This window comes from Cryptomeria japonica, chromosome 3 (genome assembly GCF_030272615.1).
Source record: "Cryptomeria japonica chromosome 3, Sugi_1.0, whole genome shotgun sequence".
Lineage (NCBI taxonomy): Eukaryota > Viridiplantae > Streptophyta > Pinopsida > Cupressales > Cupressaceae > Cryptomeria > Cryptomeria japonica.
The window spans coordinates 499,790,122-500,078,479 of record NC_081407.1 but is presented as its reverse complement, the minus strand read 5'-3'; positions in this window follow the sequence as shown (position 1 = coordinate 500,078,479).

Genomic DNA, 288,358 nt, shown 5'->3' with positions numbered 1-288,358 from the left:
GTACTTCTTGGATCCATTATTGTGCCTATTTGAAGCTTATGAGTTCAGTGGTATCATTGTATTATTATGCCTTCTTGGTATGTTGTAAACTATGTAATTCATTATATGATCTTTATTAATTCATATGTTATCCTGTAATTTAAATGTAATGTGATTGAAATATTATAAGTTGTCAAATTTTGTAATGGTAATTATGAGGTTATTGAATGTTTTATTGTATGTTATTGAAGCATGTCTAATTTAGTCCTTTTAATGAATATCATTGCAATGTACTAGGAATAGTTGACATGCATCATAAGTGGTTAACTGAACCTTAAGCTTTCAATTTGTTTCTTAAGTAATCTTTGTTGGGGACCCTTTAGGATTTGGATAAGTCTTTCGCTTGTGTAATTAACATGTGCAATGTTATAACTTAATGCACCTTAATTATATGTTATGTTTAAAAAAAAAATATTTCCGCTTTTATTCCTTTGTTTTAGTGTGATCCTTTTGGGTTTCTTGGTGGAACATTACATGTTTTGTTGAAAAGAATATATATGCGTGTACAAAAACATGAGAGATGCAAGTAAGTTTGAGGATAATGAATATGTGAGATATGTGTATGTGGAAATTGATAGTAATCATATGTGACTTGATGTAAGGATGTCAATGTGATGATATTGCATTGCAAAAGGGATAGTGGATGTGAGTGTTATGATCTGGAAGGTATGGTGATCTAGATATTTTAGTAAGAGTAGAGTTTGAGCTTTAATAGTGACTGTAATCAACATATGGAGATGCTTCTATCTATATAGTTCTTTTCTCTGAAATCTATATTTCTATATCTTGCCCTGAGTGTAGTTAGCTTTAGGTTTGCAAGTCCTCTTTTGTATCTTTCCCCATGAGCAATTAGCCTTGGTGTGAAAGTCCAGAGAAGAATGCTCTACCTTTTGTAATTATTTTTATATAGTGGATCATTTTATGAGTTAACACTCACTGTGGTTTTTCTGAGTTTAGGTTTTCCATGTATAAAATATTTGGTGTTCCTATGTGATTGCTTATGCTACTGCTGTTAAATTATTCATAGTGTGGTTAAGTGGATTAAAAATATTAATTGTGTTGTGTTCTAGAATTTAATTTGTGTCGATTCACCCCCCTTAGCATCTAGTGTGTGTTCAACAATTGGTATCAGAGGAAGGCTCCTGTTGAGTAAACTTAATCGCTTGAGGTAGATCTGATGTCTTGAACACTATGTTTGAAGAAGAGTTGAATGATATCGATGTTTTAGATTAGGGTGATTGGGATGATGTTGAAGGAGTTGTTGGTATGGATGGAGAACTGAGGTTTGTGTTGGCTGATTTGGATGAATGTAGAGACAAGTATAAGAATGTTGTTGAGAAGATTAATTTCTTAAGGGGATTAGTGGATAGAGGATAGAGAGCTATTCATGGATATGAAACAAATCTTGATGAGAAGACTAAGGAATGCTCAGAACTTGAAGAGGAAGTGTCAAATCTTAAAAAGGATCTCAAAGATGCTAAAGATCAAATCAGTAGTGTCTTAAGGTTGAAATGTGGAAGAGAGACACGAGAATATGTCTTGCAATTTTAGAATACTGGATAGTTTGGTGAATGTTTGAAGAACAATGAAGAAAAGGACAAAGAAATGAAGAATTCTATTGAGGATTAGAAGACTTTTATGCCTAGCTAGAATTTTTGGAAGTCTACAATAGACCAAAGACCTCCTCCTGTTTCTTCCAGGTATTTATCTTTTAAAGGAAACTATTTTTCATGCAATCAAGTAGGGCACAAAGTAGGTGAATGCGAAAATCAAATAAGGAATTATTATTTCAATAAAAAAAATTCATTACTACAAAAAGTTTGGACACAAGGCTAGTGAATGTAGAAGTAGAATGAATGTGAATATAAATGCCAGATATTTCAATGGATATTGTTATGTTTGCAATGGAAATGGCCACAAAGATGTTAAAAGAACCTGAATAAGAATTTCGGGAGAAATATGAATGGAAATGTGAGGTAGAACGGTCTATTATGTTATAATTATAATGTTGTTGGGCATATTGTAAAATTTAGTAAAAGTAGTAAAGGAAGGAATGCTTGTCTGGAGAATGTGGTGGACTCTAAAGGAAAAGGAGTGACAGTGTGGGTAAATAAAACAAGAGAAGACCGAAGGAAATATTGAAGGTGGTTCGATGTCCATTGTGTATGCAGTTCCCTTTTCTGGTAAATGACTCAGACATCAGGGTTTGAGGGGGAGCTTCAATGAAAACATCTTTCAACCTTTTGGTTTGATGCTGAGATTCCTCTCAACATGGAAGATGTGTTTGATGTATTTTTGGAGGTTTTGAGATTATCTTGTGGTCCAGATGTAATTTTTAGAGGTTCAACAAACAATGTACTAGCTTTTCGAAGACCTAATTCATGAGTATTTATTTTGGCAATTACGATCATTTGTGCACTTGTGATTTGAGAAGAGAAGGAGTGAATTCAAGTGAAAGTGTGAGAAAAGGATTTATTAAGTAGTGACTTAGCGAAATGGTGAAAATTGCAAGTATCAATAATAAACCTAGGCCTATGTATGAGTTGAAACCCTTCATTCCATCGAAAATAGATCTTGTTGGAGATTTTTCTAGTGTGGATGGTTGAGTTATTCATAAGGAAGATATTTGTTAGTATATTCATGTTGCTTTAGAAGATTATGATAATGGGAAGATTAGGGTTTTAAAGTAGAGTAATTTAGTTGACAGTTCGTAAACATTAAAAAATGAATTTGGTGCCCTAAGGTACAAGGGTTTGGATACTTGGAATAGTTTTATGATGTTTGAAGATGAAGATATTATCAAAATTTTTGTTTGTAGGATTCCTGGTGAGCATATATAGCTTGACAAATCATACTTGATTTTGAAGGAAGTGTTGCAGGTTGTGACAGGGTTATGTGTGACTGGTGAAGTCCAAATGTTGAAATCTAGCAAGAATGTTGAAGAGAATCATTTGATCCATGTAATATCAGATGGAAGAGATTTGAGAATTGATTTTATCAGAGATGTAGACGTCAGGTATGCAACAATGGTATATCTTACAAACTTTATTACAATGATAGAAAAGGATCTTGTGCATTTACCAGAGTACATGTGGCTTATAGGATGGTTAGAGAAAATGTTGAATATGTTTTGTGTGAGATTTTATGGTGGTATTTGTTCAAGAATATCAAGATGACAAAGAGTGATATGTACCCATTCTAGTATGGTTCTCCGATTATCTATTTATTTTTTATTTTTTGCATGCTTTTCCTTATGTTGAGAATGTTTCATGGAGAGATGATATAACCATTGAGTCATAGATCAAAATTTACTTAGATGGTTTAGAATATAGTTATAATATGTGTAGAAATTTCTTTGAAAAGCTCATAAGTATTTTAGTTTTGAGGAATCAGATTCCTCCCAAGGTTTTGGACTAGTATGAGAATGACATTGTGTTAGTAGTTGATAAAGATAATTGCTTTTTAGAAGCTGTGGTTCTGAGAGTTTCTTGGGTAACTCTGTTACCTTATGAGGTTTCTGAAGATGAATGTATGAGATTATTAGAGAAACTTCTAATGATTCAAAAGGATCATAATGTAGAAAGACTTGGAACTAGGGAAGAGATTCTTGAAAGGTCTGGATTGAGGGAGCCTGAGAAGAAAGTGAAGAAATATAGAAGGCCATTTGGAGAGGCATTTGCCTCCTATTCTCAAGTTCAGAAGAAGGGAAAAAGTGTTTCAAAGAAGAAGGATATTGAACTTGTGAATATAGAAACTGATGATGAGGAAGAAGAGATAAAGGTGGAACGTGAATTAGTTTAGTGTGCTGTAGCATAAAAGGAGTAGAGTGTTTCTGAAGAAGTGTATGATGATGATGAGATTACAAAGGAAAAGGTGTTGGAAATGATTGAGAAGCCTAGCGGTGTAAAGTCTATTGGTGATTCATATCATAACTATGTATCCTATGGACATGATGTTATTCAGAAAGCGTTTGTGAAATATTTGGTGTTGAATAATCTGGTTGCTAGTGATGTTGTTGATCTTATTCTAGAGGAGCTTGTTGAGTTTCTAATAGAAAGAATGGATGAAGATGATGCCAAGGGAGAATTTACCGAAGCGAATTTGCATGAGATGATGATAGAGAAATGTAGGAGGGCACATCAAGTCTTAATTCTTAGTTTATTGAATTTTAGGAAATCTGTTGAAGAGGCTGAGAAATTATATAAATTATGTTTATGGTGGCCTGTTGCCACACATGTAATGCCTGCCAAAATACCCTATAGAAATAAACCAAAATCTACTAACAAAAAGATATAATTTTTTTTTCTTTCAAGATAACCATTACAACTACGCTATTACTAGTATTATTAATGCAACATTACTACCATTATTCATCAATGCATTGTTAAGTATATACATGAATACATAAATCAACAAGAACATAACCATAGAGTCATATTACGCAAACGAATTAACCATTTAATCATTAACATAACTCTATATAAAATCATACAATACAAACCCATTCCCTAGGGTATCTCAACGTCACTACTTGACAAAATCTTAACACATAACATGTTCATCTTAGAGCATCATATTCTATTATCCATATATTCATTCACTTTCCATACAACTATGATAAATCCTTAAAACATATGCATAACTTAGTCACATAACATACTCTTTAGATTCTTTTAGAAACCACCAAATCAAATACTCCTAATATCCATTCTTTCATTCATCATAAAAGCATCAAAGATTACATAGCCATTCTCTTCAATAAGACTACATTATCCTTTAAGTTTCATTACATATCTTTAAGATAACTAGCTCATTTACCTAAGCAACATAATCCATTTCATCTAGATAATTTCCATTCCTTAAATAAGATTCATATCAACAACCATTATTCTTTCATCTTAAATTTCCTTGAGGTCATACATACAATTCCATCTTACAATTTCATACAATACAAACATACAAATACTATCTCTTTCTTTCACATAAAACCATACTCTAACATTACATAAATGAGTATCCAATACATCAATGAATATACCATAAGAACTTCTCCTACTACTACATCATGTCTCTTTTTTAATTACATCAACAATTTTTTGAAGATACATAACATAAGGATACACAATATCTTTTACAAATATAAAGCATTATGATACAATGTCTTGTTGTCTTCAAAATCTAACTCACTTCAACATCCTTATAATAAGATGATCAAACTCTGTGCAAGAGGGATGTTAAGGGGAAGGAAACTCTTAGGACAACATATGACAATGTTTGATTTAACCTTCTACACTTCGGACTTATTCAGAGTCCAGGCGGGTATACCTTTGTGAACTAAATTCACACTTTTCAAAAGATAAATCCACAGCAAACTAGTCCAGAAAACTAGTGGATCTATTCACCTTGAAACTAACTCACCTTGAAACTAACTGAAACAAAGGAATGAAAATTATACTCGTATTCAGCACTTTGATCAACAAAACATGCAATAGACAACCTTGATCGATACCAGTGCCTTATCCAAGGTCTCAGAGTCACCAAAATTCAAACAATACTCCCCAAACAGAATATCTCCACACATCCCATTGGCTCGACCTCTTTTAATCCCTATATATGCCTAACATACATGAGAATTTATACATATAAAATCAAACTATGCTCATCAAGATTCAAGATGTTTCACAGGTAATTTACTGGTAGAAGTGATCCTTGCATATTTAATTTCTCTCCTAAAGAGAAAAGCTAGCAAACACATCTACTGAAAGTTGCCTTACAACCCCTATTCAAACAAAATAACCCTGGATTATTCAGTATGAAATAGTAAATAAATGCAAACATATTTGAAGATGACACAAAGCTTTACTCAAAACCAATGGTCTGTATATTGATATTATCTTCAGAAAAGTATTACAAGAAACTTTTGAATATTCCCCATTAAACTCGAAAAAAAGCTTAGATAAATTTCTGCAGCATTTTCTTACAATTCTTTGCAATGCTTTTTTACATAGTCCTGGTATCCATTTATAACAACATGAATGCACAAAGCTTCGGACTTTCCGAGGAGAATTAGTTACAATCATTTCTTTCCAAAAGAGGTTACAAAGCCTTTTACAAAATAGTTACAAGTCCTTTCTGACTTCTGCAGCTTCTTCAACTTGCTGTCCGGTTGTAACCTCTTCCAACTGTTCTGGAGCGCCCTCTAACTACTCTGCTTCCTGGATGGCATATTTCATTATCCATTCATTGTACACATCATCAGTTGGCCATGTGAAATTAATCACCTTTGTCTTAGCCTTGGTCAGCCTTTTCCAAGAATTCCTCATCTTGTTAACCTCTGAATTGAGGAAACCATAATGAGATTTAATTCTTTCTACCTCCTGAATTGTTACAACAAAAAAGGAAGCATCATCTAAATCAATAATTCCTTTTATCTTGGCTGACAATTTGGCTTCTAATTCTTTAAGCCACACTTGTTTGTCCTTTAATTGATTTGGGCTAGCAAAAACACCTGGAATCAATTCAAAAACCTGATCAGTATATTCCTTTTTATACAAGTTGATCTTCCTGTCAACATTGTCTACCTCTCCTGCCAGCTTTACTAGATCCTTGGCGGTGTCACAAGTGGATTTAATGGTAGGATCAGCCCCAGCTTCATCATAAGATGCACAAATAGCTTCCAAGTCCTTCTCTCTGGGCTTCCACTTGTCAAGAATGGGTGCCAAAATGGCCTTATCCCCATTTAGCTCATTCCTCATATCCAAAATATTGCCTATGTTATTTTATAGCAATGAGGCATTCATTGTATCTGCAAAACTAGAAATTGTAGCCCTTACTCTCTCCTCGTACTTCTTTGCATATAAGGCCTGAGCCTGTTTTAAATTTTCTAGTTCTTGAGGAGTAATCTCAACCATTTGAGAACTAGAGGGTGTTGGAGATGGTGGAAACTCAATGATAGGGCTAGTAGGTGGAGGTCTTGCAGGAGAAGAGGAGATCATTAGTGTTGAAGACTCACCTTGATGGTGTTGTGCAGTCAACTGGCTCTGCAGCTTAGCAATGATGCTATCCTTACCTCTTACCTCCTCCTTAACACTGTTATAGGCCTTCAAATTTGTCTCCAACTTGACTTGGAGGATCTCTTTTTCCTTGGCTTCCTTTTCTGCTACTGCAGCACTAAATTTTGCAGTCTCTAGCACAGTGCTAGCAGCTTCGACCACCCCTGTACTCTGCACTCTCTTCACCATCATTCCACCATGGTAACTTGACCCTGGGGTATCTTTGCTTTTCTTACCCTCATTTCTCTTGAGAGACTACATGACGAGTGCAGCATTATCCTTACTGAAAGTAATTCCCTCCATGGGTTTGGTCTCCTTTCGCACTGTGTCTAGTACCAAGGCATCTGCTATATCCCATTCAGGTAGAATAAGCACTCCAGTTTGTGCCACCATATCTCTCCCTTGCTCAGGGGTGATGGTCTTGAATTCTTCCATCATCTCTTGCTTTATTTCCTCCTCTACCAGGGCTAGATCTTTATTAGGCTGTTCACCTTTTCTCTTTTCACATCTAGCATTGTACCTATCTATGTTCTATTTCCATATAAATTGCATAAATGCTCCTGATGTGACAAAATTGTTGTCAGCCAAGAAGACATTACTTGCCTGCTTTATCTCAGGATCCCATTCCTGGCCTTTGAGTTAAGTGGTGGTAATGTCCATTTCAGCAGCAAGGGGTTCTTCTGGCATTCCTTCTTCCACTTCATCATAAGTGTAGGCAATTTCCCCTAGACTGCCTAACTGTAGGAGTTGCTCAGCTGCTGCTTGCTCATCTCCTATGTGGATATGGGATTGGGATGGAGAATACAAAGGTGCATCCAATTGTACTTCTTTCCCTACCCTCTACTTCTTTGGGCTCTCTTGGATGTGAATGACATCTTGTATCTTCCTCTTTCCTTTAGAGGTAGAGGGCTCCCCTGTTGTAGGCATCGACACACTGTAACTAGATTTCTTGTGCAATGTATAATCACTAGGAGGGATTGCTTTGCTGGAAGCTAACCTACTTAAGACCACTCTTTCCTTTTCAGGGTTGCCTTTAATCACAACTTCCTTCTTCTCCTTCAGGGTCTGCATCACATCCTCAAAGCAAATAATTAAAAACTTTATTTTCTCCTCTTGAGGGAAAAAGCTAGAAAAAGGGTCATAGTTGGCATCAAACTGATGCACAAAATCCAAGGATTTCTTATAAGCCACCCATTTCTCCTTCCTCAGCTCCTGCTCATCTAGATCAAACTCATTTCTGATGAGGTCTTCAGGAAACTAAAATTGATGGGGCCTACCTCTATACGTTGCTCTCTTTCTAAACATGCCGTTGAAGAAATCTTCTGGATCATCACACCTAGATATTGCAGTAGACAAATGATAAGGATTGAGAAAATCCTCAAAGAAATTCCAACCTCCCTTTGTAATAACAAATTGGTGGGCTATGGTAACTGTAGGGAAAATAGTCCCTTTACCCCTGCCTGTCAGTTCTGCCTCTTGTACACCACCAATTTGTCTAAGGATCTCTGCAATTCCCACTTTGAGAGGGACCTGATAGGGTAACAAGAATGGGGTGCCTCTAAAACCAAAAACTCTGAAAACTGTTGAGACTAGGTACAAATAAATGTCACCCCAATTGTGAACAATTTTTATGTTCTCTGCAAATTCTTTTGGTCTTATGAATTCCAAAAGAACCTTGGGGATTCTTGGGTTCTCCGAGCAGAGGAGAGTCCTGATCTTGGATGCAAAGTATTTGTCAAACTTCAAGAAACTGACATCCTCTCTATCCCATGACAACACAGTACTCCATAGTTGTACTGGCATCTTTTCTCCGTTCTCTTTGACGAGGTCTAATCCACTGGCAAAGTAATCACCACCTTTGAAAAGAAATAGATGCATCAGGAGTGAGTACCATTTGAAAGGCCTATCCACCTTTCCATTCTTTATTCCTGTTAACCCTCCATGGATAGCATCAACAGTGAAAGAAGCATAATCAAATGTTACTGCAAGAGAAAGATTCAAAATCTGAGCAATCATTAACAATTAGTGATTGGGCATATTCGCTTCAGCATCTTCTCCCAAAACTTGGCAAAGTGCCCAATACATTCCCTTAGCCCTAAGGGTGAACATACTAAATGAAAGGGGCTCTTTTGTGTTGGGTCCTACAATCGTCAACCCACCTATCTTCACAAAAAATTCCTTGAGAGGCCCATTCCTAAGATGATTCCTTTGTGCACTATAAATTTGAGCTAATGATTTGAAATTTATGGGTTCTAGAAAATTGGTAAACTCATTGAGCCCAAAAGCATTTCTGAATTCTTCAGTATTAATCTCAATAAGGGCTTTTCCATTTATGTCCCGAATGCTTCTTGTGACTAGATCATAGTTGAGTGCAATTTGGGTCAACAAATCCATATCGATAAATACCCTTGGGACTACCAACTTCCCAACATCTAATTCCCAAATACTGTTTTGTGGGGCTGGAGAATTTCTCATTCCAAATCCAACCTTAAATAACCCCAACCTAGACAATCCGACTTGTGGGTCTCTCAACTAGTTACCCTTGTCATACAGTCCTTCTCCTACTTTCAAACGGGGAGCTCTACGCACTAATTCTTTTGCTTTCGATGCCTGGTTAGTTGACAACGTCAGCTGTTCAAGAAAATCATCACAGATGGTTTTTTCTGGATAATTGACTTTCCCAGAAAAATCTCTCTTAGATGCCATTTTAAAAACGTAAGAAATGAATACTGCCCCTAAATAATTCTGTGACAAATCAATATCTTATCTAAAACACACCACACAAAAATTGCTACACAAGAATACGAGAAAACCTATTGTTAACTTGAAGGAATTTGCTCTACAACTGAATTGACTTGCTTTGTATCTGAAGAAAATAGCTGTGTATCTGCTCCTCTGCAATAATTCTTTAAAAAGATACCTTCATCCGGTTGATAGGAAATCATATATTGTACCCAAGGTCTTAACTGCAACATTGATTCTGCATGCTTCGGCCGTCCTTTCAAAATTGAATTCATGGGAGAATTCATATTTTTCGCTCCAACGGGCCACAATGTTCCTGCAATTCTTTCCTTTTGCTCTTTCGCAACTTCACGAAGCATAACCATCGGGCAGTTTGGTCCTGTGAAATAGCGCCAACCATCCGATCAAAAGAAACTTGATCGGCCGTTACACTAACTAACAGCCTTGGCTCCACATTGGGTCCCGCTTCTTTATTGGCTATGTGCTACCACGTGGCACTCAACCACTGGCTTTGAAAAACCTTTCGCATTCAACTCAACGTCGGCTGCATGTCTTTCTTTTATACCGCCGGTTCCACCTTGGCGGGCCCACGGCTTCTTTTAAAACCATGTGTCCATGGACACGTTACCATCTATCATGATAGATGGAAGGTCCTCTTCTACTTTCTCTATTTCACAGGGTATAAAGCACGAGCATCTTACCCTTGTGAAATCACGTTGGCCGTCAGATCATTTTCTAGTTGCTCGACGCTTAACCATCTGAATAGACCCCGGGAGGGGTGGGGCCTTTGACTCAACTTTAAACACCTGGCGTCTAGTCACCTTCAGAGCTGACATGTCAGTTTTTCATTTGCCGAGAGAAGGCACTGGGCTCCGATTAATTCTTGACACCTGTATCTGCCAGGTCATCTCCTATCCTGCGACCTGACTCATCTCTGGGACCTGCCTTTTAACCTTTAATCCCGACTTGCTGACTGTTGTAGCTTATGTCACGTGTCGCCATTCTACTCACCTTCTTGACTAGCTAGACCATCTACTTGGCACACCATGTCATTTTCACAACTTCGCTGGTTGTAAACCACGCGCAACTTCGCCTAGCGAAATAGCGAAAGCCATAGATCCATCCGCGAGATGCACACTACTTACTGGGCCTGACAACTTTAGGAGATATACACATAAGGCATAAATTTTTGCAATTAATTCACATGACCGCCTAGGCAAAAGACAAGGGGGGACACCTCCTACGATCCCAGGACCCATTACTTAAGTGGATAAAGTAACGAAAGAATAGAAACCAGAGGGTTTTTATCAAACATTAGGCGATTTAAAATTAAAAAACCCTAAACCCTTAAGACCTAACATAGAGCTGAAGTAATTGAAAATGCATCTTACTCAAGACTTCAAAATCATAGCCAATTATGGGAAAGGAAAATCCCATTTTTAATCAGTGATAACATGTCTTCTTTTCTATGTACATAAAAATCAACTCGAAAGAATAATCACATGAAGATCCCAAGAATATAATCCACACACGCTAATATTCAAGAGAATATCCCAATGGTAGAAGGCATAAAAGCACCCAACCATGTGGAACCAAATAGGAACCACTCCCCATGCTAGGAGATGATATAAGGTTCCAACTCATACTCAAGACCTAAGCAGACACCTAACAACTAGAGGCATAGTCAATAAATAAAGGCTTATGGATAATGGACACATGTGGGATAGAGTGTCATCACATGCTAACCTCATTTGGAATCCGTCTCCACCTTGGAGTCACTCAAGGGATATCGAGTATACCGCTCCAATGGTCTTCCCAATCTAGGATCCCAGAACCCTCTCCCTGGGTCTATCCAATTGGGGCATACACAATCATATTCTTTATCTTGATTAGGTGAATTCCTAGATACCCAACCCACTAATAAATTATTAATTATGTTATCACTTGCAATTAAACCATAAACTCTTCATGTGGGTCCATAGGTCTAGACTCCCTTCCTAGAGATCTAGTGCTCATAACCTAGATCCAACACATGCAAGAGCCCACTCTCCCAACATAGACCAAGACCATAGGGTAAAAAAATAACAAGATACATCTTACAACAACATGAAACTCAACATGGGAAGCATCCAAAATTCCATCCGAAAACTGATACAAACTGAATCATAATGATAACTTATGCACGTACATACAACACCATATAACAAGAATCATTCCATAAGCTCAAAACATCATAATACAACAATAAAGAGAGACTCAAAGAGATACAAACATATAGAAAGGGAAAGAATATGAATCCAATGATATCACAGTCCTCAATAACTAGGCACAACAAACCCTCTCGCTGGAGCTGCATAAACTCATCCTCAACAATAAGGAATACATACATCTTGCTGGAGTAACTTGGAAAACATCAACATACAAGTGATAAATACTTGGTGGAGCACAAAAAGGATTCAAACATACCACAAAAGCATATATCTGTTGGCCATTGACACTCATCCAGCTTAGTTGTGTTGTCATTGATGGCAACACACACCATTTTGGGTTGGTCACTTAACCGATACTCATCGCTATTAATTGTTTGGCAGCCAACATTCAATCATTCAGCACACAAGGAATCGACATCGACAGGAAAGGGAAACTGGCAAACTAGGAACCGGTATATGAGGCTGACACAAAAGATTGATCCGACAGGTCTACACGGTAACGATCAAAGGCATTAGTCTTGAAGTTTAATGAATTTATTTTTGCTTAGGCCGACATGTAAATACATTGAATATAATTGTAAGCTGACAAAAGGCATTTATGTTTGTGTTTGGGAAGGATATTTAAGTCAGCCCGACTAGGTTATTTTGATGATGCATAATAAGGTAATGGAATATATAGTAATGTGATGTTGTGTGAGAAATCTTGATCGACAGAATGCGAATGTAATATTTTATAGTTGGTCTTGGATTTTGGTTTAGAGGTCTGGGAAGCGCAACAAGATACCGGTAAGGAAAGACACAATGTAAACCGGTATAGATTGTGCTTTAATCAAAACTCATCTAGCATAGCAGATGCACTCTCAGAGTTCAAATTTTTTTTTGTAACTCCATATGTGGTGTTTGTAGTCAGTGAGGATCCTTTTGTGATGAGAAGTGTGCTCTAGGCTATTGGCCTTCCTCCATGTGCAAGCCCCTATTGTAATATTTATTCATTTGGCTAGTGGATAGATATTGTGGGTCTCCAATCCCACCGTGGTTTTTCCTCTTTGACGTTTTCCACGTATAAATATTTGTGTTATGGTGGATGCTCTTGTGGTTGCTTCATTTCTATTTGTTGTTATATTTTTTCATGTTTACCAGTTATTGAATTGCATTGTTAATAAGGTTAAAATTGATTATACCATCAGAACACTAATTCACCCCCCTCTCAGTGTTCCCTGATTCCAACAATCGGTATTAGAGCTTGGTGCCTTGGGAGTAAGTCTAACAGCTTGAAGAAGATCCTAAATCCGGAAACCATGGAGACGAGTCTATAGAAATAACTTGAAGTAGCACTTGAGGACTATGATGCTGAAAGGATGAAGAAATTGAAGTTGCAAGATTAATTGAACTCTGCAAAGAAATTAATTCTTACCCTGTAGGAAAGGCCGTCATTTGTTCAAGCTAAAAGGAAGGAACTTTTGCAAAATCCGGATGATGAAGATAAGGATGCCCTTAAGGAACAATGTCAAAAACTGAGTCAGGAGAATGGTGTGATGAAGAATGAAATGAAAGCCATGACTATGAGGATGTCCAAGGAGATTGAAGACCAGAAGAAGAATGAAGAAAAGCTTAGCAGATCTCTGAAAGACAGATCTGAGGAATGCATTAGGTTGGCACATGAGAATTATGTGTTGAGAACTGAGTTGGTACAATTACAGAACAAAGAGCAAGAGATGGAAAGAATCATGTCAATCCTAAGAAGTGATCTGGATGTTGCAAATAAATACAAATAAAATTTCAGGGTCTGTTCTCTAAGGCTTGATGAACTATTGAAGGATCAAAGAGACACTGGAGACACTAGAGGTCTTGGATTTGAGCAAGGAGAAAGCTCCGGTACTGAAAATTAGGAGAATCCACCAGATAATCAGAATTAGAAATCATTAGTAAGGCAACCCAATGTACACAAATTTAATGGTAGATGCTTTTTTTGTAATAAGTTTGGTCATAGAGCAAGTCAATGCAAAAATAGAGCAAATCAGAATAACAATGCAGTTCTCGGTTAATGTTCAAAATGTAATAAGTATGGTCATAGGACAAAAGATTATAGAATGAATATCAGATGTCATGCATGTGGAAAGTTTGGACATATGGATAATCAATATAGGTCAAAGAATGGTCAAGGACTCAACAAGGCAATTCAGAAAAATAATGTCACTTGCTATGCATGCAAAAAAATAGGACATATTGCCAAATATAGTAGAAGCAAGAACAATCCGGTAGGAAATGATGAGAAAGGAATATAGAAGGTTGAAGACATCCAGAAGGAGCATGAGAGGAAATGGGTTAGGAAATTTGAAGATCAACCGATAGTGACAATCAACCCGGTTACTCAACTGGCAGAGCAGAATGTTCCTGCACCGACAAAAAACTTATCTGGTAACTAAGGCATTAGCCTTAGAGGGAGGCAAATTAATGATGAATCTTGCATTGCCCCCGGTAGAGGTCTGAAACCTTGTTTCAGATCTTGGTGAAGATAGTCTGGAGATTCATCGGCACTGAGATAATGGATTTTGTATCTGGTATGATATGCCGACATGCATTAATGTTAATGAGAAATTAGGGTTTTCAAGGAATAAAAGGGAAATGTTGGTTCATTTTCCATCACACTGCATTCAGAGTGAAACATAGCGAGTTCAAGGAGATTCAAGGAGATCAAAATCATTTCAAGCAAATTCTAGTGCATTCACAACAGATTTTCAAGAGCTTTCACCGATGAAGGTTGTGAGGTATTTTATCAATTTTTTGAGCTATCCTTTATTTGCAATGGTTTCTGGATCATCTTCTTCTCTAGAAGGTGTGGCTACCCCTATTGTTGTCGACATCAAGGATCGTCCACACCCTATTTTTCAGGCATTGTCCTCAGATTGCAAAGGTCACTGATTCGGTTGGCGCATTTTCTAGGGTTCCTGAAGGAGTTTTGTATGTCTAAGATGTTTGTGCATACATTCACTATACTTTGGAGGATTTGGGTTCTTTTGAAATCAAGAACATGTATATTGGCACTTTGTTGAACTAGAATGGGTCAATGAAACCAAAATTTCAAATTCTGAAGGATCAGGGTTTTACCGACATTTTGGAGATGTCAGAATTTGAGGATGAATTGATCTGGTATGCACTAAGCCGAGTCCATGGTGAATTCATATGGCTAAACCGGCCCCATAAGATCACTAAGGAGGCTATTCATGCGATCATTGGGTTACCCCAGATCGGTCCAACCCCCGGAAGGAAGAAGATTTCTAACAATGAGGTGGAGAAGTTAACTGGTGCAACATGTAACAACTGGTCCATGAGAATCAGTACTATAAGAGACAGTGCAATTCAATTTGCAAGCATGATCATCGGTTAAAAGGTAACCCAATCAAATCAGTTGAACTCTGTTTCTAGTTCATGCATTTTCTATGCTCACAAAATGATTAAGGAGAATGAAAAGATAGATCTATGTCAATGGATGTGTGATGAGTTGATTATAAACCTAAGGAAGATTAAGGGTGAGAAAAAGGGTACTTTTCGGTATGGCAACCTTGTTGTCTGTTTAATGCTTTTCTTTCTAAATGAGTTACCCAGAACTAGTAAGACTCTATGGGAATTTGATATACTGGTAGCAAAACAAATCAAAAATGCTATAAGGAATATGGGACGGGAAAAGGATAGGGACTCCATTCTTTGGGGTTATTTCAAATAATTCCAGAAGGAAATGAAGAAGAGAGAAAGAGTTCCAAAACATATTGTAGATAAGTACTCAACCGAAATCTATTTTATGGTGAAAAAGGATGAAACAATGATGGAGGCAGTACAACCTAGGAAGATCTAGCTAACAGAGATGGGCTATGAGGTAGATGCTGAGATCTTGGACCTGTATTCCAAGACTCTTATTGATGCCCCACTAGATGAAGCAGAGAAAGCCTTTGGGTCTGCAAAGAAAAAAGAAACTGAAGGTGAAATTAGATTCAATAAGAAGAAAAGGGAAGGAAAGATCAAGAAGGTTGGGGAAGCTATGCAGAAGATGTCCATTGAGATAAAGTAGATTATTGGACTAGATGAAGGGTCATCTTTGACAGTAGTGCAGGCTCTGCTGACAGCAACAACCGGCAAGGGTGTAGTAAAGAGGAAGAAACCAGAGACTTATATTTCCCCTATTACATCCAGTTCTGACACTGATGTTGTGCCCTCACAGATTCCCAAAATTTTTATCAGGATACCAAGGAAGAAGGATAAGGAAGTAAAGAAGCAGAAAGTGAAGGTTACCTCTCCAACACCAAAGAAAATTTTGAAGGAGAGGAAGCCCATAGAGAAGAGGTAACCGGTTAAGGAGTCTACTTCTACTCTCGACAAGAAGAAGAAATTAGATGTAGATATTGCTTTTGAATCCAGTAAGAGTATTGAAGTCATTCCTCTTCTTTCAGTTGCTGAATTGATTGATCAAATCACTAAAGATGAAATTTTGAGAAATATACAACATTACTATGTACATATGGATGATAAGGAGCAAATGGAGATAGAGGAATCAGTTTTGCTGTACTGATATATATATATATATATATATATATATATATATATATATATAAGAAAGAACTTTTAGAGATTGAAAAACAGACACTAACAGATTTGTTTAGTAAACTAGATGCTAGAAGGTTATCTGCAGTTGAAGAGGATAGACATATTAAGGTACAAGAATTGTTAACTGTGTATGGTGCTATAACTGATGAAGAGATGCAGTAGTGTTTAGAGTTTTCTAGTAAATCAATTTTACGAAGTAAACACTGACATGTGAATCTCATGGTAGGTAGAGTGAATGAGATAGTTAAGGAGACACATGAGGCTTGGGTAAAATTCTTTGTAGATAAACCAGGATTCTTTACATCACCAAAACTATCTCAAATGTCTAACACTCCAGATATCCCGATAGATGATAAGGGAAAAATAAAATTGGTAATGGATACACTGGTTTTGGATAAAAAAATATCAGAGGATATTCCTCAGGTAGAACCACTTATACCTAATATAGATATACCGATAGATAACATTGAAACTATACAGGATAAGCAGAATACACCGGAATAGATCATTCCAGATATAGAGGTTATTGATGTGGAAACATAAAATAAGCAGGTTGAGGATACTGAACCTCCGACAACAAATGTACATACTGAAGAAGTTAAGGTTGAAAAGGTTACTACACCAAGTGGTGAAGCCACCAGTGCAAGTCTTGAGGCTAAATCTTCCCGAAAGATTTTGGATCGTCATTCATTGTTGGCACTTGACTCATCCGGTCAAGTTGATTTTGTACAGAAGAATATTGAGCAGCTGAGGAGTTTTGAATTGATGTATGTTGCAGCTCAAAAGTTAAGAAAGGAAGGGACTGAAGATAAGCAGGTTATTGAGTAGGCCATTCTAGTTTTGCAACATCTTGCACCAGAATATAAGGTAGATTAGATTGGAAGTCCATCTGGTAAACTAAAAGGTTTGACTGAGCATATTTCCAAAGAGTTTAAAACTCTTTAACAAGTATCAAACCGACAATTGATTGAGCAGTATAATGTAACCCAGAAGGTCACTTGTGACAACATGATTTTGTCTAACAAGGCTAAGCTGACAGATGAAATAAACAAATTTGATGTGGCTCTAAATGAGTGTAGCAATATTTATAGGTCCTATAATAACACCGACAAACTAACAACAGACCTTGAGGTGAAATTGAAGGCGACAAAGACCCGGTTAGATCTTTTGGCTAACAGTTTTGATGGTACTCAGACATTGACCAGTACCATTGATGGTCAAATTTTTATTACAGAGTCTGAGATTTCTGGATTAGAGAAGGACATGGATAGGCTAATCCGGCGTGCAAGGGAATGAAGAGATTTGGAAAGTCCCCAGTTGAACACTCTGTTACTTCACAAGAGGGAAATCATAGAGTTAATGAATAAACCTACTCCGATAGACGTATCAGAATAAGAGCTTCATGTATATAGTCTTAATGGTTTTGTATCCATTTTGAGCACATTGAAGACAAGATGGGATGCATATTTAGTAATTTTAAAGAATGCTTACCCAGATATTTTAAAGTTCATTTAGGTCCGGTAATGACAAGTTTTTCTCTCATTCTTTCATTCATTCGCCCCAGCTTTGACATTGTTGTCAAAGAGGGAGAGGTTGATGTGAAAAATAATTGGGACATAAGAAGTAATGTATAGCTCAGGGGGAGCAGTCTTCCAACAATTTTTGAGTTTTTGGCAGGGAATCAGAACAACACTTCAGCGATCCATTTTTCACATGAGTGTTGCCATCAATGCCAAAGGGGGAGATTGTTGGCAATTGACACTCATCCGGCTTAGTTGTGTTGTCATTGATAGAAACACACACCATTTTGGGCTGATCACTTAACCGGTACTCACTAGTATTGATTGTTTGGAAACCGACATTTAGTCATTTGACACACAAGGAACCGACACCGATAGGAAAGGGAAACTGACAAACTAGGAACCGGTATATGAGGTCGGTACAAAAGATTGATCCAACAGGTCTACAAGGCAACAATCAAAGGCATCGGTCTTGAAGTTTAATGAATTTATTTTTTGCTTAGGCCGACATGTAAATAAATTGTAATATCATTGTAAGCTGACATAAGGTGATTATGTTTGTGTTTGGGAAGGGTATTTAAGTCAGTCCAGTTAGGTTATTTTGATGATGCATAATAAGGTAATGTAATTTATAGTAATGTGATGTTGTGTGAGCAATCTTGATCGACATAATGTGAATATAATATTCTATAGTTGGTCTTGAATTTTGGTTTAGAGGTTTGGGAAGTGAAGCAAGATACCGGTAAGGAAAGACACAGTGTAAACTGGTACAAACTGTGCTTTAAGTGAAACTCATCCAGCATAGCAGATGCACTCCCAGAGTTCAAAATTTTGTTTGTAACTCCATATGTGGTGTTTGTAGTCAGTGAGGCTACTTTTGTGATGAGCAATATGCTCTAGGCTGTTGGCCTTCCTGCATGTGCAGGCCCCTATTGTAATATTTATTCATTTGGCCAATGGATAGATATTGTGGGTCTCCAATCCCACTGTGGTTTTTCCTCTTTGAGGTTTTCCATGTATAAATCTATGTGTTAATTTGTATGCTCTTGTGGTTGCTTCATTTCTATTTGCAGTTTAATTCTTTCATGTTTACTGGTTACTGAATTGCATTGTTAATAAGGTTATAATTGATTATACTGACAAAACACTGATTCACCTCCCTCTTAGTGTTCTTGGATTCCAATAATATCAGTGCCCAAAAACCATCAATACAAAAAACCCTAGCCTCTGGAGTCCAAAATCAACAAGAAAAGTGATAGGGAGGATACTAGATTGCTTGAGTCAGCTTGACTCACTCTAAGGCTTTCTTCCTAGCCTAACCCGGGAATGCTCCTCTCACTATTCCCCTAATTCACTCGAGGTCCTCACTACCAAGGTTTGATACTCTGCTCTGTGTGAATTCACTTTCGTAAATCCACCAACTCACTAATCCACTGTATCTCACCAGCCACCTTACAGGGTTTTCTCTACCATGGATTATACCTATAACTTCTGCTAAGTTGTTTTCCCCCTCATGCTTGGATCTTCTCTCCCTATTGATCCCATCTTCCCTTGGACTGAGGCTAATAGCCTAGACTCTGGCCTACCTTGCAAGTAATTCCTCTTGGTCACTGATACCTAGCCGGGCTATCATCGAGCTCACCTAGGGCCAGTCTATTGAAATGATCGATGCTATTCCATGGTCTGCTACACATAGAACTCTACTATACATGGCTATCTCTTCTTGACAACCTCCAATGATCGTGTGGATCCCATGATGGAGAATCAAGACAGAGCCATGTTATAACTACTTGTCACCAACATAAAATAAGAAACAAAATGACAACTTATTTACAGAGCCGAGCTTGGCACGACTTCAAAATTGGAACTCACAAAACACAGAAAAGTAACATCTACTCTATCACATTGGCATTTGAAGATTTAAGCCATTATGTACAACAGAAACTAAACTCTAAGAAAGGAAACCAGAAAACAATCTTTCAATTGTTATTCAAAATAAGTTTGTTCATGTAGAATCACACATCTGACAATTCCAATCCAACCTCCTTCTAACCTCGTTACAAACTGCCCATTTCATCTTTTATATCCTCCTAAACATGTCTTGAATCATCCCTAACAGACGAGATTCAACTCGACACCATTCAGTTTTTGACTGTAACTGATTTGGATTTCCATCGGGTCATCGGGATAGCATGAAAACAATTGCTCCGGTGACCGATGACAGATTACAACTCGCGCACCTTCTTATCGGGTTATCGGCGTAGCGGCAAAACACTCCCACCGATATCTGATGGTGCACTCCCAACAACATGATGTTCCATCAGGTTATCGGTGTAGCCCTAAAATTTTTAGGCTGATAGCCGATGGTGTGCTCCGAATTCACTCTGCTCGCTCCAAACCGTATGCTTTCCAATCGGGTTATCGGGGTAGCATCAAACATGTTATACCAATAGCCAATGGTGTGCTCCAAACTATATTCTTTCCCATCAGGTTATCAATGTATCCCCTAGCATGTTATGCCGATAGCCGATTGTGCTCCACTTCGACTTATGCAAACTCATCGGGGCATCAGGATAGGGTAAAACTGGTTTTTCCGATGGCTGATCATTGTGCTCCACATGCTGGCGGTGTCATTGGGGTAAGTCTCACCGAAAACATGCACTCCAAAAAGAAAAAAAAAATGCACTCCAAGCTCCCTATAAACAACATGATGGAATTGAACCAATCCTTATTCCCAAAATTGAAAAGGGTATTTGCTCATCCTTAGGTTCCCCTACACCATACTCTCCACATGAAAAAGCAAATCCACCTAGGGGCAGCAAGGCGACATCAATGCCCAGTCTTTTGAAATTGGATTCTGCAACCCAAGTGGCTTCAGCTTTAGGTAAGTTGCGCCACTTTATTAAGTGTTCCTTATACATGCCATGCCTCGTTTGCTTCTTCACCCTGGAATCTAAAATCTATTTCGCCTGTGGTTTAGAAATGGGTGGTACATGAATATCATTGAGAGTAGTTTCCCCTTCTGGATTCGGTCCATCTATCACTACTATGGGACCTTTAAAATGAATCAAGTCTTTGATATTAAACACAGGGGACAATGCCAAATTTTCTGGTAAGTCCACCTTATAGGCATTTGAGCAATATTTAGCCAAAATTTTGCAAGGAGCTATTCTCCGCATCTAATGCTTACTAGGGACTTCCTTCTGCAATCTTGCCTTGTTCAGATGTACCATAACCATGTCTCAAACTGCAAATTGAATGTCCTTTGTCCCCTCATCTGCTTTAGCCTTAATCCTCTGCGTAGCGTCGATCAATGTTTTTTGCACTTGTTCATGCACCTCTTTCATAGACTGAGTGAAATCCTCTGCATGTCCACTTCTTCCTTCCAGACTTCCTAAATCTCGAATTTCACAAACACCACGTGGGTGGAGTCCATAATCAATCTCAAAAGGACTCTTACCTGTAGTTCTGTTGACACTATCATTATATGCAAATTCTACCTTTGGTAGCACTTGATCCCACATTTGTCCATATTCTTTTATCAGACACCTCAGAAGACTACCCAATCCTTGGTTAATGACCTCAATTTGACCATCTGTCTGTGGATGATAAGCAGAACCAAAAGAAAGGTTAGTTCCTAGTCTTGTCCACAAAATTTTCCAAAAGTGTCCCATAAACTTCACATCCCTTTCTGAAACTATACAGAGAGGCAGTCCAATGATTCTTACCACCTCTTTGAAAAATAAAAGTCCAATGTAACTAGCATCATGCATAGTCTTGCATGGAACAAAATGACTCATTTAACTAAACCGGTCAAGAATGACAAAAATACTATCCAGGCTAGTCTTGGTTTTGGGAAAACCCACAATAAAATCCATGCTGATGCACTCCCATAGTCTTTTGGGAATTGGTAAAGGCTGGTATAGTCCAGCATTTGAACTAGTACCCTTGGCTCTCTAACACACAAAACACTGCTCAACATACTTCCTGATATCTTTATGCATTTTCGGCCAATAATAAAATCTTTGCACCAATTCAAGTGTTTCATTCAGACCAAAATGTCCACTAAGACTTCCATTATGTTTTTCCTGTATGAGATTTTCCCTCATAGATCCCCTTGGCACACATAACTGATATCCCTTAAACAAAAGACCGCTCTACAATGTGTAATCTGCATACTGGCTATTGAAATGATTATTAAACTCACTGCATACCTTATATACCTCAGAAAAGTCTTCATTTTCTCTGTAAAGCTCCTTGAAACTCTCCACACCTATGCTCTGCAAAGTCACTTCTTGGATAGTGAGAGGTTTTCTACTTAAGGCATCTGCTACCTTGTTCAGCTGTCCGTTTTTGTGCTTGATAGTGAAAGTGTATGCCTGCAGGTATTCTATCCATTTGATGTGTCTATTGCTTAACTTTTCTTGAGAATTAATAAAACTCAAGGCTTGGTTATCTGTAAACACTACAAATTCTTTGGGCAAAAGATAATGCCTCCACTTCCTAAGAGCTTTCACTAAGGCATAAAATTCTAAGTCATAGGCCGAGTATCTCTTCTTAGCTTCATTCAATTTCTCACTATAGAATGCTACTGGTCTTCCCTCTTGGTTCAAAACAACTCCTACTGCTATATGACTATCATCACATTCTAGGGTAAACAACTTATCAAAACTTGGTAAAACTAGGATGGGTTGGGTAGCTATCCTCTTTTTGAGTGACTCAAACCCCTGGTCGACGTCTTTAGTTCACCTAAACTTAGTTTTCAACCCACCCTTAATTGTATCAAGAGCAGGAGCACAAATTTCACTAAAACCTCGAATGAACTTCCTATAAAATTGGGCAAGTCTATGAAAACTTCTTACCTCAGTAGCAGTTTTTGGTGTAGGCCAACTCTGTATTGCTTCCACCTTGCTAGGATCCATTTCCAAAGTACCTTGGGATACAACAAAACCCAGATAAATGAGTTCTTGTTTCATGAATTCACATTTTTCAAGATTGATTGCCAACTGTACCTCATGCAGTTTCCTTAATACAATCTGCAAGTGTTCAAGATGCTCTTCCTCTATTTTGCTAAATACGAGGATATCATCAAGGTATATCACTACAAATCTACCTATGTAGTCCTTCAACACCTCATTCATCAACCTCATGAAGGTACTGGGGGTGTTAGTAAGCCCAAATGGCATAACTAACCACTCATATAACTCCTTCGTAGTCTTAAAAGTTGTTTTCCATTCATCCCCTTCTTTAATCTAGATCTGGTGATATCCACTCTTTAAATCTAGCTTAGTAAAATACTTTTCTTCTCCAAGACAATCCATTAAATCCTCAATTCTAGGGATAGGAAATCTATATCTTATGGTGATTCGGTTTATTACCTGAGAGTCAGTACATAGCCCCCATTTACCTCCTTTCTTGGTTTCTAACACCACTGGCACAACACATGGGCTTATAATTTTTTTGATTAGACCTTGATCAAGCAACTCTTGTACTTGTCTTGCCACTTCTTTGTTTTGTTCAAGAGTCATCTTATATGCAACCTTATTAGGCAGTGATGCTCCGGGTATAAAGTCTATCTGGTGACTTACTGTTCTAGGAGGAGGTAGAATTGCAGTTGTTCCATCACTCACAATGTCCTTAAACTATTCTAACAACTTCTGAACCTCTTTAGGTAAACTTTCTTGTTCAGTCTTCTTTTCTTGACTAGGTTTCCCTAAGAGAGCATAATGTTCTCCATCTCCTTTCTTGAGATCTCTCAAAAATTCTTTTCCTCTGGCCAACAACACATTAGGACCACTAGTCTTGGTTCCTTCATCCTCTACCAAAGATTGAATCCTGTATGTCACCCCTTCCTTTGTGAATGCACAAGAGTTCTTTTCTCCATCATAGATATCTTTTTTGTCAAACTGTCACGGTCTGCCTAGCAACAAATGACATGCATCCATGGGTAGAACATCACATAAAATTCTGTCCGAATATTTCCCAATTGCAAATTCAACCCATACTTGTTCATTTACTAACACATGTTGTCCTTTATTCAACCATGCGACCTTGTAAGGATGACTATGTGGCATGCTACTCAACCCAAGTTTACTTACTGCTTCTTCGGGGATGATATTGTCCGTTGATCCTGAGTCAATGATCACTTTATAGACTTTACCAAGTATCTTGCACTTTACTCTGAAAAGAGACCTCCTCTGTTTAGGCTCTTCCTTTACTGGATCCTTGATTAGTACCCTTCTAACCATCAGATTCTCACCATTCTCTGAGTCAAGGTTTACTTCAGGAGACTTCACTCTACTAGAATCCTCTTGCACATAATTGATTCATTTCTCTGAACATGATGAGGTTTCCTTCTCCGGAAACCTATAGGCAGGATGACCAAAACTATTGCAGTGGTAACACTTCATGGTTGCAAAGTATGAACCTCTGCCAGAAGTTTCGTATCTACCTCTATTGTTGCTGTTATGACCTCTTCCTCTACCATAATTTCCTCTTCCACTGGATTCATTAGTCTGCTCAGTCAATTTTGACTCTCCTTGTGATCTTACTTCACTTCCTCTGCCACTATAGCTTCCTCTATAACCTTTTGAATACTGGCCTCTACCTCTGCCTCTACTCGTACCTTCATGTTTCTTCTTATTCTTTTCTTCTACTTTCAGGGCCAACTAATAACATTTATGAATGGTATTTGGACTCAACAAAAAAAAATCCTCTTGTATGTTCCATCTCAGACCGTTAAGATACCTTGCTACTCTAATGCTTTCATCCTCCATCACTTTTGACCTTAGACACAACTTCTGGAGCTCTTCGATGTAGGTACTTACATCTAACTCCTTTTGCCTTAGGTTTTGTCTTTTCCTATGCAACTATACTTCATAATCCTCAGGAAGATAAGTCTCTCTAATTTTTCTTACCATCCCTTTCCAAGTAGAGATGGGGATCTTACCTTCTCTTTCTCTCTCATTTTGTATAAACTTCCACCAAGTAACAACAACACCTCTAATTCTTGACTTAGCCACTTTAACATTTTGGGCCTCAGTCACACCTTCACACTCAAAATGGTTTTCCATACCCTCTATCCATTCCATTACTGACTCTTCTTCCATGTTGCCACTAAACAATGGTACTCCTTCCAAAGACTTTCCACTCATTGCCTTCAAATCCTTCAAGAATGGTTCTTGATCAATACCAGGGTCTAGGGAAGGGACTTCATCCTCTATTGCCAACATTTTACCCTTCTCATCTATCTTCCCACTCACTTCTGCTATCTTGACTTCCACCACACCTAGTTTCTGCTCCAACTTCTCCAACCTTTCCTTGAGCAATCAATTTTCATCTTCTTGGTCAGCAACCTGCTTAGCCAATTCTGCATTGGTCACCATCTTTACTCCTTCTTCTGATACTAGATTAGTATTACACTCTTCACCCCAAATCTTTAACTAGCTTTGATACCAATCTGATAGGGAGGATCCTAAACTGCTTGAGTTAGATTGACTCACTCTAAGGATTTATTCCTAACCTAACTTGAGAATGCTCCTCTCACTATTCCCCTAATTCACTCTAGGTCCTCACTACCGAGGTTTTATACTCTGCTTTGTGTGAATTCACTTTTGTAAATCCACCAACTCACTAATCCACCAGATCTCACCAGCCACCTTGCAGGGTTTGCTCTACCATGGATTATACCTACAACTTTTGCTTAGTTGTTTTCCCCCTCATGCTTAGATCTTCTCTCCCTATTGATCCCATCTTCCCTTGGATTGAGGCTTACAGCCTAGACTTTGGTCTACCTTGCAAGTGATTCCATTTTGGTCACTAATACCTAGCCGGGCTATCATCGAGCTCACCTAGGGCTAGTCTATTGAAACAACCGACACCATTCCTTGGTCTGCTACACATAGAACTCTACTATACATGGCTAGCTCTTCTTGACAACCTCTAATGGTCGTCTGGATCCCACGATGGAGAATCAAGACAGAGCCATGTTATAACTACTTGTCACCAACATAAAACAAGAAACAAAATGACAACTTATTTATAGAGTTGAGCTTGGCACGACTTCAAAATTGGAACTCACAAAACACAGAAAAGTAACATCTACTCTATCACACTGGCATTTGAAGATTTAAGCCATTACGTACAACATAAACTAAACTCTGAGAAAGGAAACCAAAAAATGATATTTCAATTGTTATTCAAAAGAAGTTTGTTCATGTAGAATCGCACATCTGACAATTCCAATCCAACCTCCTTCTAACCTCGTTACAGACTGCCCATTTCATCTTTTATATCCTCCTAAACATGTCTTGAATCATCCCTAACAGACGAGATTCAACTTGACACCATTCGGTTTCTGACTGTAATTGATTTTTGGATTTCCATCGGGTCATTGAGATAGCATGAAAATAGTTGCTTTGATGACCGATGACAAATTACAACTCGTGCACCTTCTTATCGGGTTATTGGCGTAGCGGAAAAACACTCCCGCCAATATCCAATGGTACACTCCCAACAACATGATGTTCCATCGGGTTATCGATGTAGCCCTACACAAGTTAGGCCGATAGCTGATGGTGCGCTCCAAACTCACTCCGCTCGCTCCAAACCATATGCTTTCTAATCGGATTATCAGGGTAGCATCAAACATATTATACCGATAGCCAATGATGCACTCCAAACCATATGCTTTCCCATTGGGTTATCGGTGTAGCCCCTAGCATGTTATGCCGATAGCCGATTGTGCTCCACTTCGACTTATGCAAAGTCATCGGGGCATCGAGATAGGGTAAAACTGGTTGTTCCGATGGCCGATGGTTGCGATCCACATGCTGGCGATGCCATCGGGGTAAGTCTCACCAAAAAAATGCACTCCAGAAAGAAAACAGAAATGCACTCCAAGATCCCTATAAACAACCTAATGGACTTGAACCAGTCCTTATGCCCAAAATTGAAAAGGGTATTTGCTCACCCTTAGGTGGCCCTACACCAAAATGTCAAACCGGACATCAAAATATAACCTAGAAATGTACTAATTCTACCTTGGTGCTATTGTATTAGTTCCAATGCTATTGTTTCCTAAAATGGCACCTTTGTAACTCAGATTAGTACTTTTGTACTGGGTGCAACATTTGGGAAAAACGAGAAAAAAATGCAGTCAATCATGCCTAGATTCAGACAAAGGAATAAGCAGGGTCTGAGATTGACTCAAAACTCATACAAGACCAACACAAAAGTAGAATAGGGTTCACATAAGATCAACAAGACCATTTATCCATCAATAAACCTTCAACCGATGAATACATGAACAAAAATGTGTCGCAGAGACAACCATACAAATGTAGATCATAACATAAGGACTCCAAACACTATGAGAACCTAAAATAGGATATATAAGAGTCATTACAACCCTAATAAGACCAAACAACACAACATAACAACATACTGGAAATTAATTCAAACAAGAAGACATCTCCCATAACCATTTCCAACAATACCCAAAATTGCAATCACAATTTAAAACCTAAAAGAATTACCACTGTAATTTCTTTCAAGAACCAATAATAGATAACTGAAATCACTCCCTAAATTCCCCAAAACAATCTTTTAGCAGTCATGAAGAAAAAAACTCTTTTCAAAATCAAAATGTAAGAATGGAAAAAGATCTGCAACCTGGAAATAGAGTGATGATAATACAATCACAGAAGAGCAAAAATCCAATCCAACAAGCTTTCCAAAAACCAAACCCAACCAAGCAATTCTCACTCCAAGCAATTTGAAAATCCAAAAGTCGCAGAAAGATATCCAAAAGCACACCGACAAAAATGCTCACAAAGCCAATAAATAGAATCTCATTCAAAACTACAGAAGAATATCCACCAATCAAAATATTTCAATAAAATATATTCTATACCAACCTCCCCTTCTAAAAATCGAGGCAAGAATATAAAATAATATTATTTACTTACCCTCAAATCTCGACCAATAAAATAATAGGGTAGGTATAAACATAATATTTAATCACTCAATTAGTAATAAGAGAATATAATAATAATAATATAGTAAACAATAATAATGAATTAAAGCCCAATAAAATAAATCAAAGGCGATATAAATAAATACTCTCATTAAATATAAAACCATAAATAATATAAATAAATAAACAAATAATTAAATAATATTATCCTCTTAATCACAACTCCCAAGAGGGCCAATCATAACAAGGGGTAGGTACATGAATAATAACAAATAAATAAAACAACAATGCAAATAAATAAATAAATAATCAAAACAATAAATAACTAGATAAACAATAAATAATCCAACAATAAATAAATAATCAATAAAGAAGATAAATAAATAAATAATAATCCAATAAATCAAAAGCTCAAATAATAAATCAAAACCAATATAAATAAATAATAAATAACCAATAAATAAGATAGGACATATAGCTGTTAACTATCCTAACAATGACAATAAGGATAAACCGGAGAGGTTTATGAAGTATAAAGGAGTAGGTACAAGAAATTGACTTGTTGCAGTGGATGGAGGTGTTACTGATGAGGAATCTAAGGATGAAGAGAATGCGGACATAGTGTTTGTGGCTGTCAAGGAAGAGTTGTCTAACCGTAAAGCCCTTGTCTCACATATTGACAACTCTAACAAGTGGATCATTGATAGTGGATGTTCTCACCACATGACCAGTGTGTTGGAACCCTAAAATTTGCAATTTTTAGAATTCCAAATTCCAAGACAAGGAGCAAGAAAAATTCTAAATATATATATATACATATATATATATTGAATAGGTACAAGTAATATATTTTATATTTGTTGCACAATATGAAACCATAACATAAACACAATAATGGGCATAAAAAATGGAGTGTGAAGCACCAAAGGGGGTATTTACATCATTTAAAGACCATTTATCCATTATATACCCATAAAATAGCCTTAAAATACCTCTAATATGCCTAAACAACTTGTAAAGTGACAATTAATTACATAAACTAAGGCAATTTCGGGATTTGGAATTATTTTTATTTAAAAGGGGGGTGTCTTTTCACCCAAAGGGGTATGAAAACCATTCAAACACATATATATGTGTGATGTAAAATGTAAAGAGAGAAGAAGGAGAAGAGATAGAAGAGGTGGAGGCAATTTTGTACTTTAAAACTTTTTATCAAAAATAACCAGTTGCATTTTCTTTCTCATATGTGTTGAGAGTTAACATATTTTTAGAAGTCAATTGCTTATGATATTATCTAAAAGTGGATAAGGTTATTCATGTTCTTCTAGTAAAATTTTGTGTTTTATATTGTAGATTGGATCAAAAAGATTTACTCGCGAATTGTAATTGTTCCTTGTATTTCTTCCTTGGATGGTCTCTTAAAAGTTAGGGTTAAATTCATTCAAGTAGTTTACAATATAGACATTGAAGTAGAGCTCATAAGAAATAGTAACTGACAGACTCATTGAGAGGTGGTGCGATTAAAAACTGTCTCATAAGTTTACACAATAAGTCCTGAAGAAATATAAGACTCTGTAGCCCAAATAGGAGGAAAGGCACTGATCATTTGTAAACAAACCCTTTAACCATAACAGTTACCCTTTACCTTTAAGCATTAGGATTAGTAGAGTAGGTATAGTAGGTAATTTAGCCAAAGTGTAACATATATGCTTTTGTAAGATACGTAGATCAATACACACATCTGAAATTAGTCTGTTTAAGAAACTTATGCCATTCTGAGACTAGGAGATATCAGATTAAGACACTAAATCTGCTATAAAAAGCATTAGTTGAAGGAACAACTAGTGAGTAGGTATACCTGCCTAGGTCCTGCAGAGCCTAAAGTGAGAGAGTTAGTAACCAAATAGGTTCACTCTATAAGTTGGCCAAGTCAATTGGAAGGTTTGATCACAGGAGTTGGCATTTCCTTAGAACCTATCCAATCTGTTGATTTGAGACCCAACACAGTTGTAGTACCCCTACCCTAGTCTACTTCTAACCTTGGTTTAATCTGGATTAGTTTATCGTAATATTATGATTAGTGTCAGATGTTTGATTTAACGCATAGCTATTGATGTGGTTCTCACACTAGTTGTATGCAGGTTATTCAGTGTACCTATTTCATGATTTTAGTATCGGACTAATGCTTTCATTAGATTTTATAAATGTCTGCATGTATGATCTTTTGTTGCAGGAGATTTCAGGTACGAAGTCGCATGAGTGCGAGGTTCGTCGTCACCTGGTTTTGCAGGTTTGAGTGTACCCTTGTTAATCCCTAGAGTCGGATTAGGTGGTCGTGAGACCCTAGTTGACCTTCGTCGTGCTCTAGTGAGCATCGCCAGTCATCGTCGGTAATCCCTTCTTGTTTGGGTTTGCGAGTCGTCTGTTTGGTTGATCTTCTCGGTTTGCGTGCCTGGTGTGTTTGGTTAAATTGGCTAATTAGTCCTTAGTAATTATCTTGATTAAATATGCGTGTGTGCATTGATGATTAATGGATTAAATTGATTTAGAATTCGTTATGCGATTTTCGTTGTTAATGAATTGCCTGTTTTAAATTGGGAGTAGATTCGATTTAATGTCTGTTTTTTTTTTAATATTAATGCATTTATATATGCTGTTGAAAAGAACGTTTTAGATTTTATCGCCATAGAGTTAATTGTGTTCTGTTGGCTTATTTGAATTGAAAGGTTAAATTTGATTATATGAGAAATCGATTTTTGATTTGAAAAGCAAGTTATTTTGTTGTTATAAATAGAAAAGAATTAATTTGTGAGTATTTTTTTTAAATAAAAGTTTTTATTCCAAAAATAGAAATTCTGGGTCAACTCTTCCATATAACCCAATTTGGGGAAAAATTTGAGAGGATGGACATTTTGGAGAAAATTTTTGGTGGAAAAGATTTTGGAATGAAATTGGGAGTTTTGGGAAGAATGATTCTGGATCTGGCAGGATTGGGCTCTCCTTCAGCCACTCCGGGAATGCGTATGAAGGTAGGATTTACCGCATTTGTTCTTCCTCGTGCTTATGAAAATGGTTGCTTGTTGCCAAAATCCAATCTTTTGATTGTTTCAGATTTAATTTTGGATATGAATTGGCAAAATTGGCTGTTCTTGATGAAATTTTGGTGTAAATCTCCCTTGGGTGCTCTCAATTTGAACTCTTTGTTAGAAATTAGATGCTATTGAGAATAATGGTTGAGTTATTTAGTTATTATCCATTTTACCCAAGTATGGGTTTTGTAGAAGAAATGTTCATTGTTAATCTTCAGATTGTTGGGGTTTTATTATTCCTCAGTTATGTTATTACCCTGTTTGTGGGTGTTTGAAAACCCAGTGGTGTTTGGAAATATGGAAACGAAAACATTTATTTTATTATTGAGCTGGGCGTGTCTTTTTTTCATTGGCACCGAACTGTGTTTCAAAAAAAAAAGGATTATAAAGAAAATTTATCATTTGAAACTGTGTGTTTATTTGTTGAGGCGAACTGGGCGAGTTAAATAATAAAAACGAGCGGTGTTTTGGGGATCGGAGGTGGGGAGCGGAGCTCCACCCGCTCCGCCTCCCCTCTCCCCCGCTCCTCCCCTTGCTCCTCCCCCGTTCCGTGCCTTACGCTCGCAGACTGTAGCGCCTGCGGCTCACGGCGGTGGCCGCAGGGCGCCGCGGCACCTGCGGACACCACCGTGAGTGCCGCTCGCGGGTGCGTCCCCGGTGCTAGGGTTAGGGCACGGCCCTAACCCTCGCCTCATGTTTTTTCAATCTGTTTTTTTTTTTTTAAAAGAGTATAGTTAATAAAATGTCTTTTTTAATATGTTTTTTTTATTATTCAAAAAAAAAACACATGATATGTAATATCAGGTTAATATATGTTATTTTAATGCGGAGTTTTAATCAGTTTTTAATTATGATTAAGAGGCAATATCTTGATCAATGTAAATTTGGTTATTAAGTAATGCTATAATGGAATTTTATAAGTTAGTTATGCAATTTCATTTTGTGGCTTATGTACTTTTCTAGTTAAGTTCTAAGTTTGATAATTTCATCATCGTATATCAATTGGTTGTTCTTTGGATCAATCTGGGATTAATAAGTTTATATCTTACCTTCTAGCTGATTAAGGAAGATGGTTGTTTGATGTAGTATTGTTTAAAAATAATAGAGAATAATATTTTATTGGAAATCGTTGGAATACGATGTAAATTCCACTTGATGATGTTTTGTTGGAGATTAAATATCTTATTTAATAGATTAATGGTTGTCTGAGTTGTATTATTATAAATATGGTTTAAAAACTCATTATGGCTTAATTTGCCCGTTCGATGCTTTGAACCTTAGGAGTTAGAAAACCAAGAACAACCTATCCCTCGATGAGGTAGATAACTGTAAGTTGTTTTAGATCTTGTAGAAAACTTGATTGTCGTTTAATGATTAAATCAATTTGAGAAAATATTGTCTTTTCTGATTATTGCCTTGCGAGTTTAATTTCTGTATTCGCCTTTAATTATGAAATGGCAAGATTGCTTTGTTTAGTAGGACCCTGTCTTATGGATTGACTTGGTGTACCTGTTTCAGTCTTCGAATTTTGAGTTGACTACGGATTGTGATGTTGACTTAGTTGGTTATATCCTCTTTGTGTGAGTCGAATGATGATTCATGGTTGACCTTAGTTGTCAGGTCTCTAGATTGAGTACCGTCAGTAAGTGTTCATCTTTGAGTTGTGTTTGACCTGATGATTGTATCTCCTTGAACTCCGTTCGTCTTACCATGTGTATTCCGTGGTTTGAGTTTGTCTGAGTTAGTCTAGTGTCGTATGGGAAAGTGGCTTTCGATTGGGGGCCGCGCCCAAAGTGGCTGCTGGGTAACCCGTCGAAAGTGAGTCTAATAAGTGATAACCTAAGTAGATTAGAAAATAATTTATAAATAAGATAATGTGCCTCACACATGGGACGAGTGCTAGCATAGACTCGACATGCTATGAGAAGGCCTGAAATGGCAAACCACCTTCCTTGTCTTCACGAGAGGATGTGTGGGTCCACATGAGGCTTGGATGGGCCGGAAGTTTGGATTAGGTTGCCAGGGTTACCAGTGTATGGGCCGGGACCTATGAAGACTTGCCATGGTATCCATACCAGGTTGTGTGATGACACTTGTCCCTATGTTCGCTAGTGCGTTGTCGTTTTGTCCCTTGTGAGTCGTCCTTTTGTCTCTGCCCTTGTGAGTGTCGATTTCATGTTAGTCCTTGGGTGGTGATGGCTCAGTCTTATGGATGCTCTCTTGGACTCTTATTTTAGCTTTGATCATGTTCAGCTGGATCCTGTTCCTTGTAAGGATCGTTTATGTTTTATTGACCGATGTGGTCGCTTGTATAATGTTTATGTATCGCCTTGATGGCTGGATTGTATGGTGTAACCTCTTGTACTCTTAACCTTATTATTTATCAGAGGGGGTCTTGCAGTTGAGCAGACCCGGAGATGTAGCCCTTTAGGGGTGAACTCCGAGATCATTATGGTGTTATGTGATGCTTTCTCTTATGTTTTCCTTTATTCAGCTTTATCATGTATGATTAATTTATGTAAAATGGTTAAGTGGATAATGGAATTAACTTTAAATGCTTATATTCAGTTCTATCTTGAATGCCACGTGGATCGAATGCATAATTGGCTGAGATGCGATTTATCGTAATGCATGTGTGAGATTGTCCTTTTAATGCAATAAGTTGGAATATGGAATAATGTATCTTAGAGTAATGAATTATACTCAGTTGTTGTTAAGGAATTTAAATATGCTAGGAAAGATCTCTGGTGTTATGATGAAATCCTAATGTATTAGAATGTTAGATGTTTGGTTTGTAATTTTAAATGAAGAGCTTGAATGATGTTTAGGAGTGAATCTTAATGATGAACCTTCGCTTGTGATTTATATTTCCTTCTTTTGAAAGAAAATTATCCTGATTAAGAATTATCTCGTTGTTAAGATAATTAGCTTATTGGATTAATCGTGTGAGTTAAGTGAATTGTGAAACTTAAGTAATCTCATTGGGAAACTCTTTAGGTGTTAGTTGAAGTCTTCCGCTATGTAATCTGAATCTTTGGTATCTTGTTGCATCTTATGTGTTGTAACTTTAAAAAAAAAAAAAATTTGCACTCTATTCTTGTATTTTTGGCTTATCCCTTCGGGGTTTCCTGGCGGGGCATTACAACAGTGACTAGAGAAAGTTTCTGTCTCTTGAAGAATATGATGGTGGTGTTGTCCGGTTTGGCAATGATGCACCTTGCATGGTCAAAGGAAAAGGATCCATCTCACTAAATGGAAAGAGTAGTGTGGATGATGTCTACTGGGTGGAAGGTCTTAAGCATAATCTTTTGAGTGTTGCTCAACTGAACGACAAAGGACTCATACTCAAATTCAAAGGTGTTGTTCGTAGAATAATTGGAAAGAGTGGTGAACTTATTGCCACCGGTAAGCAGACCAGAGGAAACTTGTTTTAGCTGAATTCCAAGATTAGTCAGTGTCTGATGGCAAAATTTGATGACAGTTGGATATGGCATAGGAGACTTTGTCATATAAATTTTGATAATATTATAAAGGCTAGTAAGATCAAGGCGGTAAGAGGGTTGCCTTTGCTGAACAAATTGGAGAATGCCTTGTGCAAAGAATGCCAACTTGGGAAGATGTCTTCCTCAACATTCAAAGGTAAGTCTTTTTCCATGGAGAACTTACTTGATCTAGTGCACACCGATCTGTGTGGTCTGATGAAAGCTAGAAGCACTCAGGGAGATTGGTACTTCATGATTCTTACTGATGATTGCTCAAGAATGATGTGGGTCACATTCTTGAAAGACAAATCTGAGGCATTTGGAAAGTTCAAAGACTTTAGGGCATTGGTGGAGAAGGAGAGCGGTAGAAGGATAAAATGCCTAAGGACCGATTAGGGAGGTGAATTCACTTTTGATGAATTCAATAAGTACTATGAGGAGAATGAGATTAAGAGGCAATTGTCTACCCCAAGGACACCACAACAGAACGACATAGCAGAAAGAAACAACAAGATTGTGGTTGAAGCGACCAGAACTATGTTGATCCAAGGAAATGTCACTCACACATTTTGGAGAGAAGCAGTGAGCATTGCAGTCTATACCATGAATCAGGTACTCATTAAGAAAGGTAAAGACAAAACCCCCTATGAGTACTGGAATGGGAGAAATCCCAATGTGAGTTATTTCAAAGTGTTTGGGAGTAAATTCTATATCAGGAGAGGTGAGCACCTGAGTAAGTTTGATGCTAAGTGTGATGAAGGAATATTTTTGGGATATTCCACTAAAAGCAAAGCTCTCAAGTGCTACAACAGTAGGACTCAGAAGATTGTTGAGAGTATCAATGTCAGGGTTGATGAATCCCCTGAGAAGCCCAAGGAAACCAACAACAAGCAAATGGAAGATGAACTGGGTTTAGCCTTCTGGGAATTGGTTAAGAAAGAAACAAGTGACAAACACTGGAAAAACCTCAATGTTTGTGTACCAGTAGAAGATTCAGTGGGTGAAGAAGAAGAAGAAGCAGAAAAAGAAGAGGAAAAGCAAGAGGGACCTGCTACGGTCATTCCTAGGTATGTAAGACTGCATCATGATCTGAAGTAGATCATAGGAGACAAAGATGTAGGAATAGTTACAAGGAGAAAGGTGAAAGAAAATTCTTGCATGATTTTAGAATTTGAGCCTAAGACCGCTAGAGAGGCACTTATCAATGAAGACTGGATAAAGGCAATGGAAGAGGAGTTGGACCAGATAGAGAAGAATGACACATGGTCCTTGGTACCTAGACTGGAACACAAGAATGTCATAGGTACCAAATGGGTCTTTAGGAATAAGTTTAATGAAGAAGGCACAAGGTTAAGGAACAAGGCAAGAATTGTATGCAAGGGATATGCTCAGGAAGAAGGAGAAGACTATGTAGAAACCTTTGCCCCAGTGGCTAGACTGGAAGGTTTCCAAATGCTACTTGCATTTGCAACATTCAAGGGATTTAAGGTATACTAGATGGATGTGAAGCTTGTCTTCTTGAATGGAATCCTGGAGGAAGAAGTGTATATTGAGCAACCTCATGGGTTTGCTTTGTCAGAAGATAGTGACATGGTGTGCAAATTACAAAAGACCTTGTATGGATTGAAAGAGGCACCAAGGGCATGGTAGAAATGGTTACACTCTCATCTTGTGAATATAGGATTTCAGAGAACAAGTGAGGACAACAACATCTACTTGAAATCTGTAGGTGGTCAGATTTTGATATGTGACGTATTTGTAGATGATATAATCTTCGGTGGAGATGATGATATGAGTCATGCATTTGCAGATCAGATGAAAAAGGAGTTTGAGATGTCTCTGATTGGAGAGATAAAGTTATTCATTGGTCTACAGATTCAACAGATGAAAGAGGGTATCTTCATTACCCAGTCCAAGTATATCAAAGAGGTATTGAAGACCTTTGGCATGGAGGAGAGCAAATTGATTGGAACACCGATGGTGATCGGTTGCAAACTAACAAAGGAGGATGATACAGTGTTGGTGGATGAGAAGGAGTACCGGTCAATGATTGGTAAGTTGCATTATGTGGTGCACAACAGACCAAATATTGCTCATGCAGTGGGCATAGTGGACCATTTTTAGAAGAGTCCAAGAGAATCCCACTTGGTAGCAGTAAAGAGGATTCTTAGATACTTGAAAGGGATAGTTGATTATGGATTGTGGTATCCATAGAATGGCGACTTTGATCTCAAAGTTTTTACTGATGCAGATTGGGCAGGTAATGTGGACGACTGGAAGAGAACAATCGATGGAGCATTCTTCCTTGGTGGAAGACTAGTCTCGTGGACGAGCAAGAAGCAGAGTTGTATTTCCTAGTCTATAGCTGAAGCAGAGTATGTGGTAGCATTTATGAACTGCACTCAAGCAATCTGGATGAAGCATGTGTTGAATGGCTTCAAAGTGATTATATTTGAACGGATGAGTATATTTTGTGATGATACTAGTGCAATAAATATTTCCAAAAATCCAATATTGCATGCTAGGACCAAGCATATTGAGCTTAAGTATCATTTCTTGAGAGAAAAGGTTCAAAATAAAGAGGTTGTGTTAGAACATGTTTCTAGTAAGGAGCAACTAGCAGACATATTCACTAAGCCCTTACTGAAGACTACATTTACCTATTTGACAGGTGCATTAGGGGTTATGCCCCTTCATTAAGTAAATTAAAGATGTGTGCTCCACATCAGTCAAATACTACCTTGTCAGATCTTACAAGATTGATGTGTTGAAGGATGCTACTCCATAGGGGGAGCAACATAGTGGAGCCCAGAATCTTGTGCCTCCAGTTTGGCATTGCTGTCAAAGGGGGCGAAGATATATGTTTGAAGGTCAATATGCAAAGGGGAGATGAAATAAGTGGTGTGAGAAGTGATTGAGAAAAGTGCACACTAGCTAGTCTAGGTGGTGGTGGTGATCTTTTAAGTTGAACTGGTATATGTTATTGAGAATGGTGTAGATACTGAGCAATGATACACTGAGTATTGCCATCAATGCCAAAGGGGGAGATTGTTGGCATATGATGAAGCAGAGATAATATATGTTATCATTGATGTGAATAAGTGCTCAAGCAGGTGAACCGATATGAACCGATATGAAGATAAGAAGCGGTTATGGTCAACTAGGATGGAGTGGACTGGTGTCGGGGTTCACTAAGTGTGACTACCGATTGGTAGCCTCATTTTAGCTCTAGGGTTACCAGTTTCGCTTGTGCTATGCAATCGATGATGTTTTGTGACCAGTTAGTTAAGGAATAAGGATAAGGATCGAGATACCACATCAGCTGTGTGCACGTGAAGGATTTATTTGTGGTTCTTGCGTGTGAAGATTGATTGCATTAAATGCCTACCTCGGGAATGAGCATTTTTCTTAGCGGTGTGTGAAGAGCGCATGACGAGTTATTGATTTTCAGATGCGGTGAAGATTGGACGATGCAAAATGTATTGAGATCTATTTTAGATCATTTCATTCTATGTAATGTGTTTGGATAGTTAGGATTGGACCACTTGTAAGTGTAAACTTAAAATATTTAGGGTTTAGGGTTTATGCTACTGACCTAGTTGTTGTCTATAAGGTCGATGAGTTTTGTTATTACAGGCATTGGCAAAATTTGTATTTGTGTTCGTGTGTTGGAGATTTGATACTTATGTAACCAGAGTGAGGAATCTGCAGTGTGTGATTGTAGAAGAGAGGAACTGAAAAGGATCTGCCTTAGCAAGAAGTGTTGTTATCAGATCGGTGTTTTACCTATTGTCTTCTAACCATTTCAATAGAAGGTAAATCCCTTGACCGGGTAGCTTTAACAGGCTTTGTTGTAAATCCTCTAACCAGGTGGCTCAAGGTCATTGAGTTATTTAAATCCTCCAGTGAGGTAACTCCTAATAGGGTTTCAACCTTTAATAGGGTGTATAGCCATCCCTTAACCGGGTGATCCCTAACATGATCGGTTCCTAACATGACCTTTATTGTAAAGTCTTTAACCAGACTAGGCTCCTAATAGAGCAAACTTCAAAAGAGTTCACAAACAACTTGTGGGTATTCATTCCCACCATGGTTTTTCCCATTTGGGTTTCTATGTGATAAATCAGTGTGTTATGGGTTGTGAGATTTTCATGTGATGATTGTGTGGTTTTGATGAAGTTAGATATGCATGCATTGTTAAATGGTTGTGGTATTATTGGTACAACTCATGCATGATTATATCAGTGAAGTAGTTATCAAGGTTTGAGATCTATTGAATGCTATTTGAAGTATTTTTGTTTAACTGGTATAGCTATGGTTGAGTTCAGTGGTGAAGACAACCGGTCAGCTGTGTTTTGATATGACAAAGTGTTGAAGAAGTTTTTTTGTGTGTACTGATTCACCCCCCCTCTCAATACTGGTTAGGACCTTAGTAGTTCATCATTATTCATCAATATATAGATATATATGTGTACGTGTATATGTATGTGTATATTGGTGGGAAAGGTCATTGATGTCACAACTTACAACATTTAAATTCTTTTTATTATCGAACTGGGGTGTGTCTGAAAGCTATCTGTGATAAGGAGATATTCAGTTTTGGGGGTTTTTGCACTATAAAATAGTGACTTTGGTTGGATCACGCTCCTTTAGGAGCTATCAGGAGCTCTCTATTGTGACTGAGTTTTAAGACTAAAAGACACTTTATTAACATAAATTAACAAAACCAACTATCCTAGAAAGAATTTAGATTTGGTATCAAAAGTTCAAACTGAACAAAGTTGAGATTTAACCATGGAATTATCTAATAAAAAACTTGAATAACTTCTAATTTCCTATGAAATCAAATCGATAATTAAATGTTAAAAAATGAACTTGTTTTACGTTTGCAAGAAATGAAACCTATATTATGAGTGTAATAAATGAAATATAGTTTAATAAACATGAAAGCAACTAAATTCCATGATTTAATCTAACAATGTTTTTTCTCTTTTCTTAATTCCAAATTCATCATCTTGATAACTATTTGCAGAAACATAATGCATATACTGAAAATGAATTAAACAAAGATGAAAACTGAAACTTCTTAACATTCATCTACCAAAACATCATTTGCATGAGGAATGGACAACTAAAATTTCTGTAATCAAATTCCTAGTTACTTAGAATTCTTCGTCATGTAAACTGATCAAAATGAAATTCACTTTAAAGCACATAACTGAAAATGCAAAAGAAATAATGCAAGGATCGCCTTCCTTCGGTCGAGCGGACCCTGCTCTTCATCTGGTGGGATCCAAAACACAAGAATTCTTAGATCAACTTTTGATTTTCAATGAAATATACTTCTGGAAGGAAGCAAAACAAATTACAAAATATGAGACTCTACTGCTGGCTAACTTACTGAATTGTTGTCTAATTCTAGCTAACTTTATTGAAGAAGGAAAGGGGATATTTATGCACATCCTTTATTCAAATTCAAACTAAGGTTACCTGCTTAAAGTGGAATAAGGATTACAAAACTGAACTAAAGAAGACTTAACATGAAATTAAATAGCTCGAGAGAGGAGTTAAAGTTATTAGAAGCAATCAAGAAACTATGTGCAAAGAAGATCAAGAGGATCTTCTATTTGGAATGATCAAGCATTATCATCAACTTCGTGGCAACCGAACTGGACTATACTGCTTGTTAACTTAAAACACATTCAAGAATGCATTTATGAAGATAAACAAAACATAATGATACTATCTTGACTATTTAACCGTCCATTTGTGCATACAAGCAGAAAATAAAACATTTAATCAAAAGATACTTATTTATAATATTTTCCCTAATAAGTAACATATAATAGTAGAAAAGAGTAAACTTGCATGCATTTAAGTATGCCTCCAGGAATTTTAGTCCATAAAACATTAAAATTTTAAGTATAAAGTATGATTAACAGTTTCATGATGATGCACTCATCATTTCTCCCCCTCCTATCTTGAACCATGTCCTCACGGTTGATCTGGTATATTCCTATTTTTCCTTTCAATCCATAAGACTAGATCCAGACAATTGAAATTGTATTGCTGATATTTTTGAGGGGGTACATATCCATTCCACTGTTGTACATCCTCTTCCCATTCTCTTAAATCTGCCCCTGCAAAATTGTTTGGTACATCCAACTGTGGCACAAGCATGCGTATTAATGGAGGTCTGAACTTCATTCCAACCCATTTTATATCTTGCTCTTCCATAATCTTTATAACTGACCTTACTCTGTTAAGACTCCAAGTAATGTTTGTAGGGGAAATAGGTTCCCTCCTTCTTAATGGAACTAGAATTGTATTATCTGGTTTTGGATGCCTCCAATGCCTAGTAAGGTAGTTGGTTTTGAACATCTCATAATGCTCTTATACTGGCAGTCAAATTTCTACTGTAAGTGGGCAATACCTTCTTATGTTGTGCAATAAAAATGAACTTTGACCTGAAAGCTGAGGAGTTTTGTGTCTCATCTATAATTGGGAAGCCTAATCTATTTTGTTGATCTTTGTAATGGATCAACCTGTCCTGCCATTCTACCTGATTCTGCAACATAGACACAAATTCTCTAACTTGTACATCCCCAACATAAATTTTTAGAAAAGACTGGTAATAATGACCCAAAAAAAATCCATGCAGGAAGAATTCACACATTAGATTCTGATAAAGAGGGTGACTTTTGTAGAAATCCTCAAGAAAATCATCGTCATCCTCACAATCCAGCTTCTTGTCTAAAACCATCTGATTGATTTTCTATTGAAGGAATATTTCATGGAGAAATAGAGAGTACAACCCAGAAGGTTTTCTCATTGCTAGTAAAGCTGATGAAAGTTCTGGAAATTGTTCTACTCGTTAAATTGCCTTATTTTTACGGTCCTTCATTTCTTCAAGTTGTTTTAACAACTCTGCATTTTCTTGTTTAAGTTTCTCAATGAGCAGAGAAAGTTCCCAAGGAATTTCAAAAGAGGATGAAGTTCCTTGAGTAGGATCTGGTAGCTTTTGATTCCTTTCATAATTTTCTTGTTTAAGTTTTTCAATGAATAGAGAAAACTCCAAAGGAAGTGAGGTTCCTTGGGCATAAGTTGGTAGTGTTTGATTCCTTATTTAATATTCTTTGATTGCCAACTCTTCTTTCAACTTTCTTACCTCCTCATTACCTTGCAATACTTGAGCAATGGCCTGATTCAATGCTTCCTCTGTTTATTCTATTTTTTTTCTTCCAATTTTCTTCTTTTTCAACCACAACTTTCTGTGTTTCCTCCATTTTCAAAGTGACACTTCTTATTTCTACATCTTTTTGCTTCATAATTTCTTCCAGGAAATGCATTTTCTTATGAGTTTCAAAAAGATTTGTTTCAACACAGGACAACATCATTTCTTTGGCCAATTCTTCATCTTCTTCTGCTCTTCCCTTATCTGTACCATGGGGAATTTCTTCTTCAACTAGTATCTCTTTCCCCTCCCTTCTAACAAAATGCAGAGGAGAAGGAAGTAGTTGGGTTTCAAAATCATGGGAAGGAGATGAATGGGTTTTCAAGTAACCTCAAAATCTTTAGAGGCTTCCAATATTTCAGTATCAGCTCCTGAGAGTGTGGAAGAATGAGGAGATTGTTGAATTTCAACGTCATCTGAAGAATCATCATCAATATAAATTATTTTGGGCAAGGATAGTTCAGTGATTTTATCAATCTCTTGTTCTTTTAATGGCACATTATTAATATTCGGCTAATCAGGTTGACTTGACATAGGGGAAACATAATTAGCAAAAAGTATGGCAGGAGGGTTTTGAACGAGAATCTGTTGGACAGGCTCATTAGGTTTTGCAATGGAGGAGTCATCAATCCCTATGGGTATCAAAAGGAGTGTTAGATTCTTCTCTATTTTCTTCCCTACTGATTGTTTTGGTAGAGCTACGAGTTACTCTAGAGGGTTGGGACTCTTCACTTTCTACTTTTTTCTTTTTCTTTGATGGGCCCTCTTTCATGATTTCCATCCCCTTATTTTCTCTTTTTCTTTTCTTACCTAAGGGTTCCCCTTTTTTCTATTTTCAAGATTTTCAACATGAGCCCCTTCTTTACCTTTTTGACATGCGAGGACAATTTTTTTACCATTGTTCTTTCCCTGATTCCTTCTTTAAGAAATGATGTTTTACAATAAGAATAATTAAACTAGGGTATTTTATATGACCATGTTTTTCTTTTACCCTAGCTATCATAGAAGCAATCCGTGAAAATAGGAAAGAAGGAAGATTAACTTGAGCTTCCGGCTTGGTGTTTGCATACCTCAAATGGATTAGGAGTCGCATGCCTAGGCCTAACACCGCACCATACTTCCCTTTACAGGTGAAAAATTTCATAAGCCAGAGCACTGCTGTTTTCCATGGTTCCTCCAAGCTGCTTCTATTCACTCCTTTAGTGCTACCTTTGTGTATCTACAACTCAAGATGCTTCTCATTTCCTTCATGGAATAAACTAATCACTTCATCAAAATTAGTATGGCCTTTGTTTATCAATTCCCTTTTAGTAGGAATTTCTGAGAGTTCACTTATAACTTGGGACGTTACTTCAATTATCTCCCCTCCTACTCTGATAACATTAACATGAAAAAATTCCACAAATTTGTTAACAAATTTTTGACGCAAACCCTTCATACATTTTAACAAACCTTAGCCAACCCACTTGCTCTAATAATCTTTCAGTTTCTGGGTCTAAACTGATTTTTTTTGGCTTAGTAATTATTTTTTTTCCCATTTTTTCTTTACTGATTTTTTTTTCCTTCAACCTCTGCAACTTAGCTTTAGCTCACAAAACATAGAATAAAAAATATTTCATGAAAGATAAAAGATATAACAAATTGAGTATTAATTACACACACATTTTTTATTAACTTCATACTAATTCCACATGATCCGCTTGCCATTATGTTGTAGTTTACTTTAGGATTTGTTGAGTTGGTGGCGACTCTAATATGCGCCAAAATTGGTGAGCAAGGTCATTGATGTGACAACTTTCACCATTTAAATTATTTTTATTATCAAATCGGGGTGTGTCTAAAAGATGTCTGCGATAAGGAGATATTTAGTTTTGGAGGGTTTTTGCACTGTAAAACAATGACTTTGGTTGGATCATGCTCCCTCAAGAGCTCTTAGGAGCTCTCTCTTGTGACTGAGTTTTAAGACTAAAAGACACTTTATCAACATAAATTAATGAAACCATCTATCCTAGGAAGAATTCAGATTTGGTATCAAGAGTTCAAACTAAACAAAGTTGAGATTTAACCATGGAATTATCTAATAAAAAACTTGAATAACTTCTAATTTCCTATGAATTCAAATCTATAATTAAATGTTGAAAAATGAACCTGTTTTACGTTTGCAAGAAATGAAACCTATATTATGAGTGTGAGAAATGAAATCTAGTTTAATAAACATGAAAGCAACAAAATTCCATGATTTAATCTAACAATGTTTTTTCTCTTTTCTTAATTCCAAATTCATCATCTTGATAAGTATTTGTGGAAATAGAACGCATTTACCAAAAATGAATTAAACAAAGATGAAAGCTGAAAATTCTTAATATTCATCTACCAAAACATCATTTGCATGAGGAATGCACAACTAAAACCTTTTTAATCAAATTCCTAGTTACTCAGAATTCTTCATCATGTAAATAAACAGAATGAAATTAACTTTAATGCACAAAATGAAAATACATAATAAATAATGCAAGGATCACCTCCCTTCGATCGAGCAAGATTTTCTCTTCCTCTAGTGGGATCCAAAACACAAGAATTCTTAGATCAACTTTCAATTTTCATTGAAATATACTTCCGGAAGGAAGTAAAACATATTACAAAATATGAGACTCTACTACTGGCTAACTTTCTTGAAGAAGGCAAGTGGATATTTATACATATCCTTTATTCAAATTCAAACTAAGGTTACCCGCTTAAAGAAGAATAACGATTACAAAACCAAACTGAAGAAGACAACATGAAATTAAATAACTCTAGAGAGGAGTTAAAGTTCTTAGAGACATCCGAGAAGATACGTGCAGAGAAGATCAAGGGGATCTTCTATCTGGAATGATCAAGGGTTATCATCAACTTCATGGCAATCGAGCTGGATTGGCTTGCTTGTTAATTTAAAACACATTCAAGAATGCCTTTATGAAGATAAACATAACATATTGATACTATCCTGATTATTTAACCATCCATTCATGCATACAAGCAGAAAGTAAAACATTTAATCAAAAGATACTCATTTCTAATATTTTCCCTAATAAGCAGCATATAATAGCATAAAAGAGTAAACATGCATGCATTTAAGTATGCCGCTAGGTATATTAGTCCATAAAATATTAAAATTTTAAGTGTAAAGTATGATTAAAAGTTTCATGATGATGCACTCATCATATATGTATACGTATATGTATATGTATATGAATATGAATATGAATATGAATATGAATATGAATATGAATATGAATATGTATATGTATATGTATATGTATATGTATATGTATATGTATATGTATATGTATGTATATGTGTATATATATATGTGTGCAAATATCTATATGTGTATGTGTGTGTGTGTGTGTGTGTGTGTGTGTGTGTGTGTGTGTGTGTGTGAAAACGAATATATATATGTGTACAAAAACATCAGAGATGTCAATAAGTTTGATGATAATGAATATGCGAGATATGTGTGTGTGAAAATTGGCAGTAAGCATGTGTGACTTAATTTAAGGATGTCAATGTGATGATATTGCAGTGCAAAAGTGACAATGGATGTAAGTGTTGTGATCTGGAAAGTCTGGTGATCTAGATATTTTAGTAAGAGCAGAGTTTGAGCTTTAATAGTGACTGTAATTAGCATATGAAGATACTTCTATCTATACAGTTATTTTTATGAAATTTGTATTTTTGTATTTTGTTCTGAGTGTAGTTAGCTTCAGGGCTGCAAGTCCTCTTTTGTATCTTGCCCCATGAGCAGTTCGACTTGGTGTACAAGTCCATAGTAGTGTGTTCTACCTTTTGTAATAATTTATATATAGTGGATCATTTTGTGAGTTTATAATCATTGTGATTTTTCCCAGTTCGGGTTTTCTATTTACAAAAATCTTTGATGTTCCCATGTGATCGATTATGTTGTTGTTGTTTAATTCTTCATGGTGTGGTTAAGTGGATTAAAATTATTAATTGTGTTATTGTGTTCTGAAATTTAATTTTTGTTTATTCACTCCCCCCCCCTCTCAACATTCGGTGTGTGTTCAAAATAATTATACTATTGAATAAAGGTTTTTGAATTTTTTGATGATTTGGAATTTACGAGAATATGAATCTATACAAGTGCTTCAACATGTATAAGTAAAGATATATATACAAATTTTTATTCAATTGTTTGTCCAATTATTTATTTCTTGTATGTTTGGTGAGAGATATTTATTTGTAAGATGTTATGAAGTTCAAATTGTAAAGCTATTTGGTATTGTAGTTGAAATTAATTGTGTAATGCTAATTGGTGATGTTTGTCAAATACATTTGTTTTTATTAAAATTATAGAACTTCATACTATTGTATAGAGATTTTTGAAACTTTTGATGATTTGGAACTTATGAGAATATGAAATTGTATACGTTCTTGAACATATATAAGAAAAAATATACTTGCAAAAAAAGAATTATTTTATCAAATTATTTATTGTCTTGTGTTTGCTAAATTATTTATTTCAATTTAGCTAAATGCTCTTTTTTAATAATTAAACTCAATATGAGTAGGATTTCATACATTATTGCTTTGAAACAACATATGTGTGTTGAGCCTTCTAATTCCAATTGAGATTCATTGTTGGTTTAAAGAGATTTCACAACTTAGGGATATTTATTAAAACTAAGCAATCCTTCATGGTTAAGAAGCTACATTTACTTTTGAAACTAGGGGTCATAAAACTTGAAATGGGACAACACTATATGTGCATTATGATATCATCCTAGGTTGTTATTCTATATCAACTACAAACATTACTAAAGGAAAGTGTATCAAAACAATCACTAAAGATTACTATAATTCATAAAGAAATATTACAGAAAGAACAAAGTAGTCATAGAAAGAGCATCTATAATTGAAACTTACACGATCTAATGAAAAGAGTAATAAGTGCTACAAGATATCTATAATGACTAATGATTGTAATAATTTAGAACTGTTGTATAAAATATAATAGTAATTTGAACTAAAAATATCTAATTAAACCATATGTATAAATGAAACTAGGAGTAGCATCACCTTAGGTGGACCCCCTTGTGTAAGTACTCATTTATAAGACTATAGAATCAAATGTCTAATTAAAAGATTGCATTATTATTCATACACTACATACATACATTCCCAAGTGATATTAAAAAAGGAGATTACAATATTTACAACATTTTTAACCTTTTCAAGTTACAGTTGGACTCATTTATAACCTCTAATCCAATAACTCATTCTATAACTAACTATTGTTCGATCCTTAGATATAGGAAAAGATATATTAAAGAAGTAAATAAAGCATAAAATATCTAAGAGCCCTATTATGATTGAAACTCATAACTATTCCAAGATATAAATGTCCACTCAAAACATCATAATATACTATTGAATGAAAATCCTACAAGTATTTGGTCATGTCATTGAAGAAGTCCAGGCATGAGTGTACCTCTTTAATAGCTAAGAGTACTTGGGTTTGCCTATGACTAATTCAAAGTCAGTTCTACCTTCGGCTACAGTAACAACTTCCTCTAGTTTGAAAAGAATGAATAAACTTTATACTCATTGATAAAACATATTAAAGTGGTCATATACAGTCTTAATAACATAAGAAGTCAGGTTAGAACTAAAATTTGCAATATATATGCCATTAAAGTTCAACAAAAATTTGGTATGAAGCTATGCAAACTAGACAATATGCTAGCCTATCATCCCCTCAACTTTGTCTCCTTCTTGTCCCAAAGCAAGCCCAAGTATCTGGTTATGTGCCAATGTCATTTCCCTGAAGTTGGAGTGAGTTGTTGACTAGTCTCCACTATATAAATAGAGTTGGTGTAATATGTCATGCACTCAACCTTGTTGGAGTGTTCAATGGGGTATCTTAATATCCTAAGTGGAGACCAACTTAATTGTTGACTATGTAAGTATCTTCATAGATGGTGTTGACAGTATGTGTGTAGCAAAGGAGTTCTCATTTTTTGTATCATTTCATAAAGAAAATTCTAACTAATGAAAGCACAAACAATGTTGAAATCAAAAACTATATGATACAGTAGTTGATGCGGGTTACTCAAAGATTGGCCCATTAGTGGTTGCAAGTAGCAATTGATAATATAATAAATTCATAGTTTGGTTGCAACTGGGACTCTAACTACAAACAGTGCTAACAAATCATATGAAATACTTAACAATAATTAAGAAATTAACAATAATTTATCTACTACATCTATAAATAAACTAAGTAATAGAAAAGAAAAAGGGAGAATTACAATACCTCAAGTGGCCCTTGATTATGAGATAAAAGATGACAAATTGATTCCCTACAAGCAACTAGTAGAGTTTTTAAAAAAACGTTTACTGACATTCAGTTCAATCAAGTTCCAAGACTTCAGAACAAATCAGTGGATGCTATGGCCACCATTGCTTCTATGTTAGATATGCCACAAAACATGGACATATGTGAATTCTTAGTTGAGTAGCTATTGGTCCCATCTTTTGAGATCCCTTAATTAGATTTGGTGTGTGTCCTTGTTGGTCCAAATTCCCCATGGTATCATGACATTTATGAATATCTAAAATTCCAAACTTGTTCTCTAACCAACATTGATCCTTTATCTGACAATCTTCAAAATATGTCATTATCGGTGATACCCTTTACCGCCATTCTTTTGACCAAACCCTCCTTAGGTGTCTATATTCCAACAAAGCACAAATGACTTTACACGAAGTTCATGATGGTATATGCGGGGCCCATTTCAGTGGTCCTATCCTAGCTAAAAAGTTGGTCTGAGATGGATACTATTGGTCGACAATGGAAAAAGAGGCCCATGATTTTGCTAAGAAATATTATAAATGTCAGATGCATGGAGACTTAATTCATGTGCCAACACAAGAGATTCAACCTGTCATATCTCCATGACCTTTTTCTCAAAATGGGGATTGGATCTCATTGGCAAGATTCATCCAACATCAGCAAATTTACATAAATTCATTATAACTGCAACAAAACATTTTACAAAATGAATTCAGGCTATACTTATGACCTATATCACTGGCACACAGATTTCCAAATTTATTCTGGACTATATCAGATGTTGGTACAAGAACCCCTTGCTATAGTCACCGATAATGGTCATCCATTAAAAAATAAAGATTTCCAAGAACTCTATGATAAATTTCATATCTAGCACCATTTTTCAACTCCTTACTATCCACAAAGTAATGATCAAGTTGAGGCATCCCATAGGACTATCATCAAGATACTGAAGAAGGTTGTCAATGATGTTGGCTGAGATGGGCATGTGCAGTTAAATCTAACCTTATGGGCCTATTGCACTTCCATCTGCACCCCTACTGGTGCAACACCTTATTCCTTGGTGTATGATGCAAAGGATATTATTCCCTTGGAAGTGGAGATACCATCATTGAGAGTTTCTTTGCAGCACCTGATTGATGATGAAGCATATAGGGTATCCCAACTACATTAGTTAGAGATGTTGCATGAACGATGTCAACAAGCATTGACATATCTACAGGCTTACTAGAATCATCTCCATCACAACTTCAACAAGAAGGTCAAAGAGTGACATTTTGAAGTTGGAGACTTGGTCCTAAAGGCAAACCCCAAAAATTCACAATCTATCGAGATATCAAAGGAAAATTTGAGCCTAATTGGTAGGTCCTTTTGTTGTGACTACAACATATGGTTCAGGGGCATATAAACTACCAACCTCAGAGAGATAACCACTATCAGATCTTGTCAACACAATGTCTGAAAGTACTATACATGAGCCTTTTTCAACAGTTTTTTCTATATTATCCTAAAAAAAAATAAAAAAAAATTCAAAAAGTCTAAAAACATACAAAAATTGAAAAAGCAAAATAATCATCACCTTGGTGAAAACCTAGTAAACAAGTGCCTTGTATGACATAAAAAAAAAGCAAAAAGATAAAAAAAATGACAAAAAAAAGTAAAGAAAAATCATTCACCCTCTAGTGAAAACCTGTCAAACAGGCACTTTGGGCAATTATTGTGGTAAAAACCTAGCAAATAGGTGCCATGTGTAGAAAGGTCATTGCTTCACTATGTTTATCTTGATTCTATTTGTATATAACACAAAGTTTTATCAGGCCCATCCATTCTAATTTGACCCTATGTGCTTATTCAAGCTTGTGATTGGTCAACATAAAATGTCATTTTTCATTAGTTGCCAATCTGTATATATGTTTTGTCCTGGTCATTGTGCATACTTGGACCTTAATTGGGGGTAAATCCCTTGTCATGATCAATTGACAAAGTTATCACTATGAATAGCTCAGAAGCTACGACATGTACATAGCTTGAAAAGTCCTGAAAAAAATCCCTAAAAATCAAATAAAAACCTAAAAAAATCACTAAAAATCGAATATGATCTTGAAAAAAACATTAAAACGTTTATAAAACGTCCTAAAATAATTCTAAAAAATTCATAAAATGTCTTGAAATAATTCAAAAACATTCGTATAATGTCTTGAATAAAAAAACCACAAAAAAATAAAAAATTTCAAAAAACCCTAAAAATTCAAAAAACATCAAAATCCCAAAACAGTTGTTTTCCATTTCATTAATAAATTGTCCTTTTATATATAGATGGATGTTTGACCAGACATCAGATAGAAAATGCATTAAAAACACTGCGCTCCATGAATCATGCATAAACAGATGAACAAGTTCACACCAACAAGCATTCAAAACTGATCTAATTGTTGTATCAACCACTGTCACCACCAACATTATCATGGATCTTATACAAGGTGTGGTATACTTGAAACCAAACTATGTCCTATCTTAGATGAGATACTGCATTCCTTGAAACCAGATAGCATGATCATCCTTCCATCATAATATTACCCACCTTTGACAATAAAAATCAGAATGGTTGTTTGGCTTGGTTTAGTTTGTTAGATGTAATGACAGTCCCAAAGACACTGAGAGGGGGGGGGGTGAATTAGTGTCTAACCAGTGAGTGGAATATTTGAACTTATTTATAACTTTGCAACCCAAATCAATGTACCGGCAAACAAGAAATAATACAGTAAACACAATTAACAGAGACAATATAAATGCACACCATAACATAAGATATTTTAATGAGGAAACCCGGTGTGGGAAAAACCTCAGTGGGATTTGTGACCCACAATATTTAATCACTGGCCAATATGAATAAATAGTAATTACAATAGGGGCCTACACATGCAGGAAGGCCAACAACCTAGAGCTCACTACTCAATAGAAGAGTCTTGCTGACTACAATAAGGATAATTAAATCCAATACAATGTACTGCTCAAAATAGCATCTCTAATGCCTGGTTCAGTATCGGTTTAAGCTCAGTCAGATACCTTAACCAAAACCTTTCACTATCCACTATATCACCTCATACATAAAATATCCTACAGTACAAATTGACCTATGAGATCTCATACATAAATGAGTCTTTACAATATACCAAGTCGGCTTACAAAATATAATTATATTTATAATACAATTCACATAAACAATAATTATCTCATGTCGGCCTGAGTGCCAGTATACTTCTTTGCCGGTGTAATCTGGATGCCGGTGAATATCCTTGCCGGTGTCAATAGATGGTATCGGTGTTGACCTTGTTGCCGGTGTCGGTAGATGGTATCGGTGTTGACCTTGTTGCCGGTGTGTGTGTAGAGACCTAATACCGGTTGGTTGCCATCAATGACAACATCAACCATTCTCATATGAGTGTAGAATGCCAACAATCTCCCCCTTTGGTATTGATGGCAACACTCATGAGAAAAATCCAAACTGTTATCCCAAAACTGAAATCCAAAAAGAAGTGTGCTCCCCCTGAGCAAGTGATCTCCTCTGTGCATATATTTTTCTCTTCACTAGTCCCCCTTTGACATCAATGACAAAGGATGTCAAAAGGAATACAAATTTTCTACCTCAAAGTCTGTAATTGGTTGGTTACAATTTGAAAGATATCCGCCAAAACTAAGTTCAAACTCTACATAAACCTGTTACTGTCAGAAAGAATTTTCTTAGTCTGCTGGATCATACCGGTGAGATAGAGCATCTGCTGCTCCGATGATCTTTCTCTAGGGATTCTTGCCTTAGTTAATTCAACTTGCTGAGTAATAAGACTGTCCAATCTTGGACCAAGTTTTCTCTTTAGCTCCTGGGCCTTCAGCCTTATTCTTGCCTTTTTCTTTCTCCAAGTTCTCCAATTTTTCTTCAAACACTGCCATTTTCTGTTCAAAAACTGATGTAAGTTCCAAAGAACCTATCATATTGTCTGCTATTTCATCAATCTCTTTTTGTGTCTTTTAAATCTCCTCATCAATGTCCTTTGTCATATAGTGAGGCTTACAGGCTTCTCTATACAACTCCTTATACTCCAAAATTGTAGAATTGAGTACCAGTAACAGTGAATCTAAGTGCCCTGTATAGTTTTTAATAGTGCTCACAAAGAATTCACCCTATCAACTCTCTCCTTAACCGTTCCTTCATTCACTTTCTCTAGAGTTAGAATATTTTTAGCAATGAATTTGGACAAGGTGTCCAATTTACCTAAAGAATTGTCAATGTGATCTATCTTACATGTTGGTACAATCATCCTCAAGATAGGTAGTGTGTCATCAATAGCCTTAAATGCTAAGGCATTGCAATTTGTTATCTTTTTGATAGAATCCAAAAGAACATTTGTCACATTAGTAGGTCTAAATTCACCTATAGATGTGCTCGGTTCAGCAATAGTTTTCCTCTCAACAGATATTCTCCAATAACCTTAATTATTTCTTCCTTATTACCAACAATTGATTCCTCTTTATTCACATTCTCTGCCAGTTTCTCTATTTAAACATGAACCTCTGCCTTAGATTGTTTCTTAGTATTAGTCCCTTTATCTTCTGCCGGTGTCTCAGTATTCTGAGAGTCAGCAGTATTTTTCGGTGTCTCAAAGATCTTGATATTCACCATCGACTGCCTTAACTTCTGTAGTCTCTTTATCTACAACAATGTTAATATCCTGTTTATCAACGTTCATAGAAAAAAAAATCTTAGAATCCGGGTTAGTACTATCAAGAGTAACATCTTCAGTTCCCATATCAAGTGGACTGACTGTATGTACCGGTGGGATATCCTGAGCTGGAGGTGGAATATTATCTATAATATTTATTGCAGGAACACCACCAACTTTTCCTTTACCCTTATCCTTATCCTTCTGATATACCTTAAAGGTTTTGTCCATTTTTGGTCTGCTCCTTTCTTCTTGCTTTTCCTTTTCAAAAAAGAATATATCCCATTTGTCTGCAGACTCATCAACAATCTCCTTAACTCTCCCAACCATTAGGCTCACTTGCCGGTGTCCACTGACAAAAATTAACCGGTTTGCTTCATAAATTAATTTATCAATTTCCTCTTTTGATTTCACAAGATGTATCGGCAATAATGCTTCAACTTTCAACTTCTTATCAAGTTCCATTACTGATAATATTTTTGCTTCTAATCTCATATACAGATCATTTGGAAAATCATCTATTACTTCAATCAAAACCTTCTTATAGATATCTAAATGCAAAATAATGCTCTCTTCTATTGTTTCCCTATCAGAATCCTTAAAAGAATGATACAATTTTTTAGATTAATCAAATTTCCTTGTGTTATCTCATTCAATAGTTCTTCCAGAGTAGGGGTATCTGGTGTCTATTTCTTCTTCGATGTAAGCTTCTTCTTAGGGTCCCTAACTGCGTGCTACTTCTTCCTTAGTGTTATGGTTTTCTTGGGAGAAGGAGAAGGTATCGGTGGGGATTTTCTCTTCTTCCTCTCTACTCTCTTGAATTCAACTGCCTTTCCATTGTCGGTATCAGAAGAAGTGACAATCGGTGAAACATGTGCTTCCAGTTTTAGTCCTTCTAGTACACTAGCAGATATACCACTTAAATTCATTACATTTTCTTTAATCTCCTCAGCCATCTTGGATGCATCTTTGATAAAATTTTGTCTCCTTTTTCTCTGCTTCTGCATAGAATCAACACTCTCTATAGTTTCAGCATTTCCAAAAATTTCTTCAGATGGTTCTCTAGGTGCACCAAGTAGTATTTTTGCATATGTTTCAAGAATAGGTAAATCAACTTCATAACCCATTTCAGTAACCCAAATAGTTCTAGGAATAAGTGCTTCCATCCATGTCTCATCACGTTTAATAACAAAGAAGATTTGTTTGTCATACTTGTCAACTATACTCTGCGGTAACCTCTCTCTTGCCTTCATTTTCGTTGAAAAAGTTTTGAAATAATCTATGATGATCTTGTCATAGTAAATTCCCATACCGATGAAAGCTTCCAGAATTTGTTTTCCTACCGGGATGGCATATCCAAAATCCTTAAGACCAATGTCAGGTATCTCTTTGGTGAAGTACAACATCAAATAGACAAGTAGGTTGCCAAAGCGAAAAGTTCCTTTCTTATGACCTTTAATCTTCTTCAAGTTATCAATCAATTCATCCTTAAGCCATTCACAAACATCAATTTTAGTGTTGTTCTTTACCATCTCATATGTACTGTGAATACAAAGGCTAGAAACCAAGTTCAATCTGTTTGCATGTGTTACTCTATAGCCAAGTACCATACTCACATATCTCACATTTGCATCTCTAACATCATTGACTCTAAGGGATCTGCTGTCAGATGTAGCTCAGGTTAAGCTCATCACACCCTTGTTAGGTATTTTCTTGGTTTTGTTAGGCCTACTACCGATTGAGGGTAAACCAACAACTATGTTAATTGCTTCCTTGGTTATTTTGCAAACTCACTCTAACCACATAAATTCTCCATGGACTTTGCTCAACACAAGACGGACTACTTCCTTTGGAAATTCAAGAATGCTTAGAATTTCAACAAAACCTAAGTCTTCAACAATCTTATGTTCAGGTTTAATTAGACCTTTCTCACCAGTAATAACATCATTAAACATTTTCTTCAAGTCCTCAGTCCCTAGGTCTTCTATGTTGCAGTGGATATAGATTCTTGGGTCTTCGGCAAAAGAGACACCCTTCGAAATTTTCAAAAAAGCTCCAATAGAATCATCTTGTTTAGCAATTTCAGGGATAATCTTGAATACAGGTCTAGGGCGCTTGATGTTCTCTACGACGGTAGGGTTTGCAATAAACTTAGGTGCAGAATATGAAGATGCCATTTCCAAAGATAAATACCTCTTAATTTGAAATCCTTGAATGCCTGGAAATCACTTCGCTGCTTCGCCTTTAGATTGCCTTCGCTCAATTTCACACTCTCCAAATGTTTGAATGCTTGGTGAGTTGAAATGAGGGTTTCCCGGTGTTATATAGCCAAAATACTTTTTAAAAATTACATTAAATGCTTGTCGGTTAAGTGAAAACTTAACATATCTGCCGGTAAAGAAGAAATGTATCTTCTTACCATCAACCAAAGGTAGAATGCATGATTTTCAACTTGTTGCAATACCCCCTAAGGATTATTCCTTAGTCAGATGAAGAATCTCCTACCAGTGTAGAGATAGTTTCATCAACTTTATGATCTCCCTTCTTAATCCATTGTTTTGAAAATTCTTGCTTTATTTCGTTTACCTTTTCTTTTCCCTTCATACTAGATCCTTTATTGTTCGCCGATATAGTCTTGCTCTTACAAAATTTTGTAATATGTCCAATCTAGTTACAAGCATAACAAGTTACATTATTCCTCTGAATAGCCTTTCCATATCCTTGACCAGTTTGTGTTCTGCATTGATTAGATAAATGCCCAAATCTACCACAAACATAGCATTTCACATTCATTCTGCAATTTTCTGAATTATGACCAACTTTGTTGCATTTGGAACATTGGTTGGTGGGTAAGTTTGTATTCTGATTATTTCTAAATCTGCACTGATTTGATCTATGACCAAACTTGTTTCAATTAAAACATTTCCCATTAAATTTATAAGCATTAGGTTGTCTTACCGGTTTACTGTGATCTTGATTATTTGCAATCCCGAAACTTTCTCCATGTTCAAATCCAAGTCCAATTGTATCTCCATCAGGTTTTTGTCTTTTCAGCATGTCATCAAGTCTTTCTGAACTTTTCTTGAATTTGTCTTTGTGTTCATTTGCAGTGATCAACTCATTTTCCAGAATGCCAATTTGTCTTCTAAGCTCCTCTTTATTATGTTGCATGTGAATCAGATCTATCTTTAGTATATCATTCTCATGATAAAGTCTCAATTTTTTTTTATTTGCTCCATCATTAAGTCTCCTAGTCAAGTCTTCTTCACTCTTATTTATATCTTCAATATCCTTACACAACCTCATGGTTAAATCTTGAATTTCATTCCTCATGTTAGTGTTATCTTGTCTCAACTTATCTACAATATCACTAAGTGTTTCCTTTTCATCATCATGTTTCTGCATTTGCTCATGAAGTTCCTTTCTCTTGTTTTGTGCAATAACCAAGTTCTCCTGAAGTCCTTTAATGAATTTCTTAGCAGTCCTCAGATCATCTTCAAGTTTGATATTCTTCAATTTTTTTACATCAAAATATTCAAGAGCTCCTTCCAACTATTTTCTCAAACTCTCCATCTGTACCAGTTTCAGAATCTTCCTCAAGCTGTTAGGCTTTTGCAAATAGAGGACTAGGCTCTGATACCAAATGTCAGATGTAATGATAGTCCCAAATAAACTAAGAGGGGGGGGGGGGGGTGGGGGTTGAATCAGTGTCTAACCGATGAGTGGAATATTTGAACTTATTTGTAACTTTGCAACCCAAATCAATGTACAAGTAAACAAGAAATAATGTAGGAAGCATAAATAAAAGAGATGACATAAATGCACACCATAACACAAGATATTTTAATGAGGAAACCCGATGTGGGAAAAAACTTGGTGGGATTTGTGACCCACAATATTTACTCACTGGCCAATATGAATACATATTACTTACAATAGGGGCCTGCATATGTAGGAAGGCCAACAACCTAGAGCTCACTGCTCAATAGAAGAGTCTCACTGCCTACAATAAAGATAATTAAATCCAATACAATGTACTGTTCAAAATAGCATCTCTAATGCCTGGTTCAGTACCGGTTTAAGCTTAGTCAGATACCTTAACCAAAATCTTTCACTCTCCACTATATCACATCTCCTGCAATACAAAATGACCAATGAGATCTCATACATATATGAGTCTTTACAATATACCAAGTAGGCTTACAAAAGATAATTATATTTAAAATACAATTCACATAAACAAAAATTTTCTCATGTCGGCTTGAGTGTCAGTATACTCTTTTGCCGATGTAATCTGGATGTCGGTGAATATGCCTGCCGGTGTCGGCAGATGGTATCGGTGTTGACCCTGTTGCCGATGTGTGTGTATAGACCTAATACCAGTTGGTTGCCATTAATGAAAACATCAACCATTCTCATATGAGTGTAGAATGGGGCATTAGTTTGTGTCCTATCCTTTGTTTACTTCTTTTGATCATGTTTCTATGCTACTCAAGGATTTCATTGAGTGACTTAGGGTGGCCGAGATGGCTCATGATCATTTTTGTTTTGTTTTCTATTTACGAAGTGTTTTGTGGCCTTTTGGGGAATGTATGTGTTGGGTGTCTTTGATGGCATGTCCACATTTTGATTATCTTACATACGTTGACCTTTGACATACATAATGTTTTAGGATGGTCGAACCATTCCTTGTTTGCGTCATGTCAATTTTATGCAAAGGGATTGCATTATCACCCTGCCCTTCATTGCCATGGTGCATCACATCCATTGTTCCATATCAAATAAAGGTTCTCACCTACAATTAGCATTTGTGAAAGCAATTTTTATTCATCACTAATTCTTCTTCATCTAATTTCCTCTTACTAGCCTTTCTTTAGTTGGTCCTTGCGGTCATCTTGGTCTAGTCCTAGCATTATTTTCAACAAATTTGCCTATTTTCTAAAATTTCTTGCCCAATTCCTCAAGAGGGAATGCATATACCTTGTTATTGTCTATGGCATATTTATTGATTGTTCTTTGAAACAATGTTTAGAATCACATTGTCTCAAAGAGGGGGAAAATGTAGGCATCTAAAAATGGTCAACGCTTGCAGTGTCATATTCTAACATGTCTGTGTGACCTTATTTCAAATTTTTCACAACTTACTTCTCTTCTATGTCATACATATGATCTTTATCATTTGTCGATATTCTGTCATTCCTTTGCATTTATTTTCATATTTGATTCTAATCTCTCGCATTTTGAATTAGGTCTTGTCAATGTAACTTTTTATCTCTGAATCATTGGTTGTGATCAGTTTTTGATATCAATTGGGCATCGTCAACCCTAATCAGTGTCAAATTAGGGTTTTTGTCCTAAACCTTTGTCATTTTGCAATATCAATTGTCTCTTATCAATTTTCAATCATTTTGGATCACTTTCAATCTTCGATCATTGGATTTTTTATCAATTTTGATTGATTCTTCATTGGTCTTTGTCAATCTTCGATCGATTTGTCATCGATCTCAATTAGTCATTAATCTTTGTCAATTTTGTGTCAATTAGTCATTGATACTTCATCAATTATCCTCTATGAATTTGATCTTTTTGTCAATCAGTATCATATCAATATCAAATCCTTGTCATTTTTTCATTTATTTGTTACATTGATTGCATCATGACCTAATTGTTGTCTATTCCATTTCTAGTCTCTCCTAGGGTTTAATGATTAATTAATTTAATCCTTTATTAACATTTCTCTTTAGGTTAAATGAATTTATTCATTTATCCTAAGTCTCTCATGTCACAATTAAATTAATTATTTAATTGGCTAAATTATTTCCATTTTGTGAACTAATTAATAAATGAAAATTTATTAATAATTCCACCTAGTTTTCTCCTAACATTTTCCACTAATTTCTCCTCTAAATTCGTTGCTCTTTTTATGCTTAATTTTTCATATTTTGAAAGCTATTTTCTCTCCAATTTGTCGTCAATCAATTAAAAATTTTAAGGCCAATTTGTCATAATTTGGAAGCTTAAATCTCTCTCAGTTTGTCATAAAATTGACATAGAAATGTGTCATGATTTTGCATAGCCATTTGTCATAAATTGACATAGAATTTGTCATGCTTTGTCCCCTCAATCATGCCAATTTCAAATCAATTTTCTTCTTTCAAATTGCCCATGCTAATTTGAGTTTCTCGCCAATTTGCCTATAAATTGAGCTCATTCTTCATCATTGTCAACCACAATTCAAGTATCCTTATGCTGTTGCTTTTGAATCGCTCTTTGCAATCCAACTTTATTTCAATCACTTGCATTTGTAAGTGACACCCACATAATTTGAAGGTGAAAGAATTCCAATGAAGGAGCTATGAAGGAGATTCTAACACTTTGGTTTGCGTTTCTTTTGAATCTTGTCTTAATTTCCTTTATTGAGTGTATTAGGAATTGATTTCATTGCATTTTTAGGCTTTGTGGCTACCTAATGATATGCTTTGATGCTTGTACCTGATTTCCTAGTTACAACATGTGATTTATATAGGGTTTCATTGGTTTCAAAATAGTTACATCCTTTATTCCTAAGCATGTAAAATGGGTTAACAATACCAAACAAATTATTTGTATGCCTCTGTGAACAAGAGGAAATAATGCATGAGATAAATATTTAAATGAAAAGAAAGCAATATTTACTTTTTATCCTAATGCAACTTTGATTGTGAATAAGATGTAGCGTTCCAACTTGAGAGAACTTTTAAAAGATCCCTCAAAAGCTCTTCTTGTACATCAATGGTGTAGATGTTCTCAAGATGTGTATTTATGGGTATGTGGTTACTCTTCAAACCAATAGTATGAATTTGTATTCCCACACGAGCTCGAGAACAAATCTTGAGGACCCTTTGATTTATAGGTTGAGAAGATGATTGATCAAGGATTGATATTGATCCAAGAGATCAATAGTTGAGGATGTTTGAGAGATTTCAAGGTAGGATAAGCCTCTAAGTGTCACCTTGTGATTGGCACACTTGGAGAGAAAAGGATTGCGAAGATTTAGATGGTTTGTATTATCTTAATGAGGATCACATAGGGATGCTATATTTGACAAGTGAGAGATATCACACATGTGTGTTTTGACATTAATATCCCTCACTCATCTGAGGATTATGTGGGATTATCTTAGTGAGGATCACATAGGGATGTTATATTTGACAAGTGAGAGATCTCACACATGTGTGAGGATAACATGGGGATGTGTAGTTTGACATAATATCCGTCACATAGATAAATTATAAAAAACATTTAACCATTCAACAATAATACTGAAAACACATCAACCATCAACACAAGAACACCAAATTTATGTAGAAAACCCAAACATGGAAAAACCATAGTGAGAATCTAACTCACAATATGAATACAAATTTTTAATGGCATAAAATTGCGACCTTAGCAATTTTTGACTTCATTAGGGTCCTCATGCATGCGAGATCGAATGCTCTAGCCTTATCGGAGACCATAGATTGCTCAACCCTCAGAAACAACTTCTTCCTTGGCTTCTGTATCACCCTGCCCACACTCTGCCTTGGACAAAGGGGTGGGATAGGGGTGTGGCGCCATTGTCCCCCCTTGGAAAGGGGCATGGCGCCCTTGTCCTCCCAAGACAGGGGCGTGGCACCCCTGTTCCTACCCTATTTTGTGATAGGACCCTTCCTAGGGTTGCATTGTTGATTGTGCATTAGGCAGGAAAACTCCCTCGATGTCGGCCTATGACAAAAAATCAAATCCACTAACATGTATTTAAGGGGCATTCATCCTCTCATTTGCATAAGTTGGATAGATCAAAGTTGGCTAAATTCAAGCGATGAAGCATTCAAGAAAAATTCAAGCATTTAAGCATTCTTTTCCAGCATTGAGCATTCTCAAGTCTCCCTTCAAGGCTAGGTGTTGCATTAAAGTCAAGGATTCAACCATTGAAGAGGAGATTGATTCCAACATTCAATTTCACACAAGCATTTCTATCAACATTGCTATCACAACCTCCCTTGAGGTGATTTACAGTTCAGTCTTTCATTTACAGCTACTTGCAAGTACTTTCTTTCATTACTTGGTTAATTCCAAAACTGGGGTTTGACCTAAAGGCAAAGCCCCAATCCCAACCCATTTTCCTCTCTTTTTTGTGTGTAGGTTGTAGGTGCACAATTGTACTTTTAGATTCGAGCTCCATTTACAAAGGCGAAAATACCCTTTTCATTGCACGAAATTTTTAGAGGATCGTGTACATTCCCACCACGGTCTAGGCAACTTTTTCTCAAATTCATAGGGTGACTTTGTCTCGACATATTACTACCAGATCCAAGTGCACAACTTCATCCCATAGTCTGATCTCAAGTTATAATCAGTTCTTTGTCACTTTTGCAATACATAATTCAATCAATTCTTTTCCATTTCAAACAAGGAAGAGGGGATCAACTCATCATTCCCATTTCATTCAGAATTCAATCTACCATCTTCGTGTGGAGAGATTGAATCTAGTGAATTATCCTCTCCTCTTCCAAATGTAACTTGGTGAAAAGTGTTTGAAGGGTAATCAATAGTGAAACTCTCATCTCTCTTTGAGGGAAAGGGTAGTTTTCCTCTTGATCTATCATTCACTATTTTTACACATTACATTTTGGTGAACTCGATGTCTTGCATGCTTTTCTTTGAACAAAATTGCATATTTTTCATTTACAAGTTTCAACTTTCTGCAAACTTAGTGGTTAAATCATTAAATACCCTAGTTTTTAATTTTAAAATTGAACTTGTAATTTGTAAAAATTGCTTGTGGTAATATTTGATCTGAAAATTGCTTTGTTTGTCAAATTCAATTTCCTCATTGTCTCTTTCAATTTGCAAATAAAATTTACAAAATTAAGGGGTTACTTGTTTAAACCCTAATTTTCAAAAATCATATTGAACTTGTGCAAAAATTGGATTTCAATTTAATTTTCAGATTTTTGATTGTTCTCAGATTTGTCTTCAATCCTATAATTCAAATTTTCAATTTCCTCCCTTTTTCCCAAAATTCAAATTTTAAAATTAAGTGGTTAGGTCATAAAACCCTAATTTTTAAAATTAATTGGATTTTGTGCGAATTTCAAATCAATTTCATTTAAATTCAGATTTATAAACATTTTCCAAGGTGTCCCTATCCATTAGGTTCGACCTTTTTCAAAATTACAATTCAATTCCTCTTTTTCTTCAAAACCCTAATAGGGTCCTGTCTTTACATTTGCGCCTTCATTTCGCCCATCTAGAGATCATAAAATTCTCTAATTTTTTGGGGTTAGCATTAAAATCATCATAATATCCATCCGTGAAAATTTCAAAAAAACTTGGTCGGAACATGTGCATTCCCGCAACGGTCCTTGACTTTTTTCCCGAAATTTTGCGAGACTGTTATGACTGTATTTACTAGCCTAAATCCCGAAGTTTGGCTAATTTTATCAATTTTTGATCCCTCTAGAATTGAAAATACTTTCAAAATTCAACATTTCAAATTTCAAGAAATTTTTAAAAATTAGAAGGTTAAGTATAGTCTGCCCTGATTTTAAAAATTTTGATTTTAAAATTGAGTGGTATTCCCTTGGCCCTCATTTTAAAATTTCAATTTCCTTTCATTTTTGGAAATTGTGTCATCCCCTTCTTCCAACAAAGTTCAAATTGTGTAATCATTACTTTATTAAATTTTGCATTACTCAATTTTGTAAGCTTTGTTACAAAATTCAAAATTCAAATTTTCCCTCTAGTGCATGAGTTTTACCACTATTAGTCCTACTTATCCTATCCCCGTTAGAAGAAGCATTATAATTAAGGCTTCCCAAGGTTTAATTACTGAGGAGATGGAGCCTAATTTGGGTGACTTCTTTAATGAGGATAATGCCAATTCTTCCCATCCTAATCATGTGCCTATTTACCCCATTGATGAATCCCATGATGAAGCCAAAGCTTTAACTAGGGATTCTATAGATCAACTTTCCACATTGGACAATCAATTTGATAGCTTTGAACAATGGATGTCCCAAGAATACCCTAATAGTGAAGCTCTTCCATTAATCAATCCTTCAACACAAGTCAATCCTTCTATTCCTTTGACTTCTCTTATGACTAGTATTCCTACTTTTACCTCCAACATCATGGCTACTTCAACTCAAAATGTCATTCCTACAACCATTGGTCATGGGAGCAATCCCTCTTCTTTATTTAATCCTACATCATTACCTATGTCTTCCATGAATATTCCTTTTATTCTTAAAATAATCAATGTGACACAAGGGGGCAATTCCTTCAACAACTTTATTCCTCCTTCAAGTGTCCCTTTTCCTATCTAATCATCACCAATGCCTACTTACCATAATTTCCCACCACCTTATTCTCATTCCATGCCTTCTTTCAATAATATCACACCACCTTCCCAATCACCTATGTCTTCCTTACAACAACAAATAGTTTCCATGAGTCAATCAAAGTTTAGTGTGCCCACCTTTGATGTTGTGAGACCACTTTCTCTTGATATTGTTAAAGTCATGCCACCTAAACATGTTGAGATCCATCAGTTGGAACTCTATAATGGAAAAGGTGATCCTCTTACGCATGTCAAAACATTCGAAAACTTGTGTACTGATTTTGCTTATGATCAAAGATTGCTTGCAAAACTATTTATAAGAACACTAAGAGATAAGGCTTTACAATGGTATTGCTCTCTGCCTTCTTATTCTATCACTTCATTTTAACAATTGGCAAATGCTTTCATCCAATAATTTCAAAAAAACATTGGTCATAAAATCTCTTTGACTGATTTAATGCATTGTAAACAAGGTGTTAAAGAAAACGTGATTTATTTCATTGGTAGATATAAGCATTTGTGTGCTCAAATTTCTTTTCATGTACCTAATAATTATTTCAAAGAATTTTCATTTCTAATTTGCAAAAATATATCAGGTAAAAGCTTCTTTTGTCTGAGTTTACTTCCTTTCCACAGTTGTGCGCAACACTCCACAATTATCAACTGGCCGTGAGTCAAATGGAGCAATCCACTCCTATGGATCCGAGTGATAAGGGAGAGAGTGTTCAACAACCATTTGCGAAGTTCAAACAAAAAAAAAGCTTCATCAAGTTCAATGATCCAATAAGGGAGTTGAGATCTATTGACAAGACAAAGGTATCCCTTGACTCCATTATTGCTAAGTTGACCGCATATGAGCTAAACAGTTATGATGGCAGTGTTCAGAAGACTGAATCAACCTTTAGAGCATCTGCTGCACTATCTAGAAAGGGAAAAGAGGTTGGTACCAGCTGTGAACCCAAACAAAGTAGGGATATGGATGATGAGGAGATCCTGATGGAGTTTGAAGCTCTTCTTGCCAAGAGACTTCCTAAGGGAACTAGAAAATATAGAGGTAAGCTCCCTTTGAAATGTTTTTCTTGCAATAAGGAAGATGTGTCAGATAAGAAGGCTCTTGTCTCCCACTTTGATAATTCTAATGAGTGTATTATTGACAGTGGATGTTCTCACCACATGACTGGTGATCGAAAAAAGTTTCTGTCATTGGAAGAGTACGATGGAGGTGTAGTCCGATTTGGTAATGATGCACCATGTATGGTAAAAGTTAAAGGGTCCATCTCTCTAAATGGAAAAAACAGTGTTGATAATGTGTATTGGGTAGAAGGTCTTAAGCATAACCTTTTGAGTGTTGCCCAACTGAATGATAAAGGACTCACTCTGGAATTCAAAGATGGAGTGTGCAAAATAAAAGGAAAGAGTGGTGAACTGATGGCCACTGGTATGTAGACCAAAGGTAACTTATTTCAGTTAAATACAAATATCAGTCAATGTCTAATGGCTAAGTTTGATGATAGTTGGATATGGCATAGGAGACTCTGCCACGTAAATTTTGATAATATTGTGAAAGCCAGTAAGATCAAGGAAGTTAGAGGATTGCATGTGCTGAACAAATCGGAGAATCTTTTGTGCAGAGAATGTCAACTGGGGAAAATGTCTTCCTCAACTTTCAAAGGTAAATCTTTCATAGAAGATAATTTACTTGATCTCGTGCATACTGATTTGTGTGGTCCTATGAAAACTAGGAGTGTTCAGGGAGATAAGGTACTTTATGATTCTTATTGATGATTTCTCAAGAATGATGTGGGTCACATTCTTGAAAGACAAGTCTGAAGCTTTTGGAAAGTTTAAAGCCTTCAGAGCACTAGTTGAAAAGGAAAGCGGTAAGAGGATTAAATGCCTTAGAACCGACCAAGGAGGTGAGTTCACTTCAAGTGAATTCAATAAGTATTGTGAAGAGAAAAAGATCAAGAGGCAACTGTCTTCCCCCCAGACTCCACAATAGAATGGCCTAGAAGAAAGGAACAATCAGACTATAGTTGAAGATGCCAGAACGATGCTCATACAAGGGAAGGTTGCTCACACTTTTTGGACATAAGCGGTGAGAACTGCAGTCTACACTATGAACCGGGGTACTCATCAAGAAAGGTAAGGATAAAACTCCTTATGAGTATTGGACCGATAAGACTCTAGTAGTAAGCTACTTTAGAGTGTTTTGTAGAAAGTGTTATATCAAGAGAAGTGAATACCAGAGCAAGTTTGATGCAAAATGTGATGAGGGAATATTCCTAGGGTATTCCATGAAGAGAAAATCTCTCAAGTGTTTTAACAATAGGACTCAGAGAATTGTTGAAAGTATCAATGTTAGAGTTGATCAAACCTCTGAGAAACCTAAGGAAACTAGCAACGAGTGAGTGGTAGATGAACCGGATGTAACCTTTTGGGAACCGGTTGCGAAACAACCAAGTACAAGTAACAATGCTCCTACACCAGTAGATGCTGATGTAGATGAAGATGAAGATGAGGATGAAGAAGAAAATAAAGAGGAATCAGTTAAGATCATTCCTAGGTATGTAAAGTTGCATCATGATCTAAAGCAGATCATAGGGGATAAGGATGTAGGAATACTTACAAGAAGAAAGGTCAGAGAGAATTCTTGCATGATTTCTGAATTTGAGCCCAAAACATTTAAAGAGGCACACAAAGATGAAGACTGGATTAAGGCTATGGAAGATGAACTTGACCAGATAGAAAAGAATGGTACATGGTCTTTGGTACCCAGACCTGAGCACAAAAATGTTATTGGCACCAAATGGGTTTTTAGAAACAAGCTGAATGAAGATGGCATAGTGGTAAGAAACAAAGCAAGATTGGTATGTAAGGGATATGCTCAAGAAGAAGGAGAAGACTATGTAGAAACCTTTGCTCCAGTAGCTAGATTGGAAGGAGTTCAAATGCTACTTGCATATGCAACCTTCAAGGGATTCAAAGTGTATCAGATGGATGTGAAATCTGCATTCCTGAATGGAATACATGAAGAGGAAGTGTATATAGAGCAACCAAATGGGTTTTCCCTATCAGAAGATAGTGATATGGTGTGTAGGCTACATAAAGCCTTGTATGGATTTTAGCAAGCACCTAGAGCATGGTATGAATGTTTACACTCCCATCTTGTGAAGATTGGAATTGAAAGAACAAGTGAAGATAGCAATATCTATCTGAAGACAGAAGGAGATCATATTCTGATCTTGAAGTGTTTGTTGATGACATAATTTTTGGTGGAGATGACAAGATGAGCCATGCATTTGTAGATGAAATGAAGAAGGAATTTGAGATCTCACTAATCAGAGAGATTAAGTTCTTCATTGGACTACAGATTCAACAAATGAAAGATGGTATCTTTATCACTCAGTCCAAGTATGTCAAAGAGGTGTTGAAGACCTTTGGCATGGAAGACAACAAACCAGTTGGTACACCGATGATGACTGGTTGTAAATTGTCAAAAGAAGATGACTCGGTATTGGTGAATGAGAAGGAATACTGATAAATGATTGGTAAGTTGCACTATGTAGTACACAACAGACCAGACATTGCACATGCAGTGGGCATTGCTGTACGTTTCCAGAAAAGTCCAAGAGAATTCCAATTGGTAGTAGTCAAGAGGATTCTTAGATATCTAAAGGGAACTATAGATTATGGATTGTGGTATCCATACAATAATTATTTCAATCTCAAAGTGTTTACCGATGCCGATTGGGCTGGTAATGTGGACAACCAGAAGAGCACAACCTATGGTGCATTCTTTCTCAGTGGTAAACTAGTCTCATGGATGAGCAAGAAGCAGAGTTGTATCTCTTAGTCCACCTTAGAAGCAAAATATGTAGCAGCATTTATGAACTGCACTCAGACAATTTGGATGAAGCATGTATTAAGTGGTTTCAAAGTCCCTGTATCTGAACCCGTGAGTATATTTTGTGATAACACAAGTGCAATCAATATTTCCAAGAATCCGGTATTGCATGCTAGAACCAAGTACTTTGAGCTCAAGTATCATTTCTTGAGGGAGAAAGTTCAGAACAAAGAGGTTGTATTGAAACATGTTTCCAGTAAAGAGCAGTTAGCAGATATATTCACCAAGCCTCTACCGAAGGCTACATTTACCTATTTAAGAGGTGAATTAGGGGTGTTGCCCCTTCAAGTGGTGAACTAAAGGTATGTGCTCCACATTAGTCAGGTATTGCATTGTCAAATCTTTTTAGGATCGATGTATTGAAGGATGCTACTCCTCAGGGGGAGCAGCATAGCAGATCATGGATGCTTGTGCCTCCACTTTGGCATTGTTGTCAAAGGGGGAGAAGATGTGAAGCAGAGAAGATATCTGCAGTATTGAAGACATATAATATGGAAGAAGATGTAGAGATATCTTTGTGTATTGCCATAAATGCCAAAGGGGGAGATTGTTGGCATATGTGCAGAGTTTGATGACATGATGGGATTGTATGTTGTCATTGATGTCAATATGCTGAAGTATGAACCGGTATATTGAAGTTGATGTCAATATGCTGAAGTATGAATATGAGCCGGTATATTGAAGTAAGTGAACTGGCAAGTGAACCGGTATTATGGTATGAACCAGTATATGCAAAAAGTGAACTGGCATGTTGGAGTGTGAACCAGTATATAGAAATTTTGTATCGGGGTTTCATTTGATATGACTGCTGGTTGGTATTCTCATCTTTAGGGTTTCTGGTTGATGCATTCTAAGTCTGTGTGATTCGAAAGATGATATCCTATGATGAGTTAGCATTGAAATGAAGATGAGATTACGTTGCCATGTCAACCTTGTGCACATGAAGAATCTTCTTGAGAATATTGCATGAAGAAGATTGATTTTATCCACCTCGAGAATGAGGAAAATCTTAGTAAACGATAGAGAGTGTGTGATGGGTTATCAGCTTCCAGAAGCGGTGAAGAACGGACGATGGAGAATGTCTTGAGATTTGTTCAAGATTGTTTTACCCTATGTAATGTGTTTAAATGGCTAGGATTGGACTGACTGTATTGTTAACCTAGATGCTTAGGGTTTTAGGTTTTGGCTACTGACCTAATTGTTGTCTATAAGGTTGATGATGATTTTTATTTGAAGTTGTTGGCAAATGATTGTATGTGAGGTGATCCTTGCTAGACCAGAAAAGTGAGTAGATACCTGCAGAGTGTAATTGCATATATAAAGGAACTGAAGTGGATCTCCCTTGGCATTAAGTGTTGTTATCAGATCAGTGTATTACTGTTGACTTCTAACCATTTCAGCAAATGGAAAATCCCTTTACAGGTTAGATTTAATAGGCTTTTTGTAAATCCTTTAACAGGGTGACTCATTAAAATCCTCTCACAAGGTAACCTTTAACAGGGTTTTAACCTCTAACTGGGTATTTAGCCATCCCTTAATCGGGTGATCCCTAGCAGGATCGATTCCTAGCAGAACCTATTGTAAAGTCTTTAACCAGACTAGGCTCCTAACAAAGAGAACTTCAGAAGAGTTCAAGAACAACTTGTGGGTATTCATCCCCACTGTGGTTTTTCCCAGTTGGGTTTCCACGTGAAAAATCAATGTGTTATGTGTGATGCTTTTTCATGTGATTTTTTAGTGTTTTCTGTTAAGCAGTAATGCAAGGTGATCCAATGATCATTGTATTTATGATGTATTACTTGCTTAAGCATATGGGTGAAGTTGAGATGAGATATTAGGTTTGAGAAGATCTAGATGTTACCGGTTTATGTCTTTTATAGTCAAACTATGTTTTACTGGTAGTGCCTTGATTTATATTGGTGATATTGTTTACCGATTAGTGCAGTTTAAGTTGTTGAAGAAGTTTTTGTCCATACTGATTCACCCCCCCCTCTCAGTATTTGTTAGGTATTTATTGTTCATCATTATTCATCACATTGTATGAAGACAAGCTCAAATGTTTTGGTGCGTTGTTTGTCTAGGGAATCAACAAATGTATTTCATCTAATGCAAAGCGCATGATGAGTTACTGAGCTCGATGAAGCGGTAATCAAGGAGCGGTTGAGGTTTTCTTGATTGATGTGTAGAGATTGCTATGTAATCCAATGATCATACTTGAACCGACTTGTTTGTAATCTCTATGAGAGAATTAGGTTTTTGGTGTGTTACCGACTTGATTGATTTGTTTATAAGGTCAATGAAGTTGTCTAGTTGAAGTGGTTGGCAGAGATCAATTGAGTGTGTGGTTGCCAAACTAGATGATGAGTCTGCAATTTGAGTAAACACAGATAGGAGCTTAAAAGGATCTGATCAAGTAAGTGTAGTGCTATTCAGACATATCAGCAAACTCCTGTTGTTTTCTAACAATTATAGCAGAATTGAAATCCCCTAACTGGGTAAGCTCTAATAAGCTTGGTTACTTATTAAATCCTTTAACAAGGTAGTCCATTAGCTTGGATTTTAAAATCCTCTACTGAGGTTACTCCTTATAGGGTATTGCTTCTAACAAGGCATTTGTAGTCAATCCCTTAACCGGGTGATTCCTAACAGGATCAGTTATTAACAGGACTTTTGTAAAGCTTTAACAGGCTTGGCTCGTAATAGGGAAAACTTCAGAAGAGTTTAGATATTATCTTGTGAGTTTCATCTCACCGTGGTTTTTACCTATTTGGGTTTCTTCTGATAAGGCATGATAACCGGAAGCATTGAGAAATGAAGTATGTTGACATATGATAAAGCATTTGGATGTTTATAAGTTTAATGACGTTTACTGTTAAGTTGTTGTAACAGTCAACCGATTTTCTTATGAGTTTTCATCTTGACAATGGTATTTCATTGATAGGTTTACTTTGTGTGATTGAGATTGAGATTGGGAAAGTTTGTATCAGTTTTTCTATTTACTGATTCACCCCCCCTCTCTCAGTAATCTACCAGATACTTATTCTTTCATCATACTACCAAAGCCATGGATGTTGACTTTGTTATCACACCTTCTTTTGAGCAATTCTGTGTGAAGTTGAACTATTTTTGGCTATCTTCCATGAAGGCTATTGATTCTCTAATCCACAAGTGTCTGAAATTTCCTCACAATGGAGAAATCATAACTATGAACCATAGCTTATTTCGTCCATCTGAAAGAAGCCTCGATGTTCCTATTGATTTCTTTTTGCCTAAACAATTTCAATCTCTTCCATCAAGGAGCGATTCTCTTTTTCAATCTTATCAAAAATGAAAGAACGATATGATTTTATCCTTAAGCAACCTAGATCCCCAACACTTGACATTCCTATAATTCTTCAAGATGAGGTTCTTCCCCTCACGGAAAGAACTAATCTCCCTCCTAAGGAAGATCGCCCACCTATTCCTATGGATGTGACTTTACCTTCTCTTAAGAAGAACAACAATATTCCTCCTAAGGCTAGACCTATACCTCCTCCTCATGATGGACCTGGTCTCCTTCCTACACCTAATATTCCTCCTTTCTATGGTGTAGTTACACCTCGTTCCTCTTATCAAGAGAAGAGGCCTTCTTCTCCTATTGTTCAACCAAAAAGACCTCAATCTAAACCTTCCACTATCAAGGAGAGAAACATTCCTACTTTTGCAAGTGTTCCTCCTCCTTCTCAGCCTTCCACTAAGAATCGACAGAATCGTTCTACGAGAGAACGCAAATGAAGATGCCATGTTTGAGCTCGTGAAGCTGTCCCTCAAAATATTCAATCTCCCCAGACTCCAATAGTTGACATGATTCATTTTTCTCCTATGCAAGATGTTCAACCTACATCTCCAAATCATAAGTTGTATAAAACATGTGATGGTTTTACTCCTATTCATGTTCTTTCTTCTCTTTCTCTAAAAATTGATGAAGAAATGGGTGAAAATGTTATTTATAATGGCAATACAACTCCTAATGCTTTTGATAGTGAGTATGAGTATGTTGATGTGGACAAGCATTTATCAGATGAGTTTTTACAAACCCTAATCCTAGCTCCTAGAATCAAACAAAAGTGACTTACAATAGGAGCATAGTCCTTGTTTGGATCTTGTTATATCTCTATCTGTTGTGCTTGATGTCCCTCCTGTGGCATGTTGCTCGCCTTCCCGAAATAGTGATAATCAAGATCGGGAGGCGAATGCTGTGCTAGATTAGAAAGATTAGCACTGTAGATCTTTCTATCTTCCCTTTCTTTCTCTTTTTTGACCATTATTCTATATTTATCCTTGTTCTTCTATCATTCCCTTAATGTCTACTTGGGGATGATGCAAAGCATTGAGATCTTTTCTTGGTCTCTTTTATGTTGACTCAAAAGACATCCTCTCTTCCCTTTCTTCTAAGGTAGTGTCCATCTTTGGGGAATGACAATTATTATATGCATATACATACATGAGTTATCATACAACATACTGACCTCGAGGAAAGCGACACTACCTCATGTTTTGTGTTTATTATCCTTGGATTTATTCCTTGATTGGGGGCTAAATCCTTGCGATAACGTGCTCTCTTTCTTCTCTCTCTCTCTTGGGTTTATCCTATCTTAAAGCAATTTCTCCTGATAAGGTGCGCATGATCTCTTTAACATGGGGAGATACACTCCGCACATATTTTCCGTCTTTGATACTTAGAACTACTTAGTGAACATTGTTTTTCTTTGAAATCTTTGGTATCCTTGCTTTCATGACTCATAGTGAAGGGAAATTTGCTACTTGTAGTCATGGTTCTCCCCTTCTCGATCTTCACTTTTACTTTGTCAATCGAAGTCATAAGATCCTAAGTCCACTCAGGGATTGGCACATCTTGCCATCTTGACGTGATAAAGGTCTTCCAATCTTGTTTCCTTGTACTTTAGTGGTAGTATTGGCGTACACTTATACTCCCGCTAAAGTGGGGGCTAAATGTAGTGTTATAAAATTGTGACCCTAGAAATTTTTTAGTGCATTAGGGTCCTCATGCACGCGAGATTGAATCCTCTAGCTTGATCGGAGATCGAAGATTGCTCAGCCCTCAGAAACAACTTCTTCCTTGGACTTTGCATCACCCTGCCCACACTCTGCCATGGAGAAAGGGGTAGGACAGGGGCATGATGCCACTGTCACCCCTTGGATAGGGGAATGGTACCCTTGTACTCCCAGGATAGGGCGTGGCACCCCTGTTCTTGCCCTATTTTGGTGCAGGACCCTTCCTAGGGTTGCATTGTTGGTTGTGCATTAGGCGGGAAAACTCCCCCAATGTTGGCCTGTGATGAAAATCAAATCCACTAACATGTATTTAAGGGGAATTTGTCCTCTCATTTGCATAAGTTGGATAGGTCGAAGTTGGATAAATTCAAGCAATCAAGCATTCAAGAGCATTCAAGCATTCTTTTCCAGCATTGAGCATTCTCAAGACTCCCTTCAAGGCTAGGTGTTGCATTCAAGTCAAGGATTCAACCATTGAAAAGGAGATTGATTCCAACATTCAATTCCACACAAGCATTTTTATCAAAATTTCTATCACAACCTCCCTTGAGGTGATTTACAATTCAGTCTTTCATTTGCAGCTACTTGCAAGTACTTTCTTTCATTACTTGGTTAATTCCAAAACTGGGGTTTGAACTAAAGGCAGACCCCAATCCCAACCCATTTTCCTCTCTTTTCTGTGTGTAGATTGAAAGTGCACAACTCTACTTTTGGATTCGGGCTCCATTTGCAGAGGCGGAAAAACCCTTTTTGTTTCGCAGATTTTTTCGGAGGACCGTGTACACATTCCTGCCACGGTTCGGGCAACTTTTCCTCAAATTCATAGGGTGAATTCATCTTGACATATTACTGCTAGATCCAGGTGCACAACCTCATCCCATACTCTGATCTCAAGTTATAATCAGTTCTTTGTCACTTTTGCACTACATAATGCAATCAATTCCTTTCCATTTCAAACAAGGAAGAGTGGATCAACTCATCATTCCCATTTTATTCAGGATTCAATCTACCATCTTCGAGTGGAGAGATTGGATCTAGTGAATTATCCTCTCCTCTTCCAAATGTAACTTGGTGAAACATGTTTTAAGGGTAATCAATAGTGAAACTCTCATCTCTCTTTGAGGGAAAGGGTAGTTTTCCTCTTGATCTATCATTCACCATTTTTCCATATTACAAAATTATTACAATCTTTTGGGCTCACTACCAAGGAGAAACAACACCTGAAGGATACAGGCTAAGGAACACTACCTTAGGGAAAAATACATGGACTTTCACATTTGAGGTACACTGCTTCAAGGCAAGATACAAAATGTTTCTAAAGGACCGACTATCAATTAACAACAGAAGAAACAATAGAACTGATGTGAGAAGGATCTCGTGAACATGAAATTTCCCTTGAACATTAGGACCAAGTGACCATTATTATAGAAATCATCTTTGACCTCTATCACTATCTCTGCACACTATCTTTCTTAATATATCTTCTTTAAATCTCTTCACAAATTTAATTTTGCACATTCACAAACTCAAATCTTATTTCATATTTTTCACATACACTTCTCATCAATTCACACACATTCCACACAACTCATACAACCTTATTCCTTAAATATAATATGGATCATCAAAAACTTTAACTAAGGGTCTTCCCCAATTGGAATAAGCAATATTGCATAAAGTAAGCCACCCAGACCAAAAATACTCAAGGCGTTACACTCCAAGAGAAAGAGTGGACCCAGATACATCATAACACATCCTTCTAAGATGAATCAAATGATTCATGCATGTTAACTCATCCTCCAAAATTAACATCAAACATAACATGTATATAGGTAATAGAACACATCAAGAAGTCAACCAAAGGACATCTTTTGATGCATATTATTTCATGCAGATCTCCACATGCCATGGTGAGACCCATAACAATACTCTAACTCAATCTTCAATGCATATCCATACCAAAGAACATGATCCACTAAAGATATCCCAATTGCACACACTAAACTATAACACAACTAAATATCCCAAACACAAATCAAAATAGCTATATTTAGGAACAAATAATCCACTAGAGAAGCACACTAAGAATACTATACAAACCATAAGATCATATCCACTAAACTACAACACAAACTGCAACATATCTAGAGGCCATCAAAGACTTTTTGGACTATTTTGACAGACACTCTTCCTGCTAGAAAATAGAAACAAATAAACCATAATCAAAATACCATAAACAACACCAAAATATCCAACTCAATTTACAACCCAAAACACAACTGCAACAACCAAGAGCATATCTAGACCAAAATCCATCTAGACAACCAAGTTTGACATCAATGACAACCATACAAGCTCATATTTCCAACAATCTCGCCCTTTTTCATTAATGGAAACACTTGAATGCATCAAATCATCTCTCTCTCTCTCTCTCTATCAAGAAGTTTTATCCCCCTTTGAAATCAAATACAAAGGGTAAAACAAATAATATTGATCATCTTTAAGAGCAACAACAACAATAATTCAAGAGATAAAGGATAAGCTTTAAATCTCCTCCTTTCCAGATAAACCACTACAATACATGTAGTTTTAAAAAAGAGGGGCAATGGCCCCTAGTTTTTGCCTAAGATACTCAAAAGTATCCTTCACCAGTGCCTTAGTAAAAATATTTGCAACCTATACTTTTGTAGAAATATAATCCAATCTTACTTCCTTTTCTACAACCCTCTCCCTCAAGAAATGATAATGAATTGAGATATGTTTTATCCTTGAATGCATTACTAGATTCTTTGAGATTTTTATAACACCGACATTATCACACATGAGAGGAATAGCTTCATCATATACTACTCTGATATCCTTAAGATTCTATTTGATCCATATAACCTGACTACAACATGATGTAGCTACAATGTATTCTACTTCTGTAATAGATAGAGATACTAAATCCTGCTTCTTAATTAGCCAAGAAACCAATTGTAGACGTCTAAAATTAATTAATTCAAATACTTAATTAATTTGATCCTTTCTACATAATTAATTAATTAAATTATATTTATCCTAAAATTAATTAAATCAAATTTAATTAATTTTATCACTATAGTCCAATAATTAATTTGTCAATAAATTAATTATTTCCCTATTGCTATAAAGTCCTTCCAATCATTATTTCTCCTAAATTTTACTTAGTTAATTAATCAACCTAACCAAGGTGATTCCTACAAATCACTTTCTCCAATTCTCATCTGGCCTAATTAACTCTTCCTTAATCATGTTTATCATTATCCTCCAATTTTATATTCCTCCACTCATTCTCTCTCCCCATGTCACATCCTCCTAACTTTCCAACTTGCATTCTAATCCTCCATTAATCCACCTAATCACTCCTCTTAATCATTTGCACATTCCTAATCCCCAAGATTAAGAACAAGTCAACCATTTGTCATAAATGTCTTTCCCCTCTCACCTTCCAAACTTTAAATACAAATACTTTGGTGATGACAAAGGATTTCAAATCCTTTGCACATTCCCATGCCCTCTCTTCCCAAGGAATTTTTAATTCCTTTATCCTTTTATTCTTCCCATGCATCTCTTATTCTTGGAATTTTTAATTCCTCTCCTCATTCTCCAAGGAATTTTATATTCCCTTTTCCTTCCCAATGTACTTGGGGATCTCTTCCCCATTACCTTGTCGGATGTAGAGACAAGAAATGCCTTTATGGCAAATCTCTTGATCTTCACACCTTGTCCTCTCCATCCTCTCCCACCTTCTTTCAATCTCCACCCTCCATTTCAAATCAATCTTGGCCCTTCATTTGGACCTCCTCCAATCTATAAATTGGATTCTCTTCCCTTCATAATTTATATCATCTTGTATGCAAGTTTATGCTACCCATTGAGCCTTAGAAATCATCCATATCACCCTTATAATGCCAAATTCATCCCACACTTAGCAACAACCCAGCCATACCATCAATCCATCTATTGCATCCCCTTGTTGTTGTATAGTGAAGAGCAATCCACATCCTATCCAAAGAGCCAATCCAATCACGTGAGGAAGAGGCACATTCCTCACTTCATCAAAGGCTCAATCTGAGGAGCAAGAGAAGGTTTCAAAGGTATAATGGTTTGTTTTATGCAAATTTATGTGATTTTATATTTATTTGAATTGGAACTAACCATTAGAATTTCAAAAACTATTCCCTTGGTTCATTTTAGCACACCCAATGGGACCCACGTCCCGAGAATTTAACCATTTTTTGCTAGTTTTTAGCATTTTCTTGTAGGCTCTCGATTCAACGTCTTTGACTGCACTTTGGTGCCTCCACTACAATTCTGGTGTCTTTGCAGTCCTACATCAGCTTCTAAGTTTGAATTTGAATCTTCTCGCTCATTCTATTTTTGCAAGTTTTCTAGATCGATGTCTCTGTAGCGTAGATTAGTGTCTTTTCTCTTTTACACTATCTAATAATTTTCTGCAATTTTATTTTCTTTCCTAATCACAAAACACAAAAAACTCACAATATATAGTAAAAAATAACAAAAACAAAGTAGTTTAGTTTTCTATTTTCCATAACAATCAAGATTATTGTAGTGAAAAGTTATCTTTTTAGACTAATTAGCAATATATTTTTGAGAAATCGTGCTTTGGTGTCTGCATAGATGTCGACATCTACGCTGCAGAATAGCGTCTCTGCCTATCTATTTTTTGACTTGTTTTAAACAAATTGAATTTTTTAATCTTTCGACTAACAATTTTGTAGAGACCCCTACTTTAGCGTATGCATAGACATTAACATTTGCGTTCGGCCATTCGGCATTTCTGTAGGTATAGCATTCCCACCTAGATTTTTAATTTGAAATTCCAAATTTTCCCACATTTTGTTTTCTATTTTCTTTATTCAATCCTTAAATCGACATATAAGCATACACTAGCATCTGGAAAACGTTGGTGTCTGCACCTGTACTTCGGTGTCTACATGGAAGTAGTAAATTTTTGTGTTACTAATCAAATTTTGGGTTTGTAACCTATTTATTCATTTGTCCCAGAATCTTAGTAGACTACTAACACTATTTTTGTAGCACGTTTGTTGAAGACCATTGATTTTTCCACTAGATTAGTTTCTTTCTTGCATTTTAGATTAGATAACCTTTTATTTGGGCTTAAAAAGGACATGTGTATTTCATGTTTGGTGCACTTGCACATTGTGTAGGGTAGACCCACTGTTACACCAAGTATCCTCTCCCCTCACCTTTGTGGGCCTTGGGTGAAGAGAAAGGTGATTAACAACACCCGTCTTTTCTTTTAGTAGTTTAAGGGTATCTTTGATTGGGGATTCCATAACCCCACAAGGGTATCTTGAATTAGGATAGGTTGGGGATATTCTCTCCCAACGTGATCTTGAGCGGTGTCTTCTGAACTACTATACCAAAAACTTGGTCAAACAGATAGAGTGCTGAGTGAATTCGATGTATGTGGAGGTTTTCTTTGCACCAATAAGCTCAATTAGAGCCTTGAGTTTCTTTCTTCACGGATTCGTTGTTGGACTGGACCCATTGAAAAATTACTAGATACCTTGTTTTAGTGGCCCAAATCCTTACATTTGATGGTTTAGGGTATGTTGATTGTACCCCATACATACCCCTCATGTACCCATTCAAGATGAGACATGAATCCCTTGATTAAAATATTTTTGGATCTTCGAGGTAAGAGAATCTAGTATGCCCGAGAAGTGAGTGTTGTGTAGTGGAGCCAGTGCTACCCGATTCTCCATTTGTCCGCTTGTTTGAGGTATTTCTATGTCGCGGGGGCCCCATTGAATGGTTTCCACTTTCCATCCTAGGTTGTATGTTTTTCACGTGTGTTAATTGTTTAAACCAATGAATTTTTTTATATTGGGCTAACTTAGGCCCTCATCACTTCCATGCTTGTCATAAAGAGTTACCTTGGCCAATGTGCTTATCATTGTTTGATTTCTATTGCCAAGAGTAGAAACATTCCATCCTCACCAACATTTGACCAATCTCACTCATGTGCCATAAAAGTAAGTCCCTCAAGCATTCCAAAAATTCCATTTACCACCAAGCCAAGAAGAAGAAGCCTCGCTATAAGCAAATCCTCAAACATCACAAATTCTTGTACATGAACCACAAGCTCTTGTTGAAACATTGTACCATCATGCATTATTTCCACAATTATCTCCATGGTTATAATGATGAGTTTGATGAGGAACATTTGAGAACCCGTGCTTTCCATCAAAGATCAAGATTATCCCAAAGCATGAATGGGAATGGTCACATTACATTGTCCAACTTGCACATGCCCAAAATCACTTATTAAGTCATCTCCCATATAGGGTAGCCTTCATTTCCTTCCATTTATTTTCATCAATCTATCCATTTCTTCCATAATCATTGTCATCTTTCATCTCTGAGGACTTAGCACAATAAATCATCAATCTTAATCCAATCAGTCAATCTCTCAATCCTAGGTCAACACTTTACAAAAGTCTGACTTAGACCTTTTATCATTTATCAAATCCACAATTGGCCTTGTTCCTTAGAAATAATCTATCTCAATTATATTTCCCAATTGATCCTAATTATTTGGGCTGATCAAAACCATAATTCTTTGCCCTATCTTAGGAATGAAGTCTATCCTTAGTAGAAAAAGGCTTAATCAAATCTTAACCTAAGGTCCGAGTTTGTCCTAGCTTGGTTGTTACCTCGCTTTGTGGCTTTCATCCTATCTACGAACTAATACAAGTGCTAAGATATCATCCAATCTATTTCATCCTAATCTAAGGACCATCCAATCAATCTCAATCTTGAATCTTAATCAAATCAAATTCCATTTTTCTAAGTCCTTGTCGTCACTTTTCTCACTAAGTCAAATCTATCCCAAAATCCCTTCTTGTCATTTTTATCTTTGAGGTTACCCGTGTATGGTCTTGACTCTCTCTGAAAAAGCAAAGATGGCCATCAAAGGAAATGAGATGCCTGAAACTAGTCAGCTCTTTGACCAAGATCCTCAAAACAAGGAGCAACTCGTTGATCAACCCGAGATTTCTTCATGTTTACAATCCTTCATAGAGGATCCTTACAATCAAGAGATGGTGGAAAAATTCTTTAAATCTAATCCTAATGGGCTTGTAGCTCAACGCATCACTCAAGGGGCGTGTTTGCCCCTAGATTTTGACTGATTTCTTCTTGACAAGCCACCATAGGGTGACCTCATGAACCAATCCATTCTTGATGCTCTTCTTTATCCGCCACCTATGACTTCTATGACAACAGCTTCCATACCTCTAATTTTTTTCCCCTTAACACTTCTAATCCACCTATCTCTCAGCATCCTAGATCATCCACACCTCTCCACAATTCCTTCAATTACATCAACAATAGCCTACCACCTATCATATCATGACCTCAAAACAAATCTCAACCTCATGCTTCTTCTTATCAATACATTGGCAATGGTACCCCATCCATGTCCACCCAAATCCCAAGGTCTAACAGAGGTCACTACATTCCTTATGTCCAAAATCAGCAACCTGATCTCATGAAAGAAATTCAGGACATGAAGGACCTCATAAAGAATTTCAAATATGGGACTAATAAGAGACCTTACAGTTTCAAAGAATTATGTCCTTGTCCATATGATCCTTCCATTTTGGTCACCCCATACCCTCTTGGTTTCAAAATGCCTAAGTTTGAAAAGTACAAAGGAAAGGGTGACCCAAGAGACCACGTTCATGAATTTTATATCCTTTGTCAGGAGGTCTCTTATAGTGATGTTTACCTTAGAAGACTTTTCCCTAAAAAATTTAGTGGAGATTCCCTCGCTTGGCTCTCCGCCCTACCCCATGGCTCCATCAAATCATTTACAGACCTAAAGAGAAATTTGTGTCCCACTATCTGTATAACATTGAGAATAATGCTTCTATGACAAACCTATGCAACGCAAAGCAGAGGCCCGAAGAAACCTTTTCAAATTTCCTCCAAAGGTGGAAGAATCTCATCAAAAAATTCCCTTGGGATAACTAGAGTCATACCAAATTGAGTTTTTTCAATGTAACCCGGTACCTGAATGTCTTGTCCCTTGAATTGTCAATGCTTGGACACATTTGAGAAAATCACTAAAAAAGCTTTAGCCTTAGAGAAAGTCATCTTAGAGGAAGGAACATTGAAACCTTATCAAAAATCCAATCAAGGTTCTTCCACGTATAATGATAAACCCAAGTATTGGTCCAAAAACAAAAATATCATCAATGATGGAGTCACTGATGCCAAGTGTGTTTAGATTGTGACCATCCCTTCCAAATCCACCACCACAAATAATCTATTAAACACTCAACCTAACCCCCAAAATCAATCCCAACCTCGCAACAATGTCTGCATCCAAGGTCAACCTTCCTGCTCCAACAATCAAACCCAACATAGTACACTCCACGTGTCGAACCCATTGAGGTCATCTTCCAGAAGCTTGTCAAGGTTGGCATTGTTTTCTTCCCAATAACTCACCCTTTTGATGCAAATCAACCAAAACCCTGCTAGTATAATGAGAATGAGTATTGTGAATACCATCGTGTCAATGGTCATGATACACACAAGTTTATGAAACTCAAGAATTACATTCAAGACCTAATTAACAAGGGTGATATTGAGTTTGCAACTGCTAAGCTTGGTAATTCAAATGAAAAAATCAAGATGTACCAAGATCCCTTTCCCAAGCATGGTAAGGATAAAGCCTCATCATCTCATGAAGTCCACTATGACTACACCAACTACATTTCTGGCTTCAACTTCTTGGTAGGTCACATAGAGCCTACAGTTACACACATCAACAACATCACAATCCAAGGAGTTGATCTTCCTCCTACTTCTCACAGACCCAAGGTAACTATTCAAGGTTCCCCTCCAGTCAACTCCCCCAAGCTAAGATAGTCATTCAAGGCACCTCACCTTCCACATCACATTCTCATAATGGTTGAAATGTCACCACTCGCAGAGGGAGAGAAACCATTCACAAAGCTACTCCCCCTCCTCCACAAGCTTCCAAGTCATCTACTCACCACTATGATATCCTTGATCGTCTCGGTAAGATGCCTGCATAGATCTCCATCTTAGAACTCTTCATGACTTCACATGTTCATAAAGAGATCCTTGAGAAAGCCCTTTTGGAATCTCGTGCCTTGAATAACATAAAATGCAGCCCAATTCCAATCCGTCAATGGAAACCTTGCTACATAGCACCATCTCATTTTCACATCCAAGGACGCCCCATTTGTAGACCCATCCCATAACAATGCCATTCACATCGAGGCTATTGTTCAAAAGCATAAAATCAAGAGGGTTCTTATAGATGATGGATTTGACCTAAATATTTGTACATATACATTTATTAAACAATTGGGTATCTCTGAAGACTTGGTTGATACATCTAGTACTATCATAATAAAGGCCTATAAAGATGCTGAAATGGTCCCCAAAGGCACCATAACATTGACCCTTCAAATGGGCCTTGCAACAGTGGAAACTACATGTCAAGTCTTGGACCTTGATCTCCCATACAAGATTCTCCTCGGCCGCCCATGGATCCACTCCATTAAAATTGTTCCATCTACTTACCACCAATGCCTTAAGTTCCCCTACAATGATAGAGAGATCACCATCTCGGTTGATCCACAACCCCTCCAATATTGCAAGCTCCTTGAAGGGAAACATCCTTATCATTGTCCACTCAATACACCCACTCTACCACCCCCATCCTATCCATCAAATATCACATCTACCTCATCCCAACCCAAGCTCAAGGTCAAGATAATAGATAATGGCTATGGAGAGTACACACTTCAAAATTATCTCTATGTGGGTCAACTCCCCCTCTCCTAAGTCATATGGCAAACGTAAGGAAATCAAGACTCAAAAGAAGCCCACCATGAAATGCAAAAAGACCACCTTTCAATAGTGGGGCATTCTTTATGAAGAGATCTTGGAAATTGATGTCACTTCTTGGTTGTACGAAGAAGAAGATGAAGCACTAGAAAATATCCCCAAATAGATGTATCCTAAAGCATCTACTATTGTAGACAAGATGGGCTATAAAGGACATGGTCTTGGACCACAAGAGCAAGGAAGAAAAGCACCCATCTCGTCAATTTCCTACAAGAATAATAGGGGATTGGGTTACTCACTAGTGCCTAAGGTCACTATCAATGGTGCTCTGACAATACCTTCTTCTGAAATCGAAGACTCCAACGAAGAGGAATTCTGCAAAGTGCCTTTTAAATACCTTGATGATCTATTTGACGATGCCCACCTTAACACCATCACCCCAATCACCCCTTCCACCACATTAGAAATTCAACTCATCCACCCTGAACTTATTGATTAGGACTAACAAGGACCACCCATTCTTGACATTTGTGCTGATGAAAATGCCCTTTTGGCATTACTTACTATGCAAGACCTTGAAGTTCACACATCTGTGAATGGAATCCACCTCAATAGGGAGGCATACTTTGGTAGTCAAGTCAGCTCCCTTAGTCCCTTGGTGAAGATCTCCTTGAGGTACCTTCAGACTAGGAAAAAGTAAAAATAAAGGATGCATCTTCTAGTGAAAACCTAGATTAGGCACTAGAAGATGAGGGACTTGATTTCCCTACCATGGTTCCTCCACATCAAGAGAAATCACCTTTGCTAATCGAAGAAACAAACACTATCAACATGGGAACAAATGATAATCCAAAGAATGTGCTCATTTCCAAGTCTCTTACAGATTAGGAGAAACAAAATTTCATGACCTTCCTTAAAGAGACTCAAGTAAACTTCACCTGGTCTTACGCTGACATGTTAGGCCTTGATCCAGATTTGGTAGTACATAATCTTGTTGTCAGACCAAATGCTAAGCCAATCAAACAAAATCTGTGAAAGATGCATCCACAAGTTACCCTCTAGTTCAAAGTAGAAATATAGAAGATGTTAAATGTTGGATTCATCAAAGCCATTGATTATCCTGAGTGGGTTTCAAACATTGTACATGTTGGAAATCCTACTAGGGCATAAGGATTTACATAGACTTTAGAGACCTCAATAAAGCATGTCTGAAATATGACTTCCCATTGGCAAACATAGACATGATTGTGGACCTCACAACTAGAGATGAGGTGCTTTCTTTAATGGACGGTTTCTCCAAATACAATCAGATCAAGATTGTTGAAGAAGACCAACACAAGACAACATTTACTACTCCCTGGGGCACATTTTGCTATCAGGTCATGCCCTTTGGATTAAAGAATATAGGAGCAACTTATTAGAGAAAAATGACAACCATCTTTTATTACCTATTGAAAAACATTATGGAAGATTGTGTGGATGACCTCCTAGGCAACTCTAAAACATGAGAAGAGCATATTCATGTCTTAAGGAAAATCTTTGAAATATTGGAGAAATACAAATTACAACTCAACCTTAAGAAGCGTGTGTTTGGGGTCACATTGGGAAATTTGTTAGGATTCATAGTCTCTCACAAAGGAATGGAAGTGGAGACATCCAAATTTAAGGAAATAATGGAAATTTCCTCCTCCTAAGACACTCGGACAACTTATTAGTCTCCAAGGAAAGCTCCAGTCTATTCGTCGGTTCATTGCACAACTTGTAGATAAATGTCATCCATTCACACATCTCTTGCACAAGTATACTAAGTTTAAGTGGGATTTCTTATGTTAGAAGGCCTTTAATAAACTAAAAAAATATTTGGTTTCCCCTCCAGTTTTGATGCTGCCTAATCCAGGATAACCCCTCCTCTTATACATATCAACAACAATAGTGGCACTAGGGGCATTACTTGCACAAACTAGTGACAAAGGAAAATAACATACAATATATTACATCAGTCATACTCTTGTGGGATACAAAATCAATTATACTCCCAGAGAAAGAAATCGCCTTGTAGTGGTCTTCAACACTAAAAAACTCTATCACTACATGCTTAACAACAAGACTAAACTCATAGCAATGAGTGATCCTCTCAAATACTTGTTGTCTAAGGCTACCTTCACAGAACACAACAAAATGGGTCATGCTACTAAATGAGTTCAACATGGAGTACATGGACAAAAAATTAATAAAAGGATAGATTATAGCCAATCAATTGGATGATGCTCCACTTCAAGGTGATCACCCCCTCACCACATAATTTATCGATGATTCCATCATGATTGTCACCATATCAACACAATGGCAGTTAAGTTATACTTTGATGGTTCTTGTACACAACATGGATCTGGGGCAGGTATATCAATTTCTGATTACACCTCAAGGAGATTGCATTCCTAGGTCCTACAATATAACCTTTGCATGTACAAACAACATAGTGGAGTATGAAGCTCTAATCAGTGGACTCCATTTGGCTATTCAATGGAAGATCACAAAATTGCAAGTTTATTGAGATTCCCAACTTGTCAGAAAGCAAGTTAATGATGACTATCAAACAAAGGATGACAAGCTACTCCCTTATCACCACATGGTGGAAGACTTCAAGAAATATTTCACCTTCATTTAGTTTGAACAAGTTCCTAGGACAAACAATAGAGTTGTTGATGCAATGGATACAATTGGTTCCCTCCTATAGATGCTCGCAAACAGTCAGAAATGTGAGTTCCCGGTTGAGCATCTTTTAGTACTAGCATATGATGTCATCAAATCACAAATGGTATGCGCCCTTGTTGGTTATGATTCCCCATGGTACCAAGAAACCTTCACCTATCTTTGAGACAACATCATTCCCCCTCACCTCACTAAAACCCAACAACAAACATTCATCCATTTATCCACTCGCTACACTATCCCGAGTCATACCCTATTTCGAAGGCACTTCGATGGAAACCTCCTATTTTTTTCAAACAAAGAGGAGGACGAATGATAAACACGTGAAGTGAATGAAGGTATTTGTGGATAACACTCAAGTGACCTTACTTTGGCTAAGAAGCTCTTGCATACTGGATACTACTAGCCCACAATGGAAGAAGATGCTTTTCATTATTTGAAGAAATGTATCCCTTTTCAAAAGCTTGGTAACAAGATTCATGTGCCTTCTCAGGATCTACATTCATTTATCACACCTTGGCCCTTTTATCATTGGGGGCTCGATCTCATAGGAAAAATCCATCCCGCCTCATCCAATGGTTGTAAATTCATAATAACCACTACTAAATATTTCACCAAGTGGGTAGAAGCCGTACCACTCACCTTCACCACTGGCAAACAAATTTCCAAGTTTATCCTGAATCACCTAATCTACCACTATGGAATCCCTATAGTTATTGTTACAGACAATGGCAAACCTTTCAAAAAACAAGACTTCAAATATTTGTGCCAGAAGTTCACCATCCAACATTTATTTTCCACCCCATACTACCTGCAAGGTAATGGTCAAGTTGAGGCTTCAAATGAAACCCTTATCAAGATCCTTAAGAAAATAGTTAATGAAGTTGGTCATGATTTGCACTTGCAACTCCATCCCACCCTTTGGGCCTACCGCACAAGCATTCATACCCCATAGGAGATGGGGATACTCCCTAGTCTTTGGTTTTGAAGTCATCCTCCCTCTTGAGATTGAGATCCCATCACTTAGAGTATCATTGTAGAACATCCTTCCTGATGAAGAATACAGAGTGGCCAGATTGCAAGAACTAGAACTGTTAGATCAAAGGCATCTCGAGGCCTTAAATCACCTTCAAGTATATTAGAATCACCTACAGATAAGCTACAAAAAAAAAGTAAGGACTCGAGAATTCCACATTGGTGACCTTGTCCTTACGGAAAATCAAAGGAATCTTCGAGATCATGAGAAGAAAGGCAAGTTTGAGCCTAATTTTCTTGGACCCTATGTTATTACTTCAATGTACAGATTAGGAGCTTATCAGTTTTCTACACCTGAAGGAGACTCTCTGGAAGAGCCCATGAATATCATGCATCTGAAGAGATTTGACACCTAGTCTTCAGAGGTTACCAAATTTTCAAAAATCAGAAAAAGATCAAAACATTTAAAAAACATTAAAAATACAAAAAAAAAATGAAAAAGAAAAAAAAGAAAAAAAAATCAATCCGTCCATCAATGAAAACCACTTTATGGAATTATGGGCAAGTACCTTGGTGAAAAACTGATTCTAGGAATCAAGGTAAATAAGTCAAATCCACTGTCTCTTTGGACATTCACCCCCCTACTTGCATTACCTCCCGCCCTCTTTCTTGGCATCCATATTTTTGTAATGTAAGCCATTAATTAGCCTCCTCTTTCCCCTCACCCTACATCCATATTTCTTTAGTCATGTAAGCCATTAATTTGCCACTTAGCCCATCAATTCACTCCCCTCATTTGTGCAAGTTTCTTCCCTCTTGATCATTCCCATCCTTTTCCTCGCACTTCCCTTTTCCCTAATGAGATGATGAGCTTTCGTCCAAGTTGTGAATAAGGATCATCCCATCACACTGAGTTTTCCCCTACTTTTTGAGCTTATCTCATTAAGCTAAGCTTTTTCTTGAATTGTGTGACACCCAAGCATCCATCCATATTGTGCTAATAAAATCTCTGTAATCAGATTCTATATTTATATCCACATGCACCTCCATCTACTCTATTTCCTAAAACAATCCCATCAGTCCCTTTGCCCATCAAACTGTATCCTTCCCATATCTGGTACATTATCATAATCCCAGTCCTACTCTTGGCAAGAGACATCAGTTGGCCATTTGTATGTCATTTGCATCAATTGGTCTTTTGCTTTGATTTGCATCTTTGTGTCCTATGACTACTCCTATCTAGGGCTTCCATGATCATTCTATTACCTGGTATCTCTTGGGTTGGTGTATACTTGGGCAATTTTTTTTTTGTATGGCCCATTTGAGGGTTTCTCTTGCACAAACCTACAGTCCCACATTTATATCATCATGATGTTTACGATCCTATGTGCATTGAGATACCTATTGTTTGAGAGTCTAGTCCACACCTTGGATCTTCACAACATCTTGATTCCTATAATCAATGGTGTGGATCATCCTTGGCAATATCAAACTAGGTTTTCTCTCCACATCTACGCAACAACAAATCAATCATTCCCCATGCATTTCATTTCCATCATTCCCCATTTTGGAGACTTCAATTTTATCATCCTCTCTCCTCTTTCTTCTATCTAGTCTTGTATCATTCTATTATGGTTGACTCATTACAAAAATATTGTTCATTTGCATCCAATTGCATTTTAATATACATATAGGTTGTCATTGCATTCATCTTTTGCATTCTAATTGCATTAGGTCCTTTCATTTTCATTATCATTTAGTTACATTTTTCATTATCTTTATCAATTAGTTACATTTTTCATTATCTTTATCATTTAGTTGCATTTTTCATTATTATCACTTAGTTGCATTCTCATTTTCATTATCATTTAGTTGCATTCGTCATCATCTTTTATTACCGTTAATCTTGTAACTACATTATAATCATGTCCATTTAGATAATCATTGTCATTTAGTTTCATATTACATTTGCATTAGAAATCATGTGTGCGTTCATTATATTTCATTTTATATCATATAAAATCATTTTTGCATAACATTGTAAATCTTGCATACATTTTCATTCCACATCATAATAGATATAGACATTCCATTTCACAATTTCATTCATTAGGTATCTATCTCATAAATGCATACTCATATATATCATACATCAATTCATCCTATCATAGTCATTTAAATACCATCCTACATACATCATAGGTTAGACATAATCATGATATGTCATATAATCACATACATCACATAAATATCTTGCATCCATCTTGCATCCACATCACATTAAAAACATAGTATATAAACTTGTGCATACATATCATATAGGCATACATCCTGCATCATAAAACATGTTAGGTAATCATCATCATCATCATAATCATAAATCATAAAATCATGAATAAGAAATAAGTAGTCCATAATAAAGTCCATATATGCATCACCACCAAAATATCGACTCACATATATATCAAAAATAATGTGTCCAATCATAATACAATGATACATCCCTGAAGGGTCAAAATGTCACATACATGCATACATGCGAGCACAGACACACACACACACACATCCTTGGTTGCAACACCTCTTGGGGGATCTGCTAGTGGAGGTCTCAGGGTTCTCATCCCCACTAACTCCCTTGAGGTTTGAGTTTGTGTTTGTCTAGACTGGGTCTTCTCAAGAAAACTAGGAGCTTTGATCATCTAGAATTGCTCTCTCATATAAGCTCCTGTAATAATGAGCCTCCTTGAGAGACCTTTCTGATGTGTTGTGTGCATCCATGGACTATAAAAAGAGTCAATATCTAACCTAGATCAAGGGCTCACCTGGCCATGTCTCTCTCCCCCTGTAGTCTAACGACATCTTCCTCTACCCTAGCCATCTTGTCCCTCAATGCCTCCAACTCGTTCTCCTTCCTCTCCATCTCCTCCCCCATCTACCTCATCTAAGCAGTGGCTCCCCCACCCTTACCTACATCCAGTAACTTAGAGATCATATATGCCACTTTCCTGTATCTATCCTTCTCGGTTATAGTGGCCTCAAGGTCTCTCCTCAGTGCATCCCCCTTTGTCCTGACCCAGTCCAGATCTCCTTATAAACTATTAGCCCTAACCCTCTCCTACTAAACCCTCCTCCTCTCCTTTGCTAGCTGATTCTCCAGGCTCTGTGCCCAATCCCTCTAAGTGTCTCTCTCCAAAATGTCCTTGTTCAAAATAGCCCAAGAAACATGTCCCTTTATCTTATCTACCCTCTCTTGTCCTCTCCCCACCTTTGTATCTATAGGCTCCGCCCCTCCTCTTGGTGGTCCCTGCACCTGTGGATCTAGCCCTATATATCATGCTAGAGCTTGTACCTATGTTGATTCCCATGCCTAACTGGCACTGCCTCTGCTACCCATACTGGTCCTCTCCCTCCTCTCCCGGGCATATTTAGCCTACCCCTAACTCCTCTTGTTGCTCCTCTCTCCCTCTTCATTGACTACCTCATCCAACAAGGGTGCTATCTCATCCAACTCCAAAATCTATAGTACTATGAAATGAACTAGCCTATGGGCCCTCCAGCATGCAGCGTAGGCCCTCATACATCTTGGGTCATCTATCTCTAGCCTCTTCTTCCAAACCATTATCTCTGCACCTGTCCCACTGAGGCACACTGCAAAGGGACCAATGGTGTCTCCCAATATGGTTGTCTCCCTAGTAATTTGTGGGTGGGTTCCCTCCTCACCCACTATATCTTGCCTCCCAAAACTATCGTATGACCCTACGAGGGAGATACTAATCAATGATGTGCACGGTTCTCCTAAAAAAACCAACATTGGCTCTAAACCCATGCAAGAAAAATGTTGAGAGGCCATTGCTTGCAGTCTCTGTAAGGGCACCATGTAAACTCCATAAGCTCATCAAATATGCACCTCCAAAACCAAATGGCACTGATGCATGTATAATAGAGAATCCCCTTGTATCGGTCCACATAAGGGTACTTGATGTTGCGTTCCTGTTGTTACTACTTTTCAAATTGCCATTAGTTTCTATATTCAAAGTCATACTATATATTCTAGTCGGTAAACATTACCGAATCATGCAGTCGGTACACACAAAGAAGTTGGTATGAACAATCCAGTCGATTATAGAAGGAAAACAGTCACAGAGCCCAGTATACACCGATCTGTCTACCAAGTGTTATTTCATGTCTACTGAGTAGTAAAGATAATACACCGAGTGAAACGTGTTACCAGATTCATTGAACCTGGACACACATATGAAAATGTGTTACAAGATCGAGGCACATAGAACCGTTATCGCATTGGAAATTGCACATATAGATTTTGTATAATTTTGAGGTCATCTAACCAATGAAATATTTTGCATGGTTATTTATTCCAGAAATCATGTTTGTAAGATCAAAGCAATGAATCAGATCACCGACATAAGAATTCTATTTATACAGCATGAATTTAGGGTTAGATACATGTGTAAATGAGGAGAAATGTGTGTGCATATGTGTATGAAGCAAGACTTATGTGATACATGAGAAATCACAGAGTATTATGACTGTTACAGAGACACAAAGGTCACCGAGAAGGTTATTAGACAACAGTCAAAGAATAGAGTAAACAAAAGGGTTTACCAAGTTACTTTATGAGTTACCGAGGTATGCTATAGGCAAGGTAATCTTATTTTGAGCAAATAGAATCTGCTACAACATTTCAGATGTAAAGTTGCAGATATTTGTAAAGTCTTATTGTAATATTTTGAAGTTGTAAGAGAAACCTTTAACAGGGTAAAAGACTCTAATCAAGTCTATAAATTGTAAATCCTCTAACCAGGTGGAACATTTATATAAAGTGTTGTAAAATCCTTTAGCAAGGTAGATCTAATAGATCTTGTTACTCCTAACAAGGTAAGCTATCAGAAATAGCTAAATATGTAGCTCTAACCGAGCACTCTTTATTATTGCAGTAGTGAAGTTGTGGGTACCATCCCCACCGTAGTTTTTCTCTCTAACCAATAGTTTCTACGTAACCAAAATATATGTGTTATGGAGTGAATCATGTATGATTGTTACTTATTTGTTTTAGCTTTATGTTATGTTACAACCGTTTTTGGTTTATGCATAACAGTAAAGATATTGTTGATAAAAGGATTTGAAGTACTGATTCACCCCTCCCCTCTCAGTACATTAGCTTTCCATATTGGGCCTAACAATTGGTATCAGAGCTTGAATCTTGGAAAAGGGTTTAACTGCCTAAAGAGAAAGATCTTATCAATGGAAGGCTACAAACAATCTCGGAGGATTGTGTATCTGCAAGAAGAATTGGATCATGCTAATCAAGTGATTGCAGACATGCAAAAGCAAGTGCAAAAATCTTTGAAAGTGAGAAGAAGATTATCTGATGATTTGCAGGACTCTCAAGAGTTAGTGGAACAAATTGAGACATCATCTGAGAACAGTATGTCTGAAGAGACTGAAGAAATGATTGGACAATTGAAAGAAAAGAACAAAGCACTGGCTGATCAACTAAAAGCAATGAAAAGAGAAAATGAACATTTTAGTACACAGATGACTGAAAATCTTGATGCATTGAGGACAACTGAGGACAAAGTAAGAGATCTAGAAAGAGAGAAACAACAACTTGAAGCTTTATTATCTGATAAGGATGATGAAATCATAAGGTTGACTGGGATTCAACAAAATATGACAGATCAACTAGGTTATGCACATCATGAAGCAAATCTGAAAGATGATGAGAATCAAGCATTGAAACTTGAAGTATCAAAGTTGAGCAATGAACTTGAAATAGAGAAGAAATCCAAGGAAACACTGAAGAAGAGTTATGAAGCATCAAAGATGTTGGATGAGCAACTGAATACAAGATGACCCTACAAAGAAGGAGGACTCGGTTACAAAGGAAAAGACTCTACCGAGAAGGGAATCTGCACTACCAAGAAAGGAGAATCATCAAAACAAGCTGGAAAAAGGAATAACATGAAAAGGAAGAAGCCTATTTGCAACTATTGTGGAAATCAAGGTCATATTGCCAACATGTGTCAAATCAGAAAAGGTAAGCAACCAAATGCCACTAAGACCAATGGTTATTGTTACAATTGCAATAAATATGGTCACACGTCTAATCAATGTAGGACAAAGTCTGTTAACAATTATCAGAAGGCAAAATTCAAAGGGTTTTGTAAAAACTGCAATAGATATGGACATAGTACCGAGAAGTGTTGGTTTAAGCAAAAGAACCACATGTGGTTTGCACACCGAGCAAATACTAGAGGTTACCGAACTCACATAGATCCTTACCGACAATATTCTGCAGTACCATGGGATTACAATACAAGGATATGGTGTGAATGTTGTGGAAGATATGGACATATAAGTGCCAACTGCTTTATAAGGTTTGGAATGAACAACCGAAGATCATGGAGAAATCCTGGTATGGCATGTTTTCATTGTCACAAAGTTGGACACTTGGCTGGAGATTGCAGAGATCAACCTAGAGAAGACACTGAGGAAATAAAAGAGAAATTAAAGATGATTTGGAGAAAGAAGGAAATTGTGTCAAATAAAGAAAGCACCTTACCTACCGAGTTAGGTGCTCCCACTCCAAATTAATCGGTAAAGGTATGAAGGGACTGCATTCTCACAAGGTTAAATCTTAAACAACTCCTGTTTTAGTATGTACTGAATTCAAAATCTGCATAGTAAGATGTAGTAGTAAGTTTGAAATTCTATCAAAGTCTTTTGGAGCACTTTACAGGAAATCTGTCAAGTCGGTGAATTCAGGAAGCCTGTCAAGTCAGTATATGAAGGAAATTTGGTTACTCGGTTAAAGTGAAAAAAGGGAAAGAAATTTAAGTGAATCGAGTGCATTTAATGTCTTTGACCTAACTTGCACGGAGCCCAAATAAGGTATTTTTGAGTACTTAAAGTTTTTTTTTGCGGTCATTTTTCATTCACCAAGTTTTCGAGAAGCAGAGCAGAACGAATCAAGGCGATCAAACCATCTTCAAAGCAAAATCTAAGGTATTTACATCGAATCTCATCGCATTGCTAGGCTGGTTTACCGAACTCATTAAGTTGTTATTATCTGTTGAGTGTGAAGCGTCTGCCATTTGTTACGTTCTCAAACCCTAAGGTTCCTGTGTCAATATTTATCTGAAATCAAAATGGCAGCTAAGATCCAAGACCCCATTGTTGTCAAGAATGTAGAGAAGCCCTCACTTAAATACTCTTTGATTCCCAAAATTGCATCTGAACCGGATGACAAAACTACTTTTTCACTCATCCCAGATCAAGTCTTGTTAGTTGAGGAGTGAGATTCTTCACAAAATGTCGTGTTGAAGAACTCGGTCATGTCGAGATCAAAGATGCATATGATGAATTGTGCATAGATGGTAACATGGATAGCAAGTATGAGCACATCAAAATCAAGGGATTGACTGAAGCCCTAACCTATCACCATGTGCTCAAAGCCCAGTGGGTCAAGTTTGTACTAAGCCAAGTGCATGATGATTTCATGTGGCTACAAGAGCAACTGTTTAAGATCACAAAAGAAATCATTCATCTGATCACCGGTTATCCTATCTATGATCATGCTTGAGCACAGAAAATGATATCATAGAAGGAATTGATCAGTTTGACTGGAGTAGAATCTTATTACAGAGGTCTGAAGTTGAACAATGTCACTGATCCTGAACTCAAATTTGCCATTAGAGTAATTGGTTACTGTTTCTTCCAATCGGCAAGGGAAAACAGTGTACCCTGTGTAGCATTGGACTTAGCATACAAAATTATTAAGAAAGGCATGAAAATTGACTTGTCTGAAGTATTGTTGAAGAACTTGTTTGAAAATCTGAACACAATCAGGAAGCCGAAGAAGAACAACTCGGAAAATACTCTAAAATTTGGATCACTACTTGTATGTATGTTTTTCTACTTTGAGAAGTTTTTTCCAATAGTCGGTAAATTTGTTTGGGAACTACACCGACCAATCACCCATCAGATCAATGACTTCATCAAGAAGTTAGGTGATAACTTTAATGATATAATGGATGATTACTTCAACAAGTTCCAAGAGAAAATGCATAACAGGTACCGGATTATGTTTTGAGGTCGACACCGATTATTGTTATATGAATGCTATTGAATTGAGGACTCAATCTTTGCCACCAATGGGTTACGAGGTTGATTTTGATATCACACAACAACAAATTGATGCCTATCTATCATTGCCAAGGCATACTACCGAGCTGAGGTATGGAACCTATGAAGAGGTGAAGGAAAAAGTAAAAATGAGCATTGTAGTACCTAAGGCTACAAGAAAAGCCACAAAGATGATTAAGACATTAACTGAGAAATTCAGAGAAGAGTCTTCCTCCACACCTGTCAAAGGTGTTCTAGCCATCACCGAAGAGGAGACAGAAGCCTAAGAAGCATCCATAACACTTAGCACCGAATTGCCTAAGGGAAAAGTGTTGAAGAGAAAGAAATAGGACACTCCAATGGTCCTACCAGCAAAGAGACCTAACACAAGGGCATTTGCTGCATCACCGAGTAAGAAACAAAAGATTGTTACCGTTCCTAAGGTAACTAGGACTTACAAGAAATCTACTTGGAGACTCATTTTGCCAAAAGAGTTGAGTGATACCGAATCTGAAGATGCAAATAAATTTCAGATTGTGAAAAGCAAGAAGGTAGATGTACATAGTGTAGAAATTTTTTGTAAAAATCTGAAGGAATATGGTGGATTTGGTGGATTCAGATTTGTCAAATATGAATCCAGATCTACTGATGAAAAGAGGCAAATTGAAGAAGCTATCATTTGCACACTTCTAAAATTCCAAGTGGTCCCATTAGAAGTATGTAATTCTATTCCTAGGGAATTATATGCACATATTGAAACCAGATGGCAATATGCTCTAGACTCGGAGAAACAAATCAGAGAAAGAAGTCTGGTGCATCTCTTTCCTGATATGTTGGTTGATGAAATAAAAGAACATCTGACAAACAGCCAAACACAATTTAGAGTAAAACAAAAGGCCTTGAAATTGATGAATGGCATGTATATAGAAGTGGATAAGGAAACAAAAGAGTAATGGAAGGACATCTTTCGAAGAAAGAATGCTGGTGAACAATCTATAGTGGAAATAGTCGATGTCACCGAGCAAGACCCTGCTAACACCATTCAAATAGATGAAGATATCATGGATGCAGAGGCACCTGAACAAGAAATGATAGAAGGCAATGCTTATGCTAAACTTGTCTCCAGTGAATTTGTTTTGGAACAAGTTCAGCCTTACCCACCGATCAATCAACCTGCTACAACTGAAGCTCCTCAGGATACAGATGAAGGCACCGAAGGTCAAAAGTCTACAGTAGAAGGTACTCCACAAGAAAAAACCTCTCAAGCACCTTCTAGCACAGAAAATGTTACAGCTGAGACACCAAGCACCGAGACACCGAAGGACACTACCGAGGCTAAAGAAACCAACCAAAGTGTTGCCTCTACCAAGCAACCTACCGAGGGTCCTCAAGCCTCTCAAGCTATTGTAGTGGTTCACCCAGTGAAAGGTAAAGAAAAGAAGTTGAACAAGCATAGTTTCAAAATTGATTTATCAAAACCAATAGTGTTGCCCAATGTAGACATCTCCAAATTGAAAGGGCAAGCACTTACTAAATTCGGTGAACTATGTAAAGCTAAGGCCAAACAGGAGAAGCAACTGGCCATACAAAAGAATAATAAAGTACTTCAGAAGGTAAAGACCTTACTATCAGATATGCTACCTTCAGCTACAGTATCAACCGATGCAGCCATCAATATTCAATTGGATGAACTCCTAAATCAGATTGAGACATATGGAGTAGATGCATCCAAATACTTCAGCAAACTCAAAGACAAGGAGCTAACTGCTAAAATGATAGAGGAAGTACATAAATCCATTGCTATTGGCAAGGTAAAACTTGTCAAATTTATTGCTGAGTTGTCCCCTCAACTCAAGCACATTCTTTCATTATTTTAGAAACTCTACACATTTTCTTTATTTCTTAAGGACATTAAGATTAAAACAGAAGCAATTGAGAAAGAGATCACCGATCTCTCAAATAAATTGACCCCCAAGCCCAATTCAGTTCAAAATTTTTATACTAAGCTACAACAGCTCATGGCTCAACAATTAGAACTGAGGAATGAAGAACACAAGATCAGGATGGACATAATGACACTTCAAACATTATTCCTTCCTCATCTTTCATTCGTTCAAGAACAGCTAAACTGAGCCACTTACCTCTCTACTACACAAGAGGGAAGCACTTTAGATGGCTTAATTTCATTATTGGCTTATATTAATGCACATAATTCTTTAATGGATAGTGTAAAAGATGCACTCTCTGTCGCTCTCACCGAAGCCAAGACAAAGTACAAATCCATTTTTGATCAGTTGCCACCTCCAAATGGTAACTAAATTTTGATGTTTGTCAAAAAAGGGGGAATATATCTATCATCACAGAGTATATCATCAGTTTATATAGCATCAAAGTACACCGGGAGAGTGTATAGTATTCAAAGTATCAAACAACTGGAGTGTAGTATACAGGGGGAGTATACCGAGCAGAATGAGCAGAATAAGTAGAGTATCCAAGAGCAGTGAACAGAGGAAAGAATAGTGATTACAAAGTATTGATCACCGAGCACACATAATCAGAGTTTTGTACAACATATTGATAAGGGGAGTATATTTGATTATACTATTTCATTGACTAATGTATATACTGTATGTTTAGTCAAATTTTGTAAAGTATACAGATTTTTTTTTGAGTAATGACTTTGAAAGTAGTTTTTGTCAAACATCTCAACTAATGTCAAAAGGGGAGATTGTTACTAATCAAATTGCCATTAGTTTCTATATTCAAAGTCATTAGATATATTCTAGTCGGTAAACATTACCGAATCATGTAGTCGGTACACACAGAGAAGTCGGTATGAACAGTCCAGTCGGTTACAGAAGGAAAACAGTCACAGAGCCGAGTATACACTGATCTGTCTACCAAGTATTATTTCATGTCTACCGTGCAGTAAAGATAATACACTGAGTTGATATACACCGAGTGAAACATGTTACCAGATTCATTGAACCCGGACACACATATGAAAATGTGTTACAAGATCGAGGCACATAGAATCGTTATCGCATTAGAAATTGCACATATAGATTTTGTATAATTTTGAGGTCATCTAACCAATGAAATATTTTGCATGGTTATTTATTCTAGAAATCATGTTTGTAAGATCGAAGTAATGAATCAGATCACCGACATAAGCAGTCTATTTATACAGCATGAATTTAGGGTTAGATACATGTGTAAATGAGAAATGTGTGTGCATATGTGTATGAAGCAAGACTTATGTGATACATGAGAAATGACAGAGTATTATGATTGTTACAGAGACACAGAGGTCACCGAGAAGGTTATCAGAGAACAGTCAAAGAACAGAGTAAACATAAGGGTTTACCAAGTTACTTTATGAGTTACCGAGGTATGCTATAGGCAAGGTAATCTTATTTTGAGCACATAGAATCTGCTATAGCATTTCAGATGTAAAGTTGCAGATATTTGTAAAGTCTTATTGTAATATTTTGAAGTTGTAAGAGAAACCTTTAACAGGGTAAAAGACTCTAATCAAGTCTATAAATTGTAAATCCTCTAACCAGGTGCAACATTTATATAAAGTGTTGTAAAATCCTTTAGCAAGGTAGATCTAACAGATCTTGTTACTCCTAACAGGGTAAGCTATCAGAAATAGCTAAATATGTAGCTCTAATCGAGCACTCTTTATTATTGCAGTAGTGAAGTTGTGGGTGCCATCCCCACCACAGTTTTTATCTCTAACCAAGAGTTTCTGCGTAACCAAAATATATGTGTTATGGAGTGAATCATGTATGATTGTTACTTATTTGTTTTAGCTTTATGTTATGTTACAGCAGTTTTTGGTTTATACATAACAGTAAAGATATTGTTGATAAAAGGATTTGAAGTACTGATTCACCCCTCCCCTCTTAGTACATTAGCTTTCCATATTGGGCCTAACACCTGTACCCCCAATGGTTGTGTCACAGCTATCAGCTCCCATGCCCAAATATGCAAGAGTGTGACACTAGTCCCAAGGTTCTTATATCATCGGTAGACACACATGTACATATTGTTAATCTTAGAGGATCCAGTTAATACTTGAGAGGGGGGAGTGAATTAGTATAAATAAATACGGAAAATTTCAACACCAAAAAAGAATTATCTGAGATTTGAAAACATTCAACATTTAAACCAATTCTTCATAATAGATTTCCTTATCAAATCTAGATAATCATTTCCACTTATTAAAACTTATTAATTAGATTAGCCATAAACTCAATATCATATCAACACACACTATTACCAACTTATTAACTGGTTAGAATGTTTCATCAACCATTTAACCATCAATACTGGTAACCACTTTGAGATCTCTGATAAACAAACATAAACTGTCTTAACTGATAATCAGAAATAAAACTTGAACATCACAAGATAAGCATTCCACATATGAACACCATGTTTTTCACGTGGAAACCCAAATAGGGAAAAACCATGGTGGGAATTGGTACCCACAAATATTTTGCACTCTTTCAGAATGTGCTCTGTTAGGAGCCAAGCCCGGTTAGAAGCTTATAATGATGCCTTGTTAGGAGCAGACCCTGTTAGGAGTTACCCGGTTAAGGGATTTACCTCAGCCCTGTTAGGAGCTTTGATCTATTAGGATCAACCTCGCAAGAGGATTTAGAACTCAAAAATCGAGTCACCCTGTTAGGGGATTTTACAATGTGAGGCTTGTTAGGACCTACCTGGTTAAGGGATTTTAGCTGCTATAATTGTTAGAGAACAAGAGTGAATAATCTGTGTATAACACTCAACTGCTTGCCTGATCCAATTAAGTTCTAAGTCTGCATCACTTTGGTAGATCCTCTCACACACCCTAGTTCAGCTTCACACACTTCTCAAAATCACCCACACTCAAAAAACATCAACCTTACCGAAACAAATAACCTTTACAACTAGGTCAACATCAAAACTCTAAGACTTACTACATAGATCATCACAAATCTTTATAACTCATTATAGATCATCGTATGGACCATTAAAATCAATTATAAATCAATATCAACTGTTGAATGATCATAAATCATCACAACAAGTCGATCTGGTACAAAGTCAACTCCTTGGCTCATTCCGCTAAGCACTTTGCACATTCCCAAGAAATTCGCTCTCTTAATGCTCCAAAACATCTTTCAAACACATCATGTGGTTTGTGTCACGTTATCATCAATATGTGAACTTGTTTTAGATCATTGCCAAACAAAAAATCATTATCGGTCAAGAGAAATCTTTACCGGTCCTTAAACCCTTCTTAAACCTTGGCAAAAACTCAACAAAAATTATAAACATAACTTCTGGTTGTCACAACATAATGCGGTTCCGATCAGATACATGTTACAATGATAGAAACTTATATTCAAAACCACAGCCTCAAACATCACCAATCACCAGATACAATTAGAATATTTCCTCATTTACCGGTTAAGGTCCTAATTCTTAGTTTCTTGATTCTTTACCGGTAAGCCCTCTTTGGTAGAACAAAAGATTTAGATGACACAATACAAGATAAGTAAACATCAGTAGACATGAATAAACATTAGTTGCCATCAATGACAACATAAATAACTGATCAAAGTCATTCATCATGCAATCTCAATCTCTTCATCACAATGTCATCTCAAACAATCTGGTACCGGTTCAGTCACCATTCTCCATATGTATCAGTTATGCCAAACATGCCAACACATATCATGATATAACTGCCCCAATACCACAACTCCCCATGCATACAGTACACCATCCTCAAGCATGTAGTAGACACACCTGCTCTACCCTTTAGTGAATCTATACCCACTTAGGTTGGGCATCATCCTGCCATTGATAAGGCCACATGTTAACAAAATGAGTCATTGAATCTCTTTTTGTTGCTCCATCACCCTCTAGTATACCATGCATGTGTGATCCATGGGTAGATCATCTATGCAGAACACACTCTGAAGGTATAACTCCCCATTCTCCAATCAATACTCAAGGGTAACACCTCTAATGGGACCTTTGAGATCCACCAAACATTAAGGACAATGATGCTAGCTTCACCTGTCGGTAGGTGAAATGTGCATGTCTCACTGTGCCAACACTCCACCAAGGGAGTCATCATAGTTGTGTGACATTAGATCTGAGACCACTATGCGACAAACCCCAACCTGCACCAGGATAGTAGTGTCCACTTTGTTTTTCCCAACTCCCTAAACAACGCCATCATGGGAGGCCAGTGCTCCCATGACCCTAGGATCATAGGATCCTCCTACAATCATTTAAACCATTCCATTAGCCCTTCATTCTAGCCTATTCTAACCTAATTCTAGCCTTGGGGCATCTTGCTGACACCCCATAACCTTGCTTTAGCTTCCCATTTTCCACCTATCCCCTCTTAGGCAGAGATGATGTTTCCCTAGGCGAAGATGTTGAAACTACTTCCCTTGCACTGATCCACAGGGTGGAGATGTCATTCTTCACTCTCCCCCCTATGCTCCCCTTTCCCCGCATCAGAGACATTGATCTATAGATAGTGTCTGCTTAGACATTGCTTGTTTGTGTGGACAGGGATCATCTCTACAGATGATGATCCCTAATGCAAATGAAAAAATGGCAATCAATGTTTGAGCCCCTCTAAGATATCCCCCCTCATTAATGAGCATATTAAATGCTAATACTCTAAAAGACAAGGTCAGGCTCAAGGTACGTACCGATGAGCCATACTCGAGTGGTCTCTAGAAGCGACAGACCATCTGAGTGTAGTGCTCATGGTGCGGAATGCATGCCATCGCTTTTATTCACTCTTCTCTCTATGGTCTTCATGAACTATATGTGTGACAATGACCCCTCATTGCGCCCTGTGCGGATTATATAGGGCCTCCTTTCACTCTTTTCTCGCCTTTTCTCTATCCTTCCTCCTTTTTTCTTCAAAATTATTGTTCACCTTCTCCTTTTTTCTTTCTTTCTTTCCTTTCTTGCCATTTTCTTCATTTTTTGAGAATTTTCTCAAAAAAATTTAAAATTTTCTAGTTAAATTCTTGAGGGAGCATGCACCACCCATGTCTTCATGTTGGGGCATCTTTTTCTGTCTTTTACCCACAACCAATTTTGTCACTACATAAAAGAGGAGAAAAATGTAGACATCTAAAATTAATTAAATTAAATATTTAATTAATTTGAGCCTTTGTACATAATTAATTTATTTAATTTTGTTTATCCTTATTCCCTTATTCTTCTTAAAATTAATTAAACCAAATTTAATTAATTTCATTAGTATAGTCCAATAATTAATTTGTCAATAAATTAATTATTTCCCTATTTCTCTAAAGTCCTTCCAATCAATATTTCTCCTAAATTCCACTAAGATAATTAATTATAAATTAATCAACCTAACCAAGGTGATTCCTACAAATCACTTTCTCTAATTCTCATCTGGCCTAATTAACTCTTCCTATTCTCACATGGATTTGCACATGACGCAAAGATAAAAAATATGCAATCCCGTTCAACATGGGACTACTCTCAGGCTGTGGGTATCCTATAGTGAGAGTAGACCTCTAGATTATGGGCTAGCTCCCTTTAGATAACCTATAAACTACTGATTTTTTGATGGAGGAAAAGGGATAAAGAGATTTTATAAAAAATGAAATTAATTCTACTAATAGGTGATACATCAAAGATAAAATTTGTTAATGCTGCTGAAAATCACAAAACAAGTCAATTAAAGAAACCACACTATTGCACAACTTAGTTGCAGATGCCTGCAAAAATGATACTTATGAAAGGTTTAATCCTTGTGAAGTTCTTAAAAAAGAAAACAATTTTGTCTTCACAATTTTAATGCAGCAAAATACAAGACACATTCACAGACCTGCATTATAACATGTTGTTCCTAAATCAAGCATTGAAGGAATGAAATAAAAATAAAGGATTTCAAGATAAAATCACAATATCCTTAACAAATTACTCACATACAATGCTGAAATAGATATAATTGAGGAGAAAACAAGCTTCTCTTATTGAAAATCATGATCTTCTTGCATTTCAAGGTCAAAATGTTGTACAAAATTTGAAAATTACTCATAAAAAAATGAGTTACAAAGTGTGAATAATTTGCTACAGAAGCCACCAAACTCAGAACTAGAGGGCATAGTGCAGCCTCAAAAAGCCACCATTTACTATCAAATGAATAGTGATATAGTTGTGATCCTGTTAAACACCTACAATCATGTGGAAAATCTGAGTCAAAAAAGCAATCACAATTATATAAATTGTTCACACAGTTCAGAGCATCCTTGACCTATTGTGATAGTGGCAAACATAATGGTATCAATGATGATTATAGTATAAAGAAGTGATAGCATTCACTATGAGAAAAAATTATGTCAGCCATATTAGTCATAGAATAACATCAAAAGTAGTGATTGAAAGCCTAAAGAATATGTACATTCAAAATCACTGTCATAGTAAGCAACCAAAGCTTCTCAAAGACAAAGAAATGATATAGTAGCCCTCAAAGCAGTTATTCAATTCACGAGGTATATGTTCTAAAGATAGATACACAAGAGTACACTGTCAAAGGCCTTCAAGCAACACTATAGCAACAGTTCTTCACATAGCAGCCCCTGTTAAAATTAGTATAACTTCACAGTGAACACTTGTCATAGCTATCTAGAGGTTATGAAGACAAAATTGTTTTCCTTTTTATGAACATCAGATTGCTTAAACCTTTCATAAGAATCATTTTTGCAGGCATGTGCAGCTGAATTGTGTGATCGTGTGGTTTCTTTAATTGACTGGTTCTATTATTTTTAGTAGCATTAACAAGTTTTTTCTTTGGTGTATCATCTATTAGTAGCAGTAATTTCATTTTTTCCATAATCTCTTTATCCCTTTTCCTCCATCAAAAAATCAGTAGTTTATAGGTTATCTAAAGGGAGACAACCCATAATCTAGAGGTCTACTCTCACTATAGGATACCCACAACCTGAGAGCAGTCCCATGTTGCACAGGATTGTAGATTTTTCATCTTTGCATTAGGTGCAAATCCCTATGACAACAGTTTTTGGCATGCCTGGTGGGATTTTTAGACTATTTTAGTTCATATAAGGCCACCGTATGCCCGCCTTGGTGTGAGCAGCAGTATAACACTCTTTAAGAGGGGGATTTTTTCCACACCTAGTGACTCTCAGTCTTTGGTTTGCCAACTATATATGTTATCTGGGATAGATGGTCTAGCCTTTATCTCCACCTTTGAAATATTAGACATGGTAACATCATCCTACCTCAGAGCTATATTGGAAAGAAAGTTTGTCATCATATTTCTAGACTTGTCTACCCAATTTATAGAAAAAGCATCAAACGTTTCTAGACAGTCCAAAACTACATTTTTATATTGCCTTAGCCAATTATTCTTTGACAAGTATTTGGACCTTGCTTGTGAGATTATTAGCTCAGAATCTCTAAAAATAATTAACATTTTTATCCCATGTTTGATTGCCAAATTCAATCCTATCAAACGGGCTTCATATTCTGCAATATTATTTGTGCATTCAAAGGATAACAAGAAAGAATACCTGAGTGTCTTTCCTTTAGGGGAGACAAAAACCACTCTAGCTCCATTTCTATATTTTCTACATGCCCCATCAAAAAACATCTACAAAATACCTTCAACATGTTTTTGTGTGTGACTTATGATTAGGTCACTGTTTTGCAACTAGTTTTGTTATTTGCACAGTCAAATTTCTTATATCAGTGTCACAAAAGTTCACCATAGGATCAACATTTTTATACTCAATGATATGGGGTGATCCTAGCTCCCTCTTAATTTATACTTGTTTTCCATTCACAAGCACAATAGCATACGACAGGTCCAACTGGATGCTTCCTCCTACAAGCCGTGTCCATTGTCTTGAGAGCAACATCCCATAGCTGGGGGGTACATCAATGACTGTAATATCTCTTATAAACATCTTCTAGATATGATGCTATTTTTCTCTCTACATCCTTTAAAACTCCCACAACAGGGACTATAATACCCTAAAATTGGTCACCTAAACCATGGGCCCCTAATATCGACAACATCACCAAGGTCCTAACCAAAGACAATTAAATCAATCTTGAGCACATAATTGATTAATTCTTCAATCATCAAATATCACATGGCAAGTGAATTATTCTATATTAATTAAATCATTTTGATCAATTATCCTATTTAATTTATTAAATATCTTAGTATAATTAATTAATTAATTAATTTTCCATTTAATCATAAAAAAGGAATTAATTTATCACAAAAGAGGAATTAATCACAAAGCAAGAGTTAAATTGAAAATAAAATAAAAGAATTGAATTGAAAGAGAAATCAAAGTTGAGATATTATTTCTTTCTTCTAAATTGAGAACTTGAAATTAGAAAAGCAATTAAATGAATTTTAATCATTCTCTAAAATTGGAACTCAAAGCTTTTGAGAAAAGAAGTTCAGTTGCATTGAAAAGACTCTTTTCTTCAATAAATGAAAGAATTACTTATTTTCATCTCAAGTGCATGGAATTAATTGAACTATATCTCTAATGCAAACTCAAAATTACAATTTGAATGCATTTCAATTAAACTATAATTCGAATTTATCTCAAGGTTAACTGAATCTAATTTCTCAATTATTTCAATTATCCTAAATTGTGCTTTTTCTTGATCTCTCTTGTGATTCTCTATAGATTCAACCTTCATCTCTCATTCAAAACACCCTGGAGATTTATTGTTATTATACAGTTTTTGCTCTAGAGTCATTGAAGATATTGTGCTTGCTTTTTGAGATTATTGCACCTTAGTTTAATTTATTTTTTTGCATATTTCATGACTGCTTGAATTCATATAGCTTACTATTCATCCATCTAGCATAATATTGCATCCATTTAGCTTAATATCATGCTCATATAGATTAAATCCTTCGTCTTGGTGTAGTCTAGTCACTGGTATTGCTTGTACAAATCTGAGAGCAATCTTATACTCACATCTTTTAGAAGGAAATTAGTCGATTTGTTATGGTTTTATTATTCATGCTTATATCTATCTAACCATACATGTAATGACTTAATTGAAGTGTTGTGTCTTGCAACTTACATACTTATTCCACTTTTTCACACACATTTCTGGTGCCCACCGTGGGGCAGAAGACTACATCTTTTGGCCTCAGAGACTAACTTTTTTCTTATTTTTTCAAATTTTTATTTTTTTGGATTTTCATCCATACAGTTTCTGCGAATTATCGTACAAGTTTTCCCACAGTGCCAGATGACAAATTGCAGTTATTGTGTGATATCATATGAATTATCGTACGACTAGGTGAGAATTGTCGTACGGTACTCTGCGTTTCTGGGTTAAAAAACAAATTTCTTTCTTCTAGTTTTCTAAGTCAATTTTAATCATACTAACGCTAACCCTGGCTTGTTGTTCGTCTGTCTGAGAAATTTTCACAGCCTAATCAATTTTTATAGAATGCTTGTCGAAGAATATGCTTGTCAAACAAAGACAATATGACTACTGATTCATTGTCTTTGCAGGTTGCCTGAGGAGATTCGAGAAAACATTTTGTATTCATTAAATTCATTTTTTAGGCACCTAACTTGCTATCTGGTTAATGAAAAAATCTGTCTTTCATGTTTTAAGAAAATTCTGAGAGGTAGGAGAGTATGCTCTTGTCTATATAAACAATAAAAAATCCAGACCCTTGAGGCATTTTTTTTAAAGTTTGAGATTTGTATATCTTTAATGAGCCTGTCATCCCGAGGAGCTAATAACTCCAAGCCATTACGGTCGGTGAGAGGGGAACGAACCAAGTGGGAATGGCTAAATGCCAAGTACTCCAACCCACTATAAAATAAACGTGATTTTATGAAAATCAAGTCAATGGTAGTGCTTGGGAATAGCTCTCCTCTGTACCTTTGGGTATATTAAACCTTGGTTTTCAAGGCTGGGAGACCTCTTAATTGAGTTTATACCCCGACGAGCCGAACGAATCCCTTATTAGTTCCAATTAAGATTAGAAGCTACCTGATTCACCTTCGAAAGGGGGAATAATATTTATGCAAGAGAGGTAGTAACTCTCCCAAGATACTTGTCATTTTGTGCCCCCATTAGTGTTTGGAGGTGGCTAATACAGTGTTGAGAATCCATTATGTGAGACTCAGTAGCCATATTCTAATTAGCTATTGGGTGTGTACCTGAGTCTGTAAGCAAATGTTTTCTTCTCTCACCAATTTCCATAGGGTTAGCGTGCTGTGATTGGAGTCATTATACATATTGCATGTTTATTGTGTTTTCATCCCTGAAACTGAAACTGAAATATCAAAATTGGAGAAAACAATAAACAACTCAATAGTCAAAATTTTGTCTTGTCAAAACTAGTCTATCCTAGTCGAAACTCTATCCGTGTCAAAACTAGTCTATCCTAGTCAAAACTATGTTCGTGTCAAAACTAGTCTATCCTAGTCAAAACTTTGTCCGTGTCAAAACTAGTCTATCCTAGTCAAAACTTTGTCCGTGTCAAAACTAGTCTATCCTAGTCAAAACTTTGTCCGTGTCAAAACTAGTCTATCCTAGTCAAAACTTTGTCCGTGTCAAAACTAGTCTATCCTAGTCAAAACTTTGTCCATGTCAAAACTAGTCTATCCTAGTCAAAACTATGTCCATGTCGCAAACTAGTCTATCTCAATTGTCCAAAAACTCAGTCCATCTCAAAACTGGTCATTGTCAGTCATTAAAAACTCAGTCTGTCAAAAATTTTGTCTCTGTCCAGTAAAATGTCGTACGAGTCTTTTGATTTATCGTCCTACTACATACCTTCTGTCGTACAAAATTTCATCAAGTCTAACAGTTTGTCGTCCGAGCCACAGTTCTGTGTCATACGAAACCTGATAAATTTTCATCTTTCTTAGGGAATTATCGTCTAGTCTCTGATTCTATGTCATATGAAACATTATCACATTCATCAGTTTGTCGTCTGAGGTATACCAATTTGTCATACGAACCTAGGCAAAAACTCGTACGAAATACTATTTCTGTCATCCTAAAGCTATTAAACTATCGTTTGGTCCTATAAAACCTATCATACGAATCTTTGATTTTGTCAGTCCAGAATAGTCAAACTTGCCTAAAATAGCCTACAACGAGTATAAAACTGGTTATCATCATCCTGAGCATAAACAAATCTAAACAATGCACTTTTGCCATGGTGCTGCACGATTTTGTCGATCATCTTTCAGCTAGTTCAAATAAACCATTTATCAAACTTAAGTAACTTAGATAACGTCTTACACATGATAGATCCTTCCTGAAACCATACTTAGTCTTAGTCACTTCTCTTAAATCAAACTAGGTAATTTAGATCACGTCTTACACTGGATAGATATTTCTTGAAAGCAGACTAAATCTTAGTTGCTTCTCTCGATCAATACATTAAAAGAACAACTAGCTCCAAATTTGATCTTGACTTCTGCATCAAAAACAACTTTAGGTTGTTAGGATTCCCAAAGATACTGAGAGGGGGGGTAAATTAGTATCTGACCAGTATAATAATTTTCTTAACTTATAACATGAAAAGCATATCAAAACTATGTACTGGTAAACCAAAAATAATGCAGTAAATAAGAATAGCAACCACAACATAAGAGACACAACATAACACAATATTTTAACGAGGAAATCCGGTGTGGGAAAAACCTCAGTGGGATTTGTGACCCACAATATTCGCTTACTGGCCAATAAGAGAATATTACTGCTTACAATAGGGGTCTGCAAATGCAGGAAGGCCAAGTGCCTAGAGCTCACTGCTCAATTACAAAGAAGTCACACTGACTTAAAAAATGGATTATACTAATCCAATGTCTTGTACTGCTTCAGATCAACATCCACTATGCTAGATTCAGTACCGGTTTAAGCTCTGCTACATACATAAATCCTTATCCAATATCTGCCTAAGAATTCACATATTATGTCTGTATTTATCCTTTTATCTCTTTATCCATCTATCACTAAATGATCTACAATGATCTCATAGATATATGAGTCATATTACAATCCACCAAGTCGGCTTACAAAAGATTTTATAATTAAATACAAAATAAATTTAAACAAAATTCTTGTCGGCCATGGTGCCGGTAATCTTTCTTTTGGTGTCGGTGTAGAGTTTGTCGGTGTCGGTGCTTGTGTCTGCCTGTCAGTATCACATGATTGCAAGGTTGCCATCAATGACAATATCTTCAATCACCTACAATTTCTCATTGGAGTGTGCATTTTCCAACAATCTCCCCCTTTGGCATTGATGGCAACACTCATGAGAAAAATCAAAAAGTGTTCAAAAATGTTGTCCAAAAAGAATTTCTTACCAAAACTGTGTTGTCAAAAATCTATGTTCCCCCTAAGCTGATGATGTCCTGTTCTGATCATTTTTCTCATCTCACTACTCCCCCTTTGACATCAATGACAAAGGTTGTCATTTGCTGTCAGTGGAGTGTGTTTCCTGCCTAGATCCTTGTATCCTATGGGTTACAATCTGAAAGAGTTTTGCTAATACCAAATTTAGACTCTCAGTGAACTTTTCACTATCTTTCAGTGCAACCTCTGTCCTTTCAATAGTACTGGTGAGGTGATGCATTTTTTCCTCCAGTGTCTTCAGTCCTTGAACAAGTGCCTCAGAGATCTCTTTACTCAAAGAGATGAGGTACTCCAATTTGGGGCTGAGTTTGCATTTAAGGTCTTTTGCCTTCCGTTTTATTTTGTCTTTCTCATTTTCAAATTTCTCAAGTTTTTCTTCAAGACTTTGTATCTTCTGATCTGTAACTGATAATGATTCAGATGAACCAATGAGGTTATCAGCTATATTGTCAATCTCTTTTTGTACCTTACTTATTTCCTTGTATATATCTATTGTCAGAACATTTGTCTTGCATGTATCTCTATAGAGTTCCTTAAAATCCATTATTGTTTTGTTTAGTGCCGGTATAAGGGTGCCAATGTGTCCCATGCACTTCTTTATTTTTTCATCAAAGAATTTCTCTTTCTCTTTATTCATTTTCTCCTTAACTGTGTCCTCATTTATTTGATCAACTGTCAAAATGTTGTCGGTGATGTATTTAGACAATGTGTCTAGTTGACCTAAAGAATCTTTATTATCCACAATGCACTTGGGTTCTACCAATTTAAGAATGGGGATTGTATCATAAATAGCATTATAGGCTTGTGCATTACACTCTATGATTTTCTTTATTGAGTCCAATAAGACCTCTGTTACATTTGTAGGCCGGAATTCTGCTATAGAAATACTAGATGTCTGTCCAACTGTTTTTACAATTTCCATGCTACCGGTTGTAGTGATAACCTTGCTTTCCTCTTTCTCAGGAGGATCTTTTGGGTATGCATTTCTATTAGCAAAGGTTTTGGTTTTTCAGTTTTTGTTGGTGGCATTGTCTCTTGTTTCTATTCCAGTGCCTCAGATGGTTTCTCTGAGCTCTCAACTGCCGGTTTCTCAGATGTAGTCTCAAAATGTACTTCTGGTTTCTGTGTATTTGCCTCTGCACTATGCATTCCCGGTTTCTCTGATTGTTTCTCAGTAGAGTCCTCTATCGGTTTCTCTATCTCTGTGCTAACATTAATTTCCACATCTGCAGTCGGTGGCTCAGTAGCCACATCTTTCTTCTTATCTTCAGTGGTTTCTTTATCTACCACAATATTCACCTCTTATGTATCAATATTCATGGTATACAAAACTTTAGACTCAAGATTTGTATCCTCTAGAGGAGTCTCTATACTCTCAGTAGCCAGTTGTGTGTCAACTATTTCTACCGGTGGAGTATCAGAAGGAGGTGGGGGTAAGTTGTCAGTTATCTTAAGGTTCGGAGGTCCACCTTCCTTGCCTTTCCCCTTATCCCTATCTTTTTGATATACTCTGATAGTCTTGGGTCTTTTGAGTTCTTCTTGTTTCTCCTTTTCAACAAAGAATATGTCCCATTGGTCCATATTCTCTTCTAAAATTTCATTCATTCTCCCTGCCATCAGTGCTACATGTCGGTGACTAGTTGAGAATACAATCCAATTGGCCTCACTGATTAATTGATCAATTTCTTCTGGTGAGTTCACTGGGTGAACTGCAAGTAATTTTTCAATTTTTATTTTCTTTTCTGGCTCAACAATAGCTACCCTTCTAGCTTCAAGTCTTCTGTAAAGATCAGTGGGTATTTCATCAACAATTTCCATCAAAAATTTCTTGTAAATATCCAAGTGTAAAATTACACTATTTTCTATGCTCTCTCTATCATCAGCGGAAAGTGTATTGTGTAGTTTGCTAATGTTCTTCAACTTTCCATCCTCTATTATTTCACTAAGGAGCTTATCTAGTGGACCAATGTCTTGTTTTACCTTTTTCTTCTTCAGAGTCAACTTCCTTGCTGGAGGCCTCACTACCTGTTACTTTTGTCTGGTTCTCCTGGGTGTGGGTGAGGGTACCAGTGAGGGTTTTCTTTTCCTTTCCACCCTTTTGAATATTGTCGGTATATCACTCTCAGAAGAAGTTCCAACTGGTGAAAGATGAGCTTCCGGTTGAAGTCCTTCCAGCTCACTTTCCTCGATACCAGTTTGTTTCAAATCATCTTCCTTAATTGCCTTTGCCTGTCAGGTTCCCTTCTTCATAGTTTGTTCAACTTTCTTAACCCTTTTTGTTGACTGAATTCCACTTTCAATTGTTTATGCATTTCCAAAGACTTTTTCAGTGGGTTCCTTCGGTGCTTCAAGGAGGGATTTTGCATAAGTTTCTATGATGTTATCATCTATTTCATAGCCCATTTCAGTTACCCAGATAGTCCTAGGGACAACTGCCTCCATCCAGATTTCATCTTTCTTAATTACAAAACATATTTCCTTTTGATATTTATCCACAATTGCCTGTGACAGTCTTGTTCTAGTCTTCATTTGAGCTTTTAGTGCTTAGAAATCTTCATTTATGTTTTTCTCCCTGTTATCTCCCATGTTGTTTAGTGTATTTAGTTGCTTTCCTACCGGTATGTCAAAACCAAAATCTCTCCTACCAATACCGGGTACTTGCTTAGTAATATATAGCATTAAACATACAAGCAAATTTCCAAATCTAAAGGTTCCTTTTTTATCTCCCTTTATCTTCTTCAGATTGTCTATTAATTCATCTTTGAGCCATTCACACACATCTATTCTAGTATTGTTTTTAACCATATCATATGCACTTTTAATACATAGGCTAGATACTAAGTTTAACCTATTTGCATGCGTAGCCTTGTTGCCTAAAATCATACTGACAAATCTAACATTGATATCCTTTACATCATTTACCCTTAGAGACCTTTTGTCAAATGTTGCACCGGTTAGGTCTATTACTATGTCATTGGAGACCTTTTTAGTTTTGTCAAGCCTTTACCACTTCTCTGGTGATCTTATGAATTGAATCCAACCAAAATAATTCACCATGCACTCTGCTTAGCACAATCCTTATAATATCCTTGGGAAAATCCGGGACACTAAGGATTTCAATAAAACCTAGGGTTTCCACTATCTTATGTTCCAGTTTGATATTTCCAAATTCATCACAAATCACAGTCTGATACATGTTCTTGATTTCATCATCTCATAATTCCTCTATATGACAATGTATGTATATCCTAGGGTCTTCAGCATATACTACTCCTTTAGGAATTTGAGAAAATGCACCTAGGGTATCATCTTTCTTTGCTATTTTGGGAGCAAGCTTGAATACGGTTATAGGGTGCTTGATTACTTCAATCACAATAGGGTTTGCAATAAATTCAGGAGTGTATAAGGAAGCCATAGTTATAAATACCTCAATCTGCCTTTAGGATGAGTGCTTGGATGAACTGCTTCACTTCTTTGCTAAGGATGCCTTTGCTTGGGAATTTTCACGCTCTCAAAGATTTGAATGCTCAGTGAATGAAAAAGGAGCCAAAACACTTGCTTTATAATGTTATTTTCCCCAACTACCACATTTAATGCTTGTCGGTTAAGTCACAACTTAACTCATCTGCCGATAAAGAAGTAATTTCAACTTCTCAGCATCAACCGAGGGTATGTTAGCATGTTTTTTTAGTTAGTTGCTAAACCCCCAAAGGATTTTCCTTCAGTTAGATAAAGAGTCTCCTGCCGGTGGAATGATACTCTATTCTACCGGTGGAGGAGTATTCCCATCAACATTCTGATCTGACTTTCTGATCCATTGTTTTGAGAATTCTTGCTTTACCTCTTCAACTTTTTCTTTACCTTTCAAACTAGGACCTTTTTTATTTGTTCGTGAAGGCTTGCTTCTACAAAATTTTGCAATATGTCCAATTTTGTTAAAAGCATAACAAGTCACATTGTTTTTCTAAATAGCTTTCCCATATCCTATGTCGGTTTGTGTTCTGCATTGATTAGATAGATGTCCAAATCTTCCACAAACATAACATCTTACATTCATTCTACAGTTTTCTGAATTATGACCAGTTTTGTTGCATTTAGAACATTGACCGGTGGGTGTAGTAGTGTTCTGATAATTTCTAGATCTACACTGATTTTCTCTATGACCATACTTGTTACAGTTAAAGCATTTCCCATTGAATTTGTAAGCATTAGGTTTTCTTACCGGTTTACTATGATCATGATTGTTTGCAGTACCGGAGCTTTCACCAATTTCAAATCCAAGGCCATTTGTATCACTATTAGGTTTCTGATTCTTCAGCATGTCAACCAGTTCTTTTGAACTTTTCTTGAATTTCTCCTTGTGTTGTTTTGCAGCAGTCAGTTCATTTTCCAAGATTCCTTTTTGTCTCATGAGTTCAGTTCTGTCATTTTGTGTATGCATTAAATCTGTCTTCAACATATCATTTTCATGACTGAGTCTTCTGTTTTCATTTCCAGCATCATTTAGTCTTCTAACCAAATCATCTTCATTCTTCTTTCTATCTTCAATTTCTTTACAAAATCTCATAGTCATATCTTGCATCTCATTCTTCATTGTACTATTCTCAGTTTGTTTACCGGAACATTAAGAGTTTCTCTTTCATCTTCATCATTCTGCATCTTTTCACAAAGTTCTCTTATTTTATTCCTTGCTATAGTGAAATTTTCTTGAAGTCCTCGAATGATATCCCGTGCAGCCTTCAGATCATCCTCAAGTTTGATATTCTTTACTTTTTTTGCATCATAGTCTGAAAGAGTTGTTTCCAATTGCTTTCTCAAATTTTCCATCTCTACTGGTGTCAAGATCTTCCTCAAGCTATTAGGCTTTTGAAAATAGAGGACCAGACTCTGATACCAATTGTGAGGATTCCCAAAGATACTGAGAGGGGGGGGTGAATCAGTATTTGACCGATATAATAATTTTCTTAACTTATAACATGAAAATCATATCAAAACTGTGTACGGGTAAACCAAAAATAATGCAGTAAATAAGAATAGCAACCACAACATAAGAGACACACCATAACACAATATTTTAACGAGGAAACCCGGTGTGGGAAAAACATTGGTGGGATTTGTGACCCACAATATTCGCTTACTGGCCAATAAGAGAATATTACTGCTTACAATAGGGGTCTGCACATGCAAGAAGGCCAAGTGCCTAGAGCTCACTGCTCAATTACAAAGAAGTCACACTGACTTACAAAATGGATTATACTAATCCAATGTCTTGTATTGCTTCAGATCAGCATCTACTATGCTATATTCAGTACCGGTTTAAGCTCTATTACATACATAAACCCTTATCCAATATCTGCCTACCAATTCACATATTAGGTCTACATTTATCCTTTTATCTCTCTATCCATCTATCACTAAATGATCTACAATGATCTCATACATATATGAGTCATATTACAATCCACCAAGTCGGCTTACAAAATATTTTACAATTAAATACAAAATATATTTAAACAAAATTCATGTCAGCCATGGTGCCAGTAATCTTTCTTTTGGTGTCGGTGATTTGTATGCCAGTGTAGAGTCTATCAGTGTCGGTGCCTGTGTCTTCCTGCCGGTATCACATGATTGTAAGGTTTTCATCAATGACAATACCTTCAATCACCTACAATTTCTCATTAGAGTGTTCATTTGCCAACATAGGTCACATCAGTCAATAAAAAATGCCTGTTCAAACCATAAGCTCTTCTAAACGTTCTGACAAAAGTAAGAAGCCCATGACTACCTTGGCTCAACAAATTCAAGATCTCAAGAAAGAAATATATGACATTCAATCCCAACAAAAGGATTCAATGACCCCTCTTGAGATAAAAATTCATGATATTAAGAACACTAGACTTCAAGAAATGCTAAAACAATTACATAGGATGGAACAAAAAGTAATTGAAAATCAAAAGTCAAATCTCATACAAGATCACAAGACACCTTCACCAAGACAAAAGAAATCTATCCCCCAGATAAATAGTTTACACCTTTGGGGCAATCTATTGAGTCGGCTTTGGACGAGCTACTTAAGAACAATCTTATCATATTACCTAAAAATATCACATGGGGATGTGAAGTTTTGAGTAAATACTATGCATACCATAGGCATAACAAACATAATACTTCAATGTGTACAATATTAAAATATAAAATTCAATACCTCCTTGATGATGGTGTTATTGAAATCGAAGATCCTAATAATTCACCTAGAGAGAAACCATATGTCATTACCAAGCATGATCAAAATGATGAACCTGTGTCTAGCAATGGCCCACATATAGCCTCCATTTCTTCCATGATGCCACCATCTCCTAAGGCTTCTCAACAACAATTCATATCATATCCCTCAAACAATGAACCTAATGATGAAATTTCTTCCAAGATTATCCCCTTCCATCTCAATAGAAAATCATACTTCCTAAGAAAGACCATGATGCCTCTTCTACCTTTTCAAATGATCCTATTCAAAATGAAGAGTCAAATACTCTATCCAATGGTCCTCTTCTATGTCAAGATCAAAGTATACCTTCCTATCCTTGTCATAATCCTCCGTGTTCACCTCAAGGATCCATCATGCCTACAAAGCCCTCTCATGATCCTACAAGTCAAAATATTTATAAATGTAAAGGGGTAGACCTTCACAAGCAAGAGTTCGTCCATGTTAAAGAAACTATTAGGGGTCATGTCCTCAGTGACATTCCTCAAGATGGTGGTATCCCTACTAAACCAAAATCTAGGTACACGCCTTTCCCTTCACCTCTTCCATCCATTTTAGGACCCTATATCCCTCCATCCCTTGTATAGGATCAACAAAGGCGTACATATTCACGTACCTTCCATCCATCTAGAAAGACACAAAGGCTCACTGAGCAAAAGAAGGCAAAATCAAAATCTATATGGGTTCCTAAAGCACTAGTAGAAGCAATGCGTTCAAAGAAACTACAAAAGAATGGAAAATCAAAAACCATGTGGATCCCGTAGCGTCTCCTTGAAGCACAACTGTCTAAAGAAAAATCCAAATCCACAGCCAAGATTGTTGTTCCTCCATTCAAACCTTCCAAATCCATTTCTCCATCACCTCTTTTATCTATTTTGGATCCTCATGTCCCAAAATCCCTGGTTGTTCCTCCATCCAAATCTCACAATCTGAGATCCACTTTTCCTCCATCAATCCACCATCCCTCAATATGTGTGCCAATGGTGATCCCACAAACATTTCCATTTGCTCATGCACCAAAGTTTCAATAGCTGGTCCATTATCCAACACCTCTTTTTCATCCTTCCATTCCCCTTATCTGATCCTTTTCATAAGACTTTACCCTAGTTTCATCGCAAAATCCAAAAACAAAACTAAGGAAATCAACATTGGAGATGTTGGACATGTATAATTAGCTGAGTCCTTCTTGGAAAGACATCTTTATGCTGGACCAATGAACTATCAACACAAAAATCCCTGACCCTATGAACAACATGCACCTTAAATGATATCCTATCTAAGGGTTGGGTTAGTTTAGCATTTTCTTTCTGCACTGCATATCATTTTCTTAAAAGCACTGCATCGCATATAGTTTCTTTTTCAAATGCATCTCATTCATACAATTTCTGCATTTGCATATAGCAGCATTAATAAAACAAGGCAACTATCCACATTTATCATTTGTTTCCATTCAAGGCAAATAAGGGTTGTCTCCTTTCTTAGATATTTAGACATGAAGTCCTTGAGGTCATAAGGTCATTCATTTTCAACATTACCCTGTGATGACGCTTTACTTATGGTTGGGTAGTGATTTCACTATTTGAGACTTGTTAACCCAAAATCTATCAATTGCTATATCTCAAACACATTAAAAAATCTCCAATTCATTCTAGGCACCTAGTTGATCATATGACTAGTGAAAAATATAAAATTCTACTTCAGCACCATTGTAATTGTCACACCTAAGTAAGTTTCATTACTTACAAGTCAAGGCACAAAGAAAAAAAAAAGAAGAGAAAAGTGCTATGCCAAATATTCATCTCAAGGCAAAAGAGAAGTGATATATAACTGAAATATCATGCATACAAGTGTGACAAAAATCTTGACTATGGGACCATGCAAGTAACTCCATCGGGGCTATGAACGCCTACTAGCAATGGAGCAATATTTGAGAAATTACAGTCTATAACCTCGTCGAAGCTCTAAAAGCTTGCTAGCAGTGAGGCTTTATTCGAGATGCTTTTGAAGTTAGAATAATCCACATAGCTAGTCATATAGGATGCTAAGGATCTTTATTGAACAAAAGAGCAAGAATTAACTCATTTGTACTCACATGAGCAAAAGAAGGTCAAAGTTTCAAGAACCAATGGGGAATTTTTATTCGTCTCCACTTGTAAATCTTGGTCACTAATTGTGTTAATTTGGATTTTCCAAGGGACCTTAAGGATTGATTGAACGCTTATCTATGAAATGTTTTGTACCTCCAATTCAATTGGTGTATTACAAAGTGCTAAACAAACACGGTTATCCATGTTCGAATAGGAAATGCATCTTCATCATGCATATTGCATTAACATAGGTCATATCAAAAAATCATTGTCTCCACATGTATTCTGCAGATCATCATGTCATAGAGGTCTATATATTGGGGCATAGTTGAGAAAAATCATAAAAATCATAAAATGTCCTAAAAAAATCCTAAAAATCCTAAAATGTCTTGGAAAAAATCCTAAAAATAAAAAACTCGCAACATCAAAAACTAAAAATCCAAAGCAAGAAATCATAGACTATCCTTCAAACCAAATCAACCACAAACAATCTCTCAAAGTCTGCAATCAAGCTTATCCCATGTCTTGTTAATCAATCTATCAAACTCTATCAAACATCAACATGTCTTATACAAGGAAGGGTACACTCGAAACTAGACAGATCGGTCTTATACGGGGTACTTAATCTTTGAAACCAGACATTCCTATCAATGATCATCAAATCAAAACAATGACATAGATCAGTATGGCTACTGGATTTTGTCCAGGTTAGTCTTATCTCCTGTACTGAAGTGTTACATCTATTCTTTCGCTTATACATATATTTTAGTCACTTTTGTGACATTCTAGTTCTTTTAGAACCCTCATGGCTTAAAACTGATCAATGTCCTAGTCTTAGGGTAATCAACTGAGCATTTTACGTGTCCTAAGCAGTATCAACCAAGTCATCTATCTATTAGTGATACCCAGTCATCCATTCTGAGTTAGTCGCCTATCTCCTAACTACTGAAAAGTTTTATCACTGAGTACACAAGAAAAAAAACATTACTAAAAAAAATCACTAAATAGATTGAGATATGAATCAAATCTTTATTTGTGTGTTGTCTTTTATATTGGTTTTCAATTATTATTCCCTCTGAGTAACTCGAGGAAGTCTATATTGACTAAGAGGAGCAAGGATTGGGGGCGTAATATTTTTCTTTGTTTTCTACTTGTAGGAATGATTTCGATGATCTGGAAACATCTAATCAGTTGGGTGTCTATGATAAGAGCCTTCACATCAAGCTGAAATCACCACACATACCTCAACTCCGCTTATTTGTATGATATAGGGAGGTTGGCATCATTTCTTTATCTGTTTTGAGGGAATTTCTTTAAATGTGCAATCCGGGTCCATGCGTAATCTGTCCAAGGATATGAACGAAAAAAGGGTCATTGCAGACAAGATAATTAATATTGCACATGAAAAGGAAGGAACTCTATTCTGCTTGCTATGTTTGTAAACGCTCGGTGATGAATATTAAGCATTCCAAATCCAGTGACTAGTTTTAAGTTGCATTCATTCTATATTTTTTGCATTTCAAGTGATTTCTACATGATAACAATAATCTCTTTATCTTCTGAATGAGAGTTTGAAGTATCATCATTTCTAAGCTAAGTGGTCTCTCTTTTTCATCATTTCTCTGATCGAGTACTTGTGTATTGAGATGTTAGTTGCATACATACGCATCTTATATAGATTCATACATTCATTGCATTCACATTATTGCATAGAAAAAAAATTACATTACTAGTTACTCATTTTCATCATTTATTTGCATATGAAAAGAAACAAAAACAAACATTCATATTCATTTGCATTACATACATCCATACTGAATAGATATGCATACATATAGAATAAAGCATATAGAGAAAGCATCTCATAAATCAATCGACACAAGTACAATGAAATCAAATCAAGATCTCGTATATATAATCATCAATATCTCGGAGTACAAGTGATATAACTGTCATATACAATCTCCCATCGGAGAAAGAATCATATGGGCTACAAAAAAATGGGGTATCTAAAAAAATCTAAGAGCTATGAGAAATCTAGCTCTCTGCCTCTCCCTCATCGCCAAGTGGTGGAGGAGGTGGAGCCTGCTGACCAGCATCCTATCTCGATGCTTGAGCTCCCTCAGATCATTGCATGTACTAAGAGTAGGGGACAACATGTTGCGCTATAGGAACAACTACACAATAAGCCACAACATAATAAGCTGCCCGACTGGTCTAGTGCAAAACCTCTTGCTGAAGAGCATCTCGCTCTGCCCTCATCTTTGCGACCTGACGATCGTGCTTTGCCCTGAGCTCCACCAGCTAACAATCATGCTCAGCCTGACCTCAACTAACTGATGATCTCTCTCTTCTCTAAGGTCTGCTAGTTGTCGATCTCACTCTACAAGCTGTGTCTGAGCCACTGTCAACTGTGACTGCAGACTTGCTAATCATGCTCTCATCGACCATGCTACATCAGTTGCTCCTTGCTCCCTCACAGGCTCTTCGCCTCCATCTCCACCTTGCTCATCCCTCCTCTGTCATACCTATCTAGGAGCTGCTCACTCCTCCTCTCCTACACCCTCTACTATCCTAACACCACTCCTGCTCACACCAACAACTCCTAGAGATCTTCCCTCTCCTCTTTGTTGTTGTCTACCCTCAGCTTGTACCCTGTTGTTGCTCACACTAGGATCACCACCTGCCTGCCTTGGAGCCTCTTCTCTCTGTCCTTGTCCCTATCTCTCTCCCTTTGCCTTTCCTTGTGCCTGTGCAAGGGCATCATCATAAATCTCCTCTATGAGAGGTGTCTGCTTAGTCGGATTTGTAAATCTAGGGAACGGATGCTACTGGAACCAATCCCTGTAATGGGGCAATACCCCCACATCTGCAATATCCTCTAGATAATCCCACCAAAGTTGTTGTAACCCTATCAGTGCCTACATTCTCAAAGCGTAGGACAACCTAGGGGCCCATCCTCATCTCTCCTTGTCTGCATAATGAGCATAGGTGGTAAAATCTTACAAAATCTCCTGAGGCCTACCATACTGCCTCATGACCTGAGTAACAACAAAATGCTTGATGACTATCACAGATCTGCCAATGAGAGGATGAGTCATGAACATATCTCTTCGCACAGCTCTCCAATCATCCAAAAGCTTGATACCCCTGTATGATCTCCATACAATAATTATCAGGTCATCCAGTTGTTGCCTCCAGTACTCTATCTTGCCCAAATGGGGCTGAGTAATGTATCTATAATATCTATAAACAATCGGCTGATATGAATCTCTAGAATCATCCACTATAGGTTTGTAAACTGCGATATGCTCCAAGACCCATATCTGTAAAATCAATACCCCTGTAGCCTTTCTCTTCCCCTCTCTGTATACAATCTCATGCATCTCATGATACATGTGGGCTAAAACACACAAACCCCATCCTAATCTCTCAGGGTGATCCACAAGCCTCTGCAACATCATAGCCCAGCTGCATAAGAAACTCTGTTGTCCCCTGTCTGGCATAATGAAGCAACCAATAAATCCTGCCAAGACACAAGCCAATGGAAACTGATCACTGTACTTGTCATCATCTCATCCTAGCTGATAGCCCACGTAAGGATGTCCTCATCATGAAATACCTATCTCAAAGCTAGTAAGCCAGGACGCTATGCAGAATCGTAATCAACCTTATCCCCAGTGAATGGAATCCTCAATATCTTGTAAACATCCTTAGGACTGATGGTCATCTCCCCAACTGGTAAATGAAACATGTTATGCTCAGAGTGAAATCTCTCCACAAGTGTTGTGAGCATCCCATGATTCACACGGATATCTGGCATCTGTAGGTGGGTAAACCCACAAAAGTCAATATATGCTCTATCTATATCGGATAACTCACGAACTAGCCTCATAGTAGGAGGATAGACGCATCAGAAAAGAACATGTGGTAATCGAACCTACACGAATCAAACAATAGAGCATCATAAACTCATCCAAATTATGCTATAAGACAACTTAAACATCACGCAAATCCAAATACATTAATTGCCAAATCTAATTTTCATGCTTGCACCCTTAAAAATGCTCACTGTTTTTCATACGACATTTCATAGTGCAAGCAGAAACTCGTAGGATTCAGGAATAGGTATAGGATGACAAAAGACTCTGATATGATACAAAACAAGCATTTGCATGACACAATGGTCTCTTAATCAAACACTCGTACAATACAAGGGGAGGTATAAAATGACAAATCTAATGGAATTAAACAACAAAAAAATACAAATCAGTTTGTCGTACGACAAAAGATGTCATCTCACATGACAAAATGACAACGGTCGACTTGAACAAGACTAAAATTTCAAAAAATCAACAAAAAAATTCAAAATTGATGAAATGAAAGGGCTAAAAATTAGACTTACCGCTAGCTCATAGTTCTGAGGTCGATTATGATGTCTCTGGTGCTCAAATTGGTGCTCCTAGATCGAAATGACCATTTTTCTTCACAGAAGGCTTTTTGAATTTTCAAACTTGGAGAGGTTAAAATGAATTGAAAATGACACTTTGGCCTCTTATATAGCCCAGAATCTAATTTTTCAACTTGCTCCGATGGACATGAAAATTGTACCCTAAGCTAATTTGCCCATCCTAATTCCATTTTCGGGATCGATATCAAAATCCGAGGTCATTCTCCTAGTCAATTTCAATACAATTTGGACCACTTAGCACTTTTCATCAAATGCTCATTATTTCTCCAATTCGCGCTCATTTTCTAATGAATCAACATTGAATCTCAATTTATTCTACAAATCATTTTTTGCGCTCAATTTCACATCAATCAATGTTAAATCTTCACAAATGTTCCTCTGACTCAATTTTTGTGCTCAAATAATTATCATCGCTAAAAATTGCCTAAAATCATGTACCCTCGCTATCTTTCAATTTCGCTCCCAAGGGGGCATACTCATGACCTTATGACCTCCATCTTCAAAGTCGATAATTTTTTTTTCAAATCTTCATCAAAAGTCGAGAAAAAATATTTTCAACTAAAGAAAATCAAATCAATCGCTAAGGGCATATCAGTTTCATCGCTTCAAATCAAGCTGATATTTGCCTTCATCTGAATCACTCTTTTAATGTTAATTAGTTTCATCACTTTTCATCAAGCTGATTATTTGTTTAAGCTCAATCAAAAGTTTAAAGAGTATATTTGATCACACACTCAATCTAAGTAGGTGTTTAGTTTCATCGCATCAAATCAAGTTGGACAGTTTATCTTCGCTCATCATGTCTTGATCCATCAAGTTCAAGATCGATTTTATCTTCGCTCACTACATCTAGTTCAATCAAGTTCTAGATCAGTAGGATCCACTTCTTGATCAATCAATTTCAAGTTCGGTATCTTTTCTCTCTATCGTTCCTAGTTCAATCAAGTTCAGGATCGGTTTTACTTTATTCAACTATGTTCAGCTTCATCACTTCAAATTAAGCTAAACACCTCGCTTTTCATCTAGTTCATGATCAATCAAGTTCAGAACTAGTATCTCCTAGACATCAACTATTCTTTGAGCCAACGCGTTGCTTGCACATTAATTCAAAGAGGGGCAAATGTAATACCATAAAATTGGTCACCTAAACCATGGGCCCCTAATCTCGACAACATCACCAAGGTCCTAACCATAGGCAGTTAAATCAATCTTGAGGACACAATTAATTAATTCTTCAATCATCAAATATCACATGGCAAGTGAATTATTCTATATTAATTAAATCATTTTGATCAATTATCCTATTTAATTTATTAAATATCTTAGCATATTTAATTAATTAATTAATTTGCCATTTAATCATAAAAAAGGAATTAATTTATTACAAAAGAGGAATTAATCACAAAGCAAGAGTTAAATTGAAAATAAAATAAAAGAATTGAATTGAAAGAGAAATCAAACTTGAGATATTATTTATTTCTTCTAAATTGAGAACTTGAAATCAGAAAAGCAATTAAATGAATTTTAATCATTCTCTAAAATTGGAACTCAAAGCTTTTGAGAAAAGAAGTTCAATTGCATTGAAAAGACTCTTTTCTTCAATAAATCAAAGAACTACCTATTTTCATCTCAAGTGCATGGAATTAATTGAATTATATCTCTAATGCAATTTCAAACTTACAATCTAAATGCATTTCAATTAAACTATAATTGGAATTTATCTCAAGGTTAACTGAATCTGTTTTCTCAATTATTTCACTAATTTATCTTTCTTTTCATGCTTGATCTTATTCAAACCAGAAGGAACTTAAAAATTAGTGTCATGGTATTGTTCTTATATTCTGGGATCTTCATCTTTTCAAGCAGATTCACATATATCTTCAGTTGTGACAATGCATTTTTAATATCAAATGTAGCTATTTGTGGGGTAAAGGACTTAAGAGTTTCTATCTGCGGAGCATTACTCTTCTGATGCTCTTGATTTTTTGGTGTATTTAAGTTTTGTTTCATGACTGTTATCTTTGGCATCACCTTGTTTTTAAACTCCCTTGTATCAACATTATTTGGATTCTTTTCTTTTACAAACATACTAGTTGGCTTACCTTGATCTTGATTTCCAGTCCTATTCCTCAGGTTATGGTTTCTTTTGGCCTGCTCTACAGCAGCAATGGTGATGACTTTAATTTATTCCTCAAAGGGTCTCCTTAATGTACAACATCATTTCTTCCCCAATGTTTTTTGTCGTTGTTATCATCATTGTATGAAAATACTTCTTGTTGATGCCATTACCTATTTTGTCTTTGGCAAGTAACGTCATAGTCACAACCATCATCATCAAATGATTCATATTCTCCTATTGTTGACAACATGTTGATGGTTCGGCTATCATCATATTCCTCATTTTCACGGTACCCTTCATCATACTGCAAATTTTGAGCTACAATACATTAAAATGGGGAATGAGGTAGGTTGCATGCCATACACCATGGAGTTTCCTCCACAAAGTGATTATTTTGCTTCTTTAATGGGTCAGAAGTTTCTTTCTTTTCATCAACAGGTTTACCATCTTTCCAATTGGTTTTATATGGCATATCATGTAACCTTGGCCTACCATTTCTCTAGAATTGAGGTCTATCATTCCTAGAAACCTTTTGAGTAAGATCTTTCAAAGCATTGATGACTTTATCTATTTTATCCTCCTCCTTGGTTGGGTTTTTTTGCGCCCTAAAATTATACAACCTAGCATCATCCCTCTTGCCCACTTTGCTAGAGGATTTCCTATTACTTTTAATGGTGACTGCGGCTTTAAAAGCTTCATTCAGATTGGGGGGGTTCCTTGTCCTTAGTTCATACATTGTCTTAAGATCAAAAGCATCAATGTAAAATTGTTGGCAAATAGAATCATTTGGTTTTAGGTGAGGCAATTTATTAATTAACTTGGTGAATCTCATATTGAAGCTAGACATTGATTCATTGTGTCCCTTCTGAATATTTGCAATTTCATGTAGAAATTTTTTTGGGTCTACATGGCTGCCATACTACTCAATGAAAATTGTTTTGAATTCATTACAATTATGAATTGAGGAGTCGGGTAGGCTTTTATACCAATCCTTGGTATCCTCACTGAGAGATTGCATGAAATACCTCATAAAAACATCATCCTCCCATACATCAAAGTCTCCAACGTGTTTTGAAAACTTCTCACATGGTCCTTTCTTGATGCTTCTTTGTTCCCTCAAAATTTTGAAATAACTTTCCTAATTTCATCATTGATTGGATTTGGGTATCCAAGGATTCCTGTAAAGTCCATTTGTTTATATCTATCAATATTCTTTGGACCCCTTACAAACATATTATGTCGATGTTGATATTGGTTTCCATATTGGTACTGATGTCGATGTTTTAGGGAATTAAATCTTGTATGTTCTGAGTTTGTCTTTCAGCAGAGTCTGTAACAAGATTTTTTTGAATATTTTAACTCTTTCCTCCCAATGGAATTGTAAACTGTCCCCAACAGAGTCACCAATTTGTTGGAGCTCAGATTTGCAGATTACTAAACTCTAAGAGAATGCGAAACTCTATGATCAAGCTAAGTAATCAATTCCGGCCAACTGGTGGAATGAACCTTCAAGGTTGCTAACTTCCTACTTATTTTGGTTCTACTAAACCAAGGTAGGTATACCTTCTTACCAGGTATCTTTACTTGATGATACTAAAGCATATTATTGTACAAAATGGTCCTAAGGTCAATCTCAAATTGGCATTAAAGATCTGATATGACCTACTACCTCTATGCTTACTTTTTTCTTCAAAACTTAAAATGAAAACTTTTTAACTAAAATTTTGAGATTATAGATATATGATTAAGACTAGTGCCTTCTTTACCTATTGGTCTTAGAGTCTTATGAATTTCCTTTCCTATATTCTCCTTGTTAGATAGTAAAATTACCATCCACTACCAATTCTTCCACAATTAGTGCTTCAATTTCCATATGACAATTACCATATATCCAATTTTAATCTTTCCTAGAAAGAGGCTTATACAATAATTAATCCAAGAGTATATTTTATCTTGTTCCCAACACACAACAATTTAGCAGTCTGAGAATAATGAAATGACCACAATTGCAAAAAAAATTGAACAACCTTTGATTTCTTAGCACCAAAATAAAAAGCTCAAATTGAAAGCATCCACAATACTTCTTAACACAATATAGGATTTGAAAGCAAACTAGTCTGTATATTAGCAGAGTTTTTTTAAGTATATATTTTTCATCCTCCCTCTCTCCAATCTGTGATTTTCCTTTTATAGACACAAGGGATCCCCTCAGAGTGGTTACATCTCTCGGTGATCAAATAACATGACTGTTCATCTAATTATTTATTAAACAACTCTTCCCAGAAACTAACGTAACTAATGTTTTATAAATTACTTATTCAAATTAATTGTTTGATTTACTCAGTATGCGGATGAAACATGTCCTCTCAAGTGCTTAACATAATATGTGTTGGTGGTGATGTACTTTATGATGTATCCTACCTTGTCAATAATAGCACCCCGATAAGAGAGAGACAACACCTTAGTGGTACTTCAGAATATAGAATGAATTATCACTGACAATTGCAATGAAATCTCCACTTTCTCCCTTCTGCAACCTCTATGACATCCTTTTGGTTATGTCACTTAATCGGGAAAAGGACTTAATACTTCTACTGATATTGTATAGCTAGTTTTTCTCTTGTAATCTTTAGTATTTCAGAGAGAGTCTCCCAATATCACTTTATATCACTAAAAATAGGTTTTCCTTTCACCCTGAGAGTCATCAGCATGAAATGCTTCAATTCTTCCCATCGAAAAAATCAATCTTCATTGCTATCAACATTACATTCGTCTTTGATGAGAGAAGAAGATCTTTGTCTGGCCCCTACTGTCTCCCTGATGAGCTTACTTCATATCCTTCCCCATTGAGTATGTCAAGATGACATGATGAAATTTCTCTTGAAGAATGTCTCTGCATTGTTGTTATCAGGCTGACAACTAGTGATCTTGCCGATTCGCTTGGTGACCTTATATTTTGGTAGGTTTTGATCACCGGGGAAACTTTCTCTAATCCCTTCTATCTCTTGGATTTCCTTCCCTTATGGTTATCATTGAGAGTTACAGCAATAAAATATCATTAGTGGGACAATAGCCATCAGGATCACAAAAGAAACTTCTGGCCAAAGGCTATTATCTTGCTGATATGTATATTGTCTCAGACATAGGGCCTTTTATCGCTTTTCCCTTATCGGGATGACTCCTGAAATTGGGTGTCTTTAAACGTTTTATTCTGATTGAGTAAATCTAGCTGATGAAACCAATCTTTTGTTTTATATTTTATGGGTGACAAATGGATCTCCTATTGATACACTTCACATATTCCTTTGTTGGGGTTATATGACATATGAATTTGGTTTGACTACTCCATGCTCACTCTGACGAGGGTTATCGTGTCAATATAGTTTGTTTATTTGTTTATCGATATGTCTCTCTCGGATGACGCTGCAAATTTTAATTTTGCAATAGTCTCCTATCGGTATAATATGAAGGTGTCTGCCCGAAAAGTGCATGTGATGCTAGTGTGAAGGATGATAATATGATCAGTACTACTCGGTGAGATCTGTCGATTTACTTGTTTTGATGTGTTTTGCTAAAATTGAATGTTGGGATTTATTCATTAGGTGAATTGCTTGTATTTTAAAAACTTTAAATGTATCTAGGTAGTACTACTAAGGTTTGTGGGGACAAAAATGCATAATAGTGGGGAGGCTAAGCCTGTGTAACAACCTTGCATAGGAAGATCACTTCTTTTTTTTCTATGTGCTAACACATGATACGGTCTATGAGTGGGAATACTTTACCAACAACATTTGATGTAGGTGTTAGGACTGAGAATGGCTTAAATTAAGCAGGGAAGATAGTACCTAGACCTCCAATGCCATATTTTGTTGATATGCAGCCAACTACCCCTGTAATGCATTATACTGTAGTTTTTGTCCCTTCATTTCCAGCTTATAATACCCAAGTTGCAGCTCAATAGCATGTTGTCCCTAGCCAATTTCAAGAGCTAATAAGCATTAAGGAGCAAAATGACAACATACAGGGAACCTTGCAGAACTTTAGTAATGAGTTGGTTAATCTTAAAAAGCAGCAAAATCAGCCACCTTACCAAGCTCCTTATCAAGATTCGTACCAATCTAATCCTCAAGTTCAAAGGAGGATCTTTAACTAGAGGCCTTTCCAACCCTACAATCCTAATACACCCATCTCTTCAAGATATATTGTTCATGTTCAAAACAATTTGGCAGCTGATTATGAGGGGTGTTACCCTTGCAATCAGCCACATAACCAGTCTACATGCTCCAATGACATGTTGAACCAAGCTTTAATGGCTCAAACCAGTGCTGTTGTCACCAATAATTCTTCACAATTTCATGAACAATAGTCTTCACACATGGATCAAGGCAACCCAGATATAACCTTGATGAATTGTGTGACGCACCCGCCAACAACCACAGGGAACTCACACTAACAACCTAGAAATGGAGTAAATTTTTTTATTTTTTTTAACTAATAAGTTTCCATCTAACCATATCTAGGCACTGAGAGCTCAAATTAATACACTTAAATCATCTCATTTGAATCTTACATTAAATGTCTAATATGTTTTGACACAAGCGGAAACATGTTTACAAAGTCTCAAATAGTTCCCTAGGGTATATTGACGCCACCACTACTTACTTAATAACTTAATCCACACATTAGATTCACAATCAATAATCCCACAATCTACATGCTTATATGTTGCAGGAAAACCTGGTCCTTACATGCTAAGGATGAACTAATACTACCATGAATATAATGTTCCTATTTCTTCCCAAACACATAATGCATATTAGATCCATTTATATATTCTTTAATGATTATATTACCAACCATGCATCAATTGTTTGTTATAACCATGATAATAATGAGCTCTTAATCAAGTGTGGTCTATACATTTTAGAATTCTACAACTAACTACATTGCATTCACATATACATGAAAGTACACCATTACATCTTTCTACATTACAACATAGATCTAGCTACATGTACAAGTGTTATACCACATTAATAATTAACTTGTTGCACAAATCTATTCCCATAATGAATTCATATATATAACTTGTTGAATACAGTACAACATATGGCAACTTACAACATAAGAGTTGGTTCTTTACACATACTTAATTTGCTGATCTAATAATGAAACATCCAAAATTCTCTCCTCTTTCACAATTACAATGTTGCCCAAAAGATGGCATGACAATTTCCAGCTAATGATAAATATGAACCTACATGCTACCATTACATAATCATATATATACATGAGGCTTACTCAACCTTACAAATATTTCCTACACTATTACAAATTATTAGAACTCATATGACAAGAAATTTAGTACATAAATATGCTCCAAGAATTCATATCCATCATGAAGAATATCCAAATCCACGCACAAGAAGAATGGCAACAGGAAGGGAAAATCCCCAATGGCAAAAAGCTCCAACCACCCGACCAATGTGGAACCTATAAGGAACCACCCCCTCGAGCTAGGAGATGTCGCTAGGTCCCAACACACACTAATTCTATGCTGACGCTTCTACCAAAGGGACTAACACCAATAAAGACATCCAAACACATGAACCAACACTGATGCAATAACAAGAAGAAAAATCCCAGAGGCCAACCAAACATCAAGTCGTAAGTGCAAATGTAAAAACACAAGGGAACTCATGTACAAGGGAGTGTCATCACACGTTGTACCAAAAACAAGGCTCTAGCCTAAGGGCATGCAGAGCCATCTCAACCTATGAGAGACCAAAAGAGATTGGCTTACCATCTCCACGACCTTCTCATACTCAACCTAAAACATCCTTTCTAGGACTGAGTCATGAGGCACCATCATTTATTATCTTTTTACTTATCTAGCTACCCAAGCCCATTCATTAATTAGTTGCCAGTTAATTAGTCAAGGTAAACTCCCTTATGCCCAAGAGGTCTGAACTTCATGCGTCCTTACAAGGAACCTCATGATAGTCCATCTCTCGTGACCCCGGGTGTCGCAAAGGAGCCCACTCCCTTACATGGACCCAAAAATCAACATCAAAAGAGGCTCTAAGTTACACAATTAAATCTGAAATGCAATATCATATAACACCAAATCATGTATAAACACTTACTCGTGAAAAATGGACATCCATATACAAAAGAGTTGAGCCTCTTGACCAAAAGATACATAAACCAAGTCATAAAATCATTGCAACCAAATCAACAAAAATCTAGCTAGGTCTTCACACTTGTTGTCCTTAAAATTAGAAGCACAACAAAATAACTCCCATGGAAAATCATCATGAGACAAATTCAGATAATCAATCAAATCTTACATCCAAGAAATAGCATCAAAATATGAACATAAAAATCAATCTGAAACACCACATACACAAGACAACCTCTGTTATATAAAATACAACATGACACATTATGCAATATGACCCTCACAAAGGAAACAATACATAAAATGGGGCAGCATTTGCAATACGCTTAGCCCACACTATAAATCACAAGCTTCAATGAAAACACAACTGGACTTAACATTGACCATCAAGAACTCATGAACAACAAATGAGCAGCAAAATGCGTAAATTTGCACAACAAAATAAACCACCAAAAAGATACAAAACTCAAATCACAACACCTTCTATTGCCCAAGACAAATCTAAAAATATACTAAACCAAATAAAACACTAAACTGACAGCATAAGCTAAATGTACAAACTCATTACCAGACCCATCAATTGATATTTGGTTCAACAGTCCTAAAATCATATAAGATAAACAAAAAAACAATAACCAGCCTATCGAATGGCAAACCCATCTGGCAAAATGCAAATAAAAATAGAAATAAAAATAAAATAATGCTCACTAATGTCTGGGCATGCATTTCACCCAGCAACAAGCATACCACGACATCACACAACACATGATACTTGGTGCAGAGCACCCACCACATTGTGGTGGTACAGCTGCACCCACCACGACATGGTGGTGCAGCTGCACTCACCATGCCATGGAGTGGTGCTTGCACCCTCCATGACATCGAAGGTGCCACAACACTCACCCTGCCATGAGTGGTTCTAGGCACCACCACGACATGGTTGGTGTTGTTGCACCTTCCATGCCATGAGGGGGTGCAAAGCACCTACCAAGACATGGTGGTGGTGCACAACACACCACCATGTCGTGGGTGGTGCTAAGCACCAAACCCATGGGTGGGTTTAACCAAAACTCAGCAGCAACCAAACAAATGAAAAGAAAGAGGGGCGACATAACAAGTGGCTGCAGGAAGAACAGATAAAACTTGGGGGTAGCACACAACCAATAGCCCATCTAAAAAGGAGTGTTGTAAATAATTTTGCCCCAAAATAAAAGAGAATATTGTGATAAGAGCAAGCAATACACCCCACTGTAAATTTTATAATACATAAAGAGGGTTTTTAATAGAGAAAGAATGATAAATAAAACATGGATATCAAAAAACAAGCATTCTTTCTAATCATTCAGATTTCACAATAATAATACAAAATCTCAATCACAATGAAGACACTCAACACAAGATCATAAAATAATACAAAGGAAAAAGAAGCAACAAGAGGCCAACCTCTCTCCCGTGTTATGGAAGAGAGCCTTTGATGAAGAATCTTGACCACTGCTCCCACCTACAGTACAAACCCTTCAATCCACGAATTCCAAATCCTCCAAAAATGCTCCCAGAAAATAGTTTTAGAAGGGGAGAAAGAAAAAAACCAGAAGAACCAAAAGGAGAAGAAGCAAAACACCCAAAATGAATTCACAACAACATATCAAAATCCAAAAGACAAATTGAAAACCCTAGCCTTCTATTCGGCCAATAAAAATATTTCATTTTGAAATATTCTTCCCTCTTACAACTATAGAATATAATAACTATACTTCCCATTTCTTTTCATGGGATTTCAAAAATCCATTTTTATTTAAAAATCAGAAATAGAAACATATTTCTCTCATCTCATTCAAATCAAAATATTATTTAAACATTAAATAATCAATCTCATAAAAGATAAATCAAAATCAAAATCGACATTAAATAAATAAAGTAATTAAAGAGAAATAAATAAATAAATGCAATTATTTAAATCAACTCAAAACATTAAATATTAAATAAGATCTCAATAAAACATTAGTTTAAATTCAATAGCAAAAATAATTAAATAAACAAAAATTGCTAAATTATAATAAATTAAGATAACACTGCCACTAGTAAAAGTTATAATTCATTATTAAATAATCAATGAATTGCCATAAATCATTTATCATCGATATTTAAATAAATTAGATAATCAAAACATCACTAAATAAAAATCCCAATTAAATAGATTAAATAATTAATATATTACTATAGTCAATAAATCATAAATTTAAATAAATTAAACAATCAACTCACCATGCCACATACTCACAACTTACGACAACCAACTCGACATGGTGAAATTTGTCAAGACTGGCGACAAGGACTTATGACAACTTGGACCTACAGTGTGGGTAGGGAACCAACAACATCTTCGAACCACATATTTTTCATCGGGAAAGAGACACTCGCACCTATAAAGCAAAGGGAGCTCGCACTAGGTTGCCCAAGAGGAATGAATGTCTAGGTACCTGCAACCCTGCAACCACAACAAAGATACATGTGCATATATATATAAATACATATAGAACAAGCAAGTGGAAGGATATCGCAATGACACATCACGCTCACAATGAGTGATGTGGCGGTGATCCCCCATGAAGACAGTCAAATAGTATCCATACAGTGAGCATACAAATCATAAAAAGTCGCATCATAAGTAAATCAAAATAGGGTTAGTATATCCATTTAAAAATGAGGCATGATCCATGAAATCTATCAAAGCACATGATAACCAAGATACTATTATTAACCATTTAGAAATTATAACTAGTCATGAGCACAGTCATTAATATCAACAGTATAAGGTCATGTAATATCTAACATCAAAATCATCAGCTGAAAACGTAAGTAGTCATAAGCAATGTCCATGCATCATATAAGTCAAATCATATCCATCACACAAAATAAAGGTATGATCAAATCAATCCAAAATGAAACAAGAGTCTTCTCAAGAGTGGGCATTACAAATTGGAAAGGTGAGGAGTTTTGTGGGGTCAATCAACCACAAAGTCAGTCATACATCCTTGTAGCAACCAATACAAGATCAAAAAAGAGGGTTGTTGACATGGGGTAGCAGATTGATAATGGCAATAATCAGTCTTCTACAAGTGTACAAGGCCAAACAGGGCCTTCTTCTTCTCAGAATATTCAAATTCTCCCAAGAACACAACCCGTGGTGGCCAAGGATCAACCTAAAAGCCAACCACAGCCAACACAAGTACAAGGGGATATATCTGATCCTAAAGGGCAATAGAAGGTTAGTATCCATAATTTTTTAATATCCCAGACCAATTAAAGAAAAAACATGTTAGTGTTTCTATGTGGGATACTCTAGCTCTTCCTAGCCAAAAAGATTTACTTTGTGATGTTGTGTCTAACCTTTCCTTGTCAAATAAGTCTAATCAGAAAAACCACAAGGTTGTACTCACCAATAATCCTCAAGAGAAGAGAAAACAACAGTCCAAGGTAATCAAGCCACCCCCTTTTCACATAATAATCGTTGGCCAGCACCTAGTACACAATTGTATGATAGATTCAAGTGCAAGTAGCTCAGTTATGCCAAAGCAACTAGTGGATAAATTAGGACCGTCATTTGATCCAACAATTAAGGGTGTAGTTCAATTAGATGGGATTGTTGTTAACACTATGAGAGTAATTAGAAATCTGAGTCTTACCCTCCATGCTTGTCCTAATTTTTTAATTCCCTAAGACATCTTTATGATATACCTACCACCTTACTTTACCATATGTCTGCCAACAGATTTTACAGCTAAGTTGGGGGGTGGGTTACTTGTCATCTGATTGGTCACACATGCTCTTTAGAATGAGGTATGGGACCAAGGTTACCATTAAATCAGAATTTTTGGCTAAATATCACACAATGCCATATGTCCTAAGTGCTATCAATGCCAATTTCGCCATACATAAGAAAGAAGACCTGCCTATCCCAAGTGATCCAAACACTCCTATTAATGATATTCTTGATATAATTTTGGATGAATAGGCATCTGAAAATATTGATGAAGATCCTTTCAAACACATGGATGAGGTAATTCTTGGGTTATATATGTTTCATGAGCAAGGTCTTGTTGTCCCTAACTTGGTTAAGAATGAAGGAAAACAGGATAACCAACACTCTAATGAGCTTTGGAAGATCTATTTTGATGGATCGAGAAGTAAGAATGGTATTGTCATGGTTGTATGTTTTTTATTAAGTAAAAATAGGTTTTTAGGGACCCGAAAACCTGAAAACATTCGATAGATAGCCAAGAAGGAAACAAAACAAGACAGCTGCAAAAGACTAGCAAAAAAACCGGCATCAGAGAAAGGGATAGCAAGAGGCCAACAAGAAATTGGCCCCAAGCCCAACATTACAAGTTAATTAAAAACTCTTCATAGTTTCCTCATTATTCTGTACCAAGAGCATCATCGCCTTGGTCGCTTCCCTCAAGTCGTTGTTTTCCTATCCCAGCTGGTTCTCTTTCATTTTGGTGTCCTTCCCAATAGTGGTCTGCCTATTTCTGCATCTAGGGTTCTGGTGGGTGGGGCTGGAGGTTGGAGCATCTTTTATAATTACCAGGTTCTTATCCTGATTTTTCCTTTCCAAATGATCCACCAAGCGTTCATATTCTGGGAAGAAACTTTAAGGACCTAGAGGCTGTGGTTCATGAGGCTTTTCAGAGCCTTCTCATTACGGGCAATCTGGGTGTTGATGTTGTCTTTGTCCTCCTCCGCCTGCTCTTTCAGAGTTCTAATAACATCCTCCAAATGTTTCAGGTCCCCTTTGATCAGATCTTTCTCCAGCCAGTCCTCCATCTCCATTTCCTCCTCAGCTTCACTGTTTTCCGTATCCTCATTCTGTTTCCCAGAGTCAGAATTCTTAATCAACTTATTAATCTTATCTTCCAGCTCCCTTTGCTTACCTTGCATACTGGTGATGTTTTCGACAACCCATTTCTAGAAATTGAAGGATTCTAGAGTGCAGTTATGGGCGGTGTTCAAGATGGTGTTCGCAGAGTCCTTGCCCTGTTCAGTCTCCTCAAAGTTAGGGTTGTCATACTCCTTAGGATTCAAAGCAACATTCTCACTTTCTGAGCCCTTAGGGTTAGGGTGAGGGTTTTTAGAGTTACCCCCTTCCTCCCCTTCACCATAGTTCTCATCCTTATTTTGCTCCATTTTTATATCAGTTTCCTTATCATTTTCCTCTTCCTCATCACAATGCACCTCCTTTTCCTCATGCTCTATTTCAGCTTTCCTTTTTTTGTGGGTAGGGGAGTTGGGCTGATCCCCATTCGAGTCAGAGTCTTTGCAACTCTCAGAGATATGAGCATTAATGATCAGGGGGTCATCCTTGGTTGCCTTGGCCTTGTCCTTTAAATGTTCATATATTAGCAATATAAGCCCCTAGTGGGATAAAGGGTAAGAGTTAGGCTTTTTAGCATGGTCTGCAAGGCTCTCATTTAGAGAGGACGCTAAATAGAAGGGTAGGGATATTTTAGCCCCATGATGGAAATGGTTCAAAATAGCGAAATGATAGTTATAATTTTTTGTAAATCTGCCATCCACAGTCAAATACTCCATTAAAACCCTTAGAACTTTTTGCCAGAAGGGCTTTACCTTCCAGGGAGTGTAGTAGGAGATGTTGTCCTTCTTCACAAGCTTGCCCTTCTCATCCTTCGACTTCGGGAAGTTTTTGAAAGCTTCAACTGCATACTTCTGATCCCTGTAGAATTTAGTCCCCTCTGTTTGAAGACCTGTGACCTCTGCAACCATGTTTTCATCAATTTGCCAAATCTCCCCGAAAAGGGTGACTCTGTTGTTACTCCAGCTTTTAGCAAACCCATAAGACACAAAATTTCTGCTTCCGTGAAGCTTTTCCATATAGTCAGTAAAGCCGTATCTGTGGAGCCTTCTCCAGACCTTTCGTTCACTCTTCCAATTTTCACATCCTAGAGGCTCATTCTTGTTTAGGTTACCACCCATTCTAACCTCCAAGTAAAGATACCCACTGGTGCAGTTCACAGTCTGCAGATGAGACCCTGAAAACTTGTTATTTCTGGAATTCCTGTGTAGAGACTCTTTCGTTGTTTTGAAATTGCTGCTTATGGTTGCACAAACCCAAAGATTATTACTATAATATTTCTCACACATATGATCTTGGAAATGATGTCAAAAAACACTCATAATCTGACAGTTAATCTGCCCCCAAAATCTATCTTTGGAAATTGTTCCCCAAAAAGTAATCATGAGATTAACTTGACCCATTGATGCGATCAAAGTATAATTGCTCTTTAACCTCCCTTTTAATGTGAGTTTCTCCAATGTAATTGACATCCTTCTCCAAATTGACCCCTTCATTGGCTAGGATATCCCCAACCTTATTGCCTTCTCTAAAGGTATGATTTATACTAATGCTAACATAGTTATTTAATAGATATTTAGCATTTTTAATTAAATTGGTAATATTCTAGGAAATAGAACTTGTACCTTTGAGGGCTTGTATGATGTTTAAAGAGTCCCCTTCGAGCCAAATTTTTTTGAATTTGAATTCTTGAGCTAGCTGGAGGCTCTTTAGCATTGTCAGAGCTTCAGCCACATGGTTATTTTGGACCCCAAAAGGAGAAGCAAAAGCAGCAATGCAAATTCCTTGAGCATTTCTAATAACTCCTCCACCACCAGCCTTTACAGGGTTCCCTTTAGCCGCCCCATCAAAATTAATCTTTATCCAGTCATATTCAGGAAAATGCCAGACAATGTTATCTCTCCTATTCTTATTTTTTGATCTATAGACCTTATGTATTAGGTTCCATTCAGTGAGGATGTCTCTTTCCATATCATTCATATCAGTAACAGACCATTGTTGATTATTCTTGTGAGGAATATTGATGTTCTCCTTTATAGCCCTGCATATTTTTTCAAAGACCACCTGAGTATTACACTTAGCTTCCCTAAATATCCTATTATTTCTTTCTTTCCAAATGCCCCAGCAAATCATGGGGAGGGTCAAAGACCAAAGGTTCTTGATAAGTTGGCATTTGGTTGGAAAATTCCATTGCCAGATAATATCCTTGATACTCTTGTTCATAACCCAATTAACTTTCCATTTTTCCCACATTTTGCACCAAATATCCCAAGTAAAAGAGCAGTGAAAAAAGAGATAATCAACTGATTCCCCCTCCTTTTGGCATAGCTCACATCTATTAGGGAATTTGAAACCTCTTCGGATTAAATTGTCAAGAGTAAGGGTACTATTACGAGAAGCAAGCCAAAAGAAAACGTTGACTTTAGGGATCAAAATGTTGTTCCAAACTTTACTCCAAATGGGATTACTGGTTTGAGAAAAGGTGTTTTTATAGGCTGAGGCAACTGTAAATTCACCTTTAGGATCACTTTTCTAGAGGAATACATCATCATAGTCTTTGTTAGGGGAAAAGGACAACAGCTCCTTCTGGAGGGAGGAAAATCCAGAATGAATGTCATCAAGCCTAACCCACTTGTCCTCCTTCCAGTAGTCACACACCATAAGCCCAAACCTCCTTTTACAATCCTCAATAGTTTGACTGTTGTTTTGATCATAAAGAGCTTCATTCTTTATCCAGGGGTCTTCCCAAAACCTTATTCTATCACCTTTTCCAAGGACCCATCCAGCCCCAGCTTTTGCCACTTTTATGGATTTAGTAATGCTATTCCAGATGAAGGATCCAACAAGGATGTCTTCAGAATTAAGGACCCCTTGGATAGGCTAATTCTGAATGTATTTGTCAAACCAAATTTGATTCCAATCTTTCTTAGTATCATAGGCTCTCCATAATTGTTTAGCAAGAAGAGCTTTGTTAAAGGTTTTTAGAGCTTTAATCCCCAACCCCCCTTTGTTCTTTGGTCTACAAACTTTGTCCCAAGAAACCAAGGATATTCTCTTTTTTTCTTCCACTCCTGACCATAAAAATCTCTTCTAGATTCTTTCCATTGCTTCAACAAATTTAGTTGAGATACCAAATAGGCTGAGGGCATAAACAGGGAGATTTTGAAGAGTAGCTTGAAGGAGCTGCAGTTTCCCAACCTGAGATAAAATTGAGCCTTTCCATCCAGCAAGTATTTTATTGAATTTATCAATAAGCATATTCTAGAAAGAATTTGGGGGAGCTAAACCCAAGGGAAGACCAGATAGGTGGAAGGGAGCATTTCCACTTTGCACCCAATAATTTTAGCAATTTTTAGTTGTCTTATGACTGGAGTATTCAGGAAGTAAATAGCCGATTTGTCCCAATTGACTTGCTAACCAGTAGCCAAAGCATAGGAGTTAAGAGTAGTTTTGAAGGCATCAGCCTCCTTGACAGAAGAATATCCCATGAGGATAGTGTCATTAACAAACTGTTGATGAGAGCAAAAAACATTGGCGGAGGAAGGTTGAAGACCTTTGATAGTTTTGCTCTATTTCAAATTGTGAATCAATCTGCTCATACTTTCAGCCAAAATGGTAAAAAGGATAGGAGATATGGGATCTCCTTGTCTGAGCCCCCTTGAAGTTTTAAAAAAATTGGTAGGAGATCCATTAATCAGAATAGAGAACATAGGAGTGGTGATCAACTCTCTGATTATTTTGGTGACCTTTTCATCAAAACCAAAAGCCCCCATGATTTTGAAAAGAACATCCCACTCCACTCTATCATAAGCCTTTGCCAAATCCAACTTTATCAAGAAGCCTTCTTTTTTAGCAGCACTGAGGGAATGAATGTTCTCATGAACAAGAATAATTGAGTCCAGAATCTGCCTACTAGGAACAAAACCTTTCTGCTCCTCAGAGATGATGAAGGAAAGCACCGCCAAAATTCTAGTGGTCAGAACTTTGGATATGATTTTGTAGAAAGAATTACATAGGCTAATTGGCCTAAAATTTCCCATAGAGTCCGCCCCAACAACTTCGGGGATTAGGGCTATAAAAGTGGAGTTGAGTTCCTTAAGGATTCTTCTAGATCCAAAGAATTCTTTGACCACATTAACCATGTCTTCCCCCACAATATGCCAGAATTCTTGGAAGAAAAACATAGGGAAACCGTCAGGACCCAGAGCTTTATCCCCTTGAAATGAAAAGACAACTTTTTAAATTTCTCCAGTAGACGGGATAGCAGAAAGGGCCTTATTCTAAATAGGGTTAATGATCTTAGGAATAATATTAACCAAATTGAGTTGGTGGGTCTGATCAATGTCCTTGTTACTAGTGAGGAGTTGATTGAAGAACCTGACAGCTTCATCCCTGATTTCATCCTTATTAAGTAGAGTGTTGTTTTCAACAATTAGTCTTGTGATTCTATTCGCTGTCGTGTGTTTTAGAGAAGTCATATGGAAAAATTTAGTGTTTCTGGCCCCTGCCTTCAGCCATATAGCCCTAGATCTCTGCCTCCAATAGATTTCTTCCCTAGAAATAATGTTGTGGAGTTTGACTAGAACATCATCTTCCATGGCTTTGGAATACTTTTTGTAGCCTTCTTTCTATATTGAATTTTGGATCTGGTCTAGTTCCTCCTTTAGTTTTTTCTTTGAATCAAAGATATCACCAAAGACCTTCTTGTTCCAAGTCTTAATATTGGTTTTGTTGTTTTGAAGTTTTTTAGCAACTTTATACATGGCAGCTCCATTAACATCAAGATTCCACTAGTTAGCAATTGATTTTTCAAGATTAGGGTGGGAAGTCCACATCTTTTCGAATCGAAAAGGGAAACTCTGATTATTCTTAAAATTCTCAGCAATAAAAGAGATGGGATAATGATCTGACCCAATTCTATTAATAACAAAAAGGGAGCATCTATGAGAAAGAATCCAATCATTAGTAACAAGGGATCTATCAAGTCTTACCTAGATGAGATCTTCACCATCCCTTCGGTTAGACCAAGTGTAGGAAGCCCCATTGAGATCCATATCAATGAGAGCATTGACATTAATAAAGTCCATCAGGTCAGATCTATTGTCTGGTTGAGCTTGACTGCCTCCAAAATTTTTAGTGTCTTGCAGAGGAGTATTGAAATCTCCCATCACAACCCAGTTGTTCAGAGGGAAGGAATTTCTTTTATGCTGAATTTTGTTCCAGAATTTACTTCTAGCAGATTTGGAGTTAGGGGCATAGATATTAGTGATGACAGATTCCTTACCATCAATGATGCTTTTACCTTTTAGGGATAAAATATTTCCATCAACATCAATCATATCTCCAGAGGTTGTGTTTTTATTCTAGAAAATAGCAACCCCTCCAGAGGCTCCATTCAAGCTACTGCCACAAGCCCCTCCATTTTTAAAAAACTTTAATTTCTCCACATTCTCTTTACTCATTTTGGTTTCCTGAACCAAGATAATATCCAGATTTTGATCTCGAATGAGGTTCCTTAATATATCATGTTTATTGAGACCATTTAGGCCTCTGATATTCCATGATATTACCTTCATTTGGAAGCCTGAGGGCAGGATTCCTTGATAGTTCACTGCCTTCCATCAACTATGTTTTGCTTGCTCTCCTGGTCCCTATGCCATTTCATAGTTTTGCATCCCGGTGGGGATCTTGAAGCCCCAAAATCAACCTTGGACCTGGTTTTGGTTTTTACTCCATTAAGGCCTCCTACCTTCTTGGTTTTAATTTTCTTTCCATTTCCTATTGTGTTTTCTTCTTGTTCTGCTTTAGACTCATCTTGCATGTTGCTCCATAGGTCTTCTCTTTTCTGGGATGATGTAGTCATATCAACTCCTATGTTCTGGAATAAGGCATTTAAGTTTACCTGCAGTGATCCAAACTTGTTATTCCTTTCATGTTCTTGAAAGTCATCCTCTAAACAGTATTCATCTTTTTTTGATATAGGTTCCTGAAAAGCCTCAGGATGAGAATCAGTGATATTCTCAATCTCACCATCTTCAAGTGTATCTTCACTGATTTCATTCTCCTTCACTTGTGTCTATAGAGCCTCAAAGGTATTGACTGTTTTAATCTCAAACTCCCTAGTTTCATTCTTTTTATTCCCCTTCAAAGGGGGTTCTTAGGAGGGTCAGTGCTATCTGCTTCTAGAGGTTCAGATATATTAACCAAGTTTCCACTTTTTCCTTCTAACTTGTTACAGTCTTTGTTATTATTTTTTTCTTTCCATACCTGTTTATGGATATTTGTCATCACAGGTTTTTTAGGGTTGTTGGGGCAAGCCTTAGCCCAGTGACCTACTTTTTTGCAAGAAAAGCAAACAAAGGGGAGAGATTCAAATTCTATTGACTGTTCTCATAACCCAAGTTTGTAATTTATGTCAATAGTGCTTGGGAGGTCCATATTCTGTGATATGTTGACACAGATGCACGCATACACCAATCTCTTGTGAGTTGTTGTCATTGGGTCTATCGCAACAAGCTCCCCAAAGGAGTTAGTGATTCCTGAGAAAACATCCTCCACCCAGTATTCCAACGGTAGCCCAAGCAACCTAACCCACACCGGAGCAGATTCAAAGAAAGAATCATTGAGTTCCATGTTAGGAGACCATTTTCTAATAGAAAGAGAAGATTTGCCAAATATCCAAGGGCCACCACTTAAAGCAACTTCCATATCTTCCCCATAGGAGAAAGAAAAAACAAAAAAGCCTCTAGGCAAGGCGGAGACATCAACCTATCCTTTCATTCTCCATTTTCTCTTAACAAAGGAACTAACATCCTCAATATTAGGTCAAGGTCCAACAAACTTCCCCACCAAAGAAAAAGACATTAAAGAGATGCTATGATCAATAACTATATCAAGAATCTCAATCGCAAGTTTAGCCGTTCTATTATCTGATATATCCTTCACAAACGGGAAAGACGATTTACCAGTCAGTTTACCAGGTGCCTTTCTTGCAAAGAGACTATTCCAAGGTTTAGATATTCGCCCCTCCTTGATATTTTCTGAGTCAAATTTCACCGCCTCGGGCCTCGATTCTTGGGAATCTTTTAAGTTTTCATGATCGGGGGGAGGGTCTCGTATTCATGGGTCCCCATTCTACCTCCCATCCTCATCATCAGATGCTTGTCCTTGAGTTGAAATGGATTCAGAACCAGAGGATCCAGCATCGTTGTTCCCTCCATTCTCGATTTCAAATTTCCCACTGCAAATGTTGTTCCCTCCGCTATTCCCTCCATTTCTCTATCTGGATTTCAAATTTCCCACTGCAAACGTTGTTCCCTGCAATAGTGGTTGTATGTTGGTGTCTCCTAATGATGACAAATATTATGCAACTTTTAGATTTTCTTTCAACTGCACTAATAACACAGTTGAGTATGAGGCCTTGGTTCATGACTTGCAATGGCAAAGAAGAGAGAAATTAGTTGTTTACAAGTGTATGGTGATAGTGAATTGAATGTCAACCAGGTAAGAGGTCTCCATACCACTAAGAATGATCTTTTGAATTCTTATAAACATAAGGTATGGGATCTTATAGAAGATTTTCAAGATTTCAATCTATTGTCTATTTTTAGAAATCTCAATAAACATGTTGATAGACTAGCTGCAGTAGGAGCTCAGTATGATATTTTCAGTGATATTAGTAACACTAAGGAACAACAGTATGTAAAATTTATTGTAAGATCTTCTATTCCTAAGAATGTTGACCATTGGCAATTTTTTGATAGTGATCAACAAATCATTAAATTTTTGAGGGAAGAGGCAGAATTTTCAAATGATAACTAGGAAAGGCTCAAACAACAGTATGAAGATCAAATCATACAACTGAAAACTAAGAAGCTACCCAAGGGATTGGTCACAATAGAGTGAATCTTCAATGTTGATGATCAAAAGAAAAAAGAGAAATCTAGTTTACAGATTAAGGAAGAGCACTATGAGAATGTTGAGATCTTCAAGGACAAGTTGTTAAAGCTTGGCAAGGTATGCACACTATAAGAGAGGCATACTTTCATTTTACTTTGTTAAGAGTTTAGTGACATATTTTCTTGGTAATATTTAAATTTAAAAGGTTTTGATCCTAGCATTTCCCAACATACCATAGAGCTTGAGCCAAATGTCAAACCTATGAGGCAAAAATAGAGGCCTCTTAACCCCAAGCTTGAGCCCCTAATAGTCAAAGAGTTGAATAAACTCATTGAGGACAATATCATTTTCCCAATCAAACACACCTCTTGGGTGTCAAATATTGTCCCAGTAAAGAATAAAAATGGTGAAATCAGACTTTGTGTTGATTTCAGAGACCTCAATAGAGCCTCTCTCAAGGATAGATACTCATTACCTTCCATGGAATAGATCCTTCAAGTTGTTGCAGGTTCTGAGAGGTTTTCTTTGTTGGATGCATTCTCAAGATACAATCAAGTTTTGGTGAAGGAGGAGGATCAATTCAAGACATAATTCACAACCAAGTGGGGTACTATGGCTTACAAGAAGATTCCATTTGGTTTGTCCAATGCTGGAGCTACATTTCAGCATGCTATGGACATGGCATTTCAAGGTTTGATGTATATATTTGTGCTTGTTTATTTAAAGAATTCAAATGAACACTTATTTCATCTGAAGGAGATATTTTAAAGGTGTAGGGAGTTTGGTATATCCCTCAACCCAAATAAATGTGTGTTTGATGTCCATGAGGGTAAGTTGATGGGATATGTGGTTTCAAAAGAGGGTATTGTTACCTATTTTCACTACCAGCTCAATCAGGTAGAGATTTTGTGTGTTATAAACAAAGGTGAATTTTTATTTTGTTGTATTATATTTATGAATATTTAAAAGGATAAGATAAAATATTTCTATGCATTGAACATAATGTAGATGCATAAGAGAGAGTGCACAATTTTTTGAGAAAAATAATCTTTATTGATATGAATGTATAATGTCTCACACAAGCTGTGAGACTGGCTAATATGGTGCAAATGAGTAATAGACTATCTATTTGTAGATGTAAAACATAAAAGTAAATGCAGAGAGAGAAGGGTGACTCATCATTTCCTTAATGACAAGCCCTCTTTGAGTTACCCTGTAGCATCTGTAGTCTTTTTCCCATCCTGCATCTAGTTGTGCCTCCTTGCTTCCCTGTACATGCATTTGAGAAGATAATGTGTTAAAGAAATGAGATCCATCATTCATATCTGCATATGTACCTACAAATACATAATCTATCCCTCATGTGCATCACAACAACTTGTATCTCATTAGGTCTAGGAGACAAATATCAAATCAAACCATCAGCAAGAAATCAGATATGCATTGCTTTGTCTAACTTGTTTGCTTCATGTGCAGATTCAGGAAAGTGCCATGGTTGTTTATCATTTTTACATGAGTGGTGTAAAATGCGGCTCCCACAAGGGTTGATCCCATCTCATCAATTATAACAAAGGGAAAATAAAGATTCGGGGACAAATATATACCAATCATTAAAGAGAAATCACTACAATATACAAGTATAGTCAATATGGACCAGGATAACATGTTCTGTCAAAAGACTCAAATTAACAGAGAACTCCAAGGCATGAAAATTTTAACAAGAACCTCATCAAGAAATATCAAAATACTGATCCAAATGAGAAGTCCACATATAAAATAAAGGGCATTGATCTTGATCAAGTTGTAGACTAGTCAACAAAATTAATCATAGAAAGACACAATCATTAGCACTCATAGCCATTAGTGACAGAACAATCTTAAACATTCCAAACATATAGTAACTAAAGGCATCTAGATACTGGTGAATCACTGCAAATAACCCTTATCTTGGTGCTACAAGAACTCACATATGCTGTGAGAAATGTATTCTATGAATATCTTCCATCAAGTGACGTGACAATGAGCCATAAAGAAATACAGTCCTGGAAGCCTTAAAGACAATCACCTATACTCTATGCATAATCATCATGGGAATAGCATCATGATCACACAGAGTTTGCAGTGCATTCAAATTTAGAGTAGTCAAAACAAGTTTGATAGAAATGACTATCAAGATAGGCACGGTTGGAACAGTGACAATGGCAAGGCTACAAGATTAGGAGCATGATCAAGGAAAGATGTCACAACCACAAATAGAGTGATCATTCACAGGAAGGATATAATAGCTACTATCAAGTGCATTCATTCACAATGATAATGTTGTTATGACAATCACATCTTGTAAATTTATGATAAAAAGATAGAGTATCCATGAGATGATTCTTCTTCTCACAATCAATAATCAAGACAAATTTAAGAGTGTAGTAGTATCAATCTCCATGATAGAGATGAAGTCTAGCACCATATCACAAGGCATTATAGCAGACATTCAGAAGGCACAAATATATAAGAATGGTTGCTATTTTTGAAAAGAAAGGACAAGGGTATGATCATCAAAGGAGAAATCATTGTCAAAGAGAAAGCAGTGAATAAGGACAACTTGAAGGATGTTAAGGAGCATATCCACAAGGTCTACTAGCCACAAAAAGTTGTAATGATCATTTCCATGAGTATAATCAAAACAATCATCAGTATGACAACCCATACAATGAACTTTAATCATTGTGTTTTTAATAGACCAATGCTTTGTAGCAATGAGGATACCATTAGTATGGTATTGACTAGTAACATCAATTTGTTGCTAAATGGGGATTATTTCCTCATTGAATGGTATGTGCAAAATCAGTAATATGTTCACAGAGATGACTATCATGAATTAATGGAGGATTGTCATGAGATCAGTAGGGACTTCTCCAAGCCCACATGGAAGTAAAAGACACTTCATAAAAGTGTAGTGTTGATTAGTCACTTCATGAGCCAAACGCATATCAAAATCAAAGTAGTCACATCCATAGATAACAATGATGATCAATGCCCAAAGCATAGTAGCAATACTTCATGCTAGAGAAAAATTATATATTATCAATCCAATGCTTTGTATAGGTAAGGTGACCATATACCATGCACATAAACATACAGTAAAAGCATAAATCAAGGCCTTTCAGTCATCAAAGAATAGTGAGGATAGTGCCAAGAATCACTCACAAATGCAAAGACGGTCATAACTGTAGACACCTAAAATTTTCCAGTCTAATTAAATAAATATCTTTATTTATTTATTTACTTAAGCCTAATTCCTCTATTAATTAAATGAATCTTTATTTATTTAATTAATTCATTTATCCTCTTCTAGCCTTATTTCTCATTTAAATAAATACATTTATTTATTTAAATTATCCTTTTCCTAAATTAAATAAATACTTTTATTTATTTAATTGATCCCACTTCTTCTATTAATTAAATGAATCTTTATTTAATTAATTCATTCATTAACCTTTTCCACCTATGACACATGTCATTCATCTCTTAATTCATACACTACCTAACCTTTCATTATTTTCATATTTTCTCTGCCTACCCTCTAATCATAGCCGACCATTTATCTTTTACACCTCTCAATCTTACCCCTCCATTTCTTATAGTGTCTTCTATATAAGGAGATGCTACCTTCATTATCAACCCTAACTAACGGACTGATCAATTGACTACACTATGCTTTTGAACTTTCATATGTGATCCTACTTGCAACCACATTTCTGTTCTTTGTTGAGCTCTTGTGCACATATAAAATCTGAGAGCAAATATATCAAGAAAGATCAATGGAGATAGGAAGAATGGAGATCCAAACCCTATTGGACATGTGATGGTATAATCTTTGTGATTTCATTTGATTTGCATTGTCTTAGGTAATCTTCATATGTTATGGTGGATCTTTGTTGTTGTTAGGCTAGGGTTTTGTGGTTGAATTCATTTAGTCTTTCAATATTGTTGTTATCCATTTTCACCATATACATTTTGTCACGACCGATGGGACTCTTGTCCCTTTTGCATTTAACATCTTTTGTTGCAGATTTTGTGTTTTTAAGTTGCAGATCTGACATTTACGACAATATTTTGATATATTCGCATCTGCATGCTTTTGGATCATGTTTTTGATTTTCTGCCACGTTTGTGACATCTGGAATCGCGTATGTGCCTTCGATATTTTTTTTATTTTTTTTGTAGATTCCAGGAAATGCGTCTGTGTTCCCTAGTCGCGTCTGTGAAGTCTTCAAGCACGTCTGTGTTCGGGAACCGCATTTGTGTTCAGAAACCACATCTGTGTCAGATCTAATCGCATCTATGAATTTATAAGGCGTTTGTGTTTCTGGTAACCACGTCTGTGTGCAGTTGTTGCATTTTGATTTCTTTGATCTAGTTTTTCGTCATCTGGATTTCAAATCTGGTTTATATTGAGCTAACATCTTCAGATCTAGCTAACAAAATTAGTGCAGCTTGTCTTGAAAGCAAAAGGAGAAAAGAAATCGTGTTGTTGAAGGCCCATATTTTCACAAAGTCTTTTGGATCTAAAAATTTACCTAACTTGTGTGCTTGCAGGAAGGGGTGATCATTTGAAACTACTAATAGATCTTTGTTGCGGAGCCTTGGCAAGGGTTTTTATTGGTGCACTAAAATTGAACTAGTGTCTTTTGTGTCTTGAGCAATAGGCTTTTTTTGTTTAATCTTTAGAGGGCCTGTCTCCCTATGTGGTCATTAGGACTACTAGTGAGGAGAGAATGACCCAAGTGGTAGCGAGGAAAACCCACCTCTTCCGAACCACTATAAATAAATGTATTCATGGTGAAAACTATGGATAACATGTGTTGATTAGTTCATACCAACACTATGTCTCCCCATAAACCCATTTGATCAAATTTGTTTGATCAGTTGTAGGGCGTAACCCCTACCGGCTGGGAGCCTTCTGTATTTATAGAGCTGAAAATACCGCATGTATGGCCACACGAGCGGATGTCCTTACTAGAACCTCTTTGTTTTAGAAGCCAAAATCCTTCTAGTTGTTGGGGCAGGAGGTCGGACCTCTGGAGCGGCCCACACACATACGGTTCTTAGTAGAGATACAAAGTTCACCACGAGGAGTTTTCATGGGGACTGATGCTTGGCTGCCATGAGAAGTGAGTGCCGAGGGTGGAGTCAGTGAGGTCAAGCATCTAAGTATCTGCTCTAAATAGCATAGCCTCATGTGGGAATCAACAACTATTGTCCTGGCCAGCCATAAGAATTGTGCTTGACTTATTTTAAACATTCAAACATTCAAGACCAAACATCAAAACATTGTGTCTTTTGTGTCTTCAAGTATGCAAAACAATTTTACATCAAACAACACACTTTTCTTTGAGTCATTTTGAGTCTAAACACCTGCAAACATTGAGTCTTCATCAACACCGTTTCCTCTTGTCATGAAAAATAGTCAAAAATTCAGATTTGGTCACAACAAATCACTTCACAGATTGGAAAAATTGCAAAAAAATTTCAGAAACGTGTCTGTGTCTGACAGAACCGCATATGTGTCATATAACCGCGTTTGTGTTCTCTTGAGCAACATTGCACTTACAACATCTCAGAAATGCGTTTGTGTCTAATAGAACCACATCAGTGTCATTTAAGCGTGTTTGTGTCTAACAAAATAGCATCTGTGTCATTTGAGCGCATCTGCGAAGTATATAGGCACGTCCGTGTTCAGAATTGAAAACTTTCATAATCCAACAAACAGGGAAGAGTCAGGTTCAGACTTATTGAGCTTCCTAGGTATCTCTTTGGGTTTTCATCTAGCATTTAACCTGTCTTTCGGTCTCACAAAGTTCATCATTGCTTTACATCTTGCATTACATTCACATTTGTCTAAACTTGAATCAAAAGGTCACTTGCTTGTCCTCATCATACTTTGTCAACACACTACATACAACAACATTTTGCTAAGTGGTCCCTCATCAAGGTCTATCACCTTTGGGTCTCATTTGGTCTTACTTAGAGTCAAGGTCAACTTACCTCATCAAGAGAAACTATCATCTCTTTGGAAGCCACACCTACTCTACTACATACATACTTGGTCTTACACTTTGGACATTGCAAGTAAACTTCAGATTCATTTACATTCCATCCAACTCTTGGTCTTCCATACTCTTTCCATTTTCATCTAGTCTCACACACTAAAGACTAAACTACACATTTATTTGGACTATGACTAACATGATTGATTTGCTTGACTGCAGGAGTACCTACCTATGTTGGAGTCATGAGAGAGATTCCCATCGACTCAGAGGTTATGACCAGAGCTGACATTTGAGGACAGAGCCGTGATTGAGGTTATGGGTTTGTGATTCATTTTGTATGTGCCTGAGTTTTGGGCGAATATGGGATTGCTTACTGCACTTGCTGAGAGATGGCACTCTGAGACATGCATATTTCATTTGTCGATGGGTGAGATGACAGTCACCTTAGAGGATGTGTATAGGATACTGCGGATACCGATCGATGGGGAGTTGATACCCTACGATTGAGAGGGAGACAAGGATGCCCTAAGACGAGTGTTCCAAGATCCAGGATTGGAGATGAGGGTAGGACACGTGGCATGGGATACCAGGACACGTAGCATGGGATAGCATGACATGAATACGATTGGAACTACCATCAGTACTAGCAAGAGTGATTAGTGGGTTCTTGTGTCCAGATAGGGTGACACGAGGGTTGGTTGTGGGCTGGGGGAGTACATTGGAGACACTAGTGACACATCATACCAGATATGTCTGGGGACCATGCATGCTGGCACACTTGTATTATGAGCTTCATTAGTTTATATACCATGGATTCGTAGGATTGGGTTGTGGAGTGACATTATTATAGGTATGGGCTTATGAGCATCTGCCAGTGACCCAACCAATACATTTCAGAGGCAGGGGACATGGGCACAGTTTTGTTCACTTATATGACATGATTACCTCGCAGCCGCGGATCGGGAGACTGGAGCACTAGCACAGGGTCATTGATGAGATTGACACTATGGTATGGAGGCCATACCGAGAGTGCGAGGAGTGGGAGGATGATGCAATGGAGCTTCCATACACCTTCAGGAGAAGGTATCTGATTGGGCGAATGCCCTATGTACTGGAGAGGCAGTTGGTTGACAGGGTATGCAGGCAGTTCGATAGGATTCACCTGATGCCTCAGGGTTTCAGGATGTATGCTCGGACAGTGAGAGATCAGGCACACTTCAGGCCATTATTATCATATGATCAAGCAGTGATGTAGCTGGTAGAGATGGTGTGCATGCCTTGGGATATGTGGCCAGAGATAGAGGATGCAGGGATGGATGCAGAGTATACTGCATATTGGGCTGAGCATCCATTTCCTCGACTGACTAACCTAGGGGAGCAGATAGATGGTGATGGTGGGGGGGATGAGGATGATGATGGAGATGGAAGAGGTAGAGGCTGATGGAGGAGGCGAGGGATGATAGGAGAGAGGAGAGTGGCTTCGCGGAGAGAGGGTGGGGAGGAGAGACAGGCTCGAGTGGTGAGAGGCTGAGGTGGTTTACCATTACAGGTGCCAACAGCACAGGGTCCCAGACAAGTACAAGGACAGGGATAGGGACAAGGACAGCGGTAGGGGCAGCCATAGGAGCAGCCATAGGTATAGGCCTAGGTAGAGCCACAGGTACAGGGGGGAGAGGAGGAGGAGCAGGATGAGCTACTAGAGTTGAGGGAGATCTGCTAGGGATAGTCAGATGAGATCCAGGATCTAGAGAGGGAGACAGCTAGGCTCAGGAGATAGCTGAGGGACACAGAGTGGGAGTGGGATCAGGCCATTCAGCACTATACAGAGGCTGAGATAGCATTGAGGGCAGGGAGGTAGGCAGCAGAGGACACAAGAGCTGGTTATGCTTATGTTCTATGAGCCAGGGAGGAGATAGGCTACTGGAGAGACCTATACTATGGAGTTGTGCCACCAGAGTAGCGGGCTAGGAGCTTCTGTAGATCATCACGAACAACAACAACCACTGGAGGGAGGGACAGGAGATAGGCATCCAGCGGTGGGGTTATGGGTCCTCCACCACCACCAGATAGAGGGGACAAGAGAGATGATCCTGGGGTGGGTCCTTCTAGGGCTCAGACTTCATCGAGGCCAAGTGGCTCCGAGGGAGGGAGTTCATCATAGCCTTAGAGGGCTCCCTATGTATCAGTTTTCTACCATTTTTGTATGATGATGTAGACACCTTCGGGTGATTGTAGCCATATGATTTTGACATCATTGTATCATGACACTTATGATTATATATATATGAGATGATTCATCTTTGCGATAGCTATATGCATGTGTACCTATGTGATGTTGCTTCTATGTAATGCATGTTTCTTTCTGATGCTTATGATATGGATGCAAATATGTATATGATGCAATGCAATATTTTTGTTCTTTTATGTTTTATATGTTTATGCAAATGCAAATGTGAATGTATGAAATGCAAATGGATATGACAAGAAGTAAAATGTGCTAATATGTGTTGTGTGCAAAATGTGATGTAATTGTGATATTTATATGTATGTATGAAATGCTTAATATGTGGTAATGCAGGTGCAACTACATGAGATGCAAATGTTTTTGGTGTGTCATTATACTCAGTCATGTGATAGCAGGCTACACAGACTCAAGAAGGACGATGGAAGTCAATCAAGAATGGGGGATGGAAGATAGAAGATATGAAAGTGCAAGAGCTTCTTGTGCGTTATCATCATTGAGCTTTATTATGGCAAAATAGGTTATGACAATCGAGGCATATGTTTGACCCAGAAAGTCATTGTACCCGTTTGTATGGAGATAAGACAGACTCAAACAAGGAATGCCCCAGTTCACACTAGACTCACAGTGTCCTCATATCCTTGGACAAGTCATAGCATTACTAAGAGACAATCCACAGACAGCAAAAGAAGGAGATGATACCCCATCCTCACCTTTCTAGTCAAAGACATCCTGGAGATAGAATCTCTAGTCAGAGACATCCTGGAAAAGCTAAAAGACATGTCACCAAAAGATAAAATCAAAAGAAAACCAAGACTCGACACCAACATCCACTGTAGTCCTCAAGTTTAGTGTCTCTTGTCACTTGTATATCTTATTTGATTGTGGTCACAATGTTTACTTTCACAAAAAGTATAGATAGCACTGAACCATGATGTTGTCTAAGTCTGTTGAAAGATTTGATTTGTTGAAGCCCACTGTTGCTGTTGTGTCTCATTTGAAATTTACTGAATCCAGGAAACTGATACTTTATTGTGAAGAAGACAAAACTTTATTGTGGATTGGCGATGCAAGTGTTTCTTTATTGTGGATTGTGCGCGGATAGACTAAAGAAAATTTAGAAGAAACTGTGCTCCTCGAAACATGTGATGCTCTCAGTTCCACACCCATCACGAGACGTAGGATTTTCCTTAGCCAGAGATAGGAGCTGATTTATTATGGATGGAAAGGGATGAAAAGGAATGTTTATTATGAATGGCAAACCAATCTTGGGTAGATCAATAACAAGCCATGATGGGAATGGGTAAGTTTATTATGGATGTATATGTTGTGAGTGTGTGCAAAGTGAAAGATGAAATGGAATCCTGAAGGAGGGAGGAGCAATGTCTCTACACATGGCGTTGGTGACCCATTTTTCACCATGGTGCTTGCCCAGGGTGCCACCGAAGTGGTTTTCACCGTTGGACGAAAATATTTTTCTATTTTTTCAATTTTTTTGATTTTTTTGTATTTCTGAATTTTTTGATTTTTTTGTATTTTTGAATTAGAATACTCTGAAGAGCTATGTGTTAAACTTGCAAAGGTGCATGTTGTTGATAGGATCCTCCAAAGGTTCACCCTCTATGGTTGAGAGTTGATATGCACCAGATCCATATGTAGTTGTGATGATGTAAGGACCAAGCCAGTTTGGTTTGAATTTGCCCTTCTTCTCTCTGTCTTGCTGATTTTTTAGGATTTTCTCTAAGAACCAAGTCACCTACCTCAAATGTGCGAGGCTTGACTTTATGATTGTAGTTGTGACTCATTCATTATTGATAAGCCTTGAGGTGATTAAAAGTAGTTTGTCTTCGTTCATCCAATAGTTCAAGTTCTTATAAGCGAGAGACCCTGTAGTCTTCATCACTGATAATGTTTTGCAAAGATACTCATAAAGAGGGTAACTCGACCTCAGTAGGAAAGATAGCTTCAGTGTCGTAAACAAGTGAATAAGGTGTAGCTCTTGTAGGTGTGTGGATGCTTGTGCAGTAAGCCCAAAGTGCGGGATTAAGTTGGATATGCCAATTGCGGCCAATGTCATCGACTGTCTTTTTTAGGATTTTAAGGATTGTTTTATTAGATGCCTCAGCTTGACCGCTACCTTGGGGGTAATAAGGTGTGGAAAAATGATGGGTAATATGGAAGCGGTCATAGAGTTCACGAACATCCTAATTTTTGAAGGGACGCCTGTTGTCGGTGATGATGGAAATAGGAATACCGTATCAACAAATGATATAGTTGAGAATGAATGTAGCAATTTGTTTTTTAGTGACTTGTGTAAGAGGCATGGCTTCAATCCATTTTGTGAAATACTTTGTGGCAGTGATGATGAATTTATGACCATTGGAGGGAGGGTGAATCTTTCCTATGAGATCGAGTCCCCATTGGCAAAAGGGCCAAGGAGTCGCTATTGGTTGAAGTTCTTATGTTGGTGCATGAATGAGGTCTGCATGAATTTGACATTGCTTACATTTCTTGACAAACTGATATGAGTCTTTTTCCATATTGGGCCAGTAATATCTAGTCCGAATGAGTTTCTTGGCTAAGGTAGGACCACTAAAATGTGGACCACATATCCCTTCATGAGCTTCACGTAACACAATCTGAGCTTCATCCCCTTCTAAACATCTAAGAAGAGTTCCATCTAGACCTCGATGGTATAGGATATCGGCTAAAATTGTTGGCAATATTACAAGGATATTGAGAAGGTTGTTGATGATTATGGACATAACTAATTAAAGATGTTTTACTATCTTGATATTATTATTTTGTCATTGATGTCAAGAAATTAATTTTCTAATTCAATATGATGTTGCCATATCTTAAGAAATATGATATGAAGATTATAAAGAAGTCGGTAAAGACACAGGAAAGAATATGATGAATAAGGGGATAAGTTATTCAATGGGCAACTCTACCGAGTCAGGCAATGATGAGATCTTGATGTTTTAGATTGTTTTAACATCATACATATGTTGTAAAATGTAAAGGTTAATACTATACTATGTTATCAAGCAAAGAACCTAGTTGGTAAACCCTAAGGAACCTAGTCAGTAAACCCTAAGGTTATCGCAGCCGGTTAATGAAGACAGAATGTCTACCGAGTAAAGTTTAGTATTCACTGAGTTGTAACCGAGCTATAAAATGCATTAAATGTTTAAATGTGATATTTAATGAAAGATATTGATGAGCTGGAGCGGATCAATGATTGGCAAGCCATAGAAGAAGTTTGTTAACGAATCAAAGGCAATGGAAAGTCGGCAAGAAGATCTACAGCTCAGATTAAACCGCATTAACCTAACACAAGTTCCAAGGTGAATGTGCAAGTTCCGAGGTGAGGTAAAATGTTTTCAGATCGAAAGATACAATGAACCTGGACAAGATTGAAGATCTGATGGCTATGATTGATCATGGGAAATGTGATCAAGGAGATTAAGTGGGTAGAAGATTGTTTATAAATAAGGAACTGTTGATAAACAATGTATGCGGGCAAGTGTATGCATAGGGATGCTACATAGTGATTACCGAGCACAGAAGCTTAAAGACTTGTTAGAATAATAGAGTATTGATGCCCAACAGATAGACAAGATTAGTTCTATGTCTAGATTGTATTGCACAAATAGGAATCTACTTTAGCATTTTAGATGTGAAGTTGCAAATAGATTGTATTACTGTTATTTTGTGAAAGTGACAGGAAATCTCTTAACCGAGTGGACTTAACAGTCTTATATGTAAATCCTCTAACAAGGTGACATTCTGATTGAGTATTTGAAATCCTTTGACAAGGTCACTTCTAACAAAGTGAAGATCCTAACAGATTTGAGGGAAATCCCTTAACTGGGTCACATCTAGCAATGTGTTTTGTAATCTTTAACAGGATTTGCTTTTAACCGAGAATACTCTAGAACAGTATATTTCTTAGTGGGTCCAAAATCCCATAGTGATTTTTCCCTATTTGGGTTTCCATGTTAAATCTGGTGTTATGAGGTTTATATTGTTCATATGCTTTTGAGTTTGCATGTTTGACATTTTTTGGTTATATGACTGATATATGTTACCGAGGTTGAATCTGATGTTTTATGGATGATTAAGTTTGTATGATTCACCCCCCCCTCTCATCTTGTTGGCTATTGGATCTATACTTATATTAAGTATCAGAACTATCAATTGGTATAAGAGCTTTGGACTCCGAAAGGAAAGTTTAAAGGCACTTGAGTTAAAGATCCAAAGATGTATAAGAGGGATGCACCTAAGCTGAATAAGTCAAGTTTCTCTACATGGCAGAAAAGGATGAAGCTACATCTATCAGAAGTTGGAGAATATGCTTTATACTATCTGGAGAATGATTTTGTTGCACTGAGCACATATCCATTGACAATGGAAGAGATAAAGGTGAAGCAAGAACATATTCAAGCAATGATTGAAATAACATCTGCATTGAATGATTCTGAGTTTAATGATCTAGAAGGCTGCAATGATGCAAAGGCAATGTGGACTAAGCTCATATCTGTATATGGAGGAGATGAACATGTTCAAAGAGAAAAAGTTGATAGTTGAAGAGGACAACTTGAATCTATGAGGATGAATGAAGGTGAGAACATAACCCAGTACAGTACAAGACTAAAGGAGATTGTAAATCAAATCAAAGGAGCAAGAGGAACTATTGAAGAAAAGGATGTGACAAGTAAGTTGTTAAGAACCCTTCTACCTGCCTATGCAATCCGAGTCTCTGCAATCAATGAATTGAGGTCTATACCTAATATGCCAGTTTCCTTGGATGCTACTATTGGTAAGCTACATGCATTTGAGTTAAGTAATTTTGATAACAGTGGGTCATCGGTAAATAAAGTTGAATCTGCATTTAGTTCTTTTCATCTGAATCAATCTAATGATTACAATGAGAGAAAGTATAAGTACTCTGAAGGAGATCACAGTGGAGCAAGTGAAAGATTTTGGAAGAACATGGAGGAGGTACATAAATTGTATGAAGAAATTAGAAAGCAAGAAGAGTTTGAAGCACTATTGGCCAAAAGGTTACCGAGAGGCAAAGGTAAGTATAAAGGAAAACTACCTTTGAAATGTTTCAATTGTGATAAGATTGGACATATAGCTTCTAACTATCCTGACAAAGATTTCACTGAAAAGAGAGATTACCGAGATGACAGACAAAAAGATAATCATTATAGAGGACACCGAGACTTCAGAAGAAGAGATAGAAAGACATGCTTAATTGTCGATGAGGAATCTGAAGATGATAAATCAGATGAGGCTGATACAGAGGAAGTTGTTTATGTGGCCATCAAGGATGGATTAGATGAAGAAAGGTATGAAGAAAAAGCCCTAATATCTCACATAAACACTAATGATTCTTGGATTATAGATAGTGGATGCTCACATCATATGACAAGAGATAAACACAAGTTTGTTATGTTAGAAGATTATGATGGAGGCTATGTTAGATTTGGTAATGATGCACCATGTCCGGTAAAAGGTAAAGGATCCATAACACTTCTTGATAAAGCAAGATGCAATGATGTTTATTGGGTTGAAGGTTTGAAATATAATTTGTTGAGTGTAGCATAGCTAAACAACACAGGTTACTGAATAGAACTTCAGAAAGGAATTGTCAAAGTTCATGACAAGAATGGAAAGCAGCTGCTACCGGGACACAAACAAAAGGTAATACATTTCACCTTGACTCTACTCACAATAAGTGTTTGCATGCAAAGATTGATAATACCTGGTTATGGCATAAAAGGTTTTGTCATGTTAATTTTGATAATCTTATCAAGATAAGTAAGAAGCACAGAGTAAGAGGTCTACCGAGTCTTGAAAAACCTAAGAATGCTATGTACCGAGGATGTCAGATGGGTAAGATGACAAGATCCAGCTTTACAAGTAAGTCCTACACTTCTAAAGGAATTTTAGATCTTGTGCACACTGATCTTTGTGGTCCTATGAAAGTTTAAAGTTACTATGGTGATAAGTATTTCATATTATTTGTGGATGATTATTCAAGGATGATGTCAGTAATGTTTTTAAACAAAAAGTTAGAAGCTTTTCAAATGTTTAAGTGGTACAAGGCTAGAGTTGAAAATGAAACAGGAAGACAACTGAAATGCCTTAGATCAGATAGAGGAGGAGAGTTCACATCTGATGAGTTCAACCTATTTTGTAATGATCATGGTATTAAAAAGACAAGTCTCTACACCAAGAACTCCACAGTAGAATGGAATAGCTGAAAGAAGAAACAAATCTATTGTGGATTGTGCTAGAACACCGATGATTGAGAAGAAGGTTCCACAAACATTTTGGAGAGAAGCAATAAGCACAGCTATTTACACCTTGAACCGAGTTCAATTGAAGAAAGGTACTTTGAAGACACCTTATGAAATCTAGTATGGTAGGAAACCTAATGTAAGTTATTTTAAGATCTTTGGAAGTAAATGCTATGTTCATAAAGATGATAGAAATGGCAAGTTTGATCAGAAAAGTGAAGAAGGAACATTTCTAGGATATTCTTCTAGAAGCAAAGCATTTAAATGTCTGATCAAATCATCTAAAAAAATAGTAGAAAGTGAAAATGTGAAAATTGATGAATTTGTAGAAAGAACTAATGAAAGGAATTCCAAAGAACCGGAAGACTATGATGAATTTGTCTATGTGCAACCGAGAAGTCCTACCGAGATAACTGTTGAAGGAAATGAGGAAGATATCCAGTTACCGAGTGATGAAGAGGATCATATAGAGCCTATCAAGCCTGTATTAGCCAAATATGTCAGAAGACACCATGCACCAAGTCAGATTATAGGAGATAAGGATGATCTAGTGATGACAAGGAACAAACTGAGACATAACACATGTTTGATATCTGAATTTGAACCAAGAATAGTGAAAGAGGCATTCAACAATGAAGATTGGATAAATGCTATGACTGAAGAGATTGATCAAATCAAGAAGAATGACACATGGACATTGGTCCCAAGACCGAAGGACAAAAATGTAATCGGTACAAAGTGGATCTTCAGAAACAAGCTAAATGAGAAAGGTGAGGTCATTCGGAACAAAGCAAGATTGGTTTCCAAAGGTTATGCCCAAGAAGAAGGAATTGATTATGGTGAAACTTTTGCACCTGTTGCTAGACTTGAAGGAGTTAGAACATTGTTGGCATATGCTACTTTCAAAAACTTTAAGGTATATCAAATGGATGTCAAATCTGCATTTCTGAATGGAATATTAGAAGAAGAAGTTTTTATTGAACAACCTGAAGGATTTGTTGAAGACAATAATAAAGATCAGGTATGTAAATTGAACAAAGCTTTATATGGTCTGAAACAAGCACCTAGAGAATGGTATGAAAGATTGCACTCTTATTTGATTAAGATTGGTTTTATAAGGACAAGTGAGAACAACAACATGTACATGAAGAATGATGAAAATGGAATACTAATCTCAGCCATATTTGTTGATGATATTATAATTTGTGGAAATGACTCTTTATGCAAGAACTTTGGAAATGAAATGAGCAAAGAATTTGAGATGTCATTAATCGGTGAGATAAAGTATTTTATAGGCTTACAAATACTGCAAATGAAAAATGAGATTTTCATTACTCAATCCAAATACATAAAGGAAATCTTGAAGAAATTTGGAATGGATGATTCAAAGCCCGTAAGTACTCCTATGACTACAAACTGCAAACTATCAAAGAATGATGAATCTGCATCTGTTGATGAGACACTCTACCAATCCATGATTGGAAAACTACAATATGTTGTTCATAGCAGGCCAGATATAGCACATGCAGTAGGTATTGTTGCAAGATTCTCTGTAGATCCTAAGGAAATACACATGACAACAATCAAAAGAATTTTTAGATACTTGAAAGGCACTGAAGATTATGGATTAGTATATCAGAAAGGAAATGATTTTGATTTAAAATTTTATACTGATGCTGATTGGGCAGGCAACATTGATGACAAAAAAAGCACAAGTGGAGGAGCTTTCATCTTAGGAGAAAGACTAGTGAGTTGGCTTAGCAAGAAACAAGGATGTATTTCTTAGTCAACAGTCGAAGCTGAATATGTTGCTGCAGCACTGAACTGTACCAACATTGCATGGATCAAACAACTGTTGGAAGGTATAAATGAGAAAGTTACCAAGCCAGTAACTATATTCTGTGACAATACTGGTGCCATTAATATTTCAAAGAACCCTGTTATGCACTCTAAGACAAAGCACATATCTATCAAATATCATTATCTTAGAGAAGAATCTCAAGAGAAGAAAGTGGTGTTGGAATATGTTAACACAAAGGAACAAATAGTTGATATCTTCACCAAGCCACTACCAAAGGACACTTTTGAATATCTCAGAAGTAAGTTAGGGGTCCTACCTCTATCTTTACTCACTGACCCAGTTCGGTGAAAGCATCACTTCGATGACTCTATTGAATATATTTTGGGGAGTTGATGCTGGAGTGATACACTTTAGAATGTTTTTCTGAAAGTGTACTGGAATTAATACTGGGATAATATAGAAAATGATACAGGAAACAGGAATTGTAAACAAATGCTCTGACTGAGACTCAGTTGATACACAACAGCAGGAAATAACTTCTTACAGAAAGAAATTATGTTTTAGCTCTATTCTTTTTGGCATTGTTGTCAAAGGGGGAGAAGACCAAGGAGAAGACCAAGGAGAAGACCAGGGAGAAAACCAAGGAGAAGAAGAAGGAGAAGACCTACCCAGGGGGAGAAAACTGAGAAAAGACTACAGATTGAAATAAAGACTGAAAACAGAAGAGAAGTCTGATGTATGGGGGAGAGCATTTCAGCATTTCAGAATCACAGCAATCCGAATTTTTAAAGGTCAAATCAATTGGTTTTGCCATCAATGCCAAAGGGGGAGATTGTTGGCAATATTACAAGGATATTGAGAAGGTTGTTGATGATTATGGACATAACTAATTAAAGATGTTTTACTATCTTGATATTATTATTTTGTCATTGATGTCAAGAAATTGATTTTCTAATTTAGTATGATGTTGCCATATGTTAAGAAATATGATATGAAGATTATAAAGAAGTCGGTAAAGACACAGGAAAGAATATGATGAATAAGGGGATAAGTTATTCAAAGGGCAACTCTACCGAGTCAGACAATGATGAGATCTTGATTTTTTAGATTGTTCTAACATCATACATATGTTGTAAAATGTAAAGGTTAATACTATACTATGTTATCAAGCAAAGAACCTAGTCGGTAAACCCTAAGGAACCTAGTCAGTAAACCCTAAGGTTATCGCAGTCAGTTAATGCAGATAGAATGTCTACCGAGTAAAGTTTAGTATTCACCGTGTTGTAACCGAGCTATAACAGAATGCATTAAATGATTACATGTGATATTTAATGAAAGATATTGATGAGCTGGAGCAGATCAATTATTGGCAAGTCGTAGAAGAAGTTTTTTAATGAATCTAAGGCAATGGAAAGTCGGCAAGAAGATCTACAGCTCAGATTAAACTGCATTACCCTAACATAAGTTCCAAGGTGAATGTACAAGTTCCGAGGTGGGGTAAAATGTTTTCAGATCGAAAGATACAATGAACCTGGACAAGATTGAAGATTTGATGGCTATGATTGATCATGGGAAATGTGATCAAGGAGATTAAGCGGGTAGAAGATTGTTTATAAATAAGGAACTGTTGATAAACAATGTATGCAGGCAAGTGTATGCACAGGGATGCTACATAGTGATTACCGAGTACAGAAGCTTGAAGACCTACTAGAATAATAGAGTATTGATGCCTAGCAGATAGACAAGATTAGTTCTATGTCTAGATTGTATTGCACAAATAGGAATCTGCTTTAGCATTTTAGATGTGAAGTTGTAGATAGATTGTATTACTATTATTTTGTGAAAGTGACAGGAAATCTCTTAACCGAGTGGACTTAATAGTCTTATATGTAAATCCTCTAACAAGGTGACATTTTGATTGAGTGTTTGAAATCCTTTGACAAGGTCACTTCTAACAAAGTGAAGATCCTAACAGATCTGAGGGAAATACCTTAACCGGGTCACATCTAGCAATGTGTTTTGTAATCTTTAACAGGATTAGCTTTTAACTAAGCATACTCTAGAAGAGTATATTTCTTAGTGGGTCCGAAATCCCACAGTGGTTTTTCCCTATTTGGGTTTCCATGTTAAATCTGGTGTTATGAGGTTTATATTGTTCATATGCTTTTGAGTTTGCATGTTTGACAGTTTTTTGTTATATGACTGATATATGTTACCGAGGTTGAATCTGATGTTTTATGGATGATTAAGTTTGTATGATTCACCCCCCCCTCTCATCTTGTTGGCTATTGGATCTGTACTTATATTAAGTATCAAAACTATCAAAAATGACGTATCGAGAAGATTGGCGAATGAAAGTGCGACGTTAATTATTGGATAGGTCAGGAGGAAGGGTATTGTCACTAAGGTATGTGAAAATGGGACCATATAACTGGGAATCAGGACTAACGACACATATCATCTTAGTAGGAGTGATCTCGTATGAGGGAACCAAAAGGTTATCCACCAAGAACTCATAGCGGGTCTCATTCTGTGGTAGATCGATTAGTGAAGCAAATGTAGCCATAGCATCTGAGGCTCGATTCTGCTCTCTTGGTATCTGCTCAAAGTCTAACTTCATGAAATGTTGTTTAAGATCATCCACCATTCTTTTGTAAGGCATTAATTTCTCATCCTTTTTTTGGTAGGCATCAGTCGCTTGACGAATTACAAGTTGAGAGTCCCCAAAAACATGAAGTTCCTGGATCTTCCACTGAACTGCAATCTGTAATCTGATTGTTAATGCTTCATATTCCACTATGTTATTAGTGCAGGGAAATGATAATCAATATGATTTTGGTATGGAATCCCCTTGAGGAGTTATGAAGAGGATACCAGCTCCTGCCCCATGCTATGTGTATGAGCTGTCAAAGTATAGCTGCCAAGGCTTTGCGTGTGACACTGTCAAGATGGATTCATTTGGGAGTTCTGAAGTTAGAGAAACATCATCTATCATGGGAGCATCTGCTAACTGATCTGCTATAGATTGTCCTTTTATTGCTTTTCTATCCACATACGCAATGTCAAATTCACTCAAGAGCATCACCCATTTGGCTAGCCGACCAGTAAGTGTTGCCTTATTGAGAAGGTATTTCAATGGATAGATCCTTGCAACCAACTTAGTTTTATGAGTTAGCATGTAATGTCATAATTTCTGTGAAGCAAAGACCACAACGAGACACGCACGCTCGATTGGTGTGTAGTTTAGCTCATATCCCACCAATGTGCGACTGATGTAGTAGACTGCCTTTTCTTTTCCCTCAGCAACTTGTTGTGCTATGAGTGCCCCCAGTGCTGTTGAAGTAGCTGATATTTATAGTAATAGAGATTGATCTGGAACTGGTGGCATCAATACTGGCAAATTCAGAAGATAATCTTTGAGTCTCTGAAAATCTTGTTGACAGTAATCATCCCATTTGAATTTGATGTTTTTATGTAGCAAGTGCTGAAAAGGATTACATTTATCCACAAGTTGTGCTATGAATCTTCGTATGGACTAGAGTCTCCCTTGCAAAGATCGAAGTTGACTAATATTTCATGGTGGTTGCATCTCTAGGATGGCCTTGACTTTTGTTGGATCGGCTTCGATTCCTCTTTTTGATATAATGAATCCCAGGAGCTTCCCGGAGGTTACTCCAAAGACACATTTCTTGGGGTGTAATCTTACTTTGTATTTTTCCAACCGATCAAAGATGACTGAAAGTATGTCCAAATGTGTATCTCTGTCTATTGATTTTCTCAAGAGGTCATCAACATAATCTTCCACAGTAATTTGCATGAGGTCATGAAAGATAGTAGTCATGGTGCTTTGGTATGTAGTGCCTGCATTCTTTAGCCCAAAGGGCATGACATTCCAACAAAAATTTCCCCAAGGACAAGTGAATGTTGTTTTGTGCTGATCCTCAGATGCGATTTTTATTTGATTATAACCAGAGAATCCATCCATCAGAGATAACATTGCATGACCTACTGTGAGATCTACAATCAGGTCAATGTTTGGTAATGGAAAGTCATCCTTAGGACAAGCTTTGTTGATGTCTCTAAAGTCTGTACATATTCTGATGCTACGATCTGGTTTACTGACAGGCACTAAGTTGGAGATCCATTCAGGATAATCAATTGGGCATATGAATCCGACATCCAATAATTTTTCAAGCTCTGCCTTGACTAATAATGCCACTTGTGGATGCATCTTTCTTAATTTTTGTTTCACTGGTTTTGCCCCCAGTTTAACTATCAAATGATGCATTACCAAATCTGGATCCAATCCAAGCATATCAGCGTATGACCATGCAAAATTGATTTGTCACTCTGTGAAGAAACTTTTGAACTTTGATCTTTCTATCTTTGTCAAAGATTGAGCAAGGAATATGTTATGTGGACTTTCTTCTATACCGATGTTTGTTTTGATGGTTTCCTCTACCAACATAGATGATTTTTCTTCATAGGATGCTGGGAGAATGTCGAGCCTTCCATCCTCAGGTGCCTCAGAGAGGTTTTGGCCCTTAGATACGTCCTTTCTTTTTTACTTTTTTGGGGTCAGACAGTGCCACAACGTGGTTTTTGCCATAAGACCCTTGATTTGTTTTTATTTTTATGTTTTTGCGACTGGAAGGTCCGACACCCTTACCAAAATATGCCACGCTGTTGAGTTCTATAGTGTATCCTGCTTTATGGTCCCCAAGGGGAAGATCATCTCATATGCTTAGATAATCAATAAAGGCTTCATCATTTTGGAATGTGTCGAACTGTGCAGGTCCTTCATGGTCCCAATCAATAAGTTGGTGGTGAACAAGGGGAAGGCCTTTGATGTCTTCAAAGTTAGCAGGGCTAAGGGTGAAAATGCAATTATATTCAGGTATGTCGAGGTAATCATCGAGGTCATCATTGGCACTCTCCTCATCTATCTCGATCGTGAACGAACCCAAATTATCATCACTAGTAGCGCATTCTGGGACAGGTGTTCTCATTCTATGTGATTTCGACCTAGAACCTAGAAGCAAGGACTGTGTGGGATCCTCAGGGGTTGTTTCTTGACCAACTTTGAATTTTCTATAAAATTCTTCTTCTTTTGTGGGTTCATCTAGTTCTCTGAATGTCTCGGTGAGTTTATAGTCACTGGAGGATTTGTCTGAATCCCATTCCCATTCATTGGAGTCTGTGGAATAGCAATTCTCTTGTTGAATTCTGGCAGCTTTGATTTGTAATGCTTCCCCTATCTTTTGAGTGTTTACCTTGGAAGTCATGAAACCAAGTCCTTTAGAGCATTCCTTTTTGAATGTCAATTCAGGTTGTAAAGGTTCAATGATGCCTTCCTTTCTTAAGCCAAGAGGACTTTTGCCATCATACCCAAATTTTTGTAGGATCTTGAATCCTTTGCCATAATTTTCACATGGTAGGCTGATGTGATCTTGTGTATCATTTTCAGGCTCTTTGTAAAGCATTTTGTATAAGTCTTCTTCTTCCAGTTCACCCCATCTTTGAAAGATAGTAGGGTCCCATTTGAGTATAATGATAGATACCTACTTATTAGGATGTGGTCTTCCATATTCTTTTGGTGAACTCATAACTTGTTGTAAGCACATGGTTTGATTCAAAGTGTATTCACCCATGCCCTTGTCTTGAAATTTCCCTTTCAAGCTCACCTTGTTTTGACATTGAAGGTTTTAATGATTCAGGATCAATGTATGCAGAAGAAGGGACAACTTCCCTATTACTTGGAATGATTGTCTCAGTTTTTGGTCTCAAGTTATTGCAGTATATGAATGGATTAGGATCACCATTAACTATTATTTCAACTCCGTTGTGAGGAAACTTAATGCATTGGTGATATGTAGATGGGATTGCCCTCATTTCATGAATCAAAGGACGTCCTAGTAATATATTGTATGTGAGATCTAGGTCTAGGACTTGACAAACCACATCTTTTGTAACTGGCCCAACTCTGAGAGGCAAGGTAATTGTGCCTTTGGATGAATGCTCTTCATCATCATATGCCTTGATGGTAATTTTGTTTGTAGAATTCACAGCTTTATCTGAATATCCCAATTGTTTAATAGTGCTCAATGTACAAATGTTCAGACCTTCTCCTCCATCTATCAGGACTTGTTTTATTTGATGTTTGTGTATGAAGGCTTCAATGTGTAATGGTGCATTATGTGGTTGACCTACGGAGGCGTCGTCAGCTTCTATGAATGTAAGGGAGTGTGGAACAGAAAGGTATCCCACCATGGCTTGAAACTAGTCCACGTTCAAATCAATAGGGACAGAAGTGTCTCTCAAGATTTTGTCAAGAATGGCTTTATGTGCGGGGGATATGCGTAAGAGCTCAAGGATGGAGATAAGTGCGGGTGTCTTCCCCAACTATTATACAAGGTCATACTTAGGTTTGGTTGATGAGGAAGCAATGTTTTTAGCTAGAGCACCTTGCAAAGTGAATTTACCTCGACGAGTTGTAACATTACATTCAGAGGTAGGTTCGGAAGAAGATCCAATGCCTTTTAAGACAATCTTGGAGCTTTGGGTAGAATTCTCAAGCATTTTGTCCTTGATGATAATGGTAGAGAAATAATTGTCCATCAAAATATGATTGATAGTTGAATCATAGTTATAAGATGCTCTAGTATAGTTGGTTTGGTCATCTGTGGCTTTAACTTTTCCCTTGTCATGTTTTGGGAATGGTTCCTTAAACATCTCATGTTCTTGATTGGATGACTGTCCTTCAATCTCAATGTCACCTCTATCAATAAGATCTTGTATGATGTTCTTCAGTCGATGACAATTACCTATTTTATGACCTTTTCTCTTATGAAATTCACAATATTCATCATCATTCCACCAATTTGGTTTGACCTTTGGCTCATATGGAGGAAAATTTGGAATTGTGATTATCTTGTTTGCCACTAGCTTCTTGAAAATGGACTCAAGTGGTTCTCCCAATGGAGTGTACTTCCTTCGTGATTTGGAAGTTGTTTGAGTATTCACTTGATTGTTTGTAGAGCTTGATCCTGAAAAAATGATTTTGGGTCGTACTATATTGGCCTCAACAAAACCATCATTGACTATGTTCTTGTTTTTGTTCCAAAATCTTGGCTTGTCTTTTCCTTTATAGTCCTCTTTGTTTTCTTTGAATATCTTAAGGACTCCTTGTTCAATTAAGACCTTCTCTGTTGCTAAGCCTTTTTCAATGAAATCCTTGAAGGTGGAAAAACAAGCTTTTCTTAGATCATAACCAATGTCTTTGTTAACATTCTGGGTGAACATCTCTACCATTTGTTTTTGTGGAATTTCACAAGAGCATCTGCTGGCTAGATTCCTCCATCTTTGTAAAAATGATGAAAAATATTCTCCATCCTTTTGTTTGGTGTTGCACATGGTAGTGACCGATATGTATGTCTCTATGTTGTATAAATGCCTTAGCTAAGTCACCCCATGACTTAATTCTAGGTGGAAGTTGGGAGAACCATTCCATAGCTTGATCTCCTAATCTTTGTGGGAATAATCTCATCAAATATGTCTCTTCTGCTACTACCTCAATGCAAGCTATGAAAAATTGTCTTATGTGTGCCTTAGGAACCCCTTTTCCTCTGTACTTATCAAACTTAGGTGTCACAAAGTGTGTAGGAAATTGAGGCATTGGAATGCTTTTGTCAAATGGATAAGGACATATGTCTCTCATTGTGTAAGTTGGCTTCGGTGTATTTATGTCCTCCATTTTCTTTTGTAAATCCTTGATTTGCTGTTCTAAATTGTTCTTAGGTGGAGACCTACTTCTTGGACCATACCCCATGCCTGAGCCACCCAGTGGAGGAGGAGCATGTTTCATATATGGATGATATTGATCATACACATGTTCATATGGAGGTCTATAATGATGCTGCGTATATGGACCACTTGGTATAGAGTCATGGTGAGGAATAGAATATCTACTTTGTCCTTGTATACCATACTCTATAGGAATGTCATGAGTTTGTTCTAGTGTGTTGCCCCCAAATTTGATGCGAGGTTTCCTTGTGTCCAAATTTTGATCATGCCTTTGAATATCCAATTCTTTGGTGGTTGATCCTTAGCATTGGTATGTGATTGAGTATATTTTTCTACATAAGACTTCCATAATGGTCTGCGAAGGTGAGTATCATATGCTTGACCATGTGTGTATGGGACCTTTGTTTTTTGAAACAAAGATGATGGTGATTCAGGCACAAGATGTGGTCCTCTATTGCCTCCACTATTAGGCCTCCTTTGATCCATGTTGAGGTGAGGTTGTTGCAAAGGTCGATTTTCCATTATTTGAGACATGTCAAAATCATGAGGGATCTTGGCTCCACTTTGAGCCATCACTTGTAAGAAGTATTGTCTATCTCTACTCATTATTTCCTCAACCAATCTATTGAAACGGGGATCCATAATGGTGTCTTCCACTTCTGCTGAATGTACTGAAAAGTTGTCCATATTGTCATTGTGTGTATCATTGTTGTTTGTAGTGTCCATGTTCTCAACATTTGGAATGTTTCTATAAGCATCCATGTCAGGTAATGTAGTATGATCAGAATTGAAAAAGATATCATTGTCATACTCATAGGAACTCATGTTTGCGGACACTTGAGCCTCTTTAGTTTCTCTCCTAGATTTTTGGGAATGGGTTTCAACCATGAACTAGGTATTGACCAAGATGTGTGAGACTAGATGAAAATGGAAAGAGTATGGAAGACCAAGAGTTGGATGGAATGTAAATGAATCTGAAGTTTACTTGCAATGTCCAAAGTGTAAGACCAAGTAGTAGAGTAGGTGTGGCTTCCAAAGAGATGATAGTTTCTCTTGATGAGGTAAGTTGACCTTGACTCTAAGTAAGACCAAATGAGACCCAAAGGTGATAGACCTTGATGAGGGACCACTTAGCAAAATGTTGTTGTATGTAGTGTGTTGACAAAGTATGATGAGGACAAGCAAGTGACCTTTTGACTCGAGTTTAGACAAATGTGAATGTAATGCAAGATGTAAAGCAATGATGGACTTTGTGAGACCCAAAGATAGATTGAATGCTATATGAAAACCCAGAGAGATACCTAGGAAGCTTAATAAGTCTTAAACTGACTGTTCCTTGTTTGCTGGATTATGAAAGTTTTCAATTCTGAACATAGACATGTCTATATACTTCATAGACACGCTCAAATGACATAGACGCTATTTTGTTAGACACAAATGCGCTTAAATGACACTGACATGGTTCTATCAGACACAGATGTGTTTCTGAGATGTTGTAAGTGCAATGTTTCTCAAGAGAACACAGACGCGTTTCTGCCTTTCATAGATGCCTTTTCATTCATAGATGCACCTGGAACAAACACAGATGTGCCTAGCTAACTTAGACATGCTTGGCACCAACATAGATGCACCTCGGTGTTTTTTGACCTTGTTTGACATATTCTAGAATGCATTTATTGTGCTACCTAGCATGCATTAATGACAATATTTATTGTGACAAAGTACAAGGAGGTTTTGCGGTACTTACCGGCTCTCCTGCATCTGTTGGCCTCTGAATTCGATGAATGTGATCGAATCTATGAACCAATGCCATCGCTGCTGACTGCTTCTACTCTATTCTCTCTCTACACTCTGATCTCTTAGGTGTGTGGATGATAATGAGGATGTTTTCCCTCGTGGTCTATCTTATAGACTAGCCTAGCCCTAGCCCTAGCCCTAGTCTCCCAAGTCAGTCTTCATTATCTCGTGACTCTGTCACTCTATCTTATCCGGTCAATCCATTCTAGCCTTCCTTTCTTATCGAGAGATTGTCTGTGATCTTTTCAAGCATTTTCATCCAATCTCTCAAGGGGGCATATCATTCCCATCTTGGGGCAACTTTATATCAGTTCATATTATCTTCTTTGAAACAACGCGACAAGCTACATTATCTCAAAGAGGGGCAAAATGTAGACACCTAAAATTGTCCTATCTAATTAAATAAATATCTTTGTTTATTTAATTACTTTAGCCTAATTCTATATTAATTAAATAAATCTTTATTTATTTCATTCATTCATTTATCATCTTCTAGCCTTATTTCTCATTTAAATAAATACATTTATTTATTTAAATTATCCTTTTTCCCTAAATTAAATAAATACTTTTATTTATTTAATTGATCTCACTTCCTCTATTAATTAAATAAATCTTTATTTATTTAATTAATTCATTGACCTTTTCCACCTATGACACATGTCAGTCATCTCTTAATTCATACACTACCTACCCTTTCATTATTTTCATATTTTCTCTACCTACCCTCTAATCATAGCCGACCATTTATCTTTTACACCTCTCAATCTTACCCTTCCATTTCTTATTGTGTCTTCTATATAAGGAGATGCTTCCTTCATTATCAACCCTAACTAACAAACTGATCAATTGACTACACTACGCTTTTGAACTTTCATATGCGATCCTACTTGCAACCACATTTCCGTTCTTTATTGAGCTCTTGTGCACATATAAAATCTGAGAGCAAATATATCAAGCAAGATCAATGGAGATAGGAAGAATGGAGATCCAAACCTTATTGGACATGTGATGGTATAATCTTTGTGATTTCATTTTATTTGCATTGTCTTAGGTAATCTTCATATGTTATGGTGGATCTTTGTTGTTGTTAGGCTAGGGTTTTGTGGTTGAATTCATTTAGTCTTTCAACATTGTTGTTATCCATTTTCACTGTATACAATAACAATAGGAAATGGCAAGAAGAATGCCCAAAGAGCAATAATACTATATAGAAGACAAAGGTTCCATGAATGATCTTTTCATAGCATGATGATACAGTTATGGTAGTAGAACCTTAGGGCTTTGTGAGGAGATTGTGAAACCTAGTTATGCTACAACATCTTGAAGTCAAAATTATCAAGGCTTTATGACAGTGATATCACTATGGCAAACAATATGCCTACAGAGAAACATGATCACTGACTATCAATGCAATCATGATAATGGAAGTCATACAAGATGTTGATTCATGTAGATCAAAGATGTATTAGCAGCCATTTCACAGCCCATTGAAATGGATTGATGCAAAGAACAAAGCAAGTAATGTTTGTCATCAAGGAGATTTCAATACAATGTGGATACAGTAATCACATTCTTAGTCACAAAGGTAGAGATACAACAAAGAGGATTCACGAATGTCAAATCAATGCCAAGGACAAAGCATTCAATATTTAAAGACAGTAAGAAGAACAAAAACCAGGACACATAATCTTAGTGCAAATATAAATGCAGTCCCTGTGCTCAAATGACTATCATGGCAATGCAAGAGAACAATCAACACATTTTCAAATCACTGCAACATTGTATAAGATCATGTGATAGTATTGAGAGATCAATATTTCAATACAAATAGCATAGCATATAAAATAGTGAGCAACACTCAAAGGATAGTAGAGATGAAGAACCGGATCTATAGCAATAGTGAAATAGCCTTGGGTATGGAGAGTGGAGCATAGAAAAGGAAATTAATCAAAGAACAGTGAGGATAGTGCCAAGAATCACTCACAAATGCAAAGACAAACATAACAATAGACAATGGCAACAAGACTGCCCAAAGAGAAATAATATTGTATACCAGACAAAGGTTCCATGAATGATCTTTTCAGAGCATGATGATATAGTTATGGTAGTAGAACCTTAAGGCTTTGTGAGGAGATTGTGAACCCTAGTTATGCTACAACATCTTGAAGTCAAAATCATCAAGGCTTTATGACAGTGATATCACTATGGCAAATAATATGCCTACAAAGCAACATGATCACTGAATATCAATGCATTCATAATGGCAGTCATACAAGATGTTGATTCATCTAGGTCAAAGATGTATGAGCAGCCATTTCACAACCCATTGAAATGGATTCACACAAAGAACAAAGCAAGTAATGTTTGTCATCAAGGAGACTTCAATACAATGCAGATACAGTAATCACAAACTCAGTCACAAAGGTAGAGATACAACAAAGAGGATTCACAAATGTTAAATAAATCCCAAGCACAAAGCACTCAATATTTAAAGATGATAAGAAGAACAAAAATAAAGACACAGAATCTTAGTGCAAATATAAATGCAATCCCTATGCTCAAATGACTATGATGGCAATACAAGAGAACAATCAATACATTGTCAAATCACTGCAACATTGTATAAGATCATGTGACAGTATTGAGAGATCAATATTTCAATACAAAGAGAACAGCATATAAAACAGTGAGCAACACTCAAAGGACAGCAGAGATGAAGAACCAGATCTGTAGCAATAGTGAAATAGCCCTGGGTATGGAGACTGGAGCATAGAAAATGAAAGTCATCAAAGAACAGTGAGGATAGTGCCAAGAATCACTCACAAATGCAAAGATGGTCATAATAATAGACAATGGCAACAAGACTGCCCAAAGAGCAATAATATTGTATAGCAGATAGGTTCCATGAATGCTTTTTAGAGCATGAAGATATAGTTATGGTAGTAGAACCTTAGGGCTTTGTGAGGATATTGTGAACCCTAGTTATGCTACAACATCTTGAAGTCAAAATAATCAAGGTTTTATGACAGTGATATCACTATGGCAAACAATATGCCTTACAGAGCAACATGATTACTGATTATCAATGCAATCCTGATAATGGCAGTCATACAAGATGTTGATTCATCTAGATCAAATATGTATGAGCAGCCATTTCACAGCCCATTGAAATGGATTGACGTAAAGAACAAAGCAAGTAATGTTTGTCATCAAGGAGATTTCAATACAATGCAAATACAGTAATCATAGTCTCAGTCACAAAGGTAGAGATACAACAAAGAGGATTCACAAATGTCAAATCAATGCCAAGGAAAGAGCATTGAATGTTTAAAGACAGTAAGAAGAACAAAAACCAGGACACATAATCTTAGTGCAAATATAAATGTAGACCCTATTCTCAAATGACTATCATGGCAATGCAAGAGAACAATCAACACATTGTCAAATCACTACAACATTGTATAAGATCATGTGATAGTATTGAGAGATCAACATTTCAATACAAAGAGCATAACATATAAAATAGTGAGCAACACTCAAACAACAATGGAGATGAAGAACCAGATCTGCAACAATAGTGAAATAGCTTTGGGTATGGAGACTAGAGCAGAAAATGAAAGACGTCAATAAGCACAAGAACGGTCATAGTAATAGGATTTGTAATACATAGTAGGCATGGATGTACACAACTCCTTCTTGTTGAGAATATAAGGAAATGAGCAAACTCTAAAATAACATGAAGACAAGATGAAAATCTCAGAGATAGGCCTTCAAAAGAACAAATAACAGAGGTATTTAAATACATGAAGTAGCAAAATGGAGTCAATATTCAATAGAAAATATTAGAAAGAAGGGGTCATTTCCATGTAACTCAGCAACTTGCAATGATAGTTCCAGCCATAATGACAGTAACAGTGGATTTAACACTCAGAATGATAGCCTTGGAATCTAAGATAGTTATTTTGGTATTAGGGCAAAAAGAGCAAAGAAATTAATACAAAGATTAAATTGTTGTCCTGCCCTATTAACTGTCATTAGTGAAGATTTAATGGAGGGCATTGCTATCCATGATGATATTCAAAAGTACAAGACTGCATGAAAACCAATGAGAGTACACCAAAGATACAATTCAATAGTTTGAAATCATCTTTTATGCAAAGAGCAGTGACTTTTTTAGGTGTCGATAGCCCTAAGACAAAAATCCAAGAGAGATATGGCAGTGCTTCCAAGACTTTGACAATTAAAAGGAGCCATCACCCATTAATAGCCATGAAAAGAACAAACCCTTTCCATGAATAACCAAGAGACATGCAAAAATCAGAACAATGTTCATTTCATAACCTCTGTCAAGAAAAACATTAGAACAACTTATACTTCAAAAGATAGGGAAATGGCAATCTTTTATCAACAAGACAACTTCATACCAAAATGGCAGTGAATCAATAACATAGCATATCTGTAACAAATCTTACCTTACCGGTCAATGAATCAAAAGGCTTGTGTAAAAAAATTTGCAGCATGAAGTCCTCATGTTCTCCATCAAACCCTAATGGCAGCTAGGGTTTCATAGTGGCGGCAAATTTCCTCCAAACATCAAAGAGACAAATGAAAGGAATGAAGTGTTTGCATCTTTTTCCGCTTGTGCTAGGGCTTCCAAACCCTAAAGGTGTTGATAGGAGCCAAGGCTTTTCCCTTTTACTTTCATGAAAAGCTTTATTTACATATTTATATCATGGCCTCTTTTGCTTAAGTGTTTGATTAACACTTTTAAAAGATTTTCTAATAAGCCTTTTAGGGGTTTTTATGATAACTCTTTTGCATTTGAATCATTCACTTTTAAAGTGATAATCATAAATTACTTTAGAAAAATGATATTTTTGAAATGCAAAATTGAGAACAAGTAGGAGAAGTGAGTCAAGGATAAGGCTTAGTTACTTCTGGAGTTCATGCATACATCTAGGAGATCTTTTTGAAGATGTGCCAACATGTAGAGAAAAAATAGGTGATTTATTTACCTAATTGTGAGTTCTTCTTCTATTAGAAAGTCCACATGGTTGAGAGTTGAGTCAAGGGGGATTTTTAGGGGGTTAACTATTTGTTTCTTGCAGTTATACTCCCTTTTTGTAGGGATTTTCAGTTACATCTGACCCCAAGGAGTTGTGTTCAGTTTGACAAATCCTTAGGCACTTTTGAGAGAGTTCTCTTTCAGTTAGGTGCATGATTTTAGGAAGGGATTTGAGTTTTGACAGAACATCATTTTTAGAGCCAAAATTCAAATTTGAATTTTGCAGGCAGATTGTATAATTCATTCTTTCTCACTCAGATTTCTGAGAGCGGGGAGAGTTGTGAGTTGGGAAACATGTGTAGCAGCAATTATTCAGATTTTTATAACTCATTTTCTTATGAGTTTAGCAGATTTGTAAGGCAAATATCTCCTAGTTTTCAATAAAGTAAGTTCAAATCCTTCTCAGAATTTTTATTGTTCAAACATTGTGTGTGAGTTCTTGGAGTGGATTTTTGTGATTTCTTTGAAATCCTTCTTATCATCTTATTGCCTCAATATTATGTTCATGTGTAGCATGTTATAGTGCAGGTTGTTAACTGTGTTTCTTTCATTTGTTGAGTGTTTGTTCTGAAAACATTATTGTTTTCTTTCAAGAAAACTTCATTCATAAAATCCTTTTAATGAAACATTTATGCATAAACATATTTATCTAAGTTGTGAATACTTATAGCTTCCTTTATAGAATCATCTTGTGAGGTTTGAAGGCATTTGCAAGTCATTTATTCATTGGTTCATCACCTTAAGCAATAGTTTTTGTCAGTTTTATGCATATCTTCTTATCCCTTTTCTTAATAAATTAGGTTAGTTTTAGGTGATCAAATAGGAAGTTGGCCTATAATCTGGAGGTCTACTCTCATCATAGGATACCCACAGCCTAAGACTAGTCCCATGTTTCATGGGATTGCAAGTTTCTTACACTTGCATTGGGTGCAAATCCTTGTGACAACAGGTATTACTATTGATCTAGAAAGGATAAGTGTCATTATGTCCCTTCCTTTACCAGCACACAAGAAAGTCTTGTAGAGCTTCTTGGGTAGGATTAATTTCGTTAGAAGGTTTATTCCAAATGTAGTTGAATTGTTAAAGCCTCTAACCTCTATGTTGAAAAATAATATTCCTTTCAACTTGTCCAAGGATGGGAAAAATATTTTTGAGCTCATAAAGGAGGCACTTGTAGCTGATCCTACTTTGCTAAACCCATATTTTTCGAAAGACTTCATTTTGTATGCATATGGTAGCATTGATAGTATTTCAGCAATATTGGTCCAAGAAAATGAGCATGGTTTGGAGCAGCCTTTGGCTTTCTTTAGTCAAGGTCTTAATGATTATGAACCTAATTATTATTTTGTTGAAAATAATGTACTGGTTGTTATTAAAAGTTTGAAAAAAATCAAACATATGCTTTCTAACAATAGAATTAGGTTGTTGGTTCCTCACCCTTCAGTCAAAGAATTTTTGATGAGTAAGGACTTGAATGGCAAAAGGGTTGGTTGGGTGACTAAGGTGGTGGAATATGATGTTGATATTAAAGTTACCAAGTTGATTAGAGGAAAAGGTTTGTGTGATAAACTTGTTGTTGATACAAATAACTGTGAAGAAAATGAAGAGAAGTAGGTTTTATATCTTCAAGACCAGGAACAAATAGCTAAATCTACCCCTCCTACAAGCTGGAACAAGAAATGACTCATTTCTTGTTAGCTAGTGAGTGTCCTCGGGGATTTAATAGAGCAAAGAGAAGGTATTAAATACTTCAATCCATTCCCTATGTACTCTTGAATGGTATTCTTTTTAGGAAAGACTTACATGGTGTTTTACTAAGATGCATAGAAGCTAATCAAGTTGACAGAGTGTTGCATGAGTTTCATGAAGGATCAGCTATTGGCAATTGACACTCATTAGGTAAGGTTAATGGCATTATGGGTTGTCATTGATGGCAACTCATCATCTCAGGGTAAATGCTTTCATTTTTTGGTTAAATGGCATTCATTGCACTTAACCGATATTGGTATTCACATTGCTTTACATTGGCACCAACACCAGCATCGACATTCACTTCATACCCAGCTAAGTCCTACTATCAGTAACTTGGTCTGATCTCGGTAACGTGTATGTGGAACTCGGCTAAGGAAATCTTTTGGTCCCGATTATGTCTTCATGGATTTTGGTGGTAACGTGTGATGGCCGACATGGTCATTAGATTTATGTTTGATTTTCATTATGTTTCGGTAGCCAACTTGTTTATATTTCTTGTTGAAGCCAACATGGTTAAGTTAGAAGGATATTTAAGAAGATCACCTCAGCGATAGATTAGAGGTGTTAGACATTATGCGAACTTGCAGTGATTCTTGGTATGCATTTTGGTATGCGATTGAAAGCGACTGTGTGCAGTTTCATGTGCACAACTTAATTGACAATAAAATAGAGTATCAGAGAATCAGTATACAGAGGAGGATATCAGGGCATTCACCAGAACTTATCTAGCATGGTCAGATGTTATTTATAAGTTCATTTTTAGTTGTAAACACTTGTAAGTGCTATGTAAGTCAATGAGACTTCCTATATTTTGTGTTTGAGCAGTGATCTCAAGGTAGTTGGCCTTTTTGTATGTGCAGACCCTCTTATGTAATATTTGTATACCTTAATCAAGTATATAGATATTGTGGGTATCAGCCCCACCATGGTTTTTCCCTTTGCAAGGTTTTCCATGTATAAATCTTGGTGTTATGGTGTTGTCTTTCATTGTGTTATTTTATGTATGCATTTTAATTTTATTTACTGTTAACCAGTTAATAAGAAATATGTTCAAAAATAACTTTACTGGTAGAACACTAATTCACCCCCCCCCCCCCCCCCCCTCTCAGTGTTCTTGGATTCCAACAATTGGTATCAGAGCTTGGTTCCTCGGAAGAATTTTAACCACTTGAGGAAGATCCAAATTTTGGAATCAATGGAAACCGGTCTGCAGCAGCAACTTAGACTTTCTCTTGAGAATCTTGATAATGAGTAGATGGAGAACAGAAAACTGAAAAATAAATTGAAGCAAGCCTGTGAACACATCATTTCATTGCAAGGAAAGCTTTCAATTATCAAGGCTAAGAGAAGGGAACTTTGTGATCAATTAAAAAATAAGAGCAGTGACGAGGAAGATGCTATGAAGGATCATTGTCAGAAACTTACTCAGGAGAACACTATCTTGAAGAATGAGATGCAAGCCCTAACTATGAGGATGTGCAAGGAGATCTAGGAAAACAAGAAAAAATGAAGAAAACCTAGCTCAAGCATTGAAGGATAGATCTGAGGAATGCAATAGATATACTAATGAGAATGATATGCTAAAACTTGAGTTGACCCAGTCCTGGAACAATGAATAGGAACTTGAAAGACAGATCATAATCATGAGGGATGATCTGGTTATTGCAAATGTTTACAAGGACAAGTTCAAGGATATCTCTTATGAACTTGATGAACTACTAAGGAATCAGAGAGATGCTAATGACAAAAGAGGTCTTGGTTATGAAGTAGGAGAAAGCTCTGGTACTGTTCAAATGAGCAGAAGCAAAATCATGTGAACCGGAACCTAAAATCACCACTAAGACAGCCTAATGCTCACAAATTGAATGGTACATGCTTTATTTGCAATAAATATGGTCATATGGCTAGTCAGTACAAAAATAGGAATAATCAGAACAATGCATCATTCACCGGTCTTGGAAATGTAATATTTAATGCATGTAGTAGATTTGGACATATGGCTAACTAATGCATATCAAAAGGAAATCAATTAAATCAAGAAGTTAACAAGGCAATACAAAAAAATAATATTGCATGTTATGCATGTAACAAGATGAGGCACATTGCTAAATATTGCAGATGTAAGAACCCACTGACAACTAATGGAAACACAGATGAGAAGGGAAAAGAAAAAGTGGAAGACATCTAGAAATAGCATGAGATGAGATTGGGTAAGAATATATGATACACCACCGATATAACAACTGACAGAGTCATCAGGTTCTACATCGGCAACAAAAACAACCGGTAACTAAGGCACTCAGTCTTAGGGGTAGGCAAATCATTGAAGACCATGCAGATACCCTGAATTAGGTATGTAGTCAGAAGATTCTAATTGCGGATGGATACTGAGGATATTTCAATGGTTTACTAGAATCTACTTGCAGATCATGTGAACCGGTCAAGCCTAACCGGCAACATTTATTACAATGGAAAATTAGGGTTAACGATGATAAAAAGGGAAAGTTAAGTTATTTTCTTTACACAACGATCAAGTATTCAAGCGAGCGAATTTCCAGAGCATTTCCGAGTTCTAGAGATAAATGAGCGAGCACATTATTTTGAGAAATTTGATCTCCCAACGATATTTTTGAGGTATTTTCGTGTTTGCAGAAACCCTAGCTTTTGTGTTTGGTTGCAATGGCTTCATCTTCATCCAGCATTGATACTCCCTTGGTGGTTGACATTAAGAACCGCCCTCATCCCATTTTCAAGAAGCATCCATACAAATCCCTTTTGGACGAGCCATTATGTGCATTTTCGCAAGTTTATCATGGAGTTCTTCATACGGGGGATATTAGGGCATACATCCACTGCAACATTGAAGAACTTGGAGATTATGAGTTGTCCTGCGTTTTCACTGAAAACCTAATTTTTGACAACCAGCTGAAACCGGAATTTGCACATTTGTAGAGGAAGGGTTTCACGAAGTTTATGGATTTCCTGACTTTTGATGAGGTGGAATGGGTACGCTATGTTTTAAGTTGCATTCATGGAGAATTTATCTAGTTGGACCGGTCGTACAAGATTACTGAGGAAGTTATCAAGAATGTCACATATCTTCACAAAATCGGAGGCGTTCCTGGTACTAGATGTAAATTATCTCACATTGAAATGAATAAACTTATTGGCACAACTTTTGATGGAAGGTCTATGAGGGTAGATGATGTCAGGGACATAGATGTTAAATTTGCAGCAATGGTTATTGGTTATAAGGTATATCAGTCAAATCGGTTAAACTCTATAGTTGGCAACAACATTTTGGTTCCTTATCAGATGGTAAAGGAGGATGTCCATTATGATCTATGTAGTGTAATGCTAAAGGAATTCATGACTAACTTGTAGAAGATCAAGCAAGACAAAAAGAATACTTTATGGTATGGCTCCTTCATCATTTGTTTAGTATTTTTCTTTTTGGACACTGTTCCCGATTTTGAAAAGACATAGTGGGCTTTTGACCACCTGGTAGAAACCCAGATTGCTCAAACTTTGGATAGACAAGGTGATAAGGATAAGAAAGCCAATCTATGGGAATTTTTCAAAATATTTCAGGAGGAAATGAATAATAGGTCCCAGATTCCTAAATCTATAGTTGAGAAATATAAGGACACAATTTTCTTTATGGTAGATAAAGATGAATATATGATGGAGGTTGTACAACCTAGGACTATATGGATAATGCTTATGTGTTATGAGGTTGAGGAAGATACTCTGGTTTCCTATGCACAACACCTTTTGTAGGCACTGATAGATTAAAAGGAAGATAAATTTAGAACTGCTAAGGAGAAAGGACTTAAAGTTCATCTAAACAGGTGGCTCTGGCAATCCAAAATAAGATGACTCGGCTAGCAGCAAAGACATTGATAAGTGAAGGTGCTGACAGATCTAAGGTTAAGCAACATGTTAAAATTTTGGAAGAACAAAGGAAGAAAGAGTTGAAATAAAAGAGGAAAGGGAATCCCAGAAAGCAGCTCAGGCCACACCCAATGTGGTCCCGGTTAAATCAAAAACATCCAAACAACTGGAAGCTGAGCCTACTAGTCAAACACCGGTAAAGCCACCCAAGAAGAAACCTAAGGTGACCTAGCAATATATGACTATTTCTTCTGAAACAGAATCAGATACTGAGATCAAGGAGGTTCCCAAGGGGAAAGGCATTTTTGCTAGAGTGGTAAGGGAGAAGAAAGAAGAATAAAAGTCTGAACCTGTCAAGGGGACTCCTCGGAGAGCAAAGACCACTATTGTACATAAGAGAAAACCCAAATCAGATGAGCAAGCTAAACCTAAATCTAAACAGAGAACCGGTGAGAAAAATATGAATGCACAAGATTTGATTGAACGGATTGTAAATGATGGTAATTTAGATAACATTTCTTCATTCTTTGACAATTTTGGTGAGGAGGATAAGAAGCAAATAGAAGAGGCTATTCTTTAATATCTTCATTCATTTAGTAGGGCATTGATATAATTAGAGAAATTTTTGCCTAAGGAGTTCTTTGACAGATTAGAGGTCAAAGAGCTACATGCTCAATCTTTGGATAGACGGATTAAGCATACATAATTGGTCAATCTTTGTCCTTCAATAACTCCTTTGAAAACGGATGATTTAATCAATAAACTGGATCATTAGAATTCAATCCCAAGTTCAGAGTTAATAGTCTCATGTTGGATAGACTTGAAGAAATCATAAAGGAGACAATTGATCTATGGGTGAGAGTTCTTTTGGGTCTTGGCTATGAGTTAGGTTCTAGTTTTGTACAATCACATAACATTCAGTTACCTAATGATATGAGACCAGCTAATAAACAAACTATAAATACTGAGAAACCGACAAGTACTCAACCGGATACCACTATACCGGTTACTGAGTCCCATTTTGAAATAGAGGATATCCTGACAGAGAATGTATAATAACAGAGGATATAGAGGCAGATGTAAATAAGGTTACAGGTGCTGAGGATACTCAATTTTTGGGTGAGGCACCAAGTAGTGAAGCCACCGGTGCACAAGAGCTAAAGGATAAAAAGGTTATCTCTCCAGTTGATAAGGTTAAGGAGATTGTGGTGGATCTCTCCTCCAGCTTGGCAATTTATACTTCTGCCATAGCTAAAGGGGATTTACCACAACTTTCCATCAGTTTTGACAAACCCTACCATAACATGTCACCAACAAAGAAGATTTTGGCAGCGACAGCACAAACTACTCAGAAATTGGCTCAGGCAGAGTCAAAGGACGGGAAATTGATTGAGCACAGTTTTGAGGTTTTGAACCAATTAGTCCCAGAATTTCAAGCTTAGGATGGTGCAAGCTCTTTTGAAAAATTAGAAGAAATCATTGAATTTATCCCTAAGCATTATGATTCATTACTGAAGATTTCACTAACAGAGGCTTAAGAAAGTTTTGTGGTGGACCGGAAGATAACATTTTTGCAAATGATTGAGATGGACAAGGAGAAACTTCAGACTTATTTGTAGTCCATTGATGCAGCTTTGACTGAAGGAGGTAATGTTTATAAGACTTGTCTAGATTTTAATAAGCTAACCAGCTCCATAGACAAGCAACTATTTGACTATAGGAAAAAATTAATTCAAATTTCTAAATCCTACAACCCGGCAGTTAATTTGACAAACTCTTTGGATGGTCCAATTTTGATGGTTATGGATCAAATTTTTGAATAGGAGAAGGATGGGGACAAAATAATAAGGAAACAAAATGAACTCTGGAATCTAATTGGTCCCCGACTTGATAATCTTCTATTTCATAAAACAGAGTGTATTTCTAACTTGCAGAAGGAGGATCCCACTACTTCAAGAGAAATAGAATATTATGCCAGCATCTTGAATGGATTCATCTTCATTCTTGAATCTCTTAAGAATGGTTGGGACGCTTACTTTTTTATTTTTGAAGAATATGTATGCATATATTTTGAACTTTGTATAGAACCGGCTCATGTCTATAATTGTACAGAATTCTTTGTGGGCACACTTCTTTGTCATTGATGCCAAAGGGGGAGGAATAAGTGAAAAATATATACATTTGTCAGGGGGAGCATCGGATGTATATAGAAGATACATGTACAGATCAACAGATATGGATTCAGTGGCAATTTTCACGAATGGTATCATTTTTCACATGAGTCTTGCCATCAATGCCAAAGGGGGAGATTGTTGGCAATTGACACTCATCCAGTAAGGTTAATGGCATTATGGATTGTCATTGATGGCAACTCATAATCTCAAGTTAAATGGTTTCATTGTTTGGTTAACTGGCATTCATTGCACTTAACCGGTATTGGTATTCACATTTCTTTACACCGGCACCGGCACCGGCATTTCACTTCATACCCGGCTAAGTCCTAATCCCAGTAACTTGGCCTAATCCCAATAACGTGTATATGGAACCCGATAATGGATAGGACTCGACTAAGGAAATATTTTGGTCCCAATTATGTCTTCATGGATTTTTGTGGTAACGTGTGATGGTCGACATGGTCATTGGATTTATGTTTGATTTTCATTATGTTCAGGCAGCCGACTTGTTTATATTTCTTGTTGAAGCCAACATGGTTAAGTTAAAAGGATATTTAAGAAGATCACCTCAGTGATAGATTAGAGGTGTTAGATGTTATGAAAACTTCTAATTATAGTGAGTCTTGGTATGCATTTTGGTATGCAATTGGAAGCAATTGTGTGTAGTTTCACGTGCACAACTTAATCGGTAGCATAATAGAGTATCAGAGAACTGGTATACAGAGGAGGATATCAAAGAATTGACCGGAACTTATCCAGCATGGTCAGATGCTATTTATAAGTTTATTTTCAGTTGTAAACACTTGTCAGTGTTATGTAAGTCAGTGAGACTTCTCATATTTTGTGTTTGATCAGTAAGCTCTAGGTGGCTGGCCTTACTGCATGTGCAGACCCTCTTATGTAATATTTGTATACCTTGATTAAGTATATAGATATTGTGGGTATCAACCCCATTGTGGTTTTTCCCTTTGCAGGGTTTTCCACATATAAATCTTGGTGTTATGGTGTTGCCTTTCATTGTGTTATTTTGTGTGTGCATTCTAATTTCACTTATAGTTAACCGGTTAATACAAAATAAGTTCAAAACTAACTTTACTGGTAGAGCACTGATTCACCCCCCCCCCTCTCAATGTTCTTGGATTCCAACATCAGTGAGGGGACATTTCTCACCGAGAGTTAAAGCTCTAAAGATAATGAAAGGGGGATTCTATTGTCCCAATTTGTTCATGGATGCACACTCATGGGTGAGAAAATGTAAGAAGTGTGTCATATTTGCAGGAAAGGAGAAATTAGCAGCTTTGACTTTGCAGCCCATTCAATTAGAAAAGCCCTTCATGAAGTGGATTTTAGACTTGATTGGAGTCATAAATCAACCTTCAAGTGCTAGCCACAAGTGGGTTCTCACAGCCACTGATTACTTTACAAAATGGACTGGGGTTTTGGCAATTAAAGAAGCAAATGAAACAACTGTTCTAAATTTCTATGAAGAGTTAACAACAAGGTTTGTAGTTCCTGGATCCATAGTTTCTAATAATTTCATAGGAACTACAATATCTGATTGGGCAGTTAGGAATGGTGTTTATCTTAATACTTCATTTAACTACTATCCTCAAGGAAATGGATAAGAAGAGTCCTCTAACAAGAATATTCTCATGATTATCAAAAGGACCATGGAAGAAAATCAGAGAGCTTGGCATACCAAGCTGAAATTAGCCTTATGGACTGATAGAATTACACCAAAAAAATCTACTGGAGTATCACCATACATGATTTTATATAGAAAGGAGGAAAGGCTGCCTATTTCTCTTGAGCTTCTAGCCCTTGATCTAGTCAATTAACTTGATATGATTAAAGAAGAACCAATGACAGCAAGATTAGCTCTATTGGTTGAGCTAGAAGAGGTGAGAGATGATGCAATGAGGAAGATTGAAACTCACCAAGCTCAAATGAAGAGATCATTTGAAGCCTCTCTTAGGGTGTTCAAGGAAGGAGACATTGTTCTAAAATGGGATGAGTTCAAGAGAAGGCCAGGTAAGAATACAAATTTTGATTCTTTTTGGAGTGGGCCTTACATCATTTCTAAGTGTAAACAATATAATTCTTTTCAGTTGTCAAGATTGGATGGTGAAGGAGAGCCAATACCAGTTAATGTGATTCACCTCAAGCATTGCTTCTGAGGTATGATTCAAATCTGTATATATTTTAATAGGTTGTAGGTGTCAAATAAGTGTATTGCACATATTTTAGTTGCATTTTTTCATTTTCCCTAAGTGTCGTGCATAGTTTTGAAGGAGTGATAAGGATTATAATGTTGTAATACATTATAGTTATAGAAGGAAGGTATCCATTATATGAAACAAAGAATTTAGGTATTCTCTATCACACATAATAATCTCCTCCTTATATCTATAATAAATTATAGTAGTATGTAGTGAATAGAGGATGTTTTTGTTGTTACCCTGTCCTAATCCATCAATTATAGATATATAAGTCATGATAGTAAGGTGATGAGTTCACTGTCACAAACAACACACCTGTACTCAATGGATTAGGAGAGTTTTGCAGAAAAAAGTAAGTTTTAGCAATGCTATAAAATATGTTTCTCATATTTTAACAAGATAGAGTGACTTTGTTCCCAATGGATAAGCTTAGGCCACTGGTCAAGGTGTTTAGTAGGCAAACATATAGCAGATGTCACCAGAAATGTTACCTAATTTTTCTAATCAGGATACAATCAGGTAGAGATTTTATATTTTTATGAATAGAAAGGTACATTTTATTTTTGTTGAGTCACATTCATGTGTAAAGAGAAAGAATGGAATATTACACTATCACATTGCATTATGTAGATGCAGATGCATAGGAAAGAGTGCACAATTTTTGAGAAAAAGTAATTTGTATTGATAATGTAAATGGATGATGTCCCACACAATCCATGAGCCTAACTCTTATAATGCAATTGAAAGAAGACTATACATTTGTAGATGCAAATAAAAATAAATGAACATATAAGGAAGGGTGACTCGTCATTGTTGAATGAAAAGTCCTGATTGAGTTTCCTTGCTTCATCTTTAATCTTTTTCTCGTCTTGTATAGGCTTGTTGCTTCCTTGCTGCTCCTAAGTGCCTACATGTGAGGGAAAAAATGTTATTAGAGTAAATGAAGGGTGATACATTATATGCACATGCAGCTATAAACATAATTTGATCCTCATGTGCATCATAACATCTAGCATGTCATAGATGTCAAAGAAAGCAAGAGCTATGAAACAGACTTATCATATGCTCTTTTTTTATCTTACTTGTTTGTTCAGTGTGCAAATAAAGGGAAAGTAATGTTCTTGTTCATCAAATTACAGTATGTGGGTTAAACTATTACTCCCACAAGGGTTGATCCCAGCATGTTGAGTTATCAAATAAGTAGCTCATTTGAGCTTATTTAAGAGGTAAAAGCAATGACAAGAATCATTATATCAACATGATCATGGAGTAATAGTGAACAGGCATAAATATTAAGTTCACAAAGTATTTCTTCTAGGAGCAACCATTATGAACAACCCTATACCATGAACAAAGAGAACATCATACTAGAATGAGATTTGACAGTGATTTGTGCACTAGCGAATAGTATTTATAGGGTCTAAGACAAAGTATTCAACATATAGGATAGTGAACAGTCCAAAACAAAGGTCTCAAGAATTTTGATATTAAAGAGAAACATGCAGTCCTTTGAAATAAAATGAGTAATAATGCTTTCATAGTAGAGTATGACAACTCATCATGAGAATCACAGATCAAAAGCAGAGAAAAGTGCAGACCGCAGTGAGCAAAGTCATGTAAGTCTCGTCAATAATGTAGTCATAGTAGTGAAAGGTCTAACCAAAGTACAAGTGATAGAAATAAATAACAATGATCTTTACCATCACAAGCTACATGTAGCACATGGAGACCCAAAAGGTGCAATCATCAAATGAAAGTTCTCTCAATTACATGAGATGACAACTTTGAGCATAAGAGTTGTAAGGTATAAAAGTCTAAGCATTAACAGTCATATTGATTTGTTGTGAAGTCAATAGCAATAACATCAATCATTGTTAAGGAATGGAGAGTAAGGACATTTTTAGCCCTTGAAAGCAATGATTCAAGCAAATCATGATCTTAGGACAATGATGTTGTAGTCCTCACAGAGATATCATGAGCAACCTTCACAAGGACAAGAATACAATAATGATAATAGTGCCCTATAGCAGAGAGGAAGATACAATAGTCCAAGGAGATAATAGCATTGAGTTTGTAAGAGTAGCCTTGGTTAAGTCAATAAAGATGAAGGAATACCTCAATGGAACCCATCAAGCATAGCAGTCATGTCTAAAACATCTAAGAAGGAATGATATCTTTAAGAATGTGTTATGAGAAAATCCACAAAGCTACCTTAGCTCATAGCTAATGATAGAGAATATCAAGGGTTGATTTAATGTGCCATGTGCAGAAATAAAAAGGTCAGTCATCCTAAGTTGCAAAGTGGGATACAAGGAAACCCAATGTGCACAGCCCTACTAGTAAAGATCTCAAACAACAACAATAACCCATTCATTAGGATCTCAGAATACATACATAGAAAACATGAAGAAAACAAGAGGCCTTTTAGATCAATGGTCATCATGAAGGCAAGTGTGACTAATGGTTGTTGTCTTATGCTCAAAGACAGAGCCTTCTATCACAGTAAATCAGCGCATAAAGGTGACAAAGAAGTTTGAAAAAAGATAGATGAAAACCCTATTATTGAAAAGGTCGGATAAATGAATACAATGAATGGCCATCAAACAATTCAAAATGCGATTAAGGAAAGTTTAATAGCAGAGATCAGAGATGGAGTCATCCAAGAAGTGAATAGCATGCTTTCAAGTGCAGATTACGACAGTTAATGACATATTTATAACATATAGTGATAAGATAAAATCATGAAAACTTCACAATATATGGACATCAAAACCAGAATAGAGGAATACAACTACAACATCCAAACTAAGAGGTAAAGATAATAGTGCAACCTCAAAAGGCCACCATTTACTGTCAAATGAATAGTGATATAGTTGTGATCCCATTAAACACCTATAGTCATGTGGAAAATCTCAACTAAAAGAGCAGTCATAGCTACATTAATTGTTCACGCAGTTCAGAGAATCCTTGACCTATTGTGACAGTGGAAAACATAATGGTATCAATGATGATTATAGTATAAAGTAGTGATAGCATTCATTATGAGAAAAAATTCATGCCAGCCATGTTAGTCACGGAATAACATCAAAAGTAGTGATCAAAATCCTAAAGAATATCCACATTCAAAATAACTGTCATAGTAAGAAACAAGAGCTTATCAAAGGCAAATCAATGATATAGTAGCCCTTAGAGCAATTATTCAGTTCACAAGGCATATGTTCTAAAGATAGATACACAAGAGTGCCTTTAAGCAGCACTATAGCACCAGTTCTTCACATAGCAGCCCTTGTTAAAATCAGTATAACTTCACAGTGAACACTTGTCACAACTATCTAGAGGTTATTATTCAATGAAAGAATAAAAATATCTTGACCTAAACAAATCCATCAAAATTGTCTCAAAGAAGTGATTTCAAAATATACACTCTCTAGTAGAAAATACATTGAGCATTACACAGTCATTGATTCAGTCATAGAGTATAGTAATGATAGTAGTTATATCCGCCAAGGCACCCAAAGACACTATGAATGTAATGTGGAGCAGAGCATTTTTTAAAGCACAATTTAGGTCAAATATTTATAGGATGCATGTGCAAGGCATATAAGACAGTCATCCAACATTAGATAACTGTGAAAAGAGCAGTGAGGTGCAGATCTAAGACAGTGCACCAAAAAAGACAATGAGAGGCACATGAATGAGTGTTTTTTAATATAAACTCAACTCAAACCTTTCCATAGCATCATATATATAGCAGTACATAAAATCATGAAGACATTTCAGCAAGAGCATCACAACAACTTTTTCATAGTATGAACAGGATGTTCAAGGTATTATAGCCACAAAATGATTAGAGAAAAGAGAAGATCTGGAGAATGATGAACTTACCTTGTATTTCCCTATGATAGAATTCTACAAATCATCAAAACAACAGTAATGCAAAGATTTCAAGCTCAAACCCTAAGCTCCATGGTGGTGGCACCCTCACAAGCAACAAAAGAAGAAAATGAAGAAGGAATCAAATGTTTTGTTCACTTTTTGGCTTTGTATTAGGGTTTGAAAGCCTAATAGAATCTAATATGAAGCAAAGAGATTTTTTGGTTTTTCTTGTTAAAAAGAAAAATCTTTATTGAATTTTTATGCCATGGAATTTTTATGCATTGTGATTCATTTAAGTGTTTTATAAACACTTATAAAGAAGTAGGTCAAATAAACTTCTTTAGGGTTTTTTAAGAACTCCTTTATTTTTTGTATTTGTTTTGTAAATCTTTATTTAAGTGATACTTATAAATCATTTTAAATAAATGATGTTTGAAATGCAAAAATAGCGTAAAGTGCTAATGAGAGATAGTTAATTGGAAGTTAACGTGAACTTTGAAGCTTAGCATGAGTCTTGGAGGTAATTAAGCAGATTTGCAGACTTGTGGAGGAAAAATAGGTGATTTGGTCACCTAATTGACAGTTCAGTTTCAGTTAAAGACTCCAAAGGGATGGAGTATGAGTCAAGGAGTAATCTAACGAACATAACTCCTTTATTCTTCCAGTTACATACCTATTTTGGAGTGATTTTTAGTTGCATACAACCCCTTGGAGTTGTTTGCAAATTAACAACTCTTTATGTAGTTTTGGAGGAGTTTTCTTTTAGTTAGATGCCTAATTTAAGGGAGAAGATGGAGTTTTGACAACACATCATGTTTTGGAGCCAAAATTCAAAATTTGAATTTTTGGAGCCTTTTGTATAAGTTTGTGTTCCTCTTTCATTCTTCTCTAGTTCTAAGTTTGGTGGCTGCTACAGCAGATTATTTACACTTTGTAACTCATTTTCTTATGAGTAATTTTCACATTTTGTAGAGCATTTTGGCCTTGGAATGCAAGAAGATCCTAATTTTCAATAAGAGAAGCTTGTTTCGTCCTCAATTATTTATGTTTCAACATTGTATGTGAGTAATTTGTTATGGATATTGTGATTTCATCTTGAAATCCTTCATTTTTATTTCATTCCTTCAATGCTTGCTTTAGGAACAACATGTTATAGTGCAGGTTTGTGAATGTGTTTTGTATTTTGTTGCATTAAAATTGTGAAGACAAAATTGTTTTCCTTTTTATGAACATCAGAAAGCTTAAACCTTACATAAGAATCATTTTTGTAGGCATGTGCAGCTAAGTTGTGTGATAGTGTGGTTTCTCTAATTGACTAGTTTTGTGATTTTCAGCAGCATTAACAAGTCTTATCTTTGGTCTATCACCTATTAGTAGCAGTAATTTCATTTTTTCCAAAATCTCTTTATCCCTTTTCCTCCATCAAAAAATCAGTAGATTATAGGTTATCTAAAGGGAGCTAGCCCATAATCTAGAGGTCTAATTGTTGGAATCAATGAACACTGAGATTGGGGGGGTGAATAAGTTTTCTGCAATTCACAAATTTATATAAATGATTCTTAAACCACTGGATGCATAGGAATGAAAGCAAAGTATAGAAACATAAACCAATCAACCACAAAACTATAAAACCAAAAATTTTATGTGGAAACCCGAAAAGGGAAAAACTACGGTGGGATTGAGACCCACAATATTATTATAAATGTATCAAGAGTATAATAATATTACAAAAAGAGGAATGCACTTGCATTCAGGCACACTACCCAGAGCTCACTGCTCAAATACAAAAGAAGGGCTACAAACCCCAGAGGACTCACTATCCTCCAAAAGAATTACAAAAGAAATAACACTAACTGAACTGGTATATAACATCTACTAATGCCAAAATGCAGTTTTGGTTAATCACAATCTAACTATCTTCCTCTATTATGCTTATCTGCTATGTTTTGTTGCACAGTCATATATCAAAGCAACAAATCTGCATATTGATGCTCATTAGCTCATCACACTTCAACATTCACACATCTACCATGCATCTACCATACCAAAATGATCATAAATTCAATCTTGTTGAAAGGTGTGTGCCCTTGGTCTGCTTGTGTTGTACAGCGCAGCGTGTAATGCCCCGCCAGGAAACCCCGAAGGGATAAGCTAAAATAACAAGAATAGAGTGCAAATTTTTTTTTTTTTAAAGTTACAACACATAAGATGCAACAAGATATCAAATATTCAGATTGCATAGCGGAAGACTTCAACTAACACCTAAAGAGTTTCCCAACGAGATTACTTAAATTCCACGATTCAATTAACTCACACAATTAATCCAATAAGCTACTAATCTAACAACGAGATAATTCCTAATCAGGATAATTTCTTTCAAAGGATGGAAATATAAATCACAAGCAAGATTCATCATTTAAGATCCATTCATCAACCTCATTCAAGCTTTTCAATTAAAATTACAAACCATACATATAACATTCTAATACACTAGGATTTCATCAAAAACATAAGAGATCTTTCCAAGCATATTTAAATTCCTTAATGACAACTGAGTATAATTCTTTACTCTAAGTTACATTCATTCATAATCCAATTCATTGCATTAAAAGGACGATTTCACACATGCATTACGATAAATCGCATCTCAACCAATTATGCATTCGATCAACAAGGCATTCAAGATAGAACTGAATATAAGCATTTAGAGTTAATTCCATTATCCACTTAACCATTCTAACGTAAATTAATCGTACATGATAAAGCTGAATAAAGGAAACATAAGAGAATACACCACATAACACCATAATGATCTCGGAGTTCACCCCTAAAGGGCTACATCTCCGGGTCTGCGCAACTGCAAGACCCCTTCTGATAAATAAAAAGGTTAAGAGTACAAGAGGTTACACTAAGTACTATCCAGCCATCAAGGCGATACATAAGCAATATACAAACGACCACATCGGTCAATAATACATAAACGATCCTTACAAGGAACAGGATCCAGCTGAACATAATCAAAGCTAATAACAAGAGGTCCAAGAGAGCATCCATAACACTGAGCCATCACCGCCCAAGGTTCTAATACGAAACCGACACTCACAAGAGCAAAGACAAGGGACGACTCTCAAAGGAACTCAAAACAGGACAAAACAACAACACACTAGCGAACATAGGGACAAGTGTCATCACATGACCTGGTATGGATACCATGGCAAGTCTTCATAGGTCCCGGCCCATGCACTGGTAACCCTGGCAACCTAATCCGAACTTCCGGCCCATCCAAGCCTCATATGGACCCACACATCCTCTCGTGAAGACAAGGAAGATGGTTTGCCATTTCAGGCCTTCTCACAGCATGCCGAATCTATGATAGCATTCGTCCCATGTGTGAGGCACATTATCTTATTTAGAGATTATTTTCTAATCTACTTAGGTTATCACTTATTAGACTCACTTTCGACGGGTTATCCAGCAGCCACTTTGGGCGCGGCCCCCAATCGAAAGCCACTTTCCCATACGACACTAGACTATACTCAGACGAACTCAAACCACGGAATACACATGGCAAGACGAACGGAGTTCAAGAAGAGAAAATCATCTCGTCAAACACGACTCAAGGGTAATCACTTACTGACGGTACTCTAACTAGAGACCTGACAACTAAGGTCAACCATGAATCATCATTCGACTCACACAAAGAGGATATAACCAACTAAGTCAACATCACAATCCATAGTCAACTCAACATTCGAGGACTGAAACAGGTACACCAAGTCAATTCATACGACAGGGTCCTATTTAAACAAACAAAACATGCCATTTCATAATTAAAGGCGAATATAGAAATTAAACTCGCAAGGCAATAATCAGAAAGGACAATATCTCTCAAATTGATTTAAACATTACAAGGCGATCAAGTTTTCTACAAGATCTAAATCAGCTTACAGTTATCTACCTCATCAAGGGGATAAGTTGTTCTTGGTTTTCTAACTGTTAAGGTTCAAAGCATCGAACAGGCAAATTAAGCCGTATAGAGTTTTTAAAACCAAATTTACACTAATAAAATCAGACAACTATTAATCAATTAAAATGAGCTATTTAATCTCCAATCTAACATCATTAACATCCTGGTCTAAAATCAATCTCTACAGATTCATAATTTCACTTCCAGGTGCATTATACGAATTACGTAAATAAAAATGTAGAAAGAGAAACTAAAGAAGCTAATTATTTCCAAAGGCACATCGTTTCAATTTAAACACCCATCGATAAATATTTCACTATTTCTCAATCACTCAAATGATATGTTCTACAATAGCATTTAACATCATCAATAGTAATTTCATCGTATTACAACGATTTTCAAATAACGTATTACTCTCTATTCGTTTTTAAGCAATAATACCTAAATCGTAGTTACAATTTTGATTATACTTAAACATGAAAATAATTTTCCTTAAGATAATAATAAATATTACATGCTCTCTTTTTTTTTTTTAATACTAAAAAAAATTACATTAAAAAAATGATTTTTAAAAAAACTACGTTTATAACAACAAAACGCATTAAACATAAACTATGATCTTCTTTCCTCTTTTTTTTAAACAAAAAAAAGAAACAAGTGTTTAATCACACACAGGCGGGGGCGGGCCGTGCCCTAGCCGCCACGCCTGGAAGACACTCCGTGGGCGGCGCCATGGTGGTGCCCGCAGGTGCCACGGCGCCCTGCGGCCACCGTGGCCCCTGCGGCCACCGCCGTGGGCCACAGCCACCATAACCCACACAGCGAGCGGAGGGGAGAGCCGCGCACGGGGAAGCCCGGGGAAGTGGAAAACACAGCCGCGAGCGGGGGTAGAAGGGAGGACACGCGGGGAAAGAGGAGGGGAGTGGGTGGAGCTCCGCTCCCCGCTCTCCCAAACCCCAACCTACAGCGAAAAACGCACGCCCAGATTCATAAAGTAATACGTTTAAATATTAAATTAATACACACAGTTGATTTACAATCCCAGAATGAGATTTGATTAAAAAAAAAAAACTTGATTTAAACGCCCAGCTCGATATCAAATAAACATATATTTTTTTTCAAAAATACAGTTCGAAATCCCCAAAACGCCACACCCACTGAGATTTCCAGAATTCAATATACAGAATGAACAAATTCAACAAGAACGTGTTTGGGTATCCTATATATTTTTTTTTTAAAACCCAAATGAAAAAACGATTCCTACCTGATCTCGCATTCCTGGCAAGATCTGACGGGGAATCCCAATCTCCAGCTGCTCAAATTCTTCCTTCTCCATCCAAAATCCTCCAAAATTGTCCATCCTCTCCAAATTTCCCAAATTCGGTTATATGGAAGAGTTGACCCAAAAATAATTCTATTTTGGAATAAAAACTCTTTATTTACAATTAATTCCTCAAAATTTTATCCTTTTCTACTAGCAACAATATAACTTGCTTTATCAATTCAAAATTCAATTTTCTCAATTAATCAAATTTAACCTTTCTAATTTAATAATCCAACAGAATGCAATTACGTCTATTGCGATAAAATATAAAACTTCATTTCATCAGCATATATAAAATGCATTAAATATTCGAAAACAGTCATTTAATCGAATTCACTCCCAATTAAAAACGAGCAAATCAATATCAATGAAAATCACCTAACGGAAACCAGATTAATTAATCCATTAATCATCAATGCACTAACGCATATTTAATCAAGAAATTACTAAGGACTAATTCATCAATTAGCCAAACACACCAGGCACGCAAATCGAGAAAGTCAACCAAACAGACGACTCGCAAACCCAAACAAAAAGGGGTAACCGACGACGACTGACGATGCTCACTTGAGCACGACTAAGGTCGACTAGGGTTTGACGACCACCTAAACCAACTCTACGGCTTAAAAAGGGGTACACTCAAACCTGCAAAACCAGGTGACGACGAACCTCGCACTCATGCGACTTCGCACCTGAAATCTCCTGCAACAAAAGATCATACATGCATACATTTATAAAATCTAATGAAAGCGTCAGTCCGATACTAAAATCATGAAATAGGTACACTGAATAACCTGCATACAACTAGTGAGAAAATCACATCAACAGCGATGCGTAAACTCAACATCTGATTATAATCATAATATCACGATAAACTAATCGAGATTAAACCAAGGTTAGAGATCGATTACGGTAGGGGTACTACACAGCGCTCGGGTTTGTGACATGGCTTAACCACCTCCTGTGGATTTTATAAGTCTAGTGGTTGTATCAGGCATTAACAAGTCAATATTTTAGTGCAATGGTAACCGCACTTGTAAAAAGTGGTATTAGAGCTTGGTCACAGCATCAAACCCCTCTCTTGCACTTGGGGGGATTATTGCAAGGTGTGCGCCCTTGGTCTCCTTGTGTTGTGCGGCGTAGCGCTCAGGTTTGTGTTATAGCCTAATCACCTCATATGGATTCTATAAGTCTAGTGGTTGTATTGGGCATTAACAGGTCGATCTTTTGGTGCAACAACAACCACACGTGTGATAGATCTTATATATCCGCACCACCAAAATAGATCTCCAATATGTCGGCTTCATAATATTGTAAAATATGAAACGTGTACCAACAAGTTGACTCAATCCATCCACAAATTCATATGCGGACCTAAATAAGATGATAACAAGTTTCTCATATGTTGGCATGGTTACCTTGAACTCAACAACAACCATTGAAATCGTCCCAAAGATTCTGGATCACATGTTACATCACTTAACATCAAAATGACTCTGTTCTACCTGAACTATAGAATATTGGACCTTCAATCTCACTCATGAATCAACACTAGATACTAGAGTTACAAAATAAGTTGCCTCAAACCTCGAATCATCTGCCTCTATTATCGTAACCAAAGTTATGCAACCAAAATCAAGATCTGCACAATGTACTCATACTCTGTCGGATACAATATTCCACCTTCCAGACTTATGCCTAATGAATAAAACAACTTCTGGTAAATCAAATCTACGTATGTTGGATATGATTTTTGAACTAAGTTGCCATCAATGACAACTCCTAAACATCTCTCATACATTAATGTTCAGCAGAAGAGTGTCTCTTGCCAACAATATCCCCCTTTAGCATTGATGGCAACACTATGAAAAATGACACTGTGCACCCAAAACTGTAAAATTACAAAACTCAAAAACCTCCAAGACTCAACAAGCTCCCCCTAAGAATATGCACCATTTTTCACTTCTCTCTCTCCCCCTTTGATAGCAATGCCAAAGATAGGAATCCACTAAAATTTATGTATAGGGATTTATACAATGGCTTACAAAAATTTGAAGATATCATAAAAAATTGTCTTCAAGGACTTCAGGTGTTGATCCCAATTTTTCTTCAAATTATCCAAAATATTGATCAAAGCATTGAACAAGTAATCATGCATCTCAGCTCCTATGCGGTCTACCAGAACACTCTTATTAAGAGCATTCCTTTGCATCTTGCTTACTACTGATCAATGTATCTACCCGAGGAGTGATAAGGCTTCTTAATTCTCCCACTCTGCCTAAAATTATGTCCTTCTCCTAAACTTAAGCTCTTTATGTTATCAAGTATACCCATAACTTGAGCTTCAAAATTACTAGTAGAGATTGATTGAGGTGCATAGGATTGAGATGTGCTAGCTAATTGCCCTTCACACTCTTTTATTTTCTTGTCAATGTCAATAGTAAACTTAGGCAAAATTAGACATGACTTATATATTTGACCGCCTTCATCTAATGCATATTGTATGCTCTTCATAGCAGTTATCAAACTAACCCTATCTCCTTCAATCATCTTCAAAATTGTCCTCAATCTCATAGAATTAAATTGAGTCAAAACTTTAGCATCTACTGCTCTCTCTAAAGACACAAAATGAGAGTCTACTGCATTAAGCATGCTTCTATGCTTACCGGAGGGATTATCAGCTAAATCATGCTTAAAGGATGGCAAAATTTTCTCAAATACATTTGTGGCCAAATTTATCAACTCTTTGTCTTCAGTGTGAGACTTGAGTAAGTCCTCACTTGCTTTTGCTTGAGAAAAAGTTTCTAGCTTTAGTGCTTGGATGGGAGATAGTGAACTCAAATCTATTGTTCCTTGAGTGAAATCATCCAAGTCAGTGATAATCTATTTTTCCTTGTCTGCTGCAGTGTCTCTTGCTACTGTCATTGGAACCTTTTCACTTATCTTTTCTCCCTTATCCTTCTCTGCCACTTCTGCATCTGTGTCTTCCTCTACAACTCCTTCCTTTCATCATCTACTCCCTTCCCAACATCAACTTCTCCTTTACCATCTCCAATATCCTCTGCTACCTTTTCTGGAATAGCCTATGTCACCGGAGGTTTTGTTCAGCTTCATCAAAGATTCCAACATTCGGATCATCCGCAATTGTAGTTTTTTCATTTGTATGCTCTGTCAAAATGGCTTTCTTATTTGACTGATGTTTCTACACATCAGAACCCATTGATTGCACTTATGGAATGGAGGTATCATCTTGTACATGCACTTCCAGAGGGGTGTAAGCTTTTGCCAGATTTATTTCATACTTGTGCTCTTCCAAAAATTATTTTAAAATTATTTATGTCTCCTTGGCAAATTCATCTATCTTCCCGAGCATAATCTTGTTCACTCTCTTTTTACTTTTGAATCTATCTTTTGCAATCTTAAACAATCTATCAACTTCAGCCTTAGGAATAATAAAACGCAAATTATCTCATACATATTCTTTTATTCTCTCATCCTCTAGGTTAATGTATGCCTTCTGGCATCCAAAATATCATACAAACCCTTCGGAATCATAGATGACAGTTCTATCAATGCTTTTTTATATACATTTGTATACTGTACAATGGCTTCCTCTAATGCTCTTTGGTCATTTTCATCACAATTCTCATAATATACATATATAATCTTCAAATTACCTTCCTTTACCATTTCATCGACTATTTCAATTAATGTCATTTGGGGCACAACAATATAAGTACCTTCTACTTTATCATATTTTTTAGCTTCATCAAGCTCAGACTTTGGCTTCCTGCTTGATCTGGCTCTTCTGGATGGCTCAACTTCAGTTCTTGATTTCTTGCTCAGCTGGGCTTCACCTAATTGAGGCCTCTTCACTACCCTAGCATAGGTAGTTGTTTTCTTCACCTCTCTCCCTGCTTCATCAGACTCCATCTCTTCCTCTGCAGTGACTGCTACATATTCCCTTTCTGGCTTTTCTTTCTCTCTTCTTAGCTCCACCGGTGACACAGTCAAGGCATGGAGATCCAATGAAGGACATCCCAACCTTGTAGCTTAACACATAAACCATATAAAGCATATTGGTAACCGATAACAAGGTGCCAGAAATAGAAAGAAGAACAATCGGTAATAACATAGAACACATAATCGGTAAACAATGTGAATGAATCTTATTACAATTTGAATAATTAAACATGCCACATGTTGGATCGTAGTCCAAGATGCAAACAATGCTTACCATGCAATTACAAGATCCACAGATCATCTACACATCAAGTCCACCTCCGGTAATAGTTTGTCGGTTATATCCTCATCTGGACCTCAGCCTTCTGGCCTCAGTCCTACCGGATCAGAATCTCGTCGGTTCTACATCTTCGCTCAATCTCAAAACTTTGTCTTCAATTTTCGGATTTCTCTATTGTCTTCAAATGATTCACAAGCTTCTATTTATACCATCTGCAAATAATTACAACTCAATCAATTTGGCCCAAACACCAACCAGTTCATGAAACGTGCAATGGTAACATGTCGGCTCAAATCACTAAGAACAATCTCCAAATCATAAAATGATGCACAGACTTCTAGGAATACCAACCAAGGCCCAAAGCAACATCTCCAATGATCTGCAAGTCACGGAGATCAACTGAAACCCAAAATCGCCTTCATTTAACATACAACTAGGCTAACCGATAAGAACACATCAACCGGGACAATGCCAGAATCCACATCTCACCGGAAACAAAGCCAAAAGATATGAAACTTGAACATGACAATGATCATAAACACAAGGGAATAAACCCAAAACCATAATGCTAAACACTCAAACATGAAGAAATGCCACTCTCTCAAGCAATACCCCTGAAAACTGCTCAACCGGTAAGAACTAGACCAGTGCTCCTACATCAGACTCTCGAAGTAAATTGAAAAGTGAGTCCCATCACTTGATCTAGTTTAGCAATCGGTCAGTAGCTACTTGCAACTGCCTTAGGGAATTCGACGATCTAACCACAGCTTCTGGTTGCCTCTCCACAACGATCTACCGATACAAACTGCAACCTACCTCAATTGGTGATCTATTCAAGTCTCCACCCACTAACTGCCTCAAGCTCAAGCTCTAGGATCGGTAGTCTATCTGCAAACCTTGCTCTGCCTTACATTCGACGATCTGAACAAGTCCACAAGTTTCCTCAATCTTCTCTTCAACCAACCAGCACACAAACATAGCTATATCCAACAAGAAGTTCACGGACCAGCTCTAATACCATTTGATGCATTCAAGGCAGCGAGATCCAATGAAGGATAGCCCAACCTTGTAGCTTAACACATAAACCATGCAAAGCATACCAGTAACCAGTAACAAGGTGCCAGAAACAGCAGGAAGAACAACCGGTAATAACACATAACACATAACCAGTAAACAATGTGAATGAATCTTATTACAATTTGAAGAATTAAACATGCCACATGCTAGATCACAGTCTAGGATACAAACAGTTCTTACAATGCAATTACAAGATCCGCAGATCATCTACACATCAAGTTGGCCTCTAGTAGTAGTTTACCAGTTCTATCCTAATCCAGACCTCAGCCTTTCGGCCTCAATCCTACCGGATGAGAATCTCACTGGTTCTACATCTTCACTCAATCTCAAAGCTCTGTCTTCAATCTTCTAACTTCTCTGTTGTCTTCAAATAATTCACAAGATTTCATTTATACCATCTACAAATAATTACAACTCAATCAAGTCAGCCCAAAGACCAACCAGTTCATGAAACATGCAACGGTAACATGTTGGCTCAAATCACTAAGAACAATCTCCAAATCATAAAATGATGCATTGACTTCCAGGAATACCGGCCAGGACCCAAATAAACACCTCAAATGATCTGCAAGTCACGGAGATCAACTGCAACCTAAAATTATCTTCGCTCAACATACAGCGAGGTTAACCGGTAAGAACACATCAACTGGGACAATACCGGAAATAAAGCAAAATCCTATGAAACTCGAACACAACAACGACCATGAACACAAGGGAATAAACCCAAAACCATAATGATAAACACTCAAACATGAAGAAATGTCATGCTCTCAAGCAATTCCACATAAAACTGCCCAACCGGTAAGAACTAGACTGGTGCTCCTGCATCAATCGGTTGACTTCATTTGTGGCTTAGGTGGAGGGACAGCCTTCTGAACACCAAAGGTAGGTGCTGACTTGGTTTGCTTGGGAGGAGTGGAGACCATTTTTGTCTTGGGTTTTACCATGTCCTCCTATTTTAGAATATTATGCTCTCTAGCCCTTTGAACAACATCCTTTGTTATACCGATTTGCTCTGCAAGCTCTTCTACTTCTTTTGTGACCTTCATCTTTCTTCCGAGCTCAGTGAATTTCTTATGCAGATCTAGACTTTTCTCCTTGTAAGTGCCAAAACCTTCTTCTTTCTCATCAACCAGTTTACTCAAAAGGTGTTGAGCATATGCATCAAGAGTGTTTCCATCCACTTCATACCTCGTGGGCATGATCCATACTTTTCTTTGTTCTACTGTATCCATAAGGCATTAGTCTTTATCTACCATGAAACGGATGGTATCCTCATATTTTTCAACAATTTTGGTAGGAATCCTCTCTCTACTCTACATCATACCTTGGAATGATTTGAAATAGCCTCAAAGAGTAGCTTTCTAAACTTGAACATCTCCCAATCCCTGCAAACCTTCTTTGATTTGAATTGCCACTGGTTTGTCATATGCCCACTATACTTTTCCTATGTCAGGGATCTCATTCATAGAATAAAATGCCAAACAGATAATCAAAGAACCAAACTTGAAAAAAAAATTCTTATCTTGTTTAATCTTCTTCAGGTTGCTCATAAGCTCACTAAGAAGTACTCCACACAAGTCATACAATTTGTCCTTCTTGAGTATATGATAGGCTACATATATTGTAGTACCGGATACTAAATTTTGTCTGCTAGATTGATACACCTTTACCCTATCACCATCGATGCAAATCTCACATCATATTCGACTATATCACTAATTGTCATCGACCAATTGTCATGTTGTGAACCAATTACCTCTGCCATAGTGGTATTCTTCATATTCCTCATACCAGGGATCTCATCGGTTGTATTATAAATAGGTTACCACTTGAATGGATTTCTTTGTGATCTTATGTGGTCTATCTAGCCATATAAACTCATCATAAATTCGGCTCAAGACATACCTAACCCATTCAGGTTCATCAAAAACTAAAAAATTGAACAAACTAGATAAAACCCTTGTCTTGCAGTGATTTGAAATTGGGCTTCAAGTTCCCCATCTCATCCATCATATGTTTGGAATATAATGATAACATATATGCATTTCTAAGCACTTCGATATTGTAGTGAATGTATACCCTTATGTCTTCATTATGCAACACTTCATACGACACAGAAGAAAATGTTCCATTCAGATCATCTTCTACTGATTTGAATGGGTGTTTCTTGAATACTGGCCTTGCCCTATTAGTAATCTCTACTACCAACAGAGTTTCCACACCGGATGATGATGCCATTTTGAAATAGAGTTATAAATAGATAGCTCAAACACAGATAAATACCTGTTCAACTTCAACCAGATGCTAGGATTTTTTGTCAGTTCGCTTTAAGCTTTGTTTTTGCTACTCAATCTCTTTTGCCTCACTCCTCTATTCTTTCACTTCATTCACAATGTGAAGAAAGAATGATAGAATACCTTTTAATTCACCAAAAACCTAATTTTAAGTTGTAATAAATACACAACCCTAAAGGTTTCCCGAATACTCTGCTTCCTAAGAATTCATCACCTGATTCTTAGAACACCATGAAATCTTCTAGATATTATTCAGCATCAATTGCATTGCCACTTAGAATCTTCTACAACCTTCTACATCTGGTTATAGATCTCAAGAGGGGGTTTTAAGGATCTACATGAAAAAGCTTCCCCCTAAGGCATTTGGCCTTAGTTACTGAATGAGGTTCCAACACTGTAATTGGGTGTGGAGCCATTTTGTGCATTTGAATCTTCCTTCTTATCCCACATCTTCTTATGTTGCTCTCTGACCTCTTTAACCTTCTCTTTTCCCTATTCATCTAATTTGTTATTATCTACTAGAGCATTCTTGCTCACATTCTTGCTTCTACAATAGTTTGCAAAGTGGCTGGATTTGTTGCATGCATAGCAAAAAAGCATTTCCTTGCATAGGCCTGAAGTTCATCTGATTTGGTCTCATCCTACATTGAATAAAAATGTTTTCAAACATTCAACAAGCATAGCATCTCTTATTTTTGAAAGTATTCATCACTGCTCTACACATGTTTGACTTATGACCAAATTTGTTGCATTTGAAACATTGACCGGTAAAGGTAGGACCATTACTCATCATCCTATTTCTGTATTGACCTGCCATATGACCAAATTTATTGCAATTAAAACATTTACCATTGAATTTATAAGCATTAGGTTGTCTTGCCAAAGGTCTCTTGTTCTTTTGTTGATTGCTTTGTCCAGATCGGAGGATTCTCCTTTCTCATATCTAACTCCTCGCATGTCTTTTCCACTTCTCTAACTTTCTAGCATCTCATCTAGCCTGGCTGAGCTAGCTTTGAATTTTTCTTTGTACTCATTAGCAGTGGAAATTTCATCTCTCAGAATTATGATCTGCCTTTTAAGCTCTTTCCCATCATTCTTGGATTGCACTAATTCAAGTCTCAACTAATCATTCTAATAGTTTGATCTGCAACATTCATCAAATCTATCCTTCAATGACTGAGTCATATTTTCCTCATTCTTCTTCCTGTCTTCAATATCCTTTGTTAGCTTCATCACAATAGATTGCATCTTATTCTTCAGGACTACATTATCTCTAGCAAGCTTCTCGCATTCATCTATCTTGTCTTGTAGGGCTTGATTGTCAATGCTTTGTTCTTCTTTCTCCTTGAGTTTATCCATCAATTCCTTTCTCTTCTCTCTGGATGTGTTCACTTATTCTTTCAAAGATTCAATGAAATCTTCAGCAGTATCTAGACTTCTCCTCATGCTACTTTTTTCTTTCATCGTTGCACCAAGATCTTCAAGTGCCACAGTAAGTTGCTTCTGCCAACCGGAGTCCATTGATTCAATTTTTAGATATTCCTCAAGATGTTAGGATTCTTCCAAGGAACTAAGCTCTAATACCAATTGTTGGAATCAATGAACACTGAGAGGGGGGGTGGAATTGGTGTTCTGCAATTCAGAAATTTATTAAACTGATTCTTAAACTACCAGATGCATAAGAGTGAAAGTAAAGTACAAAAACATAAACCAATCAACCACAAAACCATAACACTAAAAATTTTACATGGAAACCCAAAAAGGGAAAAACCATGGTGGGATTGACATTAAAAATATTATTATACTTTGATTAGGAGTGTTATAATATTACAAAAAGGGGAATGCACTTGCATTCAGTCACACTGCCTAGAGCTCACTGCTCAAATACAAAAGAAGAGCTACAACCCTAGTGGACTCACTATCATACAAATGAGTTACAAAAGAACTAAAAATAACTTAATTGGTATATAGCATCGACTAATTCCAAAAAGCAGTTCCGGTTAAGCACAATCTGACTGTCTTCCTATGTTCTGCTTATCTTCCCTATTCTAATGTATAGTCATATACTGAAGCACCAAATTTGCATAATAATGCTCATTCTCTCATCACACTTAAACATTTGCACATCTACCATACATCTAACATACCAAAATGATCATACAAGTCAATCTTATATATCTGCACCACCAAAATAGATCTCCAATATGTCGGCTTCATAATATTGCAAAATATGAAACAAGTACCAACAAGTTAGCTCAATTCATCCACAAATTCATATGCGGACCTAAACAAGATGATAACAAGCTTCTCATGTGTCATCACAATTATCTCAAACTCAACAACAACCACTGAAATCATCCCAAAGATTCTAGATCACATGTTACATCAGTTAACATCAAAATGACTCTATTCTACCTGAATTACCGGATGTCGAACCTTCAATCTCACTCATGAATCAACACCAGATATTGGAGTTACAAAATGAGCTTCCTTGAACCTCGAATCATCTACCTTTATTACCACAACCAAATTTATGCAACCAAAATCAATATCTACACAATGTACTCATACTCTATCAGATACAGTATTTCACCTTCCAGACTTATGCCTAATGAATAATAAAACTTCTGGTAAATCAAATCTACGTATGTCAGATATGATTTATGAACTGATTTTCCATCATCTCTCATGCATTAATCTTCACCTAAACAGTGTCTCTTGCTAACACTGCTCTTACTATAAGATACCCACAGCTTGAGAGTAGTCCCATGTTGCACGGGATTGTAGATTTTTCATCTTTGCATTGGGTGCAAATCCCTATGACAACACTTCCTTAATCATGCTTATCATTATTCCCTAATTTTATATTATTCCCCTCATTCTCTCTCCCCATGTCACATCCTCCTAACTTTCCCACTTGCACTATAATCCTTGATTAATCCACCTAATCACTCCTCTCAATCATTTGCACATTCCTAATGTTGGTATTAGATTGTCATTGATGTCAACAATTGAGGAGAAATCGGACAAGATGTAGTGGAGAGATCAAATGGACAGGTTGGTAAAAGTATTGTTGTAGCATCATATAACACACTATGTTATATGCACAAGGAAATACCAAAGGAATGTGTGAAGTATGCCATTGGGCAATGAAAATGGACAAGGAGGACACAGGCAATTGTGTTGGAAATGTATTGTGAAAACTGGTCTGACTTGGAAAAAATTAGTTGTAGTTGTCAATAACATGATATGTTAGTCATATATAGTTACAGTGAGTATCAGTCACAGTTGTCAATAACACATAGGTTATCACTATCTATAAAGCTACAAAACTGTGACAGAAAAGTCAATAACACGACGGTTATGTGACCCCTACTATCCCGCAGCATGAACGGTTGAAGACAAGTAACCTTGCGGTATAACATGAACGTAGAATTATGAGGTTATCTCATTATCTAGTGACACATTATTCACTGACTGATAACCTTGTGGGATAACAATTAAGTGAAGCAAACAGTGAACCTCCTTATCCCACGACATGTTATTCGCATGTTAGAAACCTTGCGGGATAACAATAAACAAAGAAAAACAAGGCATCTTGTTATCCCGCACTGTCAAAAGTGACCAATGATGGTCATCTGAGATAAGAAACTAAAGGGAAGATTGCAGATTCCCTAATCTTGTATAGGTTAAGAGGCACACAAAATATCACATGGTGGAAACAAAAGCAAACGAATCTCGTTATCCCGCATGACCAAGCAGGAAGGTGAAGAAGCCCGTGGGATAAGGAAAAGTGAAGAGATAAGGAAAATGGTAGAAGGCTTGTTATCTCGCCAGCCCGCATGAAGGAAGAGTTGTTGTTTTGTGACACATATAAAATGTGTGTTATGTGATTTGTGGAACACATTTGTGCAGTCTGCAAATTCAACGTGAATTTCTCACACATGGACCTCTTGTATGCAAGGGAGTTTTTGATGGGTCCCACCATCTACCAAGTGGCTTAATGACATGAGAAAGATTAGATAGACAAATCTTTGAAAAGATCTTTGTAGAAAAAATTGGAGGTGTATCAAAGGAGATCTTTCATTCTAAGTAGAAAACTGGAAGAGGAGTAAATGCTATGCAGATTTGTAGCTGAAAAAAAATTATATTTTCAAAATGGAGGTTGCGTGCAAAGTAAAAAATCAGATTACAAAGATTTGTTGGGAAAATAAGGAAAGTAGCATTTATTTTGGATAGCTAGCAGATTGAAGAAGAGAGTATGAAGATCATTTTGGGGCTCAAGAAGATCATTTTTTAATTTATTTAGCGGGAAGATCTATGTATGCTCAAGATAGAAGGTAGTCAAAAAGACTATAGAGATTACTAAAAGAAGAAGAAAGTTAACATTAAATATGGATGACTACCAAACTGAAATGATGAGACATGGCCGATCATTGAGTGGCTCGAGAAGACTTTGGTTTGTTCCTCATTTTTGGAGGGAAAATTCTTGGGGTATGAAGAAGAAACGATAGAAGATATGGAGAGTGATAAATATAAAAGACAAGAGTGTGTGTGGAGTACGTGTTGCTGCTATAGATTGATGAGTTGTGTGAGCTACATAGTGTGTAAGTGTAGAAGCTCTGCAAAAACAGAGGTTGTAGAAAAGCATTTTTTGCAAGTGTCAATAACATGAAGGCAGGGCTGTCAATAATGTTGTAGAGAATTTGTGCAGAAAAATCTGAAAGTGAAGAGGAGATCAGAGGTAGTAGGAAGTAGAAGCAAAGAGCAAGAAAAGAGGATAATAGAGATTGCAAGTTGAGGTCAATGGTAAGAGAGAAGAATGTAGAGGTGATTTGCAGAGAAAAGAGATAGGAGAAGAGAGTGTAGCAGTCGAGATGAGAAGTATGCAGCAGAATAATAGTGAGGTAAGTTGCAGAGCAAAGGGAGTGAGATAAAGAGCAGCAGAGACTAGCGATCTAAGTTTGCAGAGCCAAGGAAAAGAGGCAGAGAAGAAATTGGAGTAGAGACAAAAGGAAGAAAAAAGGCAAAGAGGAAAGAACAAGAGCAGTGATAAATAAAGAGCTAGGAGCTGAGATTGAGGCCCAAGATTAGAGGGGAGGAAAGAGTCAAATCAATCTCATGAACAGAAGATAATCAGTGTGGTACAATACATCAATTATAACCAGGTAATTGATTTGTTTTTAAATATTTCTTCATTGTAAATCTCTGAGTGGGTGCTCAGAGCAGGGGTAGGTGCTCCTTTTAGTAGATGCTGATAAAAGCTATGGGTTGGTGCTCCTTTGGGTTTGTGCCCATAAAATCTAGGGGTTGTTACCCATAAACTACAAGGGTCGGTGCCCTAAAAATTGTAATTAGATTTCATTGTGAGGATGGATTGGAGCAGTAGACTCTAGCAGCATTTGTCACCGAGGTTTTTCCACCATTTGGTTTTCCTCGTACATCTTGTGTTATGGGTTTGCATGTGTGTGTTAATGTGGTTGTACATCTATGTTCATAGGTTTAAAATCTTGACTGTTAATGTTTTAAATTTTTCAACTTTTTGGTTATCATTGATTCACCCCCCCTCTCAGTGGTCCATTTGTGTTAATCACCTAATCCCCAATATTAAGAACAAGTCAACCATTTGTCATAAATGGCTTTCCCCTCTCACCTTCCAAACCTTAAATGCACCAACTTTGGTCATGTCAAAGGATTTCAAATCCTTTGCACATTACCATGCCCTCTCTTCGCAAGGAATTTTCAATTTCGTTATGCTTTTATTCTTCCCATGCATCTCTTATTCTTGAATTTTTAATTCCTCTCCTCATTCTCCAAGGAATTTTATATTCATTTTTCCTTTCCAATGTACTTGTGGATCTCTTCCTCATGTACCTTATGGGATGTGGAGATAAGAAATGCCTTTATGACAAATCTCTTGATCCTCACACCTTGTCCTCTCCATCTTCTCCCACCTTCTTTCAATCTCCACCCTCCATTTCAAATCAATATCTTCCCTTCACTGGGACCTCCTCCAATATATAAATTGGACTCTCCTCCCTTCACAATTCATATCATCTTTTATGAAAGTTTATGCTACCCATTGAACCTTAGAAATCATCCATAGCACCCTTATAATGCTAAATTCATCCCACACTTAGCAACATCCCAACCATACCATCAATCCATCCATTGCATCCCCATATTGTTGTGTAGTGGAGAGCAATCCACATCCCATCCAAAGAGCCAATCAAATCAAGTGAGGAAGGGGCGCATTCCTCACTTCATCAAAGGCTCAATTCGAAGGTATAATGGTTTGTTTTATGCATGTTTAAGTGATTTTATGTTTATTTGAATTAAAACTAACCATTAGCACCTCAAGAAATGTTCCCCTAATTTACCAACTTGTCACCCGCAAAACATGCACTGCCACTAGTACTTTTTATGTCATCAATGCTTCTAGCCCAATCATCATTTGTGCAAGTTTTCAGCATGAAATATCCATTCTTCTAATACCAAAGGCCAAAATCCAGAATCCCTTTGAAACACCTGAAAATCCTCTTTACATCTTGCTCGTGAGACTGCTTCAAATTAGCTTGAAATCTTGCAACTAAACAAACAACTTACATGATGTACAGTCTAGAGGCAGTTAAGTATAACAATACTCCAATAATAGATCTATATTTATTCTAATCAAACTCTAGAGATACATCATCTTTACTTAATTTACAACCAACAGTTAAAGGGGTGCAAGTGGTTTACAATTCTCCATTCAATCTTATTTAACATATCTTTGATATATTTAGCTTGAGAAATAAAAATTTCATCATCTGAATACTTAACTTGTCGACCAAGAAATAATCAGAAGTCAGCAATCATTGACATCTCAAATTCCTTCTGCATCACTTCTATAAATTATTTACATAGACCATATTCATCTCTTCGGATGTAGCATTTCCTTTCAAAGATTTTGAAATACTTAGAAGTAGGAGGTCTTCCATTCCACAATTTACAAGGTGTCTTAGTATGATTTACTCTTATATGTACCTTGTTAAGAATGTAAATAGATATATGCACAACTTCTTTCTAATACACATTAGCCAACTTAGCATCCTTCAACATAGTCCTAGCCATCTCAACAATAGTTCTATTCTTCCTTTCTATAATTGCATTCTATTGAGGAGTTTTTGAGGCATAAAAATTCCTTCTAATTCTATATTTCTCACAAAAATTATCAAATTAATTTGAAGTAAACTCTCCTCCTCTATTAGATCTCAAACATTTGATTTTAGCATCTACTTGATTTTCAACCATCAACTTGAACACTTTAAACCTTTAAAAAGATTCATATTTCTCTTTCCAGAATGTAACCCATGTCATCCTAGAATAATCATCAATAAGAAACATATAATACCTTTTACCATTAAGTCCTCTTATCTTTGTAGGCCCATAAAGATCTGTATGAATCATCTCCAAAGGGTTTGAAGTATAATATTCCTTGTTCTTTAATCTCCTCTTTGTTCATTTTCCAAATTGACATTCCCTACATACACTATCTATAGGTTTGATAATCCTAGGCAAATCTTTCACAACCTTAGTGTTACCGATCTTTATCATGTTATCAAAATTCACGTGTCCCATCCTCTTGTGTCATAACCAACATTCACTGCTTTGTGTCAAAAAAAACTACTTACACTCTTGTCCTTGATGAAGTAAATATTTCCACTTATCCTAATACCTTTTGCTACCATTCTTCCATTTTTTCCTTTTCTAATTGCATAGTCGGTATTACTAAATAAAACTTCATAACCTTTATTTCACATCTAACTAACACTCAATAAACTATGTCTCAAACCTTCAACATAATAAACATCATCAATTTTATGCTTACCATCAATTGTGATGCTCCCTATTTATCAAATAGGTATAGCTTCTCATGTAAAGTTCATTGATCCACCATTATACTTATTAAGATTAATGAACTTATCTTTATCACCAATTATGTGATTTGAACGTCCAGAATAAATGAGCTAAGCTCTTGGTTCCACTTTAGCATGTAGTGTGGTTTCCTTTCCTTCCGATCTTTTGGACCTATATCGGTTCTTCCCTTCTATAGACAATATTAAAGATTCTTCATTTGAGTCCTCACCATCTTCATCCTCTGATGAATGTGTCTCCATAGAACATAAGCTCCTTTTCCCTTTATCATTTGTAATTTTCTTAAAATCGTGTCTTCTATATCTACTTTTATTTACATCATCATCAGATCTTTTGTAATCCTCCTCATACATACATTTAGAAGCATAATGACCAATTCTACCATAATTAAAACATTTGAGTAACTTACCTGTGTACTTTCTAGTTTCTCTCTTCATTCTTCTTACAAAGTTCTCTTTGATCTTATCTATATTCTCATTCACTTCTGATTCATCTTATGTTAGCTTTTAAATATTGAATAAAACTTCTTTCTTTTCTCTTTTTATTTCTTTCATTTCTCCAATTTCATAGGCAAAAAAAGTTCGAATGAGTTGATCAATCGAATATTTATTCAGTTTATGAAATTATTCAATTGTGCACTTCTTAGGTTTGTAGGTTTTAGTCAATGTCAACAAGATCTTCCTTATGAAATCATCTTCATCTAATGTTCCATCACTGCCTCTGATAGCTTCTACAACATCATTCACTCTGTGTATGTATTTTTCAACACCATCATTAGCCATTCTTAAGCATTAGTATTTCTATTTCAAATTTATCAACCTAGCTTTCTTTGTCTTCGAATCTCCTTCATATGCATAACATAATTTGTTCCATATTTTCTTAGCTTCCTTCAATCCCTTTTACTAAATATTGCATCACTCAAGAAGTTTAATATTATTGTCCTATCTATTGCATTAGTCTCATGATTATTAATTTCATATGTAGTATAAGGTCCATTATGAGGAGGTGTAAAACTAATCATGATAATATCCCATATTCCATTTTGCATAATCTCCAAATAGGATTCCATCATATCCTTCCAATAAGATAAGTTTGTTCCATCAAACAATGATGCTCTAAGATGAAGTTCTCACGCCATTTTGGATCTACCTCAAGCAATTAAGCTTTCCAAAGAGGAACCGATTCTTTGATACCAATTATTGAACCCAAGGCAAGACTAAGAGGGGGGCGAATCAGTCTGAAACTTCAAAATAGAAATTATAAACATCATTTAATTATTCAATAATAATACTGAAAACACATCAACCATCAACACAAGAACACTAGATTTACATGGAAAACCAAAATCAGGAAAAAACACAATGAGAATCTAACTCACAATATGAATATGAATAATTACAATGTTTTAGGCTCATTGCCAAGGAGAAACAAAACCTGAAGGACTTGCAGGCTAAGACACACTACCTTAGGGCAAGATACATGGACTTGCACATCTAAGGCACACTGTTTCAAGGAAAGACACAAAATCCTACTAAAGCACTATCATTCAGCAATAAAAGAAATAGAAATACTAATATGAGAAGGATCTCCTAAACATGAAATTACCCTTTAACATCAGGACCAAGCTACCAATATCATGGCAAACATCTCTGAACTTTGTCATTGTCTCTAGACATTGTCTTTCTGAATATATCTTCTTCAAATCTCTTCAAAAATTGACTTTCAAACATTCACAAAATCAAATATGCTTGCATATCATTCACATACAATTCTCATCAATTCACACACATTCCACGTAGAACTCATACAACCTTATTCGTTAAATATAAGATAGATCATCAAAAAAATTAATTGAGGGTAAGCCACAATTGGAATAAGAAATATTACATAAAATAAGCCACCCATACCAAAAATACTCAAGGCAATCCATTCTGGGAGAAAGAGGGGACCCAAAGACATCATAATACATCCTTCCAAGATGAATCCAACGATCTACACATGCTTCATCCTCCAAAGTTACCATCAAACGTAAAGTGTAGATAGGAAATAGAACACATCAAATAATTGGCCAAAAGACATCCTTTGATGCATATTATGTCACATGGATCTCCACACACCATGGTGAGACCCATAACAATACTCTAACTCATTCTCCAATACATATCTAGATCAAAGAACATGATCCAATCAAGATATCCCTATTGCACACATTGAACTATAACACAACTAAATATCCCAAATACAAATCAACATAGCTCTCTTGTGGAATACAGAATTTACCAGAGAAGCACAGTGAGAATTCTATACGAGCCATAATATCACATCCACTAAACCACAACACAAACTGTAACATATCTAGAGGCCACCAAATACTTTCCAAACCAATCTAACAAACACTTTTACTGCTAGAAAATAGAAACAGCTAGTAAATCAAAATCAAAATACCACCAACACCAAAATATCAAACTCAACCTGCAACAACCAGGAGCATATTCTGACTAGAATCCATTCGGACAACCAAGTTTGATATCAATGACAATAATGCAAACTCATATTTCCAACATGTGTTTTTTGACATTAATATCGCACACACATTTGAGGAGGTTACATGACAAAATAACCCATCCAAAATAACCCACAACAAAATAACCGAACGACAAAATAACCCACAAAAATAATAACCCAATGACAAAATAACCCTACATTAAATTATAAAGGCAAGGCATAAAAAAACATATGTGTGCCAATTTAATGTAGGGTTATTTTGTCATCAGATTATTTTGTTGTTGGGTTATTTTGTTGCGGGTTATTTTGGATGGGTTATTTTGACTAGATACCATATGAGGATCATGCGGGAATTTGTGAATTGAAAAGTGAGTGCTTTCACATATTGTGAGTCACATGTGTAAATATGGAGGATGTAGATTTTCTAGGAGAAAACAAATTATTAGAATTTTACAAGATGGTTTAAGAGAAGTGGGATGGATGTGACAAGTGATTAATTAGATTAATCATGTCTTTAATTTATGCAAATAAATAATTAGATTAATTAATTGAGTTTAGTGATGTGAGAGAAAAATCTAGAGGAATAAATTAGAGTTATTTATTTAATGTTTTTGAAATGTGTATTGATGGATTTAAACAAAAACTAAATAAATTTATTTAAGGTTGAACTTTAGAAAAGAGATTGATTATTTAAACAAATGGTCCCAATTAATTCAATTCGTGTTAGAAGTGGGATTAATTACATAAATTGATTAAATAATTAAAAATATCTAGTTAATATTAGGAGATGAATTATGATAATTATTTAAATAATTTTTTTTAATTATTTTAAAAGCAATGAAAAGAATAAGATTGATGGCCATAGAATGGTGAAGAAACAATTTTGGGTGTCTATATTAACTATTGGGAAATAAATAGGTTCAATACCAAAGATTGTGAAAATCAATCTCTATCCAATAAACTAATCAAAGTATGAGATTCAAGGCTTGGATAGTAGCAACATGAAAATCTAAAACTCATATGAAAATCCAAAAATTAAGTTTTCCTAAATGTGAAAAACCTATGATTAGATCCTACATCTTTATGATGCCAAAAATCAGCCCATTAACCATGCTTAATAAACCTATCTTATGTGAACTTATAACAATAATAAATAATGATTAAAATTAGCATTAGAAAGCAACAATAAGACATAAATAAATAGCATAGTTTATCCAAACATATCACAAGATTTACGTGGAGCAACCTTGTGGGAGAAAAACTCCACCAAGAAGAGAGGACAAGCTTGTATTAACAATAAAAATGTGCTTATAATATAATCACTTCCATTCTCCTCTTTGCCTCCACCATAGAATTACCTATGCACATGTGAAAAATCTCCTTATGCCTTCCATCCATCCTTTGTTGTTGTAGAAAAATCTACATTCAACTATTCTACTTAATTCTACACCAAAGGTTGAATTTACATAATGGCAAGAGCTCCAAAACATCAATAAAGGTTGTTTGTTCACCAAACTTAACCAAATTAATCTCAACTTCAAATCTGATCAGAAATAGCAATAGAAAAGATAAACACCACATCAACAACACACATAACACATGGATTTTTGACGTGGAAAATCCGGTCAAGGGAAAAACCATGGTGGGAACCTACCCACAATACGACGATACTCTACAGTAGTATGTGTAAATATTACAATGGGGAATGCACATGCATTCAGGCACACTGCCTAAAGCTCACTGCCAAAAAAAACAATAAAGGGCTACAACCCTAGGGAGGCTCACTACCATACAAAGATCGGACAACAATCCAGATTACATGAACTGAAAGAATAGCATCTCCAAATGCCTAATTATAGTTCTGGTTAAGCACATATACTCAAACTCTTCTCTTCACACTTCTCCACAATCTTTCGCACTTCTTCGCTCTTCTCCTTTGTTATATAATTAAAACAATATTCGCACATGCAGATCACATCTCTCAAATGAATATCACATGTATTTATACAATTCATCAACCTTAACTTTAAGGTCGACTCAACTCATAAAACCTAATTACAAAAATTACATCACATGATACATAAATCAATATGTGGACCATTACAATGTCACCAAGGACATAGCATAGACCAAAATCAAATCCTCGAACATGCAACACCATCGAATATCTCGCCAAGATCATCAGCAACACACAACAACCATCGGGTCGGCCAGAAAGTCATATAACATGAAGAATACCACCAGACCAATAAAATCTTCAATAATGTGCACAACGATAAATGTGGACCACCAAAATGCATAGCACGTGATCAGAGAACATCAACAAGCAACGTGAATTCGACTGCAATAACAACAACTCAGATAACAAGAATCATCATTATTTCATCACCAAAGCTCAAGAACACCAACTGACAAACTAAAAGATACGCTTGTGAAGTTCCAAAGAATGAACCACCCAAACTAAGGACACACATGAACGTCCCAAACACTCTCCAAAATCCGCACAACATAAAGAAGCAATTCCAAAGCAATACAATCCAGAAATCACAACTCTGCAATGCAGAACCAACAGAAAAACCAATCACCACATTGGATCACATAAATCGATCAAATCACCTTCCAAAACACTGAAACTCATACTAAATCAACTAGAGATAAGTATCTTAAAACCCATTTATCTACATCAGCATATCTGCAATAAATCACCCAAACCAACTCTCTGAAACAGTGAAACACAAGAAACATAGGAATATGTTGACATCAATGACAACAACACATTCCAACAACTCTAATATCCAACAAAGGTTCCCAAAGGAACCTCTTCATTCCTCATAGCCACAACCCTTGGAATTCCTACATAGACATTGGTTTAGCTTCCAATAACTTCCCTCCAACATGGACACCTATACTTGCAAGATAAACATTACATTAAATGTAATAAATGACCGAAAACCAAGAGATACTTGTTGCCGTTTCCATGCTCCCACCTAGAGAATCCCATAGGTCACTCTTTTTCCACATTTTAATTCATTAAATATCATATTCTAGACATCCATAAGTGGGGAAAACAATATTAAAAAAATGTGATCACAACCCACTTTAATCGATGCTAATGGAACCAATCACCTCTTATGAATGTATTACAAATAATGATGAGAATGAAATATTACAAATTATTTTTCCAATACATCCTAAGTGCCTTAGGACACTTTCCAAGGATGTTGGAACCTTTTCATAGGATTTACAAGGTATATGGAACCTTAATCCTAACATTAATTGTTATTGAGATTTTGTACCTATACTTGTGTGTGTGAAAAGTGGTAATCTGCAAGTTGTAAGGCACAAACACTTCAATAAAACATTGCATGCATGGTTAGACAAATATAATCATGAATATAAAAACCATAACAAATCGATATATTGCCTTCTAAAAGATGCGAGTATAGACTTGCTCTCAGATTTATCTAAGTAATACCAGTGACTAGACTACACCAAGACGAAGTATTCAATCTATATGAGCACAAAATTAAGCTAAATGGATGCAAGATTAAGCTAGATATGTAAGATTAAGCTAGATATGCAAGATTAAGCTATGAATGATTAAACTAAATATGCAAAAAGCTAAGATGCAATAATCTCAAAGAACAATATTCTCAATGACTGTAGAGCAAAAATTGCATAATAACAATAAATCTCCAGGGTGTCTTGAATGAGAGATGAAATGTTGAATTTATAGAGAATCCAAAGAGAGACCAATGGTCAAGATCAATTAATGATGAGCGGTTGAGATTCCTCAAGAAAAAGAACAATCCAGGTGAATTGAAATGATTGGATGCTTTGATTCGGTTTCAGAGAAGATTAGATTGAGTTAATCTTGAGATAAATTCCAATTAAAGCTTGATTGAATGCATTGAGATTATAAGTCTACGTTTGCATTGGAGATAAAATTAGTTGATTCCATTCACATTCTTCTTATTTGCTCAAGATCTTTATTTAGAAAAAAAAGCCTCTTCAATGCAACTAAACTTCTTTCCTCAAGATTTGCTTTGGAGTTTTAATTTTAGAGAGAATGATTTATTCAATTTAATTGCTTTTCTTGCTTTTCTGAGATTTCTCAAGTTGATTTCTTTTCTCAATTTAATTCTTTTTTGTAAATTAATTCATTTTTGTAAATTAATTCATTTTTGCAACTTAATTCTTTTTTGATGATTTAATGGCAAATTTATTTATTAATTAAATATGCTAGGATATTTAATTAAATAAATAGGATAATTGATTTAAATAATTTAATTGAAATGATTAATTAATTAAATAAACATTTAATTAATTTAGAATGATTTATTTGCCATGTGACATTGATGATTTAAGAGTTAATTAATTAGGTGCTCAAGATTAACTTAATTGTCTTTGGTTAGGACCTTGGTGATGTAGTTGAGATAAGGGGCCCATGGTTTAGATGACCATTTTTAGGGTATTACAATACTTGTATAATAAAGTCATATATCACACACATATAAATAATTCATAGCTATAACTAAAGCACATAGTTAAATAAACCAATATCATAATAATCTATATTTCAATTATGGCATCACCATCATAATAATACAAACAATACATGATTAAATATACTTTATCACTAAACAAATAATAAAAATAACAACAATGCAAGAGATGCCATAGATAAACTATAAATGATCAAATTGTATAATGTCCATAGTGTTGGTGCCCAAAACCACAGACTGGAAAATCAAAGACTTGCCTAATCCTCTGTTGATCCAATCAGCCTTGGCCACCGAACAGGGATGGTCGAAGACCAAATCCCTCTGCACTTTAGGCTCCACTAAACCCAAGTGGGTGTACCTTACACTCTCAAGCACAAAAGAGGTTTGTTTTGAGTGAATTTAAACTGTGGAAATTAGCAATTGCAGGGATGGCAAAATGTTTTCCTGCAATTATGCTAACAGAAGTACTTTTTATTGAATGCCTTTAAAACTGATAAAATAAGTGAGTATTGTTGTGTTATGCAAAAGATTACTGTTAGGACTTTAAGACATTATTAAAAAGAGTAGTACTTATAGAAATTAGAAGATTTGTTTCTTTGATAATGACCTAATGCATACAAACTTATTCAACAAAGATTAATAACAGACCAGTGCCTTTATTTAACAGTTAATCAATAACTTTGTGGACAAGAATCATTATCAACTCAAGAGACAATTATAAGACCATCACTGTGAAGGTTTCATTATGTGTTGCATGAACAATAAAAAATGACTCACTACATATTTGTGAGCCAAAGGATTCGAATGAAAGGACACACCCTTTCATCTTGCTAGACTAAACTTAACTAAAACCTAACACCTAACTGCTTAACTATTAGACACAAAATATAATAAAAAATCAGTTATGTCCTTCCAGTATTGTATCACACTTTTGTATGTGCTCCAAATACTTGTTGTGCTTGTGAGTGCTAGTGTTGAATACAGTTTCTCTGATAGTGATCTCCATGGTAACCAATCTCTCCATCTGCTCAGTTGTCTCCTTCATATCCAAAACATCTATCTGGGAAACATTAAGGGATGTGTTAAGTACATTCAAGCATTCTGCAATCCAAATCTCTTTTTCCTTTAGTTGCTCTCCATCATCGACAATATCTGGTAACCCATACCTAACAATATCTTTGCAATATGTAACTTCTTGTTTAATGTCCACACCAAACCCTTTATGTTTATTTAACCTTCTATAGATATTCTCAACCACTTTCTCATCCGAACTATTATCTTTCAACAATGCCTTCAGCCTATTCAAAGTTATTTTATGAGAAGCCATATTTTCCAGGGTCTTCTGATAGTTTGTCCAGAATTCTCTGAGAAATTCCAACAAATGTTCAAACCTGTTTGTTAACAAAACACAAGCAGCATCTACCCTAGCAGTCCTGATTTGCCTTTTTAACTTAATGTTTTCCTTCATTGAGTCTTCATATTTCTTCTTCCATTGAACACCAGTATCAGCTATCTATGGTAATTCATGACCACGACTTCTCAAAAGGTCTTCATATAATTTTTTATATTATTGACCCTCTTTTACCACCCATTGCATTTGGGCCTTATCCAGTTTTGCAATGTCAATCCCCAAATTTGCGGTGACAATTGGATTAACCTCTCCCACTTTCACCTTCATCGTCTGCCCAAATGCCTTATCCACATCTATGATCTTGGGTCTCTTATTTGGAGGGTATAGGGCCCAAAGCAACATTTCCTCTTCATTTGGATCATACCTTGATCCAATAAAGATGCCATCAACATCCTGTATGTCCAATTTTACATCCTTTCTATCAGAATGCAACAAGTTGTCAAAGATAAAAGAGGCACTTAGGTCCCACCCTGGGAACAAAATGATGCCTGCCTCACTGAGAAGTTGTCTCCCTCTCTATGGTCTCATTGTGGCCACTTCTGCATCAATATCTTCTTTTAATTTTTTAAGCATCTCTGCTTCATTTTCTGGAGTAACATTTGGGATACTCTCCCTCAACTTTTTCCCCTTATAATGGTACAAAAATGAGTTGAACTCCTTTGACTGTACAAAAACCTCATGTACAACAAAATTTGCATGCTCTTCAAGTCTTACATCTGCATTGGCATTTATTCTCACCATGATTTTCTCTTGGCTCTTTGCCACTTCTTCTAATTCAGATACATGGAGGGTTGACATAGCTACATTCTCATCAGACCCACTCTCAGAATCTCCTTTTTCTCTTAGTTCCTGAAGCCTTTGCTTCCGCTCTTCTAATTTTTGGTTCAATTCCTCTAAAAGTGCATCAACCTCATCTCGTTACTTATTTTAAATAAATCTTCAACCTCCATGGGTATATGAAAATACTCTCCCTGATTCTGGCTCTTCCTGCAGTGGTGGATATACCCCTCTGGATCATAATTTTTCCAAGCTTGGTGTCCATACAAATTGTACTCCTCTACCAGCTTATTTTCTATCATCTCATAAGCCTTCGTAGATACAATGGTGAAGTCTCCAAAATGCAAAGTGCCAGGCATAAATGTCTTCTTGTGTGCACCACCCAAATGCTTTGCATTTCACATACTAAGTTGCCTAACAATCTCTAAATAGGCAATCCTGTCAGGAACTAATGTAGGCAAAATATATGGAACACCCTCAAAACCATAAACCCTGAAAAAAGTAAAATTGTGGCATACAAACTAGTCACCCCAATTGTGGTTGACCCTGGTGTCTCCAAAAGCATGGGATCTCAAGAATCTCTTAATCTCAGGTGAGATAGACCCACCAAATTCCACTCCAAACAACCTATACAAAGGCTTGACAAAATATTCTTCAAACAACACATAATGTGATTTGTCAAACCTCGAGTCCCACAGAGATACCCATAATTGAACTAGTTGGTTTTGTCCATCTTTGTTCCTGGGAGTCACCCTTAATTCCTCTAGCCACAAAACTTTCATCTGCCCATGAAACAAAACCATATGCATTAGCAATGAGTAAAATTTAAAAGTAGGGTTAGGTTTTGTCTACAAACTCAGGAACCCTTCATGCAGCTTCTCTGCCAAGTAAGTTGCATAATCAAATGGCCTTGGCTCATGCATTTGAATATTTGTAGCCAACACCAATGGGTTGGTCCTTGTGACATCTGGGATTTCTTCCCCGCAGACTTGGCTACATGCCCAGTATGTGTACTACAAGTATTATCTGAACAGAGTAATTTCGAAAGGAGGACCATCCTGCTCTGTGAGTCATCCTTTCTCCTTCTTATGCATCGCTAACTTCCACACTTTGTGAGTAGTGTCCATTCAGGTGTACTCTTCTTCTAGGTTTGTAAAAGACATGAGCATGTAAGGCTCATAAGACATACCAAAAACCTCTTGAATGGTCTCGACAGATATTCGGATGAATGAATCCCCATTGGGCAATTGAATGCACCTTTTTTCTTTGTTGTACTTCTTGGTAAGCGATTCCAATAATCTCATATTCAAAAAAATATTTGGGACCACCAGTCTGTCCAAATTTGTTGTCCAAGGGTTCAACAATGGCATCTCCTTGTTCCGTCTGAGGTAATGATATAGAAACAATTCATGGCTCCTTATGGTTGTCCAGATATCTCCAACCTCTTTGTACTTTTCTTCCAATTGATCCTTGGGCAGCAAATAGATTTTATACCTCCTCGGCTTAGCACCAGATGACTCCATTCGGTCAATCATGTCCTGGTTCAACTTTCGCTTTTGCACACACTCCATAGACTTCGTCCTTTTTGATTTAGCAGACTGTGTGTTTGAAATCTCTATGTCCTTTATTTTCCCTTGTGAACCAGAAGCCTCCATGATTAAATGCTTGAACTTTCAAATTACCCGTGCTTCTTGTCTGCAACTTCAATGTAGATGGCTGAAAACCCTGTGAATAATTTTGGCACGAAAACTCTTTCTTTATGTTGGATAGGCAATGGCTAGAGTCTGTAACAATCATAAACTCATTAGATTTGCTTCATGTGGATCCAATCCACCCGATCGTGAGCATTAAATAATGGTTGTTGCATTAGATATTCCAACGGCTAATCGACGTAACCCTACCTGATAATTGAATTACTTGGCGCCACCTGCATTTTGCATTCCTTCAATTACCTTTTTGTCTTTCTGATCAGCATGGGTCACTCCAATCAGTCCATCAGATCTTGCCCCAGTCATTTTGCTTTCTTCCTCAAGGCTTGGCTTATCCCGATGGATCCACCTTTCCTTTCTATTAGTCAGCTTTGCTTTAAGTTAGATCAGGGTATGTTTCTCCGATGAAACCTACTTCTATGTATCCCTCAAGTTGCTCCATCAAGCTTCGGATTGAATCACTTAATACTTTATTCGATGGTCCCGTGACATCTAACTTTCCTTTTGATCGGCATAACTTTACCCGATTGCTTCATCAGGCATCGGTGTAGCATATTCTCCTTGCTCCCAATGGTTATAGTTTCCCTGATAGATCATCCTCTGTGGCATTCTGCCCATCGGGCCTCGACAAAACTTTGAAAATGCTTCTCCAGTAATGTAGGTTACCCCGATGAGTCTTTTATTTCAATACGCACTTTACTCTCCTTATCAGGTTACTTCGATCTATCAGCATAGGTTTTCTTGACAAGCTCATCTCCCTCATTAGTTATCGGGATAACTCAAAACACAGCTTCCTGACAGTGTATGTTATTCTGATGGCCTAGCTCCCCCTTTTGCTTGGTACTACTTTATCGGAGAAAGTCTCTCTAATAGAGTCACCTTATCCCTTTAGTCCATCAGGTATCGGGGTAACATCAATTAGGACTTACCGATGACCCGATGACATTGCTAATGAACACATCGCTCCATCTATTGTCGGCAAGAGTTCCATCGATAACCCCATCGGGTATCAAGATAACATTTTTTCTTCATTCCGGATAGTGTATGTTATTCCGATGACTCCGACTTCTTATCATATCATCGCTGCAACTCTCCCAGATGGATTACCACTAATTCATACTTCTTGATGCCGCTCACGCCTTTTAGGAAACACCGTTGGCATGATTTATTCCGATCAACACACTCTGATCCTCCTTGGGTGATCTCATCGGGATGACTTATTCCGATAAGAATATTTTTGCATTTTTTACAAAAGAAGCCCTTCTCCATGGATGCAACTTTTAATAATCATACTAAAAGGTTTCTCCCACACCATTGACATCTCTGAACATGCTCACAACCCTACTCTATGTTGATCTTCCAAAAGTTCTCTTGCAATGAAACTAATTGTGAGGATGAGGATTACCAGAATGTCATCACACTCAACACTTCCCTTGAATATGCCCAAGTGATGCTTTTTCATGAAGACACTGCAACATATCCCTTGCACATACAATCTAGCAATAAATGCTCTTATGATGAAATTATATGCAAAAAGCATCAATATATAGCACAAAAATATTTTGTAAAAATATGTGCTAATAGTGGCTCTTTATGGGCATGTATGTTCTTTTTAAGGACATAGCAAGATCTCAGCTATCTCTGAAAAGAAAACCAAAATAAAAAATTGAAAACACATAATAGAAAATAAAAGGAAAATTATATTACTTTGATACAAGAAATACTCCCTGATTATCAAGAGAAAAAATGCTTGAGGTATTGAGCATGGACTTGAAATTCTAGCACTTCGCCATCAGTATCCTACAAGTAATATGAGTTTTCTCCACTTTTTTCCAAGATGATATAGGGTCCTAGCCAAAGTGCATCAAATTTTTATGTTTTCCTTTGTCTTGGTCCCTGGCATTCCATTTAAGTACCCATTCTCCTTCTTCAAATGATCTGTCACAAGCCTTTTTATCATGTAAATCCTTAACCATCTGTTGCCTCTGAATGTTTCTTTCCTGAGCCTCTTTTCTATACTCATCCAACTCAGCCAACTGCATCAACCTATTCCCCATGAAGTTTACTTCGTCTGAACACTCCTCTGTAACAAACTTATAAAGTGCAAGCAAATTATTCAAGGGTAATCTTGCTTCTTTGCCATATACAAGCTCATATGGAGCAAATCCTATGGACTTCTTGATTGTTACTCTATCAGCCCATACTACTAGGATCAATTTTGAATCCCAAGCTCTTTTATTATCACCCAACATCCTTTTCATAATCTTCAACAAGTTCTTATTGCTTGATTCTGCTTGTCCATTTCCTTGGGGATGGTAGGGTGATGAATAGGAAAAAGTGATGCCATAATTTTCAAAGAAATTAGAGAACTCCTTGGATCTAAAACACATCCCATTGTCCACCATAATCTTTCGAGGTACTCCAAATCTGGTCAGAATGTTTTCCAAGAGAAACTTCGTCACAACTTTGCTTGTAGCCTGTCTTGTGGGAATAGCTTCAACCCACTTAGTGAAATAATCAGTAGCCACCAAAATCTATTTATGCCCACCACTAGATTTGTTTGCTATTTCCCCTATGAATTCAATACCCCACATCTGGAATGGTTCTTTTGTATGCATGGGTTTGAGAGGAATAGCTCCATTATACTTAAGTTTTCCTGAAATTTTTTGGCATGCTTCACATTTTCTGATATAAGCATGACAAACCTTGAAAACTTGGGGCCAATAATAACTAGCATTAAGAATTTTATGAGTTGTGGTTTTGGCTAAGAAATGGCCTCCACATACACCTTCATGTAAGTCTTTTAAAACAACAGATGCTTTATACTCATCTAGACACAATAAGAGAATACCATCTCTATTTTTCCAGTATAAATCTCCTTTAATTAATACATACCTAGATGTTTGAAGCTTTAGAGTTCTTTTCTGACTATCATTTAAACTATCGGGACACTTCATATATTTCTTGAGTAATAAACAATATTTGTATACCAAGGACACCTTTCAATGCTCATTTGTGCATCTTCCAAATCTATTTGATTTGTTTGTGCTGCTTCAAGATTAGATTCTACCATCAATCTTGCTAAACCCTGACCCTTTACCAACTTTGTGATATGTATATCAATATTGAATTATTGGATTTGGTTTATCCATCTGCATCTCCTTCTAGTAGTCTCTGATTGTTTGAAGATGTCTTTAACAGCAGAATTTGGTACATATGTAATGACAGTGGCACCCACCAGATAGGGTCTGAAATCTTTTACAACTTTTACAAGAGCATAAGTTGTTTTAGGGATTTGAATCTTATCAATAGAAGGAATCCTTTCTGGGTCGATTCTCACACCATCTTTTGAAACAATATGACCCAACAATTTCCCTTCAGTAACTCCAAAATGACACTTTTTGGGATTTAAAGATATGCCATATTTTAATGCTCTAATAAATATTTTTTCTAGATCATTACAATGATCTTCTACCGTTTAAGAATAAGCAGACATATCATCCTGGTAAACTGCCAAGATATAATCAATCAGCCCCTCAAAGGCTACATCCATAGCCCTCTAGAAAGTAGCTCCTGCATTTGTCAGTCCAAAAAGCATCCTAGCATAGACATAGGTACCCCAAGGTGTGGTGAAAGCAGTTTTGAACTTTTTTGATTCCCTAACTTTGACTTGATTATAGCCTCAGAAGCCATCCATCATAGATAACAATCCATTTCCAGTGACTTTCTGCAAAAGAGCCTCCATGTTGGGTAAAGCATAATTATCTTTTAAAGATGAAACATTTAAATTCCTATAGTCCACACACATTCTAATATCACCATTCTTTTTTCTGACTGGGACCAAATTGGACACCCATGTTGAGTGCCTTATGGGCTCAATAATACCAGCATTCCTCATTTTCATCAGCTCTTCTTTCATCTTGGGGGCCAAAGTAGGGTTTATTTTCCTTTGCTTCTATCTAATAGGCTTTGCATCAGGCTTCAAGGGTATCTCATGCTGGAACAAGCCTTCCTTGTATGCTTTAAGGTCATCATATGACCAAGCGAAGACATGTTTGTACTTCCTTAGCAAATTAATCAATATTGTTCTAATTTTTGCTGTGAGCTTTTTTCCAATATATACTTCTCTTGGATTTCTTTCACTTCCTAAGTTTATTTTTTCAACATCCTCACATCCTCTTGAATTAGGTCTGAAACTTGCTATATCTTTATCATCAAATGTTCTTTCAAGCTCTATCAATCCCTTTGGGATTTTATTTGTTTTCAGTTGCAATACCTCTTGCCCAAGTACAGTCTCCTTGCCATCCTTGTCCTCCACAAGTCCATTCCAATCAATCCGTTGGTGCTCATACTGATTCTCACAAAATAAAAAATTTAGCAAATCCCTGTCATCATCAAATACTTGCCAACTCTTTACATTGTCGGGGACTGATGGTCTGCTCTTGATTTCTACTTGGGTAATATCATCAAAAGGGATATCATTATGTTTGATCAAAAGATTAGCCATGAAGTCTGCCAAAATATTATTGGACCTTTCAATCCAATTGATGGAGAAAGCATCAAAGAGTTCAATGTAATCCCAAACCTCGTTCCTGTAGCTTCTTAATTTTGCATTTTTTGTAGCAAATTTGCCTCTAATTTGTGAAAGAGCTAATTTTGAATCACCAAAAACTATTAGTAACTTAATGCCATATTTATTTTCTATTTTAAGTCCTAATAAGAGGGCCTTATATTCAGTGATATTCTTAGTACACTCAGAAGCTAACAAAAAGGAGTATTTAAAAGATTTTCCATTAGGTGAAATAAGTACAACTCCTACTCCATTTCCATCCTTACCACAGGAACCATCAAAATACAATTTCCAAACTAAATTTTCATTTTGTTTCACCATTTCTGTAATTCTATCAACTTTTAAAGGTTTAGAAATACTTAACTGAAAGTTGTCGATAATGGAGTGGCAAAAGCAAGTCACTTCATCAGGATCAACTTCTTCTATGAGGTAGGGAGATCTTGGTTCTCTATTTATCCTCACCTCTGACCCTTTCACTGGAATAGTGGCATATGACAAGTCAAGCTGGACATGTCCACCCACCAAGTCAGACCACTGTCTAGACAACAGCATCCCATAGTTTGCAGGCACTAGTACAACTGTGATATCTGTCTTGTATGCAGTGTCTGGGTAGGTTGGGAATCTGAACTCAATGTCCTTCATAATTCCTACTACAGGAACTGACCTATTGTCCATGGCATAGCACTTACTGTAAGGTGTATCAACATGCATTCCCAATTCTTTCATGACATCCTCTGGCATGATATTTACTACTACTCCTGAATCTATCATACAATTTTTTAGTATTTTTGTGTTTATCAGCAGTGTTAGATAGAAAGGATCTACCTGTGTGAGATTTTTGGTAATAGACGTGCCAAGATAAACCATAGGAGGATCTTCTTTTGATTTAGGATCTTCCCTACTTACTTCTCCAACATCAGATATAATTTTCAGCGTCTCATTCTTGTAGTCTGGGAATTTCATTACCTCTAGCAAAGGCATAGATATCTTTACTTGAGAAAATGCTTGGGATATGAATGAATTACTATATTAAGTGGGCTTACTTACTTGCTTCTTCTCCACAGGCTTAATTAGTTTTGGCATTTCTTCTTTCTTGGCCTGTCTTGGTATTGCTTCCTTTCCCTTTTTGGCATTTGCATCTTTTCTTTTGAAAGTGTTGTCTTTGTTCGCATCTGGTTTTTTAACTTTGGCAAACACGCTTGCTAGCTTTCCCTACTCATTATTTACATTCCCATTTCTCAGCTGATAATTGCTCTTTACTTGTTCTACTACTGCAATAGCGAAGGCTTTCTTTTCTTCCTCAATTAAGTTCCTTAATGAAGCCATTGTATCATCCTGAAACAATCTTCTCAAAGCTAGAATGTCTTCATCATCATCATCTGAAAAGACCTGTTGTATACTGTAATGTTGATTTTCTTTCATTTGTTGCACATCATAAAACCGCTCCCCCTCAAATGAGTCTTCATCCCTTCCCCAATATGGATCGGATGAAAGAACATTTACAGTAGGTTCACAATCCTCATTATGATTTTCCTCCTCTATCAAACCTTGGGAAATCATGCACTATTCTGCAACATGAGGTAAATTACAAACATCACACCATGGATATTCATCTACAAAAATTGTGGCTTTCTTCAATGGATCGGGAGTTTCTTTGCTTACATTAGGCTTCAATGGCTTCCCATCCTTCCAGTTTGTGTTATATGGCATGTCATGCAGCCTCGGCCTATTGTAATTCATTTGCTTATTATTTTTATTTGGTGGCTTTTCATTAGGATTTTGTTTACCCTTTAGGTCCTTAAGCATGTACATGATCTGAGTAAGTTCATCTTTCTTGGGAACCCTAGAATTGTACAACTTTGGATCATCTCTCTTGGCAACCTTCCCAGCAACTTTCTTGTTATTCTCAATGGTAGCAATTGTCCTGAATGCTTGTTGTAGAGTATCAGGTCTATGAGAGAAAATCTCATAATGGGTTTTGTTGTCAAAAGCACTCAAATAAAAAATAATTAGAAATGAATCAACAGGTCTGACATCTCTAGGTATTCTATTTAATACTTTATTAAATCATTTATTAAACTTAGCAACTGATTAATTTTGATTCTTCTTTATACTTGTTAATTCATGGGATGCAAATGAAGGATCATTGTGATCTCCAAATTCTTCCAAGAACAATGTTACAAAAATTCTTTCTAGCTGCCAATACATCCATCGGGAAGGCTTCTATACCATTCTCCTGCATCTTCTGTCAAAGATTGAACAAACAATTTCATGAATACATCTTCATCAGGAACCTCAAATTATTCAATGGTATTTTTTACATTAACTACATGTTGTTCTACTGAATCAATTCCATTTCCTGAGAATTTAGGGATGGCTAATCTTAAATCATTAGTGATCTAATTTGGATAACCAACAATGCCAATGAAATCCAACTGTCTATATCTTTTAATGATCATAGGTCATCTGCCAACCTGATTATTGTTTTGATTGTTCATATTTCCTTTGTTGAATCCACCATTGCTGCAATAATTACCATTGTTCCCATTGTCTCCACCACCATTATTATTGCCATTATTTCCATTATTACCTCCATTTCCATTATTGTTGTTTCTATCTCCACCATTACCATTTCCATAATTGCCATTGTTACCTCTATTATTTCCATTATTTTGGTTGTTGCCATACCCATTACTTCCTTTATTATTATTTATATTGTTTCCCCTATTGTTGTTATCCCAATTACCATCATTTCCCCCATTTGCATTCCTTCTTCCATTGTTCTGGCTATTTCTTTGCCTTTCTTCACTTTGATCCCTCTGCACATCCCTCCATCTTCTACTTCCATTTAATAATGGGTTATCAAAAGTTACAAAAGGCTGCTCTATTTTTCTTTATTGAGGGGGACTATATTTAGGAGTTGGCTACTTCCCTCACCTTTACTTTTGTCTTATATCCCTTCTAACCTAGGGCTCTGAATTGTATCTCTTTTTAATCACGGTTTTTGCAATACCCAATCTGGTTGTCTCCTAAGAGCCTTTGCCATTTTGGATTCATCTCCATTTAAGTCAGTGATTTTAAGTATGATTTCATCCCATTGCCTCTCCTCATGTTCTTCAGCAGTCAGGGTTTCATCATGGCCGCCATTATTATCTTTTGTATTTAAGGTATAAAAAGGATTTTCCTCCATATTTTCAAATTTATCACCAGATGAAGAGCCATCCTCTCTACTAGGAAACTTCTTATAACCCCCAAATGCCATACTTGGTGTTGATTTCTTTTCTTTGTATCTTTTCTTTGGACTCAACTAAACAAGATTATCTTGTCCCTTATGCAGAGACCTTCTCCCCTGCATGAACAAGATTATTTTGTCCCTTATGCCTAGGGGTTTCTCTTACTTTCTCAAAATACCAACTATTATTCATGTATTAGATGTAGATTCGCCACCTCCTAAGAGGAACAATATTTTTTATTAATCTTCTAGGCTCTTTCCTCCAGGAGAGTCTGAAATGAACCACCAAAGACTCTGAACACTTCCTAAGACAACTCCCCAGCAGAGTCGCCAATCTCTTGTGTGACTCGGATGGGGAAAATAAAACTTATCAAATTTTCAATGAAAAACACCAAAGCTTCTAGGTGAATGACAAACTATGTATGACAACTCCCCAGTAGATTTGCCATTTTGTTGGTGCCCAAAACCATAGATTGGGAAACCAAAGACTTGCCTAATCCTTAGTTAATCCTATCAACCTTGGCCAACGTACAGGAATGGTCAAAGACCAAATTTCTCTACACTTTAGGCTCCACTAAACCCAGGTGGGTGTACCTTACACTCTCAAGCACAAAAGAGGTTTATTTTGAGTGAATTTAAACTGTGGGAATTAGCAAGTGCAAGGATGGCAAAACGTTTTCCTACAATTATGCTAACAGAAGTGCTTTTTATTGAATGCCTTTAAAACTGATAAAATAAGTGTGAATATAGTTGTGTTATGCAAAAGATTAATGTTATGACTTTAAGCCATTATGAAAAAGAGCAGTACTTATAGAAATTAGAATATTTCTTTCTTTGATAAGGACCTAATGCATACAAACTTATTCAACAAACATTAATAACAGACCAGTGCCTTTATCTAACAGTTAATCAATAACTTTGTGGACAAGAATAACTATCAACTCAAGAGACAATTATAAGACCATCACTGCAAAGGTTTCATTATGTGTTGCATGAACAATAAAAACCCAATTTTACATTCAATACAACATCATGTGATGGCACATCACAACAAATCTAAAAGATTTATCAAGAGGACATATGATTCCATCATACACAAAAATTACACATAATGATCTGAAGATAAAAACATGAAATCTTGTATATTAACTTCTGGAATAAGAATGCACACAAAAACTGCACTTACAAATACTTCAAAACATTTAGTTTGCATAGAATAAACTCCTCATTCCTATTAAACCTTTCTAAAACATAACATTTGCAGCCCAACCAGCGACAGAATTATCTATCTCTTCATGATACAAAAATGACTCACTACATATATGTGAGCCAAAGGATTCGAAGGAAATGACACACCCTTTCATCTTGCTAAACTAAACTTAACTAAAACCTAATACTTAACTGCTTAACTAATAGACACAAAATATGATAAAAAAATCAGTTCTCATCGTCCAGTATTGTATCACACTTTTGTATGTGCTCCAAATACTTGTTGTCCTTGTGAGAGCTGGTGTTGAATACATTATCTTTGGCAGTGATCTCCATGGTAACCAATATCTCCATCTGCTCACATGTCTCCTTCATTTCCAAAACATCTCTTCGGGCAACATTAAGAGATGTGTTAAGTACATTCTCGCATTCTGCAATCCAAATCTCTTTTTCCTTTAGCTACTCTGCATCATCCACAATATCTGGTAACCCATACCTAACAATATCTTTGCAATATGTAACTTCTTGTTTAATCTCCACACCAAACCCTTTATGTTTATTTAACCTTGTCTAGATCTTCTCAACCACTTTCTCATCGGCACTCTTATCTTTCAACAATGCCTTTAGTCTATTCAAAGTTCTTTTATGAGAAGCCATATTTTCCAGGGTCTTCTGACAGTTTGTCCATAATTCTCTGAGAACTTCCAAGAAATGTTTAAACCTGTTTGTTAATAAAAAACAAGCAGCATCTACCCTGGCAGTCCTGATTTTCCTTTTTAACTTAATGTTTTCCTTCATCTAGTCTTCATATTTCTTCTTCCATTGAACACCAGTATCAGCTATATGTGGTACTTCATGACCATGACTTCTCAACAAGTCTTCATATAGTTTTTTATATTTTTGACCCTCTTTTACCACCCACTGCATTTGGGCCTTATAAGGTTTTGCAATGTCGATCCCCAAATCTGCGGTTACAAGTGGATTAACCTCTCCCACTTTCACCTTCATCATGTGCCCAAATGCCTTATCCAAATCTATGATCTTGGGTCTCTTATTTGGAGGGTATAGGGCCCAAAGCAACATTTCCTCTTCATTTGGATCATACCTTGATCCAATAAAGATGCCATCAACACCCTGTATGTCCAATTTTACATCCTTTCTGTCAGAATGCAACAAGTTGTCAAAGATAAAAGAGGCACTTAGGTCCCACCCTGGGAACAAAATGATGCCTACCTCACTGAGAAGTTGTCTCCCTCTCTGTGGTCTCATTGTGGCCACTTCTGCATCAATATCTTCTTTTAATTTTTTAAGCATCTCTGCTTCATTTTCTGGAGTAACATTTGGGATGCTCTCCCTCAACTTTTTCCCTTTATAATGGTACAAAAATGACTTGAACTCCTTTGACTGTACAAAAACCTTAACTGCAACAAAAGTTGCATGCTCTTCAAGTCTTACATCTGCATTGGCATTTATTCTCACCTTGATTTTCTCTTGGCTCTCTGCCACTTCTTCTAATTCAGATACACTGAGGGTTGACACAGCTACATTCTCATCATACCCACTCTCAGGATCTCCTTTTTCTCTTAGTTCCTGAAGCCTCTACTTTCGCTCTTCTAATTTTTGGTTCAATTCCTCTAAAAGTGCATCTACCTCATCTCGTTACTTATTTCTAAATAAATCTTCAACCTCCATGGGTATATGCAAATACTCTCCCTAATTCTAGCTCTTCCTGTAGTGGTGGATATACCCCTCTGGGTCATAATTTTTCCAAGCCTGGTGTCCATACAAATTATACTCATCTACCAGCTTATTTTCTATCATCTCATAAGCCTTGGTAGATACAGTGGTGAAGTATCCAAAATGCAAAGTGTCAGGCATAAATGTCTGCTTGTGTGCACCACCCAAATGCTTTGCATTTCACATACTAAGTTGCCTAACAATCTCTAAATAGAAAATCCTGTCAGGAACTAATGTAGGCAACATATACAGAACAACCTCAAAACCATCAACCCTGAAAAAAAGTAAAATTGTGGCATACAAACTATTCACCCCAATTGTGGTTGACCTTGGTGTCTCCAAAAGCATGGGATCTCAAGAATCTCTTAATCTCAGGTGAGATAGACCCACCACATTCCACTCCAAACAACCTATACAAAGGCTTGACAAAATATTCTTCAAACAACACATAATGTGATTTGTCAAACCTCAAGTCCCACAGGGATACCCATAATTGAACTAGTTGGTTTTTTCCATCTTTGTTCCTGGGAGTCACCCTTAATTCCTCTGGCCACAAACCTTTCATGTGCCCATGAAACAAAACCATATGCATTAGCAATGAATAAATTTTTTAAGTAGGGTTAGGTTCTGTCTACAAACTTAGGAACCCTTCATGCAGCTTCTCTGCCAAGTAAGTTGCATAATCAAATGGCCTTGGCTCATGCATTTGAATATCTGTAGCCAGCACCAATGGGTCGGTCCTTGTGACATCTGGGATTTCTTCCCCACAGACTTGGCCACATGCCCAGTATGTGTACTACAAGTATTGTTTGAACAGAGTAATTTCGAAAGGAGGATCATCCTGCTCTGTGAGTCATCTTTTCTCCTTCTTATGTATCACTAACTTCCACACTTTGTGAGTAGTGTCCATTCGGGTATACTCTTCTTCTAGGTTTGTAAAAGACATGAGCATGTAAGGCTCATAGGACATACCAAAAACCTCTTGAATGGTCCAGGCAAATATCTGGATGAATGAATCCCCATTGGGAAATTGAATGCACCTTTTTTCTTTGTTGTACTTCCTGGTAAGAAATTCCAATAATCTCATATTCAAAAAAAAATTTGGGACCACCAGTCTGTCCAAATTTGTTGTCCAAGGGTTCGACAATGGCATTTCCTTGTTCTGCCTCAAGTAATGATATAGAAACAATTCATGTCCCCTTATGGTTGTCCAGATATCTCCAACCTCTTTGTACTTTTCTTCCAATTGATCCATGGGCAGCAAATAGGTTTTAGACCTCCTTGGCTTAGCACCAAATGACTCCATTTGGTCAATCATGTCCTGGTTCAGCTTTCACTTTTGCACACCCTCCATAGACTTCATCCTTTTTTATTTAGCAAACTGTGTGTCTAAAATCTCTATGTCCTTTCTTTTCTCTTGTGAACCAGAAGCCTCCATGATTAAATGCTTGAACTTTCAAATTACCTGCGCTTCTTGTCTGCAACTTCAATGTAGATAGCTGAAAACACTGTGAATAATTCTAGCACAAAAACTCTTTCTTTATGCTGGATAGGGAATGACTAGAGTCTGTAATAATCATAAACTCATCAGATTTCCTTCATGCAGATCCAATCCACCTGATCGAGAGCATTAAATAATGGTCATCACATCAGATATTCCAATGGCTAATCTACATAACCCTACCCAATAATTTAATTACTTGGCGCCACCCACATTTTGCATTCCTTCAATTACCTTTTTGTGTTTTTGATTGGCATAGGTCACTCTGATCAATCCAGGATCTTGCCCCGGTCATTTCGCTTTCTTCCTCAAGGATTGTCTTATCTCGATGGATCCACCATTCCTTTCTATTAGTCAGCTTTGCTTTATGTTAGATTGGGGTATGTTTCTCTGATGAAACCTACTTCTATGTATCCCTCAAGTTGCTCCATCGAGCTTCGGAATGAATCACTTAATACTTTATTCAATGGTCCCATGACATCTAAATTTCCTTTTGATCGGCATAACTTTACCCGATTGCTTCATTGAGCATCGGCGTAGCATATTCTCCTTGCTTCCGATGGTTATAGTTTCCCCGATAGATCCACCCTCTGTGGCATTCTTCCCATTGGGCCTCAGAACAACTTTGAAAATGCATCTCTGGTAATGTAAGTTACCCCGATGAGTCTTTTATTTCAATCCACAGTTTACTCTCCTTATCAAGTTACTTCTGTCTATCGACATAGGTTTTCTCGATGAGCTCGTCTCCCTCATCGAGTATCAGGATAACTCAAAACATAGTTTCCCTACAGTGTGTGTTACTTTGATGGCCTAGCTCCCCCTTTTTCTTGGTATCGATTTATCAGAGAAAGTCTCTCTGATAGAGTCACCTTCTCCCTTTAGTCCTTTGGGTATCAGGATAACATCAATTAGGACTTCCCGATGACCCAAAGACATCGCTTATGAACACATGGCTCCATCTGTTTTCACCAAGAGTTCCACTGATAACCCCATCGGGTATCAAGATAACATTTTTTCTTTGTTCTCGATAGTGTATGTTATTCCGATGACTTTGACTTCTTATCATATTCTCGCCGCAACTCTCCCCGATGGATTGCCACTAAGTCATACTTCTTCACGTCACTCATGCCTTTTAGGAAACACATTTGGCATGAGTTATTCCAATCAACACACTTCGATCCTCCTTGGGTGATCTCATTGAGATGACTTATGCCGATAAGAAGATTTTTGCATTTTCTACAAAATAAGCCCTTCTCCATGGATGCAACTTTTAATAATCATACTGAAAATTTTCTCTCACACCATTGACATCTCTGAACATGCTCACAACCCTGCTCTATGCTAATCTTTCAAAATTTCTCTTGCAAAGAAACTAATTGTGAGGATGAGGATTACCAGAATGCCATCACACTCAACACTTCCCTTGAATATGCCCAAGTGATGCTTTTTCATGAAGACACTGCAACATATCACCTGCACATACAATCCAGCAATAAATGCTCTTATGATGAAACTATATGCAAAAAGCATCCATATATAGCACAGAAATATTTTGTAAAAATATGTGCTAACACATAGTAAGAAAGTAATAAATAAGGTAGGAGATTTAATATTTGAATTGAACATTGTCACTATTAGATATTGGTGGATATGTTATCATTGATGTCAATATATGTGACATATGTGGAGATTTTTTATGAAAAGATTGTTGGAAAGTTTTTTGTGTATTCCAATGTTGCAGTTTGATAGGATGAATTGGTTTAGCTTGTGTATTGTAGATGAGTTGATGCAGTTTAAAGGGTTTTTAGTATGTTGTCTATAGATGGTTCATCCCTATTTGTAGATTTTTGCATTATGATTTGATTGACTTATGAGAGCCAGTATTGAGGATGTTATGCAGTTGTTCCTATTATCCGATATTCTGGTTTGTGCTCCCGGATTGCTATATCTTTGGTTGTGGACATGTGGAATGTGTTATGGTTATTGATGTGTGTCCTTAGTTATTTTGGTTCATGATTTGGATATCCAGAAGTGAATCTATCAGTTTGACAGACAGTTATGTTGATGTTCTTGACTCTGGTAGAGAGATGATGATGATTCTGATGATCCGAGTTGTTGTGGTTATTATGATGCAATTCACATTTCTTGTGAATGTCTTTTGATCATGTTCTATGCATATTGGTGGTCCGCATTGATTATTGTGCATGTTATTGAAGATTTTCCTTGTCTGGTGATGTTCTTTGTGTTATGCGATATTCTTGGTGGATGTAGCATGTTGCAGATGATCAAGGCGTAATTGTTGGAGGTGTTGCTTGTTTGCGATATTGATTTGGGTCCAAAACTATGTCTTAGCCGACATTATTTTGGTCCGCATGTATTGTTGATGCGTGTGAAGATATTATTTTGTAATTTGTATTAAGGGTTTCGCCAACCTTGAAGGGTTTGAAGGGTTTGTATAAATATATGTAATAATCATGTAAGATGTATGTTTGCAAGTGTTTGCATTGTATATGCGAGTGAATGGTCGAGTTGGATGTGTGAACAAGTGATTTGATCTTTCATAAGTGTGAAGGAGAAGAGAAGTGTTGCAAAGTAGACTATGTGCTTAATCAGAACTGTACTCAAGTATATCGAGATGCTATTTTCACAATTCATATGATCTAGATTATATTCGAAATGTTTTTATAAGTCATAGAGACTTCCTATAAGGCAGTGAGCCTTCACTTAAGGTTGTAGCCTTTTTGGGTTTCTTATTTTGAGCACTGAGCTCTAGCCAGTGTGCCTAAATGCATGTGCATTCCCATTGTAATATTCACATTTACTCCTAATAGGGTATTATCTCAGTGTACTTAGCTTCCCAACGTGGTTTTTCCCTTAACTGGTTTTTCCATGTAAAAAATCTTGGTGTTATGTGTGTTATTGATGTGGTGTTGTTTCCTGCTTTAATTGTTAATTATCAGATCTGTTTTGTGGTTTAAGTTGTTGTTGTTTTGGTGCAAACTGATTCACCCCCCTCCTCTCAGTTTCTTGCATTGTTGCCAATAGTCACCATTGACAGAACTACTGTAAAATGCACAAGAGTTATCAAGTCTTCAACTTAATTTAATATGCATTTAATACAAAGGTAATAAGAACACATTAGGGGGAAAGAGTTAACATATGCATTGTGAAGATCAAAGGTTTGTTGATCAAATAATGATTCCTATAGAGGATGAGGAGCCCTTTGACATTTTTATTTTTAAGAGACACTTTTTGGAGGACGTCATGTTCATGCTAAGCTTGTAGGAGAGGATAATAGTACATAAATTGAAATAATATATTGCACAATGAATTAATGGTATATAAAACTACAAGAAAACTAGAGAACGATAAGAATTATTAAATCTTGTGTCACAAATATCTTTTAAAGTGTGTTGAGAAATGGATTAAAGAATCTTGTAGACGTCTAAAAATGGTTAATGCTTGCGGAGTCATACTTTAACATTTGCGCATTGCCTTATTTTAGGGTTTTTGCGTCACATTAACATTTCTCCTATGTCGCGCACTTGGTCTTTATCATTTGCAAACATTGAGTCCTTCTTCTGCATTCTTCATTTATCTTGCTTTCGAATTTGGTCTTGTCGATAACAATCTTCAGTCATGATTTTGATCGATCTTATCCTGTCGCATCAATGTGCGTGCTCATTTGTCATTATTTTGGACATCATCAATCCTAATTAGGGTTTTGTCCTCTTTTCAATCTTGTCATCTTGCGATCGATTTGTCATCAATCCTTGTCCTCTGGTCAATCTTGTCATCTTGCGATCAATTTGTCATCAATCGTCGTCCTTCTCAATCATGTCAATTTGGATCAATTAGTCATTGTTCCTCATCAATTGGCGCATTTATCAATCAAATCACTTATCAGCATTGGTCCTTTGTCAGTCAGAATCATGATCAAATCGAATTGATATCAATTATCTTTTGACAAGACCTAATTGTCATCCTTCCATTTCTAATTCACCTTCTAAGGTTTCATGATTTAGTCATTTAACCTTGTTTGTCATTTCCCCCTCTAGGTTAAATAATTTATTTATTTATCCTAAGTCTTCTTGTCACAATTAAATGTTTATTTAATTGGTTAACTAATTCCTCCCTCTTTGTGAATTAATTAATAAATGAAAAATTGTTAATTAATTCACTTAATTCTTAATTTCCTCATTTTCTAATTTTCCTAATTCCTAATTTCCTCATTTTCTAATTTCCTAATTTCTAATTCATCTAATTTCAATTTTCTCCTATATTTCTCCTAATTTCATGGGAATGACATAGCAAATTTGTCATAATTTGTCATAATTGACAATCAATCAATTTTGACATAGTAATTTGTCATAATTGACAATCAATCAATCTTGCATAGAAAGTGTCAATTTGTCATAATTTGTCATAATTGTCATTCTTGATTTGAAAAGTCCTTTCAAATCTCTTCATGCTAATCTTGTCATTTCTCCAATTTGTCTATAAATTGGATGAATTTCTTCAATCAAGGCCCTTGGTTGAATCAATCACACTTCTAGTACCCTTATGTTGTCGTCTTGTCTACTTGCTTTCACATCATGCTTATGCACTAGTAGGTGAGATCCACAAACAAATCTATTTGAAGGAGAAAGAAGGACAATGGAGCCACATGAAGGAGACATCTGCATTTGGTTTTCTTAGTTTTCATTTTGAATGTCTTTTTTTCATGTTTTCATTGAGTGTAATTAGGATTGGTCATTGCAATTGAGTTTTCGTGATTGAGCTAGGCCAAATTCCCATTTGCTTTGATGATTTCTAGATTCCTATCTACATTAATTGGTGAACCAGATGTGAACTAACCCCCTAACCATGCTTTTGAGTTCTTTTGAGATGATTTGTAGGTGAAAAACCCAAGAAACAGGGTAATGCGGGGCTTTCTGAGAACTTCTGCGCCTATGTCAAGCAATTTGTGCCTGTGTCAAGGACTTATGCACCTATGTCAAAGGGATCTGCGCCTGTGTTACTGCATTATGTGCCTGTGTTACTGCATTATGCACCTGTGTGAGACATTCTGTGCCTGTGTAAGGCCAGAAACCAAGGTAAAAAGCAGTGTTTTTACTTGCAAATTGCTTTGTTTTGCATTCTATTTCTGCTTTTTGGTTTTTCTTTGTTACTGATTCTCTGTGCAGCACCTTGGCATTATGCATGACAAAGACAAAAAAATGAAACTACTAACACATTTTATGCAGGTTCACTAGTCAAAGACTAAACAAATTAAACTTCTGACTTGGTGATTTTGCAGGTTGCCTTATACTCCAACTAAACTTTGTGTTTGTAATTCATAATTAGGCACCTAGTATGATTACTAAGTAGGATGGATTGAACATGTGTTTGCTTTGATTGTTGAGTTTGACATTGGAGTAGGAGAGTATTCTCTCATCCTTCTTAGGGTGATCAGAAATCCAGATCTTCGATACCATTCTCATGGCTCGGATTGTTTGTTACCTTTAGAGGGCCTTCCTTCCCGACCATTTGCTTTCTTTTGCAAGCAAGTGACAATCATGAGAAGGGAATGACCCAAAGTGAGCACAGCCAAAGTACCCTGGCATTCTAACTCACTATAAATAAATACCTGATGGGCGAAAGCTTTGAAGGAAGGGTTACGTGGGAATTGCAGTTACTTGGGAAGTGATGACCCTTGAACTCTTTCTCATATCAACATCTAAGTAGGACCTCACGATCTAAATCGTGCTTGCATGACTACATTTGTTTGGTATCTTGGTGGGCTTAATGTCTCAATCATGCTTGCGTGACACCAAGGAGTAATGCTTAACAGAAATCCTTACTAAACACCTTGTATTTAGAGGCCAAAAATCCTTCTAGTTGCTTGAGAAGGACAAGTTTGGATACTTGTAAGAGATGCTAAGTTCGCCATGGGGAGATTTCCATGGGGACTGATGCTTGGCTGCCGTGAGAAGTGAGTGTCGTGGAGGGGAGCCCATGGGGTCAAGCATCTATGTATTCTCCTTGAATCTCATAACGAGTCTACCTCTCAAGTACCTACTGCCCTTGCCATCCATAAGAAATGTGTGAATGAGCATGATTGTCTTGAGTCTAAGTTAAAATATCTTGTCTTCTTTACTTGTCAAAAGTTGAGTTGTGTCTCATTTCAAAACCAAGACAAAATTGATTCAAAACAAGGTTAAACACAAGAATATTTCAAAGTTCAAAAACCTTCAAACATGGTTGTCAAACATTTTTCAAAATCTTGTCTCAACATTCATGTCACTTAGATTTAGGTTCATCCTACGTTTGCATTTTGTAAATTCATTGTCAATTACCAAGGTTAAGTTTCACCTAGGTCATACTCCTTTGCATATCAATAAAAGTCATCCATTTGCATGTGTCCTCTTGCATTAGAGTAATACCATTTCATAATTCAACCTTAGGTTGACATTGTCATACATTTGCATTTGCATACCATAGGTCCCTTCTTTAAGTTTAGGTCATTATCATATCATATTAGGGTCATTTGCATAGAAATTGTCCCTTTGCATATAGTGTCAAAACTAGGTTTTGTCATACTTGAGTAATCCAAATCTTTGAGAAACCCTAAGTTATTGTTAGGAAGTCTAGACCTTATTAAACTTTTGTCTTTTTGTCATCACTGTCATTTGGTCAAACCTAGCTTAGTATCCAAGCATATAGGGGAGACATTTTCATTTTGTCCTTTGAGGTCTAGACATCATTTCAATTTCCTAAGGGTCTCTTCTTAGATTTGCATCCCTAAAGGTTTGTCAAAATCTCGAAAAGCAACAAAAACATAGGTTGCATTCTTGCCATAGATTGCATTCTCATCTATTTTAGTTTGCATTTAGTTGCATATCATATATTATCCTTGAAAAATTCCAAAAATATTGCATTCGCATAGTGACATGCCTGTTGAGACAAGGTCAAAATCTAAAAAGATGGGCGAACCAACGTATCAACCCATTGAAAACATATCAAATTCACAGTTTCAAACTAGTCAAACAGTACAAATTGAAGGTTCATCAAACACATAATTACCACCATATGGAATGGTTCAACTTGGACCACCTCCATTATATGAACTAGTGTTTGTACCCATGAAACCAGGACATGGGAGTGTTCCACCAACACCAAGAGGAAATGCACCTTTCGATTGGAATCAACCAAACCTGCAACATGATATTCAAACTCAAACATTATATGAGGAACAAACTCTTTCACAAGGATTTGGATCAGATCAAGGCATTCAACAAGAAACAAATCAAAACATTTTACCAGATTCTTCATCAGATTCCGATGCTTCTGATGATGTTGATATGTTCCTTCAAGATCCAAAGTTGACAAAAAAGATGGATAAATTCTTGAACAAGGTCTTTAAGATGTTCCCACAAAAATATCTTGACATGATGAGTAATGTGACCTCCTCAAGTGAGCAAATCAATGTGCAAAAACAACAAGGCGGTGAGATGTTAAGTTTCTCTCCGCATCCAAATGAAGAACATGTGCAACAAGAAACTCAACCTACCTTGATGAGTAAACATGCTTCAAAGGCATTGACAGTGACTATTCCTCAAAAGTCACCATTTGAGACAATAAATAGTCCATTATTTAACACAACACCTATAACAAAATATCAAACGAGGACCACACAAATATTGACAGTTGTCCCTCAACAAGAAGTGGTTCCTCACATGCATAAAATTGGATCAAAATCTAAGATGCAAGAAAGCTTCACAACTAGAATGCCTGATCTCACCAATGTCCAAAACAATTCTACAATGCAACAAAGTTCCTATGTCCCACTAAGTTCAATATATTTACCAAACACTCAAGTACCTATTATACAGACTATTGTGACAGATCCTTCGATAATGGCGACACAAAGAGCTACAGATAGTGGTTTGCACCAACAACAAATTTTGCAACAATTGAGTAATACACAAAAGGTACAATCAAATGTGCAAACAAACAATGCTCAACAACAACAATATCGCATTCGACAACAAGTTGTAGCACCCTCTGCACCATTACAAGTTAATGCAAACTTGCAACCACCACAATGGAGTGGACAAACAACACAGCAAGTTAATGCAAGTGCCATACCCCATCTTAAGGAGAAACAACAAAAACCACCCAAACAAAAAATTTTGCAAATGATGGGATTTACACTGCGACAACAACAATTGGCACAAAGTCAGCAAATTCCGATTCGTCAGCATCAACAACAACATGTGCCTCAATATGTGCCAAGATAAACAAGCTATCATACTTCACAACCGCAATTGATGCCTGTGCAATATCAACAACACCCTCAATTGCAATATCAACCTAGGCTACAAACGATGATTCCACCACAAGAAGCACAACAACAAGGTCAATATCAAGGCATGGCACAACCACAACAACAAGAGGTGTACCAAGAACATTATATGCCAAAGACACCAAAGATGGCAATTTCAGAGCATCAACAACTGATCGGAAACACGATGTATCGACAAAGAGTACCCACCAGGATTAATGATGGACCTCCAAAATCTGATACAATTGCGCAACAGCTTGAGAAGTTGCAACGACAAGTCAACGCATTAGAAACCAAAGGAACAAAGAAGTTGTACACAGATCAAGATTTATGTCCTAATCCATTTGACAAGAGCTTATACATGCCTCCCTTCCCTAAGCATTTTGAGGCACCTAATTTTGAGAAATATAAAGGGAATGGCAATCCAAAAGATCACATTCAAGCAAATTTTGCGACATGTATTGAAGTGAGTTATGAGGAAACATATTTAATGCGCTTATTTGCACGAAGTCTCACGGGACAAGCCATGGATTGGTATTCGCATCTGCCAGGAAATATAAAGACTTGGTCGGAATTGGCTCAAAAGTTTATATCTCACTTTGCATTCAACATTGACAGTGATGTGACCATGTCAGATTTATGCAACACCAAGCAAAAGCAAGGTGAACCATTAGTGACTTTCTTGCAACGATGGCGAAGCTTGTATAGTCGTTCTTCCCTAGATATACCTAAAGAACAACAAGTGAACTTGTTTATCCAAAATTTGGTTCCAGAAATGATGTATGAACTCAAATTGAAAAGTCCCAGTACTATTGAGAAACTCATTAAGAAAGGGATGAACATTGAAACTGCTCTTGTAGCCAAGGGAATCATTAAGCTAAACAAAGACAGTGACAACACAAAAAATTCAGGAGACAGAAATAGATTTTGGTACAGAAACAAGAATGTCACTAATGATGGAGTTGTTGATGCAAGAGCGGTGAATGCAAATCAACCCCCATTCACAATCAAGAAATTGAGTGTTCCTAATATGTCAACTATGGAACAAAATCAAACACCAGTGAGCAATGTTACTCAACAGCCACAATACCAACAACACACTCAACAATACACTCAACAATATAATCAACAACAAGGTCAGCAACAAAACCAGCAACGCAAACCTTTCTGATCAAGGGATGGACCTCCTCGACAGTTTACGCCATTGGGAGAGCCTATTGAGTCAGTAATGAAACAATTAATACAAGCAAAATTTATCAAGTTACCAGATATCAAGGCAGAACCAGTGGTAAAGCCGCATTGGTGGAATGATAATGCATATTGTGAGTACCATCAGTCAAAAGGACATAAAACCACGTCATGTTTTCAATTGAAACATATGATTCAAGACTTGTTAGAGCAAGGAGTAATTGAGGTAGATCCGCCCAACGCGACCTCTAACACTGATCATACAATTTTCAAAACTCCTTTGCTTGATCATGACAAAGGTAAAGCATCTTCTTCAAACTCTACCCAAACAGCAAATTATGCAAATACTGGTTATAACAATGTCATCAATTGTTTTCGCGTGTCAAATGAGTATGTTTCCACCCTAAGAATAAAGGGACATGATCCTTCTTGCGTAGTCACCACTCATCGATCCAAAATAGTCCTGAAAGGAGCTCCTGTAGTCCCTCCCAATCAACTCCTGTGAGTCAGTATAATCTCCTAGATCATCTAGGAAAGACACATGCACAAATATCAATCCTTGAGTTGTTGAAAATGTCCCCTATGCATCGTGCAGTCCTAGGTAAAGCTTTAATTGAGTCACTGTCCCGACAGACATTGATGTTGACCAGTTTCAAGCCCGAATAGGACATCTAGTTGTTTCCCAACACGTTGCATTTTCTGATAACGATATTTCACCTGATAAGCTCCCTCATAATGACCCTTTACATCTTGAAGTCTTTGTCCATAATTGCAAAATCTGATGAGTCTTGATAGATGGCGAAGCGGGTCTTAATATTTGTACCTTGAGAACGGTCATTGGTCTTGGTTATACAGAAAAGGATATTTATTCTTCTAGAAGAATAAAAATCAAAGCATATGATGATGCTGAGCACCCATCCAAAGAGATAATTACATTGCCTATCAGAGTCAGTCCAGTAACAGAAAACACTTTCCTGTAGGTCCTAGACCTCGATCTCCCTTACAATATGATTCTTGGTCGTCTGTGGATCCACGCAATGAAAGCAGTTCCATCCACTTATCATCAATGTTTAAAATATCCTTATAATGGAACTGAGATAACAATTCCAAGAGATCCTAATCCATTTCAATTTTGTGCTACTCTAAAGGATTCCCCATAGCAGCAAGTCCCAGTTAATAGAGAGGCTCACTCACATAGTTATGTGGATCCTAATGAGTTGTTAGAAGCTGTCAAAGGTAAATTGAAGATACAGGACCAAGGATGCGGAGAGTATTCAATGGCTTAAACATTCCTCATTGGGAATTTACCAATATCTCCAAAATCACATGGCAAACCACATTTGTTGCAAAAGGAACCTAAGATAGTCATTCAATATCAGCCCCCCACTACATTTACAAGATGGGGTGAACTTGACAAAGAAACCTTGGATGATGATGTCATAGATTGGCTTTATAAGGATCCAACTGAGACACCGCCTATCAGGTTGCCGGTGGAGCGGTATGACAAAGGATTTACTATGTTGCAGAAGAAAGGATATGATGGCTGTAGTGGCTTAGGCCCTAACAAGAAAGGAAGGCTAGAACCCATTATACCCAAGAGGTGACCTCCAACTTTAGGGTTAGGTTTTGTACCATTGTGAATTGGATCCTTGTCTACCAAAGTGACCACATGTGGAAAGGGGCATGACTCTGATGATGAAACAACACCTGAGGATACCCGACCCGAAACTGATTCCAATGAATGGGAGTGGAGTTCCTTTTCCTCTAGTTCCTACGCCCTTGATAATGTTTTCCTTGACCCTAATGATTTGCCTATGGAAGACAAACATGAAATAACTCCCCTTCCCAAAACATGTCCTAATGCTTGGATAGAGTCATTATGGGACCCAAGCTCCGAATCAGATACAAGCAGTTCAGACAGTGATACCATAGATGTTTACATCTTTACCATCTCAGTCCTCTCTCTCCTTAAACCTGATGATGGCATGCCCCTCATTTATCCCCAGCTTATCCAACATGACCAACAAGAACCACTCACATTGGATTGTTTTCAAAATGACGAAGCAATTGCAGAATTCCTTGGACTACGAGAAGGCATACCACAAGGTGATCATAAGGCAGGATTTGCTATTGATTTAGATTCTATAGCATATTTTGGGGAGTCAACTCCATCTTCCAGTCATCAAAATGAAAAAAGGAAAGAAAAAGTACAAAATCAAAAAGATAGGTCTTTGAGTGAAAACCGTAAGGCACTCTCTGATCATACAAAAGTAAAAATAAAAGATGTACCTGTGGGTGAAAACCTCTCTGAGGCGCCCAAAGGTGGAAGATTGGACATACCCCTATCAAGTCAGGATAAATCAACATTGCTTGTGGAAATGACTGAAGAAATCAATTTGGGTACACCTGACAACCCTAAGGTCATTCATTTCGCTGCTTCTTTATCAAAACAGGAAAAGATAGATTTTGTCAATTTCTTTCTTGAGAAGAAGATTAGTTTTGCATGGTCCTATGCAGATATGCCTGGCCTTGATCCAGAATTAGTCCTTCATCACTTGCCATTAAAAGTAGATGCCAAGCCTGTCAAACATAAACTCAGAAAGATGCATCCCCAGGTGGCTCTTTTGGTCAAGGTAGAACTGAAAAAATTACTAGATGTGGGCTTTATTAGACCCATTGATTATGCAAACTAGATTTCAAATTTGGTACCAGTTAGCAAGGTAACTGGGGGCATCAGAATCTGTACGGATTTTAGGGATCTCAATAAAGCATGCCCTAAAGATGATTTTCCACTGCCAAATATAGACATCATAGTTGACATGACTGCTGGATATGAGATGCTCTCATTAATGGATGGTTTCTCCGGCTATAACCAAATTCCCATTGCTCCTGAAGATCAACATAAGACTGCATTCACCTATGCTTGGGGTACCTACTATTGGAATGTGATGCCCTTTGGTCTTAAAAATGCTGGCGCAATATATCAAAGAGCGATGACGACAATTTTCCATGATTTCATGCATACTTTGATGGAAGACTATGTTGATGACTTATTATGCAAATCTGTCACAAGAGATAGTCATCTAGCCATCCTGGGCCCAATCTTTGACCGAATGGAGACCTACAAGCTCAGACTCAATCCAAAGAAGTGTCTCTTTGGTGTCACAGCCGGCAAATTACTAGGGTACATTGTTTCTCACAGAGGCATTGAAGTTGACCCTGCCAAGGTTAAAGCAATAATGGATATGCCTCCTCCTTCCAATCTCCGGCAATTAAGAAGTCTGCAAGGAAAGCTACAGTCAATCTGCCGCTTTATAGCTCAATTGGCAGACAAATGTCATCCATTCCAGCATTTATTGCATAAAGGAGTCACTTTTAAATGGACTGAGCAATGTCAATCAGCATTTCAAGCTCTTAAGGACTATTTGATGTCGCCACCTATTCTAATGCCTCCTATAGAAGGAAAGCCATTTATATTGTATATTTTTGTAACTGAAATGGCACTAGGAGTTCTCTTGGCCCAACAGGATGAGAATGGCAAAGAGCGAGCTATTTATTATATCATCCGAACATTAGTGGGCTATGAGTTGAATTATTCAACTATTGAACGGGCATGTTTAGCAGTAGTCTTTGCAACACAGAAGCTTCGACACTATATGTTAAGTCATCAGACATTGCTAGTTGCAAAAATTGATCCCTTGAAATACTTGCTTAGTAGGGCAGCTTTGACAAGTCACCTAGCAAAGTGGGTGATGATCCTCAGTAAGTTTGATATTGAGTACATGGAGCGAAAGGCAATAAAAGGACAAGTCATAGCAGATCAATTTGCAGAGGCTCCTATTTATGATGATCATCCCATGTTGACCGATTTTCCGGATGAATCAGTCTTTGCTCTTACATCTACTAATGAATGGAAGTTATACTTTGATGGATCCCATACCAAATTTGGGTCCGGAGCAGGTATATTGTTTGTCACCCCTCAAGGTGATGCTATTCCCAAATCCTACAGAATAACTTTTCATTGTACCAATAACATTGTAGAATATGAAGCTCTGGTCACAGGACTCCGAGTAGCGGTCCACTAGAACATCACACATTTACAAGTCTATGGAGATTCTCAGTTAGTCATCCGTCAAGTGAATGATGACTACAAAACAAAAGATGAAAACCTTATTCCCTACAAGCATATGGTAGATTTCTTCAAGACAAAATTCACGGCTATCCATTTCAGTCAAGTTCCAAAAATTCAAAACAAGTCGGCAGATGCGATGGCTACGACTGCTTCCATGTTGAATATGCCCCACAACATGGACAATGTGAATTTTTGGTCGAACAGTTGCTTGTCCCTTCTTTTGACATTCTGACAGTAGATGTGATGTGCGTTCTTGTTGGTCCTAACTCCCTGTGGTACAATGATGTATATCAATATTTGAAATCCCAAACCTTACCACCTAATCTTTCCGCTAACCAACGCTGAGCCTTCATCCGACAGACAGCCAAATATGTCATCATTACCGACACCCTTTACCGTTGTTCCTTTGACCATACCCTCCTCAATTGTTTGGATTCTGACAAAGCACAAACGGCTTTACACGAGGTTCACGATGGTATATGTGGGGGCCATTTCAATGGCTTGAGCTTAGCCAAAAAGTTGATTCGTGCTGGGTATTATTGGCCCACTCTGGAAAAGGATGTTCATGATTTTGTTAAGAAGTGCTACAAATGTCAGATCCATAGAAATTACATTCATGCACCAGCCCAAGAGATTCATTCTGTCATATCTCCATGGCCCTTTTCTCAATGGGGATTGGATCTTATTGGCAAGATTCACCCGACATCTGCAAATGGACACAAGTTTATCATTACAGCCACAGAGTATTTTACAAAATGGATCGAGGCTATCCCCATGACCTATATCATTGGTGTGCAAATTTCAAAATTCCTATTGAATTATATCATATGCAGATATGGGGTTCCCCTAGCCATAGTCACAGATAATGGTCGTCCCTTCAAGAATAAAGATGTCAAGGAACTCTGTGAAAAGTTTCATATCCAACACCGTTTCTCCAGTCCATACTATCCACAGGGTAATGGTCAAGATGAAGCATCAAATAAAACCATTATCAAGATCCTGAAAAAGGTTTTCAATGATGCTGGTCGAGATTGGCATGTATAGTTGAATCCAGCACTATGGGCTTATCGCACTTCTATCCGCACACCTACTGGCGCAACACCTTATTCCTTGGTGTATGGTGCGGAAGCCATTTTACCTTTGGAAGTGAAGATTCCTTCTTTGCATGTTTCCTTGCAACATCTGATTGATGATGAGACACACAGAGTCTCTCGATTGCATCAGCTTGAGATGTTAGATGAGAAGCGTCAGACAGCCCTAACACATTTGCAAGCATATCAAAATCGTCTTCGTCGCTCTTATAATAAGAAGGTCAAAGGGTGACACTTCGAAGTGGGAGATCTGGTTTTAAAGGCAAACCCCCAAAATGCACAATCTACTGATGTCATCAAAGGCAAGTTTGAACCTAATTGGGTTGGGCCTTTCATAGTGACTGCAGCCTATGGCTCGGGGGCATATCAGCTTGCCACCCCAGAAGGTGAACCTTTGTCAGATCCTATAAATAGCATGCACCTTCGCAAGTACTGGGCATAATTTTCTATCAGCACTTCTTCAAGTATGATCCTGAAAAAATACGAAAAAATCAAAAAAGCTCAAAATAAAATACAAAAAAAAAAAGTAAAAAACAAAGGAAAAGAACAAAAAAGTCAAGAAAAATGATTCGCCCTCTAGTGAAAACCTGGCAAACAGGCACTTTGGGCAAGTACCATGGTGAAAACCTGGTAAATAGGTGCCATGTGTAAAAAGATCATTGCTCTGTCATCTATCATGACCTCTAGCTATGCTTTCTCTCTGCAGGTTTATCATGTCCTGACCCAATGTGTTGTTCCAGGCCTGTGATTCGTCAACATCATTGTCTTGCATACTTCGGTTTCTTGTGCATATGTTTCGGTCCTGGTCTCTATATATGTCTTTCCAATGTGCATTGGGTGTGTTCCCCTTGTCATGATCAATCACTGGAACTTTCGAATCAAAATCCAAAAAAATTAAAAAATGTCCTGAAATAAATCCAAAAAAATTGCAAAACGTCCTGAAATAAATCCAAAAAAATTGCAAAACGTCCTGAAATAATCCAAAAAAAATTGGAAAAAATCCTGAAAACATTCAAAAACATCAAAAAAATCATGTGTTCATTTTCAGCTAAAATGTCCTAAAAAAAATCCCTAAAAATCAAATAATGTCCTGAAAAAAATCCCTAAAAATCAAATAATGTCCTGAAAAAATCCCTAAACATCAAATAATGTCCTGAAAAAATCTCTAAAAATCAAATAATGTCCTGAGAAAACTCCCTAAAAAGTCAAAGAAAGTCCTGAAAAAACATTAAAAAAATAAAACAAGCATTTTGCAATAAATGATCCCCTTTGTGCATAGACAGATCGCTGAGCATACATCCAACGACAATCAATCAAACACTATGCTTTAATGGAATCATGCGTTAACAGATGAACTTTTTCAATCAAACCAGACATTCAAACTGATCACAATTGTCTTCTCAATTGAACGTCAGCATCAATATGATTTGTCCTTGTCACTACTATCATGGGTGTTATACAGGGTGTGGTGTGCTCGAAACCAGACTATGTCCTGTCTTAGACGGGATACCGCATGTCCTGAAACCAGACAGCGTGGTCGTCCTATCAACACTTTCAACTTTTGACAATGAAGATCAAGATGTTTGTTTGACTTGTTGGAATTAGCGAGTCTTATCTTTTTATTGATTTATCTTTGGCTTCGATCATGTTCCTATGTTGCTCGATGATGTCACTGAGTGATTTAGAGTGACCGGGATGGTTCATGGTCCCCTTTCTTTTCTTTTTTTTTTGTTGTGATTGCTATTTGTGGAATGTTTGTTACATCTTGGGGCAACTATATCATTGGGTGTCTGTGATAAGTATGTTCGCTTTGTGAATGCCGCACATACCTCGACCCTTGATGTATGCACCCTAGGATGCTTCACTCATTCCTTGTGTGCGATGTGTTTGTCTTTTGCAAAAAGGGTTGTGTTTCAGCTCTGGCCTTCAATGCCATGATGTTATGCATCCGTTTTGCTACATTAAATAAAGGTTCTCACCTACAAAGTGCATTACTGAAAGCAATTTTTTCTTCATCTCTAACTGTCCTCTGTCTAATTTCTTCTTACTAACATTTCGTCTGTCAGTTCGGATAGTCAATTCGGTCTAGTGCTCCGATTTCCCCAAACACATATGCTGCATCCTGCATTCATTGGTTAGTACATTTGCATTATATCAAACATCACATCAAGCATTTTATTCATTTCATATTATAAATGCATCAAAAACATAAAATAAAAAAACTATATATATATCCATACATGTTCCACAATAGTACATCAACAGTACATACGCCATCCATACATGGAAAATAACTATAAACCATAACACATTGCATCCCATCATATTGATGCATATCATATCATATATCAAAATAATATCGGAGTACAAAATTGGACTGTCTGTCCTAAGTATGGCCCGCAGGCTGACTACATAATGTCACACTACATAATGTCAATTGTCTGTCATAAGGAGTACGTGCCTCTATCACTGGGTGCTCCCTCTGTCCTCCTCATCCCTGCCATGGCTCAAAGATGATGTCCCTTCTGCCCCAGGTCTTGGCTGTGGTGGTCTCACAAGTCCACTCACCCCCATGCTGCTCACTGACCTTCGAGAATGTGGCCTGCTCTCTATCCTTGATCGTGCCTGATATGACGATGCTCTTTGCTCTGGTGGAACTACACTCTCATATAGTATCCTCCAATGGCGTATCTCCTCTCCAGTCTCTACCAACATCTGTGCCATCTCACGTGCACTAGCGTCCCTAATTAACCCAATATACTCAGTGACTCTCTATTCTTCTCGTTGTGCCTGCACTATTGCTGTATCTCAAGCCGCTGTCAATCTGGCTATCTCTACTCTGAACTGATCATGCTCTATCCTCGAGATGGCATTTTGTCTCTCTAATGTTGCAATATGATCATGTTGACTCGCTATGGTCGCCCTGCACATCTCCATCTCCTCTATCCTAGCTGTCTCCGGCTCTATGGGTATATCCTGCAATGACTCCTGCTTGACTGAATCTAGCTCATAATCATCATCCCCCTCATCATCTTTGTCCTTGTCATCCCCCTCATCCTCATCACCGTCCTCATCCTCCTTGTCCTCATCATCTCCCTCCTCCTCTCCAGCGAGTGGGAAGTCCTCCTGTCTCCTAGGTACTGGAATGTCAGGATCTGTCAATGGCACTGGCCGTCGTCGTGCAAACCATCGCTCATATTCCTCTGTCGTCCCGGCGTCCACCGCATCTGATCTCCAATCCCACTGTCTCTGTTGTAGCTGTGTGAAGTTAGCATATGCTATGTGTGGCTGAATCATCCTCCCCCACTGACTCGTCTCTCTGTGAGATCGGGCAAAGTGTGTAGTCCCTCTAGGTACATCCTGCCTCTCTCCAAACTATCGTCTGACTCTCTCTGGTAGGTACATCTCAATCACTCTCTGGCAATTCACTAGTCGCCCAATCAGATATCTCTCCTATCAGCAATACGATAGCTCATCACTATCATCTGACCATCCAGGGAAATCAAGATATGGCCTCCATGTGAACTCTCTCAATCTGTCTAGCTCATGTCGCCAATACAGTATGTATCCAAACAGACCCTGTCTCAGTGCTCCCCCATAATAGTACACATATGGTCGGTGTGGTACTACCTGTCTCTCTGCAATTGGTCGACATATGGCTATGTGCTCAAATGCCCATACCTGTAGCAGTGTGACTCCACAGCTCAAAGTCTGCACTCCCTGATATGCTATCTGATGCAGTTGAAAATATAGCATAGCAAGCACACATGGTCCCCATGCGTACACCATCCCCTCTGTCGCCATCCACTCTAGCACTCTTCCCCATCCAATAGGGAATCCATGTCCTCATCTGTCTCCTGCTAATAGGCATGCTATAACCACTGCTATCACCACATATCACCGATCATACTCTTATGCCATGGTCTCCCAGCCAATCTCCCTCTCTACGATATCCAGATCATCTGCATCACACTCCAATAATCTACACAAAGCATCTCTCCCTGTCACTAAGTCATACTCTATCATCTCTCCATGAATCAGAATGCGGAGGATATGTCATACATCCTCTAGTGTCACAGTCACCTCTCCAGTTGCCAGATGGAATGAGAAGGTCTTTGAATGCCATCGCTCTGCCAATGCGGTAAGCAGTCCTTTGTTTGCCCTAATCTTGGGCATGAATGTGATATAGTATATTCCAAGTCCTGCTAATGTATCTCTGTCCATGCTCCTGAGTCTATGTCGTAACATGAAGCAGTCAGGTCGGTTCTCCCACGTGATCAATGGATACTGTCGACTCTGCATCACAATTGGGGCACATTTTGTCAGTTTTAGGGTTTGCTCCTACGGGCTGCATTTCCTTGTTTCATGTCCAAATCAGGGTGTTTCTAATCTATTTTGACCTATCCTATTCTTATCCCCCTTTTCAGGATCGTTTGCATGTTGTTTTTTATCAAATTGGGGATCTCAGTGCACAACTACACCTGTGTGATATGTCCTGCACCTGTGTAGCAACAACTTGCACCTGTGTACCTTACACAAGCGTAGGATGTGCTCACATAGGCGCAGAAGTCACTTTCTACATTTTCTGTGGGCCTCGCAATGTCCCGCAAGCAAGTCAAAGTCATGAAATTGACAATATGGGTTTTTGAGATACATACCACTGCTCCCACGTCGTCCAGTCGTCTGTAGGTGCGTACATGTTCCCCGAGGTGATCTGCCATTGGAATGTTCACCATCTCTCTGCAAGTGTCCTTTTCCAGAGCAACAAATCCTCCTCTTTGGCTAGTGCAAATGAGCACTTTTCACTCTCTTTGTCTCATTTATAGATCTTTGTCAGTGCATAGATGGACATGCACCCTCTCCATCTTATGCTAGTCGCGGTCTTTTGCACCTTCAATTGCTTGTCATTCGTGCATCTGGTCTCCGATTGTCAGTATGTTTGCTCCTATCATGTTCTATCATTCTTATCGATCAATTGGCCTCTTTTCTAGATGTTTCCGACCAATTCCTTGAGGGGGCATGCATATGTCATTGTCATTGTCTGGGGCATTTTCATTATTGTTCTTTGAAACAACGCTTAATCTCACATTGTCTCAAAGAGGGGCAAAATGTAGACATCTAAAAATGGTCAATGCTTGCGAAGACATACTTTAACATTTGCGCATTGCCTTATTTTAGGGTTTTTGCATCGCATTAACATTTCTTCTATGTCGTGCACTTGGTCTTTATCATTTGCGAACTTTGAGTCCTTCTTCTGCATTCTTCATTTATCTTGCTTTCGAATTTGGTCTTGTCGATAACAATCTTCAGTCATGATTTTGATCGATCTTATCCTATCGCATCAATGTGTTTGCTCATTTGTCATTATTTTGGACATCGTCAATCCTAATTAGGGTTTTGTCCTCTTTTCAATCTTGTCATCTTGTGATCGATTCGTCATCGATCCTTGCCCTCTAGTCAATCTTGTCGTCTTGCGATCAATTTGTCATCAATCGTCGTCCTTCTCAATCATGTCAATTTGGATCAATTAGTCATTGTTCCTCGTCAATTGGTGCATTTATCAATCAAATCACTTATCAGCATTGGTCCTTTGTCAATCAGAATCATGATCAAATCAAATCGATATCAATTATCTTTTGACAAGACCTAATTGTCATCCTTGCATTTCTAATTCACCTTCTAAGGTTTCATGATTTAGTCATTTAACCTTGTTTGTCATTTCCCCCTCTAGGTTAAATAATTTATTTATTTATCCTAAGTCTTCTTGTCACAATTAAATGTTTATTTAATTGGTTAACTAATTCCTCCCTCTTTGTGAATTAATTAATAAATGAAAAATTGTTAATTAATTCACTTAATTCCTAATTTCCTCATTTTCTAATTTCCTAATTTCTAATTCATCTAATTTCAATTTTCTCCTATATTTCTCCTAATTTCATGGGAATGACATAGCAAATTTGTCATAATTTGTCATACTTGACAATCAATCAACTTTGACATAGTAATTTGTCATAATTGACAATCAATCAATCTTGCATAGAAAGTGTCAATTTGTCATAATTTGTCATAATTGTCATTCTTGATTTGAAATTTCCTTTCAAATCTCTTCATGCTAATCTTGTCATTTCTCCAATTTGTCTATAAATTGGATGAATTTCTTCAATCAAGGCCCCTCGTCGAATAAATCATGCTTCTAGTACCCTTATGCTGTCGTCTTGTCTACTTGCTTTCACATCATGCTTATGCACTAGTAGGTGAGATCCACAAACAAAGCTATTTGAAGGAGAAAGAAGGACAATGGAGCCACATGAAGGAGACATCTGCATTTGGTTTGCTTAGTTTTCATTTTGAATGTCTTGTTTTCATGTTTTCATTGAGTGTAATTAGGATTGGTCATTGCAATTGAGTTTTCGTGATTGAGCTAGGCCAAATTCCCATTTGCTTTGATGATTTCCATATTCCTATCTACAAATCTAAATTAAGGAGATATTTTAAAGTGGAATTCCTTAATAAAAATATAGAGAAGCCTATATGTAAATTTAGAGAGTGCATATAGATGAACATAATGTTAATGCTACAATACTGCAATGGGAGAGCTTGGAGGAGTAGGAAGCGGCAATGGGAGAATTCAAAATTCAAATTCTCTGCAAGGCGGGAACTCTGGTTCCAATGGTGGGAGCGGCCAAAACAATGTAGCTGGCCCCATAGGAGAGAAGGATAAGCCTCCGGACATTCTGGAGGCTATTCACATCCCGTAGACTGGTGGTACTCTGCCAGAGAAGAAAGAGGGTTCCTCTGGGCTTTTAGGGGAGGGGTCCAGTGGGGGGCCTTTTGACATTTTTGATCTTTATGTTGTGATTGTCATTGGTGGACACACACTTGTATTGAGATCCCCTTTATATGTATGAGCTCAAAGCTCAACCGGTATTTGTTCCAACTGATATGTTGTATTCTAGTCTTTAGACTAGTGGTGATTTTGCAGAATGTGTTTCCTGGTCTGAAGCGGCATGTCGACCCCAAGCGGTACGAGGGAGCAAAGCGGCACAACACATTCTTACCAGTCTTCTTTTTTGTCAAACCGGCAACCGGTATTTTGTATGAACTGGTAATACTCTATGATGAGTTACCAACCGGCATTTTGTGATGAGTTACCAATCCACCGATTGTTTGACAGTGTCGACACATTGACGGTGCTTTTTGTGTCATGTTACTGAGTATGACTAGATGCATTGAACCTAGGAAATTGTAATGTAATCCTATTGGACCGACATGAAATCAGATTCCTTTAAAAGGACATCATGTCTAGGGTTTTAAGTTGTTGCTGAAAGGGTTAATGTCATGCTAAGGTTTAAGGTGGAAGTTGAGAATGATCTTATCTGAGAAGATCAAGTTGTAACTGTGAGAGAGAGAGAGAGAGAAGACTAAAGTAATGCTAGAATGCATTAGCTGTGAGCAATATTGCATCTAACCAAGCAGTTTGTGCTATTAGATAGATCAAACACTTGTTGATTACTCACATCTTTGACAAGTCTATAGCCCTTAACCAGGTAGTCCTCAAAGCCTTTGTAAAATCCTCTAACAAGGTGGTTCACACACGTGAATCTAAAATCCTCTAGCAAGGTAGTCTTTAATCGGACTTATCTCCTAACAGAGATTGAGATTCCTAACAGGATTTGTTCTGGTGAAGAACATTGTAAGACCTTAACCAGTCTGACCTTAACCGGTCTGGTTTCTATTCTGCAGATAGTGACTTGTGAGTTCCATCTCACCGTGGTTTTTCCCAGTTGGGTTTCCACATCAAATATCTTGTGTTATTGTTGTATTGCTTTTGTGGGTGAATGCTTTATTCACATTTTGGTTTGCATGTGTGGTAACCGGTTTGACTATTAGACTGCTTTACCGGTTTATCTTTAGACCGTGTAAGTGTTTTAGTGCATTGATTTTTGGCATACTAATTCACCCTCCCCCCTCTTAGTATTCATCAATTGGTATCAGAGCCAACCTTTCTATAAGTTTAACCACTTGGAAAGAGATATGGGGGAATACACCTTGAGGGAACTTACTCAACGGCTCACTCAGTCTGAGCAAGCCTATGATGATCTTATGGTCAAATACAAGGCATCTCAAGCAAAAAGGAGAGAACATGCAGAAAAGCTGATGGAACTATCTGAAAGTAGTTCTGAAGATGAAGCTAATATGGAAGCCATGATAGCAGAAGTAAATAAGCTGAATGAATCAAACTCCAACCTGAGAAAGGAGTTGGAAGGACTAACTATCCGGTTTAGTCAAGAGCTTGAGAACCGGAGAAAAGCTGAAGATCGGATAAAGGATAGAGATCATGAGATCTCCAAGTTGAAACAAGAGATTAGTGCACTGACTGCTCGCCTTCATGAGAGCAAAATGGAAAAAGAAGACATGCAAGGAGAACTTAACATAGCCATCTCAGAAAATGCAAGTCTAATGGAGACAAACACTGCTATTTCCAAAGAACTCTTTGAGTCAAAGGAAATACTTGCTAAGTTTGGCAAAAGTACTGTCAAGCTAGAGCAAAAGCTTGAATCATCTATACCGGCAAAGAATACCACTGGTCTTGGTTTCTCTGGACATGAGGAAGGAGAATCCTCAGGAACAAATGTTGAAGCATCAAAGAAGCAACCGGCACTCAAAGGAAAAGGTAAGCAAAAATTCAAATCTGTTTGCTTTAACTATCTTAAAGAAGGACACATTGCCAATGTATGTAGGAGCAAAGCCTACAATAATTTTCCTTATTTTATCAACAATGTACCTAGATCCAATAAGTTCAATGGTCATTGTTATGCATGCAACAAGTTTGGGCATAGAGAATTTGAATGCAAGTTTGTAATGGATAACATTGGAAGATATCCTCAGAGGACCCAAGGAACTAGTCCTGAATCTTTTATGAACTAGAACCACAACCGGTTTAATATCTTCAATCATCAGTCAAGGAGCGGTGGTCATCAAGCAGCAACCGGATGGAGAGAAAGTTGTATGATCTGTCATGGTCATGGTCACACTGCTGTAACATGCAGAAGGAAGAATGGAAACATGTACAATGGACCTTGGAGAGCACCTGGACTTGTTTGCTATCACTGCAACAAACCGGGTCACATTGCAAGATTCTGCAGAGGCAGAAAAAGTATATCTGATGATATACCGGTCACTCAGGAAGGAGAAATAGATGTTGAAAAAGTTCAAGGGGACATGAAGAAAACATGGAATAAGAAACCAATAATGTCAGAAGAGGAACCGGTTTCTACACCTAGTGTGGAAATATCAGAACCAGCAAACTAAGCCTTAAAGGCTTAGGGGGAGCAAACGGTGAAATGCTTTCAAACCCCTGGTCGACACCGGTAAAAGACCTTAATCGGTATGCAATACCTGTGGCCTGGCAAAAGACCAGAAATAGTAAAAAGGCAAATTAGGGTTTATGCCCTAATAGAGGAGCATTAATGACGGTAGGTGAGAGACATGTATAAATGCATTTTTCAAATCATTTCTCACTATCTGTTTTTGAGCGAAGAAAAGTTTTCAAGTCCAGAGTGAAGAAAAGGCGATTTGAGCTTAGATTTCAAGAAATTGAATAACCTTGAAAGAGATTCAAATCCAGTTTGCAAGGGGTAGTGGAGAACACAAAGCGGTGATTTGGCAACTGACAAAGAGTGGAGTGAAGCAGAATTAGGAAGCCCTAAATTCGCATTTGAAAGGTATTTTTTGTGTTCTTCAAATACTCTACAATGGCTTCCACATCTCATACTAGTTCGAGTACATCCATAGAGTCAAAAAGTTTTATTCAAAGGAAGTCTAAATATAATGCTTTGTCACAAGTTCCGGCTGGAGTCATAGTCGAAGAGGGAATTTCTAATTATATTGATTGCAAAATAGTAGACCTAGGGTCTTTAGCTATTCACACTCAGTTAGGTCTATTTTGTGGCAAGGACAAAAAGATCAAACCGAAGTTCAGTATCTTAGAGAAGAAGAAACTCCATAATGCAGTATATTTTCTTGGAGACTTCACAGAGGATCACATCAAAATCATCTTAATCAGAGTCCATGGTGACAAGATGTACCTGGAGAGGACGCATGATATCACACCTCAGGCAATCCATGCAGACACCGGTTTTTGCAACACAGGGGAAGTGCCAGCCCTAAGAACGGTAAGCAAAATGGATATGACCAAGCTCACCAGTTCAACAAGTGATTCATGAGGTATGACAATTAATCCTATCAAGGAGGATCTGGTGAAATATGCCTACATGGTGATAGGCTACAGAACATTCTCAGCCAACAGGATTAATTATGTATCTGCTGCAGCGGTAAATGCCGCTTACCAGATGTTTAAAGAGGATAAATCATCTGACCTATGCACTGGTATGCAGAGGCAACTCCTGTTAAATCTTAAGGCAATCAAAAAGGACAATTCAATGAGGTTTAAGTTTGGACAACTACTGGTAGGGTTGTTTTTCTATTTCCAAGGCTACTTTCCTGGTGTAGGAGATGTCCAGTGGTCCCCTGACCAACCAGTAACCAAGCAGATAAAGGAAAGCATACAAGCCATTGGAACTAGCTACCCTAAGGTACTGAAAAAATATTTTGATGAGTTCAGAAGAAAGATGAATCAGAGGGTAAGAATCTTAGGTGACATAGTGAAGAAATACGAAGATGACATCTGTTTCACTATTCAAGTAGACAAAAGTTTAATGGAGGCTATTGAGCCTAGAATGGAGGAGGTAGAGCCAATAGGCTATGAATTTATGTTTGACATGCTGGAAGGGTATGCCTCAACCCTTATTGCCTCACCTCTTGATCCAAAGGCTAAGAGGACCAGAACCTACTTGGAGAGGATTGCACCGGTTGAAGAACCATCGGTGAAGAAGGGAAAAGAACCGGCAGCTAAGAAAGCTAAGGCAGTGCCTACAGCATCGGCACCGGCTACCACTGCAACTCCAAGAGTGACCAAGCGGTCACCAGCAAAGAAGAAACTGGAGGTAACACCAGCAAAAGTCTTCGAAAGAAAGAGGAAGACTAAGGAAAATGAACCGGACTCCAAAGAAACCAAGTCTGACGAACAGCCAAAGAAGGCAAGACAGACAAAGAAGATGAAGAAGAATGAACCGGTAGCATCCGCACCAGTAAATATAGACATCTCCTCATACAAACCTTTGACACATTGTCAAAGAACAGTAAAAAATATTAGGAGAAAGTTACTTAATGATTTAGTAGACTATTATGATGAATTTAATACTGAGGAAAAAGATGAAGTACTACAAGAAATCATTCTTTATTTGTGTAAAAATGACCGGTCACCATCAGAGATTAAATCTCAAACACTGGATTCATTATTTAAAGCATTAGATAATAAATGGCGCATTGCCATTGAAAAGGAACAGGAGATTAGGGAGAAAGTCTTTGCACAGTGTTTCCCCGAACTCTCAAATTCAGAATTATTTGATGCCCTGGATCAAAATAAAGGTCTCTTCTTCACAAGGAGAAGAAGACTCTGGTTGTTGGAGGGGAGAGTTGATGATGTTGAAAAAGATACACATCAGCATATGGCTCATGCTATCAGCTCTCACAAGGCACGAATGGCCAACCTCCAAGCAGAAAAGGAACCGGTTATTTCCAAACCGGATGAGGTCTTTGATGAGGAAGGAAACCTGGTGGAAGAATCAATCGACACTATCGATGTCGATACCCTAGATGTAGAAGATGTCACTCAGGACATACCATCTGAGGGAACTGAATAGGGGCAACAGGCCAATCAGGGTGGTGAACAAGCTAAGGACACACAGCAAGCGGCAAAGGAACAGGAAGAGAAAAAGAAGAGGGATGAAGATGAGAAAAAGAAGAAAGGGAAGAGAAGAGAAAAGAGGAAGAGGAGAAACGAAAAGATGAAGAAAAGAAGAAGCAAGAAGATGATAGGAAAAAGAAAGAAGAAGAGGATAAGGAAGAAAAGAGAAAGAAGGAAGAAGAAGAGAATAAAAAGAAGGAAGAGGAAGAGAAGAAGAAGAAGGAAGTGGAAGAGAAGAAGAAGAAGGAAGAGGAAGAACAAAAGAAGAAGGAAGAGGAAGCAAAGAAGAAGGCAGAAGCAGAGCAGAAGTAGAAAGAAGAAGAAGACAAGAAGAAGATGGAAGAGGAAGAGAAGAAAAAGAGAGAAGAGAAAGAGAAAGAAGAGAAGGAGAGGAAAAAGAAGGAAGAAGCAGACAAGACAATTGAAGCAATGAAGAGCACACAGATGGAGACTCCTAAGGCAACCGGGAGCCAAGCCAAACCAGCTGCTATCTCAAGCCCCATTGATCTCCAATTTGCAAGTGAGTCTGAGCTTATGCAGGGCATCAAGGTTGCCCAAGAGTGCCTTGAAGGCATTCACAGGAAAAGGGAACAAGATATTATTCAGGCGGTTGTAGACACACTTACCGGTTTAATCCCTGGTACTAATCTTCCTGACACTAAATCATCACTAGCACAACTCAAACTTTTGTGTACTATAGTAGATGATCAGGTACAGAGTCTGGAAGAAGCAGCAGAGGCCAATGTAAAGAAAGAGCACCAAAAGGCTCTTAATGTTGCTCTAGTGAAGAAGTTGAATGAGCTTAGGACTGAACTGCTGAACGATCAAAAGGACATAAGGAATGCCTTGGATGAGGGGAACTTGCTACTCAGCAAAATCTGTCAACCTCATCTATTATGTGATGATGTGCTAGCCAAGAAGCAATAGCTTCAAATGGACTTACAGTCCTACTTGGGCACATTTAAGACTCCTTATGATTCCTTTGCAGCATATGGGCAAACCGTTCATTGGTTCCAGATCCAGTCAGCCAAGATGGAGCAAGAGATCAGTACACGGTCTAGAGATTTGCAGGAGCTTCAACGGGTTTTACTTCCACGTCTGCAAATTCTTGAGAAGTGTTATCTGAACCTGGATGCCCTAACAGTTACACAAGAACTGAGCACAGTAGATGCCATGGAGGAATAGGTATCCCAGATGCAGATAGAGAAATAAGTGGCAACCTCCCTACTTGAGTCCTAGTCCCTATCCATGAAACAATTTTTGCAGGACTATAAATCAGTTTTTGATAAGTATTATTCATTATTGTCATAAACTTTTATATATATATATATGGAAACAGGGTTTTTCAGCGATACTTTGTCATTGTTGGCAAAGGGGGAGAAGTATATCTGATTTTTGGTTTTAAAATTTTGATCTTCTGACATAGGGGGAGAAGTATCTAGTTTTGAAATTTTGATATATGCTATGATATATGCTATATGCTCTGATGATTATGCTCTGTATGCAAAATTGCTATACACTGTGTTGATTAAGGGATAGTGTATATGCTTAGGGGGAGCAATTTTGTTAATGGCAAGTTTTTGTTGTAAAACACTTAGATGTCAAAATTTTATTTTCCTAAGTGTTGCCATCAATGCCAAAGGGGGAGATTGTTGGCATTTTTTATGTTTATGTTGTGATTGTCATTGATGGACACACACTTGTATTGAGATCCCCTTTATATGTATGAGCTCAAAGCTCAACTGGTATTTGTTCCAACCGGTATGTTGTATTCTAGTCCTTAGACTAGTGGTGATTTTGCAGAATGTGTTTCCCGGTCTGAAGCGGCATGTCGACCCCAAGAGGTTCATAGATCACAAGTAGTACGAGGGAGCAAAGCGACACAACACATTCTTACCAGTCTTCATTTTTGTCAAACCGGCAACCGGTATTTTGTATGAACCGGTAATACTCTGTGATGAGTTACCAACCGGCATTTTGTGATGAGTTACCAATCCACCGATTGTTTGACGGTGCCGACACATTGATGGTGCTTTTTGTGTCGTGTTACTGAGTATGACTAGATGCATTAAACCTAAGAAATTGTAATGTAATCCTATTGAACCAACATGAAATCAGATTCCTTTAAAAGGACATCATGTCTAGGGTTTTAAGTTGTTGCTAAAAGGGTTAATGTCATGCTAGGGTTTAAGGTGGAAGTTGAGAATGATCTTATCTGAGAAGATCAAGTTGTAACTGTGAGAGAGAGAGAGAGAAGACCGAAGTAATGCTAGAATGCATTAGCTGTGAGCAATACTGCATCTAACCAAGCAGTTTGTGCTATTAGATAGATCAAACACTTGTTGATTACTCACATCTTTGACAAGTATGTAGCCCTTAACTGGGTAGGCCTCAAAGCCTTTGTAAAATCCTCTAACAAGGTGGTTCACACATGTGAATCTAAAATCCTCTAACAAGGTAGTCTTTAATCGGACTTATCTCCTAACAGAGATTGAGATTCCTAACAGGATCTGTTCTGGTGAAGAACATTGTAAGACCTTAACCGGTCTGACCTTAACCAGTCTGGTTTCTATTCTGCAGATAGTGACTTGTGAGTTCCATCTCACCGTGGTTTTTCCCAGTTGGGTTTCCACATCAAATATCTTGTGTTATGGTTGTATTGCTTTTGTGGGTGAATGCTTTATTCGCATTTTGGTTTGCATGTGTGGTAACCGGGTAGACTGCTTTACCGGTTTATCTTTAGACTATGTAAGTGTTTTAGTGCATTGATTTTTGGCATACTAATTCACCCCCCCCTCTTAGTATTCATCAAGGCCCATCCCACATGATGAGTCCTTGGAGAGCAGAAAAGAAACAAAAAAATGGTCTTCCCTTTTTGGAATTAAACCATCTGGTAAATCCTCTTTACCTCATGTCAAGAATATTTTTGATCCTTCTGGTGGAAAGTTCGATATCTCTATTCCTGATCTGGTTCTGGATCATAATATAAATAGTATGTTGAATTCCTTGGTAGGAAAATTTATGGGTTTGCATCCTAATATCGAAGTTGTTAGGGCTTATGTCAAATGAAAATGGGCCTTGAAGGGTAATGTTGAAATCTCAGCTTTACCTAAAGGCCTCATGTCTTTTACTTTTTCATGTGAAGAAGATAAATTAAGGATACTATGTGGGAGTCCCTGGATGGTAGGAAAGACAGCTTTGGTTCTTCAAAAATGGCATCCGAATTTGAACATGAATGACTCTCTTTTGGCACAAGTCCTAGTATGGGTAAAACTACCAGCTTTGCCTCTTGAATATTGGGTAGAAAGTATCTTCTCAGGAATTGCAAACTCCTTTGGTGAACTCCTCTCTATAGACCCAGTCACAGCTTCAAAAAGGAGACTCACTCATGCTAGGTTTTGTGTAGGGATAGCCCATGACACAGATATGCCAGAACAGATATATCTAGTGTCAAAGTTGGGAACATGGAAACAGCAAATTGAATATGAATCTATCCCCTTTGCCTGCTCCCATTGTAAAAAAGTAGGTCACTGGGCAAAATCTTGTCCAATCAAGTCGAAAGTAGAATTCAAGCAGTCTAAACCCCAGATTGAAAATCAAAAGGTTCCAGAAAAAATGGTATGGAAAGTTAAAAACTCAGAGAACAAGGAAGCAGACTACAATCGCTTTGATCCATTGGGGGAGAATAAGGAAGTTTCCTCAACTTCTATCTCTAGCCCTTCAACCCAGGAAGTATTGAGAAACGAGTCGACCAAAGTCAACACCTCTGTTACAACTCGAACAGAGGAATAGAAAGATCAGATTGAATCTTCAAATGACATAGCTGAAGTGGTAGCTGACACTTATGCGAGAAAGGAACTGCAAGAGAAAGATGACCAACCTGAGGAAGGGGAGATCCCTGGCTCCCAAGAAGAAAAGACTGACTCTTCACTGCTCATGACAAGGTCTGAAATACAAGAAGCCCAAAAATGTGCAATACTGGATATGAACCTTTCAGACTCATGCCAGAGCTCAAAAATAGTAAACAGTGATTTAAATGCTTCCAAAATCCCTAACTGGGGTAATGAAGATGAAATTTCCAAAATCCTCAGTAACCCGGAAGCGGCTCCTGAGATAGATGCTGAGTGGAAAATACCAAAATATAGGAACAAGAAAGGAACCACTCCCTCGGCTTCTCATCTAAGGAAATCCAGCAGAATAGCTCAAGTTGATGTTGGGTATATTTCCTCTTCCCCAGGTTGAACCTCTAACCATAAAGTCAAAGACAAGGAGGCCAGTAAGAACATTGCAGATGGGACCCAGAAGACTCTTAAGGAGTTAGGAATCGGTAAGTAACTATGAAGATTATCTCTTGGAATATTAGGGAACTCAATAATCCTCATAAACATGACATCATTAGGAATATGATAAGGGATAGTTGATGTTTTTCTAATTCAAGAAACCAAAATGAGTAGAGAAAAAGTTGAATCTTTGAAGTTTTTCAAAAATGGTAATGTCAGTGGTGGTAGTTCGGAAGGTGCATCAGGAGGCATAGCTACCATTTGGAACCTTGATACTGTCCAAGGCCATGTTCTTATTCAGGAAAATAATTTCTCTTGTATTAAATTTGAGCATTTAAAAGATGGTACTTCATGGGTCCTCACTAACATTTATGCTCCCAATACTTTGAAGGCTAGAAATTCCTTCTGGAAAAAACTTATAGAAGCTAGGGACAGCTTCAGAAATCTTAGTTGGCTAGTCATGGGAGACTTCAATACTCATTTGAGAGAGGAGGAAAAATTTGGAGGAAGCCCCTCTCAGTTGGAAAGTAGGTTGCCCCTTATGGAATTTATTAATACACGGGCTCTCAATGATTTGGAAATACAGGGATGCAATTACACTTGGACTAACAGGAGAACTGGTAATGATCTTATCCAAGTTCATCTTGACATGACTCTCATCTCTGATGACTGGTACAGTCATTATTTATGTTCTCTGTCGGCCCACATTTGGGTTGGGTCAGATCACTTTCCTATCACCTTCATTGCTGACTCAATTAATAGAAGGAGACACTTCCCCTTCAGATTTGAAAAAATGTGGACCCTTCACCCAAATATCAAAAGTAATATTCAGAAATGGTGGAGTATCCAAGTTGAGGGAACTGCTATGTACAGAGTTGTTAATAAGCTTAAAAGTGTAAAGGATAACATAAGACTCTGGAATAAATCCAGCTTTGGGAATATCTTTGAGGCTAAAGGTAAAGTCCAGGAAGACCTTAAAAAAATATAGGCCCAAATTCAGAAGGATGGTTTCAGTACTGTGTCCATTGCTGATGAAAATGAGACTGTTAAAAAATACCATGATATCATTGCTAAAGAGGAGACTTTCTGGAAGCAGAGATCAAGATGCATTTGGCTTAAGGAAGGAGATAGGAATACAAGATTCTTTCATATGTCGACGATCAAGCATAAAGCAGCTAATAGGATAACCAAACTAATTGTGGATAATGGGGAGTTGGTCAAGGAGGAAGAAATAAGGAACAAAGCTAAAAGGTATTTCTCGAAACTGCTCAAGAGGGATCACAGATTGGATGCTGAAGCTCAAAATTCTTTCCTTCATAACATCCCCTATCTCATTGATGATCAAATGAATGTCTCCCTATCTTCTATTCCTTCGATCTTGGAAATCAAAAATGTTGTTTTTTCTTTTGATGGTAACAAAGCGCCTGGCCCAAATGGTTTCCCCATGTTCTTTTTCCAAGATTTCTAGGACATTGTCGGGAAAGATGTCTCCAATGGGGTCAAGGAATTTTTTGGGGCTAGAAAACTTTTGAAAGAAATCAATGGTACTTTCATTTCTCTCATCCCCAAAACCCAAGGTGTAGACTCTATGGACAAGTTTAGACATATCAGTCTTTGCAATTATTTTTATAAGATTATCTCCAAGGTTCTTACTACCATAATTTTGTTTGTCCTTCCTGCTTTGATTAATCACCAGCAAAATGGTTTTGTCCCTGGAAGACAAATTCTTGACTCTATTATAACTGTCCATGAGAACATTCATTCTCTTGTTAGAGCTAAGAAGTAGGGTCTCATCCTCAAGCTTGATCTCTCCAAGGCCTATGACAGGGTTGACTGGCCTTTTCTTGTGAAGGTTCTTATGGCTTATGGTTTCTCCACTAGAGTTATCAACCTCTTCAGCTAGCTTATCACCTCTACCTCTTTTGTTGTTCCTGTCAATGGTTCCCCATCCCCCTTTTTCCAAGATTCTAGAGGACTAAGGCAGGGGGATCCCATTTCCCCCATCCTCTTCATCATTATGATAGAATGTTTTGGAAGGTCAATGGAAAATATGGTTATGCAAGGCTCCTTTAAGGGACTCCAACCTTCTTCTGCTGACCTCATTTTCTCCCACCAATAGTTTGTGGATGATACTATTATCATGGGGGAATCTAGTATCTCTGAAGCTAAAATCCTGAAGAATACTCTTTGTAAGTTTGCCTTACCTTCTGGTCAGCTTATTGATTGGGTCAAAAGCAAAGTTTTTTTCATCAATACTCCTGAGAGAAGACAATAGAGAATCAACAGAATCCTGGATTGTAGGATTGTTGATCTTCTTACGACCTATCTTGGTCTTTCCATGGGCATTGCACCTCCTGATCCTTTTTGGAGCTCTCTAGTGGATAAATTTCATAAAAAACTAGCTGGTTGGAAAGGAGCCCTTTTAAGTCAGGCTAGAAAGCTCCAACTTCTAAAAGCTTCTCTTCAAAGTATACCGATTTATGCCCTAAGTCTTTTCAAAATTCCAGTTAAGTATGCTGACGCAATTGAGAAAATTCAAAGAAAATTCCTATGGTCTGGGGTTGAGGACAAGAAAAGAATGTCTCTTGTGGCTTGGGACCAGGTTTGTAGACCAAAAAGTAAAGGAGGTCTGCGCCTGAGAAGAATCTGAACCTTAAATCAATCTCTCTTGTCCAAACAGGTCTGGAGAATGTTCCATTCAGACACTGAATGGTGTAAAATCTAGCAAAGTAAGTACTCTCTTCTTTCCTCCTCTCTTTCTTCTTTTATCAATTTAGAAATCAGTATTAATGGATCCCATATATGGAATCATGCCTCTAAGTGCAAAGAAAGCATTGCTAAAGGAGTGATTTGGAAAGTAGGAAATGGCAGGAAAGTTGAATTCTAGGAGGACCCCTGGATTTTTGATAAACCCTTGACTGAAATCAATGAACGGGCCCCTCATGCTCCCTCCTGTATTAGAATTTTTGGCTCTTTAGTTGCAGAGTATTGGTCTAGCAATAAATGGCAAAACATTGAAATTATCCACCCTAGCCTTACTAAGCTCAAGATCCATCTGTCTTCGGTCTGGTTGAATAAAGAGGAAGATTCCCTTATTTGGAAACATGAACCCAAAGGTATTATAACTATTTCCTCAATGTATGGTGTCCTTTCCCCCACCCCTCCTGTTAATCCTTTCTGGTCTAAATCCTGGATTAAGGGTCTGACCCCCAAAATCATTTTTTTCTATTAGACCATCCTTCAAAATAAGATCTTGACCCTAGACAACCTCAAGGGCAGAGGTTTTGCCTTCCCTAATAGGTGTGCTTTGTGTCTTCAGGAGGAAGAGTCTATGGACCACTTGGCCATCCATTGTTCCTATTCTACCTCAGTCTGGGAAAGATTTCTTAAAAGTTTTAGCATTGATTGGGTGTTTCCTAACACTATCAGTGAACTGTTCTCCTCTTGAAATTTTCATTGTACTAACTCCTTTTTGAGATCTCTGTGGCAGCTATCTCTTCCTCACATCCTGTGGGGATTATGGAAAGAAAGAAATAATTGTATCTGCAAGGACTTATCCCTCAATCAGGATATTGTGTTCCAGAAAATACAATGGGCAATTGTAGAGAATATTGGGATCATTGAGGGTCCCTGTTTCTCGACCAACCCCCTAGAATCCAAAATTTTAAGCTCCTGGAATTTTAAGATTGCTGGCAGTTCTGACCCTAATCAAAATAAAAGACTTGAAGCTAGGTGGCAAACCCCCCCTCATGGCTGGTTCAAAGTCAATTTTGATGGCATTGCAAAAGGTAACCCGGGCCCTGCGGGTTGTGGAGCTATTCTTAGAGATGATAAAGGTATTTGCAAGGAAATGGTTGTTGTCCCAATAGGGAGCCAAACAAACCATAAAGCGAAAGCAATGGAAGCTCTTCAAGGTATTCTCCTTGCTAAAAAATGGAATTGCCCCTACATATGGATTGAGGGGATTCAAACAACATCATAAATTGTCTCAAGGGGACCTCAAAGTCATCATGGTCGATCAACAATATCATTAAAGCTGCTAGAGACCTTATCAGCACTTTTGAAAAAAGTTACATGTCCCATATCTACCGTGAGGCCAATGGCTCTACTGACTGTGTTGCCAACACGGCGGTTAATAAAGATGAAATGATTACGTGGACGGGAGAACAAGGACTCCTTGAGAATGTGAGACTAATCATTTTTAAGGACCGATGTAGAAGCACTCCAAAGTTTTTTGATGGACAAAATAATAATGAAAAGGACTAAATGGAGTACTTCGAGTTATTATAATAATGTCAGCCTCATTTATTATAATACTTATTCCATCACTTCCTGCACTTTTCGGGTTAAATTGATAGTTCTGATAAGCTTTCTGGCTAAAACTCTCTGCAAGTTTCAAAATTTGACTCCGAACAGCGAAAATATGGGCAGTAACAGATGGCGATATGAACCTAGCAGCTGCAAGGAATGGAAACAGAAGGAGGTGGTCTAGAGCATCCTGCAGAAGGGTGGTTTTTTGAAATTCATGGAGAGACTCCATGGATGGGATGGCACAGTTACCAGTTTTTTCTGCAAAAACTGGAGAAAGGGTATGCTGAAAATGGGAGACCAGACTGTTGAAATTGATGAAGACCTTATTGCCCAAGCCACGGGCCTTAGAAGGGAAGGATGCAACTTATATAGAGACAGAAAAGTCAGTAAGGAGGCCATTGACAGATATCCAGAAACCGAGAAGGAGAAAGAACGCCTAGTGAAGTTAAGTAAAACTTACTATCCCCCTAGGGCTTTTGTTAAACCTTAACAGGAGGTCCTCTTTGTTTTAATGCACTACATTACATTAGATGGTAGGTTTACAAATGTTTACGGCTACCATTTCATCTTGCTGAATCATTTTAGGCATGATGAGAAGGTTAATTTTCCTTATTTTCTGTTATGCTCGATGAATGTCACTATTAAGGCCTACAAAGAGAACCCTATGGGGGACACTCCCATGCATCAAGACTTAATGGTCCTTATTTATGACCATCTCAAGGCCAATCAAATAGCCCACCTGCAGCCCTCTATAGAGTCTGAGGAGGATGGGTCTGACTCTGTCTTTTCAGTGGATGAGGATTCTGATAGTGACCCATCGAGTGATTCTGAGGAGAGCTTGGATGTTTCAGATTTTGAAACTAGTAAGAAGAGGAAATATATGAAAACAAGACCTTCTTCCTCTAAGGGAAAAAAACCTAAAGGCAGAATCCTCCAGATTAGCTCTTCCTCAGAGGAGGAGGTCTCTGAAGACTCAGAGAAGGAGAAACCTCAGGGTTCTCCAAAAAAGAAAACTAATGTTCAGACTCAATCTAGAAACAAGCACAAGAGGAAGGAGGAGAATGTCAAGGAGCTGGAGTTTTATAAGCAGGAAAGGACCTCGGAAGCCGAACAGAACCTGGAGTAGGTGACCATTGGCGAGGCTCTTAGGGTTGAAGACACAGCTACTATTCGGGTTACTCTAAAAAAGGAACAGGATATCCCCGGTAAGGTTGATCCTCCCCCTAACCCTCCTCTAGATGGTATGTAAGGTTTCATGGACACTATGGAGTGGCTAATAACTGGTTACAAGAAAGTTGTGGATGACAACAAAAAATTCAGCCACAAAATTCAAATTCTGGAAACCCTAAACACTGGGGAAGGGAAGACTATGGCTGATTACATTGAGGACCTAAAAAATACCATTGCAAAAGCTGAAAAACATAAGAGATTCCTTCAACCCCAGATTTGAGAAAATAGAGAAAGACCTGCTGGAAAGGAAAAATCTTGCTGACGCGAATGATCAAACTATTTCGGGCACTACCAGTAAAGTCAGCAAAATTGAGGATTGCCTCAAGAGTATTGCAGAACAGAGTTTAAGCATCCTGAAGATTTCTGCTAGCAACACTAATACTCTCATAAGCAAATTGGACGAGGAGAAGGAGACCCTGGATATTAACCCTGACACTGAAGGCACAGGAGACGCTCAAGGACCCAGAACCAGAACGAGAGGCAAAAAGAAATAAAAGAAACCTAACAAGGACCTGGAAGATCTCAAAGCTATTGGGGCCACCTATGACCAGTTGGTGAAAAAGGCGGAGGACCTTCTGAAGACTATAGTTGTGTAGTGCTTTCCTAGTTTCTTTGTTGTTTTATTCTTTAGTTGTCCTTTTGGTTTGCTACCTTTTTTGCTAGTCATTTTGTAAGCGGTTTATAAGCTTTGGACTTTTTATTGTCTTATCTTAATCTCCTATGTAAAAGGTTTTGGGTCCTGAAAACCTATTTTTCTTAATTAATCAGAACATAATGTTAATGCTTCTTATACTACTTTTGGGAATTATTTTTCTACCACCCTTTTATTAGAATATATATGGATAAATATGTTCATGATTCTCAAGGTTCTCAAATCTCTAAAAGGGTTTCTTGAGGCCTTGGCATTTTTAGTACCCTAAAAATCCTTCAAAAATATTGTAAAATGGATATATGCAAAGAACATACTTTGCACATGTTAGTCAACATTTATTAGTAAACTAAATAACAAAAGAACATTGGATATATTAAACTTGTTACAATCAGCATTTGAGATAACTATTTTAAATTTTTTAGATTTATGAATTTATACTTAATTTTTTCAACTATAATAGTATTTTAACATTTGTTGTACATTCATGAAAATTTAAAAGTAATCAACTAATTCTCTAATGGAAATATCATGTATTTTTCTCTAAAATGTAGTTACAAATTTGATAGTTATGGAATAGTTGAAGATCAAACTACATCAAACTATATCAAATGCAATGAGAAATTTAGTAACATATACTCCCTTTAATTTTAAAATCACTCTAGCAACTAAACAAACAAACAAACAATACAATATTTTTTGATAAGTCTATTATTTGAAACTATTGCTACATGATTTATAAAAATATTTAATATGAGGACTATATTTAAGACACGTAAACAATTACTTTCATGCCATGTTACTTCTTTGCAAAAAGATATTTCACACTAAGCCAAAACAACGTTATCATCAATGTCAATTATGTTGGACAATAATCAACACATTCTACAAGAATATATAATACAACATTTTCCAACCATTTTTTACTATTTACATATTGCTACTTATTGCATTGCTAACATGATACAATAATAATTTGTTCATAACTATCTTAATACAAACTTTGTAGGGAGCCAATGGGCTACTCATATAAACAACAATGACTTTTTGCTACTTGGGTTGTTACTAATTTTCTATGTTAAATTATGTTTGATGTAAAATGAGTATTTGTACTTAATGTGTGTTATGGAACCAACTATTAACCTCGATCACATAATTACTTATCACACTCTTCTCTACTTGCTATTGCTACCATATTTGATACTTCTTGAACATCAACATTGTTACCTTATTTATTGATGTTCAAGTTTGTGATTAATTTAGAGTTAGGTAATTATTTGTATGAACTCTCAACTTCTATAATTCTTTCCATGGATTTTTGAATCCTTTTTAGTTTTGACTTTATATTTTGTTCTTTCAATCATTAATAATACACAATATAATTTTGTATATTTATTGACAATTTATTAAAATTTCGATACAATCTCTCCTACTATCCTAAAAGTTGATCTACTATGCTATATGCATGTCCCTATGTTTCCTATTATGATTGCCTCAAAAAATATTTAAATCTAGATTTTTTTCTAAATAGTTTAGGATAAAGTAGATATAAATTTTAGAGGAAATAAATTTGAATTTTCACATAATGAAAATTCCCCTTTTTTTAACTTTAAAATAAATAAAATTAATTTTTTGATTTTGGTATTTATCATGAAAAATAATTATTTTATATTTTATATGATGAACCAAACATTTCCCTAATAATAAATAGGAATAAGAAATAAACTTATTTGAGATGTTAAAAGGGATGACAATATAATGTTGGTTTATTATTCAAGCCTAAGTTAGACACTTGAACAATGACATTTATCATTATGGATAAAGAAGAGTTGGACATTCATTTCTCTGAATTCTAAACTTATATGATTCTTGTCCTTTGGAAATGTGGCAAGTCTAAGAAACATTCCCTCTCAACACCATCCAAGAAATCAATATCCATATATAAGAATTTGAAAATCCTCTCTATGATAATGTGATACAAACTTACCTTGTAAAAGCTAGTTTTTTTAGTTCTCCTAGGCAACAATAATTAATAGAATTGAGTTAGATATGTTTTTAGGGAAACAAAGAATCTCTTGTTTCTCATAATAATCTCATATCATGGATCTTCAAATAGTAATTTCTCCAAATTAGACTTGGAGAAAACATCATCTAACAACACCAAAGTTTGTTTAAATTGTCTTATAAGTTGTTGTTGTAGTTGTAAATTTGCATCTTCTATATTTTGAAACTAAGGAATCTTTGATTTGTTATCCTTGATGCCTATCCCCATATTTACTATCTTGAGAAAATTAACAATTAAGAGTTTGGACTAGGTGAAAATGGGAAGGGTCCTATCATAGTGAAGAAACTTGTAGAGACTCAACGCCTAATCATGGTATCCAACATCACAAATATTCCCAAGATTCAAAACATAACTCTTAATATGGTTACCATTACACCCACATATCAAATTCTCACACAAACCCTTTTTCTCGAGGTTTTTTTTATGGATAATTCTTTCCATTTCTATTTTCTTTTTGCAAAATTATGTATATTCATTACATTACATATTTTTATCCTACTTGTTTGTTCAAATTCATTCCATTTCATTATGTCTTTAAATGATGTATATTTTCTCAAATTTTTCCCTTTATGGTTCTAGACAATTTTCATTCGTTTAAACTCATTATACTTCTTTGATTTTGTGTTTTAGCAAGTATGGTGTGTAGATTTATTTATCAAGTATTGTCATATTTTTTAAATTCATCCCATTTCAAATGAACATTTTGTTGCATTAATATTTTTTTGAGGTTTTAAATTTTTATGTTTGTATATATGAGTCATTGTCAGATTGGATTTATATGAGTGTGAGCTATTGTTAGTAGGATTGAGTGAATTTATAGATGAATGAAATCTATTCACGAACTAGTTTATATTTTTTATTTTGTTCAAAGTTTTTTAAATATTTCATTACTTCCTTAAATATTGAAACTTTGGGTATATTATAAGAGGATATAAGAAAACAAATAAGTTGCAAGCAACATATATTGTTTTAGAGTAACAAAATAAAAATTAATATAGTAGAAATTAATTTTAGGTTAATTATATTAATAGAGTGTTTATAAATGTGACAAAGTAAATCATAATAAGAACATGATTATTTGAAATGATTTTATGCAATTTTACACTTATCTTCAAATTTAAAAGTGACTAAAATCCATAAGTTTTGATTGTTCTCTACTTATTGTGACTCTCGATTGTTATGCATGTCGAGTAGAAAATAACAAACAAAAGACCATTTTTTTCTTGGTAAATTTAGCATGTTATTATTCATTTATACTTTGACACTTGTACAATCTTTTTAAATGCTTTTCTTATAAATAACAAAGAGATAAAAGAGTTTATTTTAGATGAGTTCCACAAACATATATGGGGTAAAGCACTAGGGAGAAAAAAGTACTATCTTGAATAGTTCAACCCCACATGCAACCACCAACAAAAAGAGTACATAGCAGCTAACATTTCGTGGAGAGCCAAAATTCTCATTGCTTAATTAAAGATTGACTCTCATCAACTCCAATGTGAAACAGGGAGGTGAAAAATACCTAAAGAGGCATGGGGAGAAAGGGTGTGTATTTTATGTAATATCATGGTAGTGAAATTAGAAAAACACTTTATTTTAAAATGTAATGCTTTCAAGGATATTAGAGACATATACTCCAACTTAATGACAATCGTTTCTTGACAAAATTTATTCAGTATGGAGTCAATTAAAAAGGTGATGATACTTATCAACTCATTGAATAAGAAGTAGATTGAAATGTTAAAGATCATTACATCAAGATTCATTGTCCCATAGACTAATTTAAGCCTCATAGATGTTCAAAGTTCTTTCTAACTATCTTAATCTCTCATTATTAATTCCTACCAAGGCTAGATAATATTGCATCCATTCAATTTAACTTTTCTATTAGTTTAACCAACCATAACACAAAATTAATTTTTTTTAATGAAACTTCTATTGTTTATATTTATTTTTATTTTCATAATCATACAAATGTCATTTTTCTTTCTTTTTATTGGTTAGTGTAAAATTTAATTTTCTTTTTCTTTATATCACATATTTTAATTCATTTAATTCAAATGTTGAAAGTAATGTTTATCTGACAAAAATGACCCAAAAGCGATGTTAAATAATAAAAAGGGACCATAAGACTACAATTTCAAACTTATCATGCCTACCAAAATTGACATAAAATTTTATGACAATTATTATAACATTCATGAATATATTTTAATAAACTTTCATGTATACAATAATAGTAATTATTTATGTAATAATTATGTATTTATGACAATTATTATAACATTTTAATTTTGTATCAAAAGATATTATATAATTGAGTTTTAATAAAATATTATATAATTTGTAGGAAAAAATGTGTGACCAAGCGAAGGGCAACAATCACTGCGAAATTAATTGCATTTTTTTTTAAACATGCCCTCTTTTACCATGAAGGCAAATAGAATCCCACTTGGAGGTGAACATGAGAAGCAAAAACAAAGTATAGACATCTTGACAAGGTTGCAGGATATGACACGGTAGAGGTCGTTAGGGAAGCAATGGCCTCAATAGGAGGATAGGAAAAACCCAATAAAAAATCAAGAAAATTGGGGGTTCAAGCACAACAAAAATAAGACACAGAGGAACCCTAGATCTCAAAGAAATTGGAAGTGAGACCCAAATTATAATTTAGGGAATAGTCGAGAATCAAATAAGAACGACCTTTGTAAAGCATTTGTTTTGAAATTTAAAGTATTGATGCTAGCATGGGATCATCTAAAATGTTGTGCATTCTTTGCTAAATGGTGCGAAGAATGTTGTCCTTGGGAAAGGATAACAAAATGGTGGATAGACACTTTTAAAGGTCGAGTTAGTATCAGATCTCTCAATAATGAATATTTTATTATTGAATGTGTAGATGAGTTTCTGAAATGTGAAATGATGTATGGGAAACTGTTGTTTTTTTAAGGTTCTAATTTTTAATTCATAGATTGGGAACAAAATTTTGGTCTCAACAGACACACCATCAAAACTATTATATTAGAAAAATTGTCGTCTGAGTTTTGGGTTATGGAAGCCCTTAGCTAGATTGGGGAACAATGGGCTTCATTTATTGGGGTGAAGGAAGACTTTTTCTTTTGAAAAAACAGGATCATAAGTGAAAGTATGTATAAGTGTCGATAGGATTAAAAACCCTAGATAATGTGGAGATAATTATGGCTAAGGGAAGATGGTTGCAAAAGGCAAAATTTGTGTCAAATACCATTGGAGGGAGATGTATTCTTGGTCTAGGGTTTCAAGTAAATTTCTCTTCTAACCCCATACCACTCAAAACTTTATATCAACACATTCACCAAGACATTAGTGTCTCAACTCCATTGACAGAGATAAGGGAAAATGGGAAATCAAAGGATTTTGCACCTGTGGGATCAAGGTGTCCAATAGGCTGTCCCAAAAAGAGGAAGATTGAAATCCATCAATCACACTTGATAGGAGAAAAGCCAGAAAATGTTCTCCCTAAGAACTTGAATCTTGCAACAATAGTGGGAGAGGAAAAGAAATTAATTTTTTTGTTGGAGGAAACCACAAAAATTCAAAAGGACATCAATAAACAATTGAAGGCTATCTCAAATGAGGATATAATACTAGAAGCAATGCTCTCCCTTAAGATGGAGCATAGTGACAGGGATTTGGATATTGAAGGAGACATTGTGGAACAAACAACCTTCAGTCCCTTGAGTTCATTTGAAGGAAAGAAAGAAAAAAATAGAATCATGGAGAATGAGTTCTCTAAAATTAATGAAGTTTATGAGTTCCTTGGGATCACTTAACAAATAGGGGGAAATGGTGTGGAACCTAGATCAAACAAAAAAATTGGATCTTAAAAACCAATCCCTACTACAAGAGCTAATAGAGGTTGGAGACTGTGAGAACCAAGGGAAGGATCTTGTGTTTGAAAACACAGAGTGGAAGAACGTGTTGGCATATGTGCAAAATATGTTGACATGATGATATTGTGTTGTCGTTGATGTCAATATGCTGAAAGAGAACCGGTAATATGCTGAAGAGTGAACCGGTAACATGATGAAGAGTGAACAGGATTATTGAAGTTAAGCAATTGACAAAGAGAACTGGTATGATGTTGTGAACCGCCATATGTGAAAAAGTGAAGCGGTATGCTTGTCCAAGTGAACCGGTATGATGTTGTGAATTAGAACTATTATGTCAGAATGAGAACCGATATATGGAATGTTTTGTATCAAGGGTTCATATGGCATGACTACCGGTTGGTAGTCTCAGCTTCAAGGTTTCTGGTTGAAGTGTTTCAAGCCTGTGTGTTTCAACCGATGGCATTGTGTGATGAGTTAGCATTGTAATGGAGATCAGATCGTGTTGCCACGTCAGCCTCGTGCACATGAAGAATCTTGCATGAAGGAGATTGATCCTATCTACCTCAGGAATGTGCGAAGTCTCTACAAACGGTGGAGAACGCGTGATGGGCTATCACCTCCAAGAAGCGGTGAAGAACGAATGATGGAGAATGTCTTGAGATCTATTCAAGACAGTTGTATTCAAATGCAAAGTCTTCAATGGTCAGGATTGAACCGACTAAATTTCTCAACCTAAGTGTTTAGGGTTTAGGGTTTATGCTACCGACCTTTTGGTTTCCTATAAGGTCGATGTGGTGTTTCATGTTGAGGTTGTTGGCAAATGTTGTGTGTATCTATGTGCAGAGATATGTGATTCTTGCTAGACCAATTGAGAGGATTGATACCTGCATAGTGTGTGTGCAGAAGGAAGGAACTAAAGTGGATCTGCATTGGCATTGAGTGCTATTACCATATCATTGTAATACCTGTTGATCTCTAATCACTTCAACAGTTGGAAAATCCCTTAATAGGGTAGCTTTAACCAGCTTGCTGTAAATCCTTTAACAGGGTGACTCAAAGCCAATGAGTTCATAAAATCCTCTAACAAGGTAACCTCTAACAGGGTTTAACCCTTAACCGAGTATTCTAGCCATCCCTTAACAGGGTGATCCCTAATAGGATCGGTTCCTAACAGAACCTGTTGTAATAGTCTTTAACCGGACTAGGCTTTTAACAAAGCGAACTTCTAAAGAGTTCAAAAATAGATTGTGGGTATTCATCCCCACAGTGGTTTTTCCCAGTTGGGTTTCCATGTGAAAAATATGTGTGTCATATGTGATGTCTTTTTCATGTGATGCTTTGTTGTTTTCTGTCAAGTGGTGAATCATGTTGATCTAGCAAGTTATTATATTTCTAAAGATAGATTATCTATTTATGCATAAGGACAAAGTGGAAATGAGGGAGTAGGTTGTATGGAAAGCTAAGAAGATTGACCGGTTCATGTCTTTTACAGTTGCATTGTGTTTAACCAGTAGTAATCTAGTTTGGACTGGTATTAGGGATTGCCAATAGTTTACAATATGCAATCAAACCGGTTCAGGAAAAGTTTTTGTGCCTGTACTGATTCACCCCCCCCCCCCCTCTCAGTACTGGTTTGGTACTCACTGTTCATCATTGTTTTATCAAAACAAAGAGACAAATAAATAGAGGGAGAAAGAAAAGCTTAGAATTAAACAAGTTTCATTCTCCAAAAAATAAACCAGACTATGGGGGACTCTCAAATAAAATGGTCAAAGGGAAATCACTTTTGGAGCTTAGAAACAAAGATGGGGATGCAAAAGGACAATTGAAGATCACTAACCTTTTTGATAAAGGGAAGGGAAATACCCTTCCATAGGGGCCATGATGCTCCTATCTTGGAATGGTGGGGCTATAAATGCCCCTAACAAGAGATGCTTGGTCAAGTGAAGGGTAGGCTTGACCAAGGCACAAATTTTACTCTTATAGAAAACCAATTTATCAATAGTAGAAATGGAGGCTTTCACCAAATGATTTAGAAATTGGAAGATGGAAGTTGTGTAATCTGATGGTGTGTTTGGGGGTCTCGCAGTTTAATATAATCTCGATAATATGAGCTTTGAGAGGTTGGAAAATGAGAAAGACTAGATCAGGGGCATAATTTCAAGTTTGTGGAGTTATCTTCAATTTCTACTAATTAGTGTATATCGACCCATTTCTTGTATTAATTATTGAGAGTTAAGGGTTTAATTGGACAACTTTATGAGCATTCAAACACTCCCTCATGACATCATTGGAGGGGACTTAAATATAATCCTATACAAACAAGATAAAAGAGGTGGTATCACAAGATTAGGGAGATCTCAGAAAGATTTTGGTGAGTGGGTGGTGCAAGGAACGGTCTCTTAGAGATATAGATAAGTAATCCTTCACCTAAAATAATAGATTGCTAGGGTTCAAAAATATTTCAAAAAAATTTAGATAGGTTCTTCTTTAAAGGATATCTTACTACCTTCCCATTTACTATTGATGGTTATAGTAGTGATGTAAATTGTACACCCTTAATTAGTGTTGTCCAATTTCACGCTTAGGTTAGCACTAACCTTAGTGTGTCTTATTTCATTTTGCATTTTCAAGCTTCCTTTATGCATTTAATTATTAATTTAATTAAATCTAAAAATCTACTCTCATCAATTCACATATTATAAAATTGGGCCCTTAACCCTAACTAGTGTACCCCTTTTTATTTCATTTCAATTAATCCTAATAAAGTCCTAATTCTGACCTTCAAGGTGCATTTTTGCATATCTAAACACCTTGGATTGATGCACTGGGCTGGATTTGACTTTGTAATCATGATAGCTGGCATCCCTAGAAATTTGGAAAAAAGTCAGTCGGACCGGAGCAACCACCACATCAGTCCCAACTTTTTCTCCCAAAATTCAAGAGCTTAATTTGATAGTATTATATTGTTCAAATACCACTTTGTGCAAAATTTTATCAATTCTAGGTCGGCCTATGATCAAAATTAAAGTTAAGGTTTCATATATGTAACCTTTTATTTCCTTATTTGAGGGATCCAACAATCAAGCAATTGAAGGAGCCTCTTATGAAGTGAAAGTGCAAGTTTTATGTGAAGTTTTCAATTAGAAAATTCATCATCAATCAATTCTTCATCAATCATGGAAGCTTAGGAGATATTGAAGAATAATAAGGAGATCGTCCACTATTGATTGGCTTGTACCTCTATGGTTTCATGTTATTTCCATATCTCTTTGTGAGTTTTTAGGTTTGCATATCATTCATTTTCAGATTTACATTATTGCTTTAGATCTACATTTCATTTGTGATTTGAAGCATTTGCATTATGTTCATTTAGGGTTTTTACTCCAAACATTGGGTAGAACTCTATTTGCATTTTATCTCATAGAAATCTTACAAATGTATGAGATTTTAGGGCATACACACTTTTCAATACATTATCGGTAATTTGTGGAGGTGGAAATCACCAAAACAAGGGGTTTGACTAAGGCAAAACCCTATATATCCACCCATACACTATTTTCCAACTTGCAGATACATTTGTAGGTTACCATCCAAAAGGGCAATTTCTAAGAATTCTGAACAAGCAGGCATAGGTCCATTTGCAAATTTTAGTCTTAGACCTTTGGGACTAGAGCACCCAGTGCCCTAGTCCTCCTTAATCAGTTGCATTTTTTTGCAGTTCAACTCCAGAGAAGTTTAAGTTGTAGATTTCCAGTTTTTAGCTCAATACACTCACTGGGACTAAAGTGCCCATTGCCCTAGTCCTGCCAATTCAAGCTCAGATTTTAGTATCAAGGGCACATCAGAAATCTCCTCAGATTTGTACTCTATGTCTCAGTTTCACTTCTATATCAGTCTATTATTGTAGCATCATAAATTGTCATCAGGCCAATTTACACCTCATGTTTGTTCCCCTACTTTAGCACATCTCTGCCTCATCTCCTATTTGGGTTCATTAAATTCCTTAAATATAATTTCAATACTAAAAACACCTACCAAATGACTCCTTGGAGGTGTGTCCTTCTCTCTGAACCCTAATTTTTGTCCATAATTGAGGAGGACCAGGGCGCTAGCGCCCCACTCCCCCCTCAATGGGGCCCCATTTTCAAGGGAGGGATGAGACCTATCTCTCTAGTGGGAAATGAATTTGGTGGCTCTATGTGACCATTGGAGGTCGGAATAATTAGTAAATTGACCTAGATCCTCATATATAAAGGCATTCAATCAACCTAATTTCATCCAAGTATCATAAGAATTCGACCTAAAGCATTCAAGCATTGAAGTGTTCATTATCAATCATTTCTAGAGAACTTCAAGGCTACATAATCTTCATTCAATCATTATGGAGTAAATTACATCATTCATATGCAAGCATCTGTGTGTGATTAGGGTTTTTTCATGTTCATGTCATTTCATACAACATATGTTATTACATTTAAGAAGTAGGGCATCATTAGCAATCATTGCATATTTGGGTATATCTTTCCATTATGTATTTCAGTATTTGCAATATTTCATTCAAGGTTAATTCCTATACTATGGTTTAACTTAGGAAAACCTCTATTACCAACCTATTTCCCTTCTCTAGTGTGTGTAGGAATGGGTACATAGCTATGATCTTTAGAATAAGCTTTATTTACAATGACAAATCAATCCCCCACTGGAGTGCGAAAAGTGCACAGGACCTGAGCAACCACCATACTGGTCTTGACAAATCAAGAGATCCTTCTAGGAACAAGTATGAATCCTCTTACAATTCTCAAATCCAGGTTCATGGCCTGATCTGACAACTATAGCCCACCATTCACACATTTTTTTCATCAATTTCAACACACTTTCCCTAATTTTAGCATCTTCAACAAATCAATTCAACTCAAGGGAGAGAAGAGGCTCATTCAACACCCCTATAATTAGATCAAAATCTATATATATTAGGTTTAGATCTATCTAGTTCCTATCTTTCCCTAATGTAAGTGGTACCCAAGTAAACATTAGCGGTTTTCATCCTTCTTGTGGTGGAAGCCCTAATTTTTCACCCTCTACATTTTGGTGAACCTGACTCCTTACACCTTAATTTCTTATTTGTGTTCTCAGATCTAAGTGTTTATGCAATTTAATATTTAATTTTATATTTACAAGTTTAATTATGAATTTCAAAAATTTCGAGGTTAAATCAACAAAAACCCTAATTTTTAATTCTGAAATTAAGCTTGTGGGTTGTCTAATTTGGATTAATTGTCTCAGATATGATTTAGAAACATTTCAAATTTTAAATTTTCATTCATAGATCTCATTTTAATCAAATTACATAAATTTAGAGGTTTAATTCACAAAAACCCTAATTTATTTTGATCAATTTGATTTGTGGGTGGCATAATTTTATTACACACATTGAGTGAATATTACTTTGATAATTAGATAATTGGAGTTGTTATCTTGCATTTCTAAATCAATTTCATGTTTAATTCAAGATATCCCAAAAGTTCCCTTTTGTGCATATGATAATAGCTCATGTTTTTATTTCATGCATAATTATGATTTTCCCTCCTCTAAGCATTCTCCTATTTATATAGACACTTTAGTGCAAAGTGAGATTATTAACACTTCTTCTAAAACTCTCTTTCCTCAGGGTGATATTTTGATAAATGATGTTGATCTTTCCACTAAAAAGTCTTTTTCTCATAAGGAGATCTTAGAAGAAGAGGATGATATCATCAACACCTTCTTTAATGTTACCTTACTCTCCATCCATGGTATTACTCCTAAAGGTGAAGCATTAATGATTTTTTGTACCCCTCCTAAAACTCCTAATATTCATGAGGAAATATTTAATCCTCCTATCAATGATCTCTCTATTAGAAAGAAAGCATTGAAGAGAAAAATAACACAATCTTCTTATAATAAGGATACTTTAGCGCAAGGGGTCAAGACCAAAATGTTGACTTCTCAATCCCTTTAGATTTTCCTCATTCTCCTAGAGCCTATCTTAATCATCAAAACATTTGTAGAGAGGATGATATTATGCATTTAATTCATGATCTATCTCCCCACGTAAAATTAAGTAAAGATAAGGCCTTATATCATGACAATGATCTTTCTTTCCAGCCTATCAAAGAGGATATGCATAATGAAGGAAAGCCAAAATTTTCCCCACAAAGGATAATCCTCCTTCATTTATTCACCCCTTTTACCATTCAAAATACCCCAAAGATCTTCTCCCAATTATTACTACATCTATTCTTGACTTTTCATCACAAGAGGATGTTGGCAAGAGACGCTGTGTCAGTGAAGATTTATGCTTGGAGATTTTTCTGGGGTTGTCATTGATAGCTTAGATCAAATATCATATTCGGTATATGTAGAATTGATCTACCAAAAGTTTGAGAAGCCTGATATTCATTTATTCTTAAGTTTGGAAGGTGGAATACAGAGTATGGATATATTGTGGAGATCTTCATTTTGGTTGCATAGTTTTGATTACGGTGATAAAGACAAGTGGTTAGATATTCAAGGCAGCTTGATTCACAATTCTAGCTGCAGGTATTGATTCTCATGCAAGTTAGAAGGTTTGGTAACTAATAATTCAGGAAGAACGGAGTTATTTTGGTGTAACGTGTTGTGCGGAATCTTTGAGCTGATTTCGATGATTAGTTTCAAGTTCAAGGTGACTAAGCCGACATGTGTGAAGCTTTCTACCAATTTGTTTGGGTCCATGTATGGACTGGTAATCAGATTGAGCCGACTTATGGTTACACGTTTCATGTTATGTGTTATGCAACTTTTTGGAAGTCGACATGAGGATTGATTTAACTTGTTGATGCGGATATATAAGATAGATTAATTTGAGCATTTTGTGACATGGAATGAGTGTGGGAAGATTGTATAAGTGATTGTACAAAGTTTTGTATGTGTGATTGAAGGTCTTTGTGCTCCGATATATGACAATGCAACAAAATAAAGAAAAGAGATAGAATAGATAAATAAGACTATTTGAGCTTAACCGGAACTTCTTTTTGGCATATGTAGATGCTATTATTCAGTTCCTACATTATTGTTATCATCTATAATCATTTGTAAGGCAGTGAACCTTCCTCCAGGTTGTAGCCCTCTTTTGTAATTGAGCAGTGAGCTCTAGGCAGTGTGCCTGAATGCATGTGCATTCCCCTCTTGTAATATTATTATACTCTTGATCATAGTATTATAATATTGTGGGTTCAAATCCCATTGTGGTTTTTCCCTTTTTGGGTTTCCACGTAAAAATTACGGTGTTATAGTTTTGTGGTTATTTTCTTTTAGTTTATGCACTTTAATTTCATTCATTTGTATTGGTGGTTAAAGAATCAGTTTAATAAAGTTGTTAATTTCATAACACTGATTCACACCCCCCCCTCTCAATGTTCATTGATTCCAACAGAGGATATTTTGCATGAGCTCCTTAAAGCCAATTTAATTACACTACCTTTGAAAAATCAAAGAAAGAATTATAAGAAATATTTGGACAATCCTTATTTTTGCAAATATCATCAACTACATGGCCATTATACCAATGAGTATAGTGATTTGGAACATACAATTAGACAAATTTTTATAGCTCATATCATTCAAGCATTTGATGATGGTGGGGTGATACCTCATCTTATTTCATCTCTATAATAGCCATCCATCCCTTCATGTTTCTCCTCACCCTATGACACAAATAGTTAACTTAATTAGGGGCTATTTATCATAAAAGGTGATGCTTTTTCAATATCAAACATCTTGGGGCAGCAACATGGCTCATTATTGTCTCTATACTTGGGGGGCAAGAATCTTATGCTTTTCCTTCTCCCTATCCAAAGGTTCCCTATTCCCTTTAGGGGTTATTTTTTTCATACTTTTATATCCTTTCTTGCATGGAATTTTATATCTCTTATGATTAATCTCTCCTTATGGGAGTTTATGATCCTTCTAATTCTCTCTCTCTCTCTCTCTCTCTCTCTCTCTCTCTCTCTCTCTCTCTCTCTCTCTCTCTCTCTCTCTCTCTCTCTCTCTCTCTCTCTCTCTCTCTCTCTCTCTCTCTCTTGAAGATTACTACTTCTTTAGAGTTGCATTTTACATGTCCTAATGTCTTTTCTTGCATTGGATATTCCTTCATGTGAGTACATTGTTCATTTGCGTATGTCTAATCTCTCCTTAGAAGTTATATAATTCTTCTCATTGTCATTATTCTTTGGAGGGAAATGATCCCCCTCTCCCTTATATTTTTGAAGGATCCCCTTTTTCTTTGTTGAAGTGGTGTTTGATTATGATTTGATGTCATTCCTTGTGTGAGGTTATTTTTTACTCAAGGATTCTCCCTTATGCTTATCCTTTCTTATAAGAGTATTTCCTCTTTAGATTGGATTTATGACATTGTTGCCTAAAGGATATCTCCTTGGTGCTAAAAGTGGGTATCCTTGCTCTTAGATTCCTTAAGACATAAACATAAGGCCATGTTGAAGTCTTAAGGGAGGGGGGGCACCCATATCACCCTCCTTGCATCATATTGTACCATATTTTTGCATGTCTTAAATGGGGTGTTAAGACTCAGAAACAAATAAAACAAAGTCTTATACGAGATGATTCATGCCTGAAACTAGACGCAACATTTGATATATGCTTTAGAAGGGGTATACATCATTGAAACCAGAGAAAATAAACTCTTACACGAAATGTCCTCAAAGTCAAGCATGTATCTATCTTGTACAAGGTTACACATTCTCGAAACCAAAGAAAACAAACTCTTAAATGAGATGTTCCTGAAACTTGACCTGCCCCTTGGCATTCACATTTTCATTATGTCTTAAATAGGTTGATTCATGCTCGAAACTAGAGGAAACAAACTCTTATACAAGGTGCTATATACTAGAAACCAAAGATCACTTGCACACACACACGAGGATGAGTGGAACTATCAAAACATGGCTAGACTATTCCTACTCTCCTCCCTAACATGGATCACCTAGAAAAACACATCTAGAGTATGTATCCATATCCTTTCTCATCATTCTTCTCAAGGATCACCTAGAAAAAAATATCTAGTGTCTATTCATTCTTTTTGTTTCCTTCTTCTCGTGAGCTCATAGCTTTGCTATTAGTGGTTCATGGATGATGTGTGATCTTACTTTTATATGTGATCTCTTGTATTCTTGAAATGGAATTTATCAAGAAGGATGTTAGTTGTTGAGATCAAGGTTTCTTCAGCTAGTTTGATGAAGATCCTAATATTGGGGGCTTGGTTCCACAAAATTAGTGATGTCTTATACTCCTTGTGATTGTGCCCCTCATTCCTCTCCTTCATCTCTCTTTCATATACTTTACCATGAGTATTTGCATAGGCTCATACTCTTGTTAAGTGGGGGCTAAATGTAGCATCATAAATTGTCACCAAGCCAATTTAGACCTCATGTTTATGCCCCTGCTTTAGTGTGTCTCCCTGTCATCTCCTATTTGGGTCCATTTAGTGCTTTAACTCCAATTTCAGTGCCATGAACACCTACCAAATGACTCCCTGGAGGTGTGTCCTCCTCCCTAGACCCTAATTTTGGTCCCTGATTGAGGAGGACCAAGGCACTAGCATCCTATTCCCCCCTCATACGGGCCTATGTTTTGAGGGATGAGACCAATCTCTCTAACAGGAAATGAATCTGGTGGCTCTATGTGATCGTTGGAGGCTAGCCTAATCAGTAAATTTACCTAGATCCTCACATATAAAGGTATTAAATCAACCTAATTTCATCCAAGCATCATAAGTATTTGACCTAAATCATTCGAGCATTGAAGTGTTCATTATCAAGCATTTCTAGAGATCTTCAAGGTTGCATATTCTTCATTCAATCATTATGGAGCAAATAAAATCATTCATATGAAAGCATGTGTGTGTGATTATGGTTTTATCATGTTCATGCCATTTCATACAACATATGTGATTAAATTCAAGAAACAAAGCATCATTATCAATCATTGCAGATCTGAGGTATATCTTTCCATTATTTATTACAGTATTTGTGATATTTCATTCAAGGTTAATTCCTAAAATGGGGTTTGACTTTGACAAACCCCCATTCCCAACATATTTCCCTTCTCTAGCATAGAAATGGGTACAAAGATGTGATCTTCAGAATAAGCTTTATTTACAGTGACGAATCAATCCCCCACTGGAGTGCGAAAAGTGTGCAGGACTAGAGCAAGCACCATACCAGTCTTGACAAATCAGGAGCTTCTTCTAGGAACAAGTTTGAATCATCTTACAATTCTCAGATCTAAGTTTGTGGCTTGATTTGACAAGTGTTGCTCACTATTCATGCATTTTTACATCAATTCCAATACACTTACCTTAATTTTAACATCTTCAACAAATCATTTCAACTCAAGGGAAAGAAGAGGCTCATTCAACACCCCTGGAATTAGATCAGAATCTAGATCTATAAGGTTTAGATCTATCTAGTTCCTATCTTTCCCTAATATAAGTGGTACCCAAGTAAAAATTAGCAGTTTTCATCCCTCTTATCATGGAAGCCTTAATTTTTCACCCTCTATAGTTATTTACTATTATTCTAGTTGTTTTCATTACTTCTACTAGCTTAGTTTGTTTGTATCCTTCATTTGGCTCATTCCTCTTTCATATCAGTAAAGGAATAGAAACCCTAAAAGTATTCCTTGACTCTCTTTCACAAGACTTAATCAAAGTGAATCACTTCCTTAGGTTCTTTGTATTCTAATGTATGAATGAGAGTGGGATTAGGTGCTAGTTTACCCGATTCTATTTTCATCCATCATAGTTATATTATTTCTTATTCGGGCTCAAACGGCTATCCTATCAAGCTTACCATTGTTGGTATTTTGGTATGGTTTTGTCATTGATGTCAACACCTACTAAACACTTATCAACTCTGGCACTTTGGAGAATCAGCAACATTCACCGGCAAGCAAGTGACTTATACATAGTCACCAATATCCGATACACTGACACGATATAATGATCACCGACACTTGGAATGATATGGAAAACACTTGGTAATGTCGAAGACATTGTGTGGACACTTTGTCCTGGAGTTTTGTTTATTGGTATATTCATATTTGCATATTTGTTGTTACCGGCAAATAGGTCCAGGGTTACATCGGCAGGTTTATCTTTTCTAGATCAGCACGACACGCTATGGAGATGATTAATTATTATTGTAAATGCATCAAGCCAACATGTTGAATTGGTTATTGCATCGGATATTGTATTGTTTGTAAAAAGTTTTTATTGTAATATCTTGTAGAGTCAACCTACTAAAATTGGTCTTAGGTTATGGTATAAATGTAAGATCTTATTTGTAAGATCAAGTGTGGAATGCGAAAAAAGGATTGTGTGAAGGTATATGCAAGAATAACCAAAGCTATACACGCAAACATCATTTGAAGATTGAAGAAGGGTTTTTGTGAAGACAATCAGAACTACACCAGTACTGAATCCAGCATATGAAGATGCTATTTTATGCAGTACATTCTTATTGGATTTAACCATCCAACTGTAGTCAATGTGACTCCCATTTTTGTGATTGAGCAGTGAGCTCTAGGCGCTTGCCCTTTCTGCATGTGCAGACCCCATTTATGTACACTTACTATCTGCAGTAGTATCATCTAATTGTGGGTAAGGTTTCCCACCATGGTTTTTCCCCTTACAGGGTTTCCACGTACAAATATTGGTGTTATGTGTTGTGGATGACTCTGTCTTTATATTTCATGCACTAATCCTTACCGGTATAGCAGTTAACTATTAAAACTGTCTACCGGCATATTAATCTGGTTTACCAGTATTAAGCATTAAGTTGGTTAAGTTGTTTTTGGTTTGAATTTATTTGACAACTAATTCACCCCCCCCCCCCCCCCCTCTCAATTGTCTATGGGACCTAACAACCATCATGGGGGATGTGAAGGCAGCCATATCACCCTTCAAATTCAAAAATATGTGGTTGAAAGATGAAAAGTTTCTCACTCTTATTAATACTTGGTGGAGGGAAGAATAGTTTGAAGGTTGAAAATTATTCTGGTTTGTCTCCAAACTTAAACATGTGAAACAAAGGTTAATTCAATGGAACAAAGAGCATTTCAAAAATATTTTTGCCACCTTTAATGGTGGAAAAATGGTGAAAAATAGATCAAGAAGGAAACTACCCTTTCCCTCAAAGAGAGATGAGAGTTTCACTATTGATTACCATTCAAGCACTTTTCACCATGTTACATTAGAAAGAGGAGAGGATAATTCACTAGATTCAATCTCTCCATATGAAGATGGTAGATTGAATTCTGAATGAATTGGGAATGATAAGTTTTTCCCCTCTTCCTTGTTTGAAATGGAAAGGAAATTGATTGAATTATGTAGTGCAAAAGTGACAAAGAACTGATTATAAATTGAGATCGGAATATGGGATGAAGTTGTGCACCTAGATCTGGCAGTAAAATGTCAAGATGAAGTCACCCTGTGAATTTGAGGAAAAGTTGGCTGGACCATGGTGGGAATGTACACGGTCCTCTGAAAAATCTGCAAAATGAAAGGGGTTTTCCGCCTCTGCAAATGGAGCCCGAATCCGAAAGCACAGCTGCAAACCTGCAACCTACACATAGAAAAGAGAGGAAAATGGGTTGGGATTGGGGGTTTGCCTTTAGGTCAAACCCCAGTTTTGGAATTAACCAAGTAATGAAAGAAAGTACTTGCAAGTAGATGTAAATGAAAGACTAAATTATAAATCACCTCAAGGGAGGTTGTAGTAGCAATGTTGATAGAAATGCTCATGTGGAATTGAATGTTGAAATCAATCTCCTCTTCAATGCTTAAATCCTTGACTTGAATGCAACACCTAGCCTTGAAGGGAGACTTGAGAATGCTCAATGCTAGAAAAGAATGCTTGAATGCTTGATCGCTTATGCAACTTGAACATATCCAACTTTGACCTATCCAACTTATGCAAATGAGAGGATGAATGCCCCCTTAAATATATGTTAATGGATCTGATTTTCATCATGGGCCAAGATCGGGGGAGTTTCCTGCCCGAGGCACAACCAACAATACAACCCTAGGAAGGGTCCTACCCCAAATTAGGGCAGGGACAGGGGTGCCACGCCCCTGTCCAAGGGGGGATAGTGGTGCCACACCCCTATCCTACCCCTTTATCTAGGGTAGAGTGCAGACGAGGTGATGCAGAGGCCAAGGAAGAAGTTGTTTCCGCAAGCTGAGCAATCTTCGGTCTCCAATCAGGCTAGAGGATTCGAACTCGCGTGTGTGAGGACCCTAATGTAGTCAAAATTTTCTAGGGTCACAATTTTATGACACTACATTTAGCCCCAACTTTAGCGAGAGTATAAGCCTACGCCAATACTATCAATAAAGTACAAGGAAACAAGATTGAAAGACTTTTACCATGTCAAGGAGGAAAGATGTGCCAAGCCCCCAGTGGACTTAGGATCTTGCGACTTCGATTGACAAAGTAAAAGGGAAGATCGAGAAGGGGAGAACCATGACTGAAAGTAGCAAAGTTCCCTTCACTATGAGTCATGAAAGAAAGGATACAAAAGATTACAAAGCAAAACAAGGTTCACTAAGTAATTCTAAGTATCACAAGAAGGAAAATATGAGCAGAGTGTATGCCCCCACATTAAAGCAATCGTGTGCACCTTATTGGGAGTGATTGCTTTAAGCTAGGATACACCCAAGAGAGAGAGAAGAGAGGGAGCATGTTATCGCAAGGATTTATCCCCCAATCAAGGTATAAACCCAAGATAATGAACATGAAACACGAGGTAGTGTCACTTTCCTCAGGGTCAGTATGTTGTATGATAACTCATGTATATCATGTATGTATATGCATATAATAATCTTCATTCCCCAAAGAAGGACACTACCTTAGAATAAAGGGAAGAGAGGATGTATTTTGAGTCAACATGAAACAGACCAAGAAAAGATCTCAATGCCT